Raw genomic sequence first — 266,469 nt, forward strand, 5'->3', positions numbered from 1 at the left:
AGCAGAATATGCAGAGATTGGAGGAGGGAGAGATACTTCTGTAACTGAGGAATGCATTTTATTGGTAGTGATTTATATAATATCCATTTTTATTATACTGCAAAATCTATGTATTATGTTGCAAACATTTAAAATTCCTCCAAGTATTGGGGCTCCTGGCTGGCTCAGTTGGTGAAGCAGGCACCTCTTGGTCTCAGGGTCATAAGTTCAAGCCTCATGTTGGGTGTGGAGCCTACTTAAAGAAAAAAAAAGAAAAAGTAAAGAAAACCAGGGGCGCCTGGGTAGCTCAGTTGGTTGAGTTTCCAACTCTTGATTTTGGCTCAGGTCATGATCTCAGTGTCATGGGATCAAGCCCTGCGTGGGGCTCTGTGCTCAGCAGGGAGTCTGCTTCTCTCCCTCTCTCTCCCTTCCCCCTCTTTCCCTCCCCCTTCCCACTCCCAAGCATGCTCTCTCTCTCTCTCTCAAATAAATAAGTAAATCTTTAAAAAAATTCTCTAAGTACTCATTCACTTAATAAATTTAAAAACATATGAATAGAAAAAATAAGAGTTCCCTAGATATTTAAATGTTGATTACAACTTAAATTTTTACATCTAATATATCAGATTCTTGCAAATGCTTTAAAGCCTTTTAAGGATAGATATAGAACAGCACAATAATTGCAGAACAGATGCATACACGTATGCTATCACTAGTTATAAAAGGGTTAATACCACGATTTAGAACCCCCATTATCATTTTTACCCCAACAGGGAGATTCGTATCATAAAAGCCTGGAGTATTTCTCACCTAACTGCTCATCTTCTCAGATGGAAACCCTTGGCATTCATCCAATTTCACTTGCCAGATTAGGATGCATAATCATTTCGGACCTTTTTCTGTTTTGAAACCGAAATGAGGATTCCTAGTTCATCCATATTTCTGTTGTAATTCAGCTACAGAGTAATGGAAGGTTTGTGCCTTTTAAGCCTTTCAGATATAAACAGATTTGCCTGAATCTAATAATCCAGGTAAGGGGAATTATAATCTAGAATTATCCTGGATGAAGAAATACCAATCAAATTTAAATTGTGCAAATTGTGCTGGTATTTCTCATACTTATGGCTTTTATTCACCACCTCCCTTTTTCCTTAATCTTTCTTCCCCCCCAAATCAGGCTCTTCTAAGAATGTAACCCTTCACCTCCAGTGAGATTGAAATACAAAGGGGTGGGATGTGCCCTGAAACAATCACCTTATGTTGTTACTGAACCACCTAGCCCCACTGCTAACTCAGGAAACGAGTCAGAGAGCCCTGGCGCACTGCTGCCGACCGCCCTGTCCCTGGCAGTCCCTGGGGCACCGGGCAAACCGAAGCATAGCTCCTGCCTTGCATCCTGCCAGGATGCAAATTTGGATAAAGTTATCGCCAGAGATGCCAATGACTGAAGAGAGGAGGGTTTGGAGAAGAGAAAGGGGGAAATTTATTTTGAGTGCCAGCAGCCATGGCAGGTGACAGGCTCAAGCCTTAACAAGCGGTCTCTCTGCCGTCAAGCTGGACACCCAGAGTTTTCGAGAGGTTCAGGAGGGTATGGGTGGGGTGTGCAAGAGGCAGGGAGCATGTGATTGTGGGTGGGGGGTGGTTTGTGTTCAGGATCATGGGCAGGGAAGGGGACGAAGTGTGGGGTGTGGTCTTCTAGGCATTCCGTGGCTATCAGGATTTTTCTGCTCTGGCGGTTGGGATGCTCTGGTCATTGCAAAACACTTTCATGGATGCCTCAAGAAAGTGTGATAAGAAATAGGCACTGTGGGTTTCAGTTAGAGCACTAGTTAAGCAGGCTTGTCTATATTTGCTTTTAATTGCTGGGGTCTAAGGTTGAACAAGAGGGCTCACTAACAACATCAGTGTAGAGACAGGACTGCAGCTTGTTCTGGGAAAGACTTTCCCTCTGGACTTAGCATGACATGTCTTCAGTCTGGACTCCGAATGAGATGGACTCTTTGAAGCAGAGGAAACTAGTTTCATCCAGGAGGCAAATGAACCAGGTGCGCTTTTCAAGAACCACCAGAACAACCAGGAACTAAAAATGATGGGGTCATAGAGTTTGGATGGATGCTGGTGGGGTGCAACCCCTGCCTGTGGGTGAGCAGAGCTGTTAGCTGCTGACCAAGAGTGTGTAAGCCACACAGCCAGCTGTCCTGGTATCCAGACTGCCCTGGGACACACAGATGTGTCAAGGGGGGCGATTTATAAGAGCTAAAAAACGCTCTGCTTGGGTGAGAGGACTCCAAAGAGTTATCTAGAACGTCGCCTTCAGCAACAAAAGGATAGTGAACATGAATGGTGAAAAACTCACACAAACATTTTTGAAGATCAATACATATGTGTTAAGCCTTTTACTTTTAGAGAGAGAGACTACTGGCATGGATATTTTCAAGACAAAATGGAAAGCCAGGCAAAGATCACAAACTCTGAGGAAAATATATAATATAGAAGAGAAAGACCAGAATAATATGGGGAAAATAGTCCCCACAGGAAACAAATAACAAAATGAGCACTCTAGAACTAAAAAAGACCAGTTGGTATCTTCAGGAAGATTTTAGAGGATATTCAATCCGTGAAACTAAAACAGAGTCCCACAAAAAGGGAGCATTGCAGAATAACAAAGAGGATTCAGTAAAAATGTGATTGTCAAAATGGGAAAAAAAAAAAAAAAAGGCAGTATAAAACTTGAAAAATGCAAGCAAGGAATTCTAAACTAAAGTTAAACCCAAAAGGCAATGCATTGGAACATGTGAGAGAAAAAATGGTAAAGGGCATTGAAGTCAGTTGAGGGAGGTCCACATTTGAAGAACAGTATTCTATAAAGAAAGAGAGCAGAGAAGAAAGAAGGAAGGAAATCCTTAAAAGCCACGGAATGGACAAAACAGGAAACAATTTCCCAGAACAAAAGGCTTTTGGGTTTCATATTGGAAGGGCTCCCCATGTGTCCATTTGCCTAGACAAAAAGGAGCCAGGCCTAGACTCAGTCTCCCCCAGTCCCTGCTGGTCTCGGGTCATTAATCCAATTTGGCATCTCCTACTGCGTCCTCCATCCCCAGACTCCGTGGCCTCTCTGGGTTTGCAAAAGAATAGCCCACCACACACGGAAAATCTAACAAGAAAATATTTTAAAACTATACCAAAACTCCAGTGCTGCCCAATCAAAGGATGTCCCCTAAGACACCAACAGATTCTTCTCATCTCTTTTGGAAAACACTTCATAAGCAAATTCATAATGAAAAGAAACATCTCTGTCTCTTTAATCTGTAAAAGTGCCTTAAGAAGACGTGCAGAGGACAGTGGAAAGAGAGGTTGAGCGCATGTGTGGCGGAAATTCAGACACACCTTTCCTGAATTAAATATGAAATGAGAAGCTCCCATTGAAGACCATTCACTTGCCAACATACCAACTCCTGGAACAGAAGCCCAGGAGCTAGACATTTCTGAAATTAAGCCTATGGCTACTTTCAAGCATTTATCCCGAGAAGCATACTTTTATTTATTTTAAGATTTTAAGTAATCTCTACACCCTCCGTGGGGCTGGAATTCATAACCCTGAGATCAAGAGTCTTATGCTCTAAAAAAAAGAGAGAGAGAGAGAGACTCATGCTCTTACGAATGAGCCAGCCGGGTGCCCCAAGAAAGCATACTTTTCTTTTTCTTTTCTTTCTTTTCCCTTCCTTCCTGATTTCCTGACTTCCATTTATTTATTCATGAGAGACACAGAGAGAGAGAGGCAGAGACACAGGCAGAGGGAGAAGCAGGGTCCCTGCGGGGAGCCCCATGCGGGACTCGATCCCTGGACCCCGGGATCACGACTGGAGTCCAAAGGCAGACGCTCAACCACTGAGCCTCCCAGGTGCCCTGAAAGCATACTTTTATAACTGCTCTCTACAATGTTCTCACTAGTTAGTTGCCTGAACTAAAACTGATCGCGGGCCGCCTGGGTGGCCCAGCGGTTGAGCATCTGCCTTCGGCCCAGGGCGTGATCTTGGGGTCCCAGGATCGAGTCCCACATCAGGCTCTCTGCATGGAGCCTGCTTCTCCCTCTGCCTGTCTCTGCCCCTCTCTCTGTGTCTCTCATGAATAAATAAATAAAATCTTTTTTTTTAAAGATTTTATTTATTTATTCATGAGAGAGAGAGAGGCAGAGAGACACAGGCAGAGGGAGAAGCAGGTTCCATGCAGGGAGCCCGACGTGGGACTTGATCCCGGGACTCCAGGATCACGCCCTGCCCCGAAGCCAGGCGCTAAACCGCTGAGCCACCCAGGGATCCCCAATAAATAAAATCTTTTTAAAAAATTAAACTGATCGCTTAGGTTTAACAGAGCATCGCAGTTACTCTGACATGTCCGTGTGTATTGGTTTGGTTGTGTGTGTGTGTGTGTGTGTGTGCATGTGTGTGTGTGGGTGTGTGTTGGGTTCCACAAAAACGTTGGGACGTGTGTGTCTTGTCCATCTCTCTACCCCGTTGTCTAAGACTGCCTGGCACCTTGTAGGTACACTGTTAACTGTGGAATGAATGAACAATTGAATGAATGAATGAATAAACGAATGAATAAACAGAACTTCCTGCTGTGCAGTTTTCTTTGTACCTCAGGAGACTCCCCAGTCCAAGTGTGGTAGTTGGTGTTGACAGTCAAGCTCTCAGATATGGAAGCTGGGCTCAGATGCTAGGACTTCTGAGGAGTGCTTCTTTCCCATTCCTGCTGTCAGCTCTGTAAGCATAAGTGGCAAAAGTAAATGGGGACAAAGGCAATATTTGCTATGATAAAACATAAATGTCCATCAGTGGAGAATTGGGAAATGTTGAGATTTCAGGAGGCAAAAAAATGATACTGCTTTATTTCCCTCTTGAGAGGGAAATTTTCTTCCTTTCTTCCCTCCCTCCTTCTTTCCATCTTTCTCTCTTTTTTTAAAATATTTATTTTGAGAGAGTGTGAGCCAGCCCAGGGGAGAGGGATGCAGTGGGGTATGGGAGGAGCAGAGGGAGAAAGAGAGACAGAGTCTCAAGCAGACTCCCTGCTGAGTGGGGAGCCCAATGTGGGGCTCAATCCTGCCACCCTGAGATCATGACCTGAGCCAACATCAAGAGTCAGATGCTTAACCAACTGGGCCACCCTCTCCCTTCCCCCTCCTCCCTCTCTTCCTCCCCCTCTCTTCTTCCCCCTGTTTCTCTCCCTCTCCACCCACATCGCTTTCTAAGGAAAAGTCCTAATTCCAAGTCCACATAGAGCTTCACTGGAGAATGTGGCTGGAATGTGAGGCCACGTGTAGGCTTGCTGCTGGAGGCCAGCCGCAGGTGCCTCCTAGGGCCACCACTCTGACCACAGCCTAAAAAGGACAGGCCACTTGTGCCCCTTTTCTCCTCCTAGCCCCATGGATCAGATAAATCACTCCTACTGAGGGGATGGGATCACTCATACTGTTACACCCTGGGGGTGGAAATTCCCTCAGGAGGCATGTGGGAATAAGATTTCCCACAAGATAAATTGTCTGTGGACACCCCATGTTATAGAATGCATCCATTTAGGAATAAAGGCAGGTGTGCACTTACTGACACAGGAAATGCTCCAGAGGATATTATAAGTAAAGGGGAAATTGTGATGCTATGTATGACTTGATTTTTGCAAAAATAAATGAATAATTCTAATCCATGTTAGCAAGAAAGAGGTCTATGCATAAACTTAGTGATGGCTGTCTTTGGGGTGGAATTATAGGGATGTCTGTTAATAAACTATAGTTGTGATGATATCTGAATTTTATATAATGGAAAGGCATTTCTTTTACAACCAGAAAAAAAAAAAAAAGAGTTGAAGAAGGAGAATTAAAACAGAAGTAGATTTTTCTTTATTTCTTCCTAAAATTGCCTTGAGGAAGAAGAGCCAAGCCAAAAGGGTGTCTGGAATGACTGGCCATGCTGATGGCCTTGCCCATGGGTGCTAGCACACATGCTGAGGGCAAGGGGTTCTGGCCACCTGGTACCCTCACTGAGTCTGGGACAGGAAACCACAGTCTGGGGCCTGAATGTTACGGCCTCTGAAGGCACAGAAGAACAAGCACGGGCTTTGGTGTAGGTGAGCCAAGGCTCAAATGCTAGTGCTGCCATGTCCTTACTGTTTGAATTTGGGCAAATTACTTATCCACAGCTCATGGTCAAAACTCATCATACTACACAGTTACAATGGGTGCCTTCTATTGTATGTAAATTCTGTCTGAATAAAGTCGATATTTTATTTTACTTTATTTTATTTTATTTTATTTAAGATTTTATTTATTTGAGAGAGAGTTTGGAGAGAGAGAGCACAAGCATGGAGGAGAAAGAGAAGCAGGCTCCCGTTGAGCAGGGAGCCCAATGTGAAGCTCTATCCCAGGACCCTGGGATCATGACTTGAGCTGAAAATCAAGAGTCCGATGCTTACTGGCTGAGCCATCTAGGTGCCTCCTTCCCCTTTTTTTTTTTTTTTTAGTGTTTTTTTTTCCTCAACCAACAGTTATTATTTTAAACATTCATTAAAAAAAAGATTATTTATTTATTTATTTATTTATTTATTTTTGACAGAGAAAATGCACACAAGTGGGGGGAGCAGCTGGCAGAGGGAGAGGGAGAAGCAGGCTCCCCATGGGAGCCCAATGCGGGACTCAATCCCAGGACTCTGGATCACATCGAGGCAGGCGCTCAACCACTGAGCCACCCAGGCGTCCCAACAGCCTGGTTTTAATAGTGTACTACTATAGCTATGTAAGATGTTACCACTGGGCAAAGCTGGGTGAAATGCATACAGGGTCTCCTGTTATTTGTGCAACTTCCTGTGAATCTATAATTATTCCAAAATAGAAAGTTGAAAATGAAATAAAAAATAAATGTTGGGCAGCCCAAGTGGCCCAGCAGTTTAGCGCAGCCTTCGGCCCGGGGTGTGATCCTGGAGACCCGGGATCGAGTCCTACGTCAGGCTCCCTGCATGGAGCCTGATTCTGTCTCTGCCTTTCTCTCTCTCTCTCTCTGTCATGAATAAATCAATAAAGCTTTAAAAAAATGTTGATGTATTGGAAGACTTGGTTTGATTCTATCACATCTCCCTAAACTGGCTAGAGTCAATACAATCTCACACTTTTTTTTTTTTTTTTAAAGATTTTTATTTATTTATTCATGAGAGACCCAGAGAGAGAGAGAGAGAGAGGAAGAGACACAGGCAGAAGGAGAAGCAGGCTCCACGCAGGGAGCCCAACATGGGACTCGATCCCGGGTCTCCAGGATCATGCCCTGGGCCAAAGGCGGCGCTAAACCGCTGAGCCACTGGGCTGCCCAATCTCACACTTTCAAAGTAACTTGGCAAAGTGGTTCCAGAATTTATACGGAAATGTAAAGAACCAAGAATCACACACATTAAAAAAATTCTTGAAAAAGAATGAAGGAAAAAAAAAAAAGAATGAAGGAAGAGAACTTGTCCTACCAGATGTGAAGATTTATTATAAAATAAGGAGTAATAGGTAACAAGGAAGTATGGCATTGGCATACGAATGAATAAGTTGATCAATGGGATGAGTGGGAGTGAGGAACTATGAATGTAGAAACAGTTGATTAATGACTAAGCTAGCATTATAAAATAGAGGAAAGGATGGATTTTTCAATAAAAGGTATTGGAAAATCTGGGCATTTGTATATAAAAATAAAATTAGATCCTTATCTCATGCCTGACACAAAAATCAACTGAACCATCATAAAACTGCTTCAGTGAGCAATTATGAAGACACGTAAAACAAATGAAAAAACAGATTCAGGAAAAAAAGCATATAAAGAATTAAATGGCAATTTTATGAAGGAAACATATAATAATCTAAATTTTAAAATTCCTTGGATGGGCTGAATAGGAGAATGGAGAAGACAGAGGAAAGAATCAATGAACTTGAAACAGAATTTTACCACAGGTTTAAAGAATAATTAATACACATTCTACACAATCTCTTCCAGAAAATAGGAAGAAATATTTCTCAACTCAGATGATGAGGCCAGTATTATCCTGATATCAAAACCTGACAAATGGGATCCCTGGGTGGCGCAGCGGTTTAGCGCCTGCCTTTGGCCCAGGGCGCGATCCTGAAGACCCAGGATCGAATCCCACGTCGGGCTCCCGCTGCATGGAGCCTGCTTCTCCCTCTGCCTGTGTCTCTGCCTCTCTCTCTCTCTGTGACTATCATAATAAATTAAAAAAAAAAAAAAAAAAAAAAAAAAAAAAAAAAAAAAAAAAAAAAAAAAAAAAAAAAACCTGACAAAGACACACACACACACACACACACACACAAAACTACAAATGAATATACCTCTTGAATATAAAAAAAATATTTATTTTGAAAGTAAGAGAGAGACAAACACACACATACACAGGAGCAGGGACAGGGGTGGAGGGAAGAGGGAGAAGCAGACTCCCCACTGAGCAGGGAGCCAGATGAGGGACTTGATCCCAGAACCCTGGGATCGTGACCTGAGCCAAAGGCAGACGCTTAAATGACTGGCCACCCAGGCACCCCTAGATGCGCATTTTTTTTAAGATTTATTTATTTATTTATTTATTTATTTATTTATTTATTTATTCATGATAGAGGCAGAGACACAGGAGGAGGGAGAAGCAGGCTCCATGCCGGGAGCCCGACACAGGACTCGATCCTGGGACTCCAGGATCGCGCCCTGGGCCAAAGGCAGGCACCAAACCGCTGAACCACCCAGGGATCCCCTAGATGCGCATTTTTAAACAAAATATTAGCAAATAAAATTCAGTAATATATAAAAGAATTATACACCATGACCAAGTGGTGCTTGTTCCAAGGATGCAAGATTGGTTCAGTAATTGAAAATCAACCAAAGTAGGGGTGCCTGGCTGGGTCAGTTGGTTAAGTGTCAGCCTTTGGCTGGTCCTGGGATTGAGCCTCATATCATCTGGTTCCCTGTTCAGTGGGGAGTCTGTTTCTCCCTCTCCCTCTGCTCCTCCCCCTGCTCATGCCCTCTCTCTCATAAATAAAATCTTAAAAAAAAAATCAACCAATGTAATTCACCATATTAACAGACTAAGTAAGAAAATTGCAAAGTCCTGCAGATACAGAAAAATATTTGACAAAATTCAAAACCCACTCATGGAAAAAACTCAGCTGGAAATAGAAATGGCCTTGATTTGATAAAAAGTCATATGTAAAAAACTTACAGAGAACATCATACCTAATGGTGAAAGAGTGAATGCTTTCTCATTTAGGATGAGAACAAGGCAAAGAAACCCACTCTTAACACTGACTCTCAACATGGTACTGTTAGTCCTAGCCAATGCAGTGCGGCCAGATAAGAAAAGAAAAGGAACATGGATTGGAAAGAAAGATTGAAAATGTTTACTATTTGCAGATGACATAATGATCCACATAGAAAATGCCAAGGAATCTACAAAAAAAAAAAAAAAAACCCAAATCCAAAACCAAAACCCTCCTAAACTAATAAGTGAGTTCATCAAGGTTGCAGGATACAAAATCAACATACAAAAATCAACTGCGGGGGATCCCTAGGTGGCTCAGCAGTTTAGCACCTGCCTTCAGCCGGGGCATGATCCTGGAGTCCTGGGATCTAGTCCCACATCGGGCTCCCTGCATGGAGCCTGCTTCTCCCTCTTCCTATGTCTTTGCCTCTCTCTCTCTCTGTGTCTCTCATGAATAAATAAATAAAATTTTTTAAAAAATCAACTGCATGTCTACATTCTAGCATGATCACTTAAGATGTAATGCCATTTACAGCCCCGGTGGTACAGCAGTTTAGCACCGCCTCCAGCCTGGGGTGTGATCCTGGAGACCTGGGATCGAGTCTCGCGTCAGGCTCCCTGCGTGGAGCCTGCTTCTCCCTCTGCCTGTGTCTCTGCCTCTCTCTCTCTACAGAGATTAGAATTATCTCTATGAATAAATAAATAAATAAATAAATCTTAAAAAGAAAAAGGTATAATGCCATTTATACTCCCTCAAAAAATATACATAAACCCAATAAAATATAACATTTATATATAACACAACATTAACTTGCATGCTGAAAGCTACCAAGTGCTAATAAAAGATATCAAAGTAGATGTAACTAAATGGAGAAATACCACGTTTATGGAGTGAAAATCTCAATACAGTGAAGATTTCAGTATTCCTCAAGTTAATATACAGATTTAATGCAATTCCTATCAATACCCCAGGAATACTTTTTGTGAGAGAGGCAAAATTATTAAAACATTTACATGAGAAGTCAAAGAGACTAGACTAGCTAAAACATTTTGCAAAAGAAGAATGAAGTGAGAGAAATTAATTCCTTTCTAGGAGTTAGTGCTGGGACAGACAATCGTGTACTTACAGGCTTATGGTCCCCACCTGGCCACATAAGAATAGGCCATGGGCTTGGAACACTTCCTTACCCAGAGATGAAGAGCCCACACAACCTGTGCTGGGCTTATCACTTCATAGGGGAATATCTTTCCCCATTTCATGCTTAATGAATGCTCTTTTGTCTTTACTTGAAGCTTGTGTATCACATGGCACCCGCTCAACTCCACTGTATATCTGTCCTCCTTGGGGATGAGACAGTCTTCCACTATGGCACAAGAAAGACAAATTGCTCTGTGTCAGCAACCAGGGGAGACCTGCTGGCCACAGGGGATCAATGCCCACTATTGAAACAGATCTTGCTTGGCCTGTTCTCTATGCAAGTGAAGCATTATTCCACCCAGTGCTTGGCAGCATTGTGTTCTTATGGATCAAGATGCAGTAGCCACAACTGTTTGGGCTTTTATCCCTGGTGGTTGGCATTGTGGTGATCCCTGTAGCCTCCATGTACTTGGAGTCCTCCTCTGGGACTGGTAACTGGTGAATGGTAATCTGCTTGCCACCTGTTGTTGTATACAGTATTTCAGACTGCACGTTACTGACGAGAGATAGGGTTAGATGAATGGAACAGAATAGAGATCCATAGATACACAGATTTTTTGACAAAGGTGCAAAAGCAATTTAGTAGAGGAAGGATAGTCTTTTCAACAAATAATGGAAATGTAAGAGCAATCAGATGTTCACAGGCAAACAAATAAACCTCAAAAAAAAAAAAAACAATAAAAACAAACTTTGACCTACATCTCACAACTTATAAAAAAAAATGAACTCAAAATGGACCACAGATTTCACTATAAAATATAAAGCTATAAATCTCTTAGGAAAAGAATATATGTGATGTAACAAAAAATAGACAAAATGGACTCCGTTAAAATGTTTAAAGTTTGTGCATCAGTAGACACTATCTACAGAGTAAAAATGCAATCCATGGGATGGGAGAAAATATTTGCAAATCGTATATCTGATAAGGGAGTAATATCCAGAATATATAGAGAACTTCTAAAACTAACAACACAAAACAACCCAGTTAAAAAATGGGCAAAGAACTTGGACGTTCCTCCAAAGGAGGCATACAAGTGGTCAATAAGCACAAGTAAAGATGTTGAACATCACTGATTATCAGGGAAAGGCAAATTAAAACTACAACTACATCTCTTGCCCATTAGGATGGCTACCATCAAAAACCCAGAAGACAACAAGTAGAGTACATGGAGCAGTTGAAACTCTTGTGCACTGTTGGCAGGAATGTAAAATGGTACAGCCACCATGGAAAACATATGGTGGTTCCTCAAAAAACTAAAATTAGAATTACCATATAGCCCAGCAATTCCATTTCTGGGTGAATACCCCAAATAATTTAAGCAACATCTCAAAGAGATTATTTGTACACCCATGTTCATAATGGAATGAGTCACAATAGCTAAAATGTGGAAGCAACCCAAGTGTCCATTGATGGATGAATGGATAAACAAAATGTGGTATACACATACAATAAAATACTATTTAGCCTTGAAAAGGAAGGAAATTCTGCAATATGCTACAACATGGATGAGCCTTGAGGATATTATGCCAAGTGAAATGAGGTAATCACAAAAAGCATGATTCCACTTATAAAAAGTATTTATACTTCCTGACTTCGATCTCAAAATCATAGAGACAGAAAGTAAGAGGGTGACTGCCAGGGGCTAAAAGTTAGGGGGAATAAGGAGTTATTGTTTAATGGGTATAGAGTTTCAGCTTTACAAGATGAACAAAGAGTTTTAGAGATGGGTGGTAGTGATGGTTGCAAATGTATTTAATACCACTGAACAGGGGCGCCTGGGTCGCTCAATTGGTTAAATGTCTGCCTTCAGCTCAGGTCATGATCTCAGGGTCCTGGGATCGAGCCCTGCATCCAGCTCTCTGCTCAGCAGGGAGTCTGCATCTCCCTTTACCCCTGTCCCCCTGCTTGTGCTCTCTCCTGCTTTCCCTCTGTCAAATAAATAAATAGAATCTTAAAAAAAAAAAATCCATGAGATGTTTCCATTAAAAAAATACTTAAAAAAATACTGAACAGACACTTAAAAATGATTAAGATGGTAAATTTATGTTATGTGCATTTTACCACAATAAAAGAACTGAAAACAAAAAACAGAAAACCAAATTATTCAATTAGCAAAAGGCCCTCCAGTTAGAGTGATTTAACTAACGTGGTTCGAAGAAATAAAGTGCACCATCAGATGCTCTGGAAAAACCAAAGACAATGCTACACTTAAGGAAGAAACAAGAATAAAGTAAAAAGCAAGACAAGGGTCCCTATACTATTGAATAGAGTTATAAACTTCCTCCCAATGCAGTAAGAAGAATAAAAGAGGATTAGTTATTGGGAAAGTGGTGGTAAATGGACATGCTTTCGGAAGTTGTGATTGTCCATATGGAAACTCAAAGGAGTAAAAAAAAAAAAAAAAAAAAAAAGGGTGGGGCACCTGGCTAGCTCAGTCCAAGGACCATGTGACTCTTGATCTTAGGGTCGTGAGTTTGAGCCCCATATGGGGTTGTAGAGATTACTTAAAAAAATAAAACTTTGGGGATCCCTGAGTGGCTGGACGGTTTATCACCTCCCTTTGGCCCAGGGCATGATCCTGGAGTCCTGGGATCGAGTCTCACATCAGGTTCCCTTCATGGAGCCTGCTTCTTCCTCTGCCTGTGTGTCTGCCTCTCTCTCTGTGTCTCTCATGAATAAATAAATAAATAAATAAATAAATAAATAAATAAATAAAATAAATAAACCTTTAAAAAAAGATTAAAATTCAGGCATCAGCAAGGTTGTAAAATATTAAAAAATCAGTTGCATTCCTATGCCTACACTCAAATAATTAGTTCAAAAAATAATAAATTGAGAAAGATCCAATTGCCAATGTAACAGAAATGTAAAATACCTAGAAATAAACCTTTTTTTAAAAAAGATTTTATTTATTTATTCATGAGAGACACAGAGAGAGAGAGGCAGAGACACAGGCAGAGGGAGAAGCAGGCTCCACACAGGGAGCCCGACACAGGACTAGATCCCAGGTCTCCAGGATCACACCCTACACTGAAGGCGGTGCTAAACCACTGGGCCACCCGGGCTGCCCCTAGAAATAAACCTTTAAATTGAAGTCTTAGATCTTACTGAAAATTATGACATTTGATTGAGGGACTATAAAAAAAGATCCAAACCATGGAGAGACCTACAATATTTCTAGATAGAAAGACTTAATTTTAGGGGTGCCTGGGTGGCTTAATCAGTTAAGCGTCTGCCTTAGGCTCAGGTCATGATCCCAGGGTCCTGGGATTGAGCCCTACATCGGGCTCCCTGCTCAGTGCGGAGCCTGCTTCTCCCTCTTCCACTGCCCCTCTCCTCTTCTCATATGTTCTTTCTTTCATACTCTTTCTCTCTCAAAAAGAATCTTTAAAGACTTAATTTTATATTATAAAGATACAAACTCTCTCCAAATCTATTTCCCACAATCTAAATATAAGTACCAATGGGATTTTTAAAAAACTGAACAAAATTACAGTTTATGTGAAAAAAATTAAAGTGGGAAAATAGACAGTGCTATTTTGGAAAAGAATAATACTGTTGCATTACTATGTTTAGTAAGAAAAATTTCAAAATGTATTAACTTGTTGAATGGCAGATTGCAAATGGCAATTTCATTTGCAATGTGGAAGATTACAAAATGTTACAAATATAATCTCTGTAATTATGGGGATGCCTGGGTGGTTCAGTTAGTTAAGTGACAGACTCTTGATTTCGGACCAGGTCATGGGTGGGGTGGGGGGCACCAGAACTGGGTCCTTGCTTAGCTTAGCTTAACGGTCAGCAGGGATGCAGGGAGTCTGCTTCCCTTTTCTCTCTCCCGCACCCCTCCCCCCCATGCACACACAGTCTCTCTCTCAAAATAAATAAAATAAATCTTGAAAAAAAAGTAAATTATGCATAGAAAGGGATTTGGAGTAAATATTAACAAAATATTGTAAGTGGTCTCTGGGTGATGGAATGAGTAATTCCTTTTAGTTCATCTGCCTTTCCTAAGTTTTCTACAATAAGTGTATGTTGATATAAGAACTCAGATTACATCTTTCCTTCTTTCAGAAAGTTTTCCCTTAGTTAACCCCATCCTTCCTGATCTGGGCTGCGTGGCTACACTGTGTTATTTCTATTATTGTAGATACAGTGTAACATAAGTCTTTGACTTTCTCTCTTCTAGGTTTGTGACCTTTTTATAAATGAAACTGTGTGTTTTATCTCTGCATTTCTAATACAGAGTCTAATTTGTAGTAGTTCCTCAATAAGCCTGTTGATGGAATAAGAAAAAATATGTATATACAAATAAGAAAACGTACAACTCCTTATACCACCACTAGAGGGAACCACATCCCCACCAAGATAGTTCTTGGAGCCTATTGGGTTTTCTTTCTTTTTTCTTTCTTTCTTTCTTTCTTTCTTTTTTTTTTTTTTTTTTTTTTTTTTTTGGTTAATGAGGCTGTTCAAATCTGAGAAACCTTCCAGAAGGCATTATTGAACCCACCTGAGGGAACTGAATTTAAACCTTTCCTAACAGTGAGGTGTCTATTCTATGATTGGATAGTCCCAAGATCTCCTACCTTGTCCAAACTCACTGTACTTAATATCTGTTCCATTCAGTCTGGCACTGAATCAAAAGCTATTTTGTTGGTTACCAAATTTTGTGCTGTGTCTGTGTCTTGCCTCCACAACAAGAGAGTAAGCTCATGCTTAAGCTCACTTCTCTCTCACTTGCCAGCCCAGTTCCAGTTAGTAAAGGTATGCAAAAATATTTCATTGAATTAAAAGGTTAACATTTTCCCTTGTGCCGCAGTAAGAAAATCTCATGCAAATTCCAAATGTACAAAGCATAACAATTATGTGACGGTTATAAGCACATCCTCAGATTACAGAGGGTTTCAACACAAAGTTACAATAGAACACCTCTCTGATATACTTAAAATATGGCCTTGTTTTTAGAATTAAAGTGACAGGCACTTTTACAAGGGACAATTATGATTTAAGTAGTGACAGTCTGTTGCTGATGAAAACCTGCAGGAAGGACAAGGCCATTCAAGGTGGGCCTCCCAAGAAGGCGTGATTGGAATGCATTTGATGTTAAAAAAAAAAAAAAAAAAAGGAGAGGAGGAGGACTAACCCAATCTCAGAACTGCTATAGTATTATAAGGGCTGCGATGTCTTAGAGCAGAAGGAAAGGCCAGAGAAGGCAGGAGCTTCTCAAGTCTCCAGCAGCCTCCACTGGAGGCAGATGTCAGACTTGGCAAGCAGTCCGTGTGCAAAATACTCCCTAGTACGCATTCACTAGTATTCATGCTCATTACTGTTACTCACTACTATTTGTTAAAGCTTATTCAACAAATTGCACAGAAAAATTTCAACAAATTGTGCATGGCACAGGGTAGGTACTATAGAAGCAGGCAGTGTTACTATATGAGAGAAAGCATGCAGTCATGAGACTACCCTATAGCGCGATAATGCAGCTATGACTATGTGGTTTCTCTATTCGGATTCATTTCAATAAGTAACTTTTTGATAGTAAGTTAGCATTCTTTTTTTTTTTTTAAGATTTTATTTATTTATTCATGAGAGACATAGAGAGAGAGAGAGAGAGACAGAGACACAGGCAGAGGGAGAAGCAGGCTCCATGCAGGGAGCCCGAGATGGGACATGGGACATGGGACATGGGACTCGATCCTGTGTCTCCAGAATCACACCCTGGGCCAAAGGCGACGCTAAACCGCTGAGCCACCGGGGCTGCCCAGTAAGTTAGCATTCTTTGTAAACATTTTGCTATGGAGAAAATGTCCTGGCAAGCTGGATGACTCATGTTATACTTTATTAATTGAGGATGCAAAATAAGGCCACATTTTCTTTAATGTTCCATTTGGAGGGACTTTCAACCTCTTCCTGACCAAATGAACAGAAATTAAGGCTTTCTCCCCATAAGTATTCTTAAGGACACGGGGTTTGTTCAATTCAATCAACAAGAATTTACTAAGCATCTGCTACGTGCCAGGCACTATTGAAAACATTGCAGTTAAAGCCGTGAACAAAACACCCCCCCCCCCCAATACCCTGCTTTCATAGGATTTGCATTCTAGAGGAAGAGACAAATGATCATTAAGGAATGAGTTAACCAATATCACAGCTGAATAGTGACAAGTACTAAGGAGAAAAATAAAGCAAACAAGAGGGATCTATGGGAAGGGGGAGAGGGGTGATGTAACTAGACAGAGAAGCCAGGGACATCAGGACCAGAGGGAGATGAAGGTGGCATTCATGGGTATAAGAGCAACTATTGGTCTGTGACTCATCCACTGTGATTTTTTTGGTAAGTAGGGATTCAGATGTTCCCCAGTCCACAAATGTTACCCTAGGCCATCTCTCCTGCTGGCACTCACAGCCATGGGGGGCGGGCAGCATCCCCCAAGTCCACCTCTCCTACGTGCAGATGCCTTCTCTTAATCCTGGCGGTCCATGAGCCCCTGCATCCCCTGCTACTGGTGCCTCTAACAAAGACAATGGAGGCCCCCTGGGATCAGCTCATCCCCACCCCCACTCCCAACACACATACTTTCCTCCCTCCCCCCAGTCTTTCTGAGTTGGGCCCAATGATCACAGAACATCCCTCCCTCTCTTGTTTATAACCACCTCCTAAAATGATAGGCAGAAAGGTCTTCCTTGCCCAAATAGACAATCCCCAGATACAATCATCCAATATAGATCTAATTCCTAAGGTCTGGGGCATTCCATCTCAGTCACAGGTATCTTCTGACCCAGGGGTCATGCAACTTTTTCTGTAAAGAGCCAGGCAGGAAATATTCTAGGTTTGTGAGCCACATAATTTCTGTTATATATTCGTCTTTTTGTTTTACGATCCATTAGAAAAATCTTTTTTTTTTAAGATTTTATTTATTTATCCATGAGAGACACACACAGAGAGAGAGAGAGAGAGGCAAAGACACAGGCAGAGGGAGAAGCAGGCTTCATTCAGGGAGCCTGATGTGGGACTGATTCTGCGTCTCCAGGATCACGCCCTGGGCTGAAGGTGGCGCTAAACCGCTGAGCCACCCGGGCTGCCCAGAAAAATCTTTTTAAAAAGTTCCTTGCTCGTGCGCTGTCCCAAAACAAGCCACAGTTCACCATTTGGCAACCCCCATTTCAATCCACTTGGTGGTTACCTGTATTAAAATTAATAATTGCCCTCATGGTTTATAAATCAGTCTTTTGTTAACATGTTTTTGTTGGTTCATTTAGCATTGATAGGATGCAATTATCTGCTGCATCAGATTATGTCTCACTTGTAAGAGGCATTCCTTTTGTTTCAGGGTGAATATCTGAATATCTATTATTTGAACGGCAGGTACCAAAGTTCCTCTTCAGGAATTATCTTCTTTGAAAAGACCTTAATCGATCACCTTGGATGTGGAGGTGATACTCAATGGGCATGGCTGGGAGGGAGGTAGTGATGAAGAGGGACAGCCCCACAGCTGCTCTGCAGGAGAAGACATTAATAAGCAGGTGAACTTTGGGGAAAGAGCAGATGAGAGCAGTGGAGGGAAGTGAGGCTGGATGGCAAGGGAGGCCACTAGAGCCTGTGGGAAATGTGTCCAGAGAAAGCCCTGTGGCAGGGTGGCCTAAAGGCTTTTTTGCTTGTTTGTTTTTAAATCAACAAGGCTAATATTCCACTTTATTTGTATGGCAATATAAACCCCTTGCAGATCCCAAACCTCCAGGTTGTGGCTTTTTCTTTTCTTTTCTTTTCTTTTCTTTTTTTTTTTTCATCACAAGTGAAAACACAACTAACTTTAAAACGGCCCTGTTGTATTGTAAGGTATGAAGCAGATCAAAGAGTTCAAAGAACAGCTGAAGACCTGAGGCTGCCCTGGGGACCCCAGGCTGGCCTGCTGCTCCTGGGGTCTGCAGTGGCTGCTGCTACCGCATCTGAAGCCTGGGAAGCTGGCTTCTGCTCTGCCAGCTGGGGAGGACACCCACACATTCCAAAGGGGCCTGCTGGGCAGACAAAACCAGAGATGCCCACTACCGCAGCCTCCAGCAACTCCTGTGAGTGGCATGTGGGGAAGGAGGAACAGGGGGCAGTAGAAAGAAGGGACAAGAAACAGACAGGGAGAGCTCTGTGGACACAGGAGCTGAGAACCAAAGGTGACTGTAAGAAATGAGTCCCTAGAAATGCATTCGAAGCCTAGGGAGGCCCCTGGAGCTTCCCAGCATGTTGGAAGTGTCTTGAATCAAACATTAAAAAATATATATATATATATTTTATTTATTTATTCATGTGAGACACACAGAGAGAGGCAGGCTCCCTGCGGGGAGCCCTGTACAGGACTTGATCCCAGGACCCCAGAATCATGATCTGAGCTGAAGGCAGACGCTCAACCACGGAGCCACCCAGGCGCCCCTTGAATCAATTTTTATGAAAAAAAATCTAGATTATATATTATTTCCCTTGCCCCATCCCTGAATCTGTGGCTCTACTGAGCCTGTGAGATTAATGATCAGACCTGATATATGGGACAGGGACAGTACCTCTGAGGTCACTGCCTAAGCAGCTAGCTAGTGCCTCCCATTGAAATATAAAAGGGGTGCATTCTCTAACAACCCTGCATCAGAAAGATCTTCAGGACCTGGATCTAGGACTTGGGAATTAAGAGAGGGCTTTTTGAGATCCTCATTCTCTCATTTTATTTACCTGCCCGTTGGAATGCTAAACCAAAGCTTCTCTGAGTGTGGTCCCCAGACCACAGTAGCATCTATCCAGGAACTTGTTAAAAATGCTAATTCTAATGCTAAATCCCCCAACTGCCCCACCTACGAGCCAGAAATTCTGGGGGCAGGGGGATCTGCATTTTAACAAGTCCTCTAAATGCTTCTGGTGCAGGCTCAACTTTAAGAACAACCCCCTCTGGGATTGCCCACAGTCACAGACAGTGAATGAAAAAAAGCCAGAAGATTCCCAGTGCACGTGTCTTACACGTCTCTTTCAAATCTCTTTCAAATCTCTCTCCTGAAATTTGGACTTCAAATTTGTCCCTCATGCAGTAAGTAGTAACATTTCATTCCAATTAACCCTGCATCTGCGCCCAGGAGTGGTAGATTCTTATACTCTGCCCCTGGAATTGTGTCACTGTTGCCAAGATATGTTTTCCCTATTTCCACAAAGTCAACCCTGTTGCTTTGGATCTTGTCTTCCTCCAATTATTTCCTCTGAATCAGTCCAACAGGGGCCCATTTCTGCCTCATTCACTCTCTTGCCAGTAACTTCAGTTCCTCTGTCCCTACTGGTACCGTTCTAGGATGCCTCTTAAACTCCAGGGCTTTAAGATCATTCAGGGGACACCTGGGTGGCTCAGTGGTTGAGCATCTGCCTTGGGCTCAGGTTGTGATCCCGGGGTCCTGGGATGGAGTCCTGCATTGGGCTCCCTGCAGGGCGTCTGGTTCTCCCTCTGCCTTTGTCTCTGCCTCTTCTTGTCTCTCACGAATAAATAAATAAAATCTTTAAAAAAAAAAAAGAAAAAGATCATTCAGAGAGGGACCTAGGGACACTTTCTTGCCTCACCATGCTGCCTGGCATCACAGGAGAGGAAGTATAGCACCTCAAGCTTCATCCAGAGGTGCACATGTCAAGGTCAGATTATATAAACTGAGTTCTTCCATGGAATGTTTTCTCAATTTTCTCCTCCTTAGTCCCTTCCCAGCAGCATCTAACATGTCAAGCCACAGCATAAGAAGCTATGAAGTTGTTAGAGGAGAGACAAAAAGAGTAAGATTTCTAGGGGTGCCTGGGTGGCTTAGCTGGTTGAGTCCTGGGATCGAGTCCTGGGATCCAGCCCCTCATTAGGTACCCTGCTCAGTAGGGAGCCTACTCTCTCTCTCTCTCTCTCTCTCTTTCCCTCTGCCTCTCCCCTCTGCTCATGTCTCTTTTTTTTTCTCTCTCTCTCTCAAATAAATAAATCTTAAAAAACAAACAAAAAAAAAGAGTAAGATTTCTAGTAAGACCTCCAAGACCAATGCGGATATTTGTCCTCAAAGGAATCCATGGCCATCTTGTTCTCGTGGAGTTTGGGCACCTGGTGACCTATAGCACTTTCCTACCATCACCTACATGCTTCTGGGTCAATCTGGGCCCTTCTAATATCTTGGCACTCCTCATGGGATTTCCTGGAACATTAATAATGTAGCCAAATTCCAAAACCACATAAATCATAGGGAAGGAGTGATGGCTCACCATGGTAGATACTAGTCTCGGGAAACGTGATTACAGGCTATCACCAGGCAGCCCTGTTAAGGGAATCACAAAATCAAGGCTGCTGGAGGTCTGAGACATAAAAGGAAGAGCAATACCAGTCAAAGCTGGGTTGGGTTAAAGGTAAAGCTGTTCAACCCCTGCCTTAATGTTCAGTATGATGTCCTTGTGTGTGGGTGAGTGCCCTGTTTTAGGACTGCCTCAGCGTGCTTGACTTTCTGCCCACCACCCCCTCAAGAGACAGCCCTGACACTCTGATCCTTCCAGTCTTTTCTTTTTTATAAAATTTTAAAACAAAATTGAGACCATACAGTATTTACAGTATATATGTATTTCCTTCATAATTTATAACATTTTCCAGCCATTGTTTATTTTTCCACATTAGCAGTTTATTGTGTATGGAGAGTTTCATTGTGAATAAATAGGTAACGCAATATAGCCAATCAGTTCTTATTTGGAGGCATATACGTTCTTGTCTGTATCGCCTTTGTAGTGCTTCTATCATTTATCAATATAAAAATAATCAGATTTGTTCCATGTAATATTCTGGTCCCAAATCCTATCTTATATGACTTTAATATTAGCACATCTGGATGGATTCCCTTTGGTTGCATTGACCTGTCAGTTCCACTTCGGGTGTGTGAGTGTGTGTATTCGTTATTGAGATAGATAGAAATAGATATATCAGGGGTACCTGGGGGGCTCAGTCAGTTTAGCATCTGCCTTCGGCTCAGGTCATGATCCCCTGGGTCCTGGGATCAAGCCCCACTGGGCTCTTTGCTCAGCGGGAAGCCCGCTACTCCCTCTCCCTCAGCTGTTCTCCTTGCTTGTGCTCTCTGGTGCGCTCTCTGTCAAATAAATAAATAAATAAAATCTTTTTAAAAAAGATTTAGATACATCATATGTCTACTCATTTTGTAAACAGCTCAGGACTAAATTTCTTTTCACTTAATCTGAAAGTTTTGATAGAGATTTCAAAGCCATTCACCTCTATCATGACTTAAGTTATATTCTGTCTTTGTTCTGTTGATTTATCTTGTGGTTTCTATTTTCACTGCTTCGTGGTTATTTCTCTCTCTCTCTCTTTTTTTTTTAATATTTTATTTATTTATTCATGAGAGAGAGAGAGGCAGAGAGACAGGCAGAGGGAAAAGCAGGCTCCCTGCAGGGAGCCCAACGTGGGACTGGATCCCGGGACACCAGGATCACACCCTGGGCTGAAGGCAGGCACTTAAACCGCTGAGCCACCCAGGCTGCCCTCTCTTTTTCTTTCTTACTATAGTAATCAAGTTTACTTTTTTCCCCCATTTATGATTTGGAAATTATATAGCTTTGTGTTTTTTACTTGGGTTTACTTACTTTAGAACGTACAAATATATTTGGATTCTATTTCTTCATTAATTAAAACTATACAAGTAAAACATAAATACATTTGCATTTTTACAGTTTAAATCCGACCAAGGTATATAGGGGTGCCTGGGTAGTTTAGGCAGTTAAACGTCTGCCTTCAGTTCAGGTCATGATCCCAGAGTCCTGGGATTGAGTCCTACTGGGCTCCCTGCTCATTGGGAAGCCTGCCTCTCCCTCTCCTTCTGCCTCCCTCCTCTATCCCCTTTGTGCTCTCTCTTACTCTGCTGTCTCTCTCTCACTCTCTCAAATAAATAAATCTTAAAAAAAAAAAAGACCAAAATATGTAAAATGAAAAGCGAATTTCCCCAATATCATAGCCCTCCCCACAGAGACCATTCCCCTAACTCTGATGAGTATTTATCCAGACCTTTCCGTGTGTATATATGTGTGTGCGTGTGTACAGATTTGTAGATTTTTGAAAAACACAGAGGATCAATATACTTTGATTACTTCTTGCCTTTTCATTCAACAATGTGCTTCTTTGTAAATAAGCGGATTCAGTACTATATCTGTTCTAACATATTGTCATTGTCATAGCTGCCCATGAAATAGATTTACCTAATTTATTTAACCTTTCTTCTGCTTACAGATTTTTTTTTTTTAAATTTTTATTTATTTATGATAGTCACAGAGAGAGAGAGAGAGACGGGCAGAGACACAGGCAGAGACACAGGCAGAGACACAGGCAGAGGGAGAAGCAGGCTCCATGCAGGGAGCCCGACATGGGATTCGATCCTGGGTCTCCAGGATCACGCCCTGGGCCAAAGGCAGGCGCCAAACCGCTGTGCCACCCAGGGATCCCTGCTTACAGATGTTTAAGTAGATTCCCATTTTTCACTTCTACAATGCTTTAATAAAAAATATTATTTTATATCCATCTTTGTGCACCTGTGCAAGTATTGCTATAGTATTAATACTTAGGAGTGAAATTACTGAGTTAAAAAATATGTACAGTTAAGTTTTTGATAGCTACGATCGAATTATCCTTCAAAATGTTGTACCGTTATACACTTTCAAAAACTCGATGGGAGTACCTGTAGCCTCACATCCTTACTAATGCTGGCTTTTAAAAGTCTAAAGGTTTTGCTATGTGATGGCTGAAAATGATATTATAGTATTGCTTTAATTTCTAGCGCACTGTGTGACAGTGAGGCTGTGAATCTTTTTGTGTTTGGTTCTTTCTGTGAACTCCACGTACTTTTATTTTACCCTGTACCAATGTACTTTGCCCATTTGTCTATTCTATTACTTATCTTTTTTTTTAGCAGCTTAAAACAACATAGATTTATTGTCTCACGGTTTCTGTGGGACTTATTATTCATCTTTTTTCATATTAATTTGTAGGCACTCTTTGTATTATGGGTCTAAATTCTTGGGCTATTATAAATGCTGAAATTATATATTCACGGAGTCTGTGCCCTGATTTTTACTTGTTTATAGTGATGTTTGTTCTACAAAAGTTTAATATGTTGTTCTACAAAAATGTAATATATCTGCATCTTTTTTTTCAAAGCTTCTAGGTATCTGTCTGCCTTCCCTACTGCACAATGAGAAAGTCTACATTTTTTCACACTTTTTAATTCATTTTAAAATTTACTTACAGTAAAATTCTCTTTGTCATGTACTAGTCCATGAATTTGAAAAATTCATAAAGCCAAGTATCCACCACCACAAACAAGATATGGAACAGTCCCAGAGATCCCCAAATTCATCCACACCTTTCACCACCACCCCCAAACCACTGGTGACCACTGATCTGTTTTTAAGGATTTCTCACTCAAACGGATTCATAAAGTATGCAGCCTTTTATCTGATCTCTTTCACTTAGCATATGCATATTGTATTCATACACGTTGTTGCATGTATTAGCAGTTTGTTATTTTTATTGCTGGTTAGTATTTCATTGTATGGAAGTACCACAATTTGCTGATCCATTCACCAGCCAAAGGGCATTTGGGTTGTTTTTGGTTTGGGGCTATTATAAATAAAGACATAAAGGACATCACATAAAGGTTTTGGGTAAATATAAGTCTTCATCTCTATTGGCCAAATACCTCAGGAGGGACTGGATCATGTAGTGTGTGCTTAACGTATTGAGCCATCGAACTCTTCCAAAGTGACTGTACTACTTTGCCTTCCCATCCACAGAGCACAAGAGTTCCAGATGCTCTGCAGTTAGTATTGTCAAGTTTAAAAAAATATATATTCTAATAAGTGTATAGTGGCAACTCATTGTGGTTTTAATTTGCATTTTCCTCAACTAATGACGGTGAGCATCCTTTGTTCTATTTATTTGCCGTCCATATGTGTTATTTACTGAAGTGTCTGTTCAAATATTTTGTCTATTTCTAAAAGTGGGTTATTTATTTTTTAGTGTTGAATTTTATTTTACTTTTTTAAGATTTTACTTATTTATTCATGAGAATACACAGAGAGGAGAGAGAGAGAGAGGCAGAGACACAGGCAGAGGGAGAAACAGGCTTCATGCAGGGAGCCCGACGTGGGAATCAATCCTGAGTCTCAGGATCGATCACACCCTGGGCTGAAGGTGGCGCTAAACCGCTGAGCCACCCGGGCTGCCCATAGTGTTGAATTTTAAAAGTTCTTTATATGTTTTTTCAATAGAAGTCCTTGGCCAGATATATAATATGCAAATATTACCCCCAGTATGTGGCTCATTTTCTCAATCTCTTAACAATGTCATTTGCAGAGTAAATTTTAATTTTGATGAAGCCCAATTTATAATTTTTGTTATGAATCATATGCCTTTTGCATTATATTTAAGAAATCTCTGCCTGACCCAAGTTCACAAAGATTTTTTCTGTAAGTTTTATTGTTTTGGATTTTACATTTAAGTCTATGATCCATTTTTAACTATTTTGATATAAAGTGAAAGGTTTGAATTGAGGTTGCTTTTGCATATGGATGTCCAATTGTTTGAGTACCAACAATTGAAAATACTCTCCTTTCTCCACTGAATTGTGTTTGCACCTTTTGTCAAAAACCAGCTGGCCAATTTGGTCTATTTCTGAATCCTGTGTCTTTTTACCACATTACAGTAATACACTGTACTGATCTCTGCAGTTTTATAATAGCTCTTGAAATCAGATAGTATGAGTCCTACAACCTTGTTCTCCTTTTCCAAAACTGTTTGGTTATTTTAGTTCATCTCCCATATCAATTTTAGATATGATATCTAACAAATAATAATCCTATTGGGATTTTCATTAGTCTTGCATTGAATCCATATATTAGTTTTGAGAAAATTGGCATCTTCACAATATCGAGTCTTCCAATCCATGGAGACAGTATTTATTAGGTATTTGCTGTCTTTCATCAGTGTTTTATAGTTGTATTTACACAGAAAATGCATATTTTGTTAGATGTATACTAAATATTTCATTTTGAGAGGGTACTAAAATAATGCTATTTGGGGTGATAATATTGTTTTTTATTTTGATTTCATATTTGTTCAATTTGTACATATTATTGATTTTTGTCTTTTGACCTTGTATCCTGCAAGCTTACTAAAATTACTCATTAGCTCTAGTAACTTTTTGGTAGATTCTTAGGGATTTTCTAAGTAGATAATCATGTCTGAAAATAAAGTTTTATTTCTTCCTTTCTAAGCTGTATACCTTTCCTTGCATTATTGCCCTCGCTAAAACCTCCAGTGTATATCTGAGTAGAGTGAGTGAACATCCTTGGCTTACTTCCAATCTCAGGAAAGTCATTTGGTCTTTCCTCATTAAGTTCAATGTAGTTTTTTGTTTTTTGTTTTTTTTTTGTACATGCCTTTTATTCAATTAGGGAAACTCTTTTCTAATGCTAGTTTCCTAAGTAAAAACATTTTTTAAATGAAGTATAATTGGTACAAGTTTTCTAAGTTTTTAATCATGAAGGGATTTTGAATTTTGCCAAATGCTTATTCTACATTTATGGAGATTATTACCCCAGTACTTTTAAATTTTTATGCTTAGATCCCTAATCCACCTAGAATGTATTTTTGCATCACATGTGGAAGTGACTGAACTTTATTTTTGCCCAAATAATTAACTAATTGTTGAAACCATTAAATACATTGTCTATCACTTCACTCATTTGAAATGTCACTTTTACCATACATTGATCTTTCATAAATACATGTTTCTAAACCATCCTTTTTGTTCCATCAGTTTACTGGTCTATTCCTCTGCCAATCTACAGTGAGTCAATTACCAAAGCTTGATGATATGTTTTAATATCTGCTAGAAAACGTCATTCCGGCCATTTTTCTCTTTCAGATGAATTTGAATCAGCTTGCCAAATTCCATACAGAAACTGCTAATCTATTGTTCAGGACAGCATTAAAATTATAAATTTGGGGAAATTATTTTTTTTAAGATTTTGTTTATTCGTAAGGGACACAGAGAGGCAGGGACATTAGGAGAAGCAGAAGCAAGCTCTCTGTGGGGAGCGTGATGCAGGACTCTCAGGACCTCAGGATTACAACCTGAGTCAGACGCAGACTCTCAACCACTGAGCCACCCAGGCGTCCTAAACTTGGGGAAATTATTGTTTTATAGCACTGAGCTTTTCTGTTGAGAAACAGTATGTATTTCACCATTTATTCAGGTCTCTTTGTATGAACTTCAATTCCATTGTATGTTTTCCTTTATGAAGACCTTTCTTTAGTTATCTTACCAGTTCAAAAAGTTTCTTAGACACTTTTCTTGTTTTTTCCAGGTAGATGGAAATATCATTTGCCCAAAGTGAGTTTTGTATCTTCCTTCCTATATTTATATCTTTTTTTTTTGCCTGAGTTTTTATTTTCCATTATTGCATTTAATGGACATCTAGTTCAATGCTAAATGGGAGAGCTAGGAGCTATTGTTCCCCATTTTAATGGGAATGTTTCAAGTATTTCATGATTAAGCATTGTTTGTTGTAGATTTTTGGTAGAGACACCTTTTCAAATGTAGAATGCTTTATTCTATGACCTATTTACTGAGATTTCCTTTTGAAACTAGGAATGTGTACTGCATTCTATTAACTCCATTTTTGGGGGGCACTTACTGAGATAGTCATCTTTTTCTCTTCAGAGAATACAATGAAATCTATTAATGTATTTTCTATTTTCTGACTACTCTTCCACTCCTGGGATAAACTTAATTTGGGCATGATGCAGTATTCTTTTAATATCTGCTAGATCTGATATGCTAACAATTTATTTAGAAATTTTGTATTTATGTTCATCAGTGAAATTAACTTTTTAAAAATCCCATATTCATCTGATTTTAGAACTAGGATGATATCTACTTCTAGGTGAATTGGAAAGCTTTCAATCTGTCTTATGGGTTACAACCATTTATATAACTTGGAAAATATTTGTTCCTTTGGTAGCTCTAGATTACAAAACTACTTGGGTCTGGTGCATTTAAAAACTTTTGGGGGGTAGCTTTTAAGTTAGTTTTCTATTTATTTTTAGGCAGATGGTCTATAGGTTTTCTCCTGCTTATTGAACCAACCTTGGTGATTTATATTTTTATGGATCATTTCAGCTTAATTTTTAATTGTATTTATTTAAAATTATACATAGCAGTCATTCAGTTTTTTCCCACATTTCTCGTTCCTTCCACTATTTATGTCTTCTTTTTTAAAAAATTCTGATTCACCAAGAATTCATCTATTGGTTTTGACAAAGAAGTAGTAATTGGTTTTAGTACTGAAGCCCCATTTTAAAAAATTTCATCAATTTCTACTTTCATTCTTACTCTCTTTTATTTCTTTGGGTTTATTTTTCCTATTCTTTTTTCTGGCTCTTGAATCAAATGCTTAGTTTGTTTATTTTCACAATTCTGTTTTCTACAAGCACTTAAAGCTGTAAATCTTTCCATTTGCACCACTTTGGCAGCACTCACAAATCTTGAAATGTAGTGTACTCATTTGTTCATTCCTAAGTAGTTTGTAATTTCAATTTTAATTCCTCTTTAATCCAAGTTAATTAGAAGTGTGCTTTCTCATTTTCAAGAGGATAGAGTTTTTTGGGGTTTTTTTTTTTTTTTTTTTTTGGTCTGTCTTTTTTACTATTTTTTTTTTTGTTGTTAATTTTATCCATGTGGTCAGTGAATGTAGGTTGTGTAATTTCTACTTCATAGAATGTATTATTTCTACTTCAAGAATATATTTTCTTTGTAAATATCCCATGGAAGTTAAAAATATATATATATACATATATACACACACACATATATATATCTCCATTATTTCCTGAGTATAAAGTTTCTTAGCAATGTTGATTGAATCTTCCATAGTCTTTTTAAATTTCTACTTAAAATATCAATTTGATTTTCTTTGTTATATCTGTTTCTATTAATCTTTAATTTCTGGGTCATTTTGTTTCAGGAGTTCCAGGTAGACAGCAAGAGCTCTCTAAGGTTTGGGGCTTCTTTCTTTTCCTTTCCAATCTGAGGGGCTCTGTGTTCTCACAGGCTTAGTAAATCCACTCACATTGTGACTATTGACACTTTGGGCTAATTCTTGCATCTTATTTTTGTCTTCTGTTTACTCTGCTTTATTCCCCCCCCCCCTTTTTTCCCCTTTCCCCTTTCGCTGAATTGATGACATTTTCCTAATTAATTTTTTTTCTTTTATGGTTAGGAAGTTATATATCCTATTTCAGTATTTCTAGTGGCTACTCTAATTTTTAAGCACCTACTTAAACTTGTTTTATAAAATCAATATCCTCAATTAATGAACACAGATAAGCTTCTCTCTGAGTAAGTCAAGAACCTTTTCATGCTTTTCCATTTCTCTTTTGCCCCTGCTACCTCCTCAGTAAAGATCATTAGAGTTTTTAATTCCATATTGTACCCCCTCCCCCTACTCTCCTCAATCAATAATGATTTTAAATTTCACCACAAGTTTTGCTGTGTTTTGTGTCCCTCAGCCCTTCCTCTTTGATTCCTCTTTTCATTTTCCTGAAATACACTGTTTAGTTATTCTTCCAGAGAGGGTGCTTGAGTGGTATATTTTCTGAACTCTTACATTTCTGAAAGTGTTTTTATTTTGCTCTCGCACTTGAATGATGAGTTCACCTGGGTATAGAATTCTAAGTTCAAAATAATTTTCCTTCAGAACCTTGAAAGCTTTGCTCCATTGTCTCCCTGCATCCACTGTTGCTGAAGTCTTCCCGCCTAATGGCCATGGATGTCACTGCTTCTCCTTGGGGACTAGAGAGCAGAATAAAAGGGACATCCAATTGGATGCCCCTAGGGCTGCATCCCCAGTCCATGCCACTTCTCAATCACTAATTCATTTAGCAAGTATCTTTGTGCATGTAATGTTCCAGGCTCTGTACTGGGATTTGTTCTTAAAATATTTCATGCACACAGAAAAGTGCAGACAGTAATAGAACAAACAGGAGTGTATCCACCATCCATGTTGACAAATCTTACCATTTTGCCTTCTCTGCTTTGGGTTTTTAAAAAATAAATAAAGCACTAAAGAATTCATTGAAATTCCATTCCCTCTCCTTCTACACCACAGATAACTGCTCGAGATTTGGTGTTTACCATACCCATTAATGGATTATACTTTTCATATACGTATATACTATGGATATGCACAGCTAAACAGTATATAGTAACTAACAGAGTGCTTACTACATGCTTACAGATAGTCTAATTATGTTACACATATTAACTAGTTCTCACTACAATTCAGTGAAGTAGGTGCTATTAGTATCTCCTTTTATGAATGAAGGGAAGTTACTTAATCAAGGTCACACAGCAGCTGACCAGCTAACTAAGCGATGGCACCAAAACCTGGCAAACTGGCTGTAGCATTTGTGCTATTAACGACTATAACATTGCTAATTTGGTAATAATTCCCATGCACTTAACCTTTATGTAAATGCTAATCATATTAGACACTTTGTTCTAAAATTAAAAGTCTTTTTTCCTGCCCTATTTACTGAGCAGAAAACATTATCCATGATCTAGCTCATTTGGGTTCATCATTTATTTTTACTACCATATAGTACTGCCTTACATTTTTATGAATCTGTAGATTGCTTCAAAACTCTGCAGCAAATGTTATACCGAACATATTTACAGCTGTTTCCTGGAGCCAAGGACAAGAATTTCTCTAAGGTATATACCGAGGTGTGCAATTTCTAAGTCACAGGGTATGCTCACTGTCATCCTTACAAGTTGTCAAATTGCTGTACCAACTTGTATTTCTCTGTGTGCAAGGACAGGGTCCTATGTCTTGTGCCAGGATTTGAATCTGGCTTATTAGACTCCACACATATTGCTGAACTGTTGGGCTATTATACTGTAGAACCTTCTATCACCCACTGTTTTTCCATTTTAATACGGACACCTCAGTTGGGCCTTTGCTCTCAGTCTCATTACGTAAAGATATTTGCCAATTATTTACTATGTGCTAATTCTTCCTGTCAATGGTTATTTTTTAAAACCCACAATGCTGCAGGCACTGAAAAGCATTTGAAATTAGTCCAATAGAGGCTCACCTGTTTTTCATAAGGTCATGTGTACTTCACTTAGACTTATAAGTTAGCACAAGCCTGAATGTAACATGCAAGGAGTCCAGCTGTGTTTAAAAGAAACCTGACAGTTAAGAACACAGGTGTTTCTACCAAGAATTGAAATCAAATCTAAAACAATAGGTTTAAATTATTAGATTATATAAAAGAGAAAATACTTTTATAGTTTAATACTTTTAAAAATACCTAATGTCTTACCATTATACTAAAAAAATACTATACATGGGGATCCCTGGGTGGCGCAGCAGTTTGGCGCCTGCCTTTGGCCCAGGGCGTGATCCTGGAGAGCCGGGATCAAATCCCACGTCGGGCTCCCGGTGCATGGAGCCTGCTTCTCCCTCTGCCTGAGTCTCTGCCTCTCTCTCTCTCTGTGTGACTATCATAAATAAATAAAAATTAAAAAAATAAAAATAAAAAAAAATAAAAAAATAAAAAAATAAAAAAATACTATACAGATAATTATATATGGCATTTTGAGAAACTCTCCCAAGAGTTAGAGTTCCTGTCCTCCAGAAATTACATATAAAAATATGTAGTTTTTTTTCCTTTAAAGATCTTATTTATTTATTTATTTATTTGAGAGAGAGAGAAAGAGAGACAGAGACAGAGACAGAGAGAGCACAAGCAGGGAGGAGACAGAGAAGCAGGCTCCCCACGAGCTGGGGTCACAACCTGAGCCCAAAGCAGACGCTCACCTGACTGAGCTACCCAGGCGCCCCAGCTTCTTTTTTAAAAAAAAGTAGGCTGCAGGGCAGCCCCGGTGGCGCAGCGGTTTAGCGCCGCCTGCAGCCCAGGGCGTGATACTGGAGACCCTGGATCGAGTACCTGGATCAAGTCCCATGTCAGGCTCTCTGTATGATGCCTGCTTCTCTCTCTGCCTGTGTCTCTGCCTCTCTCTCTCTGTCTCTATGAATAAATAAATAAAATCTTAAAAAAAAAATAAAGTAGGCTGCATGCCCAGCATGGAGCCCAACACGGGGGTTGAACTCACAACCCTGAGATCAAGACCTGAGCTGAGATTAAGAGTCGGACGCTTAGCCAACTGAGCCACCCAGGTGCCCCCCAAATATGTAGGTTTTTAAAAACTTTTTAAATTCTGTTGCTCAGCCAAGGATGCAGCTTCCAACTGCAAAAGCTTCAGACTCATAGATCTAACAGCTGGCTCAGCATCTCCACTTAGATGTCCACACAGCACTGCAAAGTCTCCAAAAGCAAACTCCCACTTCCCACCTTCTATATCCTGCTTCTTCAAAAGTCTTCTTTATCTCAAAATATTTATTTATTTCAGTTGCTGTACTGAAATTCTTGGAGTCCATTATGACTCCTTACCTCCTCTTCTCCCAGCTAGCAGGTATCCCACATGCTCACCACAAAAGACACCCAGACTCTGAGCACATCCCAGCACCTTCCCTGCTACCACTCTGGTCTAAAGAACCAACATCTTCTGCTTGGATTTCTGCAGCGGTTAACTAACCATTCTCCTGCTCCACTCTGCCCATACTCTTGTCTATTAGCCATACAGCCACCGGGGTGAACCTCTAAAAAAAGTAATTCAAATCATGTCACTGCTCAAAATTCTCTGAGGCTTGCCATCTCTCTTTACATGGGTTTGTAAGGTCCTATTTGACCTGCCTCCCATCCACCCAGAATCCCTGAATTCATTCATCTCTTACCCTGATCTTACCACCTCTTTCCCTTCACTTACTCTGCTTCAGCCAAGCAATGGCAAAATCCTAACTCCCCAAAGACATCCACATCCTAAATACCCAGAACCCATGAATATGATACATTATTATAGTGGTTTGACCAGATATGATAGTGCTTTGGATTATGGTATTGGCAGGAAAAATAAGAGAATAGTCAAGATACGTTTTGGAGGTTGAATTAACTCAACATGAAGATGAATTAAATGCAGGGGCTGAGACGGAGATATCAAGGATGACTTCTCAGTTTCCTGGCTTGAAGGACAGTCTGGATGAAAGTGCTATTTCTGGAGACAGGAAAGACTGCAGGGGGAAGAGATCTGGGGTAACAACCAAGAATTGAGCTTTTGAATATATTCAGTTTGTGATAACTGAGACGTCACAGGAAGGGCAGGGCGTTATTAGAGGGACTTGGGACTACCTGACACTTCTGGAAAATAGACCTGGTGTAAAGATTATAATTTCATAAATTGTTGGCCTACAGGTGTGCCCAAGTCATGGGAAATGTTAATAATTACATAGAGTGGGGAGAATGGAGAGAAGTGGGCATTGTATAGAATTCTGTAGAACTTTACATTTTAAATATTAGGCAAAGGAGGAGAACTGAGCAATTAAGACTGAGAAGGAACAGTTAGGAAGATGGAAGTAAGCCCAAAAGAATGTAGTTTCACATAAGCCAAAAGAGAATGTTTCAAGGATTACTCAACTGCTCTTGAGACTTCTAGTAATTTGAGGATTGGATTTAGCAACATGGATCAATGTTGATTTTTTTTTTTTTTTTCAGAAAAGAGGGTTTTTTTAAATAGTGGTAAAATATACACAAAATGTATCATTTTGACCATTTTTAGGTATACTGTTTGGTGGCGGTAAGTATATTCACATTGTTGTGCACCAATTGTTGCTCTTAGCAAGAATTTCTGGAGCAGAGGGCTACATACTGGAGCAGATTTTAATAATACATGGGGTAAGGAATTGGTGAAAATACAGAACATATTTGGCTCTTGAGACACCTGGCTTTGAAAGGGAATGTGGTCATGAGGCAATAGCTAGAGGAGAGTGGAGAGTTGAGAGACACACTTTTTAAATTGGAGATATTAGTCCATTATTGAATGTTGATTCAAATTATTCTGCAGAGGAGAGACAGAAAATGTTGGAGAGAGGGCATATGTGATGGATTGTGACCCTGAGAGAGCAAAAGGTAATTGGGCTAGAACTCATGAGAATGGACTGGACTTTGCCAAAAGGTGGGAAGGAATCTAGACGGATGCAAACAGGTTTGCAATATTTCTGGGAATGCTGAATATCTTTTTGAGATTGGTAATCATGAATGAACACTAACCTGTCAGCTTATGTATTTCTATTCATTTATTTCCTATAAATCCACTTATTTCCTAAATTCTTTTATTGCCTATAAAGGCATTATAGAATACCTACTATGTGCCATCTGTGAGCCACTTATGACCAAAGGGAGGGACAGGTCAGCCTCTCAAGATCTTCAGGAACATCTCTTAGATGTTGCTCCTGGAAGCTTCTGAATGGGCTTGGGACGGTATTATTTCTGTAACATTTATTTATTTTTAAATATTTTATTTATTTATTCATGAGAGACACAGAGAGAGAGAGAGGCACAGACAGAGGCAGAGGGAGAAGCAGGCTCCCCGTGGGGAGTCCAATGCAGGACTTGATTCCAGGACCCCGGATCATGCCCTGAGCTGAAGGCAGATGCTCAACCACTGAGCCACCCACTCATCCCTATTTCTGCAACCTTTATTTCAAGACTACAATACACACTATGTTGAGATATTATCCTTTTCCTACTTTCCATTTCAAATAATCCCCCATTATACTTCCAGAGCCAATTCCGGAGAGGTTACCAATGTGCATTGGTTACAGAATAGCTCACATGATAGAATGCCATCTGTATAGAGACCCCAAAGTCTCTCATCAACTTGAACAACTGATGCCCTGTTCATTATCCAGTGAATCCCTTGATCCCAAGAAACAACAAACAAGAAAATTCCCCTCCCTTTACAGAGCAACTACCACACATAAGGCATTCCTCTCGGCAATTTCCACCAATTCTGCTGCTTCTCAGCCAGAGAAATCTCCTAGGAGGTCCTCAGCAGTGAGAGGCTGGATATCTTGCCCTGGGACTGGATAAGCTCCTTTAGCGACCCCCAAACCAGTATTTATGTTTTCAACCCAGACCCCTCACTTACATTGCTTTTTCTAAAATTCAAGAGGATCATCTAGACAACTTGCAACATCAGCACCACATCCACAAATTAAGGAAAATATAAGCAAACCTACACTACAGTATAAGTTCCATAAGGGTGAGAAGTTTGATTTTTTGTTGTTGCTGTTCACTAATGTATCTCCCGGTTCCTGGAAGAATGCTTGGCATATAGAAGCCCATCAATGTAAATGAATGAAATATCTAGAACATATGCCAACACTACAACAGAAAACTCACCAGCAAAATAATGTTTCCAGATCCTAACAACATTCATTAAAAATCACTTCTTTTTGCTGGTACCACTTACCTTTTTTTTTTTTTTTTTTGGTACCACTTACCTTAAACACAGAGGCACTCCTCCCCCCACCCCTTTTATTTAAAGATTTATTTATTTATTTATTTATTTATTTGAGACCCAGAGAGAGGCAGAGACACAGGCAGAGGGAGAAGCAGGCTCCATTCAGGGAGCCCAACGTGGGACTCGATCCCGGGACTCCAGGATCATGCCCTAGGCCAAAGGCAGCGCTAAACCTCTGAGCCACCAGGGCTGTCCTTTTTCTGCCATTTTTTAAGAAAGATTTTATTTATTCATTTGAGAGAGAGGGAGAGCACAAGGGAGGGGTAAAGGGAGAAACTGACTCCCCACTGAGCAGGAAGCCCAGCATAGGGCTGGGATTATGACCTGAACTGAAGGCAGATGCTTAATCAACTGAGCCACCCAAGCACCCTCCTTTTTTTCCCCCCAAAAAAACTTCCCTAGGTGATTACCTATACAAAAGTAAATATTACCTTTTCTACACTGTTGGTAGGAAGCACCCTGCCATCCAGGAAAAGCACCTTTCTGAAAATTTAGTATTTAAGAAGTCACAGTGGAATTATAAGGCATTTAGAACTGAATGACAATGAAGCCACTATTTTGAAAACTGGTGGAATACAGATAAAGCAAGGGAAATTCCCTTTAAGGGGATTTTATAACCCCAAATTATATTTTAGAAAATAAGAAAGGTTGGAAATTAACATAGTAAGTATTTATTTATTTATTTATTTTCATAGTATTTAAAGACTTTTTTAAAAAAAGGAGTAACACATTAAATTTGAAAGTATGAGAGGTTAATAAAAATACAGAAATTAAACAAATATACATATTTAAAAAGAAACAGATATGATCAACAAAAGCTGAGCTATTTGAAGAGACTATAAATAAATATCTATAGGTTTGTCTAATAATATAGACAAATCTCTGTTCAGACAAAAAAAATACAGGATTCCCAAATACATCAGGAATGAAAAGTAGGATATTAACTACAGAAACTAAACTATAGAGAATTTTTAAATAATAAGAGAAGGCTATGAACCATATTCCAACATTTTGAAGGCTTAAATATAGTATCTAATTTTTATATTTTTGTTTAATGTTTTAAAAGGTTTGTTTATTTTAGTGCATGCACAAGGGGCAGAGAGAGAGAGAGGGAGAGAGAGACTCTCAAGCTGACACCCTGCTGAGTGTGGAGCCTGGACACTGGGCTGGATCTCACAACCCTGAGACCATGACCTGAGCTGAAACGAAACTAAGAATTGGATGCTCAACTGACTGAGCCACTGAGGCACCCCTACTATCTAATTTTTAGAGAAATGTGTGAATTATCAAAATTGACTTGAAAAGAAATTGCAAACCCAAATAAATTAACAACCATTAGACAAACTGAATTGCATTTTTAAAATACAATGGTTTCTCAGATGAGTTTTACCAAACAACCAAGAAACAAACAATATCTACCTCATATAAACTGTTATAGGAAAAAAAAAAGGGTTATTTCCAAATGCATGTTATGAAGGTAGTACAACCCTGATACCAAATATGGACAAAGACTGTGCAAGAAAAGAAAATTATAAGCTCAAATCACTTACAAGCATGGATGGTAAAATAAAAAAGCACTCAAATTGTGTGAAGCAGTGTATTAAAGAAATAATAGTACATTATGGCAAAACTAGATGTATCTCAAAGAATGCAAGGATAGGTCCATATTTGAAAAAGCTATCAGTGACCCATTACATTAACATAACAAAGACAAAAACTATAATCATCGCAATAGTTGTAGAAAAAGCATTTAATAAAATTCAGTATTCATTGCATGGTTTTAAAATATTCCTACTTCAAACTCAACTGGGATAGAAGGGAACTCCTTTACCAGTTAAATAGTTTCCCCCCAAAACTTACAACAACTATTATCATGAATAATAATGGCACATTAGAAATATTCTCAATGAAAAAAAAAAAAAAGAAATATTCTCAATGAGACAGAAACAGGAAAACAATCTTGCTCTCATCCTTACTATGTGATGTTTTATTGGAGGTCCCAGCCATCCAATGAGGTAAGGGGAACAGTACCAAGAATATTATTTACAGATAATATGACTAGCTATATAAAAATACAGTAGAATATGCAAATAAACCATTAATAAGGAAGTTCAGCATGTTTGCTAAACAAGATTATTCCAAAATCAAAAATATTTTCATATGGCATCAATAATCATTAAAGAAACTTAAAAAGGGGATCCCTGAGTGGCGCAGCGGTTTGGCGCCTGCCTTTGGCCCAGGGCGCGATCCTGGAGACCTGGGATCGAGTCCCACGTCGGGCTCCCGGTGCATGGAGCCTGCTTCTCCCTCTGCCTATGTCTCTGCCTCTCTCTCTCTCTCTCTCTCTGTGACTATCATAAATAAATAAAAATTAAAAAAAAAATTAAAGAAACTTAAAAAGGATCCCATTTATAACAGCAACAAAAGCTGGAAGGTGCGTAGGAATAAATTTAACAAAAAGTACAAGAGTTTATAAATAACTCTGAAATATTATTGAAGGATATGAAGAAATCAGAGTGGTATTAATGTATTAGATGACTCAATTTTATAAGGCTATATCTCCCAAAATTTAATGTATAAATTTAACTTAGCAAAATACTCAAAAAGGTTTTTCAGTGGAAGCTGACAAACAGATGCTAAAGTTAGTACAGAAGAATAGAAGTTGCAAAATAGCCAGTACAGGGCAGCCCAGGTGGCTCAGCGGTTTAGCACCTGCCTTCAGCCCAGGGCCTGATCCTGGAGACCTGGGATCGAGTCCCACGTCAGGCTCCCTGCATGGAGCCTGCTTCTCCCTCTGCCTGTGTCTCTGCCTCTCTCTCTGTGTCTCTCATGAATAAATAAATAATAAAATCTTAAAAAAAAAAATAGCCAGTACAGTTTAAAAAATGAACAGAGCGGGTGGGGTATGGGGGTGTGGGCGCCCTCCTAGATGCGAAGACTTATTATAAAGCCATAATAATTAAAACAGTGTGGTACTGGCTCCGAATTGGTTTAATCAGTGGAAAAGGACAAAGCAGGAACATATCCATGAATATATGAAAATTTAATTTTCACCATGGTGGCACTGCACATTAATGGGGGAATAAAAGACTGTCTGGTAAATCAGGTTAGGATAACAGGTTTTCCATGTTGGGGAAAGAGGAGAGTAAAATTAAATTTGTAATTTACACCATTCAAAAAATAAGTTCCAGGGAATCAATTTTATAAGTGTTGAGACCAAAACTTTAAAACGTTAAGAAAAAAAAAAAAAAAAGGCTATCTTCATGGTATCAGGTATGGAGGGAATTCTTCCATAAGACACAAATGACACAAATGATAAAGAGATCAAGGAATATGACCACATTTTACATTTTTTATGGAACAAAAGACATCAGACAGTCAAAAGAAGAGCCACAGACTGAGACAATCTACTGTTTATACGTATGAACCCCTATAAAACAAGGGAAAATGAAAACATACACTGCCCCTTGGAAAAATGGGTGAGGACTGTAAAAAAATAAATCACAGACTCGAAACCTTAATAGTCAATCAATATATGAAGAAGTGCTCAGCCTCCCTAGTAGTGAGGGAAATGCAAATAAAACAACAAGATGCTGGGTTTTAAAAAGTCAAATTGTTAGAAATGAAAAAATTCTGAATCTAAAAAGTGGTGAAGGTCATGTGAGGGAGATAAGAACTCTCATCCACTGCTGGTGGATGTGTAAACTGAAGAACCATTTGGCGTCTCTAATACAACTGAACATGTGCGTGTAGCCTAGCAATTCCCCATCTAGGAAGAGTCATTGAGAAATTCTCACATATGTGCAAAGGACACATGTACACGCATGTTCATATTAGCATTGCCCCAAATGCTGGCAGCAGCTTAAATATTCATCAATAGAGGAATGAATAAACAAGGCACATTTATATGCATAGATCTACAATATAGCAAGTAAAATGAATGAACTGATCTATATTTATCAACATGGAGAGAAAAAATAAAAACAAACCATGAAGAAAAAAAAAAAGTCAGAATATGTACAGTCTAACACCACACATATTAAAAATCAAATAAAACAATATTCTGTATTTTTATGAGTTTATAAACAGTAAAAGTGTAAAACCTATGTTGGAAAGTTACCTACTAAATTCATGATAGTGTTTGCCTTTGGAGAAAAAGGTGAAGAATGGTTTTGGCAGGGGTGGGTGGTACAAAGGGATTTGAGTTTTATCAGAAATCTTGAATTTCTTCAATTAGAAAAAATAAAAAGACCTGCAGCAGACCTGACAAAATGTTAATAGTCATCAATAGTATCATTAGGGACTTGGATGCCTGTGATGTCTCTGTGTTTTTAAATATCTTTATATTTTTTTCCAAATAATCAAACTAAAAGAAAAGCAGCTAGTAAAGAATGCTTTGATAGAAATTTCACCTGTGTAGATAAATAGAATTAATTGTCTAAAATTTAGAGGAAGGAACCTTATAATAATTACCTGTTTTAGACTGGAATGTCCATAAAAATAATATAGCTGATAATATTAATAAAACTACTGAAATGCAAAAAGCAGATTCTATAGGTATCAACATGGATAGTTCTCAAAATCATATTGAGGAGAAACTTGTAAGTTGCAAAATGACGTGTACACTAGTGTAGCATTTATAAAGAAAATTTAAAATGCATAAGCATGGGTATATATATTTACATATAAATCTATAAGCAATTAGGTCATAAAGGTATAATAATAAATGCTGAAAGAATACACTCTTTATAATATTGATTACCTAGGGAAGTAAGGAGGGAGAAAGTTGAATTAGGGAGGCAAATAAAGTGACATTTAGCTCTAGCTGCAGTCTTTAATATAAATTAAAAAAAAAACCTGAAGCAAATATGACAAATATTTTACATTTGATTATTCTAGGAAATAAATACTCAAATGTATGTTATTCTGGATGTACATGCATCTTTAATTTCCAAAATAAAAAGTACTGAAGAATTACAAACAAAATGCACATAATTCAACACTATATAAGTAAAGCTTATGTATGTCAAAAACGGTGCTATTACTATTTTTAGAAATCATCCTGTTTGCTTCCCTATATGTTTTTAATTCTTCAAAAATCAAAGGAGGAAAAAAAGCAAGGAAGAAATGCAAAAGAAAAAAACAAACAAACAAACAAAAAACAACAAACCCAACAGATACCTGATCACATAAAAAGAAAACCCTCCACAATCACAATGAGCGGTTCTACACCATGTGCTGCGTTTTCTTATTTTAAATTTTTGTCAAAAGAAAAAATAAAAGATGTTGCCTAATTGGAAACGTGACTTTCTATTATTAAAATTGTGGGAGTCCATTTTAATGTGTTTATCTCGCTGCTAGTCTATAATTTATATTTCAGCGTGGAAATTTGTTTGTATGCCTGTGACAGGTTAATGCAGTTTAAACATGCATTTTCCTTTCGTTGGTTGAATAGTTAAATCGTTACTCAAAGGATTTTAAGTTTCAATTTCAACCATGAGAGGATTCTTTGCCTTTTCAAGGTTAGAAATGTTTCTGGTTCAAAATGCTATTAATTAATGGCTACGTAGTGGGTCGATCTGGGGGACTGGTACCGACTCCGGATTAACGGCGGGACTGTTCCACGAGAAAACTTTTCTGGATGCGGACCTGGGGAGATTTTACATTCGGGCTGACAGCGGTGGACAGAAATGCGATGTAATTCCAGCCCGCTCACCTAGCAATCGCAGTCATGAACCGAAAGGCACATCAGGTATTAGCAGTTCTTTTTCCTTAAAAAAAAGTTTCTCGGACTCCGCCGGACACCGCGCTGGCGGAGGACCAGCGGGCGCGGGGGGGGCGACGCCGGCAGGCTGCCCAGAAGTTACGATCGGGGAGTTTTCTCTTTATGAAAATTACCTGGCTCACCAGCAGAGGCAAGAGAGCGAAGACAAGATAATTTCTCAGGCTGTTAAAAATGACTTAGCCCGGTGGGCCCCGCGTTCCGAGGGGGTGTCCTGCGGGCCGGGGCGGGTCCCGCCGCCCCCGCGGGCTCCGGTGCGTCAGGGGCGCGTCAGGCGGGGCGGGCTCCGCGCGGGCGGCGGCGGCGGCGGCGGCGGGCGGCGGGCGGCGGGCGGCGCGCACCGGGCCTCCTGCTTCTCGCTCCGAGGCTGCGGGACGGACGCTCCCGAGAACTCTCCCGCCCGCGGCCGGCCGCGCTCGGACGGCGCTCGCCGGCGGCCCGGCGGTGCCAGCATGTCCGCCGCCGTGGCGTGCCTGGACTACTTCGCCGCCGAGTGCTTGGTGTCCATGTCCGCGGGCGCCGTGGTTCACCGCCGCCCGCCGGACCCCGAGGGCGCGGGCGGAGCCGCCGGCTCGGAGGTGGGTGCGGCGCCGCCGGAGTCCGCTCTGCCGGGTCCGGGGCCACCGGGACCCGCGTCGGTCCCCCCGCTCCCCCAGGTCCCCGCCCCCAGCCCCGGCGCGGGCGGCGCCGCGCCCCACCTGCTGGCTGCAAGCGTCTTGGCTGACTTGCGCGGCGGCTCCGGGGAGGGCTTCGGGGAGAACTCGGGGGAAGCTCCGCGCGCCTCGCCCGGCTCCTCCGGCCCGACCCCGTGCTCAGAGCCGGCCCCGACCGCCAGCGCGGCGCAGATCTCCGGACCCGCGCACTCCGCCGGCGCGCTCGAGGTCCCCGGAGCGCCCGCCGTCCCCGGAGCGCCTGCGGTCCCCGGGGCGGGCCCCGGCGCGGCCCCAGGGGCCTGCCCCGCCCCCGCCACAGGTCCAGTCCCCCGTCGGAGGCCGGTTACACCTGCTGCCAAGCGCCACCGTTGCCCCTTTCCGGGCTGCAACAAAGCCTATTACAAGTCGTCGCATCTGAAGTCCCACCAGCGCACCCACACGGGCGAGCGCCCTTTCTCCTGCGACTGGCTCGACTGCGACAAGAAGTTCACGCGCTCCGACGAGCTGGCCCGCCACTACAGGACGCACACGGGCGAGAAGCGCTTCTCCTGCCCCCTCTGCCCCAAGCAGTTCTCCCGGAGCGACCATCTGACCAAGCACGCTCGTCGCCACCCAGCCTATCATCCCGACATGATCGAGTACCGCGGGCGCCGTCGCACTCCCCGCGTCGACTCGCAACCCACCAGCCTGGTGGACAGCTCCGGCTCCGTCCCTGGCCAGGCGCCCAGCTTCACCACCTGCCTGTCAGACGGTCATTGCTGTTAGTCGTCCCCGCAAGGACGATCCCCAGGCCGTTGTCCCTGCCTTTTCTTTGCCCATCCCTCTTTTCCCGGAGTCATTAGACCAAGGCACAGACTGGTTCCTCCGCTTCGAGGGTTGGTCCGGGCAGGCACGTTGGACCCTGGGGAGGGACTGGGGGCCCGAAAATAGCAGGAATTCTTACAACACGTGTACCAACCTAAAAGGGAGGGTTGCCTCAGGACAGCCCCCTGGAACTGGTGAGGAGGGATGAACCCCGGTGCTCTCTCCAGAGTCCTGAAGAGTCTCCCTTCCATGGAACCAGAGATGTAAAACTGGAATTCTCAGGTGCTTGAGGAGCCCCCAGTCTCAAAGGACTCTGGTGTCTTACCCACCCACGAGGGGAGGACCTTGGAGAGGGTGTCAGGGGTGGCAGTCTTGGAAATGTCCAGGACTGGGATGGTGAGAGGCCTTTGGAAACAGAAATGATTTCTATTTCTGTAAATAGCAATGTTTACTAATTTATTTTTAGTATCTTTTAAACAGGGATCCCAGGTTGATGGGAGGTTGATGTCCTCCACTCCCCTAATTGCCCCAGCTACCTCTGCTAGGAGAGGCCATGTAAGAGTCCATGTGAATGTATGGCTGGGAGATGCTTCTTGGTGTCTGGGGAGTGGTGCGAGTCTGTTTGCAGGTCCTGTTGCATGGTTTGGACCCTGCACTTGCGTCATAGCCTTTCTTCCCATTTGGATTCCTACTTGGGGAGGGTAACTTCCTGGCTCACTCTCACAGTGAGACTGGTTTCAAAATTTGGAAACAACCATAGAAGCAACAGAAATGAAAGAGTGATCCAGGCTAGTTCCCCTTTCACCCTCTAGTGACTTTGGGTGAAATAGGTCCACAACAAGACCTTTCAGGACCATTGTTAACATTCAGGGAAATAGGGGCATGTGGTTCCAGCTGCCCAGTCCAAGTAATCTCAGGTGTGGTAGATTCTGTTCGTTTCTTAGTGGCTAGTGAGGGGGGGGTTTATTTCCCTTGGGAACTGTGCATTTTTGTTTTTGCAGCAAGTGAGTTGATGGTTTGGGGAAGGGAAGATGAGAGTGGCTTTCTCCAAAGATCTGGCTGCCTTGGATTTGGGGAAGGAACAGCAAAGTGAAAATTATTATCAAATAGTAGGACCCTTCTCCCTTGACCTTGAAGTCCCTCCAAGTTACACCCTCAGGACCCCTCTGCCCCAATGCAGGAATCAAGCATCAGCAGTATTTATTCTTCCTATATGTGTCTGCTGCAATGAATGAAGTTGTTGGCCACTCTGCTTATATATGTGTGAATGTGTATACATGTGACCTTTTTACTAGAGATGGGGCTGAAAGGAATTTCCTGCTCTGGTAAGGCTCCTGCAGCCCCCCTCCTGAATGTCTTGTAATAGTCCATCAATCCCATTTGTGGAGGGTGCCATAATCTCAAAGGACCATAACAGGCATCTAGGTAGACAAACTGCTTTCCCCTGTTTTGCAGATGAAGACACCAAAGCCAGGATAAGTTCAAAGTCTCATGCTGAGTTGCTGGCAAAAGCCAGGACTAGAACTTAGGTATCTGGCTTTCTAAGTGATTCTTTCCCTCAGGCTTGGTTACCTCACCTCCTCTCTGGGCCCTTAGCCAAAGGACACCACTCTCCCTTCCTGCCATCAGTATTCCCTTCCTCCCTCCCTAATTCCTATCACTTCTAAATTCCTTCAGATGTCTAGTCCCTGCTGAATATTTTGCCTGTTGTGTTTAACCCCAAAGCCCTTTTCTTAGCAGGTTGAGTCCATTTCCTCCTTCCACATCATATGAACCTAAAATGGGAATTACTGTTTGGCATTTGGGGAGAGACTTTATTTTTTTGACCTGGTAGATTAATTTTCAGTGCCAATTCTGTTCTTTCGCTGGTCCTGGGCATTCTATTTTCCTCGAGGGAGTGAGTGATACAGACTTGACATTGGGACTCTACTAGGTGCTCTTGCACTGAGGGAGAGGTCCTTAAGAAGGACCCAAAGGGTATGCCCTGTGACTTTGAAGGGGTCAATGTTTCCTGATGCAGACTAAGTGGGGTGGGTGGGGCTCTTTTTTGGGTTACATATGGGAAGAGGAGGCCCCCAATTGTGCAGGTGGACCTTGGTGGTGGGAAGAGTCCTCCTTTTGCTCTGTTTGTCTCTTCAGCTGGAGCTGGATAGGAAGGGCCCTCTGAGCCCTCTTGAGGATTGTCTCCTTCAGTAGAAGATCTGCCATTGGGTAGATGAACAGCGAAGCTAACAGGACAGCGACTCCCACTGACTCTTCTGGAATTGGGCTTAAGAATGCTTGGCTTTTCCAACTACCCTTTGATAAATAGCTTTTGATTTTCAAGCTCCCAAGCAGTGTCCTTATTTGGGTTCTTCGACCTGGGGGACTTTTGTCTGGGGATGGTCTCTGACAATCTAAGTGTGGTATGTCTTGCAATGACTCCTCCTAGGGCTTGGGACAGTGGGAAGGGGGACACTCAAAACACTTAGAGTAGCCAGATAATGGAAGCAAGAATTATAGGCTAATCTTTCTTAGTCTTGGTATCGTTGTTACCCTTTCATTCCAGTAGCCAGACAGCTCTTGAGAAACAATTTTTAGTGAAATGTCTTGGAAGGGGCTTCCTGGCTTTATTGGTGTATCTTTTGCTAAGCTGTTTTTTTGTTAAACAGATGGAGCTCAATTAGTGAATGAGTCTGGGGATTGGTTGGGGTCAGCCTGAACCTCTGGGCCCTTCCCCACCCCTGTCATCCTGAATTCTGATGTAGGCATGACCAAATCTAGCAATGGAATCTACTGATAGGACTCTTCTGAATTCTGGGTTGGAAGCTGGGGATGAATGCCGGGTTAGATCTTGGATGTGAGGGAATTGAATCCCCAGTCCCTGGGAGGGTGTGACGAGTACAGGCCTTGCCTTCATCCATAGGGGACAAGAATCTGTCATTTGTCCCCATTTCTCTGTTCTTCTAGTAGGGAAACATACTGGGATGCTACTCTTGACCCCCGTTTCTACCTTTTACTCACTTTTCTGTGATGGAGACGCAGGGAAGAGGGTCATTGTACACACATACACACGCACGTGCACACACACACACACACACACACCCTAAGCTCTCTTCTTTCTCTTGTACTTCTTTGCCTGCAATGTGTATGTGGTGCATTCATATCCAGCTATCACCTAATAAGCATACCTTCTGAGGCCCAGATCTGCCTTCCAGAGGCAGGTCTGAAGAGCATCTCCCTCTGTTTCCACTTTTGGAGCGGCCATGTCCCCTTGCACCTCTCCAGGTAAGTGTTTCCTTTGTATATTCTCTTTTGGGTGGATAATCCTAATATCAGGAATTGGGAGTGGTGAGAGAGGCAAATGGTATTAGAAAACCCAATTCTGGCTTTAGATACAGCTTCATCAACAAAATACTGATATTTTGATCATCGTTTGTCTGATTCCTACATCTATTATCCAGATAGTTGAGAACTTAGAGGGAAAAGGAATAGGATTACTTTTCTCCCTTAAGTCCTAACACATGCAAATATGCATTGGCTGTATATCTTGAGAAATAGTCACTCTGATGGGAATTAGAGAACCAAAATAAGATATGTGGAGATGGGACATCTGGTATACCAGAGCACAAATCTTTAGCACTTTAGTGATTTTGGACCGATGAGTTCTTTGGCCTTTTCAAGTCCTAGCAGCTTATAGCAACTAGCTTCCACAGCCAAGCTACTTTTTTTCGAGGTACTGGACATAGGACTTTGCAAAACTAGACTGCACAGGCCACTGTGGCTGATCTTGATTCATACAGGTATAGTTGAGACAGGCTTGCTGCAGAAGGGAGCATTATTTTTTTAAAAAAATTATTTAATTATCTATTTGAGAGAGAGGGAGAGAGCACATGGGGGGAGGGGCAGAAGGAGAGGGAGAATCCTAAAGCAGACTCCTGACTGAGCATGCAGCCTGACATGGGGCTCAATCCCAGGATCCTGATATCAGGACCTGAGCTGAAGTCAAGGGTCAGATGCTTAACTGATTGAGCCACTAAGGCACTCCAGGAGAAGCACTAATGAATGGAACAATTTGTGCTGCCTTTACTGTCAGCCAGAATTGTAGGTGAGGACTTTAAGGTGCAATGGCATAAGTTCTGGGTAAACTGCAAAACACAAGTTTAGGAGATTCTAGTCCTAAAACTGTGCTGGGGATTAGCAAGTAACATTAGATCAGTTTCACCCAATTTGATTCCCTTTAATCTTTTTTTTTTAAGATTTTTATTTATTTATTTGAGAAAGAGAGAGAGAGGGAGCATGAGCTGGAGGAGGGCCTCAAGGGGAAGGAGAAGCAGCAGACTTCCCACTAAGCAGGGAGCCCTATGTGGAATTTGATCTCAGTACTCTAGGATCATGACTTGAGCCGAAGACAGACACTCAACTGGCTGAGCCACCCAGGTGTCCTGTTCCCTTTTATCTTAATTTGAATTGCATCTTTTATATGGCCAGGGAGAGACCTATAGGAGGGGCCATGTTCTTTATTTGACAAAGGGTAGCAAGAGTCCCCTTCTGTTTATGTCCCAAGTTGGTGCCAGGTACGTTAACTATATAAGTCCTGACAGTGAAATTTCAGGGACTCAATCTGTGTTTTATCACAGAGGAATGGTGAATTTTAATCAGTAATAAAAAAAAAAAAAAAGAGGATGCAAAATTTTTTAATATATGGGCTTGAGGTAGAGAGAAGCCATGCCATTATAACCCCAATAGGAAGAGTATTTTTAAAGGGTGTGCCCCTTTTTACTTTTTCCTAAGAATCAAGTCTTTGAGGAAATAAAAGAGGAATCTTATTTGTTTCAAATATATGTTTAGATATTGAAGCCAAAATGGAAGCAGTGGTGAAAAATGAATAAAGAGGTCATTTGGGGCACCTGGGTGGCTCAGGGGTTGAGCGTCTGCCTTCGGCTCAGGGTGTGATCCTGGAGTCCCAGCATCGAGTCCCATGTTGGGCTCCCTGCATGGAGACTGCTTCTCCCTCTGCCTATGTCTCTGCCTTTCTCTCTCTCTCTCTGTGTGTCTCTCATAAATAAATAAATAAATAAATAAATAAATAAATAAATAAATAAATAAATAATAAAATCTTAAAAGATTTTTTACACCCTGGGCCGAAGACAGACACTCAACCTCTGAGCCACCAGGCATCCCTAAATACAATCTTAAAAAAAAAAAAAAAAAAAAAAAGACAGGTTGACTGAACTGGAGGAAGGGAAGGATTTTTTTAGAAGAAAGGTTGTGTTCTTAGAGGTTAGAGTTGACAACAAATGGAAAATACAAAAGTTCAGAAGCTAACCAATATTAAAGATGAGACTAAAAAAGATGGTGGTAGTTTAGTCATTACTAGGTTAGAGGAGGTGATTGGAACCCAATGAGATATAACAGAAGAAGACAAACTCTCAGAGAGAAAATGGAATGCCTACTTCTGCCAGGGATCTCAGATCCAAGGGAATATTGACAGGTACCTACCTAAGTCTGTAGATAAACCTTTAGAAAATCATCCTTTGAACACAGATAGGTTGGATACAGAATATGTAGGCAATACTTTCAACTTTTTTTTGGTTAGTCTCAGGGATATTACCATTGAAATGGAATAGGAATACTCAATCAGGGCAGCCCTGGTGGCACAGCGGTTTAGCGCCGCCTGCAGCCCAGGGTGTAATCCTGGAGACCTGGGATGGAGTCCCATGTTGGGCTCCCTGCATGGAGCCTGCTTCTCCCTCTGCCTGTGTCTCTGCTTCTCTCTCTCTGTCTCTCATGAATAAATAAATAAAACCTTTAAAAAAAAAAAAAAAGGAATACTCAATCAGTTGAGCAGAACTCTTGATTTTGGCTCAGGTTGTGATCTCAGAGTCCTGGGATCCAGCCCCCAGTTGGTCCGTGCTCTTCATGGAGTCTGCTGTCTCTCTCCCTCTGCTCCTTTCTCTCTCTCTAAAATAATTTTTTTTTTTAAAGAAAGAAATAGAATAGGAATACAAATATGGCTCAGAGAACGTACAGAGTTAGGTCTCTAAGGGAAGTCATAGGGTGAATGAAACACATGTAATATATCAAAGTAGTTAATAGAAATCAGGAAGAAATAAGCATGATCATCTCATTTGATTCTAAAATAAGTATTTGTGAAAACTCAACACCAATTTGTGATTTAATTTGAAAAAACTTGGCAAACTAGTTAGAAAAAAGATAATTTATTAAATTGATAAAGAGTATCCATCAAAAGCCTACAGTAAACATCAAACTTAATGTTGAAAGATTATAGGCATTCCTATTGACCATATAGTAGGATGAATAGTCTTTAAAAACTCCAGGCAGTTTTTAAAATACAACAAAAATATAAGCCCAAATATAAAAATACTATAAAAATATAAGCAAAACTCATGCTTTGGAAAATGTAAAAGCAAACCTGTACATGACTCAGACAACAGGGACAATTATAAAATTTAGACCTGAATGAAAACCAAAAACACTATATAGCAAAACTTCTGTGATGCAAGACAATAGCTAGGGGAAAAAATGCTCTTTATAAGTTTTAAATTGTTTATTAAAAAAAAAAAATATATATATATATATATATTGAAAGTGAATGAACTTTTATCTCCAAAAGAAAAGAAACAAACCCAAAGAAAGTAAAGGACCATAGACCATGCATTCTCAATATGACAGATATTTCCCCCAAAGTAACTAAAGTTGGTTCTTGATGGGTCAAAAAATGTTCGATATTACAATGTTTGTGGCCCTTCAAAAGGCCATACAACATGAACAGATAAACACTATATGGGTGGTTTAGGACTTGAGGAGGAGGCAATCATTAGGAAAAAAATGTCTTAAAAGTCTCCTAGAAGGGTGGTAATGAAAAAAGGTTGAAACACACTGCCATAAAAACAGAACTTAGTGAAACAGAAGAAAAAAATGAGTACAGTTGAGCAAAACTTTTTTTTTTACATTAAAAAATAAGTTTATTTCAGGTCTGAAACGCTGAAGAATGAGCGTACAAATAGTACAAAAAGCAAAAATTAGAACATGAAAGATGACTTAATACAGACATACATTCTTCTGGCAATTCTCTTGAGTTTACACATAAACATATTTTTAAATTTTTTCCCAACCTTCACAAAAGGCAAAAGCTAGTGTTTTTGTTTTTGCAATATTTATAAATGAAACTGAAAGCATCCAATTTCTTTCTAAAATCATTTTATTAAAATTCACTCAAGTGCTGGTGAGCAAAACTTTTAAAATCCTAATAAAAAGATTTCTTTGGCAAAGACGATTAAGAAAAAAGAAGCCACAAAAAAAGTTATCAGGAATAAAAAAAGGTGTAAAATCATAGTAACACATGAGCAGATTTTAGAAATTATATCAGAGTAAAACAACTTTATATCAATAGAGTTTAAAAATATGGATAATTTTATAGGAAAATAGAAAATTTTAAGATAATCTAAGAAAATGAGGAAAAATCCGAAATTGAAATGATAAAGATGTAGTCTCCAAAATGGCATTTGGCATTTGGTCTAGGCAGTTGTATAGGCAAATTTTCTAAATTTTCAAGACACAGATAATTTTCATCTTTAATAAATTATTCCAAAATCATAGGAAAAAGATAGAACATTATTCAACTTACTTTATATGATATAGTTAAGCTAATTGTAATACCAAAACAAGACAATTAAAAGACCAAAAAACCCCATAAAAAACAACCAGAAAAAAAAAAACCCTAACCACTTTTATCTATAATGATGAGTGCAAAAATCCTGAGTAAAATATTAGATAATCTAATTCAGCAGTGAATGAAAAAATAATGCATTATGATCACATGAAATTTATCTTAAAATGCAATATTAATTAAATAATAGAGGTCTATCAATATAATTCACTTCATTAATTGAAGAAAAAAGAAAATCAATACCTTATATGCCAGCAGTCATCAATCAGAAAATGTAATAGATTAACTGATATCATGAACAGTAGCAATTAATAACATAAAGAACTTTTATAAGTAAGACTATAAAACTTTTACTGAGTGACATAAAAGAAAATATGACTAAGTGGAGATAAATACTGTATTTGTGGATGGTCAAACTCAATACTATAAAGATGTCAGTCTTTTTCTCAAACGTATTTATACCTAATGCAATTCCAGTCAAAACCCCCAAAAGATTTTTCATGAAACTTTCTCAAGGAAACATTACAGTAGATTGTGGGGGAGGGCGCGGGGGGAGGGTGGTTAGAAGGAAAGGGAGGAAGAATTGCTTTACAGATATCAAAATATTACAAAGTTGTGGTCATTAAAACAATGTGATATAGTACAGGAATAGACAAATAGGTGGAATTATATGAAGAACTCAGAAACTGGGGCCGCCCAGGTGGCTCAGCGGTTTAGCGCCGCCTTCAGCCCAGGGCCTGATCCTGGAGACCTGGGATCGAGTCCCAGGTCAGGCTCCCTGCATGGAGCCTGCTTCTCCCTCTGCCTGTGTCTCTGCCTCTCTCTTTCTCATAAATAAATAAATAAAAATTTTTTAAAAGTTAAAAAAAAGAACTCAGAAACAGATCTGTGAATATAAAAGAGTTTGATAAATAAGAGAGATGTCACTTCAGTGGAGAAAAGACAGTCTGCTAATGCTATTAAGATAATTGGCTTTTCATTACAAAACAAAACACAAAATTACTTTCTACCTCAAATCTTTCAGAAAAATAAATTTCAGGTAGTAAATATCTAAACATTTTTAAGCTATAAAAAGAACTAGTAAGGAAAAAAACGTGGGAAATATACTGGAAAAGGAAGACTTACTAAGAACACAAACATTTTTTAAATAAAAATTCAAAGAGGGAAAAGACAGATTTAACTGTATCAAAATTCTAAGATGTTTTATATCTGAAAACCACCCAAAGTTAAAGATCAAGCTACATTCTGAAAAAAAAAAAATTTAACAGGCGCTGGATTAATATCCAGAATACATAAAGAACCAAAACTGTGGTCAAAGGATAGCAACAAGCAATTTAAAGAAAGAACCAGGATTGAAAGACAGTCAGTGGATGTTTAGCCTTATGTATATAATGCTTTTGCTCTTTTAAAAGAATATCTTCATATATTGCTTACATAAGTTAAAATTTTAAAAATATTTTCTGGAGGGGGAAAGTACAATTGGTTAAAAAAGAAAAGCAGATGGTGAAATAGATAATGATATACCGGGCAAATGTTAATAAAAGTAAGCACGTGTGACAAGATGTCAGAATCAAACAAAATTCAAAGTATAAAACAGTAGTGGGGCAAAAGATAGGTTACTTTATATGGAGAGAAAGTATAGTACACTAAGAATCTAAAGCAATTGAGAACCTTTTTACCCATATATTGGGGGTGTCAGCTCAGGAGCTCTTGTGTCTATTCCAGGACTTGGACAGAGATTTCTTCCCCCATCCCTCACTAGGAATTCAGAGACCCACTTCCATTTTCTAAACTCATTGCAGGGAGATGGGGAGAATGCCAACAAAGGTTAAATCACATAGGAACCAAGCCCAATCTAAATTCCCTCAGACCCTGAGGCACTCCTTTCCTTTCTCCTCCTTCAGAATACATTTTGTCCCTCTCATTTTTCCACAATAGCTCTTGATGATCTAGAGCTTGACATAGAATACTTTCAAAATATCCTAGTTTAGTAAAGGGGATGAAAATAAAAACAATTTAAAAATGTACATTTACAGGATGGTAGCTAACTGCATCTATAGCTAATTGCACCTTATTAACAAGCTCCCACTTCTGTCAATGTTGGAGAAAATTTAAATTTATCAGACTTTCAGGGCTGCCTCCTTCCAAGAGTCTCCCCCCTTCTTCCTACCCTGGTTTCTGAATGCTGAGAGCTTATTTATTCCTGTGAGAGCAGAAAGGGAAGCGGTCTGAGGGCTGTTCTGTGCTGCTCTCTGGTCCTCACTCATTTTCCATGCTGTGTGGCTGTTCTGGGGATCCCTAGGCATATAGTACTTGTGCCCAGTGAGTTGCAACAGGTTTTATCTGGTTCTTTTGGCTGCCTTTCTCATACTTCTGGAGCCTATGACCCTGCTGTAGCCTCTCATTGTGAGGTCTCTGCAGAGAGACTTGATCTCATCCCAAATGCAGACTTTGTCTGGATCTTGGGTTCTCCCAGCATTTCTGGACCCTCTTACCAAGGCATGGAAAATACAGTTCCATACACAGGGAACTGGAATGCAGATCCAGGTCCATCTGCCTAGATACCTCTCAGCCATTTCAGAATTACTTCTGGAATGGTACCATATTGCCCCAGCACCACACTGAACATGGAGTGGAAGTGAAGGACCAGCCCAGATGTTCCAGATTCTACCTCAACTTATCTGGGGTTCCTGGTGTTGTGTCCATCTTCCCCATTCTGGGCCAAAGCCCAAGGAATGAAGGGGCTAATGGAGTCCTAAGGGATCTAAGCACCAAGGAAGCCTAGTCTCAACTCCTCTAACCTTCCCCCTATCCTTGGCTCTTCCAACTGGAAGAACAATTTACTTCCTCTCTCAATAGCTGGCAACTTCCCACCATCAAACTTCAACTTCCCTCTTCTATTGATTATAGTAAAACTTTTTGCCCAGGCTACATGATTTCCTCTTAAATATTTAAGAGTTTAAAACTCAGAACTTCTTTTACTTTCGCAACAAAGTCTTTAAGACTATTATTTAGCTACAGGCTTCAAAAGTTGAACTAGAATCATTATTTACTTTTGCATACTTGCTATAACAATCATGATACTCTCTGAGGCAAATGGATGCCTCTGGGTAAAATGGGAATGGTACATGGGAGAAAATAAGGGGAAAAAGTCACATTAATATTTTTCAAAACACCTCCCTCACACCAATTTTAGTCTGATTAAAGATTAAGTGGTTAGTTCTGAAGGTGGAATTAAGAACAGGGTTTTCCCTCCCTCTAACTAATTGGGTCCTAACAAGAGAACGTACTTATGAAATGTAAATAAAACAAAAGGGAGTTTAGTCAGTCTTTTGCAGACCCCTAGAATCAGGAAAGGCTTAAGGGAAAGGAAGGATTACAATTATTACTGCCCTGAGCCAAGTATGTATGGCACAAGTAAGTGGCAGAGAGGGTATCAGCAGTATCCTGTCACCCTGCCGGTCCCCAAGGAGTCCTAGGTCCACTCATCCAGTCAAGAGAGGGAAGGCATCTTGGTCAGTGGGTTCCAGCAGGGGTCAGCAATGGATTGGACTGGAGTGCATCTAGCAGCCCCAAAGGCGGTGCTAGAAGCTTTCCTTCTGGGGCTATGTGTGCTCATGGCTTTTCCCTAAAAGAATCAGGCTTTCATGGGCCAGGACTACATTTCAACAAATATTTATTGAGCATTTACAATGTGTCAGGCACGGTTATAGGCACTTAGGATATATATGTGAAAAAAAAAAAAAAAGATCCCTGCCCGTATGATTTTATATTCTAGCAGAAGGGATATAGAAAATAAACGAGTAAATTATATCATATGTTAAACAAAAACTCCATAAATATATGGGATTAATAAAAACTAGAACAGGCTAAGTGGGATCAGGAGTACTGAGTGGGAGTAGGGATTAGATTGAGGTAATAAATAGGGTACTCTAGATAGTCTTCATTGTGCAAATAAGACAGGAACAAGGACTTACTTGAAGAAGGTGATAAAGTTAGCCAGGGGGGAACTGTCTGGGAAGAGGGAACAGCCAAAGAAACCACCATAGGGAATGTGATAATAATTAAAAAAACAAAACAAACAGAAAACCAAAACCAGAAAGGAGAGCAACATTGTAGGAGCAGGTTATGATCAGAAGGAAGAGGGGATGCTAGATCATATGGACCTTATAGGCCATTGTTATGATGATGGTTTTTTCCTCTGGGTGAAATGGAGAATCACTGAGGATTTTGAGGAGAAGCATGATATAATATTTTTAAAAAATATATTTATTTATTCATGAGAGACAGAGAGAGAGAGAGGCAGGGACACAGGCAGAGAGAGAAGCAGGCTCCATGCCGGGAGCCCGATGTGGGACTCGATCCAGGGACTCTAGGATCACGTACTGGGCCCAAGGCAGGCACTCAACCGCTAAGACACCCGGACATCCCAAACATGACATAATCTACTTTGGGTTTAAAAGGATCATTCTGACTGTTGTTTGAAGGATTTAAATGAGGAAATATGTTGGAAGACAATGTAATTAATCTAGGTAAGAGATGATGGTGGCTTAGAGAAAGTGATGAGAAGTGGTTAGATTCTGACTCTTTTTTTTTTTTTTTTTTTTTAGATTCTGACTTTTTTTTTTTTTTTTAATTTTTATTTATTTATGATAGTCACAGAGAGAGAGAGAGAGAGGCAGAGACACAGGCAGAGGGAGAAGCAGGCTCCATGCACCGGGAGCCCGACGTGGGATTCGATCCTGGGTCTCCAGGATCGCGCCCTGGGCCAAAGGCAGGCGCCAAACCGCTGCGCCACCCAGGGATCCCGATTCTGACATTTTTTAAAGGAAAAGCCAATAGACTTTTCTAAAGGATTTGCTATGGGGAGTGAGAGAATGAGAAGAATCAGAGCAACTAAAAGTTCTTTGACCTGAGCAGCTGGGAGGGTGGAGTTGCCATCAACTGAGATGAGGAAGGCTAGAAGTGCAGGCAGGTTTGTAGGGGAAGAACAGGTGTTCAGTTTGGGACATGTTGAGTATGTTAAACGTCCCAGTGGAAAATATGAATAAGCAAATGAAATAAGTCTGGAGTTGGAGAGAAAGGTCCGGGCTAGGGATAAAAATTTGGTAATGAACAGCATATTTAAAGCTCTAGCTCCACATTAGATCATCAAGAGAGTGTGTGTGGAGGGAGAAGAGAAAGCCAAAGACTGATCCCTGGAGCACTGAACAACTGAGAGAGCTGGGGAGGAAGCAACAAAGGACTGAGTTATGACTGGAGAAGTAGGAGAAAGCCAAGAGCATGATGTCCTAGAGGCCTAGTAAAGAAAGTATCCAAAAAGAGAATGGTCCATTTTGTCAGGTGCTCATGCTATTTTCAAGTAAGTTGAGAGCTGGGGAGCTGGCCATTCACTCTAGCCACCAGATGGTCATTAGTGACCTTGGTAAGAGCACTGTAGTGATGGAGTGGTAGGAGAAAATGTCAGATTGCAATGATTTAGGAAAAATGGAGGAAAGAACCTGAAGACCATGATTATAGGGCACTATTTTGAGACATTTTTCTGCAAATGGGAACAAAGAAAAAATGGGGTCAAGGAAAGTGATTGCTTTTTTAAAAAAAAAGGCGAGGAAAAACAGCCTCTTTATATGCTGATGAAAATGATCTGAAAATTGCTAATGCAAGACAGAGATGGGAAGAATTGAAAGAGTGATATTCTTAAGGAGGCAAGGGCATTGGGATCTAGTGCACAGGTGGAGGGATTAGTTTTAGTTAGGAGCATGGATATTTCATCTTTGAAGCAGCTGGAGATACAGACTCCTTACCCATTAAGGCCTGTTCAACATTATAATGGCCCCTCATTTGCTTTCCTGATGAATTTCCAGGTTGAACAGTAAAAGGAAAAGATCTATTAAGGGTTTTGAGGTATTACTTCGAGTTTCAAATCCTATATAGCTTTTTCCTCAGATTGTTAATATTTCATAATTTCTCTTCCCAGCACTCATCTTTAAGGATGAGTGGGGCATTTTGATCTTCTGCATAACTGGAGTTAGTGAGACAGTCTTCTAGACCATTTTGGTGACATTTTGGCCATTAGCAATAGTAGTGTCCTTGTAACAGGCAATCTTGCCTTGTAGCTCAGGAAGTCCTGAACATATATTCAATCCTAGTTAGAGGACCACAATGATTGTGTTGAGAGTCTGATTTATCCTGATGGAGTTCCTGTGGTATAGAAGTAGTTTTGGGGATCCCTGGGTGGCGCAGCGGTTTGGCGCCTGCCTTTGGCCCAGGGCGCGATCCTGGAGACCCGGGATCGAATCCCACGTCGGGCTCCCGGTGCATGGAGCCTGCTTCTCCCTCTGCCTGTGTCTCTGCCTCTCTCTCTCTCACTGTGTGCCTATCATAAATAAAAAAAAAAAAAAAGAAGTAGTTTTGTTCTGGAGTCCTAGAAAGTAGACCTACCTTCCCATCTCCCCAAGTATTTTTTTTTTAAGATTTTATTTATTTATTTATTTATTTATTTATTTATTTATTTATTTATTTATTTATGAGAGACATAGGCAGAGGAAGAAGCAGGCTCCCTGCGGGGAGCCCGATGTGGGACTCGATCCCAGGGCCCCAGGATCACGACCTGAGCCAAAGGCAGATGCTCAACCACTGTACCACCCAGGTACTCCCAAGTATTTATATAGCTAACACAAAACACTCTCTCAGGCAGCCCTCAGCTTAATGGGTTTGAGGTCATAGACAATGTCGCAGTGATATTCCCCTGGATTATTTATGAGGTTTGCCCTTGCCCCTCACTGTGTGTGTTTTAGGTCTAGCATTAAAGGGTCTCAGCATTCATTCTTTATACTTTGTTGGAAACATAAGGCACTTTATTGACTAGGGAGTGGTAGGTCAACCATTCTGTTATTCCCCAGAATACCAAGTTTAGTTCAACAAAAGCTGAAAGCTTTTCTCCAGGGCTGTAATTAGGAGCTGTCAGTGGCAACATGCACATTCAGAGACCACTTTTTTTTTTTGAAGACTCCATGTCCACCAGAGCTGTAGGGGTCCTCAAGGCACAGAAGCCAGTCAAAGAGCTCCAAGATAGAAGATTGATGGATGACTAGGTAAGCTGTAATAATACTGGTAACTTGACAAGTTTACAAGGCACTGAGTCTTCTTTGAAAAAGTCACCTTCAGGGGAAAATCCATGTGACAACAGGCATTTAATACTCAGAAGTGAGAAAAGGCACTGATATTTTGGAACTTGAGTATCTCAAATACCTCTGAATGCGCTCCAGATAAGGAAATCCTTGATAGAATCCTGCAAGAAAATTCTGAGGGAAAAGGGAACACCAGGAGAAAGGTCTTGCCATTCCACAAAGTGGTACAAGTCAGTAGAATTCAAGCAATGATAGTTAAATATGATGAGCATCACAATTAAAGGGGATGCTGCTGGAGATCTAAAGAAAAACACCTGACCATATAAATGGCAGCAAATAATTATAGTATTATAGTATCTGAGGCAAGCAAAGATGCAGACAAAAATCTCTCTGAGTCACGTATGGTCAATCTTTTTAAGAGGCCATATGGGAGAATTAAGAGATAAGAGGTAGGAAAGTGACCTCTACTAAAGACTGTCAGCCATACTTGATGCCTTTTACTTTAAAACCACAAGGCATCAGACATTGCCATGTCATCTGAGGTCCCAGCAAGAAACACAGTATACTCAAATTGGGTCAGTAGAGGAGAGTTTAGTATATGTGCTGCCAAAGCGAGCACAATAGAGGAGAGTTTAATAAAGGTACTATCTTCAAAGGTGTGAGTAGAGGTTAAGTAAGGGATAGTTCAGTATGCTGAAGCTAGTAACTTGGGGGTGCTATTACCATTTTTAGACTTAAAGGAGCAAGGAGAGGGGCCTTCCAAAACCTGAAAAGAGAAAGAAAACAAGAACTGTGTGGAGAGGTCACTGGACAGGTGCAATGTTCTTCAGTTAAGGGGTGAAGCCAGCTTGTAGATAGCTACTAGGTGGGAATCAAAACAAAACAAACAAAAAATCCAGATCTCACTCTCCTCCCTCACACAGATTTTTTCTTACTTGTTCCCTATTGGTCAAACCCAACTAGAAGCCAGGGGACAAGAGGGTATTTTGATTAGGTCAAACTTCTGAGGATGAAAAATAGAGTGTAGATACGGAGAGATATAAAAAACTATAAGAAAACTATAAGAAAATGTCAGTAACGTTGGAGGGCTAGAGGAATATCAATGGTGGTTTTTTGTTTTTGTTTTTTTTACAACTTCTTTAGGTGACAGGACAAAATATCTATTCACTTAAGACAGGAGATCTTGACAACGCATTATGGAGCACTATGTCTCACAGACAATCCCCCAAGAAGAGCTACCATGTGGCTAGCATGGCCAATAAGATCAGCTTTGAAAAACATTACCTTTTACCAATTTATGATTTTAATGATCTTTTATCCTTATTACAGAGCAAGAGCAACACATTTCCATTGTAGAATATTTACCGTATTTATTTTATACATCTTTCTCTATCTTTTTCATCACTATCTCTCTCTATGCATACACACACACACATACCTGAATGTCATTTATACATACATATACATATCTTTTTTCTTAAATCATTTAATAATAATTTTTAAATTTTAGCAGAGGCAAGTTATGCCAATAACCTCAAAACTATCAATATCCCCAAGTGTAATGGGGAATCCTCAATATTATGAAGAAGAGAATTATAATGATAATAGAGTCCTTATCAAAGAATTTTCATCATATTGAAACAGACTTATCTAGAAATTAAGCACCCTTAGAACTTTGTAAATATCCTAGGTTCTCTTTGCAGTCCTGAGGCTGTGAAGGGTCCTGGGTGACAAATGCCCAGCCATGTTCCTACTTATAGGGATGAGACTCTTTAAATTGGGCTAGCCTGAGTGGTATCAGGTGGCCATTAGAGGGCTCAGAGAGAGACCTCAGAAAGTCACCTTTGAGGGGGTGTCCGGAGGCATTAAGCCAGATTATGGGCGCCAAACAAGTGATGTTCCATTCCAAAGATATTGTTGCTTGGCATCCCACTTATTTAGAGTATAGTACATCATTGTGGGGAAGTCAGTTCCAGGTGTCCAATTGTTAATGCTTGGTAAAGGAGTTAGAGAAATTAGTCATTCCTGCTAGGACATAAACAACCTCCCTCACAGTGGAATCACTAGGGAAAGAAGAGAAATTAAGGCCTTCTGTTACCTGTCAGGTGCTGATTTAAGTAGAATAATGTATTGGGACTGGGTTAAATCTTTTTTCCGGCATAGCACATCACCTTGAGAATTGGCATAAAATAGAGCCAGATGCTAAAATGCCTTCCTAAATTGTTTTTCAGGGTTGAGCCTATTCCCCTGAGGTGTACAGTTGAGGATATCAGATTGTCTGTGATTCTAAAAGCCAAACAGCCAGAGGCTTAGCAACAGGGTCAAAGCCCTGCAGAATGGCATTGAATCGAATGTCAGTAGAACAGGTGCCAAGAGAGTACAACTTGGGCTTATCAATGAATAGCACATGTCTATCTGATCCCACACTTGGCTCTGTTTTAAAGAAAAATTCCATTATCTTCCTAATAAAATGACACTTACAGGTTTCAATTAATTTGGGAGACTGTCCCTTGGCCAAAAGGAGAAAGACCCCTTTTAACATAGTAACTCCTCATAGAGTGATTTTCCTGGGAGTACCCAGCAGTGTTCCTCCTGTAAGGTAGCTGGCAGTTGGTTCTCTAGGTGAATATTTTCTTAGCCAAAGGACTAGCAAGGGACCTGCTTTGTGCTCTGAGATCAGAAGGAAAAAATGGAGGAGAAATGGTATGGGAGGGCTAACAAGGAAGAGAGGAGGCCAGGGCTACTTCTTCACCAAGTTCTCAGTTCCTGGAAGGAACTGCACATGGATCCTCCAAATGCTTATGAGCCTGAAAGTTAGCTGCAGAGGGTTGATGAGATTGGGGGCAGTCTTGCAGGGCTGTCACAACAAGGCAAAGATGCACCACATAAAAAGAATGTGATGTGAGGACCCCAGTTGGAAGGTAGCCCGGGGGAGAGCTTGAGAATGAGTCTGCTCACAGTGGAGCCTGTTGAAACTACCACCTTGTCAACATTGTGCCCATAGCCAATAGCCAAAGAGAGACATAGACAACCTCTTCTTGAGCAACCCAAAATAAGGTTCCTACCTCTGCTATTCCTGTTCTCCATTCTGTCATGAGAGGGGCATGTATCAGAGAGAGAGGCGTGAGAGCCAGACTGCCTCCCTCTACTCTAAGCCACTAGAAACCAGGGTGAATAAGGGCTTTAGGGAAGACCTGAAAATTACATATAAGATTTAAGTTGTGGAATGAACAACAAGGAGTCTTAAGAACTGAAAATGACTGCTCTGATAGATGAATTGCTGGGAATTTACAGGAAAGGAAGTTTAAAAAAAAAACAAACCCACAGTTACTAGCAGTCATTAGGGAAATTTTTTCATCTTATAGCCCAAGAGTTGAAATTTTTCTCTAAGACACTTACATTAGGGGCAGCCTGGGTGGCTCAGCAGTTTAGCACAGCCTTCAGCCCAGGGCGTGATCCTGGAGACCCAGGATTGAGTCCCATGTCAGGCTCCCTGCATGGAGCCTGCTACTCCCTCTGCCTGTGTCTCTGCCTCTCTCTCTCTCTCTCTCTCTGTCTCTCATGAATAAAAAAAAAAAAAAAAAAAAAAAACAACTTTAAGACACTTACATTAAACATCCAGACACTTATGTCCTCCCCTCCTCAGGCCCCTAGATTCTTTCCATAATCCTCTCTCCATTTTTGCCTTCTTAGTACAGCAGCAGCTTTATCAAGGATCAAATGCACACCAACCAACATCATAATCTCCTTTTAAATCTAATTTTCAAGTGGCACATGAGGAGCCCTAAATGGTCGGGAGGTAGTCTCAGCTCCTAATTCAATGGGACCATTGTGGATCTCCTGATGAAACCCTTCCTTCCTTTGGTATTAGTAGCTTTAAACAAACAAAGCCCAAAGGACTGAGGGGGGTAGGGGAGGGAACTTTGCAAATGATATAAGAATCCCACTCCAGCATTTACCCTGACCTGTGTATTCTGACTTTGGAAGAATCGGCCCCATATAGAGTCCTGGTTCAGAGCACATGCCCCATCAAACATCTTGATCCTGCAAGTGTTGTCTCCCAGCTGACACAAAACCTGAGTCTTCAAAGGCCTTTCTACCTAGCAACTTCTTGATGATGTACCACATTATAAAACCAGTGGATCTCATGGGTGTAATAAACCTTTTGCTCTACTTCTTTTATGAAAGAGTGAAGTTTTTGGTCCAAAACAAAGTTATATGAAATATTGGGTTAGTGAGTGAATGAACACTAAATCCAAAAATGATGCTTATGGGAGAGAAAGAGCGGGCAAGGGAGACCAATTCATATCCAGAGTAAGCGTTTATTCCCATGGTGGGAAAAGGCAGTTCCATTCACGATTGAAGGGATTTGGCATAACTAATCTGCTACCATTCACCTGACTGTGAGGGCTCAAGGGCTAGTCACAGGTTAATAACTTGAGACAGAAAAAAATCTTACGTTACTGAGCCTATGTATAAACTCCAAATCTGCCACTATTTCACCTCGTTCATGAGCCTATGAAACAAGCTCTCAGTGTTGGTAGAGTCCAATTGACATCCGTAGGATAGGTCATTCTATCTACCTGACAATTTAGCCTTTTCTGCAATAGTAACATTTCAAATGGGCAGCTTCAGGGAACACACATATTCCTACACTCTGGGTTCATTCTGAGCAGTTCATTCATTCATTCTCTAATATTCAGGTTCCCAGCAGAAACAAATGGCACATGAAAATTAAGATATTTCAAGGAGGGGGATCCCTGGGTGGCGCAGCGGTTTAGCACCTGCCTTTGGCCCAGGGCGCGATCCTGGAGACCAAGGATCGAGTCCCACGTCGGGCTCCCAGTGCATGGAGCCTGCTTCTCCCTCTGCCTTTGTCTCTTCCTCTCTCTCTCTCTCTCTGTGTGACTATCATAAATAAATAAATAAAAAATTAATTAAAAAAAAGATATTTCAAGGAGGTAAAGAGGGTTATTTACAAAGCTGTAGGCAGCATGTAGCACAAAGGATAGCGTAGTACCCTGGTGCTGTTACCACACCTAGACCCAAAAAGCAGAGGTGGAAAGTCTTTTCTTCCTCTGGAGGGAAGAAAAGAAGACCCAGAAGGATGACATCATGTAGAGAGGGCCACCTAGAGGAAAGCTGTGGCATTCATTTGAGGTAACCCAATAGGGAGAGAGCCAGGGGAGTAAATCATTTGACTTCAATCTCTTCCCTCTCATCTCCTCTCATCTCCTACTGGAGTTCTTATTTACCAAAACCAACCGGGAGCCAGAGGACAAAGAATGCACAGCAAACAGGGGATCCCTGGGTGGCGCAGCGGTTTGGCGCCTGCCTTTGGCCCAGGGCGCGATCCTGGAGACCCGGGATCGAATCCCACGTCGGGCTCCCGGTGCATGGGGCCTGCTTCTCCCTCTGCCTGTGTCTCTGCCTCTCTCTATCTCTCTCTCACTGTGTGCCTATCATAAATAAATTAAAAAAAAAAAAAAAGAATGCACAGCAAACGGGTCAGCCTTTCAGGGCAGAGCAGGAAATGGACGGAGAGGTGGAAACAAGTGAAGAGTGAGTCTAAAGAGGTACCCAGGAGATATCCAGCACATACTTCTTTAAAAATTATTTATCAAGGGCACCTTCTTTTTTTTTAATATTTTATTTATTTGAAAGAGACAGAGAAAGTACAAGCAGAGAGAGCAGCAGAGGGAGAGGGAGAAGCAGGTTCTCCACTGAATGGTGAGCCCCATGCAGGGCTCCATCCCAGGACCTTGGGGTCATGACCTGAGTCAAAGGCAGATGCCCAAGAAACTGAGCCACCCAGATACCACAGGACAGACTGGATTTAAATCCTTGTTCTGTCACTATGACTTTGTGCAAATTACTTAACCTCTCAGTTTTCCCACCTAAAAATAGGGATAGCAACAGTATCCACAGCTCTTAGAATGGTTGTAAGGATTAAATGAGCTAATAAATATAACCCTTAACACAATGCCTAGCATTAGAAAGTGCTCAATAACTGGTAGCTACTATTACTATTGAATTTATATTATTTCTTCTACTATCAAACTTCCACTGTCCAAGTGAGAGATAATGACGTAGGAACAGAATTTGGGATAAATCAAGAAATATTTAGGAGGTAAAATCAGCAGAATGTGGTGACTGGTTGGATCCAAAAGATAAAGGAGAGTGCCAGGGAAACCAAATAGAAGATGAGGTAAAGTGGGCCTGATTTTACTGGGTAGTGACTGGTGTTAGAATGGGAAGAAAAAAAAAAAAAGAATGGGAAGAAAAAGGCTAAATATGAAACACATATTTTTAAAAATAGATTTTATTTATTAATTTGAGAGTAAGCAAGAGAGCACAAGCAGGGGGAGTGACAGAGGGAAAAGGAGAAGCAGGCTACGCACTGAGCAGGGAGCCGCATGAGGGGCCCGACTCCAGGACTCTGGGATCATGACCTGAGCCATAAAGGCAAATGCCCAACTGACTGAGCCACTCAGGTACCCTGAGACAGATTTTGAATAAAAAAAACAAAAACAAAAAACAAACACTAATGGAATTGGCCTATGAGTTTGCAGGATATAGGAAAATAATTGCAAAATACTTAAAAGGATTTTGGTTTTCAGCTGAGATGCTTTCTGAATAGGTTTAACCTAGTTGGCCTCTGAAATATAATGGCACTGAGATAGAAAAGAACTCTAGAACCTTAAAAATGCTTAAATTAAAATTCCAAAGGAAAAAAATGCATACAGACTCTTCTGTCTTAAGATTACAGCCCTGAGGTCAAGGGCACCTTCTATGTGCCAAACGGTATTTTAGATGCTGGGGACAGAGCACTCAAAAAACAGACAAAATCTTTTAACCTCATGCAGCTCATCAAATAAAGTACATACATAAAATATATAATATATATTTACAGTAAGAAAATAAAGCAGGGAAGGGATATAGAAAATATGGGCTGAGGAATATTAACACCATCTTAATAAGATGACAGAGAGGACTTTAGGGAAAACCTGAAGGAAGTCAGGAAGGAGGCCTGTAGATAGCTGGGAAAAGCAAACCATACATAGGGAATAGCACATGGAAAGGCCCTGTGATGTGAGTGAGTATACCTGGAGTATTTGAGGAACAGAGAAAAAGGCTGGTGGGTGTGGATTGAGCAGGGAGAGATAATATCAGAGAGGTAAAGGAGTGCAAGAGACAAGGTGAAGGCCATACCATGTAAGGCTTTGTAGGACATTGACAGAAATTTGGCTTTTACTCCAAATTAGACAGGAAACCATCAGAGGGTTTTTGAACAGAGAGGCAGCTTGATCTGACATGTGGTTACGTCATCATTTTGGCTGCTGTGTTGAGATAGACCGACATGGAAAGGAGGATTGAGGTTAAAAGAAGGACACCAACTAGCAGGGTGTTGTAATAATCCATTCAAGGGACAATGGAAGCTTAGACCATGAAGGTATTAGGGATAGTGAATGGTAAAGGTGACAGGATTTGCTGAAGGATTGGATGTTGATTGAAAAGACTGATGCCAATCTTTTGGCATCAATCTTTTTTGGGGGCTACTGAAAAAAAAAGTAATTGCACTGGATGGATATTAGGGGCTCAGTTTTGGACATGTCATTTGATATTCGAGTGGAAATGTGAAGGTGATAGGTACATATATGAGTCTGGATTTTATCTTATTTTTTAATTAAAAAAAATTTTTTTAAAGATTTTCTGTATTCATGAGAGACAGAGAGAGAAGCAGAGACATAGGCAGAGGGAGAAGCAAGCTCCCTCCGGGGAGCTCGATGTGGGACTCGATCCCAGGTCTCCAGGATCACACCCTGGGCTGAAGGTGGCATTAAACCACTGAACCACCCAGGCTGCCCTGTCTTATTTTTTAAAAAGATTTTATTCATTTATTCATGATAGACACACAGAGAGAAGCAGAGACATAGGCAGAGGGAAAAGCAGGCTCCGCACAGGGAGCCCAGTGTGGGACTCAATCCCAGGACCTGGTGATCACGACCTGAGCCAAAGGCAGACGTTCAACCACTGAGCCACCCAGGCATCCTATGAGTCTGGATTTTAATAGGCATTTGACAGTGCGGTGCCTGGACACCAAGGAGGGTTTGATCAGCTATGACAAGTGCTGCTGAGAGTTTAAATAAGATTTGACCTAAAATTACTGTTGGAAGAAGCAATGCAGGTGGCCTTTGCAAGAGAATTTTAGTAAAGTGTTGGGATATATAGCAGTTTGAAGGGAGATCAAGAAAAATGAGAGGAGGGCAACCCGGGTGACCCAGTGGTATCGCATGCGGCCTTCAGCTCAGGTCATGATCCTGGGGTCCCAGGATCGAGTCCCACGTTGGGCTCCCTGCATAGAGCCTGCTTCTCCCTCTGCCTGCGTTGTGTCTCTGCCTTTCTCTCTCATGAATAAATAAATAAAATATTTTTTAAAAAATGAGAAGGAGAAATATTGGAAATAGTAAGCATATACAAAACTTTCAAGGAATTTTGCTCTAAAGGGAAGAAGAGGAAAGATGGACCTTCTCCCTAAACCTCATTGTCACCAATCCTCCAATCTTGATCAATTAAAATTTACCTTAAAAACTGAGATATGAGGGCAGCCCTAGTGGCGCAGCGGTTTGGCGCCGCCTTCCGCCCAGGGCGTGATCCTGGAGTCCCGGGATCGAGTCCCACATGGGGCTCCCTGCATGGAGCCTGCTTCTCCCTCTGTCTGTGTCTCCGCCTCTCTTTCTCTGTGTCTATGAAAAATAAATAAATAAATCTTAAAAAAAAACAGATATGAGTCTGAATAAGAAAATCTATCAACAAAATTCACAACATCAATATACTAAAGAAAAAAATGCAGAAAAATCTTACACTAGTAGGTAGCAAAAACATTTGATTTTTGATAAACATCTAGTTATGGAAACAAAACTTTCAGAAAACTAGGAATAGAAGGAAATTCTTCACCTTGATAAAGTTTATATGTCAAAAACCAATAGCAAACGTAGTTAATGGACAAACTTCAGATCAGGAACAAGATTAAGATGCCTCATCTCTACTGTTGTTTACTAAAGGTCCTGGCCAACTTTATAAGGAAATAAAAAGATATAAGTAGCTGAAAGGAAAGAGATAAAACTGTCACTATCTGCAGGTGATATGATCATTGATCTAGAAAAAAACAGTAGACTCAACAACCATTAGAACTAATTTTTCTGGGTGCAGCGGTTTAGTGCTGCCTGCAGCCCGGGGTGTGATCCTGGTCTCTAAACCAATAATAGCCAACTAAAAAATGTAACAAAAATAAGAAACTAGTAGGAACAAAACTGTGAAGTAACTAGGACTATATTTAATCCAATATACATGAGACTTTTATTAAGAAAACCTTAAAGTAAAAGAATATGAAGAAAATCTAAATAAATAGAATTTGATCTTCTTAAATGGTACAACTTGGTTGTATAATAATAGTTTAAAAAAACTAAAAAGGATATAAAGAGGATTGAAATAGATTAAATTTCATGCTTTTGTGTGGTACAATTTTATGTTATAACAATGTTTCCCTAAATTATAATTTTAAGCACTCCAACTCAAAATTCCAGGTGGATGTTCTGAGGAAGATGATAGCCTGATTCTTAAATATGAATAAAAGTCAACTTTAAAAAATTAAACCTTAAAAAAATGAGTTTGGAGGTGGAATTTGCCCTACTTGATATTAATAGATTATTGGCTCTTAATACCTGATATGAACTAGGTTTAGCTCAAGAACAAACAAATAGACCAATAAAATAGAACAGAGAATTAGAGACAACCATTTATACATCAGAATTTTTTTAAAAAAATTGAGAGACAGAGGTAATGAGAAAACACAAGGGGGGAGGAGAGGGAGAAGCAGGCTCCCCATTGAGCAGGGAGCCTGACTCAGGGCTTAATCCCAGGACCCTGGGATCATGACCTGAGCTGAAGGCAGATGCTTAACTGACTGAGCCACCCCAGGTGCCCCTATGCATCAGAATTTGACATATACTAAATAAGGCATCAAAAATCCATGGAGAGATGAAGATGAATGTATATATGTATGTATGTATGTTTCTATGTATTGATAAATGTATTCATAGATGACGTCAAGGAAAGTGGCTCACTCTGTGGAGCAATATAAACTAAATTATTACCTAACATCATCACTATATTGAAGAATATAAACTGGATTGTGAACATCAAATTCAAAAGAGAATTCTAAATTTTTTTAAATTTTTATTTATTTATGATAGTCAGAGAGAGAGAGAGAGAGAGAGAGGCAGAGACATAGGCAGAGGGAGAAGCAGGCTCCATGCACCAGGAGCCCGACATGGGATTCGATCCTGAGTCTCCAGGATCGCGCCCTGGGCCAAAGGCAGGCGCCAAACCGCTGCGCCACCCAGGGATCCCAAAAGAGAATTCTAGATGGGTTAAAGTCTTAAATGTGGGGGGGAAAAATCATAGAAGAAAAATTTAGAATATATCTTTATATTCCAGGAGCAGGGACCTATTTTTAAACAAAAGTTAAAAAACACAAACCATTAGACAAAATATTGATGAATTTGATTACATCAAATTTAAATCTTTCCAAAACCGCAATAACACTTCACACCCACTAGAATGGCTATGATTTTTAAAAGTAAAAAAATAATAACCATTGGTAAAGATGTGGAGAAATTGAAATGCTCATACATTGCTGGTGGGAAAGTAAAATGGTTCAACCACTGTGAAAACAGTTTGATGGTTCTTTTTTTTTAAGATTTTATTTATTTATTTGTGAGAGACACAGAAAGAGAGAGGGGCAGAGACACAGGCAGAGGGAGAAGCAGGCCCCCCATGCAGGGACCCCAATGTGGGACTCGATCCCAGGACTCCAGGATCATGGCCTGGGCCAAAGGCAGGGCTAAACCGCTGAGCCACCCAGGGATCCCTACTTTGATGGTTCTTCAAAGAGTTAAGCATAGTATTACCCAAGACTCCACAATTCCCCTCTGAGGTATATACCTTAAAGAAGTAAAAACAGATGCTCAAACAGGTGCATGTGTGTGCATGTTCATAGCAGTTCTATTCATAATAGCCAAAAGGTAGAAACAGCACAAATGTCCCTTAGTGGAAGAATGGGTAAGCAAATTGTGGTATACCCATAAAATGGAATATTACTGAGCCATAAAAAGAGCAAAGTGGTGATATATGCTATTACACAAAAGAACTTGATGTTAAAATAACTTCATTATGCTAAGTGAAAGAAGTCAGACATAAAAAGTCACATATTGCATCATTCCATAAAATATCTAGGATAGAAAAATCCATAGATAGAACAGATTGGTGATTGCCAGGGGTTTGAGGGTTGGCAGGACAGAGAAAAACAAACACTTGCAGAGAAAACAAAAAGTTGATAAAGTTGAAGAAATGCTCGCAGTCACTAATGATCAGGAAAATGCAAATTAAAATAACAGCAAGATATTAATTTATATCATTAGGAAAAAAATGAGAAAGTTGAGTAATACTAAGTATGAATGGGAGGATATGTCCCAGATCATGTTCTTTTTTTTTTTTCAGATCATGTTCTGCAGAAGTAGATCTTGAGATGTGGATTCATTCGAAACTAACTTTAAAAAATATATATATATATATTTAAATATATTTTTATCATTTTCTTTTTTTAAAGATTTTATTATTTATTCATGAGAGACACAGAAAGAGAGGCAGAGACATAGGTAGAGGAAGAAGCAGGCTCCATGCAGGGAGCCTGATGTGGGACTCGATCCCAGAACCCTGGGATCATGCCCTGAGCCAAAGGCAGATGTTCAACCACTGAGCCACCCAGGCGTCCCTACAAGGAAGTCATCCCAGGATAAACTGGTAAAAGAGTGGGAAACAGAGGACAGAAAAATGGAAGAAACCAAACAGGAATGGACAGATATTCCTTGACTTACGATGGGGTTAAACCCATTGTAAATTGAAAATATCAGTAAGTAAAAAATGCACTTAATACACCTAACCTACCAAACATCATAGCCTAGACTAGCCTACTTTATTATTTTTTTAAATTTATTCATTTGAAAAAGAGAGAGGGAGGGAGAGCACCAGTGGTGGGGAGAGGCAGAGGGAGAGAGAGAAGTAGACTCCTCACTGAGCAGGGAATCTGACCCAGGGCTCAATCCCAGGACTCTGGAGTCCTGACCTGAGCCCAAGGCAGGTGCTTAACCATCTGAGCCACCCAGGCACCTCAAGCCTAGACTATTTTATTTATTTATTTATTTATTTATTTATTTATTTATTTATTTATTTATTTTAATTTTAATTTTTAATTTATTTATGATAGTCACACAGAGAGAGAGAGAGAGAGAGAGAGAGAGAGGCAGGGACACAGGCAGAGGGAGAAGCAGGCTCCATGCACCGGGAGCCCGACGTGGGATTCGATCCCGGGTCTCCAGGATCGCGCCCTGGGCCAAAGGCAGGCGCCAAACCGCTGCGCCACCCAGGGATCCCTATTTTATTTATTTTTAAGATTTTATTTATTTATTCACGAGAGACAGAGAGAGAGGCAGAGACATTAGGAGAGGCAAAAGCAAGCTCCCTATGGGGAGCGTGATGCAGGACTCTCAGGACCTTAGGATTACAATCTGAGCCAAAGGCAGACTCACAACCACTGAGCCACCCAGGCGTCCCAAGCCTAGCCTACTTTAAATGTGTTCAGAGCACTTATGTTAGCCTACAGTTGGGCAAAATAATCTAACCCAAAGCCTATTTTATAATAGTGGTGAATATCCCACATAATTTATTGAGGACTATAAGGAAAGTGAAAAACGGAATGGTTGTATAGGTACGGAATTATTGTAAGTGAATGGTTTGTTTGCCCTCATGATCCTGTGGCTGATAACTGGAAGGACTGGCTGCTACTATCTATTATTGTGAAGAGTATCTTACCATTTATCGCCAGCCTGGGAAAAGAGAAAAATTCAGAATTCAAAGTACGGTTTCTACTGAATGTGTATTGTTTGGACATCATTGTAAAATTTTAAAAAATCATTAGTCAAACCATCATAAGTCGTACATCATCTGTATTTCAGACAGAGTCCTAGCTTCAATTTGATCCCAGAGCGGAGAGTTCTGGAAAGGAAGTTACAGCTCAGTCTGAGCCGTTTTAAGGCAAAGGAGCTAAGCTTTAATACTTAAAAAAATATTTTAGAGAGGGGGAAGTGGCAGAAAGAGAAGGAGAGAGAGAGAGAGAGTGAGAGAGTCCTCAAGCAGACTCCTAGCTGAGCAGGGGAGCTGGACTCGGGGCTCCATCCCAGGGCCCTGAGATCATGAAGTGAGCCAAAATCAGGAGTCAGGTGCTTAACCAAGTGAGCCACCCAGGCACCACTGGGCTTTAATACTAACTACTGCAGCCACCCCTTGCCTACAGGATGCCCTGGGGTGACCTAAATCCCTAGATGCTTCCTATTCTCTAGTCTAAGGGACTCCAACAGCCCAAGAGCAATCCTCTAAAGAACATTTTAGGACTGGCTAGAAGCAAATCACAAAGAAACTGAGAGATGAGCCCACAAAGACAGAAAAAGGGATTCATTAGTTTCCGGTTATAGCAAGAATAGTGTTCACAACAAGATACGAGATTTCAGGAACCTCCAGCACTACTGGTGGGAAAACAGAGTGAAGAAGCAATTGTGGAGAGCAACCTCACATTTCTTTGACAAATTATATTAGACGAACATATGCATATCATATGGTTTGGCATTTTTATTTTTGAGTATATCCCAAAGAAATTATAATGGGGTTCATAATAGGAAGAATAGTTACTTGGATATGCCCACAAGGACATGGTTTTTTACCCCAGGAGTCACTAATGTTATCCTATTACCAAGGCTTCACACAGGCTCCTTTTAGCATCATTGGATCACTGAATCATAAGAGCCAAGTGAGAGAACTACTTGTTTGCAGTCTGAGCCAGCTGAAGAAACTTCTTGCTTTGGGCTCCACTCAAATCTGATAGTTTTCCAAAAGAGTCACCTGTTGAATTTGTCGCTACAACACACCCAAATGTGTCATTTGTTGCCTTCAAGTACTGTGCCATTTCCTTACTGTTAAGGCAGATCAATCCTTCACTTGAAAAGAGACATCCTCCCATCCCCCAAAACTGGACCCCTCACAAGATATATTGACTAAAAGTCCTTATATTTCCCATTTCCTGGCATACATGAATTTTAGCAAGGCTTTTAGGATACTCCCTGGACGAGCATAGTATTTTTTTGGATGGTGAAAGGATCAAAATTCTTGTATTGGTCTGGGTTCAGTTGGAAAAGTGGAAACTATGCTTGATATTTTGAAAGGTATTTAATAAAGGTAGTTACACAGCTGTTGGAACATTGAATAGGCAAAAAAAGAAAGGTTGAGAAAACTCAGAGATTCATATCTGTAGGAAGAAGTTTCCATCTCTAGAGCTAGAAGAACAAAATGGAAGATGTGATGTTACAAGAACCTAGAAAAGAGGATATTTCACTGCTAGTGCATAGATTGCCCAGACCATGTAAAGGGGATATGGCCAAATGGATAAAAAAGTATGGGAGGCTTGGCTGTTACTTATAACTTGATGGAGCATAGTGAGATCATTGCTAGAGGCTGGAGCTGAAGGCTATGCAAACTCAAACTGGAAATAGGAAACTTTTTCCCTCCTCTACTTTCCAATTCCTAAAAGTGCCACCAATTGGCAGAACTTAACCAGAAGCTAGCTAGCAAGGGGATCTGGAAAATGAAGTTTGTAGAATCCAGTCTCAGCACCATAGTAAAAGACACACTTGCAGCAAGATGGTGAAGGTATTTTCCTGGCCTGCCAGATGAAAGCTTCTAGTATTTTGTTTTTTTTATCTTAGCCAAGATAACCCAACACCTACCTAAATTCACCTGGGTATCATTAAGCTTCTGTTAGTGGATCTATTTTGCAGGGGAGACTCTTGGACATTACCTATAACATGGAGATGTGATGGTACAGGAGGCAAAGTAGGTAGAGGTAGAGGAGATTTAAAAATAGGATACTGGGGGGATCCCTGGGTGGTTCAGGGGTTTAGCGCCTGCCTTCACCCCAGGGCGTGATCCTGGAGACCCGGGATCGAGTCCCACATCGGGCTCCCTGTATAGAGCTTGCTTCTCCCTCTGCCTGTGTCTCTGCCTCTCTCTCTCTGTGTCTCTCATGAATAAATAAATAAAATCTTAAAAAAAAAAAAAAATAGGAGACCGGGACACCTGGGTGGCTCAGCAGTTGGGTTGCTGCCTTTGGCTCAGGTCGTGATCCCAGGATCTGGAATCGAGTTCCTAATTGGCTCCTGCAAAGAGCTCCTTCTCCCTCTGCCTATGTCTCTGCCTCTCTCCCTCCCTCTCTCTGTGTGTGTCTCTCATGAATAAATAAATATATATATATAAAACAGTGTGAGCAGAACTCTCTCTCCATGCACTACATTCCTTTCTTTTTAGCCATTCTGTATTTTTATATTTTAGATATGGCTAGGTAAACAGTACATACTGGATTTTAAAACTTCAACCTGAGACTATCTATCCCATTGGTGAGATTAATCCGTTTATATTAATTGTGAATATTAATTTATTTAGGCTTGTTCCTAGTATCTAACTCTATGTTTTCAATTTACCATGTTTTTGCGTCTGCTTTTATTCCCCCCCCTTTTTTTGTTTAAAGATTTTATTTATTTATTCATGAGAGACACAGAGAGAGAGAGGCAGAGACACAGGCAGAGGGAGAAGCAGGTTCCATGCAGGAAGCCCGACGTTGGACTTGATTCAGGGTTCCCAGGACCACACCCTGGGCTGAAGGCAGTGCTAAACCGCTGAGCCACCCAGGCTGCCCTTTTTTACCCCTTCTTGATTTACATTGTATCAATTTTTCTTTATTCTCTTCTATTTACTTAAAAATTTGAAGTTTCTTTTTTGAGATCTCCTACTTAAGTCAATAATTCTTCCCTGCAAACCAGATGTTCTATAAGCAGGGGTGTATTTTCTATGATTTTAAATGAAAATATTATAATGGGATTTATGTCAACAAAAATATCCTAATCAAGTTCCTAAAAGATGCCTAAAACATCTACCTATCATTTAAGAAGAAAAATCGTCATGTTAGGAAGAAAAATGCTTTGCAATTGCTTTCTGATCAGAAATGATATAATTGTTAAACAGTTGGTTTGATGCAATTATTTGGTCTCTCTACACCAGCAACATTTGAAAATGCATATTCCTTTATCAATACTTGTGCTCTATAAAATGCATATGATTTCAACATTCTGCTAATTGTATTTGGAATGTAAATCAAATTATTACTTGCATATTTTTTAAATACATATTTTCAAAGTAGTATTGAGTTTTGTTGGGATGCCTGGGTGGCTTGGTAGTTGAGCGTCTTGCCTTCGGCTCAGGTTGTGATCCTGGGGTCCTGGGGTCGAGTCCCACGTTGGGCTCCCTGCGTGGAGCCTGCTTCTGCCTCTGCCTGTGTCTCTGCCTCTCTCTCTGTGTCTCTCATGAATAAATAAAATCTTTTAAAAAAATTGAGTTTAAAAAAAAATTTAAAAATTGAGTTTTGTGGACATGAATTTGAATTATTCTTAGATAAGCAAGGGCAGACATATTGAGAGATACACTTTTACAAAATTGGTATTTAAAAGCAAGGAAATATTCACAATATTAGCAAGCAAGATATATTATGAGATATTTTAGGAATTATTCTTAAAATTTCAACATGCAATTTTTACAAAGTGAAGAAATATGACATCCTCCCGAACAGATGGAGTTTGGAAGATTGTTTACCTCTGAGCTTCCCCTACCACTTGCTCTACTATTGACCAGTATTTTGATTCTATCTTGTTTTCTTGGTAAGTATTCATTTTGATAGAATACAAAACTTAGAGAAAAGTTGAAAGAAGAGTAACTGCCCTTAACCTTAAACCATTCTGTACATTTTGACTCATTTCCTTTATCACTGGTTTTTGAAAAAATTTTAACCTTCTTTTTGTTAAGATTTTATTTTTAAGTAATCTCTACAACCAATGGTCGGGCTCAAACTTACAACCCTGAGATAAAAATTCCTTGCTCTACCAACTGAGCCCAGCCAGGTACCCCTGGTCTTCAGAAATTTGAGCATAATATGCCTCAGTGCCTTTTTTTTTTTTTTAAGTTTTTTTTTTTTAAGTTTTTTATGATAGTTACACACACACACAGAGAGAGAGAGAGAGAGAGAGAGAGGCAGAGACACAGGCAGAGGGAGAAGCGGGCTCCATGCACCGGGAGCCCAACATGGGATTCGATCCTGGGTCTCCAGGATCACGCCCTGGGCCAAAGGCAGGCGCCAAACCGCTGCGCCACCCAGGGATCCCACCTCAGTGCCTTTTTGTTTTTGTTCTGCTTTGCATTTGTAGCCTCTTGAATCTGCTGATTGTTATTTTCCCTCCAAATTTGGTAACTTCTTGGCCATTATCTCTACCCTCCCTCTCTTTACCAGGGCTTCCAGTTACACAAGGTCACTAGAACTTCATTCATTTTTCTCAGTTATTTTTCTTTATATGCTTCAGTTTGGATAGTTTCTTTCATTATGTTATCAGATTTACTAATATTTTCTTCATTGGTACCTTTTTTTTTTTTTTTTTTAATTTTCATTTTTATTTATATTAGTCACAGAGAGAGAGAGAGAGGCAGAGACACAGGCAGAGGGAGAAGCAGGCTCCATGCACCGGGAGCCTGATGTGGGATTCGATCCCGGGTCTCCAGGATCGCGCCCTGGGCCAAAGGCAGGCGCCAAACCGCTGCGCCACCCAGGGATCCCTCTTCATTGGTATCTAATCTGCTAAACCCTTCTGTAAAATTAGATACTATATTTTTTTCCTATGGAACATGTTCCACTCACTAAATTAGGTCATAAAAAGGCATACAAGGTTCTTCAAATATTTAAAAAAAGTAGTCTCCTTAGATGTTTTTCTTTTTAAGTTTTTAAAATTTTTTAAAAAAAGATTTTATTTATTCATGAGAGACACAGAGAGAGAGGCAGAAACACAGGCAGAGGGAGAAGCAGGCTCCCTGTAGGGAGCCTGATGCGGGACTCAATCCCAGGAACCTGGGATCATGACCTGAGCCAAAGGCAGCCACTCAACCACTGAGCCACCCAGGTGTCCCCTTCCTTTTTAAATTTATTTATTAGTAATCTCTACACCCAACTTGGGGCTGCAACTCACAACCCCCAGATCAAGAGTCACATGCTCCACAGACCAAGCCAGTCAGGGACCTCTGGATGTTTTAATTGAGTGAATTGGAGTATCACTGATTAAACAGTTTATTTATTTATTTTTTATTTTTTTTGACCAGTTTTTGACAGGATAAAAGTATTTCTCTTCTGTGTGTGGATATGAACCCCTATGTTAATTGAGGTTTTGACTGGGTTAAGATTTTAATCTGATATAGTGCATGTGTATAGTTTTTTCCCTTTTTATAAATTTAGTTATGAAGCTTTTCAGGAGAATTTCCAAAAGTGCTCATGGACCAACATAGAATCTAGAATTCTTAAGGGTATCTGAGGGCTAACTCTAGCAATTTATCAAATGGACCATCTCCGGGACAAAGTCTCAGGCAGAGGTTAAAGTCTGTATGTGTTGAGTAGCTCCCTAAACCTATGCAGTGAGAGAGAAGAAGGAGGACTCCTCTTTGCCCTAGCATCTAGAATATTAGGAACCACTCAAAATGTCTGGACATCTATAAGGGCTAAAGAGAGCAGGCACTGGGGAAATAGACTGGACTCGCAGATCTAATTATTTAAAGCTCAAACATTGTTTTAGTCACTATTTAGAGGCTATTTTTTCACATCCCAATTAATTATTTGAACGCCCAAACTATACGTAATAATGTAATGACTATTAATTTGATCAGCTTTCCAATACCTATTTAGCTGTATTGGTTTTCTCAACTTCAAGTTAATACTTTGGCTCATACTTAAACCTGTCCTTAGAAACTCAAAAACCTTCAGTATTTGCTAATGGATTCCTGAACTATTCTTTATTCTTTCCCAAAGCTTTTATTCCCAGGAATCCTCAAAGAGAAGTACCCCGGACCCATTGTTCTTATTGAGAACTTTCTAGCTGTTACCATCAGAGGGCGACTTTCAATAATTTCCTGTATGTAGGCTCCCTCTTGGGATGTAATTCCAAATTGTTCCCTAATATCATTTCTTTCCTCTCAAGTTAAATCTCTTTGGGACCCAGTCATTTTCCCAGACCTACCATCATCAAAAACATCTCCCAACCCTTTCCTAGCCTATTCCCCAAATGTAAAAGCAGTTAAGTCCAGCTGTAAAATCAGAGGAACATTCTTCTTTTCTTTAATAGAAGACTAGCTTGGACATTTCAGATTTGTCATTCTCCTTTCTTCATTCATCTGCTGACATGTCCTTAGGTGGCCCTCTGTCATTTCTAAAGCTAACATTCTCAAGACATAGTTCTCTCTTCATTTGAAATACCCACTAGGTTGACCCCACCTGCTGATCAGGACCCTCCCATTGTTTCTGGGCCAGCTTGACTCCTAAGTGGAAGCATACCAGAGACAGGATCCCTGTAGTGAATGTTCAGCTTTTGAGATGGTATTGTTTCATTCTTCTTCATGTAAGCAGGAGTCTCTTTCTCTTATTTAGTCATAGCTATATTGCTATGGTCTTCACAATGCAATTGGGTCATAACTAATGGATGTACCAGGGCCAAACTAAGCATACAGAGCAGAGCATGGGTAGGTAGGGGAATCCCTCAAAAAGGCTGTGGAAAAGCCTTATAGATCCCTTGATTCAGGTTCCACCCTGATATTTTCTTGCACCTAGTATTTCTTCTTTAAAACAAGATTAAAAGGAAGAACGGGGATCCCTGGGTGGCACAGCGGTTTAGCGCCTGCCTTTGGACCAGGGCGCGATCCTGGAGACCCAGGATCGAATCCCATGTCAGGCTCCCGGCATGGAGCCTGCTTCTCCCTCTGCCTATGTCTCTGCCCCTCTCTCTCTCTCTCTGTGTGTGACTATCATAAATAAATAAAAATTAAAAAAAAAAAAAAAAAAGGAAGAACGTTTAGGTGGCTGTCTAGTTCCACCAAAAATGCCTATAAATCAAACCCCAAAGTCTCACATGGTCAATGTGGAACTTGAAGTTGAGTCAGTTACTTTTTTTTTCTTAAAGATTTTATTTACTAATTCATGAGAGACACACAGAGAGAGGCAGAGACATAGGCAGAGGGAGAAGTATGCTCCTCACCAGGAGCAGATGCTCAACCACTAAACCCCTCAGATGTCCCAAGCCAGTTACTTTTTAAATCAACAAATAGTTGCTGATGGGATCCCTGGGTGGCGCAGCGGTTTAGCGCCTGCCTTTGGCCCAGGGCGCGATTCTGGAGACCCGGAATCGAATCCCACGTCGGGCTCCCGGCGCATGGAGCCTGCTTCTCCCTCTGCCTATGTCTCTGCCTCTCTCTCTCTCTTTCTCTGTGACTATCATAAATAAATAAACATTTAAAAAAAAAAACAAATAGTTGCTGAGTGTCTACTGTGTACCAAGTATTGCTGTTCTAGGCACTAGGGATACAGTAGTGAACCAAACATGCAAAATTCTTGCCACATTGGAGCATACGTTCTCATGAAGGAGATGGATAATAAGTGAACAAATATATACATTCAGGTAAAAATAAGGTCTTTGAAGAGTAATAAAGCATAATAAAGATATAGAATATAACGGGGAGTGAATGCCTATTTGGTGTAGTTACAAAGGTCCCTCCGCTAAGGTAACACTTGCCTTGGAAAATGAATGAAGTGAGGAAGAAAGCCATAGGAAGTTCATGTTGAAGAGTGTTCCAGAGAATGGAATTAACAAAAGCCCTGAAAGGGAATGACTTAACACGTTCAAAGAATAGCAGTAAGCCTAAGATGGCAAGAGTTGCTGACATGATGAAGAGACCAGCAGGAGATGAAATTTCAGAGGAGCAGGGAGAATTAGAGTCTTGGATAATATGGTAAGACGTTTGGATTTTATCTAAATGTAATAGGAAGTTATTAAGCAGGAAATTTCTGTGATTTTTTTTTTTTCATTTAAAAGATCTACCTACAGGGACACCTGGACGGCTCAGTGGTTGAATGTCTGCCTTTTGCTCAGGGTGTGATCCTGGGGTACCAGAATTGAGTCTGGCATCAGGCTCCCTGCGTGGAGCCTGCTTCTCCCTCTATGTCTGTGCCTCTCTCTGTGTGTTTCTCATGAATTAAAAAAAAAAGAAAAGAAAAGAAAAGAAAAGAAAAGAAAAGAAAAAAGGAAAAGAAGTCTTTCTTATAAAATGTCTAGGATTTCCTAAGAGAAATGGAGCTGATAAGAACTGCCAACATGCAGTCTAATCTCCGCCTGATGTGTTGTTCACTCCCTAACATTACTTACCTTTTATTTCCTCTTCCACAAAGAAGACTCATATCAAAGAAAGCTTCAGCTGGGCTTAGGCAGCCCAAAGTGAACAGGAGCCTTGGTTTGGACCAGGGTGGTTGAAAAGCATTTAGATTTGGAATATATTTGGAAGACGGAACCATAACATATAGGACTTGGCAATGAATAGATTACATGTGTAGTTGAGGGAATGAGAGGGAATCAGGGATAACTTCAAAGATTTTTGCCTAAACAACAGAATGAATGGCAATGCGATTTACTGAGATAGGAAAGACTGAGGGAGAAATGGGCTTGAAAGGAAGGGAGAATCGAGACTTATTTTGAACCTACCAAGTCTGAGGATGCCTGTTATACATCCAAGAGCAGTATAAACCACAACTGCATATAGCTCCCAACTAAGAATGTAAGCTCCAAGAGGGCAGGGACTCTGGTCTGTTTTGTCCATTACTATCCTTGGAAACTACAAGAGGCCCTGGCACATAGCAGGTGTTCAATAAATTTTTGTCCAATAAAAAGATGAATAAATGAATAAGTATGAGTCTGAGGCAACAGATATCATTTATTAATACTGAATTACTGAGAGAAAGCAGGGCCCCAAAGGCCCCTTTCCTCTGTCAGAACTCAAACACAAATTTCTGGGTTGGCCTGCCACATGGAGGAAAGAAGGACAAAGAGAATAGAGGGCCAGAACCTAAACAGAGGAGGGAGCCAATCCATTTATGTGATTTTTTAAAAAAGAGTTTATTTATTTATCTTGAGAGAGAGAGAGAGAGAGAGTGCATGCATGCAAGCAGAAGTAGGAGAGGGCAGAGGGAGAAGAAGAGAGGCAGACTTCCTGCTGAGTGTGGGGCTTGATCTCAGGAGCCCAAGATCATGACCTGAGCTGAAATCAAGAATAGGAGGCTTGGGGCAGCCCCGGTGGCGCATCGGTTTAGCGCCACCTGCAGCGCAGGGTGTGATCCTGGAGACCAGGGATCGAGTCCCATGTCAGGCTTCCTGCATGGAGCCTGCTTCTCCCTCTGCCTATGTCTATGCCTCTCTCTCTGTGTTTCTCATGAATAAATAAGTAAAATCTTTATAAAATAAAAAAAAGAGGGCAGCCCAGGTGGCTCAGCGGTTTGGTGCTGCCTTCAGCCCAGGGCCTGATCCTGGAGACCCGGGATCCAGTCCTGCGTCGGGCTCCCTGCATGGAGCCTGCCTCTCCCTCTGCCTGTGTCTCTGTGTGTCTCTCATGAATAAATAAATAAAATCTTTAAAAAAAATGTTTCATTAACATAAAAATAAATAGGTAGATAGATAGAATGGGAAGCTTAACCTACTGATCTATCAGTAGGCAGCCCCCCCAACCACTACGTGATTTTTTAATGTATAAGATCTCCCCAAAGAACAAAAGAAGCCCAAATCATGATATGAACTTCCTTCTTTTTTATTTTATTATTTTTATTTTTTTATAATTTTTATTTATTTATTTATTCACGAGAGAGAGAGAGAGAGAGAGACAGAGACACAGAGACCTGTTGGCCACGGGTAGACTCAATTATAACACTCCATTGTGTCTCAATTGTGACATCATGTCTCCTATATTAGGATAGAATTCTGTAACATTAGCAAATACTCTTCTTTCTTTGAGAGAGGTATCCAAATTAATCACATATATTACCTAAATCATCTTGTCTTCCAATTGAGTCTTTGATGCTTGCTTGGATTTAAAAGCTAAGAATCTGCAACCTTGTTCTCTGGTTCCATTAAACCAGATCAGGAGAAAGGCTCTAAGAGACCAGAGAATGATCTGGTCAGCCATGTTGAGCAAAGAGGTGCCCTCAATGCGAAAGCACATCCTCTGCTCCTTCATTTATCATTCCACCGAACCTGAAAAGTTTAGAGATTTGCCGTGGTAGGCATCTCCAGTCACAAGATTTTTCCTGAGACCACCTTCTATCTCTTACTGTCCATTTCGTATATTTAAAACTCTCAATTTTCCCCTTTTTGTTTCTTCTTTAGCCCTCATATCCCTGACACTCTAGTGCCAAATTGAATGAAAGTTCTGCATAGACAGCTTCCATTCTCTCTTGTAAGTAGATATCCCCATATTTTTAAAACGTTTTAAAATTCCAGTATAGTTAACATACAATGTCAAATTAGGTTCAGGTGTACAATGTAGTGACTCAACAATTCTGTACATTACTCAGAGCTCATCATAAGTATACTCTTTAATCCTTATCACCTGTTTCACACATCCCCCCAACCACCTCCCCTCTATTAACCATGAGTTTGTTCTCTATAGTTAAGAGTCTGTTTCAAAAAAAAAAAGAGTCTGTTTCTTGGCTTGTGTATCCGTTTTTCCCCCTTTGTTCATTTGGTTTTTTCCCTAAATTCCACATATAAGCACAATCATATGGTATTTCTGGTTCTCTGACTTATTTCACTTAGCATTATTACATTCTTTAGCTCCATCCATGTTTTTGCAAATGGCAAGATTTCATTTTTTTTTAATGGCTGAATAACTACCTCTTCTTTATCCATTCATCAGTTGATGGACATTTGAGCTGCTTCCATAATTTGGCTATTGTAAATAATGCTGCAATCAACTTAGGGGGCATATATCCTTTAAAGTTAGTGTTTTTGTATCCTTTGGATAAATATCCAGTAGTGCAATTTCTGAGTCACAGGGTAGTTCTATTTTTAATTTTTTGAGGAACCTTCAACTGTTTTCCACAGTAGCTGTACCAGTTTGCATCCTCACCAACAGTGCATGAGGATTCCTTTTTCTCCACATCCTCACCACCACTTGTTGTTTCTTGTGTTTTTAATATTAGCCATTCTGACCGGTATGAGGAGATATCTCATTGTGGTTTTGATGTGCATTTCCCTGGTAATGAGTGATGTTGAACATCTTTTCATATGTCTGTTGGCCATCTGGATATCTTCTTTGGAGAAATGCCTTCTGCCCATTTTTAATTGGATTGTTTTTCGGGTGTTAGGTTTTATAAGTCCTTTATATATTTTGGATCCTAACCCTTTATCCCATATGTCATTTGTGAGTATCTTCTCCCATTCAGTAAGTTGTCTTTTGGTTTTGTTGATTGTTTCCTTCACCATGCAGAAGCTTTGTATTTTGATGTAGTCCCCATAGTTTATTTTTCCTTCTCTTGCCTTGCCTCAGGAGACATATGTAGAAAGAAGTTGCTATGGCCGATGTCAGAGAAATTGCTGCCTGTGCTCTCTTCTAGGATTGTTATGCTTTCAGGTCTCACATTTAGGTCTTTAATCCATTTTCAGTTTATTTTTGTGTATGGTGTAAGAAAGTGGTCCAGTTTCATTCTTTTGCATGTAACTGTCCAGTTTTCCCAGCACCATCTGTTGAAGAGACACTTCTTGCCTCTTTTGTCCAAGACTAATTGACTATATAATTGTGAGTTTGTTTCTGGGCTTTTATCCTGTTCCATTGATCTATGTGTCTATTTTTGTGCCAGGACCACACTGTGTAGATTACTACAGCTTGGTAGTATAACTTGGAATCTGGAATTGTGATACCTCCAGCTTTGTTCTTCTTTTTCAAGACTGCCTTGGCTCTTTGAGGTCTTTTGTATTCCCACACACATTTTAGGTTTATTTTTTCTAGTTCTGTAAAAAAAATGTTGGTATTTTGATAGGGATTGCATTAAATCTGTAGATAGCTCTGTGTAGTATAGATACCTGCTTAACTCTACAAACAAATTTCATGGCCTTGAATTCCCAGATTCCCAATTTCCTACTATTCTTGATATTTCTCCATTTCTGGCAGTCTTTCTTAGCTCCCTATTTAAGCCAGAGTGGCTATTCCTGCTGCTACATTCTCCTCCTCATAAAATTCATTAGCTCTGAAAATCATTTTTCATTCATTCATCTCTGAATAATGCTAGTTCTGTTCAGATTTGGTGTTGGTCAAAGCTGAGATGAATGAATTTATAAATCCCAGGCCCACTGTGCCCACGGACGGAAGACAGGTTGCCAGGCAAAACTCCCTGCCCAGTCTCCAGTTTCCAGCAGGTTTTCATTTTTGCTTTTCTAAGGAGATAACTTTCTGAACCCCCCATTTCCTGGTTCTCTGGTATCTGCACCAGTGTAAAACACTACAGCTGTAGCATTCACTGCAGCCAGGGTGTGGAAGTATTTGCAGTACTAAACATTCCTACAGGCAAATAATAAATTGTTTATTAAACCAATAAATAATTCCTACAAGCAATTGTAAAAACATGCAAAAATACCAGGTTTGCTTGTTTGTTTGTTTGTTTGTGGGTTTGTTTGCTGGAAGCTAATTTGGAGACTGTGGCTGGGGTCTGAATATAAATTTCACTTCCTAATACATCCCCCCCGAACTGGAAAGACATACCTAGTCACTTATAAACAATAGGTGTCTCTTGGCAAAGGAAGAGCTCCTCCCCAGATTATTTACCACATGTTGCTGGTGGGCTGTTTATAAAAGGCAAAGACATAAATGGGATAAGCTACCCTTGCCTGGCACTGCTTTTTCATTGTATAAGGAAAGAAGGATGGATGCTACCATAGTAATACTTTCAAAGGGATAGACGTTTCTATTTTATAAGCAGTTCAAAATAATAAGACAGGATGACAGTGGCCCTACAAAGAGTTCTTCCTGCCTTGTGTCCTCACTCACTGCTCTTTGCTCCTAGGGTTGTACCTTCCAGGATGCACTGTGCCACCCCAGCACCCCATCCTGACTACCCAGCTGTCACCCTGTCTGTGAGGCCTCCATCTGGTTGTGAAAGGTTGTAGAGGTGAAGCAATGAGGGACCCACTCTTAGGTCCTGTAAAAAGGGACCACTGACCTGAAATTTTGGTTGATAGAGCTCCTATGTCTGAAAAAGAAGACAATCAGTGGAGAATGTGTGACACATTCACGTTGTCTTCTCCCAGTCTCTGTTCAAGCAAATCCTGGCTCTGCCATGAACTCCAGCTTCGTAGTCTCTTTGGATCTAGATTTATCTGCCTTACAATCAGCAACATTAAATTGTATATTAAGCTTTGGCAATTTTTGTGAGATATTTTTTCCTTTTTAAAAGATTTTATTTATTTATTCATGAGAGACTCAGAGGCAGAGACACAGGCAGAGGGAAAAGCAGGCTCCCTTTGGGGAGCCTGATGTGGGACTCAATCCTAGGACCCTGAGATCATGACCTGAGCCAAAGGCAGATGTTCCCAGTGACCCACCTGGGCATCCCAATTTTTGTGAGTTTTAAAAATCTTTTCCTGTACCTTCAAAAGCTTCAGTTAGACGCTGGCCTAAGGCAGAGGTTCTCCCTTGTCATGGTACCGTCCCTTTCCAAGGTTTCCATAACTATCTTTTCCTGGTTCTCTTCCAACCTCTGGCCGCTCCTTTTTGGTGGTCTCTGTATATCTGCTCAGAATGCTCTCCCTTTGGTGTTTTTGTCACTTGGGGCTGTGTCCTGTGTCTTAGTGTCTTCAGCTTACCATTTCTCTTGCTTGATCGCATCTACTCCCATGGTCTCCACTAGCACATGGATTTGAGGCTCCCAAATGGGTCACCGTATCCCAAACCTCTCTCCTAAGCTCCAGATCCATATTTTAAGCCATATATTAGATAAAATCTCTACCTCTACCTCGTATTCAACCAACCCAAACCAAAACTCATCATTTATCTCCAAACTCACTCTACCCCCTGCATTTTCTAATTTAGTAAATTGCACCTTCATTCACTCAAGTAATCAAGCTACAAATGTGACTATATCCATCAGCCTGTGGATCAATTGGTTAATAAGTCCTGTTAATTCTACCTTCCTAACATCTTTCAGATGTCCTTCATTTATCCCTCTTCAGTGCTGCTAGCTGGCTTGTAGCCTACATCAGTTTAGGTGGTTGTTCTTGTTGCAAACAGCAGAAATGAACTCTGGCTAATTTCAGAAGAAAAAGGGTGTGGGCAGGGGATATTTGAAAAGCTTTTGGGAAAGCTCACAGAATTGAAGGGAAAACTGAGTAACTGTGCTTCAGGGAGGACTGGACCTGGGGACTTCAGAGGGTGGAGCTTAGCCCTTCTGCCTGGGACGCTGCATCAGACAACTCAGCTATAATCATTTTTCATCTCTCTGTGTCTTTATCAGATTCTCAAATTCCTAGTAGAAAGAATCTGGTTGGCCACCTGTGAATAGTTCTGAACTAGGAGACAGGGGTGAGTAGCACAAATTTGTGACTCTCCTAATTTCTCATTCCTTCCTTAGCCCCACAGCCTTCTCTCTCTCCCTCTCTCTCTCTCCCTTTTTTTTTTTTTTTGTGATCAAATTTATTTTTTGTTTCCATTTCATTTACTTTGTTTTACTGTAATTTACACAAGAGACTGCTAAGTAAGCTAAATAGTTTACATTCACCACGCATTCCCTCAAATCTCCACAGTTGTTAGGAAAACATTAGAACCCGTGTGCTGGGCATGGATTTCCATGGGCACCCACACTCTCAACGACGCTACAGATGCCAGTGAGAGTTAAGTCCATTGAAGGAGAGGGCGAGACTCTTTATTTCACAAAATTAGCAATAGTCTTCCTTGCACCAAACATTTTGCAGACAATGATGATTATGCTTTGACAACACCTATCTTACAACAGCGCCCAGAGAGTAAACATCAGTCTTGATCCTGAGTACACGGAGGACATATGCGGTGTGGGGTTCGGAGCCAAGGCTAATAGGGCATCATGGTGCGGCAGCAATCCTACATACCCTCGTCTGACTCAACTGCCACCACCTCGGTGGGGCCACGGGGTGTGTGGGAAAACGGGGAGCAGGGCGGGCAGGGCTGTCAGCAAATCAGATTACAAATGTGATAGGACTACAGGGGCCGGCGTGTTGCAGGAGGGACGAGGGGTTCAACAAGACAGTTTGTGACAGGAAGGCTTCAGCAAGATCACTCTGGCCAAGCTTCCAGGACTGACAGGAGAAAAACTGGATTCGGACAGAGAAAGCTGATAAAAATCTTACTCAGCTATGGTTCCTTTCTTAAAGAAGGAAGAAGAGAGACGAGGTGGCAGCGGCTGCTAACCAGCATGTTCATGACACTTACTCATGACAGGTTCCAATGCCCACAGCCTTCTCAAAGGCTTTCCGATCTATCGTTCACACTGCCAGCATCTTCATGTTTCTAAAATATATATTCTTCAACATATCTCCTGACTTAAAATCCCTTGGTAGCTCTTTATTACTCATAGAATAACCTACAAGCTTCTATCAGGGACCACACTCCAGGATTTGGACCCTGGCTTCCTCTCCAGTTTCACCTCCTGCTACCTTTCTGTTCAATCTTATGCTCTAGGCAGAAGCTATTTGCAGTTCCCCTACATAAGCCACGCTTTGTTCTATTCTCATGTTTTTGCTTGTGTTGCTGCCTGTTGCTCAAATGTCCATTTTCTCTTCTCTTCACCTGTTTAACTTGCACTCACCTTTCTGGGCTCACTTTAGGTGTTAGTTCCAAATATCCCAGGGTTTAGTGCTCTTCCTCTCTGATCCAACAGTATCCCGAACAGATCTCTGATATAGGCATTGCAATCTGTTGCATTGAACTTTTTTTTTTTTTTTTTTTTTTTTTTTTGTCTCTCTTCTTGGCTAAATAAACTGTGAGCTCCTCGAGGTCAGGGATTATGACCCATATTTGGCTCCCTTTGCCTAGTATGGTACGTAACACGTCATAAATGTAAATATGTTGAAATAAACCAATATTGATTTTTGAATGCCTAACATACAAAGCACTGTGGGGTAACAAATATATATTTATATAATTCACATGTCACTTTTAAGGAGTTTATTGCCTAGGAGCCAAACAGTACCTTATACAGAAGAAAAGTACAGGTAGACATACAAGATACTATAGAGCTGCATGCACAAACAAAACAAAACAACGAAGCAAACACAATGCCTGCAGGCTAGCATTTGGGATTGGACTGATCTGGAAAGTTCTCTGGGGAGGACAGACCTCAGTAGCAACAAAAAGAAAGAAGATTCAAATGGTTTGAAGGGTGGGGAGAGCATTTTAAGTATGGGGAATAAGAGACAGAGTTCACTGTATTTGAGGAATCGGGTGAAAACATTGGCTAAAGTAGAGGTTGATTCAAAAATGCTGACAAGGTCAGGGTGTGTATAGGGAAGTCATAGGTTAGAAAAACGTACTGGAGCACATTGGAGCAGATCTTAAGTATGTCTTTGTGCTGACACCAACATAGAACTTCTCAGCATTCTAGATTGCCTGTTCATCACAATTCCTGTGTCTCCTCCAGAATCAGTGAAAGGATAAGACACATCAAAATGGAAAGTTTCAGTGCCAAGGAATCACCCCTTCCTCAGTGAAATAAGGTTTCCTGATGTCCTTCAAGGTATTGTACACTAGACCTTTCCCTTTTTTGTTTCGGATGTAGTTCTTGTGTTTGTGTGATTTTGTTTTTTCCACCCTGGGTTGCAGAAAAGCAGCCCAAGATTTGTACCTCTCAGTTTGATGGCTTCTATTTATTGTAGATTCAATATACATGAATTGGACTCACGATTCCAGTAAACTAAAGGTGAGAAAAGGGTGAAAAGCTCATTAGTCTATTCCCCTTGAGGGGACTTTCAGAGTTTAGCTCAGACTAGTCATAAACTCTAGACGATTGTCTTTAGGGTTTATGTCTAGACAATCAAACTAGATATAAACCTTAAACAATCACTTATTGGCACTATCAACACTAACACAATTTTTTCTCCAAACCCGTGGGCTTTATAGGAGCTTGGGCTGATAGGCCCATCAAAGTTCTTCTTAATTGCCAAGACCCCTATAATTTGATCCCATCCTACATGTTTGTTTTACTACCTAAAACAACAGCAACATATACCTTCTAAGTAGGCAACTTGACACACTATCTTACAAGGTCCTGGCTCAAGCCCCGCATTCTTTTTTTTTTCCAAGACACTGAATACGTTTTTATTGAGCCTTTTAGTTTACAACATGAGGTAAAAGGAAAGTCATTTCACCTTAACTAATATTTTACACAGCTGTAGTAAAATATCTCAAACTTTAAGGAATTATGATGGATTACATATATTAAAAGTTGGGGATTGGGTAAACAATATCTGAGTTCTTGAATTTTCCAGTTGACTCTCCCCTTACAATAGTAACCAGCTCTAGTTACATAAGTTTCCTCAAGGCCATGTTTTATTGTTGCTAATGTCTTTGTATCTGAAGCATTGCTCTTTCAATCAATATCCACTAATTCCACTTCAAAAATGAGTTTTGCATTTGGTGGAATTTTGGCATCAGGCTGTCCTTTCTTTCCATAAGCCCATTCTGGTTCAGTTTCTAGTTGAGCCTTTTCTCCTTTACTCATAGTTAAGAGTGCTTCGTCCCATCCTCTGATAACTTTGCCTATTCCAACCTTAAAACTTAAAGGCTTGGCATTTTTCTTCTTCTTTGAACTGGTTTGAATATTAGTATCAAAAACAGTCCCATCCTGTAGTGTTCCTGTATACCAGCAGTGAACAACATCTCCCTTTTTGGGAAAGTTGGTTTTATCTCCTTTTTTAAGGACAGATTTTGTATATTTTGGTGGACCCTCATCCAGAGTCTCTTCACACTTGGTTTCTTTGGGTTTATCTTCATTAAGCTTCACATTTTTCACCTGCTCAGACACTTTACTTATATTTTCAGTACCTTTGAAACACTTTCAAAAAGATGGTTGTAGGCTGTAACCAAATGGTCCTTGTTAGCTGTCTTGACCACATTTTTAATGTTTCCTAATAACTTATGTTCTGCAAGAAACGAATCTGAACCATGGTCCTGTAGAAACTTGATAATGTCCTTCTTGGGTAGTTGCTCGCTGTGCAGCTGCTCCATGGTCCAGGCCCGCTGTGGAACGGCTGCCGCCATCCTCCCCCGCTGCCTCCTCAAGCCCCACATTCTTTAGGAAACATCCCTCCAAGCCTCACTGACCTCTCTAAATAGTAGCTTGTACATCATCAACTTTTAGCTTCCCTTTTAAATTGTCTGTATCAAAGAAGGTAGCAGCTCCCTGCCACTCTCTCCCCCACACCAACACATACACACTTTCCCCAGCTTCACAGGGGAAGCTGTTGCTCTCCAACTTTCTCCCACAATTGGCCCATGAATCAATTTTATTTCAGATCTTTATGTATTCTAAAGAAATTAGAATATCACCTTTAAATCATTTGGTTAACTCTCTCCCCAGGAGATGAAATGACTTATTACCATTTACTTACCAATAATTACCATTTATTTGTCATTCTTGTTTCACATTTAAAGATTATTTGTTTATTTATTCACAAGAGACACACAGAGAGAGGCAGAGACATAGGCAGAGGGAGAAGCAGGCTCCATGCAGGGAACCCAATGAGGGACTCCATCCCAGGACTCCAGGATCACTCCCTGAGCTGAAGGCAGAGGCCCAACCACTGAGCCACCCAGGCGTCCTTCTTTTTTTTTTTTTTTATTTTTTTCCAGGCGTCCTTCTTGTTTCACATTTAATGGTCACTTTCTCTCCCTCCCCACCTCCAACACCACCATCCACCCCAGCATTTGGTACCAAAGTTCTTGAAGACAAAGGTCATCATGTCTTGTGCATTTTCTGCATTCAGAACAGCATCTACCAGTCTTCTTTTGTTTCCCATGCAGGATCAAGAACATGGTTGGGCACATGGTGTGTGCTAAGGAAGGAATGGATTGAATTGAGCCTCTGCAGAACGTGGACTATTTGGAGGCGCTGAATTTGGCCTCTGGGTGAATACTTGCCTCAGATCAGCCCACTTAGCAGTGAACAGCAATGGGCCAAAAGAGACACGCCAAGTATGTAGTTTTGTTTGCCCAACTAAGTTATAAATACCATTTTATACAAATGTATGTTGTAGCCCATATCACTTTGAACAGGTCTAGTCCCAGAGTAGACTAGACCTCATTAAAAATGTTCTAATTGACTACCTGTCTTCAGGTTAAAGCCCAGATCTGGATCTGTGTTTTATGCAGCAAGTAGAGTAGCATTATCAAAAGGAAAGTACCAGACTGTCCTTGTTGACACTGCTGGGCTGAAGGAGCATTTTTCCCACAGCAATCTGCCTTAAATTGGCCTTAAAGAAGAGTATCTGGGATCCCGTGCTGCCTTTGAAATAATAAAGAAGTGTTTTGAAAAGTGTTATAATAAAGACTATGGTATACTATTATGAGATAGCTTAAAGTAAGAGGACAGTCAAAAGGGTACCAACTTTAAGATGTTAAGTGGGGATGAACTTAGTCTATCCACAATGTGTCACCTGCTCCCCTTGAGACTATTTTTAAGATCTCTGGCCTGAGTAAATGATGAAGTTGGTAGCCAGCAATAGATGGAAGTGAGCCATGCTTGGAGAGACTTGATACTAGATTTGGGATGATTTGTACCATTCTATAGCAGTTGACCTGACAGCTACATAGCTTGGCTATTTCTACTTTTCTTAGTTTGGTCCTTGCACTGCCACCCTCATTTTTAGAGGAGAGAGATCTACTTCAGGTAGTCCTAGGCTCCTACTTAATGTAAGCTAGTTTAATACCCAAATAGGAACTATCTCCAAAGAAGAAGTAGGCCACTTATTTTAATTATTAGTCCAATCTTACTGATGGGCATCTTTCACTATGTTCAGGCACTAAATGGGTGTAGTAAAATTAGTCAAGGAATTGAAAATACCTTCTTACTAAATATCACAACATCTGACTCTCTCTTTTCTCCAAAAGGAACTGGTATCTGGGTAGGGAATTAGAAAGTAAGAGAAACAGGAACATCTGCTCAGTGGTTGAGCATCTACCTTTGGCTCAGGTCATGATCCCAGGGTCCTGGGATCAAGTCCTGCATTGGGTTCCTTGAGGGGAGCCTGCTTGTCCCTCTGCCTATGTCTCTGCCTCTCTCTGTGAGTCTCTCATGAATAAATAAATAAAATATATTTTTTTTAAAAAGTAAGAGAAACAACAAAGATAAGATTATTTGCCATTGACAATTTTTACCACCTTAGTTCTAGATAGAGAAACCTAGATATGATTGGGTACAAGAGGGAGCAGTAATCCAAGCATGGTAATTAAGAATTGGAAATTTGTGCTTATGTCAGTAGCACATACACTAAAATTGGAATGATGCAGAGAAGATTAGCATGGCTCCTGTACAAGGATGACATGCAAATTTGTGAAGTGTTCTATATTAAAAAAAAAAAAGAATTGGAAATTTAGTGTGAATTCCCACTAATAATATCCCTTCTTGTGGAATCAATTGTTGGCAAAGGTAGAGTTATTTTCCTGTGGAGAAGAATAGGCAGGTAGGCATTCAAAATAGTAGGTGGGTGGTCTTTAGAGGTATTATGAATGTCCAGTTGTCTAAAGGAATGTCCTTAAGCAGTCTATTAAGACACTTCCTTAAGTTGTCTAAAACTGCTATTTCAGAAGAATTCAACTTGCCAGATGTCATCATGTCTCCAAGAGGTCCTACTTGCTTAACTCTTCAAACCGAAGGTTTGTTTTCCCCCAGCACACAGGCTGGATAATGAATCCTATTCTTTATTATACATACATATTCAATTAGTGATCAGTCAAATTGGGCTCTTCTAAGTCAGGCTCCCAAACTTTGTTGAGGGAGATTGAGAACATGACAAGAGCTCGGAGTAAGAAAATACAGTTGGATATTCTGCTTTTTTTTCAGGTTTCAAAACAGCAAATCAAATATTCCAGGAACCAGCTCAGTTAAATTTGAGAAAGTAATAGAGGTTGATAATGATGAGGTAAGAAAGAGCATTAGCAAATATTTATGTGCAATCTTTCTTTGGAGTTAGAGTACTTTATAAGTTGGGTTCACAAACTTCCTGCTGAAAAGCAAGAAGGGGTCAAGATTTATATAGAGAGCAAGGTTAGTTTATCCCAATTTTGTAAAAGAGAAACAGAGACTTAGAAAAGAGACAGGGACATATCAGCAGCAAGTCAGGGCTAGAAGCCAGGGTCTGTAAACCTATCTTAGAAACCTGATTTCGCTAGACCTTACAGCCAGCCACCTCTTACAGCAAAACTCCATTGGGTAGCTCGGTTGCTTCCCCAGCATATTTTCATATGCAAGTGAATTTTCCAGGCCAACTTTTATTTTACCAGCCTGGATAGTATAATTCAACTAAAAACACATTCTACTTTATTTTATTTTATTTTTTTCACATTCCACTTTAGATACTGTTGTCAGTTTTGACACTTTAGTCAATAGCTGTAGACTAATTTGGAACCGAGATGCAATACCTCAGAAAAATTCAAGATTAGAAACATTTTCCTCAGAGACTTTCTCCTTTAAAATTAACAAACAAACAAACAAAAAAATCCTACTGGGGCACCTGGGTGGCTCGGTTGGTTAAGTGTCTGACTCTTGATTTTGTCTCAGGGTCATGAGATCAAGCCCTGTGTGGGGCTCCCTAGTGAGTGTGGAGTCTGCTTAAGATTCTCTCTGTGTCCCTCTCCCTCTGCTCCTCCCCACCATCCCCCCTTTCAAAAAAAAAAAAAAAAAAAAAGCCCTACAAAAGAAGTCTTCACATCTTTTTCTCAAATTTTTTTCAGAGACTTCTATGCTTCTAAATGTATATTATAGCTGTGAAGCAGATTATTCATTTTTTCCCTCCCCCAAAGCAGATTATTCATAATATATCTTTGTTTTGAACAAAAGGACCTCAGTTTTCCAAAAGGGTAATAAAATTAAATCATTGCATCTTTGGATCTATCTCTTCTCATTGTTCCTAATGGAACATATGGTGTGGTTCTGATAGTCCTCCTCCTGGTCGGCTCTCCCAAACCCCTGGGCATTGCCGGCTCCTGGCATTTCCCTCCAGACCATGACACCTCCCCTCATTGCACCTTTCTGTCCCATCCTTACTTCTTCCCTCTTTTCCATTCATGTTCCTGCTTTCCTTACCTTTTATCTTCATGTTCCCTCTCCCCTGCACCCCATCTTACCATATTACCTTTCCCAGGGGCATGGCAATCATTGGAAATGCGGATCTAAATACAGGATTGGGCCCGCTTCTGATTTCTAATTATGCTCAGCCCAAAGGCCGGAACTCAGAGCTCTTATCTCCTGGTGTCCTCATCCCTTTGACTCATCTTTGGATGACCTAGGGCTGAGCTAGAGGCCAGGCAACACGAGGCTGAGCAGAGGAGCTGCAGGAGGCCCAGCAACTGCACAACCAGACATGACACTCCAACAGTCGGCCAGTTACCAGCACATCCACCAGCAGAGTGGCGGACAGAAGTATTACCAATGTTCAGTTATTTTTTGGTAACTCTTCTGGAAGAATCACGTACTGTAGAAATATTCCAAAAAACAAAACAAAACAAAACAAAACAAAAACAAATGCACCATTGTTTCTCCCTTCCTCCATGTCTGCTTCCATCTTGGCAGGCAACGGTCCCTGGGGCTTCCTTCTACTACAACCTGTAGGTTATTGCCCTTTTATAACTTGCTTTTCTCCTGAGAGGGTGTCTTCCATGTTGATTTTCACCTGATTTCCCATGAAAATGAAAAAGGCAGAAGGAAGAGGTGTGATGCCCTGGAGTGATTTGTCCCCACCTGAACTTTGATGCTGCCTTTATCCACTCCCCTCTCACAGCTTTACCTGACTTCATAAAGCAGGTCCACATTTCCACGTACAAGCTTCCCCATCAGGACACCTCAGAACCTAGTTTTCTTTGCTGTGGCCCACATTCCAGAATCCCAGGATACAAACCTTGAAGCACAGCGTTGTCCTCACTTCATTTAAATCAGAGGCCGGTTTTTAGTCGGACTCAGGGCATGTGAGGAATGGAATATTGTTGAGGCTGGGTGCAACTTGAAACCACTCATTTCAATGATTGTCTCTAGATTTGTGATGCAGTCTGGCAATCAAAATTTGTTCTGAAGAACCTCCAGCATTACGCAATCCATCCAAATTTGGTAGGTGGAGAAAATATCCATTCCCGCCCACCCCGGGGTTCCCTAAGAGTAAGGTCCAGCAGCAGTGCCACTGCTACCCTGCTTCCCAGTGCTGCCAGCATCTGTGACCACACAGGCGCCACACAGAGATGCAGAGCTGTCCTAGGACACTGTGCCAGCGGCAGTGCTGAATATGGTTGACGGTGAGGGACAAGGGACGAACTGGGAAGAAGGCGGTCCCTGCAACTGATTTCCTTTTTCTTTTTTTTGAGGGGGGAGAGCACGAGCTTGCACATGCAGGGGTGGGGTGGGGATGGAAGGGCAGGTGCAACCTCTGTCCCTTCCCTACAGAGGCAGAAGACAAGCCAATTAATTGATTTCTTTATCTTCTCTGGATCTAATCCCTTTGTTTCTCTGGAAACCTCTGTGTTGCTCAGGCCTGGTACTATGAGCCTTTGAAGTCCACTGCTTTGCAGAGGTTCCTGGCTCAAAACAGGAAAATCAGAAGCTTCATGTTAAAAGTAGCAGAGTATGATCAGGATAAGACCTTGCTGATTCTGACCAACAACCCACTTCCCTGCCCAATTGACCAGCAAGGAAAGGACATGGCACCAAAATACTTTTCCAAGGAGTTGCCGCTCAAGGTAATGGCACCGGGGAAGCATCCTGGCACCCTGAGGAAGGTCCTTGAGGAATTAGGAGCTAGCTTGAAGAAGGGAGTTAAGTTAACATGATGGAAGATGGTGCTCAGGAGCTAGCTTCTTCCTTCTTACTCCTTGCCATGTACTTCACACACACACACAGAATCTGGAGAGCCTGGGAAAGACTCAGAACCAGAACTGTACAAGCTTGTGTCATGAAACTTTATTGCATGGTCCTAATTAGAAATTGTGCCTCCTGGCCAAAGACATTTAGTTTGTAATTAACCAAAGGTAATCTAGCCACTGGCTTCCTAGTTGAGTATAAAGTAGCAAAGGATAAGCCAGGAAATGAGGAATGAGAAACAGAAATAACTAAATGGGAAACTAGTAAAGGGTTTACCCTTTACACTCATTGCTTCTGGGTGTCAGGATCATTGCTTCTGGGTGTCAGGAGATGGGGAGAGGAACAGAGCGGAGCATTTACTATTATGGCAGCCAGATGTTTGGGACTCGGTTCTACATGATGGAAGTTCATGTTCAATGTGATAAACAATTGCTGAACACACATGAAACAAAGAATGAAAATATAAAGATGCTTTCAGGACAGTTTCTATCTGGAAGGAACTTGGAGTCTAGTAGGAGACACTGATCAATACATGAGAATATGTATAATAATATACATTATTAATATGAATAATAATAAAATTATTATTTTATTATGAATATGAATATGAATAATAATAAAAATTATTATAGGAGGATATATGGATAATAAAAGAATATGCAAAACAACAGAACAGAGTAGAACTTAGTATCTTTGTTGGGGGAAGGGAGTAATCAGGGAGGTTTTACAGAGGAGGTGACCCCTCACAAAAGAAGAGGAAAATATCCCCTATCTCCAGGAAGACTGGAGAAAGTGAGGTGCATTCATGGAGATATGAAAGAATAAAAGGGGGGAGACATAAAAGGTATAATCAAACTGGCATTTTAGAAAGACTGTTTTTGGAGGCTGTGAGAAAAGATGTGTTCACTGTGGAAGAGATGCAAATCAGAAAGATAAGTCGTGATGTTACTACAACAATCAAAGTGAGAGGTGCTGCAGAATTGTACTACATCAATAGCAGAGGAAGTGAGGAAAATCAGCTTAAAAGATGTTTAGGAATCAGGATTTAAGAAAGATCTTGACAGCCTTGAGAGCAGGCCTACTACAACAAGAAGAAATTGAATGAAGTAAGTGAAAGTGCAAACAAAAGAATCTAATTATCACAGAAATTACCCAAGACAGACCCTTTCTAGTACAATGTGGTGAATTCTGGTTTGTGTTTCCTTAGTTCCTAGATGAATGGCAGTAAAAGATTCCTCTCCAAACGGAGGGTAAAATGCTAACATGCAATGATACATGCTAAACGTGCTTTCATTAACAAATTCATTGCCTATGGTTTCTTGGGTCTCAGGATTTGTGCCCTTTGAGCATAAATTCGGTGGTCAATTCTCATGGTTATGGGTAATATACACTTGACAGAGGAATGACTGCCGGGCCAGGGTTGTTCTACTCAAGGTAGAGAAAGAAATACAAGACTATGGTGTAGCTTGATGTAAGAAGAGCTTTCTCCCAACAGCTGGCACTTTCTGAGCCTTCCAAATCACATGCAGGACCTGATCATATTCATGAGCAAATTGTGCTACCAGCCAAATTGTATTAATAGACAGTGTTAAGGCACTGATTGTCAAAGAGTGACACCATGAGAATTCTACAGGCGATCTGGAACAAGTCCAAGAAGAGGGACAGGCCCAATATCTAGAACACTTCTTTCATATTCATGCTGCAACCCCCCTTTCTGTGCTACACAAATGTAACAGTCTTTAGTGACTGTTACACAACATAAGAAGCATTCTTTTGCTATGCCCAGGCATGTGTATAAGAAGGGGTAGGTTCCAGCAGGCAAATTGAAGAACAGAGCAGGCATGTCTGTCACAGTGGTCGCTATCCTCACAGCCCCTTCTAAGTGAAATGGCCCTACCACCATTCAAGAAGAAAAGGATGCCCTTGTACAACTAGCTGGGACCTGGGAGGAGGCAGACCCAGTGAAGCAAAATTCATAGGCTGATCAGTACCCCGTGGTGTAGATTGGTATCCCCAAATGAAAACAAACAAGAAACCCCTCAAAAGCCAAAACCAAACCAACACCAAAGCCAACCAACATATCAGCGACCCAAAATCCTCAGACCCATCACAATCCTGCTTCCAGGCATCTGAGCTGGAAAAGGGGAAGATGAAGGCAGTGGGAATGGAAGCTGAAAGGACAGATAGAGAGAGGCCATTAAAAAAAAAAAAAAAAAATCAAACCAGGAAGAAGAGCATAGTGTAGGGACCATGAAAAGGAGGGGCAGCTGAAATTCTAGTGAAATAGAAACAAATAAGCAGAAGTTACAGGTAGAAGAAAATACAGAGTAAAGGTAGGGAGTGAGCATGGCAGAGAAAGAAGGAAACAAACAGGAAGAAAGTAGGAGACATGCTAATGATAGGGTGCCAGAGGTGAGGACCCAACTCACTGTGGTAATCCTTAACTAGTGCTGTCCTGGATTCCAAAAACTTTTCCCCCCTTTTTAAAGAAGATTTTATTTATTTGACAGAGAAAGAGAGTTAGCACAAGCAGGGGGAACAACAGGCAGAGGGAAAGGGAGAAGTAGGCTCCCCACCAAGCAGGGAGCCTATGCAGGACTTGATCCCAGGACCCTGAGATCATGACCTGAGCTGAAGGCAAATGCTTAACCAACTGGGCCACCCAGGCCCCCCCCGCCCCCCCCCCCCCCAAATACTTTTCCATTCCTGTTTTTCTGCCACGAGGTCTAGCTCTGGTAACATTTCTGCTCCTCTTATAGTCAGAGTGTTAGCTGTGTCTTAATTCCTAGACACATGCACTCTTACAGCAAAACCTCTATTTATTGAGGTAATTTAAACACAGAAGTTCCTTAAAACCAGAAGAGCTGGGCAGCCCTGGTGGCGCAGCGGTTTAGTGCTGCCTGCAGCCTGGGGTGTGATCCTAGCTAGAGACCCTGGATTGAGTCCCATGTCAGGCTTCCTGCATGGGGCCTGCTTCTCCCTCTGCCTGTGTCTCTGCGCCCCCCCCCCAACCTCCTGTGTCTCTATGAATAAATAAACAAAATATTTAAAAAAAAAAGTGTAGGAAGAACCAATTCTTTAAATAAATAAATAAATAAATAAATAAATAAAATCTAAAAAAAAAAAAAAAAAAAAAAAACAAAAAACAAAACACCGGAAGAGCTTAAAGAGAATGAATACAGAATTTAAAAGACACAGTTCAACAGGAAGTTTGGGGGTTTTTTCTTAGGAGGGTTTAAAATTTTGTGAGAGGAAGTTCAGATTGTGTCATTTCATCAGTCTGGCCATTCATTTATACTTCCATTGATTCAACAAGTATTTATTGAGCACCTACTTTGTGCCAGGTACTGTTATGGGTGATAGGGATATATCAGTGACTACACCACAGTCGGCCTAAATGAAGTTGAATTCTAATGAGGTAGACAGACCATCAGCAAGCAAACAATCACACAGATACTATATTATGTGATAAGTGCCATGACACAGCAGGATGAGGGAATGGAGCATGATGGGTGTGACGGGCAATTTTAGAAGTGTAGTTAGACGAGGCTCTCAGAAGAGGTGATGATATTTGAACAGAGACTTTAACCAGGTGATGGGATGTGTCCTGCTGTTGCTAGCATATTGCTTTCATTTCAGGTTGCCACACATTAGGAAAAATATAAACAGTAGTTTTCTCAAATGAGTTAATAGGAAAAAGCAGGAGAATAGGGAGCCCAGAGCCAGATCACATGAGGAAAAGCTCACAACATTTGCAATATTGAGCCTAAGACAGGAGAACGAGCTTAGGAGGAATGTGGTGGATCTCTTTAAATTCCTTAAGGACCCCAAGCAAGAGACACTAGATGTGTTCTCTTTGGGCTACAAGGTAGAAGTTACAGGGAGATGGCCAACAGCTGAGTAAAGAGGAAATAGGTTGAGTTTTTAGGAACAGGAAGATTGACCACTTGATAGTAATATTGGGAGGGGATAAAAAGGTCAGATGGGTAGATTGGGTGACCTTTGAGATCTTTTCTTAAAGCCTTTGATTCTATGACCTTTAGTAATGGTGAAATTGTTACCTCACAAAACATCCCATTCCCTGACCTTTTCACTGCAGACAGAGAATGGAATGTGAATGAGGCAGTCATCTTTGAGAAAGGAAGGTGGAGTCCCATGGATTTCTTTCCCAGTTTATTACCAGATGTTTGGTTTCCTAAGTGATTCACTAATTGAATCCTTCTCAAAACTGGGTAACATCCTTTGCCATTCACTTCAAAGGGCCACTGGGCAAGTCCAGTCAATTACTTAAGACACTGACCAGGTTTTGGACATGTCCTCCAGCAACAACACAAATGGATACGGTATGCACTTCTTATCAGCAGTTTAGCTTTCTGTGGTTTCGGTTACCCAGTCAACCCTGGTCCAGAAGCAGATGATCCTCCTTCAGCAGTAGTCTAATGATAAGTCACAATGCCTATGTCACTCATCTCGCTGCATCTCATCATGTGGCATCTTATCATCTCACATCATCACATGAAGAAGGGTCAGTGCAGTACATTATTTTGAGAGAGAGAGAGACAGAGACAGAGACCACATTCACATAACTTTTATTTCAATGTAATTATTCTATTTTATTGCTTATTATTAATCTCTCACTGTGCTTCATTTATAAATTAAACTTTATCGTAGGTATGGATGTATAGGAAAAAATAGAGTATATATATCTAGGGCTTGGTCCTATTCGTGGCTCCAGGCATCCCCTGGGGGTGTTGGAATGTATGTTCCATGGATAAGGGGGTCTACTATCTTAGCCCACTCAGGGAACCATTTCCTTTTCTTTTGGTTTCAGTCCTCACCTCCCTCTCTGGCAGGTTTTGTTGCATCATTTTAGGGGAATTGAAGATTAGTCCAGGAAATTAGTTCCGTTTGCTCCCTCACTTACTCTCCTTTCCTCTGCTGCAGGAAAGTTATCAGCATAAACCTCCTGGGACTGTCTGCCTACCCCTGATGTCTCAGAAAAAAAAGTTAAGATCTGGGCTGAAACCAACCTTTCCTGTGACCCTGTTGGAGGATCCTACATCCCAGCGAGAACAGTGGTTTAGGTGAAGTCCTGGCTCTTGTACTCATTTTCTTTCCTATCTTCTCCTTATTCATGTTACAATCTCTTTTCATCACACTTTAACAAAAGCTTTTCAATTGTAGGAAATATCTATAACGGCATAATAATAAGACAGCTTCCCTACATGACCCTCAACCTCATTTATACCCTAATGAAAAGAGACAATAATGCAAAGCTAAGGTTTTTCACTGAGAATGATTTTCAAGAGTGAAAAGAAGCACTCAAAGATCTATGAGAGGACACCGAACAAAATTTTCTCTCAGTGCATGTGAAGGGCTGTAGCTTAAGAACAATGAGCCGAGAGATTTCATTTGAAACTAGTTACAGGAGCAGCTCACATCTAATTCGGGGAGAGAAGAGATTTAAGAGTTCCTTCACCAATTTACAATGCTAGGTTCTTAGAAGTGTCCCTTCCACTCCAAACCAAAGAACACCCTGTAGTGACTGTCCTTTTTTCTCCCCCAGGATCAGAGTGTAGTGACTGGTTCCATTAAGCCCCCTGCCCTGGGATCTACTAAATGAGCTTTCTTTCTTAAGGTTTTCCACCGACAATGATTTCAAGAGTGAAGGGAAGTATTTAAAGGTCTGTGCTTTGAGGAAACAGAAAAAAATGTACCCCCAGCTCAACTTTGCTTCAGTCTGTAAAAGAGATATGAGGAAAGATGGTAAGCTTCTCTCCCACCTTTTTTTTTTTTTTAATTTTATATATTTGAGAGAAAGAGAGCACAAGCAGAGGGGAGGGGCAGAGAGAGAGGGAGAAGCCGACTTCCCACCGAGCAGGGAGCCCTATATGGGACTTGATCCCAGGACTCTGGGATCATGACCTGAGCCAAAGGCAGATGCTTAACCTACTGAGCCACCCAGGTTCTTTCTTTCAAAGCAAAGGCTTACACACATCTGAGATGTGGGCAGGAGGGACCACCTTTTGGGGACAAGAGATAAGGACAAATCAACATCTTTCCTGGAGGTTCTGGAGACTGTTTTTCCTTGTAGCCTGGAAGCTAAGAATTGTTAAGAGGCCCGAGTAATACTAGGCTTTGGACCCTGTTAAACCCTTAAATTTCTTCTCTCTCTCTCTCTTTTTAAAACCCCTACATTTTAAGAAAGCTCTAGCATAGTGTTTCCCAAATGACATCACCTACCGTCTTAATAGTTTTGGCCACATTGATGTATTATTTGCCCTCTGGCTTATCTAATGTTTTTCTTTAAAAGGTTTTTTGTTGTTGTTCCTTTCCTAATACTATATCATTTACATCATGGGTTTGATATACTAATAACATGGTTTTTTCGACATATATTTAATCAAGTTTATAATAATTTATAATAATTCAAGTTATTTATCTATGCACCACCCCATGTTAGCATAGTAAAAGCTGTCGGAAAGCTGTTCTAGAAGGACCAAAGGATAAGTCTGTGGGTTTCAGAGGTTAATGAGTTTCTTTGGGGTCGAGGCAGGACATAGTATGGAAGGGGTTTGCGATAAGGTTTTATGGACGGGAATGGAACAAGAATGCTCCTTACGTGTTATCAATCATTTAACATTTATAGGGCAACCAGAAGTGCTGAAACTTATCAAGCACCAAGACTGTATTTCCCCTTCCTCCCAACCCCCAGCCCGAGAATAAATAAGTAGGAATATTTATTTCCTTCAAGGGAAATTCCACCCCTTCACCAAGGCAAGGTTGGAACTTTATAAGCAAGAGAAGATAAACGTAACAGTTAATAGGACATTTAGTAAAGTTGGAGTTAAATCTTAAATGGTACTATATGTAGGTTATCAGCAGTTTGGTTTAAATCATTTTGGGGGGGGGATTTCTCTCGAATCTGGAATCTAATCTAGATTAGAATTTCTCTAATTTTTCAAGGGCATGAACCTTTAAGGCTCTATCTTATTTACATTTCAAGATTTTAAAAAGATTTATTTTTTCATGAGAGACACAGAGAGAGGCAGAGACAGAGGCAGAGAGAGCAGCAGGCTCCTTGAGGGGAGCCAGATGCGGGACTTGATCCCCAGACTCGGGATCACCACCTGAGCCGGAAGCAGACGCTCAACCACTGAGCCGCCCAGGTGTCCCCACATTTCTAAACAGAACACTTAATATCTGTCTGTAGCAATTAGTAGATTTCTGGGGATTTTACAGTTTCCTTCAAGAAAAGTTGAGTACTTACTTTACTCTAAAGGGCTCCTTTTGATGCTTTCCCTAAAGAAAGCCCATGGGGCTGAGAAGTTGAAACAATGTCTCCACTTCAAGCAAAAGGGACTGCCAGCAAACCCTCGTTCTGCCAATAGCCAGTCACGTTCCACGTTTGCCAGGCAACCAAAGAAAGAAAGATTACCCAGAGAATGTTGTAGATGGGGGCTGATTAGGGGGCCCTGGAAGAGATAGACGGTAGGGCTTGAACCAAGGTGATGGCAGTAGGAAGGAGCAAACAGATTCAAGAGATATTGGCAAGACATAATGCATCAAAAAAGTGTGGAGGGATGGAAGCAAGAAGAGCCCACGGTGGAAGCTTCCAAGTACAGGCAGAGGTTAAAAGAGAATCTGGATCAAGTGATGACACTGAAGCCAAAGGTAGAAACAGTTTCTTAGTTACACTCTCAGACGGGAGAACCTGAAAGCCACACACACTTTAGGAGAAGGCTACGAGGAGTATGAATGCGCCTTATTGAGAGTTCTCTAAGTGTCAACGTGCTTGCAGGTGGGATCGTTGGAAAGGGGTGGGATGACACCGGGAAGCCTCTCTGAACTGGCAGGGTTTTGATGAACGGAAGGAATCCAGAAGTGTGAAGAAGCTTGGGCGCGGTAGTCCGTGGTCCAACATTTGCCCTCTTGTTCCGTCCCTCCAAGCGGGTCTCTTTCCTGCCTCCCACTGAGCGTCCTTCTCGACCCTCTGGAAACCCACCCTGACCAGGGGGCCCCGTGCTTTGTTGCAGTCGCCAAGTCAGGGAGTGACGTGCCGACCTCCGAGGCGGCCCGCGCACCGCCGAGCCTTTCCTCGCTCCCGAACCAGGAACCCGCCAGCCCTGTGCCCGGGGAGCGCGCCCGCCGCGACGGAAGGGCCCCGCAGCGGATCGTCAGGAAGGCCGCTGCCCTCCAGTGAAGGCGACCCTCCCGGCCGCCGCCGCCTCCCCAGGCTCGGGGGCCGCACCAGGCGCCGTCCAGGGCGCGCAGACCAAATAAAACCGCATTGTGCTCGCTCCGGGCTGGCGCTGCGGCTCGCCGGCCGGCGGGTGCGCCCCCCCGTGGGCCCCCGCCCCGCGCCCCCGCCCCCCCGTGGGCCCCCGCCCCGCGCCCCCCCGCCCCGCGACCCCCCGTGGGCCCCCGCCCCGCGCCCCCCCGCCCCGCGCCCCCCCCGTGGGCCCCCGCCCCGCCCCGCCCCGCCCCGCAGGGGCCGCGACGCACCCCGGGGGCCCAGCGCCGGCCCCGCCTCCGCGCGGCTGCGGGCGGGGCGAGGGCGTGGCCGCGGCCCCGGGGGACGGGCGCGGCCGCCACAGCCGGGAGGGCGGGCCTTCTCCCCGAGTGACGGGACGGCGACCCAACCGGCGCCGGGGCGCGGGGCCGGCCTTCCTGCAGCCTCTTCCGCTCGCGGCTGCGGCGCCTGGACGGTTGCGGTGGGTCTGGGCGCTGGGAAGTCGTCCAAGATGATTAAAAAATTCGACAAGAAGGACGAGGAGTCTGGTACGCGCTGGGCTGCCGACGCCCACCCTCGGCCGCGGGGCCCCTTCCCCGCCCGCCGCCACCTGCTCCCGGGGGCCGCGGACCCGCAGGCGTGGGCGCCCGGTGCGCCAGGGGGCCGGAGCTGGAGCCCGCCCCTCCCTCTCTCCCTCCCTCCCTCCCTCCCTCCGCCGGCCCCGCTCGGCTCCGCTCGGCCCCGCTCGGCCCCGCTCGGCTCCGCTCGGCTGCAGCCCGGGGCCTGCCCCTAGCCCCTCCCCCGGCCTCGGAGCCTCCCCTCGGGTCGCGCGCCCCGCGCCCGCCCCCGCCCCCGCGCCCGCCCCCGGGCGCAGCCCCTCGGAGCCGCCTCCGCCTCCGCCTCCGCCTCCGCCTCCGCCGCGCCGCGGGGGGGGGCGGGGGGTGCTCCAGGCCGAGGAGGCGGGCCCGCGGCGCGGCGAGGGGCGGGTGCACGCGCGCTGGGGGCGCCGGAGGTGGTCCGCCGGGACCGAGTGTGCGCGTGTGTGTGCGCGTGGGTGTGCGCGTGTGTGTGCGCGCGCGCGCGTGTATGAACCTGGAAGCGCCTTGGCCCTTCCAGCCTGCCCGAGGACCTTAGCTGTGTCCGCCTCCCAGGGGATTACGACTGGCCCACGGTACGGAGGATGCTCGAGTGGCGTTCTCGAGACCCAACTTTGATCCAGAGCGAGTGGGGAAGATGCCAAGCCACCTAAAAACACCCCCCCCCCGCCCAACCCCCCAACTCCCAAAGCACAAGCCCTCAGTGTTTGGTTCGGCTCTCCCATGGTGTGGTGGACGTTTGGGTTTAGTAAATCTCCATGGCCCCTTCCAGCTTGACAGCATTCTTGGCTATAAACTCTTTTCTGCCTCGAAGTAATTGTTGGAAACATGGAAGATAGCGCTTGTCTTTCAGGGAAATCCAAAAGGGTCCTACCACAGTCTCATTAATCTTAGCTGTGTGAACATAACATAGGCTCGCAACAGTCCCATAAAAAGAGGACAAGGAAAGAAGACACTCTTTTTGGGCAGGGATCGTGCAAAAGAGAAGTGCAAGATCCTCAGTAACTAGCAACGACAGCTAGTACCAGAATCCATATGATTTTATTCAGTTCATATGTGTATTAGTAACGCTTGTCACTGTGCTATCCAAGTGGTCGCTTCATCTAGGTGAGATATCCCAAGCATTCAGTACCCTTCTGTAGACAGTAAGTTTGTCTTGGACAGCTATTGAAGACATTTTTTGTTTATGATATAGGTAGTGGCTCCAATCCTTTTCGGCATCTGGAGAAGAGTGCTGTCTTACAGGAGGTATGACTTGGAAGTATATTGTGTTCTTTCTTTCTATTCCATTTTGGAATGGTGGGCAGAGAGCCTCCGGAATATGATGACCCGAAATAAGAATTGAAGGATGTAATAATTGTGTTCGGAAAATACAGACCTGAGGGAAGAGGAAGAGGGGTTAACTTACCATAGGAGGGTCTAGAGCTTACAGAAACGCAAAACTGTGTAGACACTCTGCCACATGTTGATAATTTTAAGTAAAATGCCAAAGAGATGTTTAGCACAAGGTTACTGAAGGAAGTTAAAGATATTAAGCTAATTATATTCAGATGATATAGATAAATATTACGATTCTTAACACACATAACGCCCATAAAGTTGAAGTACTAGATGTAAGGGAAGGAGTTAGTATAGACGGAATATAAAGACCAAAGTGTATCGTATACTGTGATAAATTGAAAACTGTAAGCAACTAACATTATGTGGATGTTGTGATCAAAATATGTAATAGTCTATTTGATTAAAGTTGATCTTTTGTAATATGATAGAAATGACAGAAAACATGCTGTTTAAAAATGTTTTTCGTTCCCACAGGCTCGCATATTCAATGAAACACCCATCAATCCAAGAAGATGTTTGCATATTCTTACAAAGATTCTTTACTTACTGAACCAAGTAAGCTATTTTGATTTTCCTCAGATTTGTTTCCTGGAAAAGAAATACATAACATTCAGTGAAGTACTTTTTGGAAAGTATAGTTAATTTCTTAAAATTCACTCAATTTAAAAGTATATAGTGTTTGATTAAGGTGATGATATGTAAAACTTCTTGAGGACAAGGATTATGACATATATTTCTGTTTTATTCATGAGGTACTAGACCAGCTAAGCACATAATAGATTATCAACATTGATTTGAATTTAACAAGTATTAATGTTAAAACATGTTTAGATTTGTTCAGCGGTCTTTATGTCCCTCCAAAAATACAGTACAAAATCTTGGACAAATCCCAGATATTTTACTTTTTTTTTAAGGGGGAGGAGTATAATAGTGATGTTTTTCAAGCTTTGATTTTAATGCTTAGGTTTTATATTTATTATTCCTACTGTACCAAGCCAGGTGATATGATTCTGAGCTTAACCATTTTGGGCCTTAATGTCCTAGAAAAGGACTATAGAAAATATATTGAGGATTATGATAATACCTGTTTTATAGAGTTGTAATGATTCCACAAGATAATGAACGTAAAGCTCTGAGAATAATCCTGGATGTACACATTCAGGAGTAGTTTTCATTCAGTCATTCGGCAGATATTTATAATACACCTACTGATTCTTTTTTAAAAAGATTTTATTTATTTATTCAAGACAGACACAGAGAGAGAGAGAGAGAGAGAGAGAGGCAGAGAGAGACGCAGAGACACAGGCAGAGGGAGAAGCAGGCTCCGTGCAGGGAGACCGACATGGGACTCAATCCCGGGTCTCCAGGATCATACCCCTGGCTGAGGCGGTGCCAAACTGCTGGGCCATCGGGGCTGCCCACACCTATTGATTCTAATGCACTGTTTTAGGCACTGGGGATATAGCAGACAAAAATCACCAAAACTATTTGCCCTGATGAAACATAGATTCTGCTTGTTATTACTGTTATTTTATTTTTCTTGTGTTTTTGATTGTTTTGTTTCAGACTAAAAAAATTTCATGGAATGTCTAGGACCTTAAAAAATATGAATTTGTTTTTTAGATTCACACACACATGTACACACAAATACACATACATATATACTTCAGGTGGTTAATATATGGTGTTAAGAAGACTGTGGTTCCTACTTGAATTTCATGAGAATATCTTATTTTTACTTTATTTTGCAAATGGAGTCTGAGCAACAAGTTAATTTTTTTTTTTTTAAGATTTTATTTATTTATTCATGAGAGACAGAGAGAGAGAGAGGCAGAGACACAGGCAGAGGGAGAAGCAGCCTCCATGCAGGAAGCCCGACATGGGACTCGATCCTGGGTCTCCAGGATCACACCCTGGACTGAAGGCATCGATAAACTGCTGAGCCACCTGGGCTGCTCAACAAGTTACTCTTACATAAAATATATTCTTGTACAAACATCATATCCTTCTGTGGTACCATATTAGAAACATTTAAGGCAAAGTCAGTTTGATTTAATTTTTCGTAGCACACAATGTGTCCAAGTTGGCTAAATCCATTACACAAGCCTAGTTTTGAGTAGTTGAAGGTGTGCTGAATAGCCTATACTTTTGTATCGACTAGTACTTCTTTGATGAGCAGCTCATGTTGAAACATTTCATTATCTTGATAAGGAAATTACGAGTATAATCTGATAAATAAACACAGTCAGCTACATAAACAGGTTTGGGAACCTTAGTTTTACCTTTGGCCTAATTCTTGGTATTGCTTTATGGAAAAATACTTTTACATTTCTGTCACAGCAACCTACTCGTATATTCTGAATTTCAAGTCTAAAAGTCGGAACTTAGGGTTTACTGCTGTGACTAAAAGGCGCATGGACTTCTGTCTATTCACTAAGTATTTATGAGAGAAGTCTCTTGCGGATGAGCATGTTGAGCACTCTGATTTAAGTAATTGTGAATTCTTATATTTTGTCTTTCATCTTCAGCTTTTAAAGCTGTTCATCAAAAAAAATTTTTTTAAAGATTATATTTATTTATTCATGATAGACATAGAGAGAAAGAGAGAGGCAGAGACACAGGCAGAGGGAGAAGCAGGCTCCATGCCGGGAGCCTGATGTGGGACTCGATCCCGGGACTCCAGGATCGCGCCCTGGGCCAAAGGCAGGTGCTAAACCGCTGAGCCACCCGGGGATCCCCAAAATTTGTTTATTCTTATACCCATGACAGATAGATTGAAAACTAGTTATATTCCATGTGAGATCTGAAGCCCTGAAAAGTGATTGAGCCTAATGCATTATGAAGATTGCTTTTAATGAAATTAAATATTGAAATGTTTTGTTTTGAAATATTTGAAAATATTTGAAATTTGAAATATTAAATGGCCTCAGGTGGTCTGTAATCTGGAATTTTTTGACTGTGAGTGAAATAGGTTATCTAACATCTTGCTACTTAAAAAAATGGCATTCCGAGACCAGCAGCATTTGTATCACCGGGAGCGAGTTAGAAATGCAAAATTTTAGGCTTCACCCAGAGCTACTGAAGCAAGATTCTGTACTTTGGCAAGATCCTCAGGTGATTTATTTAAATATATTAAAGTTCTGATCCAAGGTATCTTCCAAAGCCTTGCTTTTATATAACTAATCTGGTTCGTGCCCTTTCAGTTGGTCCCTTTGTTTTTGTTTTTTGGATTTGTAATATATAGTTCTTCACAACGTAATATTTGTTGTACTACAGTATGTCAGGCTTTGTGCTGGGCATTAGATTATAGGAATATAAAAGGTGTGATCTCTGCTTGTATGCAGTGTAGTAATAACATGCCATTCTGATTAGGAACTCAACTTGCTACTACTTTCTACCTCTTTGTAAATTGTGGTTCTCTACCTGCTAAAAGGTTAGAGACTACTATTCCAGAGCTTTTTATAACATGGTGTGTGATACTGAATTATTTCAAATAAGGAGTGGACAAAATGGCCATGCAGGTTTATAAATTAAAAACCAGAAAAATAGCTTAGAGGCAGAATGTTTACAAAGAATTTTCTTGTCAAGTTCTAAAAGATTTTTGCAGAAATAAAGAGAAAGTCCTTAATATACTTTTGTTTTTTTTTTTTTTTAAGTTTAAGAAATTGTTTAAATTTTCCCTAGGGGGAACACTTTGGAACTATGGAAGCCACAGAAGCCTTCTTTGCAATGACTAGATTGTTTCAATCTAATGATGTAAGTATATTTTATTCTTTTAGACTGGAAAAGCTCCTTTTATTATTTTACCTTGGGGAACTTAAGAATGTTCCAAATTAGAAAAGGTTGCTTGAAATATTTAAAATTATATAAACATTATTTGTCTTCATAAAATTTTTTTTAAAATTTTTATTTATTTATGATAGTCACAGAGAGAGAGAGAGAGAGAGAGAGAGGCAGAGACACAGGCAGAGGGAGAAGCAGGCTCCATGCACCGGGAGCCCGATGTGGGATTCGATCCCGGGTCTCCAGGATCGCGCCCTGGGCCAAAGGCAGGCGCTAAACCGCTGCGCCACCCAGGGATCCCTGTCTTCATAAAATTTTTAAGTGTTCATTAAAGTCTGTATGAATATGAAAGATTGACAGATAACAGCACAAAGCTGTTCCTTCACAGATCTCATGCAGTCATAAAAGCTGTTCATATCCAGCTTGTGGCATGCCATTGTGAAAGTGGACTGGTGTGGAAGTCAGTGGACGTAGCTACCACATCTCTAAGTTCCTAGTCAAGTTTCTGGTGGGCCTGGGGTTGCTGTTAGCAGGGCTGGCTGGTGAGAAGAACAGTCAGATGCAGAGTGGGAAAGAGGACATGGAGTAGGAAAAAAGAAGAGTAAGGACAAACTAAAGCTGCCAGCACCTCTGCATTTATTTCTCACTGCCTTAAGACACCCTGACTTTCAGAACATAATGGCTGCTGCTTTACTTCTGTTTTCTCTCTTTTTTTTTTTTTTCTCTCTTTTTTAATTTAATTTATTTCTTCATGAGAGAGACAGAGAGAGGCAGGGACATAGGCAGAGGGAGAAGCAGGCTCCCTGCAGGGATCCCTTGTGGGACTTGCTCCCAGGCCCCCAGGATCACAACCTGACCCAAAGGCAGATACTCAACTACTGAGCTACCCAGGCACCCTACTTCTGTTTTCTAAATGCGGTGCGTTTCTCTTTTGCCCAGCTCTAGCTCAGAACCTACAGGGAAGGGAGTTCTGGGAGATAGACTTCTCAGCTTTCTGTTGACATAAATTGTCCAAATCTTGCAGTATTTTTGGTATGTACCACATATCTTCACAGGCCACGTTTTGTGCCCAACCCCCAGGAACTTCTAGGATTTGTGTGTAGTTATATGTTTGGATAATGATAAGCTTCCGGGGTCGATCTCAGGAACTCTGCAATCTCTCGTAGGGCAACTGTCTTGGTGAGGCTATAACACATTCTTGAGGCAAAGGGAGACTGATTTCCTTAGAGAATGAAGAGCTGCTTCTACTTTCAGAGGAGGCTTGGGGAATTTAGAGGGTTTAAGGTACTCAGTTTCATCAGAATCTGCCTGTATATCCCCATCCCAATTTTCAGGGTCCCAGTCCTTCCCAATCCCAAGGTCTCCCTTTAATCCAAGATGCTCCACAGGGTGTCTATGGAATTTTCATTGTCTTTCAGCCACATGGAGGGTTTGCTTTTCAGAATTCACAGCCTTGCGTCCACATGACACAGGCTTTTTATTATGGTGTTATGGAAGACTTCTAGTCCGTTACCCAGACATTGAGCTGTAAATTTAAAACTCCGTATTCATTTCTTTTACTAAGTTCTCCAGTGTTCTTAGTAGCAACTACCCCATTATATCACATTTTTACAAAATATTCTATGGCAGCAACTACTGGGTTACCCAAACCTTGTCTTTTATAGGTCCCTAATGATGCTTCTTTGCAGGTGATGATTTAAGTATTTTGCTTCTGCATGCCATGGACTACGAGTTTCTTCTTTACCACTAGAAACAGGGTCATTAATGCCTTTGATCAAATCAGAGAAGCAATTTCAGATTTCTGTTGTTAAGGTCCTGTTTCCCTTTAATCACTTCCTGTACCAGAAATTCAGAGTTCAATCAGGAAGGCAGAACCACTGTGATTATTATAGGTTTATGTATTAGAAGAGTGAGACTAGAAAGCCAGGCATTTCAGGCTGCTGGAGTAGGGAGAAGGACTATTATAAAAGTTATGGAAGGCTGTCGCCTCTTTGTGGTTCTGTGGCTCTGTGAGTTTGCGGGCCAAAGTGCTGTTGCTCAGAGGGCTGGCGGCTGGAAAGAAGAGCTGGCCAATGGAACAGGGAAGAGGATGCAGAGCAGGGAAGAATCAGAATGAGGACAAACTAGAAGCCTCTAGCACAGGGGTTGTCTTAAGAAAATAATGCATGCAATAGTCTTCCAGAAAATGGATTGGGGAAATGTAGGTTGTTGGACAGTACGAATGACCCCTTGGAGTTAGTGGTCATGAATTGAAGGTATTACCTGGTAGCAGAGTGAATGTTTTTCTCCTGCTACAGGCTTCAGGTTGCGGTGTGGAATGGTTAGAGATTAGATTTAATCAGGGTTAGGGTTTTGCCAGGTTAGTAAGCAGAGGGAAAAGCAAGGAAGTTGAGTGACTGAAATATTAACTATGGAATCTGGTTAGGAGGCAAGTAAGGACGGGGACTGTTTGGGACAGTAAAAAGTTGATCGAATTGATGGATTGTAGATCCTGATGGCCTGAAAGGGCTGCTGGAGTTGGGAGTGGTGGCTAGAGAGAGAAATACCTGGAAGTGGAAAAATGAAAATAATGATACTGTTAATTGTTGGGGATGATAGTAGAAGTGGGTGATTGCAGAAGGAAGGAGAACAGGACCATTGGAGAAGAGGCCAATTCTACCCAGTGGTTAGAGTTTTAGAAATATGGTCTGGATGAATATTGAAGTCACCCATAATTATTACTGGGATAATATTGAAGATAGCGATGGTGAACAAGGTACTAATTTTTTTTTTTTTTTTTTTTTAAGGGAAGTAACCAGAGGTCTAGATATATAGCCAGGAGTGGTGGCAGGTGATGCAACCTCAAGGCATAAGCTTTAAAGGCAGAAATTTTTAGGGGTGAACAAGGTACAGTGAGAAAGGCAGTATAGAGATTTTGAACAGGTAGTGAGCTTCCCCACATTCAGGTCTAGTGGATGAGGGTTGAAGGAGAGACACAGCCACCAATGGGAGGGCTGTGAGGGGGTGGTTCTCAGGGAGGAGCCAGGTTTCAATTAGAGACAAGATGGGGACTTTAGGAGAAGAGTTAAGGATATAAGAGATTTTGCTGATGAAAGTGCCAGAAAACATGGTGGAGGGTTGGGGAATTGATAAGGATGGAAAATAGATTAAGTGCTGTTCCCAGCTGTATGGCAAAAAGTGTCCAGGTGATGAATAATGACCACGGTATTTTAGGTTGTTTGTAGTGACAGGAAAATAACCATGTACAGCACACTGTGATTCATTTTGATGATCACTTAGGCAGAATATGGAATTAAGGGTGTATTTTTTGGGGGGTAAGAAAGGGAGGTGGGGATTTTGCTGGTAGCATGTGGAGCTTCGTCCTTTAGCAGAGGGTAATTACTATCTTGATATTGGTAACCTCCTACAAAGGTTTACATCTATATATATTGCATATATTTGTATCCATAATCTATACTTAGTATAAAAATATTATCACTAAGTGTATTTTTTATATATTTATTTTTTTGTATCACTAAGTGTATTTTTTTGTATCACTAAGTGTATATTTTTATATTTAAAAATGTAAGTGGGGGCACCTGAGTGGCTCAGTTGGTTAAGTGTCTCCTTTCTGCTCAGATCATGATCCCAGGGTCCTAGGATCGAACCCCATGTTGGGCTCCCTGCTGAACAGAGACTCTACTTATCCCTTTCCCTCTGCCCATCCCCACCCTCTACTTGTGCACTCTCTTTCTCTTTCAAATAAATAAATAAAATATTTAAAAATATGTATATAAGTGATTGGGGTACCTGGTTGGCTCAGTTGGCTAAGTGGCTGACTCTTGATTTCAGCTCACGTCATGGTCTCAGGGTCCTGGGATTGAGCCCTGTGTCAGGCTCCATGCTGAGTGCAGATTCTGCTTGAGGATTCTCTCTCCCTCTTCCTCTGCCCCTCCCCCGCATTCTCTCTCTCTTTCTCTCAAGTAAATAAATCTTAAAAATACATATGTGATCATATTATTATTGCAGTTTTCAAAATCAATGTTTTCAAGATTACTCTCTTGCTACACATACTTCCACTTTATTCAGTTTCGCTGCTACATGTATTCCCAGTGTGTTAGTATACAGTATTTCTATTTATTTGTCCATTCTCCCATTGGTAGATATGTGTTGCTTCTACTTCTTTGTCATTACAAATGATGTTATACATAATGCTTATGGACATGTCTTGTGCACATACTAAGAATTTTTCTGGGATAGATACCTACGACTGGAATTTCTAAATAATGCTAGTTATTTGATCTTATCAAGTTGATCTTTAACTGATCTTGTACTAATTTATACAGACATTGCTTCAAATCCTTACTTGTTCCTGATAATTTCTTATTATCAGACCTAAATGTTTGCTATTCAGAAGAATGTGAAATGGCATCTCTTTGTAGTCTTAATTTGCATTTTCATGATCATTGCTGAAATTGAAATTCTTCCTATGTATAGTGGCCATTTACTTTCTTCCTCTGTGAATTGTCTGTTCACATTCTTTGCTTATTTATATTTCTCTTGTTGACTTATAGGAAATTTTTTTTTATTTTAGTATTTACAAAAATAGCTTTACTGAGTGTAACTTATGTATAATAAAATTCACCAATTTTAAGTGTACGATTCAGTGAGTTTTGACCAGTGTATGGAGTCCTAGAACCGTCCCCTCACTCCGGATACAGAAGCCTCTCATCACTCCAGAATATGCCCCTGTATCCCTTAATTGTCTGACTCCTGTCTCAACCCCTAGCACTTAGAAGTCAGTGATCTACTTACTGATACCACAGTTTTGCATTTTCTAGAATTTCACTTAAATTTAATCATATAGTATGTAGGCTATTATGACTTTTATGTCTAGTTTCTTTCTCTGAGCTTATGGCCTTTGAGACTGATCCAAGTTTTTTGTGTGTATCAGTAGTTTCTCACTTTTATTGCTGAGTAGTGTTGCATTGTATGGAGGTAGTCTAGTTTACTTATCCATTCACAAATTAATGGATATTTGAGATGTTTCCAGCTTATGTCCATATTATGGACAAAGCTACTAAAAATATTGAAGTAGAAGTCTTTGTGTGGACCTGCTTTTATCTTCTTTGCTTAATATCTAGGAGTGGCATTGTTGAGTTCACATTTCCTTAATGATGAATGTATTAAGTAAGTATATGCTTATTTGACATCTGTATATCTTCTTTGGTGAAGTATTAGCTCAAATCTTTTACTTTTTAAAAAAAAATCATGCCACTTGTCCTATTGAGTGATAAGTTGTCTTTATATTTTCTAGGTACAAGACCTTTATCAGATAGGTGTTTTATAAAAATTTCCTTCCAGCATGTGGCTTGGATTTTCATTCACTTGTACTGTTGTCTTCTCCATTAAAAAAAAAAAAAAAAAAAGGGCAGCCCCGGTGGCACAGCGGTTTAGTGCTGCCTGCAGCCTGGGGTGTGATCCTGGAGACCCCGGATCGAGTCCCATGTCGGGCTTCCTGCATGGAGCCTGCTTCTCCCTCTGCCTGTGTCTCTGCCTCTCTCTTGCTCTCTCTGAATGAATAAATAAATAAATCTTAAAAAAAAGTATAATTTTCATAGAATAAAGTCCTTTTTAGGGTATAGTTTTATGATTTTTGACAAATGCATATAGTAGTTATTATCACCGTTGCAATCAAGATTTAGAATGTTTCCATCACTCCAAAGAATTCCCTCCTGCCTCTACATATGATCTAACTATCCTCAGCCCCAGGCAGCCACTAATCTCTTCTTTCTGCATAGTTTTGCTTGTCTGGGAGGTCATAAAAATGATATCATACCATATAAACTCTTTTGAGTCACTTTTGTCTATGTTATTGTTTACATGAGGGGTTTGCTTCTTTTTATTTCATTGTAGTATTCTATTTTATGGACGCACCTCAGTTTGTCTGTTTGCTGTAAGACTTGTGTGCTGAAAGTTACAATACTGCTGACAGAAATTAAAGAGACCTGAATAAGGGGAGATAACCATGTTTGTGGAGCAGAAAACACAATATTACAATGTTAATTCTCCTCAAATTGATCTTCAGATTCAACGTAATCTGAAGGATATTTGGTTTGTTACCAGGGTTTGATGGCTATGAATAAAGTGGCTAAAAACATTCGTGTCCAAATTTTTATTTTTTATTTATTTTTTATTTTTTTGTGTCCAAATTTTTAAACATAAGTTTTTATTTCTCTTGGGTCAGTTCTTAGGAGTGAGATTGCTGCTGGGTGGTATGATAAGGTGTACACATATTTAACTCTGTAAGAAGCTGCCAATCCCTCTTCGATTTCCACCATCATTGCTGTTTGAAAGTTCTAGTGACTGCATTCTGGCTAGCTCTTGGTATTGTCTTTTTTTTGCCTTTTTAAATTTGTTTCTTTTTATTTATTTAAAAAAGATTTTATTTATTTATTTGACAGAGCACAAGCACACAAGCAGGGGGAGTGGCAGGCAGAGGGAAAGGGAGAAGCAGGCTCCCTACTGAGCAGGAAGCTCGACATGGGGTTGGATCCCAGGACCCCGGGATCATGACTGGAGCTGAAGGCAGATAGATGTGTAACCGACTGAGCCACCCAGGCGCCCTAAATTTGTTTCTTTTTAATTTTAGCCATTGACTAGCTATATAGTGGTATCTCTTTGTAGTTTTAATTTGAATTTTCCTAATGGCTAATAATCTCAAACATCTTTTTGTGTGCTTTTTTTGCTTTGTATATATCTTTCATGCTAAAGGATCTGTTTATATCTTTTTGCCCATTTTTAATAATTTGGTTGTATATTTTCATAAGTTTTGAAAAGTCTTTGTGTATTCTGGATACAAGTCCTTTATCAGATATATTTCCTAAATATTTTCTTCCCATCTTTGGCTTGTTTTTTCATTTTTTAGTCTTTCAGAGAACAGAAGTTTTAAATTTTGAGGAAGTCCAGTTTATCAATTTTTTTTTCTATTGTGGATTATGCTTCTGATGTGTATTATAGAAATCTTTGCCTAACCCAGCATCACAAAGATTTTCTCCTATGCCTTTTTTCTAGGCATTTTGATCCATTTTGAATTAATTTTTGCATACGGTACAGGGTAAGGATTGGATTCCGCTTTCTCCTTTCACCATTTTCTCCTTTTTCTCCTACTTTGTTTTCTCAACAAATGGTACTGAAAAAAAAAAAAAAGAAAAAAAAAACGGTACTGAATAGTTGCATGTCAGTATGGATGGAGGAGGGAGGAGGTTATTGAGTTACATTGGTACACTGGAACATTCTGTTTTGTTTCATTGATCTATATCTTTATTCTTCTTCCAATATTACACTATCTTGATGACTATACCTTTGTAGTAAGTTTTAAATCTGGTAGTGCATGTGTTTCTTTGTTTTTTCCCCCTTTTTGGAAAAAGTTTGGGTATACTGGGTTCTTTGCTTTTCCATATGAATTTTAGAATCAGCTTCCAATTCTATATTTTAAAATCTGTTGAAATTTTGATGGGGATTACATTGAATCTGAAGATCGGTTTGAGAATTAACATTGTAACATTGTGTTTTTTGCTCCACAAATATGGTTCTCTCCCCTTATTCAGGTCCTTTTAATTTCTGTCAGCAGTATTTGTAGCTTTCAGCACACAAGTCTTATACATATTTTGTGAATTTATCCCTAAAGTAGTTACGATTTTTTAAAATACTATTGTATTTATATTGTTTGTAAGTAGTTTCTAGAAATTAAATTGATGTTTTGCATATTGACCTGTTTCCTGTGATTTTATTAAATTCATTTATTAGTGCTAGGAGTATTTTGGAAGATACTTTAATTTACTTTTTCCTTTTCAATCTGTATGCCTTTTATTTGTTTATCTTTCCTTACTGTCTTCTTGCACTGTTGTACACTATAAATAGAAGTGATGGTAGAGGACATCCAGGTTTTGTTCTTGACTTATGGGGAAGGTATTTAGTCTTTCACCAGTAAGTATGGTGTTAGCTCATAAGTTTTTCATAAATGGCCTTTATCAGGTTGAGGAAGTTCCATTCTATTCCTAGTTTGCTGAGATTTTGTGTGTGTGTGTATGTGTGTGTGTGAATGGGTAGTGAATTGTGTCAAATAATTTTTCTATATCCATTGGATTATAATGGCTTTTCTTTTTCAGTATGTTAATATGATGAGGTTCATTTCTTTTTCTGGAAAATATAAAGTCTTTCATTATTGTTTGTTAAAATTTCTTAAGGATTTTTGAGTTTGTGGTCATGAAATATATTGATCTGTAGTTTTTTCTTATGAGATTTTTCTCTGGATTTTGTATTTGAGTAATGTTGGCCTTGTGGAACAAATTGAGAAGTGTTTCTTCCTTTCTTCCTCTTCTGCTTTCTGGAAGAGTTTTTGTAGAATCATTATTAATTTTTCTTGAAGTGTTTGATGGAGTTCAGTATTGAAGCTGTTTCTTTTTTTTTTTTTTCTTGAGAGGGAGGGGAGGGATGGAGGGAGAGGGCAAAAGAGAATCTCAAGCAGGCTCCACATACAGCACCTGAGGAGCCAATAAAGGGCTCCATTTCACAACCCTGAGATCATGACCTGAGCCAACGTCAAGAGTCAGACACTTGACCAACTGAGCCACCCAGGCACCCCAAAACTGTCTTCTGTAAGGGAAGGTTTTTGAAAATTGACTCCATTAAAAAGAAATGGATATGGTACTAGTCAGATTATTTAGCTTCTTCAGTGACCTCTGGTAGTTTGTGTCTTTCAAGAAATTTGTCCATTTCATGGAAGTTGTTGAACTTTGTTTCCCTAAAAACTGTTCATGATATTCTTTTATTTTTTTTAGTGTTTGTAGGATCTGTAGTACTGTCCCTTTTTTCATTCTGATACTGGTAAATTGTATGTTTTCTCTTTTATTCCTGGGAAGTTTATCTGGAGCTTTATAAACTTTATTGATCTCTTCACATAACCAGCTTTTTGTTTCATTGATTTTTCTCTATTAATTGCTTTTCTCTTCCAAACTGCAAAAAAAATTGAATACTGAAAAATCAAGCCATAGAAGAGGGAAAGAAAGAAAGAAAGATCAATCAAGAAGGACAAAAATAAATCATGTAAGATGGTAGATATAGACCCAAATATATTATTATCTACATTAAATGTAAGCGAAGAACAGAAAGAATGTTTATAAAAATTTACTATATACATATGTGTGTGTGTGTATATCTATCTATCTATCTATCTATCTATCTATCTATCTATCTATCTATCTGTTCTGTTCTGTTCTGTTCTGTTCTGTTTCTAGCCACGATGCAGTTAAGGGATCAGGTTTACCCTGCTACTGGAGACACCTAGAAAACCACACAAAATATATTACACAGTAGTTTTCAGACATTAGATTAACAAGTTTCCCAGGATTGTGATCTCAAGAAAAAAGAAAAACAAAGTGAGCTCTAGGATTGCATTAGCTTATTGCCCAGAGTCTGATTACAGGTATCAGGTCAGGAAGGGCACACTGAAAAGGAGCCTAGTTATCTCTCTGAGTTGAGAAAACAGAATACCAGGAAGCCAACCAAGAAAGCCGAATTTGTAGGGCAGAGTACTAGAGAGGGAAGAGGTCAGGGGAGAGGGAGAGAAGAAAGGAAGGAGGGCAGTTTCAGAAATTTGCTAAGGGGTTCTCCTTAAATCTTTGGATAAGAATTGATCTGTGCACGCATAAAAGGAAACTACCCAATGCCAAAGAAAGAATCACCAGAACACAGGGCTGAGAATAGTTCCTATTCTTTACGCTTTTAAGCTTAAAAAGGCTTAAAAGCAAGCCTCAAAAGTAAAAATCTGAGTCCAGGTAACTTGTTGGTGATGAATTTGTTACAATTCATAATATCTGAAGAGTAGAGTACAATACCATGTAAAAGAATACAACAAAATCAAGCACCTAACAACATAAACTTAACAATGTAAACCATCCAATAAAAAATTATCAAGTAAGCAAAGAAGCCGGAAAATGTTATACATAACCAGAAGAAAAATGGATCAATAAACCCAAACCCAGAAATGATAGGATGATGGAAGAAGCAGATAGTGACATAATAGCGATTATATATAGAGCCTATATGCCTAAGGATATAATAGAAAGACATAAGAATGAGGAGCAAAATGCAAGGCATCCAGAGAGACCCAAATGCACGTTCTAGAAGTTAAGGGGAAAAAAATTTATGTGAACTTGCATATATAAAATGAAAAATAGACCTCATGGGGTTAAGCTGATTAGAGACAGGGAAAAAATCAGTAACCTTGAAGACAGAAACTATCCAGAATAAAGTCAAGAGAGAAAAAAAGACTGTATAAAAATGAACAGAACATTACTGGGATAATAGCTTGGAAATTCTTTTAGTTGTTTCCCTAGAAATCGCAACATGATTATTTGCCTTTCAGAATTTAGTACTCATCTTTATCTTGTACCTGTTTGTGGAAGATTTGAGAACCTTAGGACACTTTTAATCTTTATGTATATGAATATATAAACATATATGTGTACATATGCATACACACAAGCACACATACATATGTATATCATAACACATCCTTTCTTGTGGGTTGTTTTGGTTGTTGTTCATTGAGATTTATCCATGTCCTTAGCACTTTTTAAAGAAAGCCTTTATTTTTATTTTTATTTTTTTTAAAGATTGTATTTATTTATTCATGAGAGACACACAGAGAAAGAGAGAGGCAGAGACACAGGCAGAGGGAGAAGCAGGCTCCATGCAGGGAGCCTGACATGGGACTCGATCCTGGGTCTCCAGGATCAGGCCCTGCGCTGAAGGCGGTGCTAAACCACTGAGCCACCGTGGCTGCCTGAAAGCCTTTATTTTTTAAGAGAAATTTTAGGTTCACAGCAAAATTAAAAGGAAGGTACAGAGATTTTCTGGGTACTCCCTGCACATACAGACACCCCCATTAGCAACCTCCTTTACCAGAGTGATGAATTTGTTAGAATTCATAAACCTACATTGACATGTCCATAATCAAAGTCCATAGTTTATGTTAATATTCACTCTTGGTGTTAGACATAATGTGGATTTGGACAAATATATAATGACATGCATCCATCATTAAATATTACACAGAGTATTTTCACTGACCAAAAAAGTCTTCTGTGTTCCATCTATTCATTCCTCATCTAACCCCCAAACCCTGGGAACCACAGATGCTCTTACTGTCTTCATAGCATTGCCTTTTCTAGAATGTCATGTAGCTGGAATTATATAGCATGTATCTTTTTCAGATCAGTTTCTTTCACTTAGTAATATGCATTTAGTTTCTTCCATGTCTTTTCACGGCTTGATAGTTCATTTTCTTTTTAGTGCTGAGTAGTACTCTTTTGTCTGGATGTACCACAGTTTTTTTTTTTTTTTTTTTTTTTTAATTTTTATTTATTTACTCATGATAGTCCCAGAGAGAGAGAGAGAGACAGAGACACAGGCAGAGGGAGAAGCAGGCTCCATGCACCGGGAGCCTGATATGGGATTCGATCCCGGGTCTCCAGGATCGTGCCCTGGGCCAAAGGCAGGCGCCAAACCGCTGCGCCACCCAGGGATCCCTGGATGTACCACAGTTTATCTATTCACCTACTAAAGGATATCTTGATTGCTTCCAAGTTTTGGCAATTATGAATAAAGCTGCTATAGAGCACCCAGCTGGCTCAATCTGTAGAGTGTACAACTCTTGATCTTGGGATTGTAAATTTGAGCCCTATGTTGGGTGAAGAGATTACTTTAAACATTTTTTTTAATTAAAAATAAAATTTAAAAAATGCTATAAATGTCTGTATGCAGGTTTTTATGTGAGACATAAGTTTTCAACTCCTTTAGGTAAATACCAAGGAACATGATTGCTGAATTGTATGGGAAGAGTATATTTAGTTTTGTAAGAAATCACCAAACCATCTTTCCAGTTCGCTGTACCATTTTTATTCCCACCAACAATGATTGAGAGTTCCTGATGCCCCACATCCTCGTCAGCATTTGGTGTTGTCAGTGTTCTGGATTTTGGCCATTCTCATGGGAATGTAGTGGTATCTTGTTTTAATTTGCCTTTCCCAAATGACATATGATGTGGAGCATCTGTAATATATAAACAACTCTAACACTTCAATACTTAAGACTTTCATATATAGTCATTTGTTCATGTTTAAGTGAAGTGTCTTACAGTAGTCTTTGGCTCATTTTTAATCAAGTTGTTTTTCTTATTTTTTACTTTTAAGAGGTTTTTGTATATTTTTGGTGACAATCCTGTATCAGTTATGTATTCTACAAACATTTTCTCCCAGTCTGTGGCTTGTCTACTCATCCTCTTGACATTGTCTTTTGCAGAGCAGAAGTTTTTTTTTTTTTTTTTTTTTAAGATTTTATTTATTTATTTATGACAGAGAGAAAGAGAGAGAGGCAAGACACAGGCAGAGAAAGAAGCAGGCCCCACGCAGGGAGCCCGACATGGGACTCGATCCCAGGTCTCCAGGACCAGGCCCTGGGCCGAAAGTGGTGCTAAACTGCTGGGCTACCGGGGCTGCCCAGAAGTTTTTATTTTAATAAAGGCTTCTCTCTCTCTCTCTCTCTCTCTCTCTCATAAAAGCGGGGGTGGAGAGGATGCCTCTTCGCTCAGTCGACTAGGTGTCCAACTCTTGATTTTGACTCAGGTCATGATCTCAAGGTTGTGAGATCTAGCCCTACATCAAGCTCCATGCTGGGCGTAGAGCCTGCTTAAAATTCTTCCTCTCCCTCTGCTCCTCCTTGCTTCAACCTATATTTAAAAAGGCTGGTTTATTCATTATTTCTTTTATGATTGTACCTCTTTTGAGGTTTATCTAAAAAGTCATCATCATACCCAAGGTCATCTGGGTTTTCTCCCATGTTTTCTTCTCAGAGCTTTACAATTCTGCATTTTATACTTAGGCCTGTGATGTGTTTTGGGTTAATTTCTGTTGAGAGTGTAAGGTCTGTGTCTAGATTTTTTTTTTTTTTTTGCATGTGGATATCTAGTTGTTCCAGTATCATTTGATAAAGAGACTATCTCTGCTCCATTGTACTGCCTTTGTTCCTTTGTCAAAGATCAATTGACTGTATTTATATGGGTATATTTCTCAGCGTCTATTCTCTTCCATTCATCTGTTTGTCTCTTCTGCAGCTAAGACATCATACTGTCTTACTAACTGTTCACCACTTTTCTTTCACTCTCCATTTCTTGGTATATTTCTGAGTTATCTAGAATTATTTCCTCTGAGCCTGAAGAACATACCTTTTAGAATCTTGTCCTTCCTAAACTTTGGATACTTGTAGGGCCTATGGGCCTGTACTTCTGTGGCTATGAGGTGTTTGCTTTTCTACTTTGGCGTCTATGAATTTCACTTCATTTTACCGTTGGCTACATAGTTAAACTTTTTGCTCCTATTTTATTCAGCATTTCTGTGTTTATTTAGGCAGTATATTTCAGTGGTTACCTGCATATCTTTGCCAACACTTTGTATTATCACTCTTAATTTTAGCCATTTTGGTGGATGTGAGGTAATATCTGAAATATGGTTTTATGTATTGCTCTGATGACTAATGTTGAGGGTCCCACACCCATTTTTTGTGCTTTAGCTGAATTTTTTGTGTCTCCAATTTTTTTCTGGTTTGTGGTAGATTTTTATTTTGGGGGTGGGTGAGGCAAATTTTCTTCAGCTCTGAAGTTTTGGTTCTTTTTGTTTTCTTCTCCTGGTAGCTTCATATGGCTCTTATCTGCCCCATTCATCTGACCTGGACTGGCTTTCTCTTTCTTGGGGTGATTTTTTTCTCTGTTCAGTCACCATGAGAATCCTCACTGTTTTCTTCTCTTCCCTTAATGGGCTCAATAGTCTCCACCGAGTTCTTTCACAGTTTGGAGTCTGTAGCTGGACTGATGTATTTGAGTTTCACTATGTATAAGAAATGTGAAGTTGCTGGTAGGGAATGAGGCTGGGCAGGCCAGAGGAACCAGTGCCCATAGTGTATGAATAAACCAGAGACCAAGTGAGTAGGAGCATAGATAAAACTTTACTAGTATTAAGTGAACAGTTACGTTGGACCCAGATATCCAAATAAAAATCTTGATAATTGAAAATGGAAGTTGGTTATACAATCACACACACTTTAAGGAAAAGCATCTGTATATGCTGGACTGAGGATGATACAGAGTCTGCATGTCTCTCCATCCATATACTTAAAGAATTTTAAAGATACACTTTCTAGGATAAGCTTTTAATACTTGGAGAAACCTGTCTTTGGATTCACATTGTCAAAGTTTAGATCTCTGTATAAATATCATTTTTTAGGGCAGCCCAGTGGCGCAGCGGTTTAGCGCCGCCTGCAGCCCAGGGCGTGATCCTGGAGACCCTGGATCGAGTCCCATGTCTCTCTGCATGGAGCCTGCTTCTCCCTCTGCCTGTGTCTCTGCCTCTCTCTCTCTCTCTCTCTCTCTCTCTGCATCTCTATGAATTAATAAATAAATAAAATCTTTTTTAAAAATATCATTTTTTAATTTTTAATTTACATTTAAATTTTTTAACCTAGATGTTTTTCACTGTGTCAGTGCATCATTTACCTGTTTAGGAAACAGTAGTGTTCTGAATGTTTTCTCATCCAGATATTTTTAAAAGGATTTTTTTGGTAGATGAGAATCTTATTAAGAATGACCTAAATGGGGGGGTGGGAGTGAATGGGTGACGGGCACTGGGGGTTATTCTGTATGTTAGTAAATTGAACACCAATAAAAAAAAAAAATTAAAAAAAAAAAAAAAAGAATGACCTAAATGTGGGCAGCCCAGGTGGCTCGGCGGTTTAACGCCACCTTCGGCCCAGGGCATGATCCTGGAGACACAGGATCAAGTCCCACATCAGACTCCCTGCATGGAGCCTGCTTCTCTCTCTGCCTGTGTCTCTGCCTCTCTCTCTTTCTCTCTCTCTCTCTCTGTCTCTCATGAATAAAAAAAAGAAAGAAAAGAAAAGAAAAGAAAAGAAAAGAAAAAAGAATGACCTAAATGTATCTACTTGAGTCTCTCACTTTATTTTTTTATTTTTTTTTTAAATGTATTTTTTTAAGATTATATTTATTTATTCATGAGAGACACAGAGAGAAAGAGAGGCAGAGACACAGGCAGAGGGAGAACCAGGCTCCATGCAGGGAGCCTGATGTGGGACTCAATCCCCAGACCCCGGGATCACACCCTGAGCCGAGGGCAGGCACTTAACCGCTGAGCCACCCAGGCGTCCCGAGTCTCTCACTTTAACTGTTTAAGAACCATTTCCTTGTAGTAATCTGCTGCCTTTTATAAATAATTTTTCAGCAAACACTGAGAAGAATGTGCTACCTTACCATCAAAGAAATGGCTACAATCTCTGAGGATGTGATAATTGTCACAAGCAGGTATGTGAATGGTCAGAGTCTTGCATGGGGTACTTATGTATTTAATAGAATAATTGTTGTTCCTTTTCTATTAACTTTACTTTTTGACTATAAGAAAGCAAATAGGAATTTAAAAAAATCTTAAAGCATTCTTTCCTAAAATGTGGTTTGTCATCATGTGAAAACCATGCCCATCTGATAAAGCAGTCAAAAGGTTGATGCTAATAGATTTGCTGATACGTTTTAAATGTTCATAATAATATGTAAACAGAACCAAAATGTAAATGACACATTAACATAAAATATTTACAATACTTTATACAATGAGTATAAATGAGTATACAATAAGTATTTCAAAGGCTAGTACATATATTATGTAAAGAACTCTTCTACTTCAAAAAAATTCCAGTAATAATTCATAAAATAACCAATATAAAGGATCTGATTATTCTTTTTTTTATTTTTAAAATTTTTTTTCGGATCTGATTATTCTTAGTCATTCTCACTAGTAAGCAAAAAACATGTAAATTAAAAACGCAAATGAGTTGTAAGATTTTTACTCATCAAATTGGCAAAAGAGAAAGAAAAAAAAGCAGTAGGTGCTTGCACAAGAAACCGACATTCTTGTATATATAGGAACAGAATAATAAATTGATCAGTTTTTTTAAAAAGCAGTTTGACAGCATTTAGATGTTGAATATTTGAAAAGTTTTATCCCTTTGACTCCGTAATACCACATCAATGGAACTATGCTCAGAAGATAATCAGAGATAGCACAGGAAGACTTACATATAATGTTCATTGGGCAGCCCCGGGATCGAGTCCCACGTCGGGCTCCCTGCATGGAGCCTGCTTCTCCCTCTGCCTGTGTCTCTGCCTCTCTCTCTCTCTCTCTCTCTCTGTGTGTCTCATGAATAAATAAATAAAATATTTTTTAAAAAATTTAAAAAAATGTTCATTGAAACACTGTTTACACTAGTAGAAAGGGTAAAATGATTTAAATGTCTGCCATTGTTAAATATAATTTAAATAACCATGTTTTAATCAGATTATGGGATTATTTTAATTTTTTGAATATGAAAAAGTCCTCAAAAAGTACTGAATGAGAGTTGGATTTAAGTCTGTGTGTTTTATATATAGTCTCTCTTTTAAAAATATTTTATGTACATATATAAAAAATATATGGATGGAAATATGTTGATATATTACCAGTAGGTCATCTCTGGGTGTTTGGGATTGTGGCTATTTATTTTCTTAAAATTTTGAAAATTTCCAAGTGTTTCAGACTTTTATTAAGTACATATATATAACAAATATAATATTTGTATATTATATAAAATTATATATATGTTTATATAATATATAATATTTGTTAAATACGTATATATAATAAATGTTATTTAAAGAAGAACTGCCTTCCTAATTATTAATTATAATTCATTTAAGTAATTTGGCTTTTGTATAACAGCATAAATTTTGGAGGAGGGTGCTTGTTTTTAACCAGCAGTTGTATTAGATCTAGTTTCAATTAGTTAAAGCTTTCAGCTGAAAATAACGGAGAGCCAGATGTGTTGGTTTCAGTAGTGTAACAGTGTGAGGGCTGGTGACTCTTGAATCTCACATTATTGTAAAATAGATGCCTGAATTACTGGCAGTGCCCCAGTCAAGGTGGGAGGGGTACCGGGAAGGGGGCCAGGGAGGACCAGCACCATCTGCCTCTTTCATCAGGTATGCAGTAGCTTTTCCCAAGGCAATTTGTAGATTTCATTTGCCACAGCTGTGTTACACGACTATCTTTAGGCCCAGGAAAGTGATTATTTAGCTTTTAAAGGCCAAGGATTAGGGGCAGGCAAGGGAGAAGGAATTGAAAATGGGTATTGGATTAGTTAGCTAACACTATCTATCTGCCACGAGTAACAAACTGAAAATCTTCACTTAGATTGACATACTCACTAAATTTTGGAAAAATTAAAAATAGTTCAGGGTTTTTTGTTTGTTTAGCTGTTAGTACTTCCCTCTGAATCCTGTTAGGCTGCCATGAAGTGTGGCTTGCTTCTAGCTCATTTTAAGTTGATTAGTAGATGTAGTAAGCAGAATAATGGTCCTCCAAAGATCTCCCTAGCCTAATTCCCAGGACCTGAGAATATGTTAGGAATATTACACCGCCAAGGGGAAGTAAAGTTGCCAATCACAAGTAGGGAGAATAGAGTGATTATTCAGATAGGCCCGATAAAGATAAAGGTCCTTAAAAGCTTAGAAGAGAGAAGCAGAAGGGTTGCTCAGTCAAGACATGTGACAATGGAAACAGGTCACAGATGCAGTGTTGCTGGATTCAGAGATGGGGGAGGGGGGCTGTAAGCCAAGGAATGTGGGTGGCCTCTAGCAGTTAGAAAAGGCAAGGAAATGTATTCACCCCTATAGCTTCCAGAAAGGAATGTAACCCTGCTGACATCTTGATGTTATCCCAGTGAGATGTGTGTTGCATTTCTAACTTACAGAACTGCAAGATAAAGAAATGAATGTGGTCTTAAGTCTCTAAATTTGTGGTAATTTGTTACAGCGGCAATAGAAAACGAATTGATTTTGTAACCTATAAGTGTATCAAATCAACACTTTGCATGCTTTAAAATTATACAGTGTTCTATGCCAACTATATCTCAGAGTTGGGGGAAAACTACTGAGATTTTGGTACCTGGAAGTGGGTGCTGCTGTAACGAATACCTGAAAATGTGAAAATGGCTTTGGAATTGAGCAGTGAGTAGGTGCTGGAAAAATTTGGGGGAACATGACAGAAAAGAATCTCCATTACCTTGAACAAAGCATTAGTGGAAACCTGGATGCTGATGACCTTGGTAGACTCAGAAAGAAGCGAGGAGCAGGGTAAACATTTCTCACTGTAGAGAACGCTCAGATCATGTGAACATACTGGTAGAAATATGGACACTAAAGGTGCTGCTGGGGAGGTCTCAAGAGGAAATAAGGAAGGTGACAGCAACTGGAGGGAAGGGGACCTTTATCCTGTATTGGCAAAAACCTTAGTAAGATTGTGTCCTGCAGTTATATAGAAATAGGACTTGTGAGCTTGGATGTTTAACTGAGATTTCCAGAGTGTCAAGGTGTGGCCTAGTTTCTTTTGACCACTTAGAGTAAAATTTGAGAGTAGAGAAATAAATTGAGGAGATGCCTGTTAAAGAACCAGGAGTTCTTTACAAATATCAAATCATTATGTTGTGTACCTGAAACTGATACATTATATGTCAATTATACCCCCCCTCCAAAAAAAAAAAAATCAAGAGTTCTTGATTTGGGAAATATTCAGCCTACCCAAATGACAAAGTGTGCTAAGATCAAGAGATTCAGGGGTGCTTGGGTGACTCAGTGGTCAAAAGCGTCTTCCTTCGACTCAGATCATGATCCCAGGGCCCTGGGATGGAGTCCTGCATCAGGCTCCCCACAGGGAGCCTGCTTCTCCCTCTGCCTCTCTCTGTGTGTCTCTCACGAATAAATAAATAAAATCTAAAAAAAAAAAAAAAAAAATCAGTAGCAAAGTGTGCTCTAGAGGAAAAGTCAAAAGAGTTACTCTGCAGGCTTTTACCAACACCTCAGAAAGATGAAAAGGTAAGAGAGTCTTCACTCATACACAACACTCTGAAGAGATCAAGGATGGGTGTGACTCAGATTCCCTCAGCATCTAAGCAGAAGCCGGAAAGAGATGGGACTGTTTAGACAAGATCTGTGGCAGAGTCTCCTGTCTAAGGGAGTGAGCCCCTAGACTTACGTGGTAGTCCCACAGGCTCTTGAGAATCTTTCAGCAGCAGCACCACTGCCAGCCTGGACTGACGGGGACAAAGAGCAGATAAAGTGAAAGAAGGTTGTCAGAATCCGATTCTACAACAGGATACTGGCCAAGAACACTCTTGAGCTTTAAACACATGCCTCCCTGACAGAAAAGGAGGATGGCGCTGAGGGCAGGAGTGCAGGCCCATAGTGTGGATTTGAGAACAAATGAGAAATCTGCTGGCACCTGAAACCTTTTCCAGTTTGCTTGGCTGGATTTCAGAATTGGTTGGGATCAGTGACCTGGTTTCATTCTATTTTTTTTTTTTTTTAAGATTTTATTTATTCATTCATGAGAGAGACACACAGAGAGAGGCAGAGACACAGGCAGAGGGAGACGCAGGCTCCATGCAGGGAGCCCGATGTGGGACTCGATCCCGGGGCGGAAGGCGGCGCCAAACCGCTGAGCCACCCGGGCTGCCCCCATTTTCTTTTTGTAAACAGCAGTGTCTGTAAATGCTATCCTGAGGTGGCCCGACCCATGTATTTTGGGAGCAGAGAACTTGTTTTCTAGCTTCACAGGCCCACAGGTGGAGAGGAATTTCGCCTCAGGAGAGTATGCCCAGTTGCATCTGTGCCTAACAGATGATTTTGATGATAAGGTTAGGATTTTTGAATCAGTGAGATTTTTGATGAGATTTTGGACTTCGCGTCGGTGCTGTGATGCATTAGATCTGGGGGCGTCTTTTTTTTTTTAATTTTTTTTTAATTTTTATTTATTTATGATAGTCACAGAGAGAGAGAGAGAGGCAGAGACACAGGCAGAGGGAGAAGCAGGTTCCATGCACCGGGAGCCCGACGTGGGATTCGATCCCGGGTCTCCAGGATCGCGCCCTGGGCCAAAGGCAGGCGCGAAACCGCTGCGCCACCCAGGGATCCCTGGGGGCGTCTTGAGATGGGGTGAATGTATTTGCCTGTGAGAGGGAAGCAACCTTGCTGACATGGGGATTTTATCCTGGTGAGCTCTATGTTGGACTGCTAATCCTTGGAACAGTAAGATAATAAATTTTTATTTTAAGCCACTAATTGTGGTCATTTGTTATAGCAGGAATAGAAAACTATTAGAGTAGATGACCACTGTGCATATGTGGACAGTTGTGTGACCTGGCTAAGAAACCATGGAGATTAAGAAAACCTGAAGGCAGACACTTCATAAAATAGTATACAGATGGCCAATAAGTACATAGAAATGTTCTCAATATTATTAGCCATCAGGGAAATGCAGATTAAAACCTCAGTGTGAGGGGATGCCTGGGTGGCTCATGGTTGAGCATCTGCCTTCAGCTCAGCGTGTGATCCCGGATTCCTGGGATCGAGGTCCTGGCAGGAAGCCTGCTTCTCTCTCTGCCTATGTCTCTGCCTCTCTCTCTGTGTCTATCCTGAAAAAATAAAATATTTTGAAAGAAAGAAAGAAAGAAAGAAAGAAAGAAAGAAAGAAAGAAAGAAAGAAAGAAAGGAAAGAAAGAAAAGAAAAGAAAGGAAGGAAGGAAAGGGAAAGGAGGGGAGGGGAGGGGAGGGGAGGAAGGAAGGAAGGAAGAAAAGAAAAAGAAAAGAAAAGAAAAGAGTAAAACTTCAGTGAGTGGGTTCCATACCCACTAGAATCTCAGTTAAAATAACAAAACCTGACAACACCCAAATCAAAAGAGTCTGCTCCACACCAAGTATATTGTAGGTGGGAATGTAGAATGATATAATCGCCTTATGCAGAAAACTTACAAAAGGAAAAAAATAATTTAAAGCCCTGAAAGATGGGGTGTGATCCTGGAGTCCTGGGATCGAGTCCCACGTCGGACTCCCTGAATGGAGCCTGTTTCTCCCTCTGCCTGTGTCTCTGCCTCTCTCTGTGTGTCTCTTATGAATAAATAAATTAAAAAAAAAATAAACAAAGCCCTGAAAGACTCAAAGTTACTTGAACAAATGTAAATATTTTTGAATGGATCAATTAAACATAAAGATTTCAGTACTCTCTAAATTTGTAAATTCAGTACACTCTAAATGAAAAAATCAACAGGCTATATATTATGGACTTAGAAAAGTTGATACTAAAGTTCATGTGGAAAAAACAAACTTTTAAGAATATCCAGGAAATAACTGTAAAAGAAAAACTGCTCTACAGGTCAGTGAAGTATTAAGGCCTGAGCACGTAAAACTGTGGTACTGACTCATGAATACACCAATGGAATAAAATTGTGTGATAACTTTGTAATGAGTCACCTTGGCCATGGTGATCTGCATTTTTAGAATTTTCTGATACAAATGGAAAGTATAGAATTAGACCCAAATACATGTGGAAATTTAATATATGACAGAGTGGCATTTCTAATCACTGGGGGTAAACATGTACTTCTTAATATATGATGCTGGGACAACTGAGTTGTCACTTGGGAGAATACAATTAGATCCATATTTCGCATCCTGTACATGAATAAACTCTGAATGGGTAAGGGATATAAATTTGAAAAATGAAAGCATACGAGTACTAAAGAAAACATGAGTGTATTCCTCTTTAATCTTGTTGTAGGGAAAAGCTTTGTTAGCACTGCAATTCCAGAGGCAATGAAAGAAAAGACTGATAAATTTAACTACTTGAGTTTCTCTTAATTACATGGCAAAATCATGTAGAAGATCCAGGGGTTTTCTCGGTAGATCTAAGTTGTACAGTTTCTTATGTTCATGGTATCCTATGCGACATTGCCACTCATTTTATGGCAAAAGTGGTGTGACAGTAAGCTCATGATCTATTCTGTGAGCCAATAACCTAATACAATGACGGGATGACCTATTGAATGCTCAGCTGAGGTAATATGTTAGAGATGGGACCCTGTTTAGTTGGAAAATTCTCTAGGATGCAGTCTATATGTTAAATTGATGGTCAGTGTAGTGTATGGTACACAGTGTAGCGTACGGTCCCAATTAATACAATATGTGGTTCTAGGAATCAAGAGGTGGAAATAGGACTTGCCCTCTCACCCTTGCACCAATCACCCACTTGTTGAATCTATGCTTCCCATCCCCACACAGAACATGGGTTAAAGGCCCTGTTTCCCAGGGGACAATATATTTTTTAAAGATTTTATTTATTTATTTGTGAGACACACACAGAGAGAGGCAGAGACATGGGCAGAGGGAGAAGCAGGCTCCATGCAGGGAGCCCGATGCAGGACTTGATCCCGGGTCTCCGGGATCACACCCTGAACTAAAGGCGGACGTTCAACCACTGAGCCATTCAGGGACCAGGTGTCCCTCTAGGGACGATATTTTCAATGATGAATGAGGGGAAACATTTAACCCCTTGACTCCTGATTCCCACTGTTTGACGATGGCTTTCAGCACAGAAATACCCCATACTTCTAGATTTATGTGTCTGAGTGATAAGTTGGCAACCACAGGCACCCCATACTCCAGTGTCAGAGAAGTCCTGGGGCAGACAGTGAGCCAGTTGGCATGTTTGAAACGATGACTACTGTTAGGCCACTTTGTATTATTTATGCCAGTGGACCAGCAGATAAAGACAAGAGGGCTGTACTCCTAGAGGTAACTGACCTTGATCACTGTCAAGGCTTGTTGCTATACAGACATGGAAGAGAGGACTGTATTTAGAATTCAGGGTATTTCCTTGAGTATATTTTGATGTGTTCATGCCTGAGACGGTGGTGAAGAGAGGATGGGGAACAACCAATGGTCCAGCCCTGGTAAATCTCCAACAAAGAGCTCAGATCCTTTGGAATGAAGGTTTGAGTCACTTACTAGACAACTGACCAAGATGAGACAAAGTGCTGGCTAAGAGTGAGCGAAATAGAGAATGGGTGATTATGGGAAGGAGATGGTGACCATAAACGGTGACTTTGGAATGTATTGTGTAGCAGCAAGGATTATACCATACTCTGCTAATTTTCCTGTTTCTTGTAGAGATAGTGGATGGTTACCATCTTGAAGACTCGGTGATAGGGTAGATTTAATGGAAGACATGTTCAAATTTGAGAGGTGCAAAGGATGGACTCTCCTGGGTGCTGCTGTTGAGCCACTTCACGTTTTCTCAGGCCTTCTCTTTGATCCCAGCTGTGCTTGTGGTCAGCTATGCTGTGCAGGGGCCAGCTCCTTGTGTCAGTAGTACCTCACTCCAAGCATACACTGAGTGTTTCACTTCTTGCCCTGCAATTTCTCTGGCACTCCAGTTTGGGTGCTCACTTGGGACTCACGTGTGGGAGTTAACATGTGAATGTTAACCGAATGGGGAGTTAACACTCTGGGATTAACTCTCAGCCAGGGTCTAAGACCTAGTGGGTCAATTCTTTCTTCTTCATCCCTTGGAATTGTGCTTCCCACATGTCTTTCACAAGGCTCCTTAATTTCTTTGTATTAGTTTCCCTCCTTCTTTGTTCACCTCCCTATCTTCACTTCTCTTCCCTCAGAGCACATTCCCAAATGAACTTACCTGTCTGTAAGCCTTTGTCAGGGCAGCCCAAACTAAGACTGCAGTGCAGAGCAGCAGTTGGCAGACTGGCCCGTGGCTGAAACTGCTGCCTCGTTTTGTAAATAAAGTTTTATTGGAACACAGCCATTCCTATTTTTCATGTATTGTGCATGGCTGCTTTCATGTAATGCACAAGCCAAGGAGAGAGACCTCAGAAGAAACTGAACCTGCCAAGCCTCAGTTTTTATCTAATTAGAAAAATTCAAATATTAATAAAAAGATGGGTTGATAAATTATTTATATCCAAACAGTGGAAATCCGTGCTACTATTAAAATGACATTTTAGATATATATTTGGATATTAAAAATATATAGATACCTAAATTTTTTTTTAAAGTCTACCAATGGGGGGTGCCTAGGTGGACCCATCCGGTAAGTATCTGCGTTTGGCTTAGGTCATGATCCCGGGGTCCTGGGATTGAGTCCCTCATTGGGCTCCCTGCTCAGTAGAAAGCCTGCTTCTCCCTCTCCATCTGCTTATGCACATGCATGCTCACTCTCTCTCTGTATCATATAAAATCTACCAATGGGGAAAGATTCTTAAGATATATTAAGTGAAAAAGGGAGGTGCCAGAAGAGTAGAGATTCATTTGCATACATTTTAATGTCTCTATGGTTATTTATATATATACATTTAAAAAATTCCTTAAGAAAACATAAGCAGCTGTTCACAATGACTGTCTTTATTTGAGTGGCACTACAGACTGGGGTGGGTGAGGCGAGACTTAGACTTTATATTTTTTATATCTTTCTGGATGTTTTCAAGGTATACTCATATGAAAATACTTTTATAACTAAAAAAAAAAAAAAAAATAGAGAAATTGGGCTATCAGTTCTTCACAACTTTCTCCTCTTGGCCCCCTGATGGAGGGAGTTGGAGTTGTTGGCTATTTTGGATCCTGTGAAGGGAAGGCCAGAGGGGTAGGGGATGGATAGTCAGTTTGGGGGCAGGATAAATATGTAGAGGACACAGGATAGGAAGATAAAAGGTGAATGATAGAGTATAAAGGCTAAAAAAAAAAAAAAACCTCTTTAAAAGTATGGACATGGAATGTAGTAGCTCCATCCACATTCCTCTGATTATTTTTGCAACACAGTAGAAAGTTCTGGAGCCACTGACAGTTGTCATTTTAGAAAGCCATTAGTGAGAAAGAGCACAAGTCGTGAGTTAATCATTTTTGTCTGTGTCTCTTAAGGAGTTGTCTAGTCTGATGGGTTTTAAGGATTTGGGGAGGGATCCCTGGGTGGCGCAGCGGTTTGGCGCCTGCCTTTGGCCCAGGGCGCGATCCTGGAGACCCGGGATCGAATCCCACATCGGGCTCCCTGCATGGAGCCTGCTTCTCTCTCTGCCTGTGTCTCTGCCTCTCTCTCTCTCTGTGTGTGACTATCATGAATAAATAAATAAAATCTTAAAAAAAAAAAAAGATTTAAAAAAAAAGGATTTGGGGACAATTCAGCCAGTGGCTCTCTATATCATTGTCTTTACTTTTTATGCCAGTTAGCAGCATTGAAAATTATATATTTTGTTTATGTGGTAAAGTGTATTATCTCTCTTCTCATGAGTAGTTCAGCTCCACGAAAGTAAAGACTTTGATTTGCTCATTGCTGTATTCTTAGGATTTAGAACAGCCTTCTACCCAATAGTTTTAATATTTATCCACAGAAGACACTCAGTGAATATTTGCTGAATGAATAGCTGCATTAAGATAATTATGGGGACAATTGGAATTAGCTAGGGGTGGACTCCACAGGAGAGATGTTAATTGATTTCATGGCAACTCATTTGATTTTTCTTAGTCTGACTAAGGACATGACTGGAAAGGAAGATGTGTACCGAGGCCCAGCCATCAGGGCTCTCTGCAGAATCACTGATGTAAGTTCTCTTTGTTTACTGAGGCATAAAAAGGGACACTGTGTTTATCTACAGGTGGCCATGTAAATTTAATAGGATTCCCTAGTCTGACTTTGTGAATCTTCCGTATTAGGGAAACATGACCACCAGAACGGCTTTGTGCCTCCAGGCTTTTTTTAAATTTTGGTTCAGATTGTCTTTTCCTTTTGTTTATTTAGATTAATTTCTTTCTTTCTACATTTGCCCTTATGGAATTTTGTCATAGTCCGGGAACATTGCTTGCAGGCAACCAAAACCCATTTGAATTTAGTTTTTTTTTCTTTTTTTCAACTTTATTATAGGAAATAGATCTCTCAGAATTGAGGTAAAGCTTACAACAGACAGAGCAAGAAATAAGGCAGCTCTAAAGAATTCAGCTGCAAGATTTCTCAGATATTTACGATTATGATCCATCACTTACCAGGCCTAGACCGCCTCATTGAAATATTTGAGAGAACCTGGTTAGTCATCAGCCTGCCAGTGGTCTGAAACCATATAGATCTGAGTCGGGCATTTAACCTTGACTCAGTCCCTCACATCTGGAGAGATGAGGTTATAGAGTATGTTAGGCTGTCCCTTTCTAGGAACTCGGAGTCAGGTTAAAATACAGGGCAGGAAAAAAAAAAAAAATAAAGGGCAAGCTGGGCATTGTCAAGCATGTTGACTAATATTTCAGCTATATTCATGCTTGGGTATATTTTATGTGTATGTTTACAATCTTCTCAAGTTTTAAAGGTGTTAAAGAAAGAGCAAATGGTAAATCTGGATTCTAAGAGGAATAACAGAAATGGTACAGTGTTTTTTGCTGCTCACTGTTATTGCCAGTGCTAGCAATAAGGCTATTTGAATATTGATCTTAGGCTGTTTACACATCTTCATCTGCTACCACCTTCCCAGGGATAAACTTTCTTCCAGTTATATTTAAAAAGAACTTCATTTTCAGAGGATTTCATGTTGAGGGCTCACTATAGTAGTATATTAAACATTTAATTCTTAGGTATCTAAAATAGGGATTACATTTGATTTATAGGACCCTATGCGATCCATATAAATCACATCTCCTTCATACAGAGGGATCTTCAGAATTTCAAAACTACTCCACCCCCATCTAGGAATTTCTTTTATAATATCCCTGATAAGTTGAGCCTCTACGTACACCTTTCCTCGAACAGGGATTCTCCCTTTGAGACAGTTGATTTCATTATTAAACAGTTAATTTTTTTCCTTCCATGTGCTCTTAAAATAATCCTCTTTGAAGATTCAACTCAGTTGTCTGGGTCCTGCCCTGGGGCATAGGATTACTCTATTATATGATAATCCTTTTAATGCATTCTAAATATTTGCACAGAAACAAATAGATGACCGTTTTTTGTAAATTATTTTGAAGCGGTGATTTTGGGTGAAAATGTTTTGCTTCAACAGCTTTTTCTTTATGCATGTTATCAGGGAACAATGTTGCAGGCCATCGAAAGATACATGAAGCAGGCCATTGTGGATAAAGTCTCCAGCGTATCCAGCTCAGCATTGGTATCTTCCTTAGTAAGTGAACAAGTAGCTGCGGGGTTCTTCAGGGTGCTACAGTTTCTATGGCAGAAACAAAGTATCACTGTGATGTCTCACAAATGAAACATTCAGAAAGCCATATACATCTGTGTTAACTTTCTCCCATAGTGTTTTATCAGGGAGCATGAACATGGGCAGTTTAAAAACATGAAATTTTCATGTTGAAAGGTTTTGATAACCAGAAAGTTCCGTTGAATACAGCATGAAGATGGGGGTAAGGATGAGATGGCAGACAGGGAAGACATTGGCTGATTTTTAAAAATTTTTATTTTTTAAATCTTTCTCTGTCCCTGTACTTTCTACCTCCTGCCTCTTTTTCCTCTGCTTCCTTAGTGGTGTCCTTCAATCCAACCTCCCATTCCGCTTCTAAATTTCTTTTTTTTTTTCGCTTCCAAATTTCTTTTACCTTTTTTTCTGCCTTTTTTTTTTTTTTTTAAGATTTTATTTATTTATTCATGACAGACAGAGAGAGAGAGGCAAGACACAGGCAGAGGGAGAAGCAGGCTCCATACAGGAAGCCCCACGCAGGTCTCGATCCCGGGTCTCCAGGATCACACCCTGGGGCCGAAGGCAGCGCTAAACCGCTGGGCCACCAGGGCTGCCCTTTTTCCGCCTTTTTATCAAAACAAAATGCATTGATTACAGGCTTATCACATTGCATTTGATTAAAATTGGTTGTTCCCGTGTAAATGGATTAGGTTGTCAGAATTGCCAAAGGTTCTGAGTCTGGAATATAATTGGTCAAGTTTTACAGCAGGGGACATATCAGTATCCTGGGTTTTTTGTTTTTTTGTTTTTTGTTTTTCCTTCTAGGTGAGTTTCCTGGAAGTAAAACCTAGAATGTGCACATTACAGAAGCACCATTCTATTCACTAGCTTTTCCTTTGCTGTCCTTCCCCTCTTATAATGTCCTTTCATACACCTTTCTCAGCCCACAAACACACACTTGTCTTGGCAAAAGTTTCTGATTTATTAGTTGCCTTGTGAGTAGAGACTTGAAATAGATTCCTAAAAGCTACAGAGTTGTCTCTTTTCCATATGGCAATGCCTGTTAGTGATTTTCTAAGAAAACCAGCTCGTGCTTGCAAACCTCTAGTGACCATGCATGATATACTCTTCCTTTGCTCTGTGTCTAGCACATGATGAAGATAAGCCATGATGTGGTTAAGCGTTGGGTCAATGAAGCCCAAGAAGCTGCTTCCAGTGACAACATTATGGTCCAGGTACTGCCATTGAGTCACATTGGGTCTTGAGACCAGCTTTCTTTACCCTCCATTTTAGGGGCAATGCATGGATTCCCCAGATGTGTATTAGCTAAAGGCTAATATTGAGCAGCCTATTAGTACATATTCTCAAGTGGGTATCCCACTAATTAGAATTATTGTCTGAGGTCCTGCTAGAGTTTTGTACAAGCTGTAGGAATGTTCAGGCAAGATTCTTACATTCAGTGGTAGTTGGAGATGCTTCTTCCAAAGGTCCCTCACGCTGCATTTCTGTCCTTTATTTGAAAAATAATTTGTGAAGAAGGCTGTCCAAGTCTAAGCTTTGCAGAATTTGGTTATCATAGGCATTAAACAGTGAAGAGTAATTCTTATTTTCTGAAACTTAAAAACCATCTTGTTGGGAAGATCTCCTTTTGATATTCTTTAACTCCTAATTAAAAGGAACAAGATTAAAATCTTAACTGGCAATTTTGTGTGAAGTACCCCATTTGTGCTTGAGAAGATACTTATTCATCCCTTTTCAGTGTTTACAACTTCTTATGTTAGCATATTTAGTTATGAGGAAATAGAGCAGTAATTTTTCCCTTAAGAAACATTCTCGCTCTCTTAACTCTGATCGTTGTGTTTTTACACAAAGTGCCACGATAATTACACTCCTTAAGCCTGCTTTAGGAGATTACTCCTTTAACTACTAACATGGCCACAGATGACTTAAAGCCACAAACAGAGACCTGGGACCCAAGAGCCTTTGTACTAAGGATGTGTGGGGCAGTGCTGAACCTGCTAGAGCCATCTTCGGATTGTATGTCATCTCTTTTAATACTATTTATCCAATCTGAATCTATAATTTCTGAGGGTGAAACTCTTATCCTTTCAGTCTTGCGTTTTGATTCAATGTGAAAAAGATGTTCTATTTGTGTACATTTGACTTGGGTATCTTTTTACTAGAAATCTAGTTCCAAATGATTTTATTTTCCTGGGAGTTTGTCGTCCTCCTCCTCAGCTTTCTGTATGGTACATCTTTTTTCTTGTTCTTTAGTACCATGCATTGGGAGTCCTGTATCACCTTAAAAAGAATGATCGCCTTGCTGTTTCTAAGATGTTGAATAAGTTTACAAAATCCAGTCTCAAATCACAGTTTGCTTACTGCATGCTGATCCGAATTGCCAGTCGCTTACTAAAAGAAAACGAAGAGGGGTAAGTGTCTTCAACTAAACCTAAGTAATTTTCTCTTTGCTGGTTAACATACCTTCCAAGTTTATTTCCTTTGTGAATATTTTTTGGGTAGTGCTGATTTTACAGATGGATTTGGTGTTTTCCAAATTAAGAAAATTCATGGGATTCTAAGTTATGCAACTTTTTTTTTTTTTTGCAACTTTTTTTTTTTTTTAACCTTCATGTATGCTCTGGTATATGTATTTAATAGATTACGATTGCCAATAATACAATAAGAAACTGAACAAAAAAACCTTATAGATCATAGGATGTGCAATAATTAAATGTGAAAGCTGGAAGTGGCATTAAGAATCTTGTTTGCTCCTTTTATTTTTATAAGAGAATGTTAAAGTGCTGCATTTAATGATTTATTTAAAGGGCATGAAGGAGGAAAAGAGAATTAATTCCACATTTCTAAGGTTCTTACGTTCATGAAGTTGTATTATTTGATGGCAGACTGTTATAATAGAAGGATGGGTATTATAATCTCTTGAGTAACCACTAAAGAAAAAATAGGAGATCTAGCATAAATGTCAACAGAGAAGATAAAGTGGAATATTAAAAAAAAAAATTCAGTTGAGCTTCCTGCTTCTGGGAATGGTAGAACAGCTTGGTTATATTAGCTTACTGCAAATACATCATTGGTACAAAACTTTGCCTCCCTCCCCAAATAGGAAAACCCACCACTATTTGAAAGTACTGGTGAGTGGTGAAAAGTAGGCAAAAAGTGGAGGGAAGTTGATGCCTGAGAGGCAGAAGCTATACTAAGTGAGATTTGTATATTTCCGGTTAGTCTTCTGAGATCCTCCAGTTCCTGGATGTGGAATCACAGAAAGCCATAGTATTTACTGGACAAGAGGGGTCAGAACGTAGTTTGAGATTAGAAGAGTGATGAAAACCTATGGTGGAAATCCTGGAAAGGAGGGAACCACAATTGGGGTAAGTCCCCAAATCAATCTCAAACTCTGCAAAGCTCCACGGTTGACTACTGAACTATATGTATATAGGCGGCAAAAAGTAGCTGTGAACCGAAAGAACTGAGTGGAGAATTCAGCTGCACCTCACGGTGGAAGAGATCAAGTTTGGAGTTTGATCCCAGCCAGATTAACTGCCTGCTAGAGAAACAAAAATTCCAGAATCTTTGCATCCTGTCGTCCACAATGTTTACATGTAGTAAAAAATTGAAAGAAGTGCAAAGACTTTGGAAATTGTGACCAGTAGTTAAGAGAAAAAGCGGTCAACAGACACTGACTCTGATATGACCTGGACATTGGAATTACCAGACAAAAACTTTAACAGATTTATAAAAGATGTTTTCAAGACTTTAATAGGAAATAGTTGTAATGAATGAGCAAGGGAAATGCAAACTATAAAAAGGGAACTAAAAAGAAATTCCAGAGCTTTAAAGTTCTATACAGTCAAGATTCTTTTTTTTTTTTAACTTAAATTTTAATTTTTAGTTTTTTTGGCTCCACACCCCGGGTGTGCTAAGCAAGTCCGAGATGACTAGGGCAGGCTGTCGGGAAGGGAAGATCACAGGCAGGCTGGAACTCATGGCCAGAGGCTGAAGCTACAGCGCACTGGTGGAATTTGTCCTTTTACATTTTTACTATATGCAGCAAGATGAAACCACCCTTCAACACTTTCCTTGGGAATTCCCTCAAGTGAAGAGCCAGGTTCATCATTTACAAGTTATGCTTTCCACGTAACTGCAGGACACAGTTTCTCTAATCTCTCTGCCGACCTATAACAAGGACCTACCTTACTCCAGTTTACAATAACCTCTTCCTTCTTGCTCTTACAGGATTCTCCAAGACTGGATTTCTTTCTTTCTTTCCTCCTTTCCTGCCTTCCATCCATCCTTCCTTCCTTTTTAATTCCAGTATAGTGTTCTGTTAGTTTCAGGTGTACAATAGAGTGCTTCAAGAATTGCATGATGTCATCCATTCCTCATCGAGACAAGTGCACTTGTTAGTCACCATCACCTATTCCTCCTTCCCTGTGCCCCCCACCTTCTGGTAACCATAAGTTCTCTATAGTTAAGAGTCTATTTCTTTCCCTCCATCTCTCTTTTTCCTTTGTTCATTTGTTTTGTTTCTTAAATTCCGTAGGAGTGAAATAATATATTTTTCTCTTATTTTACTTAGCATTATACTCTTTCTCTTTTTTTTTTAAGATTTTTTTCATTTATTCATGAGAGACACAGAGAGAGAGAGGCAGAGACACAGGCAGAGGGAGAAGCAGGCCCCACGTAGGGAGCTGGACGTGGGACTCGATCCCGGTCTCCAGGATCAGGCCCCGGGCCAAAGGCAGTGCTAAACCACTGCGCCACCTGGGCTGCCCAGCATTATACTCTTGAGCTCCATCCATGTTGTTGCAAATGATAAGATTTTATTCTTCCTTATAGCTGAATAATATTCCATTGTGTGTGTGTGTGTGGGGGGGGGGTGTATACACACACAACCTGTCTTCTTTATCCATTGATCTATTGACAAACACTTGGGCCACTTCCATAATTTGGTTATTATAAATAATCTGCAATAAACATTGGGGTGCATGTATCCTTTTGAATTAGTGTTTTTGTATTTTTTTGAGTAAATACCCAGTAGTGTGATTACTGGATCATGGGATAGTTATATTTTTTAACTTTTTGAGAAACCTCCATATTGTCTTCCCTAGTGGCTTCACTAGTTTGCATTCCCACCAACAGTGCACGAGTGTACTTTTTTCTCCACATTCTCACCAACACTTGTTGTTTCTCATGTTTTTTATTTTAGCCATTCTGACAGGTGTGAGGTGATATCTCATTGTGGTTTTGGTTTGCATTTCTCTGGTGATGAGTGATGTTGAGCATTTTTTCATGTGTCTTTTGATCATCTTTGGAGAAAATGTCTATTCATGTCTTCTGCCCATGTTTAGTTGGATAATTTGTTTTCTCAGTGAGTTTTAGAAGTTCTTTATGTATTTTTGGACACTAACTCTTAATCAGATATGTCATTTGCAAATATCCTCTCCCATTTAGTAGGTTGCCTTTTAATTTTATTGATTGTTTCCTTTGCTGTGCAGAAGCCTTTTATTCTGATGAAATCCCTATAGTTTATTTTTGCTTTTGTTTTCTTTGCCTCAGGAGGCATATCTAGGAAATATTGCTACGGCAATCTCATGTAGGTTTTTTTTTTATGCTTTCAGGTCTCACAGTTAGGTCTTTAATCCATTTTGAGCTTATTTTTGTGCATGGTGTAAGAAAATGGTTTGGTTCCATTCCTTCATGTGTAGCTGTCCAGTTTTCCTAACACCATTTGTTGAAGAGACTGTTTCCCATTGCATATTCTTGCCTCTTTTGTCAAAGATTAGTTGACCTTCTATTTGTGAGTTTGCTTCTGGGCTTTCTGTCCTGTTCCATGAGTCTGTGTATCTGTTTTCATGACACTGCCATATTGCCTAGATTGCTATAGCTTTGCAATGTAACTTGAAATCTGGAATTGTGATACCTCTAGCATTTTTGTTGTTTTTCAAGATTGCTTTGGCTATTCGGGGTCCTTTATAGTACAAATTTTTATGTACAAATTTTAGGATTGTTCTAGTTCAGTAAAAAAATGCTGCTGATATTTTGATATAGATTGCATTAAATCTGTTGATTGCTTTGGGTAGTCTGGACATTTTATCTTATTTTACCTTAAAGATTTTATTTATTTATTTGAGCAAGAGAGAGAGTATACACAAGCAGGAGGAGAGACAGAGGGAGAAGCAGGCTCCATGCTGAGCAGGGAGCTAGACCCAGGGCTGGATCCCAGGACCCCAAGATCATGACCTGAGCCAAAGGCAGGCACTTAACCAACTGAGCTACCCAGGAACCCCTATCATGGACATTTAACAATATTTGTTCTTCCAGTTCATGAGCATGGAATATTTTTCCATTTGTGTCATCTTCAATTTCTTTCATCAGTGTTTTATAGTTTTCAGAGTACAGGGTTTTCACCTTCTTGGTTAAGTTTATTCTGAGGTATTTTATTATTTTTGGTGCAATTGTAAAAGGGATTGCCTTAATTCCTTTCTGTTTCTTTATTATTAGACTAATCAAAAATCATTGATTTTTTTTTAATCTGTGACCTCAATTTTATCAATTCTTGTAGATTTTTGGTGGAGTCTTTAGGGTTTTCTGTGTATAGTATATGCAAATAGTGAAAGTTTTACTCTTCTTACTAATTTGGATTCCTTTTATTCCTTTTTCTTGTCTGCTTGCTGTGACTAGGACTTCCAGTACTATGTTGAATAAAAGTAATGAGAGTGGACATCCTTGTCTTGTTCCTGATCTTAGGGAAAAGCTGAAAGCTTTTCATTCATTCATGAATGATGCTTTTTCTGCATCTATTAAAGTGATCATGTGGCTTTTATCCTTTCTCTTATTGATGGGATATATCATGTTGATTGATTTGCAAATGTTTAACCACCCTTTCATCATGGGAATAAGTCACTTGATTGTGGTGAATGATTTTTTTTTAATGGATCATTGGATTCAATTTGCTAATATGCTTTTTAAGATCTATTTATTTATTTTAGAGAGAAAGAGAGCATGAGTGGGAGGGGCAGAGGGAGAGGGAGAGAGAAACTCAAGCAGACTCTGCACTGAGTGTGGAGCCTGGCACAGGACCTAAGCTGAAACCAAGAGTAGGATGCTTAACTGACTATGCCACTCAGGTGCCCCAATTTGCTAATATTGTGATGAAGATTTTTGTATCTGTTATTACAGATAGTATTTTTTTGTAGTGCCTTTTATCTGGTTTTGGTGTGAGGGCAGGGCAATACAGGTCTCATAGTTTTCCACCCTCTCCTATTTTTGGGAATAGTTTGAGAGGAATAGATATTAACTCTTCTTTAAATGTTTGGTAGAATTCACCTGTGAAGCCATCTGGTCCTGGACTTTTGTTTATTTGGAGTTTTTTGATTACGGATTCAATTTCATTGCTGGTAATCTGTTTAAGTTTTCTATTTCTTTCTGACTCAGTTTTGGAAGGTTACATTTCTAGAAATTTATCCATTTCTTCTATGTTGTCCAATTTGTTTGGTATATAGTTTTTCATAATATTTTCTTAAAATCTTTTGTAATTCTGTGGTGTCAGTTGTTATTTCTCCTCTTTCACTTCTGAATTTTTGTATTTGAATCCTCTTTTTTGATGAGTCTGGCTAAGGGTTTATCAATTTTGTTGATCTTTTCAAAGAACCAGCTTCTGGTTTCACTGATCTGTTCTATTTTTAAATTTCTGTGTCATTTCTGCTGTAATCTTTATTTCCTTTCTTCTACACATTTTGGATTTTGCTTTTCTTTTTCTGGTTCTTTTAGGTGTAAGGTGAGGTTGTTTATTTAAGATGTTTCTTGCTTCTTGAGGTAGTCCTGTATTGCTATAAACTTTCCTCTTAGAACTACTTTTGCTGCATCCCAAAGATTTTAGACTGTTATGTTTTCATTTTCTTTTGTCTCCATGTATTTTATTTCCTCTTTGATTTTTTTTTTTTTTTTTTTTGGTTGACCCATTCATTGTTTAATAGCATGTTACTTAACCTCCATTCCAGATTTTTTCTTGTGGTTAATTTCCAGTTACATAGCATTGTGGTCAGAAAAGATGTATGGAATGACTTTGATCTTTTTGAATCTGTTAAGACTTGTTTTATGGCCTAATATGTGATCTATTCTGGAGAGTGTTCCATGTACACTTGAAAAGAATGTGTATTCTGCTATTATCGGATGGACTCCCAAGACCAGATTTCTACAGGTGGTCTGTGAACTCTCACTGGCAGTGTTCTTAAAGACCAGAATTTCTGATAGCAGTCTGTTTAAGGTGATTGAAGCTTTGTTCATCCTGATCCCCCCAAATTCTATCAGCCTCTACCCACAGCCTTCTTCCAGAGACAGTTATACAGTTTCAGGTTTTTGTTACAGTAGCACCTCACTGTCAAGTACCAAAGTCTGTATTGTTTTTATTGTCATAACAGATGATCACAAATATAATGGATATTATAATATCCCTTTATGATCTCATGATTCCGTAGGTTAGACATGAGTCTCATAGGCTAAAGTCAGAATGTTAGCAGGATGCTGATGCTTATTGGAGGCTTTGGGGAAGAATTCACTTTTAATCATATTTAGGTTGTTGGCCAAATTCATTTCTTTGTGGTTAAAGATTGGTAGGTCTCTATTTCCTTACGGCTGTCAGCCAGGGGTTGGTCTGTATCATGAAAGGTAATGTATTCACAGGTTCCATGGAAGAAGGCATGAACTTCTGGGGGGCCATTCTGCCTGCCACACCGATGATAACTGAAATGGAAAGTTGGCTGGATAGACAGTACCATACTAGAGATGGCTAACAAAGCAGTGAAAGAGTTAGTGAATTTGAAGACAGCAATAGAAAGTAACTAATTTGAAGAACACAGAAAACAGATTAAAGAAGAATAAACAGCTTCAGAGAACTGTGGGATAATATCAACTGGTATGCCTCTTGATATGTAATTGGAACTCCCGAGGGAGATGTGAGAGACTGGAACAAAAAAGCTATACAAAGAAATAATGAACAAATTTCCCAATATGCATTTATTCTAGCAGTGCAAGGTTCATTTAACAATCAAAAACCAACATAACATTCCTCATTTAAAGAATATAGGAGAATAATAACAGTATCATAATGGATGCAAAAAATCCTTGATAAAATTCAGTGACAATTTGTGATTAGAAACCTCCTTTCAAAGCAAAGAATAGAGGGGAACATTGTTATGCTGATAAGGGTATCAAAAAATCCCCAGAAACTTTATACTTATTGGTGGACTATTACAGATTTCCCCTTGAAATTGTAAATGAAACAAGGATGCCTGCTAACTGTATTTTTTTAAAGCAACATTTTATTGGAAGTTATACTTGAAGCAATAAGTCAAAAAAAATCTAATGATTTGAAAGAGGACATAAAACTGTCTTTGTGGACAACATGATTATATATAGAGAGAATGTAAAATCTAAGGATTAGCTATCAGAATTGATACATGAATTTATTAAGGTTACTGGATAGGTCAATATCCAAAGTTGATTTTATTTCTATATTCTAGCAGCCAATCAATAAAATAAAAATTTGAGGGGCTCCTGGGTGGCTCAGTGGGTTAAGTGTCTGACTCCTGATTTTGGCTGATTTTTATTTTGGTGTCATGGTTGTGAGACTAAACCCCACGTTGGACTTACACATTGGATGTGGAGCCTTCTTAAGATTCTTTCTCTCCCTCTGCCCCTACCCCCCACCCTCTCTCTCTTCTCTTTCTCCCTCTCTAAATAAAATAAAGTAATTTTTAAAAAAAGATTTGAGAGGGCAGTCCAGGTGGCTCGGCAGTTTAGCTCCGCCTTCAGCCCAGGGTGTAATCCTGGAGACCTGGGATCAAGTCCCACGTCGGGCTCCCTGCATGGAGCCTGCTTCTCCCTCTGCCTGTGTCTCTGCCTCTCTCTCTCTCTCTCTCTCTCTCTCTCTGTCTCTCATGAATGAATAAATACTTTAAAAAAAAATAAAAAGATTTGAGAGAGAGAATATGTGCATGGGCAGGATGAGAGGCAGAGGGGGAGAGAGATTGGAAATAGATTCCCTGCTGAGCCTGACCTGGGGCTCTATTCCAGGATCCTGAGATCATGACCTAAGCTGAAAACAAGAATTGGATGCTTAACCCATTGAGCTGCCTAGGTGCCCCAGAATAAAATAAAATTATTAAAAGATTGTACCATTTGTATCAAAATGAAATCCTTAGGATAAATCTACCAAAAATTGTGTACATCTCTACGCAAAAATTATAAAAATGTTAAAGAAGTATGGCCTGATTAAATGGAGGAATATATCCTGTTCTTAGATTACATTATTCATTACTATAATATCTTTTTATTTTGATCTGTGGATTCAGTGCATCCTAAAGTAGAATCTCAGTTGGCTTATTTAAATACCCAACAGAATGCATACATTTGTGTGTCAAAAGACAAACCAAGGATAGAGGTATCCTATCCTCTATCCTTGGTTTGTACTGCTATTCAGTCCAAATGGAAGAAGTCCAAATGTCTGTCAAGGTTAGAATCAAAAAAGAAATTGTGGTGTATTCATACAGTCAATAGTGTACAAAAACAGAAATGAACAAAGAACTGTTAAATATAGCCACATGTATAAGTCTCACTAAGACACACACAAATACATTCTATATAGTTCTGTTTGAGTTAATTTCAGACTTAATAGGTACAACTAATCTATAGCATTAGAAGTTCATATTTATTTTTAGGGCAGAAGCATGATCCTGCCTGGAAGGTGGCATGTAGGGCACTTCTGGAGTGCTTGAAATGTTCATTTTCTTTATCATTGTAGGTTTGTGATAATTCACTTAGGACTTAGTTATCTAGGGTTATATAAGAAATTACTGAAAAACTTAATCAGATTAAAAGGACAAATACTTATTTTCCCCACATGATTTCTGTAGGTCAGGGATTTGGGAAGGTTCTTAGCTGGTTCCTGATTGAGATCTATCTTGAGGTTGTAATCAAGATGTTGGCCAGGGTTGCGGTCATCAGAAGGCTTGAAGGAGGCTGAAGAATCTTCTTCCAAGGTCAGTCACTCATATGACTAGTGCCTTGGTGCAAGCTGTTAGCAGGACACCTGAGTTCCTTGCCCTGTAGACTTCTCCATAGGGCTGTTCAATGTCCTCCTAACATTGTGGCCCCCAAACTGAGCACCAAGTAGGAGTCACAATAATTTTTATGACGTAGTCTTTGAAACCACATTTCAGCATTTCTGCACTGTTCTCTTGGATAAAAAGATCAACTCTATTCAGTGCTTGGGGAGTAGAAAAGTGAATGAATACCAGAAATTGAGAATCACTGGGGGCCTCTCCAAGTTTGGCTATTATATTAGTTTGCCATGACCACCATAACAAAATACCACAGACTAGGTGGCTTAAACAACAGAATTTTTTTTTTTTTTTGCAAACACGTGAGGGTTTATTTACAAGCTCGAGCTTGGGTCCAAGTGTACCCGACACAGCGGAGCAGGGACTTGGACCACAACAGAAATTTTTTTGTTCACAGTTCTGGAAGCCAGAAAATTCAAGATTAGAATGCCAGTAGGGTTGTGTCTGGTGAGAACTTTCCTTTGGGTTGCAGAGTGCCACCTTGTCACTGTGTGCTCGTGTGATTTACCTTTGGTGCGTTTCTGTGTGTACGCATGTACGCACACGCACACACAGAGGTAAGGGGACAAGAGCAAGTGCTCTGCTGTCTCTTCCTTAAAACCCTAGTCCTATCAGATCAGGACTCTACCCTTATAACTTCCTTTAACTGTAATTACTTCCTTAGAGGCCCCATCTCTAAATAGAGTCACACTGTAGGTTAGGGCTTGACTATGAATTTGGGAGGGAAAGGAGGACACAGACATTTCATGTACTTTCTGTATTATTGTTATAATTTAATACAGAATTCACTTTTTAAAATGTCTGATCAGTTCTTAGACCTATAGAAAGATAGGATCTTTAGAGTAAACACACATATGCACACACACGTGTGCATTTGCACACACATGCACAGCACCAAATGCTATGTAGAATACGGTGGTGCAAAGATAACAAGCAGGCACACTCTAACACTGAATGTTTTTTAACAAGGGTAAAGAGAAAATTTTAAAGGTTTATGAAAACAAAGATATTTCACCTATAGTTTTACTTTAGGTTTCTCTATGGCATTGAATGGAAAGCAGCAATGGAGCCGTGTCTAAATAGTGCTGTGGGAAAATAACTGTCAACCTAGAATTCTATACTCTGCCGAACTATCACTCAACTGTGAGGGTGAAAGCAAATTATTTTTAAACATAAGGGTTTACCATAAATAGTTTATTGATCAGTTTGTAAGAATTATTCATAGATTCACTCCCGCATGAACAAATATATGCTTAGAAGGCAGCAGTGGGATTTAAGAAGTAGGAGTGAACAATGGATTAGTATTAGCATTAGTAATTATAAATAGATATTTTAACTTTTAAAAATTTAATAATAAGCTCAAAGATTCCAGAAGACAGAAACCTGATAAGTAATGATGTAGAAGGTAGTATTAAAAATAAAATGCTAAGATTTTGGTTCGGTTTTATGTTTCGGTTTGGGTGTTTGTTTGTTTGTTTTTGGGTTTTCTTGGGAGGAAGTTATTACTTATTTAAGTAGTCTCTATCCCCAGCATTGGATTTGAACTCTGGATCTTGAGACCAAGAGTTGCATGCTGTCCTGACTGAGCATGCAGGCACTCCAAAATGTTAATTATTAATGTTAGACTTTGTCAGAAAAATATATGGATTAGTTATTAAGAATATAAATAGAATGTAAAGCTTTAAAAATGTTGAAATACAAATGGAAGAAAGAAAACTTGGTCAAAGTTTAGTGGAAAACAATGGAGTATATAAATAGAAAATAAAATAAATTGCACGGAATTCAGTGTAAATTTATTAGTTATCTCTTGCCGTGTGACAAATTAGCACCAAACTTAGCAGCTTATCCGAGCCATCGTCTCATAGTTTCTGTGGCCAGGAATCTGGAAGTGGCTTAACTTCTGGTTTTGGTCCAGGGTCCTTCATGAAGTTGCAGTCAAGCTGTCAGCCAGAGCTGTACTCCCCTACATCTGGAGGACCCACTTCCCATTTCATTCATGCAATTGTTGACAAGCCTTGGTTTCTCCCTGGCTGTTGGCCAGGTGCTTCAGTTTCTTGCTCAGGCAGGCCTCTCTGTAGGCTGATTGAATGTCTTCATTCAATGAGTCAGTGAAATGAAGGAGAGGAGAGGCTCAGATGGAAGTCACAGTGCTTGATAACCTAATTTAAATGGTAGCATGCCATCACCTCTGATGTATTCTCTTGGTTACAGAGACCAAGCCTAGAATAATGTGGGAGGGGACTATGAGGGGATGTGGATTTTCAAAAGTGCAGATTTGGGAGGATCATTCTAGAGGCTGCCTAGCAAACAAAAATATTTCTATTATAATAAATGTAAGTGGGCTTACTTACATTATTAAGGGATTACTTATTAAAAGTGTCAAGTCAGGGGGCACCTAGGTGGCTCAGCAGTAAGCATCTGACTTCAGCTCAGGGCATGATCTCAGGGTGCTAGGATTGAGCCCCATGTCAAGCTCCCTGCTCAGTGGGATGTCTGCTTCTCCCTCCGCCACCCCCCCCCCCCCATCTCTCAAATAAATAAAATCTTTTAAAAACTGTCAGGTCATGTAAGCAAAATAAGAGACCTATTATATAGCCTTTTAATAAAAGGCACAGAGTGGCAAGGAAACATTTAAAATGTATCAAAAAGGGACACCTGGATGGCTCAGCGGTTGAGCATCTGCCTCGGCTCAGGTCCTGATCAAGTCCTGCATTCGGCCTGTTGCGGGGAGCCTGCTTCTGTCTCTGCCTTGCTCTCTCTGTGTGTCTCTCATGAGTAAATAAATAAAATCAAATAAATAAACAAATAAAATATATCAAAGATACTATACATGCTCAATTATATACTAACACTATATGTACTAATTGCTGCTTAGCAGTAGTAATACAAGCCAGAATACAAGAAATCAGGATTTAGAGCATTAAAAATGACAAAATGGGATTTTGTATTTTGACAAAAGTAATGGTCTAAAAAACAATATAATAGAAATGAACTTGTATAAATGGTTGACCCTTTAACAACACAGGTTTGAACTGTGCAGTCCATTTATACATGGATTATTTTTTCCTGATATAGTACAGTGCCATAAATGTATTTCCCTTCTGATGTTCTTACCATTTTCTTCTCTCTGGTTTGCTTTATTCTAAGAATACATTATACAATGCATATGACATACAAAGTATGTGTTAATCAACTATTTATAATGTTGGCAAGTCTTCCATTTAATAGCCAGCTATTTGTAATTAAGCTTTTGAGGAGTCAAAAGTTATATATGAATTTTTCTTGAAAATTTTATTTATTTATTCGTGAGAGACAGAGGGAGAAGTAGGCTCCTCATGGAGTAGGGACCCCAGCGTGAGACTCGATCCCAGGACCCTGAGATCAGGACCTGAGCCGAAGGCAGATGCTTAACTGACTGAGCCACCCAGGTGCCCAGTTATACATGGATTTTTGACTGCTTAGTGGTTTGGTGTCCTCATCCCTGAACTGTACTTAATAACATTGCTTCAAAATATATACAGCAAAATCTTAGAAGAAATTAAAGGTTTTAGAAGATATAAACACTCATCTCTCAGAAACTGACCAATCAGTTGTAAAAGTAAGATTGTAGTCAATCTGTATATCACTGATAACAAAAATGACCCTAGGGTTCATTTAGAACCCTATATCCAAGAGAGAATATGCAATATTCTTTAAATATTTTAAGGTAAAAAACCTAGTATACATTTAGGAAAATGCATAAGACTTATACTTGTATGTACACTCTATCTAATTTCTGTGGAACACCCATACAATGACCAAATGCTGATTAGTAGTACATTTGGGTGTCCTGGAAATGCTTTCTATATCCTTCTTGGTCATACCTGCCCCCAGTAGAAGTCACTTTTCTGATTTTTATGGTAGTAATTTCTTTGCTTTTCTTTAGATTTTTACCCACTGCAGCCATAAACAGGAAAGTTTAGTTTTGTCTTGTTTTGAATGTTATGTCAACAGAATCATGCTATGTTTTGCATCTTGTTTTTTTTTTCACTCATAATTTCAGTGCAAGACTTTTGCACCCTTGTTTTTGCTGAAGCTGTAGTTCATTTTAATTGTATATTTCCTTGATTGAATTCCTCTAGGTTTATTTATATTCATTCATTTTTTTTAAAGATTTTCTTTATTTATTCATGAGAGAGACACAGAGAGGCACAGACACAGGCAGCGGGAGAAGCGGGCTCCACACAGGGAGCCAGATGTGGGACTCGATCCTGGGTCTCCAGGATCACACCCTGGGCCGAAGGCAGGCGCCAAACTGCTGAGCCACCCGGGCTGCCCTATACTCATTCTTTTATTAATGGGCATTTGGGTTGTTTTCTGTTATGAGCACTTATTAATGAAATAGCTGCAAACAGCATTCCTGTGTTATACCAGACTGTCTTATTACCATAGCTTTCTCTCTTTTCTTCATTTTTATTTTTACTTATTTCTATAGATATGTCTCTAGGAATAGAATTGGTAGGTATTTGTTAGACTTTTTCAAAGTGATTATACCAATTTACATCCAGTCAGCAGGCTGAGATTCCCTGAGGCCAAGACTTGATGTCAAATTAAAAAATTTTTAATAATCAAAGGGGGTGGGGATCCCTGGGTGGCTCAGTGGTTTGGCGCCTGCCTTTGGCCCAGGGCGCGATCTTGGAGTCCTGGGATCGAGTCCCGCTTCGGGCTCCCAGCATGGAGCCTGCTTTTCCCTCCTCCTTTGTCTCTGCGCCTCTCTCTCTCTCTCTCTCTCTGTCTATCATAAAGAAATAAATAAATCTTAAAAAAAATAATCAGAGGGGGTGTATTAGATTTTCTTTATTGAGATATAACTCATGTACCATAAAATAACACCTTTTTAGAATGTATATTCAGTGATCTGTCATATATTCACAAAGTTGTGTAATCACCACCAGTAATTCCAGAGCATTTTTATCATCCCAAAAAGAAATCGTCAGCCCATTAACAGTCAACCTCCCTTACCAGCTCCTCTCAGCCCTGGGAAAACATTAATCTGCTTCCTGTTTCTCTAGATTTGCCTGCTAGACATCCCATATAAATGGGATCATACAACATGTGGTCTTTTGTTTCTGGTTTCCTTCACTTATAGTGATGTTTTCATGGTTCATCTATATTACAGAAGTATCAGTATTTTTTTTATAGCTGAATAATATTCCATTGGGTGGCTATCCATATTTTACCATTTTCCTGTTGATGGACATTTAGATTGTCTCCACTTTTTAGTGGTTATGAATAATGCCACTATGAACAGTCATGCATAATTTTTTTATGTGAGTATGTTTTCCATTCTCTTGGGTATATACCTAGGAATAGAATTGCTTGGTCATAACGTAACCATGTGTTTAACTTTTTGAGGAACTGCCAAACTGTTTTCCAAAATGAGTGCATCATTTTACCTTCTTACCTATAGTGCATGAAGATTCCAATTTCTCTGCATTCTCACCAACACTCATTATTGTCTCTCTGTTTTCTTTTAAAGATTTACTTCTTTATTTTTCAGAGAAAGAGACAGAGCCTGTGCCGGGGAGGAGGTGGGGAGGGTGGGAGGGGTACAGGGAATGGAGTCTCAAGCAGACGTCATGGAGCCCAACTCCATGCCTGATCTCATGACCCTGAGATCATAACCTGAGCCGAAACCGAAATTAGTGACTGGGCCACTAAGGCACCCCTGTCTTTTTTATTATATATCTCCTAGTATATGTGATGAGATAATCTTACTTTTTTTTTCCTATTGAAAAAATTTTGTTGAAAAAAATTGTGCAAATAAGCTCCTGATTTGATAACAATAAAGGCATTTCCCTAATGACTAATAATGTTGATTATCTTTTCCTGTGTTTATTGGGCATTTGTAGATTTTTTTTTTAAGATTTTATTTATTTATTAGAGAGAGAGTGCAAGAGAGAGCACAAGTGGTGCAGAGGGGCAGAGAGAGAGGGAGAAGCAGGCTCCCTGCTGAGCAGGGAGCCAGATGTGGGCTCCTTCCCAGGATCCTGGGATCATGACCTGAGTCTGAGGCAGACACTTAACTGACTGAGCCACCTGACACCACCTCCATTTGTAGATCTTCTTTGGAGAAAGATCTATTGAGATCCTTAGAAAGATCTATTGAGATCCTTTGCTCATTTAAGAAAAGTGGGTTTTTTTAATCTTTTACTGAGTTGTAATCATTGTTAAGTATACTTTGGATACTAAACCTTTATTGGATACATAATATGCAAATATTTCCTCCCATTCTGTGGTTTTTAGTTTCCTGGCTGTGTCCTTCCTTTGAAGTATAGAAGTTTTAAATTTTGATGAATTCTAGGTTATCTAGGTTTTGTTTTGGTTTTGGTTGTTTGTGTTTGGTATTAAGAAAACAGTGGTCTAATCTAGGGTCACAATGATTTACACACCTATGCTTTCTTCTAAGTTTTATGATTTTTATTTTTCACATTTAGGTGTTTGATACATTTTGAGGTATTTTTGTATATAGGGTGAGGTAGGGGTCTAGTTTTGTTCTTTTGTATGTGGAGATCTGGTTGAAATAGGAGTTTGCAGTTGTCTCAGTACTATTTGGTGAAAGATTATTTTTCCACTGTATTGCCTTGGCATCCTTGTCAAGTCATTGCAGTTTGAATTTATAATTCCCTAATTACTAAGGAGGTTGGGAACCTTTTTCTATTTTTATAAACCATTTGGATATCTTTTCTACTGAAAAAAAAAAGAAAAAAAAAAACTAGCTTTTAATTAGGTTACCTCCTTATTCTTATTGATTTCTAGGAGTTTTTTGGTTGTACATGTTGCAAAGCCTTTCCCACTCAACTTTGTTCTCTTTCTTGGTGTCTTGATGAACAGAACTTTGTTAATATAGTCAAATTTATCAGTCTTTGACTTTTGGAATAATGTTTTTGGTGTCTTGCTCAAGACCTCTTCTAGCCCAAGTTCTCAAATATATCTTCTATGCTATTTTTAAATAGGCATTATAGTTTTAACTTTCATTGTTTTAGGTCTATAATATACTTGGAATTTTTTTTTGCATATGGTATGAGGTAACAACTTAATTTTTTTTTTCCTCCATATGGATACCGAGTATTCTGCTACCATTTGTTGAAACGTCTGTTTATACCCACTGCTGTGCAATGTCAGCTTTGTCATAAGTCAAGCGTCCTTATACTCACTGTTCTATTTCTGGGCGCCAGGAGCTCTATTTCTGTTTCTGCACTAACAACACATTCTTTATTATCATAGCTTTATAATAGTGTAGATATATGGTAGAGCAAATCCTCCCTTATTCTGCCAGAGTGTTTGCCAGCTCTTCTTTTGCATCCTTACTGTTCTGTGCATATCTGTGTAATTTTACTAGGGATTGTTTAGCCTCGCCCTCAGTCAAGTTTGCCTCTTCCTGGGATACTCCCACCAAGATCATTAACAACTAAGGAGTTCTAACCTGGGCAATGATATTCCCTAGGTTTTTCATTCATTGAGATTTTAGGGCTATTTCTCACATTTAGTTAATGAGACCAGCCATCCCAAGCATTAGTCAAAATGACAAAATGTGTCTTTGACCTCGGACCCTTTGATTTACTTCCAGAAAGCTACCGGTTTCTACTGACTTTCTGGAAGTAAGCCACAGTAGAAACCTGACTTGATGCCTAGTTCGCTGTAACAGTTCTTACACAAATAAGCACAGACATCCAAGAAAAACCCACACGTAGCCTACTGGTGTAGCATTCATTGGAGGAAGCCCATAGAGACCAAAACCATATCAGATGCACTGGGTGCCCCATTGTTCATTCATTCTAGTTCAGTGTGCAGAGGTCTATCAGGGCAGTTTTCACACCCTGAGAGAGGGATTATGACCCTTGGGCTTATGGCTTTTAAACTGCTTTAAGTACAGAAACAACAACCACTCACTGTTGTGATTAGAGGTAGGATGCAGAAAACGTAGTATGATAGACATTACATCTGATGCCACAGCGGAAAAATTTTGAGCCTATCATGAACAGTTATATGCCACCAAATAGAACCTATTTTGACAGCATAGTTTTTAGGAAGGGCAGCCCTTCTCTGGCACAATCAGAGCTTGGGATCCAAATCTTGGAGCTGTATTGTGTGGCATATTAGTAGCAGGAATCTTCCTCTTTCATGGTTGGAGAACTACCAGCCCCTTCCTTGGCATGGGGGAAGGAGCTCCAGTCCAAGTTTTGTGGTTGACCAGAATTGATTGCCTTACACATTGGGCTGAGTCCAGTTGTCATGGAACTCCTTTTTTGAGTGGGCAGCAGGTCAGTTTCGGATGAAATGACCCTTTCCCCACACTTGTTAATTCTCAGAATTTCTCTGGCAATTCTTTTTTATTTTATATGTATATTAACATTGATAGCATTTTAAAAACTTACAGTTTTTTCCTATAAACTTCCCTCTTAGTACCACTCCTATTGCCTGTTTCTGTTTGTCTCATGATGTTTTCTAATTTTATTTTTTATTTCTTCTTTGACCCATTGATTGTTCAAGAGTGTGTTGTTTACTTTCTACATGGTTGTGAATGTTCCAGTTTTCCTTTTGTTATTGATTTCTAGTTTCATTCCATTGTGGTTAGAAAAGATACTTGATATGATTTTAATCTTCTTAAATTTGTTAAGACTTGTTTTGCGACCTAACATGTGATCTATCCTGGAGAATGTTCTGTGTGCACTTGGGAAGAATGTGTATCCTGTATCCTGCTGCTATTGGGTAGAATGTTCTATATGTGTCTATTAAGTCCATTTTAGTCTATAACGTTATTCCAGTCCACTGATTTTCTATCTAGATGTTGTATCTATTACTGAAAATAAGGGTCTTGAAGTGTTTTACTATTAATACTACTATTAATATTATCATATTGCTATTTTTCCCTCTAGATATGTCAGTGTTTGCTTTATATATTTAGGATTTAAAAATTGTTTTGGGGGATCCCTGGGTGGCTCAGTGGTTTAGCACCTGCCTTTGGCCCAGGGTGTGATCCTGGAGACCTGGGATCGAGTCCCACATTGGGCTCCCTGTGTGGAGCCTGCTTCTCTCTCTGCCTGTGTCTCTGCCTCTCTCCCTCTCTCTGTCTCTCATGAATAAATAAATAAAATCTTTAAAAAATAAAAAAATAAAAATTGTTTTGCCTATTTTAGGCCCTTTGCATTTTTATATAAATTTTAGGATCAGCTTTGAATTTCTATAACAAAAGCCTGCCAGCATTTCGAAAGGGATTGCACTGAATAGAACAATAGATCTACTTTGAACAAATCAATTTGGGAGAATTGCCATCTTGCTATTGAGTCTTCCAGTCCATGAACAGAGACTGTTTCCGTATTTATTTAGATTTCTCAGTAGGATTTTGTAGTTTTCAGTGTAAAAGTCCTGCATTCTCTTATTAAATGTATTTCTAAGTATTTTATTCTTATGTTATTATGAATGGAATCATTAATTTCATTTTGGATTATTGTTGTCAATATATAGAAACACAGTTTTGATTTTTGCAGGTTGACCTTGTATCCTATAACCTTGCTATGGTAATTCATTAATTCCGTGTGTGTGTGTGTGTGTGTGTGTGTGTGTATTATTCCCTGGGATTTTCTATATTCAGGATCATGTCATCTGTGAACAAAGACCATTTTGTTACCTCCCTTCCAAATCAATGTCTTTGATTTCTTTTTTTGCCTAATTTTACCATCTTCAACTATCACTAAAGTGTTGAGTAGCAGTGCTGAAAGTAGACATCTTTGCCTTGTCTCTGATCATAAGGGGAAATCATTAAGCTTGATACACTTTTTCTGAAAGTGCCTTTTATTAGGTTCAGGACATTTCCTTTAGTCTCTAGTTTTTGGGAATATTTATCAAGAATGAGTATTAGATTTTGTCAGTTGCTTTTCTGCATCTATTAAGATATTGTGGTTTCTGTCCTTTATATTATTAATGTGGTATGTAACTTAAATCGATTTTCTGATGTTAAACCAATTTTGCGTTCTTGGGATAAATGCAACTTGATTATTGTGAATTGTGAATATTGATTATTCTTTTGTGTCTTGCTGGATGCAGTTTGCTAACTTTTGTTAGAGTTTTGTTTCTATTTCAGGGATGTTGGACTATAGTTTTTTTTGTGAAAACTTGTCAGGCTTTGTTATGAGTAATACTGGTATCACAGCATTAGTTGAGAAATAGTGTACTCTCCTCATTTATTTCCTGGAAGAGTTTCTGAAGCATTAGTATTATTTCTTTAAATATTTGATAGAATTAACCAATGAAGCCATCAGGATGAGGAAAGATTTTAAATAACTCATAATCCTGTTTAGATTATGTATTTCTTCATGAGTCAGTTTTGGTAGTTTGGTATTTCTAGGGACAAATCCCTAGAAATGACAGGTAGTTGTACATAATATTTCCTTATAATCATTTAAGTTTCTTTAGGGTCAATAGTGTTGTTCCCTTCTTCATTCCTGATTTTGATAATTTTGGTCCCCCCCCCCCCCCCCGATTAGATTAGCTGAAGGTTTGTCAATTTTGTTGATCTTTCAAAGAACTAATTTGGGTTTCATTGATTTTTTTTTTTTAATTCTCTTGCATTCTAGTCTATTGATCTCTGCTCTGATCTTATTTCCTTTCTTTTGCTCGCTGTAGGCTTGATTCAGTCTTCTTTTTCTAATTTCTTAGTTATGGAAACCCAGGTTATTGATTTGGGACTTTTCTTCTGTGGAATCAGTGTTGAAAGCTATACATTCTCTTCCTACATTTCTTTAGCTACATCTCATAAATTTTGACATGTCTTTGTTTTCATTCAGTTTTAAATATTTTCCCATTTTTCATTTGATTTATTCTTGATATATGGGTTTACTTAGAAAATGTTAAATTTCCAAATATTTGGGAATTTTTCTGTTGTTTTATAATTTAATTCAATTGTGGTGGGGAAACATGCTTTGATTTATGTCCTTTTAAATGTATTGACATTTGTTTCATGACTGGCACTTAATATATCCTTAAGAACTGTCCATATGCACTTGAAAAGCATGTATTCTACAGTCATTGGGCTGAATGTTCTAGGTTAAGTTGGGTGATTACATTGTTCAAGTCTTCTATAGCCTTGATGCTTTTCTGTCTAGTTCTATGGATTATCGGGTAGGTATAGACATTTCCAACTATTGTGGTTATATGATCTATTTCTCCTTTCATTTTGTCAGGTTTTGCTTCGTGTATTTTGAGGCTTTGTTGTTAAATTTGTATATATTTATCATTGTATCATCCTGATGATATATTGACCTCTTTCTCATCATGAAATGTCGCTTTTTGTCTCCCATATTTTTTTGTCTTAAATTCTACCTGTATGATATTAATAAAGACAGTCCTGATCTCTAATGGTTACTGTTTGCATGGCCTATTTTTCCCCCATCTTTTTACTTTCACCTTGTTTGTATCTTTGTTTTTTTGTTTTTGTTTTTGTTTTCATTTGTATCTTTGAATCTAATGTGTGTCTCTTGTAGGCAGCTTATATTGGATCTTGCTTTTTTATCTTGTCTGGCAATCTCTATTTTTTGGTTGGGGTAATTAGACTATTTACATTTAATATAAGTATTGATATAGTTGGATTTACTTTTGTCGTTGTGCTATTCTATATATCTCCTGCCTTTTTTTTGGTTTCTCTCATCCTCTTTGTCTTGTTTTGTATTAAATACAAATATTTTAAGTGTATCATTTTAATTTTTCTGTCAGCTTTTTTCCCAGTAAATCCAATGATATACGGTTGATCCTTGAACAGTGTTGGACTAGGGGAGCCAGTCTCCCATGTAGTTAAAAATTTGCATATGATTTTTGACTCTTCCAAAACTTAACTGCTAATTGCCTACTGTTGACCAGAAACCTTACTGATACCATAAATAGCACGTATTTTGTATTATACGTATTATGTGCTGTATTCTTACAATAAAGTAGGCTAGAGAAAAGAAATTGTTATTTAGAGAATTATAAGGAAGAGGAAATATCTTTGCAGTTACTCTATTATAAAAAGTCTGTATATAAGTTGACCCCTGTGGTGCAAACCTGTTGTTCAAGGGTCAACTGTAATGTTACAATTGTTGCTTTATAAATTTTATGTCCTTTAAAGTAATTTAAAATGGGACGCCTAGGTGGCTCAGTGGTCTGCCTTCAGCACAGGGCATGATCCCAGGATCTGGGATCGAGTCCCACATCGGGCTCCCTGCGAGGGGAGCCTGCTTCTCCCTCTGCCTATGTCTCTACCTCTCACTCTCTCTCTCTCTCTGTGTCTTTCATGAATAAATAAATCTTTTAAAAAAATAAAGTAAGTTTAAAAGAGAAATGAAAAAAATTATCTATAGATCTTTATATCAGCTCACATATTTATCATTTCTCGTGCTCTTCTTGATTATTCACATCACTAAACAGTGTAAATCTTTAAGTCTAAATGACTTCCTTTAGTATTTTTCGTAAGTCTGTCAACAGTGCATATTTAGTTATTACTTCTCTGGGAATATCTTTCTTAGCCTTTGTTTTGTTTTGGTTTTGTTTTGTTTTTTTTTTTTGAGGATAGTTTTGTTGGAAATAGAATTCCTTTCTTTATCTTTCAGCACTTTGACTATGGCATTCTGCTGCACTGTTTCTTCCATTGTTTCAGGTGGAAAGTTAGCCATTGATTATATTCATGCTCCCCCGTAAAACATGCTGAGTATATTTTACCTTGGTGCTCTCAAAATCTTCTCTTTGTCTTATGCTTTCAGTAGATTGGCTATGGTGGGTCTCTGTGTGGATCTTGTTCTGTTTATCCTGCCTGGGATTTTTTGAGCTATTCAAGTGCATGGATTAATGCTTTCATCAAATTTGGACAATTCTTATTCATTATTCCTTCATATATTCCTTTTGCCCCTTTGTCTCTCTCTTTTTTTTTTTTTCTTCATTTTATTTATTTATTCATGAGAGACACAGAGAGAGAGAGAGAGAGAGAGGCAGAGACACAGGCAGAAGGAGAAGCAGGCCCCATGCAGGGAGCCCAATGTGGGACTCGATCCTGGGACTCCAGGACCATGCCCCGAGCCAAAGGCAGGTGCTAAACCACTGAGCCACCCAGGGAATCCCCATCTCTCTCTTTTCCTTCTGGGACTCCTATTATGAAAATGTTCATGCCCTTAGTCATATTCCAAAGCTCTCCAACGCTCTGTTCTTTTTTTCCATCCTTTTTTCTTTATTTTCTCAGCCGAATTGTTTCCATTTACCTATCTTCAGGTTTACTGATTTCTTTCTACTACCAGTGCAAATCAGCTGCTGAATTGCATATTTGAATTTTTCATTAGTTATTGCACTTTACAAATCCAGAATTCCTCTTTGGTTTCTTTAAAAATACCACCACCACCACCACAACAAATGAACCCAAAGTCACTTCTCTATTGATATTCTCTCTTTGGTAAGGTATGATTGTCAGGTCTTTAATTCTCTTTAATTCTTTTAAATGGTTTTCTTTATTTCTTTGAACATGTTTATATTCATTGATAAAGTCTCTGCCTGATACATCCAGTACCAAATCTAATGCCTGGCCTTCCCCAAGAATAATTACTATGGACTTCATACTTTACTATTTCTTTACATGTGTCATAACATTTTGTCAAAAACTGGACATTTTAAGTATTGTGGCAATGCTGGTAATTACATTGCCCTCTTGCCCAGCCTCAGAGGTTATTATTGTTGCTGCTTATTGTTTTTTTAGTGACTTTCCCAGACTAATTCTGCATAGGACTCTTTGTCATATGCAGTTACTGAAGTCTCTGCTTGATTATGTCATCAGGTAATGAGTTGACAGATTTTCTTAAATGATTTAAGCCAATAGATTTCCCAACTCTTTTTCTAATGGGCACTTTGTGTGTTGGGGCATGGCATCCATGCTCTGGCAGTTTACAGCTCTGCCTTAGCCTTCGCTTCCTATATGCACAGAACCTTGAAGTCAAGCATGGGTGAGAGCTTAGGGCTTGTCTTGTCTTTCCTGGGTATTTGCACAGCCTTCTACATATGCACAGACTTCTGGATCCCCAGGAATATGTCAGAAATTGCCAAAATCTCCTATAGAGATCTTGTTTCTCAAATTTTCCCTTTAAGTTTTTTGGCCAGCCTCTTGTTTGCCCTAGGTGGAATCATTGCCCTTGGCAACTGCAGTGTTAAATAGTTGCCACTAATTTGGGGGGACAAACTTGCTGAGGATAGGGCTTTCCTCATTGACTGAGCTCTGAGTCAGATGAAATAAAGATTAGCTCCGTGAATGGGGCTTTTCTCGGGAGCACCAGTCAGGTCAAATAGTTACAGTTCCCTGGGAGACAGGGCTTTTGAGGGTGCTCCAAACCCATCTGCCTCTTCCAATGGCTGCTAGTCTGTTGGCTTTCATAGCTACTGCAATTCTGAGGCTGCTGATTTCCAAAGCTACCATGAACCTGGGAAGAGGGAATTGAAATAGAGTAAGGGAAAACATCAGAAAGTTTGCTGTTCTTCTGAAAATTCGTCTGTTTTTCGTGAATAAATGTTTCTAGGATTGTTGCAAGTCTTTGGCTAATTTCTAGAGTGCTCAAAAAGTTGATTTTGAAAATTTATGCCAGTGTTCTCATTGCTTTTATGGAGGAATGGATTTTCAGAGGTTCTTCATCCATAATTCTGAAAGTACTTTTGATCTGTCTGTGTTTTTAACTGCTATGCATATCGCGCTTGTTCTTTTTGATATCTAATGATGTGTTATGTATATTTGTTGTCAGCCATGAAAGTCCACTCTTTGATTTCATTGAGAGCTGCTTGCGAAATAAACATGAAATGGTTATTTATGAAGCTGCGTCAGCTATCATCCATCTTCCTAACTGTACTGCAAGGGAGTTGGCACCTGCTGTTTCAGGTCAGTTGTGTATTTGATAGCTAGGATTTTGTTTATATTTGCATGTTTTTGTTTTAAGTTCCACAGTTCTGCAGGATAGGTAGTAAGAATGATTTTTGAACCTTAGCTTTAATATATACACCTTTGCATTCTAACATGTAGATGATTTATTTTTGTTTTCATTAATTACCTCTTTTTCTGAAGTTACTATTTCCCTATATAAAACATTAAAAACCTTTTACTTAGAAGACAAGTAACTCTCATTCCTTTAGTTCTTTCATATTTAAAAAGCCCATTTGCTCTTATCCCTACAAATATTCCTACCACAAATTCAAGTATTAATGCCTATATGAATTCTTATATAAAAATAAACTTTGTTTTCTGGATTTAAACTTTTTATAGCTCAACAAAAAGTGTTTTTTCTATTTTTGATAAGTTTTTCATGTGAAGCTTTGATGCTGTGATCTAATTTCCTGATGCATACTTTGAATATAATTATGTACTGTATTTTCAGATATATGCAATATGATGAAATGAGCTTTATTCACAAAGATCTTTTTTCTTTCTAGTTCTTCAGCTTTTCTGTAGCTCTCCTAAGCCAGCTTTGAGATATGCAGCTGTGAGGACCTTGAACAAGGTAGGTGTCCCTTTGCCAACTACTGACTTATATCAATGTTTGATTGAGAAACATTACATGTGAAGCATTTGACTTTCTCCCCAAGATAGAAAGGTAGGATTTATGGTCTTCACTTCTAGAGCACCTTCCTTGTATTTGTGGCCTTATGTATGGCTACTTTTACCATTCAACTAAAGATTATAATTCATTTCTGACTTTCAAGCACTTTATGGCTGAAAACCACATTGTCCAATAGGATAGCCATCAGCCATGAGTGGCCATTTCCATTTAGATTAATTAAAAATTTAAAAACCCTGATAATTTAGCTCCTCAGTCACTCTAGTCATACTCCATCTGCTCAGTAATCATGTGGTTAGTGACTGCCATATTGGTCAGTGAAAAAATATAGAACATTTCTATCACTGTAGAAAGTTCTCTTGGACAGTGCTGGTGCAACACAATGTGAGTCACATTTGTAATTTTAAATTTTATAGTAACCACAGTAACTTCTCCCTCTGTGTCTCTGCCTGAGTCTCTGCCTCTCTTGTTCTCTGTGTCTATCATGAATAAATAAATAAATCTTTAAAAAAATTTTTTAAAGATGAAATTAATTTTAATAATATATTTTATTTACCTTCATATATATAAAATGTCTTGTCAACATGGAATCAGTGTAAAATTATTAAAGATCTATATTGCCTTACGTTTTTTCATACTAAGTCTGTGACATCCAGTGCTTATTTCATGTTTAGAGCGTATCTTAATTTGGACTAGCCAGATACCAAGTGCTTAGTAGTCACATTTAACTATTGGCTACTATATTGGATGCCACAGGTTTAGAGGATACAGTTCAGAAACATAGAATGAATCAAAGAACCATAAACATTTGAAATGAAAGTTTAATGTAGAAGAAGACTTGTCATAAGGCAGTATGTGATCTATTACAAATTAATTGCATCTTTACTGGAAAACCAAAGAAGAACCTTCACAGAATTTGAGTTATACTTTTAAGAGGTGATATAGGTCCACATGCCTTTAGCTATAATCTTAAGGACAGATGTGTCTCAGAATTCAGTACTTTATGAATTTTGGGAAGGCAATATGGTGCTGTCTCTTATATATTAACTCCATTGAGCCTAGAGCAGTCCCCTACCATAAGGCACATTAATATTTTTTAAGACATTAATATTTCTTTGTTATACATATGACTATCCTCACTAAGTGGAATAAATTAAGATTTAACTCATTTTATATTATTTTGGGTCAGATTTTCCTGTTAAATGAGTTTTGATGCCAATACTTTGCTGAGTTTTCAAATTTTTTAAATCGTGGGTAAAGGATTCTATACCAATATTGAGACAGAGAGGTGAACAATTTCGACAAAAGCAAAGAAGCAGGAGAATGAGACATGTTTTAGGGAGTGTGAGCAATCCAGTTTGGCTGGAGTTTGTTTAAATACAGAAGTGTTTTCTAAGTGATAAGATATTAACAGTCTTTGAGCAGTGTTTACCATGGTAGATCCTTACATCTAGTAGATCCTTACATCTAGTAGCGTATATATCCATGTACACATGTATTATAAACAAAAACAGGTCAACTGCAATAAAATACAGGCTGTGGTATTATTACAAAAATTATAGAAAACTAGAGACCTAGGAAGAGAAAGTGCTATGTTACACTATGACTCTGGCAGGTGTTTGTCAAGTGATATATTATGCCTTATTAATTGAAAATGTTCTTCTTAAAACAATTACTTTTGACCTATTTAGATTTTTTTTTTATAATTTTTTTTAAATTTTTATTTATGATAGTCACACAGAGAGAGAGAAAGAGGCAGAGACATAGGCAGAGGGAGAAGCAGGCTCCATGCACCGGGAGCCCAACGTGGGATTCGATCCCGGGTCTCTAGGATCGCGCCCTGGGCCAACGGCAGGCACTGAACCGCTGCGCCACCCAGGGTTCCTGCGCCACCCAGGGTTCCCCATTTAGATTTTTAAAAGCCACTTACCTTGATTAAAATATCTGTTTTCCTCTTCCTTTGTTTTTTAAAGTTCTGGTCTTCATTAGTAGCAATTTGCTTAATTTATTTTTCTTGCCCTTCCACAAGGTGGCAATGAAGCACCCCTCTGCTGTCACTGCCTGCAATCTGGACTTAGAAAACTTGATCACAGACTCAAACAGAAGCATCGCTACCCTGGCCATTACTACACTCCTCAAAACAGGGAGTGAGAGCAGTGTGGACAGGCTTATGAAGCAGATATCTTCTTTTGTTTCTGAAATCTCAGATGAGTTCAAGGTAAAAGTTTAAATATGATCATGTTTCTCCCAGTCTCTGGCTTGCCTGTTTCTTAACAGTATCTTTTGATGAGCAAAAGTGTTAAAGTCTAATTTATTAATTTCTTTCTTTCACTGTTATATTGCCTTTGTCTACTTCCAAGCCTTAAAGATATTTTCTTATGTTTTCTAAATGTTTTATGGGTTTAGCTTTTACATTTTGGTCTATGACCCAATTTGAATTAAATATTTATATATTGTGTATGGTAAGTTCAAGGTTTTTTTCCATACTAATATCTAGTCATTCCAGCATAATTTATTGAAAAAGACTTCTTTTTCCCCACTGCAGTGCTTTGGCATCTTTGTCTGAAAGGCAGATAACTATGTAATTGTAGGTATATCTGGGTTCCTTATCACATTCTGTTGATCTATTTGTCAATCCTATGCCACAATGTGTTGATTAATGTAGCCTTATGGTATCTCTTAAATGTCAAGCCATGTGATTTTCCAACTTTGTCCTTTTTTAATATTCTAGGTCCTTTACATTTCCAAATAAAGTTTAGGATCAGCTTATAATTTCTATGAAACAAAGTCTGCTAGGATTATTCTTGGGGTTATGTTGAATCCATAAATAAATCTGGGGAAAACTGACATCGTAACAGTAACATCGTATTCCAGTTCATGAATATGGTATGCCTCTCCCTTTATTTAGGTCTTCTTTAATTTCTCTGAGCAGTGTTTTATAGCATTTACTATATCAGTCTTGCACATCTTTTGTTAAATTTGTATCTAAATATTTTATGCTTTTTTACTCTATTAAAATTCCTATTTTATTGTCTGCTAGTAGTATATAAAAATACATATACATATATGCTTTATCATATATATTATATATAATATATGTAAATATAATATTTAAATATTAAAATATAAATATATTTAATATATAAAAATATTTTTTTCTCTTTGTCATAACTTGGTATCATTGCTCAGTACCCTTATTGGTTCCAGTAGTTGTTATGTATTCCTTAAGGTTGTCTGTAAATAATCATGTTATCTGTGAATAGAGACAGTTTTGCTTCTTCATTTCCAAACTAAATGCCTTCCCTTTCTTTTTCTTGCCCTATTAAAGTAACTAGGATTTCCACTATAGTATTGAATAGAACTGGTGAGAATGTGTCAGAGCTGATAGAAGAACAGTAAAATAAATCTCAGTTAAAAGAATTAAATTAGAAAGAGTTTATTATTTCATTCTTATTCAATTCTCAGTTAAGAAGCATAACTGGCTCTATTTACTCTCTTCTATATATCTAGATCTTTTCTGAGAGAGAGAGCACAGGAGCAATGGTGGGGAGAGGCAGAGGGAGAGAGAATCTTAAGCAGGCTACATGCTCAGTGTGGAGACTGTCAAAGGGCTTGATCATGACATGAGCCAAAATCAAGAGCCAGATGCTTAACTGACTGAACCACCCAGTCCACGCCTATATCTAAACTTTTAAAAAACAAACTTAGCCTATATATTCAAGTAGACATTTTGAATCTTGGGGAACTATGGAAGATTATAAAGGTCATTTTGTGGTATAGCTTACTGAATGAATCTCTTATGCGTAGATATTTATAATTTTCAATATTTTGCAGTCACAACTAATACAGTGGATAAACTTGTGTGTGTTTTCTCAGAATGTTGTAGGTATATCTCAGGGTCAGTTCCTAGAAGTTCATGTGCTAGGTTGAAGGGTAAATGAAAGTGTAGTTGTGTAGAGAATGCTAAATTCCACCAGCATGTGTAAGAGTGCCAGTTTCCCCATAGCCTCACCAATAGAGTATATATTATGTTTTGAAGTTTTGCCAACCTGGTGGGTGAAAAAGTATATTTCAATGTATTTTTAATGAATTTCTTTACTTATGAGGGAAGTTAAACATCTTTTTACATTTTTAAAGATCATTTAATATTTCTTTTTGAATATCATTTACTCATCTCTTTTCTCCATTTTCTAAAGAAATTTTGGTCTTTTGTTTCCTCAGTTATTTCAGGCTTTTTATGTATTAGGGATGTTAGTTCCTTATGAAATAAGTTTTGATATTTTCTCTCAGTTTGTCATTTGCCTTTTCTTATGTCTTTTGTTGTGCAAAAGTTTGTAATTTTTATGTAGTAAGGTTTGTCAATCTTGTTGCATTTGACTCTTGGGTATTAGAAAGCTTTTCCTCCAAGGACGCCTGGGTGGCTCAGTTGGCTAAGCATCCGATTTGGGCTCAGGTCATGATCTCAGGGTCATGAGATCAAGCTTCACGCTAGGCTCCACACCCAATGTTCTCTCTCTCCCTCTCCCTCTTTCCCTCCTCCCACTCCTTTAAAAAAAAGAAAGGAAGGAAGAAAGGAAGGAGCTTTCCCTTCAGACTATAGAATCTAATTGGGCGAATAAGGATTCACTTATGATTTCTTCTAATACATACATAGTTCCATGTTTTCATTTAGATCTCTGATTCATTGGATTTTATTATTATATATGGTATGAGAAATTGGATCTAATCTTCTCCTTTTTCAGTGATTATCCAGTTGCCCACCCCCCCCCACCAATTTTATTTACAAGACTGTCTTTGCCCCAGTGATTTGAGGTACCACCTTTATCATATGTTAAAGTTCCATATGTATGTGGGTCTGTTTTGGGGCTTCCTGTTCTATTTTGTTCTTTATTTATGTATCAGTACCACACACTATTAAATATACAGGCTTTTGTAGGATGTATTAGTATCCCTCAGTCCCCTGACATGGCTTTGTTTTCATTGTTTCCCTAGCTATCCTTAACGTGTTTATTTTTCCTTATGAATTTTAGTATTGTCTAGCTTCATGAAAAATCTCATTGGCATCTCTATTTGGATCACATTGAATTTATAAGTTAACTTAGGGGAGAAGAGACATTTTTTTTTAAAATTTATTCATGAGAGACAGAGAGAGAGAGAGAGAGAGACACAGGCAGAGGGAGAATCAGGCTCCATGCAGGGAGCCCGACATGAGACTTGATCCTGGGTCCCCAGGATCAGGCCCTGGGCTGAAGGCGGCGCTAAACCACTGAGCCACCCGGGCTTCCTGAGAAGAGACATCTTAGATGATGTTGAGACATCTTATCCAAGAACAAGGGTTATCTTTTCATTTGTTCAAGTCTACTGTTGTGCCTTTTAAGAATCTTTTATAGTATTTTTGTTAGTTTTAAATGCTTTTAAAATGCTTTTCGTATTTTATCTTGTTTGTTGTTGCTGTTAAAAATGATTGTATCCATTATATCTTCTAACTAGTTATGCTTATACATGCTCCCTTTGTATAGTGCAAGATCTCTTCCAGTCTCAGAAGATACAGTGTCTCCCTCTAAAAGGGGCAGATTTCTGTGCAGCAGTAGAAGATATAGCTAGTGCTTTCCCTAGAGCAAAAAGCAAGCATGCTCACTGTCCAGGATAATAAAGATGTTTCCCTTCAGCACAAAGGTCTGGCATGCTTACTACCCTCTGTAAAATATTTGAGTTCCACACCTCGGGGTTCTTCTGTAATTAGAGCTACTGTGGCCCTTTACACACTGCCCTCTGCGAATTGGGGCTGAGGAACCTGGCCTCAATATGCTGATATTCTATCCACTGCTTTTGCTGTATTTAATTGTCTTTCATCTCTGATCCAGGAGTCTTGTGTTCTCTCTACCAGCAATCCATGAAATTGTGGCAGACTAACTTGTTAGCTTGTGGGTAGGGGAAAATCTCACACTGCTCACGTCTTGATGCTGGTCTTCAGAGTTGTGGTAAAATTTTCCTAGAAACCATTTTGTGAAGTAGTTCCTTGGTAATTTTCAATTTCTTCTAAGGAGATTGTGTATGCTTTTTAAAAAGAATTAATTTTTTTATTTGAGAGTGAGAAAGCATGAGCAAGCAAGGGGAAGGGGCAAAGAGGGAGAAAGAGAATCTCAAGTATGGAGCACGACGTGGGGCTTGATCTCAATGACCCTGAGATCATGACGTGAGCCCACATCAAGAGCCCGACTGAGCCACCCAGATGCCCCTCTGTTTATGCTTTTAATCTTTACTCTTTACTTTAAAGATTTTATGTGCTTACTGGCTTGGAACAAAGGGTTGGGGTCTCTTGGATGAATTTCATTTTTACATGTTTTTTTTTTTTTTTTTTAACCTATCTTTCATGAAGGGCCATTATTGCCATTCCAGGTAACGACGGCACCGCCTTAGCTCCAACAGTAAGAGGGAAAGTATACCTGGTAGCTGAAGGTGTAAAGATGAACGTCCTGTCTGTGTTTGTTTTTCCACAGGTGGTGGTTGTACAGGCAATCAGTGCTCTCTGTCAGAAATACCCTCGAAAGCACAGCGTCATGATGACCTTCCTCTCCAACATGCTCCGAGATGATGTAGGTAGACATGTTTTCATCATAGGAAGTTGCCCTCTTAAATATTTACAATTCCCATGAAACACCATACATTGTGTTTAAAACAGTTTTATCATCTCGGCATGCCCCCAAAATGGTATGCTTAATTCTGGTTGCCATCTTATCGTTACTAAATGTGCTATTGTTTTAGTTTTCCCACTTGGAGAAAAAACACTTTTGTTTCTTTCAGAAGGGAAAGGAAATGAAATTTGAATATTAGAAGCTTGAGCCTGGGAGTAGAAGCATTTCTCCAAAAAGCGTCCTCAGAATGAATGGCAGTTTTCTCTTTTGCCAGGGAGGCTTTGAATATAAGCGGGCCATTGTGGACTGCATAATCAGCATTGTGGAAGAGAACCCTGAGGGTAAAGAAGCAGGTCTAGCCCACCTTTGTGAATTCATTGAGGACTGTGAACACACTGTTCTGGCTACTAAGATTCTACACTTGTTGGGCAAAGAGGGCCCCAGAACACCTGTCCCCTCCAAGTATATCCGCTTTATTTTTAATAGGGTCGTACTGGAGAATGAGGCTGTCAGAGCTGGTGAGTCATTGGAACACTGATACTGATGTAACTGTTAATCTTTTGAATGCTTATTAACTCAAGGGGGTGGTGATAGGAAATTGGAAAATGAAGTTGCAAGGTCTATTTGACGGCAGGATCTTGGAGCATACTTAGGCCAGACGCACAGCTCTTTGTACTCCCATTTCCATCCTGATTTCCACCTTTTGTTAGAGATGAATAACCCTTGACTTTCAGTATAATGGGAATACGCTGATGGCATCATGCATTTTTTTCAGAGTTACAGCCATCAGTATGAAAATCTAGGAATTGTTGTGTATTTTTAAGTGACTTTTTATCAGGTCTTAGGAAATTTTTTTCACTTCCTTCTCCCTCTCTAATCTTTCCTTCCCCTTAGCCCACAAACAGGTGAAAATCTCTCCTATGAAAAATATAAATGTTCCTCTGATGCGTTCTTACTAGCTACTGGCTTAGACATCTCCCCCTGCCACCCCGTGGGGTAAACTTGTAGCTTTACAGGCTGCCTCCATGAATTTATTCTTCATTTTTTCAACTCACTATAATCTAGCTCTCTCCTTAAAAACCCTCTGAAGTTATTTGTAAACATGACTTATAAGCTAGTTGGAAAATCAAGTCAGTCCCCGACGTTCTTAATTTTGTTCACCTCTCCAGTGGACTTCTGACTAAACTCATCTTGAAACTCTCTCTCTGCTTGGTATCCACAACAGCCCACTTCTTCCATCTCTCCCCGGGGTTATTTCAAGAGCCTTTCATTCCTTAAAATACTCGTTTTTCTGGGGGGTCTGTCTTACCAACACACGCTGTCTTTTTGGGGGTCGCTTTCTGAGCTCCCCCAGTGTGCTGTGACCCTGCAGTCCTGTGTCTCTTTCCTGACCTGGTATGTCCACTGCCAAAGGCACTTCAAGTTCAACCCAAACTCAAATCTTCACCTTTACCATCCCCTCAGCTATGAAGACAGAAACTTCTGCACTTCTAGAACTCCCATCCGCCCTCTGATAAAATTCTTTCAACCCTACCTCCTTAATATTCCTCCACTGTCTTTTGTCTCTGTTTTCACAAGTGCTGCTCTAGGCTCTCCCCCACTTCAGATGCCTGACTGGTCGGACTGCGTGTCGTCCCCCAGGTGTCTGGTCTGTTCTCTGCACTCGGCCACCACAGTGGTGTCTGCCTATAGAATCTGCTTACAGATTGGCCATAGTGCAGTCTGCGACAAACACACAAATTTATCCCATATTTAATGTCCACTCAGAATTTTGAGGTTGACCCGTACCTGTTTTGTTTGCCCCCCTGCCCTCCAGCGCAGAGCCTCTGCTTTAGCCTCGCTCGGCTACATCCCTTCCAGTATTGTACATACTTCCTTGGGCCAAGGGCCTTGGACTCATTCTCTGTGCTGGTAATGGTCCTTTCCTGCCTTTTCCTCTTGGCTAATGCTACTTTGCCTTCAAGTTTTAGCGCAGTGGCAGGCATCAATTCCTTGTCTGACTGCTCTATCAATTCTGATTTAAGTTCCTTTCTTTGTTCCCGCATAGCATCCTGTATGTCATCCTACCAGGACTTACTCTGCTACATTGTCATTATCTCTTTACTTACCTGTCTTCTCTATTAGAGTACAACTCCTTGAGGTCAGGAATTGTGTCTTTTCTCTTTCTACCCCCAACACCTAGCACAATTCCTGGCCCAAGTTAGGCAGGCCAGTGAATCTTTACTGAGTGAAGTGAATTTAATAGTAGCATTTCTTTTTATGCTTGGGCTGGTTGGTTGAGTTCAAGCTGGGTTATATCACTGGTATAATAAGGGCTTGTGATCAGAGTGGAGGAGAACTCATAAAAAGTAGACGTGATTCTTTTTCCTCAGTGCATGGAGAATTTCCCTATTCATAGCTCCCTTGAGCCTATAGATTTCTAATTATGCTCACAAGGATCAAAGAAATAAAATCAAGAAACGCACAAAGTAAGAAAGTTTATTCCCGCTGAACATGTGGGAGCTTCTCTCATTTTTTTTTTTGAATGATTATTGCTTAACTCTCAGAAACCAATATAGTATTTATGTTGTTTTATTCTATGCTTCATTATAGCTGCTGTGAGTGCTTTGGCTAAATTTGGGGCTCAAAATGAGAATCTTCTCCCAAGCATCCTTGTACTCTTACAAAGGTAAGTAAAAGAATGTCTTTTTTTTTTTTTTTTTTTTTTTTTTTTTTAAGAACACCCTACGGCTGAATAGAGAATTTCTCATATTAAATGCTCTGTGAGGCCCAAGAGTGGAACTGATGGAGTAGGTCAGGGGCAAATGGCACTTCTGTCACCTATCTAGTAATTTTGCATATGCTGTGTATGCGTGATCTTGACTGAATTTCTGTTGTGTAAGTTTGAGGAAGTAACTTAAATGCCTGTGCCTCAATTTACATAATAGGGGCCAACTTCAAAGTGATTCACTGTGGAGAGTTGAAAAATCAGCTTTTCATGGTTTCCATGACTCCCTATTTGATGAGGAAAAGACCTACTTTAGCAAATACTGTGTGATTACATCTTGTAATTGAAGCAGAAAAATTATAAGCCAAAGGCTGCTGGCTTAAATAAAACAAATTGCCATTTGAGTAGTAACAATGACTGGATTCTGAATAATTGTTAGTATCCTTGGAAAGCAGAATATTTCCATCTCTCAGTTATAGAGAAGTCTAAGTCTTCACCAGGGTCACGTGGTTGCATTTTCAAGACTAGACTCTAGACCGCTCTCACATTGTATACTTCCTCGTTATTTGAAAGCCTGCTCAAGTAGTGCCTCTTTGATTTGGAACGACCCTATTTTATTTACCGATTTAGAACAGTCTCCCAAATTTACAGAGATTGTAGGATCCACTGGGGGCCATTGTGGAGCTCTTTTATAAAGGGTAGTACCATACGGCCTGAACTGTGCCCATTAGGTATGGTGGTAGAGAAAGCTATCGGAAGTTTTGGGTGTGCTGTGATGGGCGTCTTTTGTGTCCTCTGGACAGGTGTATGATGGATACTGACGATGAGGTTCGGGACAGAGCTACTTTCTATCTGAATGTGCTGCAGCAGAGGCAGATGGCACTGAATGCTACATATATCTTCAATGGTCAGTGGGAGCCAAGAACGGGACAAATAACACCCTTGTTCCCTGTTCCCGAGGGCTGCTTTGGAAGCATTGTCTTATGATTTGCATATGAGCCGAATGCTTTAGGCGGAATGCTTGTTTTTTGTCTTCAAATGCACTGCCATTTCTAGAGGAACCTAAAGTATCTAGAGGCCCAGAGAGTATTGCTTGTTCCTGGTTCTTCTTGAGCTCCTTTTTGGTTGGGTTTACCTTTTTTCTTTCTGTTATGATTATTCCCACACAGCTAAGTTGCTTTCTTTTCCAGAAGGTGCTTCTAATTTGTTGGATTTTTTTTTTTTTTTTTTTTTTAGGCTCTGCTCCCCTGCTTCCTTAGGCAAAATTATGAGGCAGTTTTATAAAACAGCCTTATTTTTAATTATTTTGGTTCTAAAGTGTATGGTTGTACTTTTCTCTTTCTTCAGGAAGCTTAGGTAAATATTATAAATCTGGGCCCATCTGGATCCTGGCAAGAAGTTATTTATAATGCTGAGATTTCTGTTCTGTAGGCCTCACCGTCTCTGTGCCAGGGATGGAGAAGGCCCTACACCAGTACACACTGGAGCCTTCGGAAAAGCCCTTTGACATGAAATCGATTCCTCTCGCTATGGCTCCTGTCTTTGAACAGAAAGCAGGTAATTGATTAAGCAGAATGCTTAATTGTTAGCTTTTCTATTTGTGAGTAGTTTTACACCAAATATGCTATTAGCATATTTGCTCAAATACTTCGTTTGTCACTCCTGAATCTTATGGAACTAAGATGGATGTGTATTTTTTTTAATTAGGGTTTCAAAAAGTTTTTTCCTGGGGCACTTGGGTGGCTCAGTCAGTTGAGCATCCAGACTCTTGGTTTTGGCTCAGGTCATGATCTCAGTCAGGGTCAGGAGATCAGCCCCACCTTGGCTCTGAGCTCAGTGGGGAGTCTGCTTGAAAGATTCCTTCTGCCCCTCGCCTACACCTGCGTGAGTGCATGCACTCTTTCTCTCTCAAATAAATAAATCTTTTTTTAAAAATAAAGTTTTCCCCTGGTTTTTACATAGAATATGAACATGACTCAAATTTAGGGCTTTTTTCTTTCTTTTTTTTTTTTTTTTTTAATTTTTATTTATTTGTGATAGTCACAGAGAGAGAGAGAGAATGAGGCAGAGACACAGGCAGAGGGAGGAGCAGGCTCCATGCACCGGGAGCGCGACGTGGGATTCGATCCCGGGTCTCCAGGATCGCGCCCTGGGCCAAAGGCAGGCGCCAAACCGCTGCGCCACCCAGGGATCCCAGGGCTTTTTTCTTTTTTAAAAAGATTTTATTTATTCATGAAAGACACAGAGAGAGGCAGAGACACAGGGAGAGGGAGAAGCAGGCTCCCTGTGGGGAGCCTGACTTGGGACTTGATCCCAGGACCTCCAGATCATGAACTGGGCTAAAGGCTCAACCACTGAGCCTCTTAGGCATCCTATGTTTTTTCCCTCCTTCTTTCAATGTTAAGTGTTAATAGCATTTGATGTTAGTGGTCACTGTGTGTCTCTGAGCAGAGATTATGGTATTACCTCCTGTTTTTATTTTCTGAAATAAAATTATTTCAAAGTCTAGTTAATTTTGCTATTAGAGGTTTGTGTTTTTGGGAGGGTTGAGGGTGCAGCAATAGCAGTTGGAGGTTTGTTGTGAAAGAATGTATGAGACAGGATCATTAAAATATTCCCAAGGAATATGTAACTTTAAAACTCAACAACAAAAAAAGAAAGAAAGAAAAAGAGTTTAGTGGCTCAAATTGAGTATGAAAGACCTCCTGCTAACCTTCAAAATTTTCAATTTTTCTGTTGATATTATACAAGTAATTTTTCCTGTTTGAATCATGAGATTTGTTTTATAAATTTTTCCTCCTTTTAAGAGTAATTTTTTTGGGTACATCGTGGTCCATTTAAAGCAAATTCTGTATTTTTAGGGCCACTTTATAATTTCACAAAAAAACATTGACTAAATACATTTTAATTTGGGCATCTTTCTAAAAAAGGTGACAACCTACTGGTATGATTTGGGAATAGCTCTTTACATATCTGCTGGAAGTTTCTGCCCTCATTTCTTTCTGTCTCCATTTTTAGCTTGATAGTGGGAGGGAAGCTCACTTGATTGCTCATATCTGTCTTTGTAGAAATCACACTTGTGGCCACTAAGCCAGAGAAGGTGGCTCCTTCCAGGCAAGACATTTTCCAAGGTATGATGATTTGATGGATAGAAGTAATAGTCTTGCATCCTAGACATTGTAAATATAATGCAGTCCACTACTTTTATTCAATGTGATTAATTCTCAGTACAGGAAATCTTTGTATGACTGAATATTTATTGGTAATAGGTGGCAGTTGCTGGGGCTACCTGGAGTCCACAGGACTTTTCAATTTCCAACTGCTAACCTACTAACTGGGAATACTGCCCTAACTCTTTATCTTGGTTAACAGGGAACTCAGATTCTTACAAAATTAGGGATTTAGTTTTTTTTTTTTCCTCCTTGTAATAATTTAGTATAAACTGTCTTAAAAGATTATTTCACTGAAGTTTGGGGACATATTGGCTGAGCCTTCAACTGTTAGTAAGGCAGTGGAAACTTAAAACCTCTTAGGCACTCAGAGTAATGTCTCTTCCTCTCTCATGCTACTTTCTTCCACCTTTTCTTTTTTTCTCAAAAGAACAATTGGCTGCCATTCCCGAGTTTATGGATCTAGGACCCTTGTTCAAGTCTTCTGAGCCCGTTCAACTTACAGAAGCAGAAACAGAATATTTTGTTCGTTGCATCAAGCACATGTTTACCAATCACATTGTGTTCCAGGTAAGAGAAGTGCCACCACTGGCTCCTCTCGTGGCTCCATGTGCTCAGAGCCGAGTATTGATTCCCCTTCCATTTATTACTGAGAAGTAACTTGTCCTTATTTCTGGGTTTTCTCCTAACTCCATAGCTATAGAAATGCCTTCATATGATGGTTAAAATTTAAGTGGACATGAAACCGAAATGTCTGAATATAATGTATTATAAAAATAATCATCATTTAAAATCAGGATAAATTAAGCGAGTTGTTCCAAGAACTTGGATTTCAATTTGATTTTTAGCTATCAGACTTCTACCATCTTGTTTGGTGGAGCTCAATATCAGGAGGAGAAGAAACTGATGAATAATATAAACAAAAAGAGCTCAAGGCCACTGCTGTTTCCTCAAGAAAAATCTGAGGAGTGGACTGGCAGGACAGTTTAGAGAGAGAAGGGCTAGCAAGTTCCAGAGTAGAGTCATGGGTCATGGGTGGGAGGAACAACATGCTGGAAAAACATCTTAACCTTCATAATGTTTCTGTTTGCTGACTTTTCAGTTTGACTGTACCAATACTCTTAACGACCAGCTACTGGAGAAGGTGACTGTGCAGGTGGAGCCATCAGATTCCTATGAAGTGCTCTGTTGCATCCCAGCCCCCAGCCTCTCTTACAATCAACCAGGCATATGTTACACTCTCGTGCGCCTGCCTGATGATGACTCGACAGCAGGTACTCACAGGAGGGAACAGACGGGAGTAAAGATGCGTTACAACTTAAGCTCTTAAATGTCTGGGTGAATGTTGGGGGTTCAAGAATATAGTTCTTTTCCAGAATTAAATGTAATGATAATGATGGTATATTTATATTTATAAAATTAACTGGTGCTGCAGAAATATTAATTTTATAACTAAGTCTCCGAGTAATATTTGCTGGACGTTTAATCTTAAAGACTGAATATATAAAGTGGTAGCTCAAAAAAGAACTCCAGCTTTCTGCTGGAACAGAGTAATCATTAAAATGAGGGCTCATGTACCTGATGTCTCCTGTGAAGGATCATGGCCTCCTTCTCCCTGATGTTTGTTTCTGGGGCATCCTAAGGACTTTGTATTTAGTAGGTCCATGGCATTTTAAAATAATTGTTTCTGAGGATCCCGTAGCAGAAGGCAGGGGTCTGACAGTAGGTCTCGTCCTAATGAGTGGCTTAGTCAACTTCTGTGTATCCACATTTGGGAAGGGCATTGTAATTCTCTCCATGACCTAAAAGTAGTCTTGAGAGAGAGGTGGGGAGGCCTGTGAAGAAGGCCCAACTGCTAGGGCCAATAGTGTCTACAGTTTTGGGTTTGAAGTCTTGTGAATGTCAAGTATTTATGGTACTTGATTTTTTTTCCCCATTTTCCCACCTGAATTCTTCTCTTGCCACATTCACTCCTCATCTCAACACTGTTATCCAGTTTTTACAGAAATAAGCACACATACTGCATTTATGTTTTGAACAATTTTTATTCCTAGTACAGGAAAAAACAATTTTTACTGCTAGTACACAAAAGAACAATTTTTACTACTGGTACACGAAAAAACAATTTTTACTACTGGTACAGGAAAAAACAGAAGTTAACAAAATTCACAAATACCGGCGAAGGAAGTTACAGAGTTACAAGAAATCGTAAAAGTACTAGTAAATAGTTATCCCTGGTCATCATTCAGTTCTGTCTGGGGCTTAACCTACCTTCTCTTAGCCCCTCTACCAACTCCCTTTTTAGATGTTGATTCTGGGAGCCACTGCCCAATCTCATCTGTGTTGGACGATAGACCAGGCTACTCACTCTAGCACGAGGTAGATTCAAGTTGGCACCATTGCTGGGTCGGAATCCCAGGTGGTTCCCTCTGGCCCTCGGCGGACCTGCACTTCTCTTCTTCAGCCACTCTGGATCCATAACCCCCTGGGTAGGAAGGCACTTTCCTAACTGGCCTCCAATAGTTCTCCTTCAAGCATTAGGCCATCATCAGACTTTGACTTTTAATCACCTCCTTTATCCCTTTATGAAGTTTCTTTATCTCCATCCCCATTTGGCTTCATTTTCTCACCTGGTCTGTTTCCCTCTGGTTACATTGGTCTAAAGTATGTCCACCAGCCACTAAAGAAGCTGGCTGCACTCGTAAGTAAAGCTAGTTTATTTACTCTTGTGTCCAAACTGGTAGCTGGGCCCAGTCTTAACACAGTCCTGTGGCTTTGGCCATCATCCTGGGAAACTGCATTTCTCTCTCTCTCTCTCTCTCTCTCTCTCTTTTTTTTTTTTTTTTTGCCTATAGCTACCTCTTTTTTTTTTTTTCAAAATTCCTCCCTTTACTGTACTTCTAAGGTTTCTGTTTTTTTAAGGGATGCCATTACTTTGCAACTTAATTTTAAAGGGAAGTAAGATGCTGAACTCCCTGAAGAATCCAGCTCTTCCCAACTGAGAATACTAGCTCCTCCCATTTCCCCAGGTTCACTTAGATAATTGATAACTCAGGTGCCTCACACCCCAGGGAGTGGTCTTAACAGAATACAAGAAATACAAGTTTTACAATATCAAAATACAGGAAACAACAATATCGAAATTACAGAAATTACATAGTACAGGAGAAAACAACCACAACAATAAGAGAAAACATTTCTACCAAGAGAAGTATATAGGGAAGGTTTTCTCACCCCTCTTTTCTAAGGAGTTAATTTATTTTTAAAACAGATCTTACAAATTAGCCCAGAGGTTTCAACCTTTGGTCTGCTGGCTATGGACTCTTTTGCTTGATGGTTTGTTAGTATTTTGTTTACAAAAATTTGGCACTTGGGGAATTTTCTTTGTTTCCTGTTAAACTTTTCAAAGGGTTTGCTAATCTGCTGTGTTAAACTCTTGCTTAGAGTTAAAAATTCTTGTCCTTCTATCTTGGAGAAAAGAAATGGAATTTTGTCTCAACACTCGGACCTTTAAAACTTAATTGTTAGTAGTCAATTTAGATTGGATCCATCATAGATACCTGCTTAAAACCAAACTCCTTTCTATTCTTTAGTCTTGGTTAGAAATTCTCACATTTTTAATCTATGGCCAATTCAAAGTCTTTGCTGTGCAAAGAACAGAAGTGAAATACCAGGGCATAGACGGTAATAAGTCTTCATACCACCCCCCACCCCTGCCCCCTGCATTTTCCCCACTGAAAATACTATGAATTTTTTCAATCACCTGAAGATCTACACATCACTTCTACTAATTTCAAAAAGTATATTTTCTATACAATCACAAAAAAAAAGTTACACAGACTGTAATTTCTATCAACTTGAAAACTGTATAGCATAATAGAAAGACAGAGATAGATAGATTTGGGAGATAGATTGGGATCTGGATTTTGACTCTGCTACATATGGACTGGGTAACTTAGACAGATTATTAGATCTCTGTAAACCTTTTATGATTGTTGTAACAATGAAATGAAATTAAATAAGATGATTAGCATGGTGCCAGACACATAGTAAATACTCAATAAATAGAAGTTGTTATTGCTTCAGTTCTGGAAGTATCCACCTTCTCCCTTCTCCCTTTATCCTCTTTAAAATCAAGTCTTCCACAGTTCACAGGACCCCCCCCCCCTTCAATCTCCAGAGAGTTCCCATGATTATCCTGATCTTTGCTATATCTTTAAACTTTCTCTCTCCCCCTTACTTTATATGTGTACAAAAAATCTAAACCCCATCTGACAAAACTGACCTGAACCCCACATCCAGATGGTCCTGTAAGTCCTTCCCTCAGATCACAGACAGTGATGTGTAGAAAGAGTCATCAGTGCCACAGCTTAGTCCTACTGGTCTCCTGTCCTCCAGCAGTTCCTCCTTCAGGCCAACGTGTTTAGAAAAGCCTTCAAGGTAGCATGCGTTCTAAGCGTCCTTTCCTATCCAGCAGCTTGCTTTCCTCTGGGGACTAATGCTGCAGGCAGGGCACAGCTATCGCGTGTGACAATCTGTAGACCTTGCCACTCGCTGGCCCCTGAGGGTGCCCCCTGTTGGACTTCTGTCCTACTGCCTCTTCAGAATCCCATGACTCCTCAACGGTCGTACTCATGGGCTGTCAGGCCTAGGACATCGCATCTCTGAGCTCAGACCACTGCAGCCCATCTAAATATAAACTCACTCAAAAAGCCTCCATCAGCAAATATCCATCCTGAGATCCAGTTTAACAGTACAGGTGTCAGAACCTGTCACGGGGGACACTGGTGACATTTCCTGACACTCTGCTGCCACTTCCTTGACCTCTGCCCTCGCTTAAGCTACTGTAGGATTCCCATGGGCTCCGAATCCTTCCGCTCCCCCCTTACTTTCAGCCTGTCTTCCCACCCTATTTACGTGTTCCCTAGTCACACCATCATCAAGGTACAGATCTTTATTGCTGCCTCTCTTAAATGCTGACATCTCTCCAGAAGGCAACATAAATGTGGCATATCCCCTCATTTCCTCTTTTCCCTTCTTTTGGCCTTAGGAAAAAAAAACCTCTGCTTGTGAACAGCGCTCAGCCTTGGTTCCGCTTGCGAACTTCGTCCTTAACCTACTCTCATCACTCAGAATTCCTCTCATGACTTAGATGCATCTTCATCTTTGAACACCTAAAGCGGCTTCAGGCTTCACTTCACAGATTGACCAGATAACCATTTATTCTCCTGAACCCACCCACTTCACTGGGATTATCTGAGTTTGTAGGCAGCCGCCTATTTTCCTACAACAACTTATTTTTATAAATTTCTCTCATTTTCCTTTATCCCATTAACTATAATCAAATTAAAAGGCAGTGCTGTGCATCATAACCTTTAGTACGTGGCACAATAATTCAGAGAGTTATTTAACAAGTATACTGTCAGCCTAATTCCAATTTCATTTTAACCACTTCGCTTTTAGTTTTTCCTCTGCTCATTTCCATTGGAAAAACAGTAAATATATAGTGTGGTGCCGTCTGTAGCAGGCATCCTTACCAGTGCTCGGTGCTGGGCTCACCAAGTCCACCTGACTGCGCTGCACCACCTGCGCCTTAGACCCAGCTGTCTCGTAGTACGCATTGTCTGTGGTCCCGTGAAACAGTGCTTACCCTCGGATGCAACCGCACCCACGCCTTCCTGTACTCACTAGCATGCACCCATCATCTGGCCTCAATACCACACCCGCCTTTCCTCTTGCCCCCATCAGAGCTGCTGATTCCCTGGGTGGGGAGTTCGTGGGCACTGCTTCATTCTCCATGATGACCCTTTACCGAGCACGAGCCCCTGAAGTGCCCATGGGTTCACTGCTCCTCCACGCTGCCTATCCCTCTCTTGTCCCATCCACTCCCCCAAGTGTCCCGTCTGCTCACATCCCTCCACCACCTTCTCATGGCCGCCCCAGACTCCGCTGTCTCTCCTTTACACTGTGTGCAGAATCACTGAGCTCAGAGACAGACTCTGGGCTCTAGCCTCAGCATCCTATCTGGCTTCACTACTGCCTGCGGGCCCTGTGGACGATTTGCAGCTCTTTCCCTTGACACCTGCTCCCTACCAGGCTTGCCCTCCTGGTCCATGACCAGCTTCTTCACCCCACTGTGCTGTGCTGGATCCATCGGTGGCTCAAATCATGGCTAAACCCTCTGCCATCTTGGAGGAGGTCACTCTCTGGGCTTTTCTCTGACCTTTCCTCTTGTCACCGTCCCTGGAGTGACAGGGTTGTCACCAGCATTGTAAATGGGCCACCACCTCTCCAATCTCCTCCTCTGCTGGCCTCCTCCTTGTCTCCCACGTGCCTCACTGGCTCTGCATGAGCTGTCCTGCATGAGCTTCCTCAGGGCTGGTCCCCACTTGGGGAGCACAGCCCCTGGTCCCTCCACGTCCGCGCCCTCCCCGGGACTCTCTGCCACCCTCACACAGGCGACCCCGATCCTGTCAACAGGCCTCCTGGCCCCGCTGTGAGCACCACCCCTGCCCTTCCTCACTGTGCTCCCCTGGGACCCCCTGTCCCATCCACGTCCTCTGCCCGCTGCAGCCCGGGCCCCACCCGCTTGGCTTCTCTGCTGCATTCGGGGCAAAGCACCCGTCCTGACACCCGAGGCCCTGTCACTCCTTCAGCTGCTCTGTGAGCCGCCCCGCTGGACTCAGAGGTCGTGCCTCGCCCCCTCCTCCATCCCTCACCCGCTGCTCAGCCTGGCTCAGGGGCCTCTGCCTCACACGTGCCCCCTGAGCCCGCAAGCTCCGGCCCACGCTCCCATCCCCCTGCACCCCGCTGCGCTCCCGTCCCCCGGGGCCCCACGGATGCCCCCCCCAGAACCTGGCACGTGTCCACGCAGACCCCTTGGGTGCACTCCCTCTGACAGTGCCCCCGAGTCTCCCTGCTGGTGCCTCTCAGCAGGCGCCTGCCCCCTCTGCCCGCCCTGATGGGGACTCCCAGCCCCCCGCCCCCCACATCCCACCAGAGGCCTTCTTGGCTACATCCACTTGCTCGCTGTCTGTCTGGGCCCGGGTCCTCCTCCCCCACATCTGAGAGCCTGACCCTGGTGCCCACCCCGTGCCCATCCAGTCCCCACCCCGGCTCAGGGGCTCACTGCTCACCCTTTGCCTGTCTGCCCGCCCTCTGCTCGGTCCCTTCCACCCAGTGATTCTCACCCGAGGACCCATGACCCCCAAGACCGCCTACCAGCAACATCGTCTGGGTGTTTTTGGGTTTGTTCTTGGACTGAGCAGAGCACTGCTCCCCCTCAGATGTTCTGATAGGCCTGCCTTGGGGGCCATGCCCACAGCCCCCCTCGGGTGGAAACCACCCCCCCATCCTCGGGAAGGATCACTGCTGTGGAAGCCCACCCCGACCCCTGGGCCCAACGCTCCCCCGTGCACCTCCGGCCTTCTACTTCCATCACACTTCTTCCTCAAACATTCCAACATGACCCCACTGACACTGACCCGGCTCTGTCCTCTTGGAACCACCACATTCCATCCCATAATTACTCTTTGATACGCAACATACCCAAACCCCGTGTGCACTAGGGCTTTGTTCTTGTCATGGCCCCCCAGTGCTAACATCCCCAGGTCATTGTCTCTTTCCCTAGATTACCCCTTTGGATATGTCAGTGATTCCATCACTCTGCAGAGCCTTTCCCGTCGTGTCCCTCTGTGGCTCCTGCCAAGTGTACCTTTCCTTCCACCTGTCAGGCAGCTAGTCTGCGGTGTCCTCTGCAGGTGGATTCACTGGTCTTTCCCATCCTCTCTCCGGTCTGCTCATCACCCTCAACCCTGGACGTGTAATCAGTCCACAAGGTCACTTTTAAAAGGTGCCTTCTCTGCGCCTGGAGCTTGGCCCTTGTCTCCCCACACTGGTCGCCACATACACCCATTGGTCCTAAGGATTAGGACCTCCCTTCCAACCCCATCAAACCCACTTACTGTCACCAACCCCACCCCCCCGGATCCGTAGTAAAGAGCCTGGCTGAAAAGTTCTACGCCTGCCACCACATTCAGGGCCGCAGGAGCAGCCCTGCGACCACCTCTGTGTCCTCCCTCCTTGCCCACACCTTGGCTCGGGCTGCCACTCGCTGGCCCACCTCTCTGAACTTCCCTCTGGGGGCCAGAAGGCATTCTTGGCCACCTCCCTCTTCCCTGCTCCCCTCTTGGTGTCCCGCCTGGCTCCCTCCACCATGCTGCCCTCTCCTTCCGCCCCTGGGTGCCCCCCCTCACGCTGCCCACCTCCCGTCACCCTGCACCGGGGACCCTCTGGACACTCCTCCCTGCCACCTTTCCACGGGCTGCGCGACTTCCCTTTCCTCTCAGCCCAGGGACGGCACCCTGCCTCTTCTCCGGGACCCACGCACCTCACGGCTCCCCAGAGCCTGTCCTGTAGTCCATGGGGTCATCCCTTCGCCATTGGGATGTGCTCCCGCCCAGGACCTGCTCTCAGCTCACACTCTTTCCATCCCCTGCACAGGCCATGTTCTCTGTGTGGCCACCTGCTGTCCCTCATCTGGTCCTTCCTGCGGCTCTGGACACTGCCCCCTCCCCGGAGGCTCCCTATTCCCCAGCCTCACCCACCTCACCTTCCTCCTTCCTCTCCTCCTTTCAGTTAAGCCCTTGCCCACGGGAGCAGCAGGCCTGCACATTGAACTCGTCCTCCTTCCCTCACCGCCCCTGCTTCCATTCTTTCTGTGCAGGCCCTCCGTTGCACCCCCGTGCATTCCCCTGGCCCTGTGCCCCCCACTGACCTGTCCAGATCCCCCTTTGTCCTCCATCCCTCTTGGCCATCAGCTGATCTGAGCCCATCCTCTTGCTCTCCATCCTGGGAAGCCTTGTCACCTGTGTTGTCCAGCGGATGAAGCCTCTGTAGCCAGGGTCCCCAGACCTGAGCGTCCCGCCCCTTGCTCCCCCTCTGTGCCCCGTGCTGCCTACGTCATCCTCTTGGACTAAACCTATGGCATTCTGAGCCCTCCTCCCTCTGTGGCCACCTTCTTCCTCACCACTGTGCTGTCCAGAATCCATCTACTGTCCCATTCACCGCTAGGCACTCTACCTTCTCAGGTCTGCCATTTGGGAGAAAGTCGATACTTTTCTAGGCTTCTCTATGACCTAGACTCACCCTGCTATGATACCTCTAGCGATTAGACAGGTAGCCACCTCTTCCTCCTCTCCCTCTGGCCCCCTTCCACTCTCCCACCTTCTTCAGACTCCTAGGTGATTTCTGGCCTGTGCTTTTCCTCATGCATCAGCATCATCACACTCGGGCCTATTTTGGGGGTCAAGTTCCTGGTCCCTCCACGTCTGCACCCTCCCCGGGGCTCTCTGCCACCTTCGCACAGGCGACCCCGATCCTGTCAACAGGCCTCCTGGCCCCCCTGCGAGCACCACCTCTGCCCTTCCTCACTGTGCTCCCCTGGGACCCCCTGTCCCATCCACGTCCTCTGCCCGCTGCAGCCCGGGCCCCACCCGCTTGGCTTCTCTGTTGCATTCGGGGCAAAGCACCCGTCCTGACACTCGAGCCCCTGTGGCTCCTTCAGCTGCTCTGTGAGCCGCCCCGCTGGACTCGAAGGTCGTGCCTCGCCCCCTCCTCCATCCCTCACCCGCTGCTCAGCCTGGCTCAGGGGCCTCTGCCTCACACGTGCCCCCTGAGCCCGCAAGCTCCGGCCCACGCTCCCATCCCCCTGCACCCCGCTGCGCTCCCGACCCCGGGGCCCCACGGATGCCCCCCCCAGAACCTGGCACGTGTCCACGCAGACCCCTTGGGTGCACTCCCTCTGACAGTGCCCCCGAGTCTCCCTGCTGGTGCCTCTCAGCAGGCGCCTGCCCCCTCTGCCCGCCCTGATGGGGACTCCCAGCCCCCCGCCCCCCACATCCCACCAGAGGCCTTCTTGGCTACATCCACTTGCTCGCTGTCTGTCTGGGCCCGGGTCCTCCTCCCCCACGTCTGAGAGCCTGACCCTGGTGCCCACCCCGTGCCCATCCCGTCCCCACCCCGGCTCAGGGGCTCACTGCTCACCCTTTGCCTGTCTGCCCGCCCTCTGCTCGGCCCCTGCCACCCAGTGATTCTCACCCGAGGACCCATGACCCCCAAGACCGCCTACCAGCAACATCGTCCGGGTGTGTTTTTGGGTTTGTTCTTGGACTGAGCAGAGCACTGCTCCCCCTCAGATGTTCTGATAGGCCTGCCTTGGGGGCCATGCCCACAGCCCCCCTCGGGTGGAAACCACCCCCCCCATCCTCGGGAAGGATCACTGCCGTGGGAGCCCACCCCGACCCCTGGGCCGCACGCTCCCCCGTGCGCCTCCGGCCTCCAGCAGCATCACTGACACTGTTCCTCCAGTTTCCCCATGTCCCCTACTCTGACGTTGACCCGGCTCTGTCCTCTTGGAACCACCACATTCTTTCCCTGTCACTCCGACACCAATGTGTCCCAAACCCCACGTGCACTAGCACATCGTTTTCTTCACACCCGCCCCCCCCCGACCCCACTCCATACCCCCCCAAATCCCCCCCCCCCGGTGATGACACAAGGCACTGTGACAGTATCTCTGGCCTGTTACTGGTATTCGTGCTTGTCACTGTCTCCCTCCCTACGTCACCCCTTCTGATTTCAGACCCATGACACTGTCCCCTGCAGAGCCCTGCTCCTGTGGCCCTCACGTCCCCCAGTGACTCCTGCCAAGCCCACCTTCCCTTCCACCTTTCCTGCAGCTACTGTCCCTTGTCCCCTCTGGGTGGATTCGCTGATCTTTTCTGCCATCCGCTCAGCCTATAGTCAACATCCTCAACCCTAAACGTGTAAGCAGCCCACAAGCTTAGTTTAAAAAGATGGTTTTGTCAGTACATAGAGCTTGGCTCGTGTCTCCCAACCCCCACCCCCATGCCCACTGATCCCAACCCTCCCCTCCCATAAACCCATGTCACACCCCAACCCAAACACTGTCCCCCACCCCATGCCCCCCCACCTCATCCCTCCCCACCCGGGTACCCCTGACCCCCTATTCCCCACCCACCCTAACCCTTCCCTCCCGCCCCCATTCCCCTCCCACCCCAACCCCACCTCCCACCCTGACCCCGCCGGATCCATAGTAGAGCCTGGCCAAAAATTATCCCCTTGCTGCAGCATTTAAGACTATAGGAGCAGCCAGTGCTAGCCAGCCCTTCCCTCCCCGATTTCCTCATGCCTCTGCTCCCACTGGGGGCCCCGACACTGAGAACTTCCTTCTGATTGGCACCACTGGGACTTGCCTGGATTCCTGCCTGCTCTTCCCTCTTCACCTTACTCGCCCCCCCCCCAGTTTGGGGTCTTCCCACCTCCCTTCCACCACACTCCACTCCATCCTCCCCAGTGCCACCCCTCACACTGCCCACCTCCTGTCACCCTGCACCGGGGACCCTCTGGACACTCCTCCCTGCCACCTTTCCACGGGCTTCGCAGTTTCCCTTTCCTCTCAGCCCAGGGACGGCACCCTGCCTCTTCTCCAGGACCCACGCGCCTCACGGCTCCCCAGAGCCTGTCCTGTAGTCCATGGGGTCATCCCTTCGCCATTGGGATGTGCTCCCGCCCAGGACCTGCTCTCAGCTCACACTCTTTCCATCCCCTGCACAGGCCATGTTCTCTGTGTGGCCACCTGCTGTCCCTCATCTGGTCCTTACAGTGGCTCTGGACACTGCCCCCCCCCCCCCGAGGCTCCCTATTCCCCAGCCTCAGCCACCTCACCTTCCTCCTTCCTCTCTTCCTTTCAGTCAAACCCTTGCCCACGGGACTTCACCCCAAGTCTTCCCCTTCCTCTTCCTTCCCTTGACTGGTGCATCCATCTCTCCTTCATCAGCCCCGAATACCCACCCCTGCCAGGTCTGCCTCCATCCCCCTCTCCTCGCTGACATGGCACAGATCTCCTCTGCCCTCTTGGTCATGCTCCTCTCACAGCACCCATCTGCAGACTTAAGACCCTCCTCTCACCCTCATCCCACTGCTCCTCACCTGGTCTCTTGTCTACCCGATCCAACCTCATGGGAAGGAGCCCCCAAGCCCCTGTCCCTGCCCTCTGCGCCTTCAGCACCCTCACGTCTTCCTAGTGTAACCCTGTGGTGCCCGCGCTGCTGAAGTCCCCAGTCCCCCTCTGGTTCCCTCACGGTGCCCCTGCCTCCCCTAAACCTCCATCCTTCAGCCCCACGGCCCCACATTACAGAGGAAAGCACCACACATTTGGTTAGTAAAGCAAAATGTTCCCTCACCCTTGGTTCCCAGCCACTCCCCCCATGTCTAAGCAGATTTGCTACCCACATTCTGGACTCCATCCCCCTGAGGTGACAGCCATGGCTTCTGCACGGGGCCTATGTCCCCTTCCTGCTGCCGTCCATCCCGGTGACTCCTTTCCCCGCTGGGCTCCCGAGGGCCCTGGAGTATTCGGATGCGGAACTCTGGTGTGACAGCCCTGCTCGGCCCAGCTCTGCTCCTGCCCTGGCCTTCGTACCGCACCTGCCACCCCTCTTGGCCTTCAGAGACCTGCTGACGTCCCAGGTTGGGAGCCCCTCAGGCTGCGTTCCCCTTTCCACGGTGCCCCTCATACATTCATGATTTTCTCCCCGCTGGTTGCTCTGTTTTCCCATTAAGTTCCCTGACCCGACTCTCATCTGACGGACCGCCTTCCGTGGCTGCCTGAGACTCCACAGTCTTCCTTGCACCCCGCTGCCTGCAGACTGACTTGGCTCGGCACTTCCTCCACATTTGGTTCTGCTCTTGTCTTCCAGAAACCTCTTCATCTTCCCCTCCCCCTTCCCCACTACACGCCCATCATGATTTCCTAGCCTTTCCTCAATATCTCCTTCTTTTTGGACTAGCCTTCTTGCTCCTCCTTGCTGTCCCCTTCATCCCCAACATGCTGTATTAAATCCATCTCTTGTCCCAATTCGCCCAAAGCCCCCTACCTTTTCAGGTCTGCCACTTTGAGCTCCTCTCTGAACTTTCATTGTCTTACCATGCCTTTGCTGCCAGGGTTGTCTCCTGCATTTTCAGTGGGCCACCACCTGTATCACCTCATCTCCTGGCCTCCTGTGTCTCTCGGGTTCCATGCTTGTCTTACCTGTGTTGTGCTCTTCTTCCTGCACGAGCTTCCTCAGGGCTGGTCCCCACTCGGGGCGCACAGCCCCTGGTCCCTCCACGTCTGCGCCCTCCCCAGGGCTCTCTGCCACCCTCACATAGGCAACCCCAATCCTGTCAACAGGCCTCCTGGCCCCCCTGCGAGCACCACCCCTGCCCTTCCTCACTGTGCTCCCCTGGGACCCCCTGTCCCATCCACGTCCTCTGCCTGCTGCAGCCCGGGCCCCACCCGCTTGGCTTCTCTGCTGCATTCGGGGCAAAGCACCCGTCCTGACACTCGAGCCCCTGTGGCTCCTTCAGCTGCTCTGTGAGCCGCCCCGCTGGACTCGGAGGTCGTGCCTCGCCCCCTCCTCCATCCCTCACCCGCTGCTCAGCCTGGCTCAGGGGCCTCTGCCTCACACGTGCCCCCTGAGCCCGCAAGCTCCGGCCCACGCTCCCATCCCCCTGCACCCCGCTGCGCTCCCGTCCCCCGGGGCCCCACGGATGCCCCCCCCAGAACCTGGCACGTGTCCACGCAGACCCCTTGGGTGCACTCCCTCTGACAGTGCCCCCGAGTCTCCCTGCTGGTGCCTCTCAGCAGGCGCTTGCCCCCTCTACCTGCCCTCCTGTCCTGACAACCCCTGCCAACACCAAGCCCGACACCCCTGTACTCGGTGTCCATCCACAAGGCCATGGGTCCTGCCTGCACCCCTCCTCCTGTCGCCCTGCCTCCCTGGTAGGCGTCTCCCTCGACATGCTCTCTTCACTGTGGCCTCTTGTCCTGTCCCCCCTGCCATGGCTGTGGAAGGTGCTCTCTGCTCCTGTCCCTGAAACTCAACTACCTTTGTCTGCCACTCCCACGTCAGCCTTGCTGCTCGTGTGCTCAGTGGGTGGACTCCGCATTGCTGGTGAATCCAGCACAGCCTCCACCATCCCAGGTGCCCTGTGGGCTGCACCCACTTGCTGCCCATCTGCCTCGTCTTGAGCCCTTGTCTCCTAGCCTCAGTTCTGCTGCCTCCACTTCTGCTGGTGGGACCTCATCTGCCCACACTTCGCCTCTGCCCATCTCCCCACTCTGCACCTTCGCCCAGCAGTCCTTCCCCAGGACCCCACGGAGCCTGTCCCAGCAGCAGCAGCTCAGGTTTTGGTCTTTAGGTACCTGCTTGCTCATGGTCGGTACTGCGCAGAGCCCCACTCCCCCTCCAGTCTTTTCTTGGGCTTCCATTGTGTTCCCACAGGCCCCTTGGGGGCAGCCCACCCCTCCATCCCAGGGAGGGGTCCTTGCGGTGGGAGCCCAGCCCGCCTCCTGGGCTGCCACTCCCCTTGTGGGCCTCAAGCCCCCTATGGTTTGCCAGCAGTACTTTTCCTCAAGTCCCAGCACTGCCCACACCCACACCCGTGTGCCAGCTGCGCCCTGACCCCCAGCTGCTTCTAGCACTGTTCTTTCCTCACCCCTCCACACACTCCTCCTTCCTCCAACACTTAATGACTCTCAGTCCTGTGGTCCAGATCCGGTCCTTCTCCGTGCTTGCCACTCTCCCTTTTCCTGGGGGACCTACTGAGGAATGGTCCCACCGCATAGCTTTGTTCTTCTGGTGCTCCCTGCCCTTTCTGTTGACTGCTGACCAGACCTTTCTCTCCACCCATCCTCTTGTGTCCTTTCTGGGTGGCTTCACTGGTCTCCCCCTGCTCTCCCAGCCTGTAGTCATCACCCACAACACAGCACGTGACATCAGCCCACTGCTCCATCAGATGACATGGGTTTCACAGTGCCTGGAGGTTGGCTCCTGTCCCCTCCCTCCCCCTCCGCCACCAATGCCCACTTTGCCCTCCCATCCAACCTCATCACACCTACCCACACCCAGACCTGCCTGAACCCTGCCCCTGCCTCCCACACTGTCAGAATCAGTAGTAAAGAGCCCGCCAAAAAGTTCTACCCTTGCCACAATATTCAAGGCCACAGGAAAAGCCACCTCTCTTCTTCCGCTGTCCCTCCGTTAGTGTCCAGCCTTCCTCCCATTTGCCACACTTTACTCTTCATCCTCTCCTCAGTGCCTCCCCTCACCTTGTCTGTCTCTGGGAGGGACACTCCCAGTTAATTGCAACAAGACCCCATTCTGACGTCCTTCTTGCCACCTTTTCTCATGGGACACTTTTCTTCCTCTCCTTCTCAGCCCACCTCTTCTCTAGGACCCATGCATCTCATCTCCAAGATCCTTAATTCCGGTCATGTAGTTGCACCGGATCATCCCTTCTTCATCGGGGAGTGCTCCTCCATGACCTGCTCTCACAGCTCACACTCTTTCCATCATCTTGACAGGCCACATCCTCTCCCGAAACCATCTGTTGTCTCTCATCCTGTCCTTCCACTGGCTCTGGCCACTCTCTTTCCCTAGCGTCACCCCATCTCCCTTCCTTCCTCCTCTTTCAGTCAAGCCCTTGTCCACAGGACTTCACACCAGGCCTGCCACTTCCTTCTGCTCTTCCTCCCCTTGCGCTCACTGCTTCCATTTCTTCTCCATCAGGTCCCCTGATGTGTCCCAGCCCCCTGCCCTTGTACTCTCTCTTTACTTTGACGTGGGCTGGACCTCCCTCTGCCTACTTCCCTCTTGGCCGTGTTCCTCACAATACACACATGCAGGGTTTAAGGCCCTCCTCTCCCTCTCCATCCCATTCTGCCTCAACCCTTCTGTTGTCCACTCAATCACAGCTCCTGAACAAAAGCTCCCTAGGTCCCCACTATCCAGACCCTTACCGTCTCCCTCTGTGTACCTCTGCTGCCTACATTATCGTCTTGGACTAGACCTAGGATACCCACTGGTTTTGAGTTCCCTGTTCTTCCCAGTTCCCGACGTGGAGTCTCTGTGCATCATGCTAGACCTCCACCCTTGCCAGCCTCACAGGATTGTCAGAAGCAAGGATTCAGTAACTGGTGTGAAATCTCACCTCCGCCTTGGTTCCCACCTACTACTCTGCCATTTCTAAGCATATTTGCTACTCACAAAACATTTTATTCAGGTGAATCCCTTCCAAAGTCCCTGAGATTACCTGCCATGCTTTCTGTGCAGGGTCTGTCATAATGTGCAAAAATGCCATGTCTCCTGTTTTACCCCATTTTGGCTCTTTCCCCACCTCTGCCGAAGGCTTCAAACACCCAGTCTGGGGTGGCTTGATTCAGCTCTGCTTCTACCATCTGGCCTCAGTGCAGCACATGCCAGCCCTCTAGCCCCCTGAGATCTGTGACATCCCCGGATTGGGAGCTCTCCAGGCTGCCTTCCCCATCCACGGTGCCCCTTCTACCAACCCTGAGTACCTTGTACATTGGTGAGGTTCCTTCTCTCTGCTCTTCTGTGCTGTCCCTTTCTCTTCCCATTGGCTCTTCTGACCCAACTCATATCCGCAAAATTGCTTTCTCATGAATGTCCACAACTACTGTGTGTATCAACACTGGGCTGGTACTGAACCTTGCTTGGCCCACTCTTGTCTTCGAGAGACACTCTCGGTCATCTTCAATATCTTGTCCTACTTCCTCTACTACCTGCCACTCATGGAAAAGACTTAACAGTCTTTTCCTTGACATATGCTCCCTCCCTAACCTGCCTCCTATTCTTTTTCATCCCTAATAGGCTGCACTCAATCCATCTGATATCCCAATTCACCCCTAAGCAACCAGCCCTTTTGGGTACACCATTTTGAAGACAGTGGTTGCTTATCTGGACTTCTCTCTGACCTTTCATCATCTCCTATGCCCTTCACTAACCTAGAGGCCACTACCTCTACCACCTCATCCTCCTCCTGCCTCCTCCAACCTGTTTTGAGTTCTTACTTGCCTGACCTGCACTGTATTCTTTCTTCTGCACAGGCTTCTTCATGTCCTTGGTCCATCAAGGTAGGCAAGTTCCTAGATTGCCCACACCTCCCTCCTTTGGCTCTTTGACCTTCATTTCTCTTGAAGTACATCCCAGTATCCTCTGAACAAGCTTCACATGCCCTGGCTACCAGGATTCCTCACCTGCCCTCCCTCACTGTGCTCGCCTGGGACCCCCTGTCCCATCAACATCCTCCGCCCGCTGTAGCCTGGGCCCCACCCGCTTGGCTTCTCTGCTGCATTGGGGCAAAGCACCCGTCCTGACACCCGAGGCCCTGTCACTCCTTCAGCTGCTCTGTGAGCTGCCCCGCTGGACTCGGAGGTCATGCCTCGCCCCCTCCTCCATCCCTCACCCGCTGCTCAGCCTGGCTCATGGGCCTCTGCCTCACACGTGCCCCTTGAGCCCGCACGCTCCGGCCCACGCTCCCATCCCCGTGCACCCCGCTACGCTCCTGTCCCCTGGGGCCCTGCGGATGCCCCCCCACCCCCAGAACCTGGCACGTGTCCACGCAGACCCCTTGGGTGCACTCCCTCTGACAGTGCCCCTGAGTCTCCCTGCTGGTGCCTCTCAGTAGGCGCCTGCCCCCTCTGCCTGCCCTGATGGGGACTCCCAGCCCCCCGCCCCCCACATCCCACCAGAGGCCTTCTTGGCTACATCCACTTGCTCGCTGTCTGTCTGGGCCCGGGTCCTCCTCCCCCACGTCTGAGAGCCTGACCCTGGTGCCCACCCCGTCCCCACCCCAGCTCAGGGGCTCACTGCTCACCCTTTGCCTGTCTGCCCGCCCTCTGCTCAGCCCCTGCCACCCAGTGATTCTCACCCAAGGACCCATGACCCCCAAGACCGCCTACCAGCAACATCGTCCGGGTGTGTTTTTGGGTTTGTTCTTGGACTGAGCAGAGCACTGCTCCCTCTCAGATGTTCTAATAGGCCTGCCTTGGAGGCCGTGCCCACAGCCCCCCTCGGGTGAAAACCACCACCACCCAACCTAGGAAAGTGTCACCACTATGGAAGTCCTGACTTCCAGAGCTGAAGTCTCTTCTTGTGCACCTGTAGGCTTCCATTGTTTGCCATGGAATCTTCTCCCTCAAATCCCAGCACTGTCCCCACTTAGTAGCCTGTCAGTAGTCTTCTTGGAACCACCGTGTTATATTCCCTTCTATATTTACTGGTTGACGTGTGACATGCCCCAGTGCCCGTGTGTATCACAAGCATTGTTCTCACAGCTCCTGCCACACTCTTCTTGTTCCTCCACCATTTACGATCTCAAGTGTTTTGAAAATATCTTTGGTCCAGGCTGGTCTTTCTAGCATTTGCCATTGTCCCTTCACCTACTCCTGCTCCTTTCAGACCTGTGACACTCTCACCCTATATAGCCCTGGCCCTATGGTCCTCATGCCTCCTGAGTTACCCGCTAACCAGACCTCCTACCTGCTCTTCTCCGTCCTCTCTGGGTGAAGTCAGCGGTCTTTCCCAGCTTCTCAGCTGTGGTCGTCACCTTCAACACTAGATGTGTAATCGGTCTACAAGCTCAGTTGAAGATGGATTTCTCAGTACCTAGAGCTTGGCACGTGTACCCCTCCCAATATCCGCCCCCCACCCCTAGCCCAGTAATCCCAATCCTCCCCTCCAGACCAACCCAGTAAAACCCAGCCCCCCCCCCAGTAAAACCCACACACCCAACCCAACCCCTTCCCTGCCTCCCACCCCTTCCCTGCCTCCCACCCCATCCCCAACTCCCATCCCATCCCCATCCCCGCCTCCCACCCCATCCCCATCCCCACCGGATCCGTAGTAAAGAGCCTGGCCGAAAAGTTTGATCCTTGTCACAACACTCAAGGATGTACAAGCAGCCACTGCTAGTCACCACCCCTTTTCCCTGATCTTTCCCCATGCTTCTGACCGTACAGGCTGCCACCAAGATCTGCTCTTCCTCTGGTAGGCTCCTGTGAGATCTGCCAGGATGCATCCTCTGTCCCCCTCCCCTCCTCCTCCTCACTCCCTGTGCTGGCATCCACCCTGTCTTCCTTCTACCGTGGTCCCCTCTCCTTGGTTCCTTGGGTGCCTCCCTTCACCTGGTCTGTCTCCAGGAGGTGGCCCACCCATCACACTGCATCAAGACCCCTTTTAAACATTCCTTCCTGCAGCCTTTCCTCACGGGCTTCATTGCTTCCCTTTCCCTCCTCGGCACATGGAAAGCACCCTGCCTCTTCCGTAGAGCCTGGGCATCTCACCCCAAGGCTCCCGAATGCTTGTCATTTAATTATACTAAGTCATCCCTTCATCATAGGGGATGTCCTCCTTCTATGACCCTCGCTCAGCTCACACTCTTTCCATCCCCTCACAGGCCATGTTCTCTCTGCAACCACCTGCTGTCCCTTGTCTGGTCCCTCCACTGGCCCTGGCCTGCCCTCCCGTGAGGCTCCTGTTCACTAGCCTCACCCCCATCTCACCTTCCTTCTCTGTCTTCCCTTTCAGTCAAACCCTTGCTCATGGGACTTCACACCAGGCCTGCAGACCCACCCTGTCCCGTCACCCATGTCTCCCACTGCCCATTGTCCAGTACCACATTCCTGCTCTGCCTTCTTTACCTCTTGACCACATCCTTCACAGAACACCCAAATGCAGGGTTTAAGACCCACCTCTTCCCCCCGTGCCCCATCCCATCTGCCTGGCCCCTTCTGCCGTCCACCTGGTCAAACACTGTGAACAAGAGCCCACTGCCCCCCAAACCCCTGGCATCTCACCCTCCTCTCTCCTGTTGCTGTGCACACTGCCTTCTTACACTAGACCTATGACATTCCTGGTTTCAAACATCTTCTACTCTGTTTCTCTGGGCAGAGGCTCTTTGCACACCAGACCCCCTCCTCTGCCAGCCCCTGGCAGTAGCGGAAGCGTAAACTGGGTCACTGTTGGGAAATGTCACCTTTGCTTGATTTCTATGCACTCCTTCACCACGTCTGCTGCGAATCTGCTACTCGCACTCGAGACCCCATCCACGTGCCCGTCCCGAGACCCCAAGGTCACCTGCAGTGGTCTCTGCACAGAGTCTCTCTGTGTAAGACTGCCTGGTTTCCTCTGTTTTACTCCTCTCCTTAGGGCTCCTTCCCCTGCTGGCTCCTGGCTCTCCATACCACACACGCCACTCCTCCTGCCCTGTGAGACTCGCAGCTTTTTGGGATGCCTTCCCCTTCTGCTAGGTGCCCCCTTTACCCACTGACTCCCTCGCATATTTGAAGTACACTTCCCTCTCCTGTGTCACCTGTATCTTTCTCCTCCTGTCTATTCGCCGAACCCAGTGCACGATCGCAGACCGCCTTCCCAGAGCGACTCAGCGAGTCCCTGTCTCCTCTCCAAGCGGGCTATGGGATGAACCTTCTGGGCCTATCCTCTGCCTGTTCTCCCACTGTCTTTGAGACCCCCTCTGCCACATGTACAACTCCCTGTCCTCCTGCAATGCCCGCCATCCTGGGATGGATTCAGTGGTCTGTTCCTTGACAAACCTGCTCCCCTCTGACCTGCCCTCATGTTGGCCCCATTCCCCGCCTCTTCACCCCCAACTTGCTGCACTGAATCCATCTGCTGTCCCAGCTCATTCCTAAGCAAGCTACCTCTTCAGATCTGTCACTGGGAAGCGGTCCTTGTTCTCTGGGCCACGTGCCCACATTTCACATCTCCCCATGCCCCGCAGTGACAAGGCTCTCTCCAACATGCTCACCAGGCCACTTATCCTGCCCTGGCTTCCTCCCACGCGGCCCGCGGCCCTGGCTAGCCCGATGGATGCATCCTATGCCCTGTCACCTGCGTCGGCTGCTACACACACCAGTCTCATTAGGGGAGAAGCTCTGGATTCGTTATGTCCAGTGCCTCTTTGGACTCTTTCCCAAGCCTCTCCTGCCCTTACTCACTAAACTTGCCCATTAGACCATCTCATGGAGACTCGCACCTGACCTCAACCTCCTAAGCCCAGACTTAATGTCTCACCTATTTTGTGCCTTGACAGCATACAAAAGAAAGAAAATGTCCACTTTAAGTGATGAAACATTGAGTTCCTCTGTGAGCCGCCCCACTGGACTCGGAGGTCGTGCCTCGCCCCCTCCTCCATCCCTCACCCGCTGCTCAGCCTGGCTCAGGGGCCTCTGCCTCACACGTGCCCCCTGAGCCCGCACGCTCCGGCCCACGCTCCCATCCCCGTGCACCCCGCTGCCCTCTCGTCCCCCGGGGCCCCACGGATGCCCCCCCCCCAGAACCTGGCACGTGTCCACGCAGACCCCTTGGGTGCACTCCCTCTGACACTGCCCCCGAGTCTCCCTGCTGGTGCCTCTCAGCAGGCGCCTGCCCCCTCTGCCTGCCCTGATGGGGACTCCCAGCCCCCCACCCCCCACATCCCACCAGAGGCCTTCTTGGCTACATCCACTTGCTCGCTGTCTGTCTGGGCCCGGGTCCTCCTCCCCCACGTCTGAGAGCCTGACCCTGGTGCCCACCCCGTGCCCATCCCGTCCCCACCCCGGCTCAGGGGCTCACTGCTCACCCTTTGCCTGTCTGCCCGCCCTCTGCTCGGCCCCTGCCACCCAGTGATTCTCACCCGAGGACCCATGACCCCCAAGACCGCCTACCAGCAACATCGTCCGGGTGTGTTTTTGGGTTTGTTCTTGGACTGAGCAGAGCACTGCTCCCCCTCAGATGTTCTGATAGGCCTGCCTTGGGGGCCATGCCCACAGCCCCCCTCGGGTGGAAACCACCCCCCCATCCTCGGGAAGGATCACTGCTGTGGAAGCCCACCCCGACCCCTGGGCCGCACGCTCCCCCGTGCACCTCTGGCCTTCTACTTCCATCACTTGCCACCAGCCCTTCTTCCTCAAAGCCCAGCACTGCCCCCACTCTGCCTTGGCCCAGCTCTCCTCCTGGACCCACATATTCCCTCCCACATTTACTCTCTGACACAGATGTATTCCACACCCACAGGTGCACTAGAGCATTGTTCTCTTCACGTACACACCAACTCCCTCCCTGCCTCCAGCATTTCCTCTCAGGCATCATGACCCTATCAGTGCAAAAACCTGCTCCTTTTCAGTGATTGCCATCATTCCTTCCTCTAAGATACCGTTCCTCATTGCAGACCTGTCCCCTACAAAGCCTTGCCCTTGTGGGCCTCATGGACCTCTGGGACTCCTGCCCAAGCACTTCCTTTCCACCTTTCCTGAGATACTCGCCTGTGTCCAGTTGGTCTGGATTCACTGGTCTTCCCCCACGCTCTCCCCAGCCTGCAGTTGTCACCACCCGCATCGTACATGTATCAGTCCACAAGCTCAGTTAAAGAATGTTTTTCTCAGTGCCTAGAGCAAAATTCATATTCCCCAGCCCCCCACCCCCATGCCCATTAATCCCGACCCCAGCCCCAACCCCATCCTAACCCTAACCCCATCCCTGACCCCAGCCCCAACCCCATCACTCCCACCCCAACCCCTCCGGATCCGTGGTAAAGAGCCTGGCTGAAAAGTTCTACGCCTGCCACCACATTCAGGGCCGCAGGAGCAGCCCTGCGACCACCTCTGTGTCCTCCCTCCTTGCCCACACCTTGGCTCGGGCTGCCACTCGCTGGCCCACCTCTCTGAACTTCCCTCTGGGGGCCAGAAGGCATTCTCGGTCACCTCCCTCTTCCCTGCTCCCCTCTTGGTGTCCCGCCTGGCTCCCTCCACCATGCTGCCCTCTCCTTCCGCCCCTGGGTGCCCCCCCTCACGCTGCCCACCTCCCGTCACCCTGCACCGGGGACCCTCTGGACACTCCTCCCTGCCACCTTTCCACGGGCTGCGCGACTTCCCTTTCCTCTCAGCCCAGGGACGGCACCCTGCCTCTTCTCCGGGACCCACGCACCTCACGGCTCCCCAGAGCCTGTCCTGTAGTCCATGGGGTCATCCCTTCGCCATTGGGATGTGCTCCCGCCCAGGACCTGCTCTCAGCTCACACTCTTTCCATCCCCTGCACAGGCCATGTTCTCTGTGTGGCCACCTGCTGTCCCTCATCTGGTCCTTCCTGCGGCTCTGGACACTGCCCCCTCCCCGGAGGCTCCCTATTCCCCAGCCTCACCCACCTCACCTTCCTCCTTCCTCTCCTCCTTTCAGTTAAGCCCTTGCCCACGGGAGCAGCAGGCCTGCACATTGAACTCGTCCTCCTTCCCTCACCGCCCCTGCTTCCATTCTTTCTGTGCAGGCCCCCCGTTGCACCCCCGTGCATTCCCCTGGCCCTGTGCCCCCCACTGACCTGTCCAGATCCCCCTTTGTCCTCCATCCCTCTTGGCCATCAGCTGATCTGAGCCCATCCTCTTGCTCTCCATCCTGGGAAGCCTTGTCACCTGTGTTGTCCAGCGGATGAAGCCTCTGTAGCCAGGGTCCCCAGACCTGAGCGTCCCGCCCCTTGCTCCCCCTCTGTGCCCCGTGCTGCCTACGTCATCCTCTTGGACTAAACCTATGGCATTCTGAGCCCTCCTCCCTCTGTGGCCACCTTCTTCCTCACCACTGTGCTGTCCAGAATCCATCTACTGTCCCATTCACCGCTAGGCACTCTACCTTCTCAGGTCTGCCATTTGGGAGAAAGTCGATACTTTTCTAGGCTTCTCTATGACCTAGACTCACCCTGCTATGATACCTCTAGCGATTAGACAGGTAGCCACCTCTTCCTCCTCTCCCTCTGGCCCCCTTCCACTCTCCCACCTTCTTCAGACTCCTAGGTGATTTCTGGCCTGTGCTTTTCCTCATGCATCAGCATCATCACACTCGGGCCTATTTTGGGGGTCAAGTTCCTGGTCCCTCCACGTCTGCACCCTCCCCGGGGCTCTCTGCCACCTTCGCACAGGCGACCCCGATCCTGTCAACAGGCCTCCTGGCCCCCCTGCGAGCACCACCCCTGCCCTTCCTCACTGTGCTCCCCTGGGACCCCCTGTCCCATCCACGTCCTCTGCCCGCTGCAGCCCGGGCCCCACCCGCTTGGCTTCTCTGTTGCATTCGGGGCAAAGCACCCGTCCTGACACTCGAGCCCCTGTGGCTCCTTCAGCTGCTCTGTGAGCCGCCCCGCTGGACTCGGAGGTCGTGCCTCGCCCCCTCCTCCATCCCTCACCCGCTGCTCAGCCTGGCTCAGGGGCCTCTGCCTCACACGTGCCCCCTGAGCCCGCAAGCTCCGGCCCACGCTCCCATCCCCCTGCACCCCGCTGCGCTCCCGACCCCGGGGCCCCACGGATGCCCCCCCCAGAACCTGGCACGTGTCCACGCAGACCCCTTGGGTGCACTCCCTCTGACAGTGCCCCCGAGTCTCCCTGCTGGTGCCTCTCAGCAGGCGCCTGCCCCCTCTGCCCGCCCTGATGGGGACTCCCAGCCCCCCGCCCCCCACATCCCACCAGAGGCCTTCTTGGCTACATCCACTTGCTCGCTGTCTGTCTGGGCCCGGGTCCTCCTCCCCCACATCTGAGAGCCTGACCCTGGTGCCCACCCCGTGCCCATCCCGTCCCCACCCCGGCTCAGGGGCTCACTGCTCACCCTTTGCCTGTCTGCCCGCCCTCTGCTCGGTCCCTGCCACCCAGTGATTCTCACCCGAGGACCCATGACCCCCAAGACCGCCTACCAGCAACATCGTCCGGGTGTGTTTTTGGGTTTGTTCTTGGACTGAGCAGAGCACTGCTCCCCCTCAGATGTTCTGATAGGCCTGCCTTGGGGGCCATGCCCACAGCCCCCCTCGGGTGGAAACCACCCCCCCCCATCCTCGGGAAGGATCACTGCCGTGGGAGCCCACCCCGACCCCTGGGCCGCACGCTCCCCCGTGCGCCTCCGGCCTCCAGCAGCATCACTGACACTGTTCCTCCAGTTTCCCCATGTCCCCTACTCTGACGTTGACCCGGCTCTGTCCTCTTGGAACCACCACATTCTTTCCCTGTCACTCCGACACCAATGTGTCCCAAACCCCACGTGCACTAGCACATCGTTTTCTTCACACCCGCCCCCCCCCGACCCCACTCCATACCCCCCCAAATCCTCCCCGCCCCCCCCCCGGTGATGACACAAGGCACTGTGATAGTATCTCTGGCCTGTTACTGGTATTCGTGCTTGTCACTGTCTCCCTCCCTACGTCACTCCTTCTGATTTCAGACCCATGACACTGTCCCCTGCAGAGCCCTGCTCCTGTGGCCCTCACGTCCCCCGGTGACTCCTGCCAAGCCCACCTTCCCTTCCACCTTTCCTGCAGCTACTGTCCCTTGTCCCCTCTGGGTGGATTCGCTGATCTTTTCTGCGGACTGCTCACCTGTGATCATCTCCCCTCAGACTGGACCTAAAGTCAGTTCACAGGCTGTTTAGAAGATGGTTTTCTCAGTGCCTGGCTCATGGCTCTGTCCCCGTCTCTCCCCCCCTGCTATCCCTGTCCCTGCCAACCCTGCTCTCCTGTCCTAATGAGTCTAAGCCAGGCCACCCTACCCCACCCCAACCCCCACCCCTTCCTCACCGGATCCGTATTCAAGAGCCTGGCCAATAATTCTATTCTTGCCACCGCATTCCGGGCCGCAGGAACAGCCCTGCTGCATACCCACCGCTGCCCCCTCCTGCCGCTCCTTCCCTGCCTCTGTCCGGACCCACACTCCGGAATTCCTTCCTGTAGACAGGTCTGAGATGCGCAGGCTCCCTCCCTGCCACCTCCCTCTTCTGGGTACCTCTGTGGGCGTCCATCCCTTCCAGCACACTCCACTCTTAGTCCTCCCCAGTGCCCCCCACCACCTGCGTGTCTCAGGGATGCGACCTGTTCAGCTGCCACAAGGCCCCACTCACCTTCCTTCCCAAGAGCTTCCCCACACATCCCATTACTTCCCTTCCCTTCCTTGGCCCAGGTACACGTCCTGCCTGTTCTCTGGGGCCCGTGGCTGCCAAGGCTCCCCAACGCCTATCATGTGGCCGCATCAGCACATCCCAAGCAGCTGGCCATCGGGATGTGCCCCCTCCCTCCTGGCACCTGCTCTCAGCTCACGCCCTTTCCATCCCCTCAGCAGGCCATGTTCTCTTTGTAGCCACCTGCTGTCACTCATCTCGTCCTGTCTGGTTCCTCCACTGGCTCTGGCCACCCTCTTTCCTTCAGTGCGCTCTTCCCTATCCTCACCCCATCACACCTTCCTCCTCTCTCTTCCCTTTCAATCAAGCCCTTGCCCAAGGGCCTCACCCCAGTCCTGGAGTTCCAGCTGGTCCTCCTTCCCTCACTCTGTACCCTGCTTCCACTCCTGCCCCAGGTCCCCTGATGCACCCCTTCGTGTCACCACTGTCTGTCTGCTCTCCAGGGAGACTGTCCAGAGCCCTGCTTCGCCCTCCTCCCCTCTTGTTCCCGTCTACACAACACCACACACAGGCTTTAGGACCCTCCTGTCTCCTCCCCACTCTCCCTGGCCCCTCTGCTGCCTGCCTCCTCTCCCTCCTCCCCACTCTCCCTGGCTCCTCTGCTGCCCGCCTCCTCTCCCTCCTCCTCTCACCCTTCTCCCCACTCTCCCTGGCCCCCTCGGTCAGTCGTCCACCTAACCAAGCCTCTCAGCCAGGAGCCCCGAGTCCCCACTGCCTGATGTCCACATTCTCTTTTCAGGTGCAACCATTGACACACCGAGGGTTTTGACTGTCATCCCCCTTCTTTAATGGACTCTCACTGCTACATGCCAGACTCCATTCTTTCAGCCCTGGAATCACTGAGGCATGGATTCAGTGATCCTCAGAAATGTCACCAGCCCCGGTCCCCACACGCTCCCCCACCATTCCTAAGTGTACTCACTAGCCGCACGCTGGACTCCCTCCCTCAGAGCCCAAGCTGTACCCCTGAGATCACCAGCTGAGGCCCCCATTCTGCCTCGAGTGCCCCTTTCCCCATCCGATCCTAGAGAGTCCTAGGTCTTCAGATGCCCAGGGTAGGAGGTCTTTACCCTGCTCCACTCCTACCACCCCATCTCGATACCATTTATGCCACCCTTCTGGCCTTCCTGCCCCCTGGAAATCTGTCAGTGTCTCTCTATTAAGAGCTTTTCATGACACCTTCCACTGTTTAGCGGCATGCCCTCCACCCATCATGAGCCCCTGTGTTGCATCAGGTCCTCCCCTTCTCCCCTGCAGTCTGTCCAGGTCTGTCCCTGTTGCTTCCTGTCCACTCCCCTGACCAGCTGCCTTGCACCTGTCATATGGAGGAGTTGCAGCTCTTTCCCTTGACACCTGCTCCCTACCGGGCCTGCCCTCCTGCTCCATGACAGCTTCTTCGCCCCACTGTGCTGTGCTGGATCCATCGGTGGCTCAAATCACCGCTAAACCCTCTGCCATCTTGGAGGAGGTCACTCTCTGGGCTTTTCTCTGACCTTTCCTCTTGTCACCATCCCTGGAGTGACAGGGTTGTCACCAGCATTGTAAATGGGCCACCACCTCTCCAATCTCCTCCTCTGCTGGCCTCCTCCTTGTCTCCCACGTGCCTCACTGGCTCTGCGTTTTGTCCTGCATGAGCTTCCTCAGGGCTGGTCCCCACTCGGGGCGCACAGCCCCTGGTCCCTCCACGTCCGCGCCCTCCCCGGGGCTCTCTGCCACCCTCACACAGGCAACCCCAATCCTGTCAACAGGCCTCCTGGCCCCCCTGCGAGCACCACCCCTGCCCTTCCTCACTGTGCTCCCCTGGGACCCCCTGTCCCATCCACGTCCTCTGCCCGCTGCAGCCCGGGCCCCACCCGCTTGGCTTCTCTGTTGCATTCGGGGCAAAGCACCCGTCCTGACACTCGAGCCCCTGTGGCTCCTTCAGCTGCTCTGTGAGCCGCCCCGCTGGACTCGGAGGTCGTGCCTCGCCCCCTCCTCCATCCCTCACCCGCTGCTCAGCCTGGCTCAGGGGCCTCTGCCTCACACGTGCCCCCTGAGCCCACAAGCTCCGGCCCACGCTCCCATCCCCCTGCACCCCGCTGCGCTCCCGTCCCCCGGGGCCCCACAGATGCCCCCCCCAGAACCTGGCACGTGTCCACGCAGACCCCTTGGGTGCACTCCCTCTGACAGTGCCCCCGAGTCTCCCTGCTGGTGCCTCTCAGCAGGCGCCTGCCCCCTCTGCCCGCCCTGACGGGGACTCCCAGCCCCCCGCCCCCCACATCCCACCAGAGGCCTTCTTGGCTACATCCACTTGCTCGCTGTCTGTCTGGGCCCGGGTCCTCCTCCCCCACATCTGAGAGCCTGACCCTGGTGCCCACCCCGTGCCCATCCCGTCCCCACCCCGGCTCAGGGGCTCACTGCTCACCCTTTGCCTGTCTGCCCGCCCTCTGCTCGGCCCCTGCCACCCAGTGATTCTCACCCGAGGACCCATGACCCCCAAGACCGCCTACCAGCAACATCGTCCGGGTGTGTTTTTGGGTTTGTTCTTGGACTGAGCAGAGCACTGCTCCCCCTCAGATGTTCTGATAGGCCTGCCTTGGGGGCCATGCCCACAGCCCCCCTCGGGTGGAAACCACCCCCCCCATCCTCGGGAAGGATCACTGCCGTGGAAGTGGGCTGCACGCTCCCCCGTGTGCCTCTGGCCTTCTACTTCCATCACTTGCTGCCGGCCCTTCTTCCTCAAAGCCCAGCACTGCCCCGGCTGCTGACACTGGCCTGGATCTCTGCTCTGAGATCCACGGCATTCCTTCTATGTTTAATCTTTGACACCTGACGTGCCCCACACCCCAGGCTACTTTACAGTTATACTTTTTATTTCCTGAGTCTGTCCTCCATTGTCATCAAGAACCATTATCTTTGAGTGTGACTTTTGTTTCTTTTTACTTAATATCCTATTCCATGCCTCATTCATTCCAGTGTTTAATATTTCTTGTTTTTAAAGTGCTTACTGTTTCCTTTCTCTGATAGAACTTTGGAAATCTCCTCACTGCAGCTCTCATTCTTCTCCATAGTTAGTTAGTATTTTACAGGAGGTGCTCTAACCTCTTTCGCTCTTCCCTTGTTGCTCTATCCACTCTCTGCTGGACTCTTCATTTCTTTCTCTTCTAGATCTTGTTGAAAACTGGAGCCTCCCTTGAACTCATCTATAGAAAGGTAAATACACTCTAACTTCCTTCTTAGCCAGATTTCCCTCTTGTTCCCATTCAGTACGTTCTCTTCTTTCATTTGCCCTTCATATCTCTTTAATTTACGTACTATGACACATTTTGCAAGATCCTCTGTCCAGCCACCTTAATTTAGTCACTCTGTACTGTTTTCCCTACGATGTATCAGTTTTAATGTACTCCCATTTTCCCGGGGTGTCTCTATATAGTAGTAAGCCATGTAGTTTCCTCTATTGTTCCTCTTTTATTTCTGTTATTACCGAGCACAGTTTTGTCCCTGAGAAAAAGCAAATATGAGACTCCTCTACTCCTGTACACCTGTTTCTGCACAGCCCATGCCATTGCTTCAACCCCCGTCTTCTCACCCCAACCCCCGCCCAGCTCCACCCACAGTTGGCCCAGGAACATCCTTCTCATGAAGTTTGATGCCCTTTGTAGTTGTGGTTGTGAAATTTTCAGCACCATCCATGACAGCCTTTTCCCCATGTCCACTGGTCCTGCCTCTTTACCCATTTTTAAACTTCTTTCCCACCTTTGTTTGGAACTGGATTAAATGTACAACTCAATCTACCTTTTCCCTCTGACTTTTGGAAACACTCACTCTAATGCATACAGTGCCTTCTGACTTATTTCCATCCTGCCTTCCTATTCTTCAACACCTTCAGCCAGTCTTCCATCCTGTATCCATCTCCTGTTGTATGCCCTACTCCTTCTGCCCTCTTGTTTCTGGGTCTCCTTATTGGAAGATGTATTACCTTACGTTTCCTCTAGTTACTCTGAAATGTGGGCTAATCCATACAGTGCTCTTTTGACTTAGTTTCCAGGATATATATTCTTCCTCGTTCTGGGAGCTACAGCTACAATGCCAAACCTTGCTTCAATATGTCCTTCTGCACATGACCTTCCCCATCTGAAGGTACATTTTGCTCTTCTACCTATTATCTTGTGTCCCCCTCCCCCCGCCATTTTAGCTTTTATTGACCATCCATATACTGAGTACCATTCTCATACACTTACTAAGAACTCCCTGTTTGCTTCCTCTTTTTATTCTACAGCCATTGCTCAATCTGTTTCCATAGTTCTTCTTTCCTAGAGATTTTGCTGAGCTGCTTTCGCTTCTATTTATTACTTGCATCCTGCTAGACCCACTTCACTGAACCTATCTCTAACCTTTCTCTTTATCAGGCACACTTTTTTATGCAAACATATTTTCCTGGATACTGTCCCTCTGATGTCTTCTTTCTCCTCTCTCTCTTGAGAACTGCCTCACCACACAGTTCTCTTCCTGACTCAACTGCTATGTAAGTCAAGCAATTTTCATTACCCTTGGTTTAAACTATGCTGAATAACAATTTTTGTTAGTAAATCCTTATGTTGCAATACCTTAAATTTGAAGAAGCCCTTAATATCTCCCTTTTAAAAAATCCAACATTTCTCAACCATCACAAAAATATCACAAAAACTTTCAAGTATTTCTTATAACATAAGCCATTTTAAAGGACAACTACATAATTAACATATAATTCATTCATCAGTGCACGTGTTTGTGTGTAGTACACAGTGATCCCATGCTAAGGTAAAAGACTAAGTGCATTCTACTTTTAGGCTGCAAGAAATCATGAAAGGCTTTCAAGATAAATAACAAAGTCATGTATATTTTTTTAAGTGAAATATATAAGTAAGAAACTTTTCAGAAACGTTTACTTACCGATTGGCGAATGGCTTGAGTTTTTCCACGCATGTTGTACGGAGAGTGATGGAAACAATGCACAACACATTGAAAACCCTTGAGCATAGGAAGCAAGCTATCGACAGAAAAGCTTCAACCACAGCAAACACACACCATCCTATAGCCTTGTGTGCACACAAGCATGCTGACTCACTGTGGTTTCCCAAGCACATGGGGATATAGAGATAAAAACTTGTCATGGTAACATGTAGTTAGGTAATGTGTGTAGTTGGCTGGTGATACCTGTGTCCCTCATTCTGGTCTCTGTAGGATTTGCCATTTTGAATCCTGCATATCCCAAACCTAGTCTAATTCATACCTCCCCTCCAACCAGCATATTCTCTCTCCCTTCCTCTTTCCTCTTATTTTACATAAGTCTTTTCAGTTGCTTCTCTCACTTCCAGCCAGTCCTTACATGATTCCTTAATTTCTTGGCAAATTTAACATCATACCTACAGGCGGGTCTCCAATAATTTCTTTGAGTATCTGCCCTCCCAGCTCTTAAGCATTCGTCATGAGCCCCAACCACTCCTCAACCCACAAGCATTCATCTGATTCTACAGAAAAAGGATTCAATCCACACCTTCTAAAAAGTCAGTTTTTAAGGTTTCCAACAATGGCTTATCAGGGTTTATTTCAGTCTATCTCCTTCTAACCTTTCCTAGGAAGCAGTCACTCAGTCATAAGTTTCCCACTAAGACTTCAAGAGCCAACCTATCCAGCTCCTATTCTTCTTCAGGCCCTGGATCCTCTCCCGTTCCAGACACCGTTCTGAGATGTGACAGCTGCTCTGTTTCATTCATATCTGTTGTGTCTTGTTACCATGCCTTTTACTCAGGTGCTCTCTTAAATCCTACCATGCCCCTGTACTCATTTGCCATCCTCTTTTTCTCTGCATTCTATCATGACCTTTGGCCCACATATGGAGTAACAACCATTTCTCCCATAGGTAAGATGATTCAAATAACAGCAATCATCTGCAGGCAACTTGAACATTGCTTTTCTGTTCCTTTTCTCCATTTTCCCTTTCTCCTGCTGCTGCAAAACTCCCTACATTTCCTCCATCATTCTTTCTTCTTTCAGCTGGATCATTCCAGTGAACCTAATCACCTACTCTAGATAGGTGCGGTTTCAATATTCCGCACTTACGAGTCAACCTTCTTGGATTGTCCTTATTTCCTACACTCTGTTGCTGAGTCTGTTTCCACCTTCCATTCAGTCTGGACTTTCCTAAGATCCCTGCTCTGGCCGATTTTAAATCCGTCCTATTTAATCCCTCTGGCTTCTCATTCTATTGACTACACCGATTGCCTTCAATCTTTTTCCAACAAAGCTTTCTGGGCAGCAACACATCATATTCCAATTCTTATTTAGAATAAGAACCTCCTTCCTCAGCTGATTGACTGGTCCCTGGCTTAACATACAACTCTTCACTGAACTTCCATTTCTGATTGTCTCTCAGTATCCTCATCCTGGCCTTTAACGCCCTTCCTTCCCTGTCTACCATTTTGCAAGACTGCATGCTCTGCACCAAGCCTAGATCTCACTCTCCCCCTTCTTATTTAGATTTCAGCCTCACTGCTTCTCTCCTATTTCCCCCTACTGTTTCTTTTTAAATACATGTCTCAATAGTTTCTCTCACTTCCAGCCAGTTCTACTGTGATACTTTAATTCCTGAGCAAACTTTAGCATCATATTTCAACAACTTCTTCCTGATATCCTTAGATTATTTGCTCCATCAGAGATTATTAACATCTATCACATTTTCAGCTTCCATCTGAAATCAGAGTGAGGGATACATTATTTTTATCTTGAGATATATGCCCTTAAAGACACCCACCCACTTCTCTCCAAATACAGATCAATCCCTCTTCAGATACCCTCCCACCCTGCTCTCCTGTTGGCCAAACAGGTTGCCATCGAGGGCTTTGCATCAAGATTCACCATGATTTTCCCCTCTATTTGTATCTGCCAAGTCTTTTAATGAAAATTGTTCCATCCCTCCCAAATCCATACACTTACTGCCCACTTCATTAGATCCTAACGATGCTGTATTTGACTGAGTTTTTTTAAAGAAATAAAATATTGCACAGATCATTGAGATTTCCTCTGCCTCACTTCAGAATCATTTACCTCTCCCTCACTACATAATATGAGACTTCTGTTTTTATAACTGTAATAAATATTTATGTCTCCTTAAATAACATAGAACGCTATATTTGAGGCCTTAAAATATATATACGTACACACCACACACACATATCTATACACACGTGTGTGTGTATATATAAAAATTCCTTTAAAAATTTTTCCCATTGGGTAGCCCGGGTGGCGCAGTGGTTTAGTGCCTCCTGCACAGCCCAGGGTGTGATCCTGGAGACCTGGGATCGAGTCCCACGTCAGGCTCCCTGCATGGAGCCTGCTTCTCCCTCTACCTGTGTCTCTGCCTCGCTCTCTCTATGTCTCTCATGAATAAATAAATAAAATTTAAAAAAAAAATTTTTTTTCCCATCAAGACTTCAGGAGCTAGTCTACCTTTCTGACTCCTATCCATACGCAGGCCTCTACTTCTCATTATATACACCATTCATTGCAACCTTAACACCAAACATTTTAAGCAACTAGACCTCTCATAAGACCTGACTGATTTCTCTGTTCTGGGTTTCTTTGATTCACATCTTGCTTGCCTTTTTGCCATTCAGACTACTGAGAAATTGCTTGAATTTGTGCATGCTCCCATTACTTAATTAAAACCCCTTTTTTCTTTAGCACTCTACCATATCTTAACTACTGACCTCAGCTATCACATCGCTACTGCACTATACCACAGCACAGCACCCCGCACACCACATCACCTATATCCTCACCCTGCAGTAGACCTTAACAGTGGGCACGGTACCTGAGCTTTAGTTCCCTCATCATTTCTAACCACGCCCCAAAAAATACACATAATCTTGTCTACAGACAAACCACTCACCCACGCTCCCTAACTGGTCAATCCTGATGTATTTTAAGGTTGCCAGCAACACCTTTTTAGGAGAATTCATCTTAATAAAACCCCCTTAAACCCAGGCTGCATTTCTTAGTAAACTCCATTTACTAAGTCTCTAATTCATCCAGTTGTCCTTTCTTGGCTCACAAACCCTCTCCCCCTTATTCCGTCATAACCCTGGTCTATAAGTAGGTGCCTAATCCAGCATCCTTTCCAGAATCTGCCCTTCTTCACACCCTTCGTAAACATCTACAGGAATCTCTACTTTGTTCTTCCATCCCTTTCCTCCTCATACTGTATTTTACCCTAGAGAAACATGCTGCCTTATCTTCCAGCTACCGCCTTACTTCATATCATTCTTCCAGACTTCAGCTGTCTCTTCAGGACAGACAGATTTGGGTGCTCACTGCTCAACCCACTGCCATCTCCCCTATCTTGGCCCTACATTCTTTATGCATCCCTTCTTCCTCTCAGTTCAGCATAAATTTCCACAGAATTCCTACTACTGGTTTGCCTGCTATGTCCATCCCTCTCAGCCCATTTGACCCTTCGCTATATTGACCATGGAAAGTCACTTCAGGATCTTTCTAGCAGAGCATCCTGGACAGCAGAACTTCGAACTCCAGGTCCTACTTTGCCACATTCTTACCTCACTCTCTCTCCCTGTTCATACACAAGTCTGACAAACGTCCAACTCCCATCTCCTTGTGTTCCCTCTTCAGCCCTCGTTAATGCCCTTTCATGCTGATTTCTCCTCCTGCACATTCCACACCCTTACCTAACCCACACACCCCTCTTTATCTAGCTTCCAGCCTCCATCTTTTGCTCTCTTTTGTTCTTTGTTCATACAAGTCTCAGTTGCTTCTCTCGCTTTCTGCAAATCTTAATGTGTTTCCTTAATTCTCGAGTGTGTCTTTAACATCCTCTTCTAACACATTCTTTCCAGCTTTCCCTGTGTATCTTAACCTTTCAGGGTGATGAGTGCATATTCCTTTTGAAGTTCCCTCCCTTGGGTCCCCACTCCCTCACTCAAAGCCAAGTGTCTACTTTTTAGCCAAGCCTTTCCCTTAGCGAGCAACTGACCAGTCTTCTTCCTTTTTCCATCATGATATTTGGCCCGAGTACAGTGCCATATATGTCCAGTTAGTGTCAGTGACTATTTCCATGTTAATAATAAGAGATCTCTTTGCATCTGAGGGCAATTTTAACTTTGCTATTTTATTCCTTTTTCTTTATTTTAATCTCATAAAAAAGACCTTATCTTCAGCATCCCTCCTCCATTCAGAGACTATGTATGCACATGTCATCCTCATAGATTCAGACTCACCTCATACTGAGCCCTCACTGTGTAGACTGTGGACTGGATTACACATCCATTCCCCGCGGCCTCTCTCTACCATTCCCTTCACCTCCTGAACAGCTCCCCTCACTTCTATTTATAACCACACTTCCTCCCTTCCTCTTCAGTGGTCCTGGTCTGAGAGTTAACATAAACCTACTCTAGAAGCCTCTGATCTCTACACCCCATCCTCCCTCACTCCAGCCCCCTTCAGTGACCTCCCCTGGCCAGGTTTTCTTGAAAGTTCCACACCTTCTGAACTTTCTTACAGGTCTCCCTAGTTGCTTCTCTATTAGCTGGCACTAGTGACAGGCTGCTACCAAAAACTTCTCATCAGAATGGCTCTTCAGCTGCCTTCATCTAAGGCAGTTATTCACAGACTGCAGCTTGGTAAGACACAACAGACTCAGCAGCTCAGGGGAGCTGAAGAGCACGCGTTAAGAAGCACTGCTCTAAACATCTCCTTGGAAGGCGTCCTTTAAAAATCTCCCACCAAGGCACCAGGAGCGAGTCTACTTCTGACTTCCATGGCTTTGCGGGCCTTTCTTTCTCTCCGGTATACACACGAGTCCCTGCAGTGTGGCCTTAGGTCCACCACATTCGGCCATTGAGGCCCATCCTCGGAGCCGACAGGATCCCCCATTCTGGTGGTCTTTGTGCTGTGTGTGTTTTTCCTTCTTACCATGCCAGCTACTGAGAGTTGTTCTCTGAACAATGCTCCTCTTGGCTTTAAGAACCCCTCTTCCCCCCACACTTCAAAGTGCGGGGCCTTCTCCCTCCAGTCAGTACTTGCCATGCTTCAAGTGACCTTTTAATCTGGGGGCAGTTGTGATGGTGCTCCCCGGTTCCCATCTCATTACCCATCCTGCCCTAAAGAAATATGCCACCTTTTCTCGAGCCTCCTTCTCCCCCCCCCTTTAGCTACCATCTCCACTTCACTCAGCAGATGTGGTCTCCTCAACAGCTCCCCACTAGCAAAACATCTCCACCTCACAGTGAATTCTAGGGCAACCTTAACGCGGCACTCATATGACAGTTATTTGCATCTCCCTTCAGTTGTTTGCCCCGCCACATCTTAATTCCACCCATACATACAAGTGACAAATGAAGTTCTATTCCAGTTGGGTTCCCACCACGATCACTAGCCACGCATCTCCTGATACTCGTCATCCCTGCTGCAGACACGCCACCCACACAGTGACCCTGGGTCCACGTGCTGCCCTTGGTTCCTACCAGGGCGCCTCCATCCTTGTCCTTCCCGTACTCCTCGCTAGAACGTCCCATTTCTCTTCAGGCCCTGTCCTATCGTCTTACCTACCACACGACATTTCAGTTTGGCTTTAAGACACATCATTTGACCAAACAACCATTATGCGATCTTACGGGATTTCCAGCTCCGGGCAACTCTATTCCTCACCCTTTCTGGCCCTGCCGCTCCCCACAGCTCTCCCCACAGCACTCTAGGGACATAGTCTCCATCTCTCTCCTTTCTCAGGTAATCATCATCTTTGCTACAAGCATGGTACCACATCCTTCACACCCAAACCTGCTGCTCGTCAGACGCCACCGCGTCTCCTGCAGGCTCTCCCACTCTTTCCCCTGCATGGGCACCTCTGCTACCTACAGGGCTGCCTGTTTTGTCAGCTCCCATCTTGGTATTGTTTCTTATGGATTCAGCTGTCTCGTTTGTCTTCCTTATCTGTCCATGCTCTTCCACATGCACCTGCACCCTCGGCTCAATCTCAACCTTCTCGAGACTCCTGCCACTGGCCTTGGCTGACCTCCATCCAGCTTAGACTCTTTAACTTTACACTGTTGGTCACACTGTTGCTTCACATGAATCCCAGATTGCACTCCCTTCTGACACCACTTCTTATTCAGCCACTTGCTTTCCACAGCCCCTCTCCTTTGGTTGTAATCTAGTGTAGCTCCCAGCGCCCTTGTCCTGGCCCTTTGACCCTTCCTCCTCACGTCTTCCATTCTGCCCCACATCTAAATGCCCTTCCTCCTCGGCAGCTAGCTTCTGCCCACCACCCCCCTTCCCGCGCACTGTTCTCACACAGGTCCGCCCAGGAAGTGTCTGTCACTCTAAATCCTCACATGGCAGGTTGCTTCCAATGGCAACCACCTTTAAGAGCATGGCCCGGGCCCCCAAAGTGAACTGTGACAGTTCACCCAGCTCTCCTTTCACTTGTCCACCCCAAGGGGAGGTGAGGAGAGGAGTGGGTGCCAACACTTCTCAGCCTTTATAGGGCAGTAGGCTCTTCCCCCACAGACCCCCTCTGTGCCCTGTGCTAAGTCAAGCCCCGGATCTCAAAAGTCCCCAGCAGTGGCTTCCCTATCACCGAAGGCCTTTAGATTCAAGCTTCCCTCCAGATGGGCGCTCTGAGAGCCCGTCCACTCCCGCCTCCTACTCTACCCCTGCTCCTCACACTTTATGCTTCCATTAATGCCCAAAATGTGACCAGTGGCCTGTTTCAAGCTCTGACAAGAGGTCCTGTTCTAGGCCTCCCTCCTCCCTCATCTGCTCTGTATCGTGGGCCCTCCATTCCTGTGTCCTCTGCTCTGGTCTCCCCTTCCTACTGCATCGTAACCCATGGCCATCCTTCCAGCTGACTCATCCTTCTTTCCTGACTCCTTTCCATCCCAGACCAACTGCATGCTGCTTTTCCTGTACCTTTCCTCCTCTTCCCCTGCATCTGTCCTAGGGAAGAACCTCTTTTGGCACCCCCTTCCCACGTATAGCATTCCTGGGGATCCAGCCTTATCTCCCAGTGGGGTTTGCTCCTCTGCTGGCACTGGCTGCTCGAGTGGCACCCCCCCTCCTGGGCTTCCTGCACAGTATGTGGGGCGCCTGCCCCTTCTCAGTTAAGGGCAGGCATGCACGGATGGCTCCTGTTAGCCCTTCTACCCCTTTCTGATTTCAGCCCCACTGACCACAGCCCCCATCTTAATCAGTCTTCCCGCAGGTGGTTGAGACCCGGCAACTCCCCACTGAATTTTTCACTCTGCCATTTGCAACGCTGCATGTCCTGCACTCCCACGGCTCTCTCCTGACTTTGTTTCCAGCATCTGGCTTTCCTCTAACTTCATGTTTTCACACAGGTCTCCTCCATTGCTCTCATTCCCGTCAGTCCTCTTAAGGTTAGGAGCCTCATGTCTGAGAACGTTAATGTACATCTCCCAGGCATTCTGCTCTTATTCCCTTTGCTTATTTGCCTGGCTTCATTCACTGAAGCCCTCCTCATTGTTATGGCAGTGGATTCAGTATTGCTCTCTTGCCACAGAAGGGCTCCCTCACTCCCTCTTACTTCTCACTCAGTGTTGGCCATCCTTTCTAGCAACATCGATAGATTGTTACCAGTGGTTTTACCTGAGTTCACCTTAGCTGCCCTGTAACTTCTCCTTGTATCAGCGAAACCATTTAACTAAAAATTTGTTACAAAAGTTTCAGAAACATTCTAATACTATTTGCTTCCTTAATCTGTTTCTATGTGTCACTGACTTATACATTAAATATGTTACATCCTTATCTGTACATAAAATTGAACCAGTTTGCCTCAGGGCTGTGATCTAACCTGGTTCCTGATTGTCTCTTCACTCCTCTTGCTCATTCTCTTGTAGCCTACTTGCTTAATCAGAACCAAACTGGGATTCGTATAATCTTGCATTACCCAATGTCTATCCTGCCTCTCCATTCTTATTTGATCATGACCTTTGTCCTTACCACAATCCCATGCCTCTCCTCTTTTTCTCTAAATACTTCAACTGACCCACTCTAGGTCTGTGTTAACTTCCACTTCTTCTTTCTTCCCTCTTTCTCCTGCAGAAAACCCTAATTTAGCCACCATCATTCTTTGACCAACCCTCTATTGCACTGAAATCTCTAGTCTTAACAGGTACACTCTTTCCTATATGGGACAACCCACTACCGTTACCCGTTTTCAACATATTCTATTAAATTCCTTCACTCTCTGAACTCAAACCTGTTCTTCATTGAATTTCCATTGGTGGCTTTAGTTATTTCTAACATTGCAATCTGTTGACTGCCTCAGCAAACCAAGGCCTATTGGAAAATATGTGGTCTTCATTTGTGATACAAGGTATTTCAAATTTGTTCGTCAAAAATTCTCCTCAGCACCTATGCATTAGCATATCTCTTCTCATTTCCAATTACCTCACGGCCTTTCTGGCCACTTTCCTTTTATTTGTGTATCTTCCTCTGCTTGTCAGATCCCTTTTGCATCCTTTGAGATCCTGTTAGACTGTTAAATTCTTTCAAATTTTTTTATTTCCCCAGCTGTTAATCCTCCACTGCCATAGAGCCCTCTATTAAAATTTAAAGAACCTATGACACAAGAGTTGTAGTGTCACAGATATACAGGCAGATCTCTCTCTCTCTCTCTCTCTCTCACACACACACACACACACACACATTTAACTCCTAGACAATCTGCTCTTGGAGACAGAAGTCATGTCTCAGTCATCTTTTTACCTAAGGATCTGACACATTAGTTTACACCCTTCTATCTGATGTCAACATGCACTGACATTTACTATGTACTTGGCTGGGAGGAAGGAGTCGGGAGTTTAAAGTTGCGACTTTGAGCAGATGAAAGCCCCATTACTCACCTTATCATATATGGTCTTTACATTGGGGTCTGTTTTTTCCTGTCCTTCCTGTCCCCCAGAAAACTTGCTTACTCCCCAATTTCTAGTATGTTTTGTACCTGACCCTAAATGCCTTTTCTTCCTCCATACTTAATAAACCCCCTCCCTTCCAACGGTTCAGAAAATCTCATCTTCTTCACAAAGACTCCCCTTTCCAAAAATGTGTCCCCAATCTCTATTTCTTTCTTATTCTACCAGTCATCCTCAAACATATAAGGCCTACTTGCTTCTCCATTTTAAGACACTGAATTTACCAATACTAGAACCTCATTACTGACCTGTTTACTGTAGGTTGAAAGTTGTCCTAAAGCAAATTCATTCTGGTGGCCTGTGGCCCCACTGTCAGCCCACAATCTAAAGATATAATATTGGTATTGAGACTCTTGATGTACTTAGTGTTAATTTAATGACCCATGTGCATTTTGCCCCCCCCCCCTTTTGTTTTTTGCTTTGTCAACTCCTAAAAGTAATGGTTCTTCTGTTTTTTCAACAGGTAGACCCTTTTGACAGGCATGGCAAAAAAGCCCCCAAAGTTCTCCCCCCTGCTGCTTTCTTTATACAGATAACAAAAAACTGTTTTGCCCATGTCATCTTTTCTGTGCTATTCTAACCCACATGGGCTAATGGTTTTTAAAGCCATTTTATGAGATCGCCTCTTTGGCCAGCCTACTACCCTAGAAAGCAGAACCTGTGTATGTCCCACTTGATAACAGAACACAGCGCCACGTACAGACGGTACTTTCTGCATTACAGACGGAGGCTCTGTGCTTGTACCGCCCCTGACACCAACCAGCTTGCCTGCTCTTTCTCCCCCCAGTTGCAGGCACCTTTAGCTGCACCATGAAGTTTACTGTCCGGGACTGCGACCCTGACACCGGGGTTCCCGCTGAGGAGGGGTATGATGATGAGTATGTGGTGAGTCTCCCCCACACAGAGACTTACCCTAACATCCTTGCACTACCAAGTGACTTCTGCCTACAGGAAACATTCTGCTAGCAACATCTGACAAGAACTCATGGGGTTTTATTCTTGTCAGATCACAATGGAGAAGGAATAATCCTCCTAAGAGGAGTGTGTCATGCCCCCAGAGAACTGGGATTTACCAGTTAATGATTGATTAAAACAAAACTCACTTTTTGGGGTCTTTATAAGAGAGATAATTAAGACATGAAACAATTACATGATTTTCACGGTCAATGAGTTTTATTTGAAATATTGGGGGTTTTTTGTTTTGTTTTTGTTTAGCAGCTTTTAGTTCGCTTATAATTGAGCCCCATCATGGACTGAAAAGCCATCACAGAATGTAGGGGAAAGTTTAACAGGTATCAAGCAGTTAGTGAATGTGAAGTTCAGAAGGCCCTGTATGGCCTCAACTTCACGGTTAGGTGTGAGAGCATGACTACTTTGTACCCCCCAGGGTTGGAGGTGTTGATCTGAATACAGCTCTTGCCAGAGGTCCTGTCTTCTTGCTTTCCTTTGCTAAGGGCCTACCTACATTGTTAGATTTATCTAGACCACAGAACTTAAACTACTTTAGTGGTAAAGTTTTTCTGAGGCTCCTGCAAAGGCTAGAACACAGAATGATAAAACCATTCTAATTAGCCCCTGTCTTTGCGGTGTACTGAAGGACTTTCATTTACTGACCCCTGATCCTTACCTACCAGCTGGAAGATCTGGAAGTGACTGTGTCTGATCACATTCAGAAAGTTCTGAAGCCTAATTTTGCTGCTGCCTGGGAAGAGGTGGGAGACACCTTTGAGAAAGAGGAGACCTTTGCCCTCAGTTCTACCAAAACTCTCGAAGGTGAGAACAGTTTTGCTATTGGTGTATTGCAGGATAAAACCTAATGGGCATATTTATTATTCCAGAGTATCTCTTTTCTTTAAATATTTCATAAACCATTTTTGCTGAAAAGGCCAGGATCCTGTCTTCGTCTAGTTGAGTCAACCACGTTCTAGTCTGGTAGCCTCCCTCTACACATGACCAGGCACCCCTTCCCCTCCTCAGCACTATTAGGACAGAGACACACCCCTAGGCAGAACTTTCCTGATACTATTGCATTTGTCTTCCCAACACAGAAGCCGTCAACAACATCATCACATTTCTGGGCATGCAGCCATGTGAGAGGTCAGACAAAGTACCTGAGAACAAGAATTCCCATTCCCTCTATCTGGCAGGTAAGAAACTTCCATCAGATTCCCCCTTTGGTTGGTTGTAAAATGGGAAGGGGTGCGCATGGGTATCTTGTGCCCTGCTGCTGTCCCCTTATCCCTTGATATGTGTTATAATTTTAAGTTCTGTCAATATGAATAATTTGTTTAGCTATGCAATTATTTGCAGGCTATCCTTAGGCTGTTCTTTTAAGGAGTAAACTTAGCCTAAAACACTTAAATCCCTCCCACAGATACCAATGCCACCATTTCCCCACCTTTGAGACTCCAAATTAGTATTACTGAATACCTTCTATGTGCCTGGTATCATGGGAATACAAAAGATTATTTAAAATTTGTACACAGGATTCAATTCTCACCATAAGCACTAATCTCTAGAAAAGCTAAACTAAAATAATAGAAAGGAAATGCAGGCCGTGCATGACATATTTCATTATTCAGAGTTTTTTTTTTTGTTTTGTTTTGTTTTTTGAGTTCTTAATATAGTTTTCCTTGCTTTTTTCTCAGGTGTATACAGAGGTGGCTATGACTTATTGGTGAGGTCCAGGCTGGCCTTAGCAGATGGAGTGACCATGCAGGTGACTGTCAGAAGCAAAGAGGGAACACCTGTAGATGTTATCTTGGCTTCTGTTGGATAAATGTTTACTGGGCGAGATGAAGTTGATGCATACTTCACTGTCAGTGGGCTTTTAGGCTAGTGGCATGAATTTCCCAGAATCATACTTTAAAGATTAATGTCTTTGGAGAAGCAAATTAAATATTTGGCCCTGAGCCAGCAGATCAAGCAAGTATCTGTCCTTGTGCATGTAAATTCTTTTCTTTTCTTTTTTTTTTTATTACACTTGGTCAACTTTGGTATGATAGTACAGCTTTGGGTGATCTTGCAAATCAAATACTATCCTGTACCCCAGCTGCTTAACTTCATTATATTTTTTAATTTAATGTGTGTCTGAAAGCTCCTGACAATGTTGGAAAATATTTTATCCCAGAGGGGTGGTGGGGGAGGGGAAGCCAGAGTCCACTTTTGTCAAAATTCATTTTTATTAATAGAAAATAAACACTTATTCCAGTTTCAGTTGTTATACTTGAAGTTGCTAATAAAAAAAAAAGAATTTAAAATAATCACTTAATCATCCTGTTTCGACTAAGACAATGAAGCTGTGGCTTAAAAAAAATTCAGCACCATTTGCTCATATAGGTCTTTCAGAATTTGTTCTTAAAGTTTCTGGAACTTTCCTGTCTGTTAAGTACAGGAGTTACTGAGCTACATGAGGAAGTCTCTCTGAGACGACCAATGAGAAGTTACGTTAAGCAGTTGTCATAAAAGGAATCCCTGTATGGTAACCTGGACTATACAAAGATCCCCTCCCCTCCAGCTCAGGAGGGACATGCCTCTAAGCACTGAGGTATGAAGAGTCAGACTGTTATTTGCTGTTAGAATTAGCTAATAACAGTAAATCTCTGGCACAGATGCTACTGGTCTATAGTATCCTGTGATTTTAGGAACTTCTGTAAATAGTTTCGATTTAATTCACTTTATTCAGAAATTAAACCTGTTTAATAAAGTTCACTACTCTGCCAGAGTATCTGCTGGTTTAGTATCCTTAAAAAATATATATCATACGTGTAGGTAACTCATAGTCTTAAAGTATACTTATTAGAATACTGCATTATTCAAACCAAAACCTATTTTAACAACATGTTTATAATTAAAAGCAGCCAATGAAATGAAATTCCAAGTTATGACAAGGGAGGCTCACTCTCACTTGAAGCTGTGTTGCTTAGAGAACTTTAAAAAGAAAAAAAAAAAAAGCATATGCCCTTAAAGTAATCCAAGGACAGGTCAGGAGACACCCTCTCCTCATTCTTTACTATAGGACTCCAGTTAAGGATGGGCCAGAAATGAGCCTTTCTAGATATTTCAGAAAAGTCCATAGATGGGTTATAAAGACTTTTAAGAATGTCTCTGTATCTATCTGTGAGTAGTGCTTATCAGGATTTCCTAACAGCACAAAGGCAAGTCCATATACTCGCTCAGCTGTGAGAAGAATGGGAGGTGGACTGGGCGGACTGTTAGGACCATCCTTAGCTGGAGCTTCAGTGGGTTTTTTACTATATGCTGATCACCAATGTAAGTCTAGGCGGACTTTTGTGAGAGAATAGTGTTTGTGGCCAGGACCTCTTTTGGGCATCTCTTCCTAAGTAGAATACACAACAGATAAGGGAGTAGGGGAGGTAATACAGGGAAGCTACTCTTTCCAGCTCAGAAGGAGTTGATGAAGCCCATATATGCATTCAAGAAGCCCATGGGATCCTCTAGCTGTGGATAGTGGCTAATGTGGTCATCCAGAATCGACACTGTGGACCGCGGCAGCGTTTTCCTAGTGGAAGAGAACAGCATGTAGGTGAACTTGAGGCTGGAGGGAGGGGACGGATGCAAGCCAGTGGGCAGCCCCAGTAAAGGCCCTTGCGGACATACCACACTGGAAGGAACCAACAAAGAGCTTATTCACCTTCTACTTTGGAATTGCAGCTGAAGCCTATAAACTTGCCAATTCCATTTATGACATAAACAGACTAGTTCTTAAATGTTCATAATCCAACAGACAACAACTTGAAAATATAACACTTGGCAACATCTGCCCAAGCAGGATGACTTCCAGCTCCTTGGAGAAGCATGAGGCATCAAACAAGTGGGACACTCAGCAACTCACTGTCCAAGTAAAGATAACAGAAGACCTTCCTTAATGCTGGGAGATGAGGGGAGGGCATTTGGTTTGAACTTAAATGTACACTATTTATTACTGGGTTGTTTTTGCTGGGCCAGGTGAAGGTATGAGACAGTCTTATGTGATATAGTCAAGATTTCATATTCCAACACCTTCTGAGTAAGTCCTAGAGAAAATAGCAACCAATGAGAAGGCACTTTCCCACAGTGTGCTCTTCTCAATCTCTCCTGTAGTCTGCTTAGCTGAGGTGGAGGAGTTAGCTTTATGATCAGCCTAAAGCAAACATTTCTTAAAATAGATCTGCTTCCACTCCTTGGTTCACATGGTAGCTTTTTCTTACCTGTACTCCTAGGAATATGTAGTAACCATGACAATGAAAACAGACTGTATAAATCAAGATTCCCCAATTCATCCTTTTCTAATATGTTTTTCCTGGATGAACAGCCAGTGAGGGCAGTGGCTCTCCTGCTTACCACTGTCACCATGAGGAACAAAGCAAGGACCCTTTAGGGAGACTCACCTGTACAGCTCCAAAAACTCTGGATAGGGATTTACAGGATCCAGTGGCCCATAGATAAAATGAACTAGGAAAGACAAGAAAAATGAATTACTAAAGCTCTCACATCTATTCTCCTACCCCTTCAAAAAAAAAAAAAATGTTTTTCCAATTTTCTTGAGAAACAATTATCATATCACTGCATGTAAGTTTAAAGCATACAGCATGATGGTTTATGTATATTGTGAAATGATTACCACAATAGATTTAGTTCACATCCATCTCATAAAAACACAATGAAAAGAAAAAGAAATTCTGCTTATGATGAAAGTCTGGATCTCTCTCTCTCTCAACAACTACTGTTAGCTGTCGTGGTCATGGTGTAGATTACATCCCTAGCACTTATTCATAAGTACAAGGTTGTACATCTTGACTCCTTTCCTCCTTTCCCCTCCCCCCCAACCTCTAGTAACCACAAATCTATTCTCTTTTCCTCTAGGTTGGTGGGGTTCTTTTAGATCCCACATATGAGATCATGCGGTATTTGTCTTTCTGTCTGACCATCTCTCAGCATAATGCCTTATAAGTCCATCCACGTTGTCACAAATCCTTGAGACTGCTTTACTATGGCCAAATAATATTCCACTGTGGGGTATGTGTGTGTATTGCAATTCTTCATCCATTTGCTGAATGATGGACACAGAGGCTATTTCTATCTTGGCTACTGTAAACAATGCTGCTATAAACAATGAGGTGCAGACATCTTTTCAAATTAGTATTTTCATTTCCTTTGGATATATTCCCAGAACTGGAGTTGCTGGATCATATGGTTGTTCTATTTCTAATTTTTTGAGAATCTTCTATACTGTTTTCCACTGTGGCTATACCCATATCCAATCTCACCACTAATGTACAAAGGTTCGCTTTCCTCCACATCCGCCCCAACACTTACTATCTCTTCTCTTTCTGATGATGGACATTCTAACAGGTGTGAGGTCATATCTCATTGTGATTTTAATTTGCATTTCCAGTGATATGGAACTCTTTTCATGTACCTGTTGGCCTTTACTAGATCTTCTTTGCAGAAACATCTATTCATGGGGGGATCCCTGGGTGGCTCAGTGGTTTGGCGCCTCCCTTCAGCCCAGGGTGTAAACCTGGGGTCCCGGGATCGAGTCCCACATCGGGCTCCCTGCATGGAGCCTGCTTCTCCCTCTGCCTGTGTCTCTGCCTCTCTCTCTGTGTCTCTCATGAATAAATAAATAAAATCTTAAAAAAAAAAGGAAAAAGAAAGAAAGAAAGAAAGATCTATTCGTGTCTTTTGCCCAGTTTTTAATTGGCTTCTTTGCTGAGTGTATGAATTTTTTATATATTTGGGATATTAACAGCTTATCAAATATATGGTTTGCAAATATTTTTCCCATTTATTTGTGGTCTCGTTTGCCATCCAGAGCTTTTTTAGTGTGATGTAGTCCCGCTGACATATGCTAGAAAACCTAGCTTCTTTCAGTAAGTAGGTTACAAGGAACTTCTGAGAATAAGCCTAACAAGTCCATTTGGGACAGTTCTCCTATATACAGACATTTGGTCCCTCTCCCAGAGCTCTTCTGTGCCTGAACCAAAAAGCACTAAGCCTCGCTATCCATGTTCTCTTCCTATAAATCCAGCATACCGTCATTATTTAAAGGTCTCCCTCCAGTTATAACTGACCGCTGACATTTTAAATCAACCACTAATTTCTAAAGCACTACTATGTATGAGACACTGCACCGATTTTTTTTTCTTTTTAAATCTGTAAGATTGTAAGACAAATGAGCAGAAACCACCTACAGCCTCTTGATTAGTAATCTAAACCGCCTTCTGTCCCAGCCATTCAGCATGTGATGTGGCAACCACTGACACTGTGCAGCACAAAAGCCAGTCATACTCCCACTCCTGACAGCGATAGCACAACTACCTCTGCAGCAGCTTCTCACTATTTTATATACTGAACTCCACAATGCATATCACTGGTATTCCAGATTGGTGGGTAGGGCTGCCAGATTAAATAAAAGATGCCCAGTTAAATTTGAATTTCACATAAGTAATGATTTTTTTAGTATAAATATGTCAAAATATTGCAAAGCACATACTTATTCTAAAAATGTAGGTTGTTTATCTGAAATTCAAATTTAGCTGGGTGTCTTGTATTTTTATTTGCTGAATCTGGCAATTATTTTAACCCTCAGTCCTATCAAGCCCTATCAAGATGTAATAAAGAAATACTCACTGGGAATAGTTACAGAAGCAAGAGCTCCCACCCAGCGTCTTCTAAACTTCTTCCTCTGGTTGATGTACTGTAAGAGACTATAGGACAGAGAAGTCAGCAAAGAGTAGAACAAGAAATTTTTATTGTCATAGGAATGCAAAGGCATTCTAAAACGAAAGCTGCTACATTCTCATTTGGACCAAGTCATGAGCATTCTTTGTATATGACCAAGAACTCTCCATTCTCTGTCCTGTTGCTATGGAAAAGATACGACAAAGAAGTAGACACGTATTTTGAGAGGTATAGGCTCCTTTTACAACCATGATTAGACATGATTGTCTAAACATGATTTTGAGGCATTTAATACTCACAAAAAGCCCAAAGTAGGATTTGCCAAAGTGGATGGGCCAGTTACAAACTGAATTAGCATTAGAATTTGCAGCTGTTTATCTAAATTTTGTGTGCCTCGTGGCTTATAGTCATGGCTCACTAGTCTCGATTTCCTTCTCCTTAGAAAGGACAGCACATGACTTTTTGGTTTGCCTTAGAGATCAGAACCATCTTATGAGAAGGAACAAGCCAGAAAGGAACAGAATAAGCAATCCTTTACCTTTCCCCACTTCCCCCAAAAAAGCTTCTCTGGAAACCAAAGCAAAGTGTTATTTCTTACCTGTCGATAACTAAGTTCCCATCGTTGTTGCGAATCCCTGCCCACATGTCCCACAGCTCACTCTCAGAGGGGCGGGTGTACGGCCCAAAGACTGGGGTGAGACTGAAAGAGCCCGAGAGAGCAGGAAGATACATGTGAGAAGAATCCAGAATGTCAAATATGACTGGAACTTCACAGGTCACGCTGTCTGACCCTTAACTGATTTATGAATTCCTTCTCCTACTTCCCTGGCAAGTGGCCAACATCTTTGTTTTAAAGTATCAAACCCTAGGATTTGGCCCAGAATTTTAATGGCAACTTTTCACTACATTGTTCCCAGGCTATAGTGAATCAATCTTTGACAATGACTTACCCTCGGGAGAATACAAAGAAGTTCATCAATCGAGTGAGGATGGGTGACAACATGCCTCCATCTTTGAGAAGCTGTAGGTAAAGAAGTAAAGATTTGAGAGGAAGAAAACCACTAAGCAGGACAAAAGTTTTATATCAGGAACTAAAAAAGGATTTCAGTCAAATGTCCTTCCACTGAAACATTTATTGGCTTTTCATTTTTTGTTTTGCCTACCCCTTCTCTTATGGAAGACAAACCTATTTGTAATTACCCTTAAGATTACATTTCTATACTTCACTAAATTCCTGAGGCTTCTAACTGATGTACTCAACTTTAGGATATGATCTGTTCAGACATCATGCTAATGACACAAAACTCTAGATAGCTGTATTTCTGCAAATATTCGTTGATCTCTTACTCTCCGAAATGAGGCTTTACTTAGATGCTGCTTCCACTGCTTTATCAGCATAAGATGGAAAAAAAGTGACTTTATTAATGTAAATTCCTGAAGATTTTAACTATGGCCCATCATAGCAAGTATGGTCCTTATAAAGGTCATAGCATTCTTTATGTTGGTATAAATTTTAAAAACCAAAGACTTTGTGACTGGAGGAGCCAACCTTTTGGAGAAGGAGAGGACGGTGAGTCTCAGGAAATATACCTAGAGGAGAAAGAGACCTAGTAATTAGTAATTTAGTAATTTAGTAAAATTTAGTAATTTACCAACAACTTCAGGCCAAATATAAGTCTCTTACCAGAAACTATCCTCCCTATTTACTCTTCCCTTTGGGGCCTTTACTGTCAGAAACAGGATGATAAATAAAACTTAGTTCTGTTATCTAATTACTTCTCCAGGGAATTCTGCATTTAACAGGTTAAATTCTATCCCACTGGGATTACTTTCCCCATTGTAGGAGTAGAGAAGCAAGGAAAAGATAATGTCCATGATCATCCATAATGCTGATGACTAAGCCCTGACTCTCCTTGCCCTTTCTAACCATTCCTTAGAGCATCTAGTATTGTTAATGGTCCGCACTGCAAAAGAAACCAATGATTTTTTTCAGGGACCATAGGTCCGGGAGGGCTTGGGGTGGGAAACTAGAATTTTTCCCTTTCATTTTTCTCCAGAGTCAATGGGAGAAAGCCAGGAGTATCACTGATAAAGGGACAGACTCCTATCCCAATCTGCCCTTCCAGTATTTAGGGGAGATGTGTACTTTCATAGATTTATAAGCCAGGCTCCATGGCACACAAAGAAAAATGCCTCCTAAAGGTCTAATCAAAAGGTAACTAATTTCTAACTGAAACTTGGCCCTGCCATCAATGAAGAGTTTCTGCAACAAACCACAGGAGTATCAGAAGCACTTGGTGCTTCATCACAACTGTTTGCATAACCCACTGCAGGTGCTGCAGATAGTGCTTGCTATGCGATGCATTTAGAGAAGCACATGTTACTATTAACACAGCTGTTTATTCACTGTATGTTGATATAATCGGTTTCTTTTGTGATCCTACTCATTTTCTATATTTAAAAACATTATTCTGAGAAAGAGTCAATAAATGTCATTACCACCAAAGTAGTTCATGGCACAAAAAGGTCAAGGGCTTCTGGTTTAACTGCCTCTGGCTGCAGTCTCCTCGGATCACCACTTAGATGTCAAGGAGGTATCTCCCTGTGGCCCTTTGAGGCCACAGCTCACTTTCCGCCCACCACCATGGCAATTACCTCCATTTGACAGACAGAGACTCTTTATGGTAAGCCGGCCGGATCGATTCTGCTTGAACCTGGAAACAGGTGAGGGAAACACATCTAACTGAGTGCACATGCCAGGTCAGTGGCTGCAGACAAATCCCGAGGGGGGAAAGGAGCTATACAAGGAACCTGGGCATGATGCACTTTCCCTGCATCTCAAACCAGGGAGACCTGTGGACAGCACAGAAGTCTATGACTTCACCAACCTGTAGAGCAGCTCCTGAGCCACGATGTCCCCATAGTCATGAGACAAAAGGTTGACCCTCCGGTTCTGGAGCCCCAGGTGTCGCAGAAGTGCTTCCACAATGCTGGCCTGCTCGAATATGGAGTAGTGGTGTGGTCTCTAGGAGGGGTGGGAGGGGCACAGAGGGTGAGGGCACAGGGTGAGGGTGGGGTGTATGGGGTGAGGGCATGGGTGCAGATCTGTCTGCTAGCCCAATCCCCAGTCCTCGCCCACCCCACCCCCTCCCCAACCCCACCTCAGCCCCACCTTAATGCCGCTTACTGGTTTGTCACTGAAGCCAAAGCCCAAGAAATCAAGGGCAATCACTCGATGAAACCTCAGGGTCAGACCTTCCCAAATCTACATGAAAAAAAGACATGATGTGGATTTTGTTTCCTCTGACCTAAGCACAGGAATTTCTTTCCCATATTGGTTTAACAAACAGACTTCGATAAAGGGAAAATCTCACGAAACTACCACAGGCCCACAGATCCTCTTGGAGAACTCCAGCATTTTTAACTTGGCAATGATCCTTCCCAGATCACAAGAGTTTACTCCCTTACAGTAAACGAGGAACAGTTCTAAATCCTATTTTATTAATCAATTCAAATACATAAGAACCTTCCAGTGCTGACAACAAAACCTTTGATTTTGGATTTTTAAAGACACAGTAGGATCTAGAAATCTGAATTCATTACCTTGTACCAGTCATAGCTGGATGTTGGAAAGCCATGTAAAAGCACAACTATCTCAGGACTTCCAACCACACCCACAGAGTCTGGGAAGAAGAAAAGAAATCAGGCTGACTCCCTATAAAAATAACTTTGAAAATATTAAAATCTAAGTAATCTAGTATAAAGGATAAGAAACCCTGCTTAAATTAATGAAATAAAGAGAACATTGAAATAAAAAGAACATTCCTTTTTAAAATACAAGCTTACTGCTTTAAGTTAAAATGACATTTATTTTATTTTAATCTATATATTAAAAACTTGTAAATAGCACACTTTATATGAAAATACCAGAAGTCAACCTGCTTAATTTCACTTAGATTTTTTAAAGTATTTCCCCATTTCTTCCTCTATTCTATATTATCAATATGTAAATTATTTTCACAATAAAAAGTAAACTTGCACAGTTACAAGTATACAATCACAACATAAACACTATAGATTCTTTGTACCTTACCATTAAGGACCTCACAAAAATTCTCTATAATATAGCAACTCTTTCTCAACCTGGGGAATACCTTACTCTGTCTAGCATTTTTATTTCCCCCAGGGGAGATCCAATCCAATATCAAAAGCATAATGCTCAAACTATTAACAATTCTAACACGTATAGAAAAGGATTAGTCAATACAGACATGAACATTTTTCAATGTAGAAACATCTTTTACATTAGCCAAATATTTAAACAGTAAAATGCCCTGCTCAAAGTATTAATTAATCTAATTAGAAGACTAAAAACATTCATACATACTGTCAGTGGCAGGAGATTTGATAAGGTTTGCAAAAATAATTAGAAGCAATTTAAAAATATACTTATTCTTGAGAATCCATGCAAATAAAATCATTCCATTTACAAGTAGTATGGTTTGAAAATATATGGAAAAAGTAAAAATATACGTGAAGAGTTCCCTTCAACATGGACTATTTAAAACATTAAAAAACTGGAAACTAAATGACCAATATAAAGAAAAGTATATACTTACTTAGTTGAGTATAGCAAATGAGAGGAGGTCAGGAGCAATAATGAAAAACGGTTTATGACAAACATTTTTCGTTATTGCTCTTGACCCCCGCCCAAAAGACATCTTTCCCAATCTCGTTTCAGTTTCTTTGCCTGTAAAATCGGGTTTATGGCACCCGTCTCCAAGTAGTGTTGTAGAGATATTTAATCTTAAAGATAATAATGAAGGTTGAAAGCATAATTCAATGACTAGTATATGGTAATTACTTGATAAGTAGCAGTCATAATAATTATCATTAGCAAATTAATTTATACAAAAGTAAAAGGTTTAAATCACATTTAGTTATGCATATAACAATCTTTATAGAAAACAAAATGAAATCAGGGATGGAAGCAAAAACCAATGGTGGGTCTATATTGAACACTAGGGGCGCTCAAAGGAGAAAACCAGTATCTATCCATACAAATGAGGCTATGAAGAAAAATTATATACTGAAAAGCCAGTTCTACAGAAATCAGAATCTCAATTCTATCGCCCCCACCCCCCACTCCTCCCTGAAACAGTTTTTTGTGAGTTTCTCTGCTATGGAGTTACTCAGGGGAATTAACCCATTCCTTCAAGCACACTACACAGATAAAGGGATTCTTCATCCCCCTCCCCTCTGATGGGCAACAGACACCAAGAGACACAGAATAAGTGTCTCATTTATAATAGGTGCTATTATAAGTGCCAGGTGCTCCAACAATCCTCTTCTTACCTTGGTAGAAGATGCGCAGTCCCTTGTAGGTGAAAAATTTGCCCGATGACTTCCATGAGTGAAGAGCAGGAGAAAGCTGGGGTGGTGGGATGTGCAGATAGGCCGCCAGCAGGGGCACAGCTAACAGCCCTACCTGCACCCACCACTCCCTCATCCTGCAGGAGAATCAGAGACCTGGGGTAAGCACCCAGTTGATGCTGTATGTGCTCTTACAAGCCCCAAACTGATAAAATGGTGTGGGGAATTTCTATACCATACAGTGACTACCTTGCCCTTCATATGAACCATGGCAGGAAGTTTACCAAGAAGAATGTAAGCACACCTCTGCCTGCCATGCAATCACCATATTTGCTCACCATTCTAATTTTAAGGGAAAAAAAATATTATTTTAATGTGAAATCTTCCCCCTCTCCTTCCTACTTTAATCCCTCAGCACCCTCCCCCCGCCATTCTGCTTTTCTCAAGACCTGCTGAAGAAGTTTTTATGTAAAGTAAAAGGAAGTTAAGTATTGTGCACCTTTTCATTGGCTGTTATCAAAGCTTCCCCAGAAAAAAAAAGACTTCGTTCCTATTTATTCTAAAAGCTCTACCACCCACCCACCAGCCCCCACCAGTTAAACGTTAAATGTATAGATACATATATGTAGTTTTTTTTTTACCAATGTTTAAAAAAAGCATCACATGTCCTTAAACAGAGAGCTATTTTTTAATTTTTAATATTTATCAACTCTCTGACCCCAGTGAAGCCCCACTTTGTACTACTCTCTGGATCTGTGCTGAGAAACTGCTCCAGGTAAACAGTCTGTGAAATTAAGAAGCTAGGTGCACTGTATATTTCACTGTAAGCAGCTTTGTCATGACCCACAATATCTAATCTCTTGAGAGGTCAGGGCAGCAGATTATATTTTTGCTTTTCTTGCTGTTCTTAGCAGACTCTTGGGTGGCTCCATCTATTTAATTTTTTAGGATTGCCAGCTCTACCCCGCATACCCCTCAAAAAGGGGCAGAGTTCACACCCAACATCTGAAAATTGCTTTTTTGTCTTTAGAAGGAAAGCTCTGGTTTGCATACCCAAACTTCTCATGCCAGAGACTTCAGAAGTCCAGGTCAGTCTATTCACAATGAGGAATGCTAAACAGAAATTAGAGACATTTCCCTCTGTTTCAAGTTTATGACTGAGAATAGTCACCAGGAAAAGAATTATTAGTAGAAGTTCTCTCAAACTAACCAGAATGGAAATACCTTCTAAAATGAAAAATGAGTCGTCAAGAAAATAGAGTTATAAATGAATTAGGGAAATGAACTGTTAAAGCCCTGATAAAAATGGCTTTGTGTGTGTACACACACCCTTCCACCATTTTGCCTGTAATCTGGCCACAATCCCTAACCATTACAAACTAATTCAGCTCACAGAATGCTTTTTTTTTTTTTTTTTTTTTTAAACTCAAAGACAAGTAAGGCTGTGGTCCCAGAGTGGTCAAATCACCATGCCCCTTAAACTCTGAATAGCGCCCCTGCCCATTTTTCTGGCATCACTAGGGCAGTCTTTCATTTGTTTGTTTCTCCAAAGCAGCTGTCCATAAAACAGACCAAATGATCTGGTTGTATCTTTCAAGTTAATATTACAAGTGATTTCCAAGAGATGCCCCCAAACATCATCATATCACCATTTTCACCCCACAACGGTAGCAGGCTACAGCCCAGTATGTACTTGAAAAATGAGATGACAAGAAGTATCAGGTTTGGATATCATTAGCTATCATCTGTCCCGTACTTCAGCTCAAACATTTGCACGTTCATATTTCATCACTCTTCCCGCTCTCCCCATCCCACCACCCCCCCTTCTCCCCATTTCATTCATTCAGGGGTTCCAGTGGACGGATATCTGCAATGACTCAGCAGAGAGCCAGGGAGGGGCTACTAGAGGAGCAAGCAGGAGGAGGCTCCCAGAATGGGGGGGGGGGGGATGGAAGGGGGGAGGAGCTGCAGGGAGGCGGGGGGGGGGGGGGGGGGGGGGGGCAACAACTGTGCATTTTCCATTCCTGGACACCCCCACCCTCTATATCTTCCTTCTCTTCCACTCTGAGAAAGAAAAAAGGCAATCTTTCAGGAAGCCGTTTTCTGGTTTAATTACGTTGGTAAAAATGCCCCTAACGACATTTTAGGATTTTTAGTAGGGAAGCAATCTGGCAGTCAGAAGCCAAAAGGGATTAATCATTTTTTGACCAAAATCTCCATTACTTGATGAGCCACAAATCAAGAGTATAATAAATTCAGCAAACCCCAGTAACAAACCTGGAAATGAATCAACCCTTCCGAGCCTTGATTTCTTCGTCTTGTAAAGAAGAAAAAACACATTTAATACCACCAAACCTGCCACCTTCCAGCATCGCGGGGACTGTCAACTACTTTGTAAACCAATGCAAACAATTCATGTATAACATTACGACAGTTTGGTCACATCTGAAACATACTTACGCCTTGGTGATACGGTACTGCCAAGTTCTAGTCACACCTATGCAGTAGCTCACGCCACAGCGATACCAGGGTCTTCAAATCCTAAACTGCGCCACAGCGATACCGGGGTCTCGAAATCCTAAATTGTGCTCAGACGATGCGGGGTCTAGAAATCCAGTACCACGCCAGGGGAGTGCCGGGGTCTAAAAGCCCTACATCACGCCAAGGCGTCACCCGGTCTACAAATCCTAAATCGCGCCTGAGCGATATCAAGGTCTAGAAATCCTAAATAGCGCCAGGGCGATCCCGGGGTCTAAAAATCCTAAACTACACCGGGGCGACGCCACGGTGTAGAAATCCTGAATCGCACAGCTGCAAAGCCGCGGTCTAGAAACCCTAAATCGCACCCGGGCAAAGACGCCGTCTAGAAATCCTAAATCGCGCTAGGGCAACGCCGGGGTCTAGAAATCCTGTATCTCACCAGGGTGACGCCAGGGTCTAAAAATCCTAAATTGCACCACGGCGACGATGGGGTCTAAAAATCCTAAACCGCATCCGAGCGACACCGGGATACAGAAATACCCAAACTGGGAGGTGCCCACCCTGAACATCCTAGTCCGTGCAGGAAGGACACCCCTCCCAGGCAGGCGGCCAGGACTCAGAGGGCAGGCAGGTGGGGTTTTGCCTCCGCCGCGGGAGTGGCCGCGCGGCCGCCGCGGCCCCGGCCCCGGCCCCGGCCCCGCCCCGGCCCGGCCCGGCCCCGACCCGCAGAGTCCCCGGCGGCCAGCCCACAGCGTCCCGGGGCCGGCGGCCCGGAGCCGGAGCCAGAGCCAGCCACACCCCCCGGCGCCGCCGCGCACCCACCTGCGGAGGCGATCTCGGCGCACCATGGCCGCGTCCTATCCCATGCCGCCCGGCACGCCGGCTTGCAGCACCGGGCACCGCAGCGCCCGCAGCGGGGCCGGCCGCCGGGCACAGCCTAGAGCCCCCGAAGGCGGCGCCGGCCGCGGCAAGCAGCGAGCGGCCACCCGGGCGTGCGCTGCGGCACTGCCCGAGGCGCGGCTGCCGCAGAGGAAGCGCCGGGACGCGCCGGTTGCCGCGGCAGTGCCGAGCGAGCGGGCACCGACTTTTAGAGCCCACCCGCGCCCCGCCCCTGGCCCGCCCCCCGCGCCGCAGTGCCCCTCCCGCCGCGCGGCGGCCGCCGCAGGGATGAAGCATCCTTCTCCCGGCAGCGCCTCTAGGGGGCACCTTTGGGGTTGTGGACCCCCGGCAGCACCCCGCCGCTCCCTCACAGGCCCCCCAGCCCTGAGCTTCAGGTCCTGCAGCAGCAATCCTCCTCTGGCGAGTCAACGCCGCAGGAAATTCACAACATCCCGAAATCCCGACACAGCCGCCCCAGCCATCGACCACCCCCACGGGCCCCCCAACTCCAGAGGTGGCCATGCGCCCTCAGGTGCCGTGGGGCTTAGGACGGCCAACCGTGGTGCCTGCTCCCGTCTGCACCACGCCCGAGGCATGGGCTCTGAACTCCCAACTCCGCGAGCGCCCAGTCCGAAGCAGCGGTGCTCGGGCGCCCCGCACCTCCCAGGCCCCTAACTCTGGGCAACCAGCAAGGACACAACCAAACGGCTAGGGCCTACTACCAATCTCATCGGCTGACTCGAGGGCCAGCGGCTAGGAGGCAAAAACGGCGACACTTGGTGCAAAGTCTGGGTTCTCTCTCTCACCGTGGCCATGGCCGCGGCGACAGGCACGTTTCCTTTGCAGCAGCACTACGTGGCCCGCATGCCAGAGCCTCGCCGCAGCCCTCTCGCCGCACCCGCTCCCAGCAAAGGGCCCGTAGCACGCCAGAGAGAATGATCTTCACGATTACGAGGACCAAAACGCCCCCTCTTTAAAATGTACGACTGAATCACAATGCAAGGGCCACAGCGGTACAGGCAAGAGGGAAAGAATTTTCTTCTTCATCTATAATCCGTTAAAAGGCATATATGACGCCTTTGAAAAGAAAAGTGTAGGGAATCATAGCGTCTACGTTCATTTTCTGGCTATAAACTTAAACTCTGACGAACGCGCGCGCGGGATGCGAGGGAGCCAGGCAGCCCAAGCAGTGCCGGCTCCCTCCAGCCGGGGCGCTGCAGGCCTCTCCTTCCACTCATGCCCGCCAGCCCGGGGCCATTCCACAGCCCGAACGCAGCCGAGCCCACCCAAGGCCACCCGGCACCTAACACAGCACTGGGAGGTAAGGGCCACCAACCAGACACAGGAGACACCACTTATCAGGCAAACGTGTGGCACATCCTAGAGTACACTTCTACTGGTGTCCGATGGACAGGGTTGTGAAATTAAGCTTGTTTTTAGCACCTACAGTGAGCTAAGGGCTGGGGATACAAAGATGAATGAGAAATGCCCCCTGTCCCTGAGCAAGATGCAGGCAAGAACTGACACTGCTTAAATTTTCCCTTGAATTTCCTGGCAACATTTTGTGACAGGTTGGCCCCCTCCCCCTAACATGTAAGGCCCTCAAAGGCCGAGCCCAAGAATTATTCACCTTTTTTTATCCCCAGAGCCTGCCACAGTACCAGCCACAAAGCAGGCCCCTAATAAATACTGCATGAATAAGTACAAGAATTTGAGGGCGCACAGGGGAGGAAGTAATTAAGGAGAGGGGGGAGGGTTGTCTTGAATGATGAATAGACGTTTACGGAGAGACAAAGAGCATTCCAACCAGAGGGGACGGCATTTGCAAAGCACCGGAGGCACAGGACTGCACAACCTTTGGGGAAAACTGCGAGTCCTTTGGGTCCTGCACCGACAGGCAAAAAATTTGGCTACAAAGAGTATTTCATCCTAAGGAGTTTGGAATTTGTCCTAAAGAAAATAAGATGCCACAAATGGATGTAAACCCTTTATGGACCTAATTGGTTACTTACCAAAATATAAATTACTCCCTTTAACAGTTGAAGATTACCTGTTTTAACTACCATCTCTTAAGGACTGAATTAATTACTTAGCAAAAATTTAAATCAGCCCTCTCAACGAAGTAAAGGTTTTTCCCATTTTAATTAGGATGACAGTGACCTTTGCATTATTTTCTTTTCGCATTTGTTGTCAATGGAACCAATGAGTTCTGCGGATTCCACACTTTCATTCTCACCACACCAGAAGCACCAGTATCCAAGACAAGGCAGTTTTGTATTTAATGGACTGAGAGCTCACAAAGAATCTTATTCTGAAAGCCACAGAACAAGTGGGCAGATAGGAGAAACTGTTGGGGGAAGGGGTAGGGAGGGGATCAAGGAAGCTCTTGAAGACAACAGGAATTCTAAGTCGGTGCTCAAGAGAAACCCTCCAGGATAGAATGGCTAGGAAAAACTTCCTTGGAGAAGACGGAATCGAGGGTTGAAGACTTCAAACCCGGAACTCGCTTAGATGAAGAAAACATTCCCATTTGGAAGACCCTCCAGTCCAGAGGCAAAGGAGTCTGAACAACGCAGAGAATACTATGAGAGGTCAGCTTGACGGATGCCGGGAATTTGCTCTCCAAAAGTTGAAGGAGAAAATGCTAGCAATAATGCCCCAGGAGCCAAAGGGTTAATGAATTTCCTAAATGTGCCTGCCTTACTTAGAAAGAAGCTTCCTCCACCGGGGAGAATCTGGCCCAAGGTATGAAACAGTCCAAGTGCCTGAGAAAACATGTAACCATACATAAATCCAAAGTCTGCCTCCGGCTCGCTCTCAGTACAATCTTTCAGTTCTTGGATACAGACACTACACTACACCGACATCCCATGCAGCGCATTCCCTCAACCAGTAGCTTATCATACACTCCTGTCACATTCCAGTTCTAAGATGGTCCCACATAATAAGACCTCGGACGTGTGCAAAAATTAGTGTCGAAAGCTCAGCATTCATTGTACAACAGTGGTATGAGATCAGCGGGGCTGGTACACAGATTCAATAATCTTATTTTTTTAACGCCAGTCTGAGACCCATATTATGATAAGCACCAGGATATTTCTGCAGATGATGAGACAGAACTGGGACTGCCACTTGGAAGAGCCCTCTATAATTAACGATTCAGATAAATGGAAGTTCGACATGGGAGAAATTTGGTTGAACAGCAGTGTGTGAGAGACTTGGGGCTTTAGGTGACAGTGAGTCAATGTGATATGGCTCTAAATACACCACTGTAGATTGCAGAATGTGATTAGAGAAGCCCTGGGAATAAATTAATCCTACTCTATTTTGCTAGTTAGACTTCACAGAAAGTGTTTCATTCTGTTTTACAAAGCAATTTAAGAGACACATAAACAGGAATTTGTTCAGAGACCACCTAAAATGCATTGCAAATTGTGTCACTGAAGGTATAACTGCTCTCATATTTTAAGCATGGATCTTCACCAATTTATCCCTAATCCTTACAATAACTCAGCAAGAGGACTATTTTCATCCACATTTTGCAGAGAAAGATAGAGCAGCTCAGAGCACTGGGTGTTAGTATGTAAAAGGCTGGGAACTGAACACAGATGTGTCTGGCTCCAAAGCTGGCGTTCTTTCCACTACCCCACACTGCCTCCCTGTTTAAAATAACCGGGTATGTTTAGTTGGAAGAAAAGAAGCCTTGTGGAGTAAGTGGAAGAAGGAAATGTGTTAGCAGTCCTCAAATATTTGTGGAAGCAGCATTAGACATTTTATTCTGTATGGCTCCAATGAGTGCAAATTGTAGAGAAACAGATGTCGATTCAACATAAAGAATTTTCCAACAGTCAGGTCTGTCTAGAGAGACTGAGCGGCTCAGCCATTTTGGGACGTGACAAGTTCCCCGTCACTAGGGACTGGGTAGCCCTGTGGCAGGTATGCAAGCTCTGGAGGAGTGCACAAGTGACCTTAATGGTCTTTTCCCACCTGACAGGAGTGGATCAGAGTGATATTGGAACTTGGCCAGGGTGACCCCTCTACTGAAGGGTCAAATCCAGAACTAGGTCTTCCCTGGGGGTCTCTCAGCTCACAACTCTTTGTACAACATGATGTTTCATGCCAAGAGCAAGACAAATTGAAATCCTCAGAAGAATCACATCAACCTCCCTCTTGGCCAAATTTAATCAATATGTCCCAAAAGTGACTGGTATTTTCCTCTTCAAGCTCATTTTTGGGTAAAAGTCTTTGGCTGCAGAAAGTTTCAAAAGATGTGCGGCAGAGAAGCAAAAAGTGAATAATCCATTAACCAGATAAAATGAACCTAAGTGACAACTGTTTCTATAGATTACAATATCACTGGGCCCCCTAAAATATCTTGACACAGCCTCTGCATTACTGGGCATATCTATCTCCATAATCCCGCACCTGGTCCCATCCCACTCACTGGTCCATGCCTACAGTGCATCTTACAGTCACACAGATAAGATAATAGGTTGAAGGATTTGAAACAAAATTGTCTCTTGCATTTTTACAGCTCTTTGCCTTTCACATATATTATCTCATCTGCTGCTCACCACAGTCCTCTAAGGAAAACAGCTACCTTCTTTCAGACAGACAAGCAATTTCCTAGCTGCCTGGGGAAGAGAGGACGACAGTACACAACTCACTTTAAAAAAAAGAAAAAAACTCCTTTCCACATTAGGTTATTCCCCCAGCCTGGAGGATCAACCCAGAAGCAGGTGTTTCTCTTTCCCTCTCTTGCTCTCGGCCTCACACCTCCCTCCTCCCCCGCCCCGCCCGCCCCAGTCCCCCCACCCCACGCTCGCCTGGCAGCGCCCCGCGAGGGGCTCCAACTCCACGCGGCCACGTCCCCGCACCCCACTCTCGCCCAGGCCCACGGGGCTGCCACGTTCCTGACCACGAGCCTACGGCGTCCCCGTCCCCGTCCCCGTCCCCGTCCCCGAGGGGGAAGACACAGCCTCCCGGAGCGGAGTCCCGGCCCCCTAGGGGGGCGGTCACGCCTAGGGCGAGGGGTAGGGGGCTTTTGTGTTCTCGCCCCACCCCGGGCTCCGGGGGGATGACGACCGAGGACCTCGCCCATGTGGCCCTCGTGTGGCGCGCACACCTCGTGCAGCCACCCACGAACCCCGGCGCGGTCCTGCACGCCCTCCTGGGCTCAGGAGGAGCTCAGGGCCCGGTCCACGCAGACCATCCACGGACCCCAAGTGTGGCCTGGGGAGGTGAGGGTGGGGGTGGCCACTTCCCCCCCCCCCCCCCCCCCCCCTTACCTGATTCAGGTAAGACCTGGGCTACAAGACTCCATGTTTGGGGAAAACGGTTGCGCATGCGCGTCCTGCGGCCAGAGGTTGTGGGCCTCACCCCAGGCCCCAGGGAGGACCCGGCCAAGCCACCGAAAACCCGGCTCTGGGCTAGAGCGTCGCCACCTCCGAGCACCGGCAGGTCGCCCCCAGCCCAACATGTGCAGCCACCTTCTCCCTGCCGGGCGTCAGCGCCACCTATTGGAAAGGGTATGAAATGGCAGGCTGTGCCATTGAGAAGGGTCTACGGGATCGGATAAGGGAGAATAAACTTTTACGGGGCTTCATCTTTTATGTGATAAACTGAAGGCCCAAGAACAGATATTTGGGTAGATGTAGATGTCTTCCATAGAGCCTTCCATATCTCAGCCATTCATAGCGCCTAACGGCTCACAATACCCTAAAGGCTCCCTAATCTACATCTCCAGCTGCATCCTCTACTTCAAACTCAGATGCACATTATTTCCCTGCTTTCTGTTCTCCTTCACAGGAATGGTGCACACACATCCAATACTCAACAAGGGCTAGGTTAAATTCACTACCCTTCCTCCATGTCCTCCCCTTCCCACTCTACAAATGGACTCCCAAGAACCCGGACTTCCTTCTATATTCTCTATCTTGGTTAATGACATTACCATCTACTCCAGTCTCCCACACACAATCACCAATACCTGGGACATAATGGAATGAGGCTTAAAAGCCTGGCAGCTTTGGGAATAGATGCCAGCACGTTCCTTCCTTCCCCTTCATTTCCATCTTACTTCCCAAGTGTCTCTTGAATTCATCTGGCTCCCCTCTGTTCCTACCATCATTTGCTCTTATTCAGGCCTCATTATCGTTCACTTGGACTACTGCTTCTTTTTTTTTTTTTTTTTTTTTAATTTTTATTTATGATAGTCACAGAGAGAGAGAGGCAGAGACATAGGCAGCGGGAGAAGCAGGCTCCATGCACCGAGAGCCCGATGTGGGATTCGATCCCGGGTCTCCAGGATCGCGCCCTGGGCCAAAGGCAGGCACCAAACCGCTGCGCCACCCAGGGATCCCTGGATTACTGCTTCTAATTGGTTTCCAGGTCTCCACCATCATATCTTTCTAATCCATTATTCACACAGCTGCCAGGGATTTTTCTTAAAACTCTTACCTGCTTCCCTATTGCCAATGCTAAATTCAAACTCTTTAGCCTGCCATGCAAAACATTACAAAATCTGGTCCTTTCCCTAGAATCTTCTCTCATACCATTCCCACCTATCCCATCCCCACCCCCAAACTTCATAATCTAACCAAACATTACTAATTGTAGTTCCTCCCAAACACTGTGGGTTTCCTTTCCCCATGTTCTCCATGCACACATATTCTTTCTCCCTACAAAATATATCCTTCCCCACTTTGCTACCTAAAAATTTCATTCCTCAAAACTCAACTTAGTTGTCACATCCTCTTGCAAGCCTTTCCTGAAATCTTCCCACAGAGATAATCACACTCTCCTTTGTGATATCTGTGTCCCTTGCACACACTTCAGCAGTTGCACTTACCACACCGTATTGTGATGACACTAGCATCTCTCTCGTCTCTCCCTCCACACTGCTGAGCTCCTTGAGGACAAGGACAGCATCTTGTTCATTTCTGATTCCCTTGTGCCAATCCAGCATTTTCTAATAATGATAAGAATGAATAAGGCACACATTTGTTGGTCAGTATGTGCCAGACTATGCTAAACTCTCTCTCTATATATAATTTAATTCTAACACATAAAAAGAACTGTTATTGTCCTTATCTTACCAATGAGACAACTGAGGCTTTGAAAGTTTGTGGAACTCAAATGATATATGAAAAATCATTTTTTAAAAGTATCATTTAGATCATTTTTTAAAAGTATCAATACTTTTACAGAGTTAGTTTAATTTTTAAAGGGAAAACACACAACTATTCTACAGTAGTGGATAGAAACAGACTGTTTTAATTTAAAGTAATGGTACAGAAGGCCAAATAAATACCCTTGATGTCAAGTGAAATAAGAAAACAATCCTGCTGTTACTCTGTATGATCTTATTATATGCGATGTTATGAATATTTTTATATTGTAAACTGATAAGTATTTTTTTCAAAACCCCTTCTGCATAAGTGGGGAAGGAGAGATCTAAATTCAAAGAGTCACCATCAGAATGCACAAGAAGTTGCTGGAGGAGCATCTGGATGGCTCAGGTGGTTAAGTGTCCAGCTCTTGATTTCGGCTCAGGTCATGATCTCAGGGTTGTGAGATCAAGCCCCCAGTCAAGCACCATACTGGGTATGAAGACTGCTTAAACTTCTTTCTCCTTCTGCCCTTTCTCTTTTTCTCTCTCAATAATAAATAAAATTCTTTAAAAGAAGAAAAGATTCTCTCTTTTCCTCTCCCCCCCCCACACCCCCCTCTTAAAAAAAATAGTTGGTGATGAGGATACCAAAATATTGTGTGAGATGCCTGAGGTCTAAATGAGTTAATATTTGTAAAGCACTTCAAAGAGTGCCTGGCACATAGGAAGTACTATATTATTGCTACTGCTATTACTGTTGTTGCTGTTAAGATCTTCAATAGCTCCCAATCCAGTGGTACAGATAAGCACATAAGCTGGTAACAAGCAAGGTGATGAATGAATAATACAGCTATGTTCCCAGAGGGGGAAGGGGCAGGCATCTTCCCTGGGAATAGGAAGAAGGGCAGGGAAACAAGATGGTATCCAGAGATCACATGACTGAGGAAGGTGCAAGTTGCTCGCACTAGAGCACACCACCAAACTTCTGCAAAAACATCTGCCAGCAAATCTCTAATATTTGAAGTTTCCCCACTATTCTAAGCATTCTTTGGCGCTGGCACAGGGATGGCGCATTAACCACTGGGCAAAAGAATAAGACTTTCACCAAGTTGACATGAAAGTATGCAGGAGGGAGAAAGGTGAAGCTTATGATAGTGTGGCCCTGTACTCAAAGGAGGTTCCAACTCCATGTGGAAGTCCAACTGGGATAATCACAACTCCATGAAGGAAAAGCACATGCCCATCCCCCAGGCTGTAGTCCCTCCCTAGCAGAGGAGAGACAGCTGGGCGCAGCCTTGGTGATGTATGCCCTGAGCAAGAAGGAAGGGCTAGACAGCAGAGGCCCTCATCCAGCTTGGCAGGCACTGCCCAAGAAGGCCCACTTCTTTCCTCCAAACCCATGCCAGGTGTCTAGCACACTAACCCAGTGTTTCCTAAGCCAAACGGCATGGAAGGCTGCTTAAAAGTCTACATTCTTTACCACAGGCCATTAACTTTATACGTAGGCAAACATATTTATGTTCCTCCCGTTCTTCAATAAACAGAGTAAAGAAACTTTCTGTGGGTAGTTCACTCTGGGCCAGTGAAATGAGGGCAGGTATTCTGATGGGAATAACTAATGAGACACATACAGAAGAAAAAGTTAAACATTCAACAGAGGAACACTGTTGGTGGAATTAAATAGATACAACTTTTTTGGAGGGCATTTTGGCAATGGCTATCAAAATTGACCTAGCAATTCCACTTTGCCAAATTTATCCTATGTATATACTCCTTGACATGTATTTAAGGATGAACAATGCTCCATTATTGGGGGGAAGGAGAGGGCTTTTTTAACTGGAAATAAGCTAAATGTCCATCTATAGGGTGCTACTTATGAGGCAGTCTAACACCTAAAGCTTCTGGATATACATGAAAATGCAAGGTTCAAAACAGTATATCTATTACAATCATACCTATATAAAAACATCTGTTTATCATATATCTAAATATCTATAAATTTACAATATTGATATATTTGTATATGTGTTAGAAATGCCTGGAAAGATACATACGTGACAAATTGGCAGCTTAGGGACAAATCTGATCCACAGGGAGATTTGTTTATTGTTTTTGTTTTGTTTTAAATTTAAATCTGAATGCCTTTAGGAAGGGGTCCCATATAGCCCTCTTAACTCTACTATCTTACACTTTTCAAATCCCTGAGTTGTTCCTTGCCTGGCCCATAAATGCAAGTGAGAAGACAAATGGGCATGTGTGGGGGTAGCTGGAGGGGTGCTTTAAGTTTTTATTTTCTGCTTCCATCTAATCTGCGAACATGACTTTTATGACTTAAGCGAGGGTGGGGTAGAGATTGACATCTTTCATTCTCAAGAGTAGGACTGGAGGAAAATAAGAGTAGGACTGGAGGACTGGAGTAGGACTGGAGGACTTTCTTCCTGAAAGAAGAGGCACTGATTTGGAAGCTATTGCTATAGTCCAGATAAAGAGCAAGGAGCATCTGAACAAGCCAGTAAATGCAAGGATGAACTGTGAAACCCAGATTTGAAACTTCTTTTTAAATCCCTTATCAGCCACTGCAGTTAAAAGAATGCACAGGCTTTTCTTTTTTCTTCCTTTCTTTCTTCATCGTGAAAAATTGCAGCCTATGGTTTATCACATGGGCCACTGGGCAGGGCTCTGTTGTGCTCTGTGGGAATCTAGCTCTGCTCAAAGCACGCCTGGAGAGTCTCATTTTCCCATGCCTGCAAATTAATTTCTTTCTCTTCACTGTGTTGATACCAGCTGTATAGAAAGCAGGAGTCTTTACCAAAAGGTATAGCAGAAATCAAACTCTGATGTCCCTGGACAGAGTCAACCAGATAGTACTGTCCTGGCACTTGTTGTCTACCTTGTAGAATCAGTGGTTTCCACAGTTAACTTTGAGAGAACATTAGAAACCCCACAGCCTCCAAGTAACAGTAAAGCTTTACCTTAAAATAAGAACAAGGAAAACTTCCAAATGAAACATTACCTTGTTTTTGGCAGTAGCTAAAAGACAGCCTGGTGTGAGTCCTGGATGCCATATTATGCTCTCTCATCTACTGGAAGTTCTTCAGTTGAATGAAATTATTTATTTGAAAAGGTTTTGTTGAAGTTAGGCTGGTATTTCAGAGACTTTCTCTTCTGTGGTCTGAGCAGTGGGGAATGCAGTATGGTACTAAGTTGGAGAGACTGGGGCATGAATAAAGTCAGATCCATGACTTACTCATCTCTTTAGCTGGTTCATTTCTCAAAAATAGAAAAGGAGAGAGAGGGATAGAAAAGAGGATGGGGAGGGGGATGGAACACAGAAGTTTTATAATTATACAATGGGTTACTGCCCACTCGTAACCCACTCTACCCTCATTCCCACTATGTCTGTCTCAAAACATTATGCCTGTCACGGATGTTCAAGTCCTTCCATGCAAATCTGAATTAATACATGTAATTCAAATGTCTTCGCCTGATTGATAAATAAAATGTAGTATATGATACAATGGAATATTATTTGGCAATAAAAAAGTACAGGTACTTGATACCACATGGATGAATCTTGAAAAGATTGTGTTAAGTGAACAAGGCCAGACACAGAAGACCACATATTATATGATTCCATTTCTATAAAACATCCAGAAGAGGCAAATCCATAGAGACAGACAGATTAATGATTGCCTCGGGCTAGGGGAGAAGTAGGGGAAGAAGAATGATTGCCGATGGATGTAGAGTTTTTTTGGGAGGTGGTGAATATATTCTAAAATTGATAGTGATAATAGTTACACAATTCTGTGAATAAGCAAAAGACCACTGAATTGTATATTCTAAAGACGCAAATTATATGGTAGTTACATCTCAATAGAGTTGTTATTGAAAAATAAAAAGAAGATATTTACCAAGGAAACATTCATGTAAAAATCTGAAGTAGCTAATAAAATATATTATTATATTTATATATAACATATTATTATATATATTTTAAAATGTCTTGGAACAAGGAATATTACTGTAGATTAAGAAGAATTTCGGGGATCCCTGGGTGGCTCAGTGGTTTAACGCCTGCCTTCGGCCCAGGTCGTGATCCTAGAGTCCCGGGATCGAGTACCACATCAGGCTCGCTGCATGGAGCCTGCTTCTCCCTCTGCCTGTGTCTCTGCCTCTCTCTCTCATGAATAAATAAATAAAATCTTTAAAAAAAGAATTTCACAATAATGAAAAAGTAATCAATTCATGAAAAAAAGTTCTAAGTGTGTGTGCATATGATAACAGAGTTTTGAAATAACAAGCAAAAACTGATGAAACTTAGAGGAGAAATAGACAAATCCACAATTATAACTGGGAATTTTCATATTCCTCTTTTATAGAGGAAATAGAAAATGAGACCATCAAACACTTGAACAACACTATCAATTTGAACTAAAGTGCCATTTAAAGAAAACTCCATCCAACAAAAGTAGAACACATAGTCTTTTCAACTGAACATGAAATATTCACCAAAACAGATTATAGTCTGGATCATAAAACAGGTCTCAATAAATTTAAAAAGATTGAATCAATATGACATATAGTTCTCTAACCACAATGGAATTAAATTGTAAATCAATAACAGAAAAATATATGGAAATGCTTAAATGCTTTGAAATTAAACACTAGACATCCAAGTAATCCATGGATCAAATAATAAATCATAAGAGAAATTATTAAATATTTGAGCTGAATGGAAATAAAAACACAACATATCAAAATTTGTGGGATACAGCTAAAGCTGTGCTAAAAAGGAAATTTATAGCAATGAATGATTATATTCAACAAGGAGAAATGTCTCAAATCAAAAATCTAATCTTCCATCTTAAACTGTAAAAAGAAGAGCAAAGAAAATCCAAGTTACTAGAAAGAAGGAAATAATAAAGAGCAATCAATGAAATAGAAAAGAAAAAAACAATAGAGAAAAATCAATGAAAATTAAAGCTGATTCTTTGAAAAGATCAATAAAATTAATAAAACTCTAGCTAGACTAATCAAGGAAAAGAAAAAGAACACAAAACTTACCTATACCAGGAATAAAAGAGGACAGAATACAGATCCTCAGACATTAGAAGGATGTAAAGGAAACATTATAGACAACTTTATCCCAATAAATCCAACAAGTTCAATGAAACAGACAAATTCTGTGAAAAATACGAACTACTGAGATCATTCAGGAAGAAAGAGATCAACTGAATATCCTTATATCTACCAAATAAATTGGACTCATGGTTAAAGAAACCTTCCCACAAAGAAAACTCCAAGCCTCGGTGGCTTCACTGGTGTATGCTACCAAATATTTCAGGAAGAAATAATCCCAATTTTACACAAAGTACTCTAGAAATAAAAGAGCCAGGGACATTCCCAATTCATTTTATGAGGCCAGCATTATTCTGTTGCCAAAACCAGATGAAGGCATTACAAGAAAACTAAATACCAATATCCTTATAAATATAGATGCAGAAATCCCTAACAAATCTCTGGCAAATTGAATCTAACAGTATATAAAATGAGTAACACATCATGATAAAATGGGATTTATCCCAGGAATGTAAACTTGTCTTAATATTCAAAAAACTATCATTGTAATTCACCACAATAACAGACTAAAAAAGAAAAATCATTTCAATAGAGGCAGAAAGCATTTGACAAAATTCAAACTCCATTCTTGATCAAAATTCTTAGCAAACTAGGAAGCGAACTTCCTCAACCCCCAAAAAGAAAAACCTATCTCTGACATTATTTTTAATGCCTTCTTTACTATATAGGGACCAAAGATGTCTGCTAATCACATTTTTATACAGCAATTTACTGGAGGCCCTAGTCAGTGAAATAATGCAAGAAAAAAAGAAATAAAATCACACATATTGAGAAGGAGTAAGCAAAATTGCCTCTATTTACACACAACATGACTGTACATATTGAAAATAATAAAGAAACTATTAAGAAGCTACCACAGGGCTGCCCAGGTGGCTCAGTGTTTTAGTGCCGCCTTCAGCCCAGGATGTGATCCTGGAGTCCCAGGATCCAGTCCCATGCCGGGCTCCCTGCATGGAGCCTGCTTCTCCCTCTGCTTGTGTCTCTGCCTCTCTCTCTCTCTCTCCCCACCCCCCCTTCTCATGAATAAATATTTTTTTTAAAAATGCTAAAACTATGAAGAAAATATTTTTAAAAATAAGCTACCACAACCAAGAAGTGAGTTAAGATTGTAGAATACAAGGTTAATATACAAAATCAGTTGCATGTATATTTTCTAGCAATGAACAAACAGTAACAGAATTTTTAAAGACCATTTATAGTAACATCCTAAAATTATGAAGTACTTGAGGATAAATTAACTAAAATATTATAAGATCTATATATTCAGGGATGCCTGGGTGGATCACTGGTTGGGCCTTTGGCTCAGGGCCAGATCCTGGGGTCCAGGGATAGAGTCTCACATTGGCCCCATGTAGGGAGACTGCTTCTCCCTCTGCCTATGTCTCTGCCCCTCTCTCTGTCTCTCACGAATAAATGAATAAAATATTTTTTAAAGAGATCTATATATTGAAATCATTACTGAGAAAAATTAAGGAAGATCTAAATAAGAGTTATATGATGTTCATGGATTAGAAGACTCAATATTGTTAAAATACCAATTCTCCCCAAATTGATCTATAGATTTGACACAATCACAATAAAAATCTGAGCAGACTTTTTGTAGAAAATAACAAGCTGGGCAGCCCAGGTGGCTCAGCAGTTTAGCACCACCTTTGGCCCAGGGCGTGATCCTGGAGACCCGGAATCGAGTTCCACATCAGGCTCCCTGCATGGAGCCTGCTTCTCCCTCTGCCTGTGTCTCTGCCTCTCTCTCTCTCTCTCTCTGTGTGTCTCATGAATAAATAAAATCTTTTAAAAAAAAAGAAATCCTATTAAAAAATAATAATAATAATAATAAGCTGATTCTAAAGTTTATATGGAGTGCTCACTTGGCAACACACATACTCAAGTTTATGTGGAAATACAAAGGACCAGAATAGCTGAAACCATTTTTACTTTTTTTTTTTTTTTTTTACTTACTTATTTTTTTTAAAGACTTTACTTATTCATTCATGAGAGACACAGAGAGAGGCAAAGACACAGCGGAGGGAGAAACCAGCTCCCTGTGGGGAGCCCAACGTGGGAGTGGATCCCAGGACCCTGGGATCATGACCTGATCCAAAGGCAGACGCTCAACCACTGAGCCACCCAGGCGTCCCTGAAACCATTTTTAAAATAAAGAACAAAGTTAGAGCACTTACAGTATCTTATTTCAAGACTTACTCTAAAGCTATATTAATCAAGACAAGGTGATGTAGGTGTAAAAATAGACATATAATAATGTAACAGAATACAGAGTCTAGAAATAGACCCACATATATATGATCATTTGATTTTCAACAAAGTTCCCAGGCAATTCAGTAGTGAAAGGATAATATTTTCAGAAAATAGTGCTGGAACAAAACAGAGGTCTATTGGATATCCACATGAAAAAGATACAAATACACACACAAGAAAAAGAAAATCTGGGTCTTACTTCATAATAGTTCTAGAAGAAAACACAAGAAAAAACTCTTAACAGGCTTTGGTTAAGTAAAATAGCCTTAACTAGGACATAAAAATATAAAATATGACAAAAAATGATAAATTAGACTTTATTAAAATTAAAAACTTCTTGGGGCACCTGGGTGGCACAGTTGGTTAAGTGTCTGACTCTTGGTTTCAGCTCAGGTCATGATCTCAGGTTCATAAGATCAAGCCCACATCAGGTGCCCCATTCAGTAGTGAGTCTGCTTGAGATTCTCTCTCCCTCTCCGTCTGCCCCTCCCCCCTTTCTCTTAAATACATAAATCTTTTTTAAAAATTAAAAACTTCTCAAAATACATGATGATGAAAACAAAAGGCCACAGACTGAAAATATTTGCAATACCTGTAATTTAGAAAGGATTTATATCCAACATACCTAAAGAATCCCACAACTCAATAAGAAAACAACCCAGTTTAAAAATAAACAAAAGATTTAAACAAACACTTCACCAAAGAAGGTATATGAATAGCAAATAAGCACAAGAAAAGATGCTTAATATCATTCATCACTAGGGAAATGTAAACTGAATTCACAATAACTACTACTTCAGGCCCAGCAAAATGACTAAAATTAAAAAGACTGAAAATATCAAGAATTGATAAGAATATGGAACAACTAAAATTCTCATACATTGCTGGTAAGCATGCAAAATGATATAACCCCTTTGGAAAACAGGCTGTTTCATGTAAAGTTAAGCATGTACTTAATATATGACTCAATTATTCATATACGGGGTATCTACCCAAGAGAAATGGAAACGTATGTTCACACAAAGTCTTGTCGGATGTTCAGAGCAGTTTTACTTGTAACAGTCCAATCTAGAAATGCCCTTCAATTTGTAAAGAGATAAATATGGAATACCCATTCAATTGAATAATACTCTGCAATAAAAAGGAATGAACTACTATGTATGCAACAGTGTAGATGTTTCTTAAAACAATTATGCTAAGGGAAAGAAGCCAGATACAAAAGTGGACCCTCACCAGACACTGAGTCTCCCAGCACCTTGATCTTAGACTTTGCTAGCCTCAAGAACTGTGAGAAGTAAATGTCTGCTGTTTAAGCCTCTGGTATTTGTTACAGTAGTCTAAGCTAAGATACCAACATAGCAGTATTCTCTGAGATGGACTGGAGAAGAACTAAGGAAGATGCCATCCAAGAGGAATACTTTCCTTGCCAAAACAGAAAGTAATTTGTAGAAAGGGGTACTTAAAGGAAATGACATAGGAAGTTGACTAGGAATGAGAAAAGGATTTCTGAGTCAAACTGAGGGTGAGTTAGATTGCACCATGTGACCATCCTGGGGTATGGAGATGGCCGAAACCCTTGTGGGGTAGTTTCTATGCACCACCAGGATTCAAGCTCCAGGATAAAGATACTGCACTTCTGAAGTATTCGGCCACTTTTGCTTGATGGTAAATAATTTTAAACACTTTTATGTTGATACAAATTCAAATGCATTATGAAGTAGAATGCAAGAGTTGCAAGAATTCTTAAAATAAAAATTTCTTGCTTGCAATAACCCCTTTGTGCTGCTTCTCATTCCCTCCTTCACATGAATTCAATTTTTTCTGTCGTTAGGAATGCTTCAGTGGAAAATTTTAAGAGGTACTTTAAGGAACAAGGACTGGGGATAAGGGATGTTCTTGGGGGCTTTTTACAGTGTCCAGACATTTTCCAGAGGAGAAATCAGGCAAGGATTCAGAATTCAAAAATTTGAGATTTTGAGGACAGGGCTAACATCTGGAGGGGTTGGCAGAACTAATGTGAGTATAAGCATTAGGGACTGAGGTTCAGGACTGTTCATGCAAACCCTAAGAGCAGCTGCATTCCTGGGTAACATCTCATGTGGAAAGTATGGGATCCTGCCCTGGCTCAGGGTCTGGATTAGCGTCTCTTGGTAGGAGTAGGAATCTAGTGTTCTTGGAGAAGCAGATTCATTTCTGGGGTCAGGAGAAGTTCATCTCCAAACAGCGAGCTCTAGTGAGCCAGCTTCCAGCTTCAGAATTGGTGGAGGAGAAAGCCCAGAGGTTTTGCGTTCACAGGTTTAATGAAATATGTGAGAGCAACAAAGGGTCATAAAAATAAGGACATTTTAACACCAGAAAAGTTAGAAGGACAAAATGGAAATGACATTCCTACCCTAGCAAAGGACAGTTAGCTGGCCCTAGGTCTTTTTTTTTCTTTTTTCTTTTCACATCATAAGGCAGAATAAAGCTTTATCACAGATCACATCATTCTGAGAAACTGGGAACCAGTGAAGCAGCAAGATGGGTCCTTCCTTTCATGCATTCTGGGATGAAATGAAAATTACCCCCAGGAGGACTTTATTAAAAAACAAAGGGATTAGCTAACACTGCTGTAGTAATCACATTGCAATATACAAATATATCAGACCTACATGCTGTATACCTTAAACTTACACAATCTTATATGTCAATTATATTTCAATTAATAAAAAAAAAAAAAAAAAAAGACAGGGAAAGACCAGCTCATGGCAATCAGGGAAACATCTACATCTTGACCACTGGATAACCAACGACACCACTGCTCCTGTCTCTCCTGGGTTGGGGCCCTTTAGAAATCTTAATCACTAAGTCTTGACTATCATGGTGGATTTTAAAGGACAGGGAACAAGGAGTGGAATCAAATGGGAGAATTAAATTGGAAATATAGATGCTTGGTCTGAGGTAGATGAAGAAATTAAGAAATTACAAATCCAAAGGAAAAAAAAAAAAGAAAGAAAGAAAGAAAGAAAAGAAAAGAAAAAGAAGGAAAGAGAGAAAAAGAAAAAGGAAGAAACACAATCAGCCTGCACCTGGAGCATTAGGTTCTGGAAATCCAATTTGCACATAAAGAGTGAAGGGGCCTTCACAAAGGGGGGCAGCTGCTGAGGACTTGCTAGTGAGCAGAGGACCGTTGCCCTGGAGACAGTCTTAGCTTAGAAATGGCAAATAGAAAAATAACAGGGGCTTAAGGGAGAAAGAAAAAAAAAAAAAAGCACTACTTAGGATGGTTGAAATCTTAGAAACCAGACTAGACTACATGAAAGAAATGTACTTAAAAGGACAAATATAGATTTAACTGCTTTAAAAAATGAAAATAGGAAGAAGGAAGGTATTTTAGTTGTTTCTAGGTTAGGATAGGTGATCAGACACATGAGAAATTTAATACAGGGCATGAGAGAAATTTGTTAGGAACAAAAACTGGGATACGCCAGCCTATCTCCTAGCCTTTGTCCTAAGGGTAGGACCAGAATGTATACTTGGAAAGCCATTGATAGAGAAATAATAGTAAAGATAAATTCAGGGAGCCTCCTTATTGTTGCCCACGATAATGACTTGAAATGATAGATTTAAGAGGGGAAAGTCCAGAGTTATTAGCATAAAATCCACAGATACTAATTGGCTAGTTTCAAGGCAATGATCAAGAGGAAATAGTTTGGGCAAATATGGCCAGGAGGTTTGGGGATTAGGACTTGGTAAAAAAGTTGGTCTAGACATTGCCTACAAGGTGGCTAAGGGTTTTTGGTACTGAATTTGGAACCCTGAGAGGCTAGAATAGAGAAGGGATCCTATCTGGATGATCTGGAGCAAGAAGAGCCATCAAGGCAGGTCAAAGGGCTTATTAGACAACTGGGAGAACCAAGTCCAGGGATGGGCACAAAGGACAAGCATGGAGCTAAAAAGAGTAGCCAAAAACGAGGGAAAGATGAATAGGGACAGTTGGATATCATATCAAATAGGGCTCCAAATGTCCATCAACTGATGAAAGGATAAGGAAGATGTGGTGTGTGTGTATATATATATATGTAAATATATACGTATACACAATGTATATGTGTGTGTATACAATGGAATATTACTCAGCCATCAAAAAACCCTGAAATCTTCCCATTTGCAGCTATATGGATGGATCTAGAGTGTATCATACTAAGTAAAATAAGTCAGAGAAAGACAAATACCATATGATCTCACCCATGTGGAATTTAAGACAGAAAACAGGTGAACATATGGGAAGGGGGTAAAGAAAAAAGGAAAGAGGAAAACAAGCCATAAGAGACTCTTAATGATAGAGAACAAACTGAGGGTTAATGGAGGGAGGGGGGTGGGGGGTAGACTAGGTGGGTGATGGGTATTAAAGAGGGCACTTATGATGGGCACTGGGTATTGTATGTAAGTGATGAATCACTGAATTCTACTCCAGAAACCAATATTGCACTGTATATTAACTAAGTAAAATTTAGATAGATAGATAGATAGATAGATAGATAGATAGATAGATAGACAGACAGGCAGGCTCAGGACAATTGCAAGAAGGGACTAAAGCAGTGGCTTTCAGAGTACAGTTCTCTGACCAGCAGCATCAATATCAGCTGGGATTTGGTAAAATGCAAACACTTGGTCTCCCTAAATAGCAACTCTGGGTATGGGGCCCAGCAATCTGGTTTCAATAGACCCTCAAAGTGATAATAATGCACACTAAAGTTTCAGAACAACCCTACTAAACCATCCCTGATTCGCCTTTAATGGCTGCTGAGATCAGCTTGCTAAGGGCCAGGGCTCCTTTAAACCTCTGGGCCGGCTTCAACAGGAGGATAAATAGTAAGACTCACTGAAGGGGAGCCATACAAAGCCACATTGGGGTCTGACACTGGTGTCAGACTGGTGATGGGAGAGATCTGAAGCAAAATGACCCAGCTTGTAGAAGAGAGGCAGATGGAATTGGTTTAAGTAATAGAACTTTGGGAAGAATCAGAATTCACTGATAATCTCTATCAGAGAACTAACTCTAGAAAACTACAGGTCTGTAATAGAAAAATTAGTGAACCCAATAACAGAAAACAAACAAAAATGACCCCCATGGTCTTAATATTGAACAGGTCTTCAGATCAGAAGGTCGCCTGGAAATGGAAAAGGAAAATTTTCAGCCTGGAAACATCAGGTAGTAAAGCAACAAGAAGCTTTAGGCATCAGGAATCAAAAACATGCAGACATAACTGGATGGGGTCAGGGCACTAATGGAGAAGACTGTAAATGACTGTAATTTTCAGAGCTGTGAAGCCATAAATTGCACTGGGAGGACTGCCTGCTATTAGTGTAGCACTCTCTGCTCTCAAGATGAAGCAGCTGGAGGCTGTGGAATTGGTTAAAGTGATTCCTGGAAAAATAAAAGGAACTTGAATATGTAGTGTAAGAAGTCGTCTGCCACCCATCCAAAGAGATGGGGCCCAAAGCCCTGGACATAGGGACCTGGACCCTCTTCAGAGGCAAGACCGTCTTCATGCTTCTGCAATGCAAGTATGGAATTTCAAGGCTAGAAACTCAAGGACAGTAAAAAAGTACACAGAGTGCCAACTCTTACTACCACTAAACTTCTAGGCTTATAGAGAGGTAGCCAAAGGGCCTCGGCCTATGGGGGTAGTTACTACATGCAGGATGTAGAGAGAAAACAATACTTGCTCTGGAAATGGTTTTAGCTTTAGAAATGACAGAAGGCAAGCTAGGGACAGAACAGGGTTTAAGGAAAAGAAATCCTCTCCAAGTTCCAACTCCATAAACTGCTGATACAGCAATAGGAAATAAAAGTTAAGATAAATGAGGGTGGATCAAGGCAATAAGAAACCCAAGAATGAGAACTAGGCAAGTGGGTGGGCCAGGGATGGAGGACTGCCAGAGACAGTCTATTTCAAAGGTTCCCTCAGTCCTCCTCTCTCCTGTTTCCTTTTCTTTCTTCCTTTTTTTTTTTTTTTTTGGAGGCATGGGGTGGGGGGGTGTTGAGTTTTTAACAGCTTTATTGAAATACAACTGATATACAACAAACCACAATACTTAAAGCATAAGATTTCAGGAATCTTGACATACGTATATACCTGTGAAATCATCACCATTATCCAGAAAATTTCCTCCTGCCCCTTTGTAATACATTTCTTCCCTTCCACCACCTCTTATCTGCCATCCCTCAACCCCAGGCAATCACTGACCCAATTTCTGACACTATAGATTGACAGAAATTTTCTAGAAATTTCCTATGATTTTTATAAAAACTTTTTCTAGAATTTTAATAAATGGAATTGTGCAATATGTACTCTTTTGGATGACTTTGTTCATTCAACATAATGATCCTGAGATCCATCCATGTTGCCCTATCTGTAATTTATTTCTTTTATTGCTGAATACTGTTCCATTGTGTGGAATCAACTATATAACCAACAAATATCTATTCATTTATCCAGTCATCTGTAGATAGACATTCAGGTTGTTTCCATTTTGGGGTGTTACAAACAAAGCTGTATGAACATTCATATGCATGGCTTTGTGTGGACATATTTTTCTTAAGTATATGCTGATGATATATTATTTGATTTGGGTCTGATTTGCTAAACTTATGTTAAGAATGTTGTGACTATGTTCACAAAAGATATTGGCATCTTTCTTTTAATGTCTTTGTCCAGTTCTGGTATCAAAGTCATGCTGACCTAACAAGATAAATTGGGAAATGTTTCTTCCTCTTCTGTTTTCTGGAAAAAATTAAATAGAATTAGTATTTTTCTCCCTTAAATTTTTGATAGAATTCATCAGTAAAGTTATGTTGGCCTGGAGAGTTAATTGGTTGGTTAGTTTATTTGTAAGAGTGGTAAATTTTTAATCTACAAATTTCAATTTTTAAAATTTTTTTTAAGAATCTCACTGCTCAGCAGTTGAACACCTGCCTTTGGCTCAGGGCGTGATCCTGGGATCCTGGGTGGACTCCTACATTGGGTTCCCTGTGGGGAGCCTGCTTCTCCCCTCTGCCTGTCTCTCTCTCTCTCTCTCTCTCTCTCTCATGAATAAATAATCTCTACACCCCGTATGGGACTCGAACCCATAACCCCAAGATCAAGAGTCACATACTCCTCTGATTGAGCCAATCAGGGACCCTTACAAATTCATTTTTTTTTTTTTTAAGACTTACTTATTTAAGGAAGAGAGAGAGGATAAGAAGGATGGGCAGAGGGAGAGACAGTCTTTTTTAAGCAGGTTCCTCACGGAGTCAATCTCATGACCATGAGATCATAACCAGAGCTGAAACCAAGGGTCAGAGGTCCAACCAACTGCACCACCCAGGCACCCCAAATTCAATTTCTTTAATAGATATAGGATCTATTTCTTCTTGAGTAGGCTTTGGTAGTTTGTATCATTATCAAATTTATTGACATACATTTTTTCATAAATGTCCTTATCCTTTTGATGTCTATAGGAGCTGTATGTAGTGATATTCTTTCATTCATTCCTGATGTTGTTAATTTGTATCTTTCTTTTCTTCCTGATTAGTATGGCTATAGGTTTATTTACTCCATTGATGTTCCAAAAAACAGCTTTTAACTATCTGAAAGAATGAGCTTTTAAGCAAGTTTATAGGATTTTGACCCATTAATTCCTTATCTCAAGAGCATTCCAGATCCACATCTAAGAAGACCTACCCATAGATGCAACTATAGTAACTTAGGCTTCAAGGAATTATGCTTGATCATTAATTCACCATCCATCAGGAGACGGGTTCCCAGCAGGATTAATAGGGCTAGACTTCCTGATACCAAGAAATTCAATTTTTCATTGAGAGTCAAAAACCTACAGATATTCTTAGGTTAGCACTTCAGTTTGCTGCATACTATAATTTTCTAGGCATGTTGATGGTCCCTAGATGCCCTCCTCTCTATTAAGAACTAAGTATTAGCATGGCTAACTAAGGAAAAAAAGAGAGAAGATTAAAATGACCAATATTAGGAATAAAAGAAGAGAGACCCCATTTACATTTAAAGGATAATAAGGCAACGTTACAAACAATTCTATGACTCCAAATTCAAAAGCTTATATTTATTATTTTTTAGAGGTGGGTAAGGAACAGAGAGAGAGAGAAAATCCTTAAGTAGGCTCCATGCTGGGTGAGGCTAGATCTCACAACCCTGAGATCATGACCTGAGCCAAAAATCAAGAGTCAGATGCTTAACTGAGTCACCTGGGGGCCCCCAAAAGTTTTATATAATGGGCCACTTATTAAAAGACACAAATTACCAAAACTCATTACAGAAGGAATAGATAAGAAAGAATAGGTCTGATAACCCTATTAAAGAAAATAAATTTGTAGTTAAAACCTCTCCCCCCCCAAAAAAAAAAAATTCTAGGAGATGGTTTTACTGTGAATTCTACCAAATATTTAAGTAAGAAATATACTAACTCTTTACATTCTCTTCAAAATACAAAAAGGAAGGAAATTCCCAACTTATTTTATAAGACCTACATTACTCTACAAAAATCAGATAAAGATATTACAAGAAAAAAACCCTAGAAATAGAAGGAAACTTCTTCAACCTAATAAAGCATATCTACAAAAACCTCTACATCTAACATCATACTTAATGGCAAGAGATTGAATACTCCTTCTGACATCTGGGACAAGGCAAGGATGTCCTTTTTATCACTCTTTTATTTTAATAAATTAATTTTTTATTGGTGTTCAATGTACCAACATACAGAATAACACCCAGTGCTCATCCCGTCAAGTGTCCCCCTCAGTGCCCGTCACCCACTCACCCCCACCCCCCGCCCTCCTCCCTTTCCACCACCCCTAGTTCGTTTCCCAGAGTTAGGAGTCTTTATGTTCTGTCTCCCTTTCTGATATTTCCCACACATTTCTTCTCCCTTCTTTTTATCACTCCTATTCAACATCGTACTTGAATTCCTAGCTAGTGCACAAAGACAAAAAAAAAAAAAAAAAGAAAAACATAAAAGATATACAGATTAAAAAGGAATAAATAAAACCATCTTTAGTCACAGACAACATGGTTGTGTATGCAGAAAATTCCATAGAATCTACAAAAATACTCCTAGAACCAAGAAATGAATTTAGTAACATTACAACGCACAAAGTTAACATACAGAAGTCAATTGTATTCCTATATACAGGCAATAAACAATTGCAACCTGAAACAGAACAATACATTATACCATTTCCAACAGCAATACCCCTAAAATGGACTGAAATATGAGTCTAGCAAAATATGTGCAAGATCTACATGTGGAAAACTGAAAAATGTTGAAAGAAAGGAGATATAAATAAAGAGATATTAGATGCTTATGGATTAGAAGACTCAATATTGTTAAGATGCTAATTCTACCAAGTATGGTCTATAGATTCAATGCAATCCCAATCAAAATCCCAGCCAAATTTTTGTAGATTTTTATAAGCTTATTCTAAAATCCACATGAAAAAACTAAGGAATTAGAATAGCCAAAAAATTTAGAAAGAAAATACAAAGCATATTACCTGATTTCAAGACTTACTATATAACACTACAGTAATCATAACAATTATAGATGTAGATTTTTTTTAAAGATTTTATTTATTCATGGGAGACACAAAGAAAGGCAGAGATATAGGCAGAGGGAGAAACAGGCCCCCTGCAGGGAGCCCAATTCAGGACACTATCCCAGGATCCCAAGATCCCACCCTGAGCCAAAGGCAGACACTCAACCACTGAGCAACCCAGGTGCCCCTATAGATGTAGATTAACTAGGATATTGGGAGAATACCTCAGGATGGGCTGTAAAGTGTGATAAATAAATCCAACTGCATTACAAATGTATGATAAAAACTACACTTGAGGGTGTGAGTAGAAAAGGAGCTGACCTAAGTAACTTCAGAAGCTACACTTTGACTGGAAGTTTTAAGGCTAAAAACAGAAAGAAATTATATATTTAAACTGCAGGGATCCCTGGGTGGCGCAGCGGTTTGGCGCCTGCCTTTGGCCCAGGGCGCGATCCTGGAGACCCGGGATCGAATCCCACGTCGGGCTCCCGGTGCATGGAGCCTGCTTCTCCCTCTGCCTGTGTCTCTGCCTCTCTCTCTCTCTCTCTCTCTCTCTCTGACTATCATAAATAAATAAAAATTAAAAAAAAAAAACTGCATTCTAGTTGGTAAATTTTTTTCTTATTGGAGAACAGTTTCACAATTCTGAAATTGTCTCATAAGTATATGGGAGATGAACAATTAAGTAAATGGATGGTGGGAACCAAATTTCTCAATGTTGGAGAGGGAAGTAACAGAATAAAGAAAAGAAGGCTAAAATAAAAACTGTAGTACTGGTTTGGAGTCAGAGCCATCAATATGAATTCATGTATGTATTATGTATTTGAATTCATGGCTGTGTTACACATATATACACATATACATACATAGAAGCAGGTATAGATATACTTGTATTAATGAGTCAGTATATATACATAAATTGCGTACTTCTGTCTGCTGAGAGGGCCTAAACCCAATGACAACCCAGTAGTAATGAACAAACCCAGTGGCCAAATTTTGGTTTCATATATCATTTTCAAATTGAAATAAATCAAAACAGGCATCTTGGAGAAATGGCTGCTTCTAGGACCGAGGTGGAAAAAAATATAAGAAAGGAGAATCTTGAAAAAAAGAAAGGAAGAAAGAAAGAAGAATCTTATAATATCAGAAAGTATGTAAATGCTCAAAAAACAAAAGGATAGGGACATATCAAAGAGACAGAGGAACAAACCTGAAAGAGTTCCCAACTGCCAAAATCTGGAACAATTTGAGCAACAAAATGAATAACAGTGTTGGATTTTAACTAAAAATACAAAGTAGGGCAGCCCCAGTGGCGCAGCAGTTTGGCACCGCTTGCAGCGGTTTGGCGCCTCTTGCAGCCTGGGGTGTGATCCTGGAGACGGGGGATCGAGGCCCATGTCGGGCTTCCTGTAGGAAGCCTGCTTCTCCCTCTGCCTGTGTCTCTGCCTCTCTCTCTCTCTCTCTCTCTCTCTCTCTCTCTCTCTGTCTCTATGAATAAACAAAATCTTTAAAAAATAAAATAAAATAAATAAAAATACAAAGTAAATAGATGTGAGTCCACACAGATATAAATGATCAATAAATAGGAAGAGAAATCTTTGCCACATAATAATTCATACGCATTTTTCTTTTTCCCCCCTCATTCCAGGTGGTATTTAATTTCCGCCTCCTTTGACTTAGTCATTTCTTAAGAATAAACTATGGAAAGGGAGAAATACTAACTGCACCATGAAGAAACCTGGCAAATATCACCTCAACCAAGTGATCAAGGCTAATACCAGCAGGACCTCATGTACCTCCTGGTAAGATGTAATGAGAAGGGCACCTCACCTTTGTGGTCTTACCTTCTTTAAAAAAAAAAAAAAAAAATCAAACTCTGAGAAAAACATTAAACAAACAAACAAATTTGAGGTGCTTGTCTGGCTCAGTCAGTAGAGCATATGGCTCTTGATTTTGGGGTTGTGAGTTTGAGCCCCATATTAGGTATAGAGATTGCTTAAGTAAGCTTTTAAAATTTTTTTTAAAAAAGAAAGAAAAACTCAAATTGAAACATTGTACAAAATACCTAATACTCTTCAAAACTCCAAGGTCATTAAAAAAAAAAAAAAAGAAAAAAAAGAAAAGACTGACAAACTATCACAGACTAGAAGAGACTGACGATACATGTTTACTAAGTGCACTGTGGTACCCTAGACAGAATGCTGGAACAGAAAGAGAATATTAATGGAAAAAGTTCTGGAGTTTAATTAATAGAAATGAACCAATGTTGGTTTCTTAATTTTGACAAAGATACCATGGTAAAGTAAGATGCTAATAATTGAGGAAATGGTGAGGGGCTTATGAGAATTCTCTGTATTATCTTTGCATACACTTGCCAGAAATGGCAAGTATAGGAGCTAAATAAATTTTCTCATTTTTTGTAATTTCTTTTAAAAAAGCATACTTGACATTTAAAATACTAACAATGTATTATTGTAGGATTTATATTTGTAGGAGTAAAATGTCTGACAAAAGCACAAATGACAGGAGGGGTATATAGAAGTTTATAGTTGCAATATTAAATATAATATTCTTTGGAGCTGTAATCAGTTAAGATGGATATTATAAGACACAGATTAACCACAGAATAAAACAAAGAGCCATAACTGGTAATGCGATAAAGGAAACAAAATGAAACACTAAACACACACACACACACACACACAATTAAAGCAAAAGAAGGTAGAAAAGGATAAAAAGAAAACTCAGATGAAACCAATAGAAAAGTAATAGCAGGGTGCCTGGGTGGCTCAGTCAGTTAAGCATCTGCCTTCAGCTCAGGTCATGGTCCCAGGTTCTGGGATCTAGCCCTGAGTCAGGCTCCTTGCTCAGTGGGGAACCTGCTTCTCCCTTTCCTCCCCACTTGTGCTCTATCTCCCCCTTTCTCTGTCTCTCTCTCTCTCCCAAATAAATAAATAAAATATTTTTAAGAAAAGAATAACAAGATGGTAGACATAAACCAGACCATGTATGTAATTAAATTAAATGTAAATGAATGAAAATACTCAATTATAAGGCAGAGATTGTCAGAGTGAATAACAAGACAAAACCCAACAATAGGATGATGACAAGAAACACATTTGATATATAAAAAAACTGACTAAAATAAAAATAGGGAAAGAGATACAATATGCAAATATAAGCATACAAAATCTGGAGTGACTATATAAATATCAGAGAAAGCAGACTTTATTTTTTTAAGATTTTATTTATTTGAGAGAAGGAGCATGAGCACAAGCAGGGTGGGGGGAATGGAGAGATAGACTCTCAAGCAGACTCTGCACTGAGCACGGAGCCCAACATGGGGCTTGATCCCACAACCCTGAGATCATGACCTGAGTTGAAATCAAGAGTCACATGCTTAACCAACTAAGGCACCCAGGTGCCCCAAAAGCAGACTTTAGAATAAGGAATACTGCCAGAGATAAAAGCCTATTGCTGCATAACAGATTACCACAAACCCCGCAGCTTAAAATAACACCCATGTGTTTGTTTACAATCTGTATATTAGAAGTCTAGTGCAGCATGACTGGGTTCTCAGACCAGGGTATCACAAGGCTGAAATTAGATAGCAGCCAGGTTAAGTTTTCATCTGGAAAATATAGGGAAAAATCTGCTTTCAAGATCACTCTTGCTAGAAGAATTCAATTACTTTTGGTTGTATGAGTGAGCTCCCATTTGTTTGCTGGCTATAAGCCAGAGGTCACTGTTGGTTCCTGGAAGTTACCTCATTTCTTGACATGTGGTACTCTCCGTCTTAAAGCCAGCAACAGGGGATTGAATCCCTATCATGCTTCAAATTTCCAACTCCTCTTCTGTGACTAGCTGGAGAAAACTCTGCTTTTGTGTGATTAGGTCAAGCTCATGCAGATAATCTCCCCATTTTAAAGGTCAATGGGACAATATAACAAACTATGCTAGGACTAAAATTCACCACACTAACAATCTTGAAGATTGATTATTCGGGTCACACATACGAAAGACAAAGGAAATTTCGTGGGTTATCTTAAAATTCTTCCTGCCACAAGGTCATTTCATAATGATAAAATAATCAATTCATCTAGACAGAGGAAAACTAAATGTGTTTGTGTCTAATAACAGAGTTTCAAAATATAGGAGGTAAAAACTCAGGGAACTAAAAGAAGAATTCTACAAATTCACAGTTGTAGTTGGAGATTTCAGCCTCCCTTTCTCAGTAATTGACAGGACAAATTAGAAAATTAGTTAAGATTTAGAAGACTTGCCCAACACTACTACCAAATTGACCTAGTTGACACTGTAGAGCACTATTCCCAATCATCATTTTAGAATGGCCGCTCTTTTCAAGTCCATGTGATAAGTCACCACGATAAAACAAAAACAAAAAAAAATATATAACTTAGTATAGAACAAGTTTCAACAAATGTAAAAGGACAGAAATCATATAGAATGTATTCTCTAACCACAAAGCCATTCAACTAGAACTCCATAAAATCCCCATTATAGCAACTCCATTCATGATATGGAGACACTCCAACTTTATGTTTAGATGTCAACATGACAATTAATTCTTTGGTATGATCAAAAAAATAGTAATTAATCACAGAGTGGAAATCCAGAGGTAAGTGGTGGAGAAGATTGCTTTTTTTGGGAGAAAGTCCAGGATAGAGAGTGACTAGGGAGTATGCAACATTTTATAAAGGGAAAGTTCTACCAGTGTAAGATTTGAAAGAGTTTCCACCCAGCATGAAATTTCAAAGAGGCAATAAAATGGCACATGTGCCTGTGAGGTCTGGGGGTGAGCAGGCTGTATTGGGATGCTACAGGAGGCAATAAACATGGGCAGGCAATTAGGCTTACAGGTATCTAGTACCAAATCAGATATATCGATGGAAGTTTTTCTTTCATATCTTCTTCAAAAACCCAAATAGGAGAAAACAAATGAGAATAAATAATCTGTGGATTAAAGATGAAATTATAAGGGAAGTGATTTTAAATGTTTTAAAATGAATATACTAAATATTTAAAACTGAATGACAATGAAAATACAGTATATTAAAATTTCGGGGATGCAGCTAATTCGTGCTTACTGAGAAACTTCAATTTTATTGAATAGAGGAAAATTAGACTCAATGACCTAAGCTTCCACCTTAAAACTCTGGAATAAGAAAAGAAAAGTAAGCCCAGGGCAGCCCAGGTGGCTCAGCAGTTTAGTGCTGCCTTTAGCCCCGGGGCGTGATCCTGGAGTCCCAGGATCCAGTCCCATGTTGGGCTCCCTGCATGGAGCCTGCTTCTCCCTCTGCCTGTGTTTCTGCTTCTATCTCTTTCTGTGTGTCTCTCGTGAATAAATAAATAAAATATTTTTTAAAAAAAGGAAAAAGAAAAAAGAAAAGTAAGCCCATAGTCCAGAAAAGGAAAGAAATAATAAAGAACAGAAATTTACAAAAGAGAAAAGAGATAATGGAAAAATTCACAAAATAAAAAAAGTGTTTCCCTGAAAAAAATAAACAAAATGGACAAACCTTTAGCTAGACTGGCTCAGGATAAACAACACAAATCATCAATATCGAGAATGAAAAGTGTCATCACCACAGATCCTGTAGATATTGAAGAGACAATAAATATTTTAAACAATTTTATTTTATTTTTTTATTTATTTATTATAGTCACAGAGAGAGAGAGAGAGAGAGAGAGAGAGAGAGAGAGGCAAAGACACAGGCAGAGGGAGAAGCAGGCTCCATGCACCGGGAGCCCGACGTGGGATTCAATTCCGGGTCTCCAAGATTGCGCCCTGGGCCAAAGGCAGGCGCCAAACCGCTGCGCCACCCAGGGATCCCTTAAACAATTTTATGCTAATAAATTTAACAACCTAGATGAAATGGAAAAAAAATCCTTGAAAAATACAATTTGTAACAATGATACTTTTAGAAAGCAAGTACTCACAACACATTTTTCAAAGAATTTGTATCCAGAATATGCTATATAACAGTAATAATTATAGTATAATTTAATATAAAATATATAGATCTTCTAATTCATTATATAAGAAAAACTGTCCAATTTTAAAATGGACGAAGTATTTGAAGAGATCTTCACAAAATAAGATCTATAGTCAATCTGCACATGAAGAGATATACAATATAATTAGTCATCAGGGAGATGCAAACTAACTATAATAATTTACCACTAGTACCCACTAGAATGATTACAATTTTTAAAATTCTAAGTGTTGGAAAGATGTGGAGAAATTAAAACTCATATATTGTTTTTAGGAATATAAAAATGGTACAAATACTTTAGAAAACAGCTTGGCGGGATCCCTGGGTGGCGCAGCGGTTTGGCGCCTGCCTTTGGGCCAGGGCGCGATCCTGGAGACTCGGGATCGAATCCCACGTCGGGCTCCCGGTGCATGGAGCCTGCTTCTCCCTCTGCCTGTGTCTCTGCCTCTCTCTCTCTCTCTCTCTGTGACTATCATAAATAAATAAAAATTAAAAAAAAAAAAAAAAAAAGAAAACAGCTTGGCAATTCCTTTTAAACATACACTGACCATAGAATTCAATAATTCTACTCCAAATACCGGAAGAGTAATTAAAAACATGTCCACACAAAAGCTTATACATAAATACTCCTAGCAGCTTCAGTCATAATAGCTTAAATCTAAAAACAACCCAGTGTCAATTAGCAAGTAAATGGACAAATTGTGGTATAACCATAGTCAGCAATAAAAACAAAAACAAAAAAACCTACTGATACCTGCAGCAACATGGACAAATCTAAAAAAAAAAAAAAAAAAAGTATGCACAATGAGAAGAACCATGCCATATGATTCCATTTAAATGAAATTTTAGAAAATGCAAATCTAATCTATAGTGACAGAGAGCAGGTCAGTGGTAGCCTAGGATGAAGGGAAGGTACATTGCCTGGACCCAGGCACAGAGGAACTTTTAAGGGTGACAGAATTGATTGCATGTGTGGTTACACAGATATATACATTTGTCAAAATTCATCTGCTTGTGTACTTAAAACTAGTGCATTTTATTGCATGTAAATTATAACTCAATAAATTTGAATGTAAAAAATCTTCCCACAAGGAAAATTCCAGGCCCAGATGACTTCACTGGGTTTTCATTAAATATTTAAGGAAGAAATCATACCAATTTTACACAAATGCTTTAAGAAAATAGAGGAGCGAACACCTTTCAACTCATTTTATGAGACTAGCAATACCTTAATACTGAAACCAAACAAGTTACAAGAAAACAAAACTCCAGGCCAATATCCCTTATCAACATAGATACATAACAGACAAAATATTAATAAATTGATTGTAGCAATACATAAAAATGATAATATATCATGACCAAGGGGAGTTTATCCCAAGAATGAAAGATTGGCTTAACATTTGAAAATCAATCAACGTAATTCAATATATTAACGGAATAAAAGAGGATAAAAACAAATGAGGCAATTTTGTAGGTACTCTAAGAATACCTTTTAAACAATTCTCCCTCCAGCTGAGTCTCATCTAATATGGGCTAATATTATGTGAGTGGTTTGACCCCACCTGCCAACTTGCCTCACATCTAATCACCAATTCTTTCTTGAACAAGCTTTGCATTATCAACATCCCAGGTCCATGCCTGCATGGTTGCAGGAGAGGGTCAGAACAGGCATTCAGGTGATAACAACACCCTTTCTTCCTTACAACTTTATTGAAATATTTCTTTTGTAGAAAGGGTTTACATTACTATGGCAATCACGCTGGATTCTGGGATTTATTGTTTTTTATTCTGCCAGTGGAATACCCAGACTAGGAGAATTCTTTCTGGTGCTCCTCTCCTCCAAAAACTTAAAAAGTTAGTAAAAGTACAGCCTGCCCACAAACTGGAGGCATCCAAAGGAAACGACTGCAGCCAGATTTTGCATTTAATAGCCACCCTGAATCCTGGGAAACTGGTCTCACTTATCTGTGACAGGACTCAGCTTCTGTGCTTCCAAACCTGGTCCTTACCTTGATCCTTGCAGCCCCTGTGAGTCTCTTTACCTGCATTTCCAAAGAAGCTTCAACCAAGCCACTGACAGCACACAGACCATGTTAGCAAGATTTCCTCCGCCAGGTAATTCACTACTCCAAATCCCAAGCCACATTCCGGCTCAGGGAGCTCAGAGAGGGACTACCACATAAATGCTCTTACCAGCAATAAATGGGAAATGTCTGCAAGAGCCTGGAGGTGGGCCTGAAATCCCCTGTGAGGAAAGCAGGTGAGAGAAAGAGCTAGTGATTGTTTTGTAGTAACTCAAGAGGAATCAGCTTGAACCACAAACTCATCCAAGATGGGAGTTCAAGAGATATTTAAGAAACTGAAGTAGTAACCTCCATGCTTCTTGGGAAGCATGCTCAAGCCTTTCAACTGTTTATCCTCAGGTCCATCCTTGGTACCAAACTGTCTCCCCATGTTTTCTGCTCTTGCAGCAGTCCCTGAGTCATCTGCTGGCTTTCTCACCTCCTGTTGCTGTCAATAACTAGTGCTGGCCATAAAATTTATGATCTAAACTCAGACACTTTTAAGAATGTAAAGTGGGTACTATTAATAATTATACAGTAACAACAGGAATAAACTGGTTTTGTTCCAGGAAAACCAGGACATACGGTCACTCTAACAATGATCTCCCCACCTGAAGGAATTCTCTCTCTCTCTCTCTCTCAAAACTAACAGGAAGGGACGCCTGCGTGGCTCTGCAGTTGAGTGTTTGCCTTTGGCTCAGGGTGTGATCCCAGAATTGTGGAATCGAATCCCACATGGGGCTTCTTGCATAGAACCTGCTTCTCCCTCTGCCTATGTCTCTGCATCTCTCTCTGTCTTTCATGAATGAATAAATAAAATCTTTAAAAAAAAAATAACAGGAAAAGTCATAGACACCAACCAGCCACATCATTTTCTTCACTGCCCCCAGGAAAAAGCAGACACACTTGTAAAGGCTTTATCTCTACTCACTAGAGGTAAATTGACAAATAGGTTTTAACTTATGGCCCCTAGTCTGAATAGCCAAATTTACTGAAATGGCAAATAAAATTTCATGGACTTTAGTTTTAGATTTTATTTTTCCCCTTTATATAAATTATTATTACAAACCCATCATATGTGTATTGTGCAAAAATAGAAAATGTAGACAAACCAAAACTACAAAATAAAACAGTACATGCCCATCATCAAGAGATTATTGCTGCTGAGCAATGTTAGCAAAGATAGTGGACTAAGAATCTCAAAATCCTCTCCTCCATAAAAGCAATGAAAAAAGTAGCAAAAATCATTAGAATCAATTTTTCAATAATCATCAAGAGATTATTGCTGCTGAGCAATGTTAGCAAAGATAGTGGACTAAGAATCTCAAAATCCTCTCCTCCATAAGCGCAATGAAAAAAGTAGCAAAAATCATTAGAATCAATTTTTCAGAACTCTGGAAATTAAACAAAGGCTTACAGCAATCCAAAGAGTATTTATTCAAGAAAAACAGCTAAAACTCAATAAGAACTATGAGTTTGTGATTATTTCACTTGCTCTATTCCCCTGCACCTCTCTCCAGCTTTATAGCAGCCTTGAAAACCAATAGTCTACAATTACAATGAAAACCAGCAGTCTGGTAGCCACTAGAGAGGAAGAAGGGAGATGGAGCTCCTTCAAAGCCTCATTTATAAAGAACTGTCATTATTTGACTTCTTTTCGAGGCTCCCTAGGAGACCTCACTTGCAAGCTAGCTTTATTTGACTAACTCAAGGTCATCCAGTCAAAAACCCTTCTCCCAGGACATTTGTTTAAAATAATAAGAGGTAATTGCTTAACTTCACAGCTACCTGGGTTATTGGATAATGGTTGGGGCAAATAATAGACTAGCTAAAATGCTTTAAAAGGAGGCACCTGGGTGGCTCAGTTGGTTGGGCAGCCAACTCTTGATTTCAGCTTGTCATGATCTCAGGGTAGTGAGATTGAGCCCCACATTGGACTCCACATTCAGCCAGGGAGTCTACTCAAGATTCTCAATCTCCGTCTCCCTCTGCCCCTCCCGTACATTCTCTCTTTCTAAAATAAATAGATACATCTTTAAAAAAATTTTTAAAATAAAAATCTTAAAAAGGAAAATATGGGAACAAAATGTCCATAGGGGTTGTAAAAGGTCTGTATATTCCTGAGAATCTAGAAAGCCACATACATATGTGGGCTTGTGCTCATGGCCAGGGCTATGCACATGATCAACCTTAAGAACTCACTTTTACTGACCTGAGGCTCTGTGCAAGCAGGAAATGAAGGCAAAGGAAGAATTTTCAACTGTCTGGCTGAGTGTTGAAGGCATGCCCCAACATACATATTGAGCTCCTCTGCAAAGATTAAGAGACTTACTAGTTCCAAGGAAATCTCTGTTTATTGTTAGTTGACCACTATGCTAACAGTTCAGAGAGTTCAATAGTCACAACAAAGAATACAGACTTTACAAAATTTGTTCAGAAAAGCCACTAAACAAACAATAACAAATATATTGTTAAGAAACTCTGGCAAAGAGAGATTTACAGATTATATTCCAGAATTGCCAACCTGAATTCCAGACTACCAGATATTATGATATTATTTTAAATGCCCATTTAAAAAGAATAAAGATAAAAACTAAAATGTTTAGTTTTTAGTAAAAACAAGACGTGAAAATAAGAACATAGATGAATATACAAGGGAGGAAAAAAAAAGAAAAAAAAAAAAAACAAGGGAGAAAAGTAATCAGTAGAAACTCTCTGAGGAAGCCCAGACATTGGGCTGAAAGGACAAAAATTTAAACTGGATATTACAAATATTTTCAAAGAATGAGAAGAAGCCATATGTAAAGAACTAAAGGGAAGTTTGAGAGTAATGCCTCCTCAGATAGAAAATATTGATAAAGAGGTAGACATTATATTTCTTAAAAAGGAATCAAATAAAAAATTCTGTAGTTGAAAAATACTATAATGGAAATGAAAACACTCAAGGGGCAGGCAGAACAAAGAATTTGCAAATTTGAAAATAGTTCAATTACCTTATCCAGGCTGAAAAATAGAAAGAAAAAAGAACAAAGAAAAATAAAAAAGAATCTTGGAGACCTGTGAGATACCATCAGCAATTCAACAAAAGTTGGCAATTTCAAAAACCCGCTTTTGATAATGGGTAAAACAACTAGACAGATTAGCAAGGAAATAGAAGACAGAAACACTATGAACCAACTAGATCTAACAGATATCTCCAAAAAATTCTACCCGACAACATGAGAAATCACAGCTTTCTCAAATGCACCTGGAACATCCTTCAGGACAGACCATATGTGAGATCATAAAACAAGTCCTAATAAATTTTAAAGGATTGAAACAATACCAAGTATATTCTCTAACCAAAATGGGCTGAAATTAGAAATTGCTAACAGAAGGAAATCTGAGGAAGTCACAAATATTTGGAAATTAAACAACACACTCATAAATAACACCAGGTAAAAGAAAATGTCACAAGGGAAATTAGAAAATATGTGAAATGAATGGAAATAAAACACAGCATACCAAACTTTATGGGATGCAGTGAAAGTAGTGTTCATATGGAAATATATA

At 42.0% G+C, this 266,469-nt stretch overlaps 5 protein-coding genes and 2 non-coding genes across 16 annotated transcripts; 4 read left to right on the top strand and 3 right to left on the bottom strand.

Annotated features, from left to right (window-relative positions):
- The first annotated feature begins 41,216 nt into the window (after positions 1-41,216).
- Positions 41,217-44,370, top strand: KLF14 (Kruppel like factor 14). The gene has a single exon (XM_038556373.1). It carries the CDS (start codon positions 41,217-41,219, stop codon positions 42,180-42,182), a length of 966 nt encoding a protein of 321 aa, XP_038412301.1. The 3' UTR covers positions 42,183-44,370.
- A 42,341-nt stretch (positions 44,371-86,711) lies between these two features.
- On the top strand, positions 86,712-102,467 carry TSGA13 (testis specific 13). 2 transcript variants are annotated; one of them, XM_038556503.1, is made up of 9 exons: positions 86,712-86,841; positions 89,127-89,297; positions 90,909-90,977; positions 91,165-91,243; positions 93,352-93,423; positions 93,840-94,046; positions 99,112-99,251; positions 99,806-99,933; positions 102,204-102,467. In XM_038556503.1, the coding sequence occupies exons 2-9, from the start codon at positions 89,275-89,277 to the stop codon at positions 102,368-102,370; spliced, it is 885 nt and encodes a 294-aa protein (XP_038412431.1). In that variant the 5' UTR covers positions 86,712-86,841; positions 89,127-89,274; the 3' UTR covers positions 102,371-102,467. The 2 variants fall into 2 exon arrangements, with proteins under 2 accessions (XP_038412431.1, XP_038412432.1); XM_038556504.1 differs by lacking the exon at positions 102,204-102,467 and adding an exon at positions 100,817-100,956.
- Positions 87,450-88,370, bottom strand: LOC100686132 (peptidyl-prolyl cis-trans isomerase FKBP3-like). Its single transcript, XM_038556505.1, is given in 2 exon segments — positions 87,450-88,157; positions 88,160-88,370. Coding segments are annotated over 2 exon segments (669 nt in total). The 5' UTR covers positions 88,365-88,370; the 3' UTR covers positions 87,450-87,693.
- Positions 90,568-90,674, top strand: LOC119867683. The gene has a single exon (XR_005369850.1). It is a non-coding gene; the product is annotated as a U6 spliceosomal RNA (small nuclear RNA).
- Positions 102,468-102,813: 346 nt separating the features above from the next.
- COPG2 (COPI coat complex subunit gamma 2) lies at positions 102,814-217,574 on the top strand. Of its 2 annotated transcripts, XM_038556493.1 has the most exons (24): positions 102,814-102,948; positions 104,192-104,244; positions 104,812-104,892; positions 108,022-108,093; positions 123,453-123,532; positions 133,620-133,695; positions 135,160-135,252; positions 136,413-136,499; positions 137,539-137,696; positions 161,189-161,322; positions 161,871-161,938; positions 164,025-164,213; positions 168,496-168,591; positions 168,905-169,148; positions 171,223-171,298; positions 172,141-172,244; positions 172,769-172,894; positions 174,406-174,468; positions 174,938-175,077; positions 175,610-175,781; positions 215,099-215,196; positions 215,946-216,084; positions 216,360-216,458; positions 216,960-217,096. In XM_038556493.1, the coding sequence occupies exons 1-24, from the start codon at positions 102,912-102,914 to the stop codon at positions 217,088-217,090; spliced, it is 2,616 nt and encodes an 871-aa protein (XP_038412421.1). In that variant the 5' UTR covers positions 102,814-102,911; the 3' UTR covers positions 217,091-217,096. The 2 variants fall into 2 exon arrangements, with proteins under 2 accessions (XP_038412421.1, XP_038412422.1); XM_038556494.1 differs by lacking the exons at positions 102,814-102,948; positions 104,192-104,244 and adding an exon at positions 104,473-104,681 and having other exon boundaries at positions 216,960-217,574.
- On the bottom strand, positions 217,480-236,159 carry MEST. Of its 8 annotated transcripts, XM_038556498.1 has the most exons (13): positions 229,831-230,358; positions 229,648-229,687; positions 227,353-227,507; positions 225,601-225,680; positions 225,170-225,262; positions 224,886-225,022; positions 224,653-224,711; positions 223,547-223,587; positions 222,948-223,018; positions 222,596-222,697; positions 221,947-222,023; positions 219,702-219,765; positions 217,480-218,833 (listed from the first exon to the last, which is right to left on the bottom strand). In XM_038556498.1, exons 3-13 carry the CDS (start codon positions 227,504-227,506, stop codon positions 218,716-218,718), a joined length of 996 nt encoding a protein of 331 aa, XP_038412426.1. In that variant the 5' UTR covers position 227,507; positions 229,648-229,687; positions 229,831-230,358; the 3' UTR covers positions 217,480-218,715. The 8 variants fall into 8 exon arrangements, with proteins under 8 accessions (XP_038412426.1, XP_038412425.1, XP_038412424.1 ...); XM_038556497.1 differs by lacking the exons at positions 229,648-229,687; positions 229,831-230,358 and adding an exon at positions 236,019-236,159; XM_038556496.1 differs by lacking the exons at positions 229,648-229,687; positions 229,831-230,358 and adding an exon at positions 230,674-230,890 and having other exon boundaries at positions 225,185-225,262.
- Positions 226,643-226,700, bottom strand: MIR335 (microRNA mir-335). The gene has a single exon (NR_049251.1). It is a non-coding gene; the product is annotated as a microRNA mir-335 (primary transcript).
- Positions 236,160-266,469: the final 30,310 nt, after the last annotated feature.

This window comes from Canis lupus, chromosome 14 (genome assembly GCF_011100685.1).
Source record: "Canis lupus familiaris isolate Mischka breed German Shepherd chromosome 14, alternate assembly UU_Cfam_GSD_1.0, whole genome shotgun sequence".
NCBI classification, from domain to species: domain Eukaryota; kingdom Metazoa; phylum Chordata; class Mammalia; order Carnivora; family Canidae; genus Canis; species Canis lupus.

Bases quoted from the DNA above. Each gene is read 5' to 3' on its own strand.
- MEST (XM_038556495.1), bottom strand. From the start codon at position 230,699: ATGGTGCGCCGAGATCGCCTCCGCAG. The intron at 227,508-230,673 runs GTGGGTGCGCGG...ATTCTCCTGCAG, and splicing joins CGCCGAGATCGCCTCCGCAG to GATGAGGGAGTGGTGGGTGC. The intron at 223,588-224,652 runs GTAATTGCCATG...TTTCTCCTCTAG, and splicing joins TCTCTGTCTGTCAAATGGAG to GTATATTTCCTGAGACTCAC.
- TSGA13 (XM_038556503.1), top strand. From the start codon at position 89,275: ATGGGCCAAAAGAGACACGCCAA. The intron at 89,298-90,908 runs GTATGTAGTTTT...CTGCTATTTCAG, and splicing joins GGCCAAAAGAGACACGCCAA to AAGAATTCAACTTGCCAGAT. The intron at 94,047-99,111 runs GTAATGGCACCG...CCTCTGCTGCAG, and splicing joins CCAAGGAGTTGCCGCTCAAG to GAAAGTTATCAGCATAAACC.
- KLF14 (XM_038556373.1), top strand. From the start codon at position 41,217: ATGTCCGCCGCCGTGGCGTGCCTGGACTACTTCGCCGCCGAGTGCTTG.
- COPG2 (XM_038556493.1), top strand. From the start codon at position 102,912: ATGATTAAAAAATTCGACAAGAAGGACGAGGAGTCTG. The intron at 171,299-172,140 runs GTAAGTAAAAGA...TCCTCTGGACAG, and splicing joins ATCCTTGTACTCTTACAAAG to GTGTATGATGGATACTGACG. The intron at 215,197-215,945 runs GTGAGTCTCCCC...CTTACCTACCAG, and splicing joins GGTATGATGATGAGTATGTG to CTGGAAGATCTGGAAGTGAC.